The sequence below is a fragment of the Scyliorhinus torazame genome, chromosome 7, assembly GCF_047496885.1.
Source record: "Scyliorhinus torazame isolate Kashiwa2021f chromosome 7, sScyTor2.1, whole genome shotgun sequence".
Lineage (NCBI taxonomy): Eukaryota > Metazoa > Chordata > Chondrichthyes > Carcharhiniformes > Scyliorhinidae > Scyliorhinus > Scyliorhinus torazame.
Genome location: NC_092713.1, coordinates 114,105,612 through 114,393,969, shown reverse-complemented (window position 1 = coordinate 114,393,969; position 288,358 = coordinate 114,105,612). Strand labels below are relative to the sequence as shown.

At 52.1% G+C, this 288,358-nt stretch overlaps 1 protein-coding gene across 2 annotated transcripts; it reads right to left on the bottom strand.

Moving 5' to 3' along the window:
- Nucleotides 1-102,053: 102,053 nt before the first annotated feature.
- Nucleotides 102,054-258,944, bottom strand: LOC140426475 (KN motif and ankyrin repeat domain-containing protein 4-like). Of its 2 annotated transcripts, XM_072511289.1 has the most exons (11): nucleotides 258,753-258,944; nucleotides 168,435-168,551; nucleotides 158,591-158,682; nucleotides 154,097-156,301; nucleotides 141,914-142,025; nucleotides 141,602-141,811; nucleotides 134,052-134,139; nucleotides 130,622-130,841; nucleotides 121,465-121,607; nucleotides 118,062-118,262; nucleotides 102,054-103,643 (listed from the first exon to the last, which is right to left on the bottom strand). In XM_072511289.1, exons 3-11 carry the CDS (start codon nucleotides 158,622-158,624, stop codon nucleotides 103,542-103,544), a joined length of 3,315 nt encoding a protein of 1,104 aa, XP_072367390.1. In that variant the 5' UTR covers nucleotides 158,625-158,682; nucleotides 168,435-168,551; nucleotides 258,753-258,944; the 3' UTR covers nucleotides 102,054-103,541. The 2 variants fall into 2 exon arrangements, with proteins under 2 accessions (XP_072367390.1, XP_072367389.1); XM_072511288.1 differs by lacking the exon at nucleotides 168,435-168,551.
- Nucleotides 258,945-288,358: the final 29,414 nt, after the last annotated feature.

The window sequence follows — 288,358 nt, the reverse complement described above, 5'->3', positions numbered from 1 at the left end:
ATCACGTCCAGATGTTCTGGTCGTGCCCGGCACTGGATGGGTTTTGGAGGGGTTTTGCGAGGACTATATCCAAGGTGGTGAAAGCCCGGGTCAAGCCGGGCTGGGGGCTCGCACTATTTGGGGTATCGGACGAGCCGGGAGTGCAGGAGGCGAAAGAGGCCGGTATTCTGGCCTTTGCGTCCCTGGTAGCCCGGCGGAGGATTTTGCTCTTATGGAAAGATGCGAAGCCCCCTAGTGTGGAAGCTTGGATCAATGACATGGCAGGGTTCATCAAGCTGGAGAGGATAAAGTTTGCCTTGCGAGGGTCTGTGCAGGGGTTCTTCAGGCGGTGGCAACCGTTCCTAGACTATCTCGCGGAGCGTTAGGAGGAGGTCAGCAGCAGCAGCCCAGGGGCGGGGGGAGGGGGGGAGAGGGAGGGGGGCGTTTGGGTGGGTAGTGGGGGCTTCCCTATTGGTGCTTTTAAATGTCATATGGGGGGTTATTGTCTATGGGGGAAATCCAATGTATAATTTTTGTATAATTTATGATTGTTGTGTTCTTGTTTCTTTCTTTTTGTTGGGGGGGGGGTTGAAAATCTGTTGAAAAATTTGAATAAATATATATATTTTTAAAAGCCGCTGCTGCGACTGTTGCGCGTGAATTCATGTGATCGGGAATGCCGCGATGGATGGTGTCATAACATACACCAGTGTATCATGGTGCAGACACACACTGATGGACACACAGTGGGACCAATCAACATACACAACACCGCAGCCAATCACCAGTGAGAGCACACGCACTATAAAGACAGGGGGCATCAGAGTTCTCGCTCATTCTAGTAGCAGCTAGCTAGGAGCACAGAGCTCACAACCTGCAACACAGACATTCACCATGTGCTGAGTGCATCAACTGGTTAGGACAAGGCAAAGGTCTTTAGTTAAAGCTAGTATCGTATTTACCCACAGTTCAAGTATGTTTAAATAGTTACCCTTTTAATAAAATAGTGTTGCACTACTTCAAGTGTTGGTGACCTGTATGTGATCCAGAACACCCAACACATCATGATACCAGGAGTGGTTGCATACTAGCACTTCTTAGACCTACCTGCAAGTGATCTGCCTTCCGCCAGCATTCCGTCATCCTGCAACATGGACAACATCTGCCCGCCGCCGCCGCTCCGCATCGCCTGCAACCTCGGGGCCAACTGGAGGATTTTCAAACAGCGCTTCCAGCTCTTCATTGAGGCCACAGACAGGGAGGGCGCCTCGGATACCAGAAAGATTGCTCTTCTCCTCGCCACGGCCGGGGACCATGCCATCCACATTTTCAACTCTCTCAGCTTTGCAGATGACGAAGACAAGACGAAGTTCAAGACGGTCCTCCTCAAGTTTGACATTCACTGCAGCGTAGAGGTGAATGAAAGTTTTGAACGCTACGTGTTCCAACAGCGTTTGCAGGGTAAGGATGAACCTTCCAATCCTTTCTAATGCACCTCCGCATCCTTGCGCAATCTTGCAGCTACGGGCCCACCTCCGACTCCATGATACGCGACTAGATTGTTTTCGGTGTTCAGTCGGACCCCCTACGCCAGCAGCTCCTCAAAGTAAAGCAACTCACCCTAGCGACCGCCATCGAGACCTGTGTCCTACATGAAAATGCCACCAGTCGGTACTCCCATATACAAGCGGCTGAAACGGCGCGGCAAGGTCCCCACGAGGCGGAACGGGACCAAGTGATTGAGCACCTCCAGGGCCTCAGCCTGGATGAGGGCGGCCATTTTGCGTGCTTTTCGCGGACTCCCGCGCTTGTGCGCACCAAATGAGAGGACGGTGACGTGGAGGAACGTAATGCGCAGGCGCGCACCACGCATGACTGCACCGCGCATGCGGGTGGCGCAGCGAACGTGCTGACGTCACGACGTGCAGCAACTGTGGTTCCGCCCATTTAAAGCGGCAATACCCCGCAAAATCTCGACAATGCCTACGATGTGGAAGACTTGGCCACTATGCTGCCTGCTGTCGAGCAGCTCAGCCTGCCAACTCATATCGCTTCAGCCAGCCTCGCAGGAATGTTCGGGCAATTCAACCCACGGTCACCGAGTCCGATGCGGACCACCCACACAGCAGTGACACCGAGGACCCGAAGGCGCCTTTTCGAGTTGGTGTCGTAACGCAAAACAGGCTGTCCACGAAGCAAAGACACCAGCCGCTGTCGGTATACAGCATCGATCCAGACGATGAGTGGTGTGCCACCCTGGCGGTCAACCGGTCCCAAATACGATTCCGCCTGGACACTGGTGCCTTCGCCAATCTCATGGCATGGTCTGCTTTCCAAAGCCTTCGTGTCAAACCAGCCATCCTTCCATCGGCCTGCCAGCTATTGGACTACAATGGCAACATCATTCCTGCTACCGGCTCGTGCCAACTTGAAGTGATGCACAAGTCACGAAAAGCCATCCTTCCTTTCGAGATCGTGGCCTCCTCGAAGGACTCCCTGCTTGGCGCACAAGCGTGCAAGCTGCTGAACCTCGTTCAAAGAGTCCACTCTCTCTCTCCTGATGACACGTCTGTCTTCCAGGACGCTGACTTCTGGGCGCAACTCAACGCCATCATCGACCAGCCCCGCGACATCTTCAAAGGCATGGGCATGCTCCCATATACTTACAAGATCCTACTCAAACTGAACGCCACGCCTGTGGTGCATGCACCTCACAGAGTCCCAGCACCCCTCAAGGACCGCCTCAAGCAGCAGCTGCAGGACCTCCAGGACCAAGGAGTGATCTCCAGAGTTACGGAACCAACCGACTGGGTCAGTTCCATGGTGTGCGTAAAAAAGGCTTCCGGCGAGCTCAGAATTTGTATTGATCCCAAGGATCTGAATCGCAATATCATGAGGGAGCATTATCCAATCCCCAAGCTCGAAGAGATCACATGCGAGATGGCTTGCGCCAAGCTCTTCACCAAACTTGACACCTCGAAAGGAATCTGGCAAATCCAGCTCGACAAATCCAGCAGGTAACTGTGTACCTTTAACACCCCCTTTGGCAGATATTATTACAACAGGATGCCGTTTGGGATCATATCGGCTTCAGAAGTGTTCCACAGGATCATGGAACAAATGATGGAAGGCATTGAAGGTGTTCGCGTCTATGTCGACGACATAATCATTTGGTCCACCACCCCTCAGGAGCATGTCAGTCGCCTCCAGCGCGTGTTCAAACGCATACAGGAGGAGGGCCTCCGCCTCAACAGAGCCAAATGCTCCGTTGGTCAGACGGAACTCAAGTTCCCCGGGGACCACATCTCCCAGTTGGGTGTGCGGCCGGATGCGAATAAGGTGGCTGCTATCACAGCCATGAAAACGCCAGAGGACAAGAAGGCCGTCCTCTGGTTTCTGGGCATGGTCAACTAGGGAAGTTCATCCATAACCTCGCCTCTCATACCACGGCTCTCAGGAACCTGGTCAGGAAGACAACAGACTTCCAATGGCTTCCTGCCCACGAGCGCGAATGGGGAGAACTCAAAACCAAACTCACCATGGCCCCGGTATTGGCGTTTTTTGATCCAGCGAAAGAGACAAAAATTTTGACCGATGCCAGTCAATCTGGCATTGGGGCTGTGCTCCTGCAACACGATGAGGCCTCATCATGGTCCCCCGTTGCATATGCGTCACGCGCCATGACCCCCACGGAACAGCGCTACACGCAGATAGAAAAGGAGTGCCTGGGCCTGTTGACCGGTGTCGTCAAGTTTCATGATTATGTGTACGGCCTTCCCCAATTCACCATCTAGACCGACCATCGCCCACTGGTCAACATAATACAAAAGGACTTGAACGACATGACGCCTCGCCTCCAGCGCAATGTGCTTAAGCTCCGGCGATACGACTTCCAGCTGGTATACACTCCGGGCAAAGACCTAATCATTGCCGACGCTCTCTCCAGGGCAGTCAACACTCCATGTGACCCAGCGGGATTCGTCTGCCACGTTGACGCCCATGTGGCCTTCGTGGCCTCCAATCTACCTGCCACGGATGAACGCCTCATCCAAATTCGCCGCAAGACGGCGGCTGACCCCCTGCCACAGCGTGTCATTCGCCACCTAACAGACGGGTGGCTCAAGGGCCAATGCCCGCAGTTCTACAACATCAGAGACGATCTGGTGGTAGTCGATGGTGTTCTCCTGAAACTGGACCGTATTGTCATCCCGCACAGCATGCGCCAGCTCATCTTGGAACAGCTACACGAGGGCCATCTTGGTGTGGAGAAGTGCCGCCGACGGACCTGAGAGGCAGTGTACTGGCCCGACATCAATGGTGACATCGCCAACACAGTGCTCAACTGCCCCACCTGTCAGCGCTTCCAGCCGGCCCAACCACGTGAGACCCTACAGACTGTGGGCAGCACGGTAGCCTTCTGGATAGCACAATTGCTTCACACTCCAGGGACCCAGGTTCGATTCCGGCTTGGGTCACTGTCTGTGCGGAGTCTGCACATCCTCCCCGTGTGTGCGTGGGTTTCCTCCGGGTGCTCCGGTTTCCTCCCACAGTCCAAAGATGTGCAGGTTAGGTGGATTGGCCATGATAAATTGCCCTTAGTGTCCAAAATTGCCCTTAGTGTTGGGTGGGGGTACTGGGTTATGGGGATAGGGTGGAGGTGTTGACCTTGGGTAGGGTGCTCTTTCCAAGAGCTGGTGCAGACTCGATGGGCCGAATGGCCTCCTTCTGCACTGTAAATTCTATGATACTCAATGATACAGCCCCATGAGATGGTCACGTCCCCTTGGTCCAAGGTCGGCATCGACCTGTTCCACGCGCTGGGCAGGGACTATGTTCTGATTGTAGACTATTTTTCTAACTACCCGGAGGTGGTACGTTTACATGACATCACATCGTCTGCAGTCATCCGTGCCTGTAAGGACGCCTTTGCTCGACACGGCAACCCACTCACTGTGATGTCGGACAATGGCCCCTGCTTCGCAAGCCAGGAATGGTCCAACTTTGCCAGGAGGTACAACTTTGTGCATGTGACATCCAGTCCCCTGTACCCCCAATCCAACGGCAAAGCGGAGAAGGGCATCCACGTAGTAAAACGGCTCCTCTGCAAGGCTGCCGATGCTGGGTCCGATTTCTACCTCGCCCTGCTGGCCTATCGCTCGGCCCCACTGTCCACTGGCCTGTCGCCAGCCCAGCTGCTCATGGGTCGCACCCTGAGGACGACGGTGCCGTCCATTCACGTCCCAGACCTCGACCACGTTCTGGTCCTTCAACGAATGCAGCTGTCTCGTGCACAGCACAAGGCGGCTCATGACACCCGTGCAGCTGATCTCCCTGCTCTGGCTCCAGATGACAACATCCGCATCCATCTTCCGGATGGTGGCTGGTCTGCAACCGCTGTTGTCCTTTGGCAGGTGGCTCCCCGCTCATTCCTGGTTTGTCTGCAGGACGGCTCCATTCTGCGCCGCAATCGACGTGCCCTTCATCTCGTTCCACGCTCACTACGTCATCCTCCACCATTGCCACGCCCTCCGGTTGCCAATGACCTGGACTATGCAGAGATTCCGGTCACTCTGCATCCTCCTCACTCTGACGCAGTCCAGCCCGCTCCTCAACTGGCGGCTCCTGACCCATACTTGAGGCGGTCAACCAGAATTCGTTGCCCACCTCAGAGACTATATTTGTGAACTTTGTGGACTTATGGATTTTATGATCTGTTCTGTTCTTCCGTTTAATTGTTCAAGTGATTTGTATATAGTGTTCATCTCGTTATTCTTGTGACGCACTGTTTTTCTGCACCAGGCACCTTCCCATGTAAATAGCTTAGTTTTTATGTACATAGTCCTGTAAATATTTCGCACACACGTAGTCAAGAACATTCATCATACACTATTCATTGTTACGCAGGTACATTTTTTTCTAAAAGGGGGTATGCCATAATATACACCGTATATCATGGTGCAGACACACACTGATGGACACACAGTGGGACCAATCAACATCCACAACACCGCAGCCAATCACCAGTGAGAGCACACACACTATAAAGACAGGGGGCATCAGAGTTCCCGCTCTTTCGAGTAGCAGCTAGCTAGGAGGACAGAGCTCATAGCCTGCAACACAGACATTCACCATGTGCTGAGTGCATCGACTGGTTAGGACAAGGCAAAGGTCTTTAGTTAAAGCTAGTATCGTATTAACCCACAGTCCAAATATGTTGAAACAGTTACTGGTTCAATAAAATAGTGTTGCACTATTTCAAGTGTTGGTGACCTGTATGGGGTCCAGGACACCCAACACATCAAGGGGGATGACTCACCGTATCAGATGGCAAGAATATGTAAATAGAAAAAATATGAAAAAGCCCTTTTGCACTGTATCACAAACAAAGACGAACACCAATGTACATAACTTTGAAAATGGCAATGAAAAGATTTAAAAACAAACACACAAGAAAATGGCACACTGAATATATATTTTGTGATCTTCACAGGAGAAAACATAAAAAAATATAGTGGAAATTGTGGAGAACTTAAGGGTCTAATGAGAGTTAATAATCTTTATTATTGTCCACAAGTAGGCTTACATTACCACTGCCATGAAGTTACTGTGAAAATCCCCTAGTCTCCACACTCCGGCACTTGTTCGAATGTCCAATTCACCTAACAGGCACATCTTTCGGGACTTGTGGAAGAAAACCAGAGCATCCGGAGGAAACCCACGCAGATACAGGGAGAACATGCAGACTCCACACAGACCGTGACCCAAGCTGGGAATAGAACCTGGGACCCTGGCGCTGTGAAGCAACAGTGCTAACCACTGTGCTAGTGTGCCGCCCTTTGAGGGAGTAATTGGGGATAGTAAATAAAAAATGTAAGAACTCATGAGATGAAAAGCTGACAAATACTCTTGATCTGATGGTTTAAACCCAAGTCTATTCAACTTCTCCGGATAGCTGACACCCACCAGACCAGGCAACATCCTGGTAAAGTCCTCTGCTCCTTCTCCAAAGCCTCCACATCCTTCTTGTAGTGTGGCGGCCAGAATTGTGCGTAATATTCCAAGTGCAGCCTTACCAAGGTTTTATACAACTGTAGCATGACTTGCCAGTTTTTATACTCGATGCCCCGTCCAATGAAGGCAAGCATTCCATATACTTTCTTGACTACATTGTCCACTTGTGTTGCCACTTTCAAAGATCTGTAGACCTGTACGCCCAGATCTCTCTGACTTTCTATATTTCTAAGGGTTTTGCCATTTACAGTATATTTCCCCTCTATGTTAGACCTACCAAAGTGCATTACCTCACATTTGTCCAGATTAAACTCCATTTGCGATTTCCCTGTCCATGTCTCCAACCTATCTATGTCTTGCTGTATCCTCTGACAATCCTCAACACTATCTGTCTGCTACTCCACCAACCTTGGTGTCATCCGCAAACTTACTAATCAGACCAACTACATTTTCCTCCAAATCGTTTATGTACACCACAAACCACAGAGGCCCCAGCACAGATCCCTGTGGAACACCACTAGTCACAATCTTCCATTCAGAAAAACACCCTTCTACTGCTATCCTCTGCCTTCTGTGACCGAGCCTGTTCTGTATCCATCTTACCAACTCACCTCTGATCCCGTGTGACTTCACCTTTTGTACCAGTCTGCCATGAGGCACCTTGTCAAAGACTTTACTGAAGTCCAAGTAAACAACATACACCACCCTCCCCTCACCAATCATCTTTGTCACCTCCTCAAAAAACTCGATCAAGTTAGTGAGGCACAACCTCCCTTCACAAAACCATGCTGTCTATTGCTAATGAGTCTATTTGTTTTAAATCCTGTCCCTGAGAATTCTCTCCAATAATTTACCTATTACCGACAAGAGGCTCCCCGGCCTATAGTTTCCTAGATTATCCCTGCTACCTTTTTTAAACAGCGGTACTCATTAGCTAAACTCAACCACCTGTCCAGGCTCATTCCCCAATACCAGATCCAGTACTGCCCCTTCCCTAGTTGGACTATCTACATATTGCATCAAGAAGCCTTCCTGGATACACCTTATAAACTCTGCCTCATTCGAGCCCGAAGCACTAAGTGAGTCCCAATCAATATAGAGGAAGTTAAAATCCTCTACCACAGCAACCCTGTTACTTCTGCACCTATCCAAAATCTCTCTACCTACCTGCTCCTCAATCTCTCCCTGGCAGTTGGGGGGGCCTGTAATAAACTGCCAACATTGTGATTCCCCCTTCCTGTTCCTGAGCTCTTCCAGATTGCCTCATTATATGAGCCCTCCAAGGTGTCCTCCCGCAGTATGGCTATATTATTTTCCTTAACCAGTAATGCACCCTTTTACATCCCCTATATCCTCCAACGTTCTGCTGCCATTCCTGCCCTTCCTTTTCCATGTTTCTGTGATAGCCACAACATCGTAATTCCAAGTACTAATAAGTGCTCTAAGTTCATCAGCCTTACCTGCTATATTTCTGGCGTTGAAACAAATACACTTCAGACCACTGCGTTTGAGCAGACAGGGTGATGTTGTTCTCTTATTTTTGTTCTCTATTTCCCCATTCAGTTATTACACCTTCCAAGCTCACATTCTGGTTCCCACGCCCCTGCCATACTAGTTTAAATCCTCCCAAGTGAATTTAGCAAACCTCCCAGCCAGGATATCAGTGCCCCTCCAGTTTAGCTGTAACCCCGTCCTTCTTGTACAGGTGCCACCTGCCCCGGAAGAGATCCCAATGGTCCAAAAATCTGAAACCCTCCCTCCTACACCACCAGTTTAGCCACATGTTTAGCTGCACTATCCTCCTATTTCTAGCCTCACTGGCATGTGGCACAGGGAGTAATTCTGGAGATTACAACCCTAGAGGTCCTGCTTTATAGCTTACTAACTCCCTGAACTCTTTCTGCAGGACCTCATCACTCTTCCTGCCTATGTCGTTAGTACCTTTGTGAACTACGACCTCTGGCTGTTCACCCTCCCCCTTCAGGATGTCCTGTGTTCGTTCAGAGACATCTTGGACCCTGGCACCAGGGAGGCAACATCTGTGAGAGGCAATAACTGTGAAGTTATGCTTAAAGTTGTAGTTGGGAAAGGATGGTTTGGGGGTTGGTAATGATCAGTTGGGATTTGATGCATTTTTGGGGGGCTGAGCGGGGAGTTTGGAAGATTTAAATGAGGGGGGATTTGGTGTTGGTTTGGTTTTCTGTGTGGGAGATGGGGCTCTGGCAGGGGCCACCTCGCTCACAAATGTAAGTTGACTAGTTAATAGGAGCGAGGTGCGGGGAGGGGCCAAGGTCATTGGAAACTGTATGGACAGGTTTCGGTGGGCCTGGTAGGTGTGATTGGTGGGAGAATTGGGTGGTGTTTGGGAAGGTGTTTTTGAGAGTAAGTGGTTGGGGGTTTCTGGGAAGGGGGCGGGAACTGACGGTGACGAGGGGCAGAGCTGTGTTCTGGGGTATTGGTTATCACTGATGGGAAGGGTGAGAGGGGGCGCAGTGAGAGACCCTCGGTCAGGCCGGTGACATGGAATGTGCGATGGTTGGTGAACCATTGAAGCAAGAATTTTCTTGCTTTTGAAGAGCTTGAAAGCGGACGTGATGCTGTTACAAGAGACCCATCTGAGGGTGAAGGACCAGGTGAGGCTTCAGAAGGGTTGGGTGTGTCGGGCGTTCCACTTGGGCTTTGACAGCAGGGCCCGGGGGTGGCGAGGAGGTTTTGATAGCAGGGCCCGTGGGATGGCGAGGGTGGGTAAGAGGGTGAGGGTTTCAGGTGGAGATTGTGTTTGCTGATCAAGGGGCACGTATGTAATAGTAACGGGTGCATTGGAAGGGAGGAATGTGCTATTAGCCGGGCTGAGGGAGGCAGAGTATTTGCGATCGTTATTTTGGACCATGCTCCATACTGGGTGGACGTGGTCATGGAGAAGAGTTCAGCTCAGAGGCTGGCGTGGATGTTCGATGTGGGACTATCGGCAGAGCCAAATTTTTGTATCAAAATGGGGAAGGTGTTTGAGGATTATGTAGGGTTCAATAGGACTGGGGAGGTCTCGCTGTCAGTGGTATGGGAAGCATTGAAAGTGGTAGTGAAGGACGAGGTCATGTCATTAAAGTCACAGGCGGACAGGGAGGCAAGGGAGGAACGGCAGCATTTGATGGAGGAGATTTTGGAGGTAGATGGAAGGTACGCAGAGCACCCGACGCCGGATCTTCTGGTGAGGAGGAAGGAGCTACAGGCGAGGTTTGATCTTCTGTCCATGGGAATGGCGGTCTGGCAGCTGAGACCGGCGAGGGGAGTTGTGTATGAATATGGGGAGAAGGCCAGCCAATTGTTGCCCGCCAGCTCCATCGGCAGGCAGCAGCGAGAGATCAGAGATGGGATGGGAGAGCTGGTAGTGGCACCGGAGCAGATCAACAAAGTTTTTGAGAAGTTCTACAGGGATTTGTATGAGTCAGAGCCTCTGGGGATGAGTCAGATATGAGGGAGTTTCTGAGGCGATTGAAGTGTCCTGAAGTAGGGGAGGAGGAGATGGCAGGTTTGGAGGAGCCAGTGAGGGTGTAGAAAGTGTAGGGTGCAATAGGAAGAATGCAGATGGGGAAGGCACCGGGTCCGGATGGTTTTCCAGTGGAATTTTATAATATGTTTAAGGATAAGTTGTTGGTGGAAATGTTTGAGGACGAGATGGTCAGGGGAGCATTGCCTGAAATGATGGGCCAGGCATCCATTTCATTGCTGCTTAAAATAGGAAAAGGATCCGGTGGAGTGTGGGTCATGCAGGCCCATATCTCTGTTGAATGTGGATGGCAAGTTATTGGCGAAGGTGCTGATGCTCAGATTGGAGGAGTGCCTGCCGAAGGTGGTTGGGAGGATCAGACAGGGTTCGTAAAGGGTAGGTAGTTGTCGTTGAGGCTACAAGCTGAACTTGTGTAAAAGTGTGTGTTTTATGGTGTTTTCTCCAGGGGTGGGAGTTGGAGGGGGGGGGGTTCCCATTTCGGGTGGCAACAACCCACGTCAGGTATTTGGGAGTGCAGGTGGGATGGGACTGGACCCGGCTTCGTAAATTGAACATTACGAATGTGGTAGGTAGGGCTAAGGCGGACCTACTGAGGTGGGTTAGTCTTGGCGATAGACCCCTGTCACTGGCTGGTCAGGTGCAGGCAGTGAGGATGAATATTTTGCCGGGTTTCTATTTTTAGGAAGAGGTGCTTCAGCGAGGGCAGCATGCAGGGGGTTTGGACCTTCCGAACTTGTACCAATATTGGGCAGGAATGTCGAGATGGTGCGGGGCGGAGAATGGATATGGAGGCTTCCAATCGCATTCTGTCTTATCTATTCTCCTTGTTTTTGAGCAGTATGTCTCCTGAATGTGATGAAGGTATGGTTGGAGGTATAGCCCTACAGGCCCTCGCATGTATTGAGGAATGTCTCCTGATAATTAGTGTTGCCCCAAATATTTTGTATTTTTTTTCTCTTGGGGTTTAAAGAATTGTTAATTGGACCCTGCAATGATACAGTTAGGTCTCTTATCTGAGAAGACGACATTGGGCACAATTCAATGGAAAAATGTCAAAGTCTGGTTTTGGGCGCATTTGGGGGGGCGTTTCTCGACAGCCGCATTGGCAACATTGCAGCCCATATTCAACGGCACTTAGTGCCAAAAATGAGCCCCCACAAGATTCTCGACAATACTGGCTCCCTTGCCCTCTGATTCACCAGACTCCTACCTCAGCAGCTGCTAACATGGAGGAACTACTTTTAAACATTCACTCCCAGTCAACACACAATATGGCAGCGCGCAGACCTGCTCCTTACTTTAGGGATGCTGATCTGGCCAGGCTTCCTGACACTGTGGATGAGAGGCGGGCCACCCTGTTCTCCCAGAGGGGGTCAGAGGACCAGCAGGAGGGTCAGCAATGCTGCCTAGGAGGCAGTGACAGTGGATGTCAGTTCGGGCAGTATGACCAGGAGGACCATCATTCAATGTAGGAAGAAGCCAAACTACCTCCAACGAGCTGCAAGGGTAAGCTACAACCTTTCTCCTGGCATCAGTTCAGCCATGATTGAATTGCGGAGCAGCTCGATGGGCTGAGTGGTCTAATTCTGCTCCTATGTCTTATTGTCTTATGGTCTTATGACCTGCCACCTCTCAAATTCCCAGCCCCAACCCCCAAATTACTGGCTGACACCCCACATCCTCCCCACATCCGATCTCCATGTTTGTCCCTCAGAGCCCACTGGCATCCACCAGCACAAGCCCTTCATGTCCAGTTGCGGTGCTACAGGCTCCCCTGGCGCACCAAGCATGCGGCTTACAATGTCCTCGCTTTGTCCCAGCAAGAGGAGATAGGCCATAATAAACAAGAAAGGGCCAAGGCGGGGGGCAGAGTCCCAGAGATTCGAGTCCTCACCCCTTATGAGGAACAGGCCCTGGACATCGCATGGTTGCCTGAGGAGAGAGCAGTAACCGACAGCTAGGTTTGCCTGCACTGCAGAGGTGAGGATCCACTGCCTCTTCACCCAGGTGACCTGTCTCAAGTGAGTTGTTCACATCAGACAAAATGATCCTTCCCTCTCACTGACCACGTGTCTATTGTCTCGCAGGATCACCATCTGACGAACCTGGGCCATCCGGAGTCATTTATATCCCCATCATCCAAGAGACCACCTCTGATGAGAGATCCAAGGAGACCACCACCGTGGCGTCACAACTATCCCCTGCACCTTCCATCAGCACAGAGACACACACCTCGGTGGACGGCATTACTGGACAAGCTTCTGGGGCACAATCTGGTGAGCACCACACAGTTGCCGATGCACATCAGGTGGAGGCAGGAACATCCAAGGGAGTCAGTAATCGGAACCCTGCTGGGTCCCAGGACTCAGCTGGGTCCCAGTCAGATGTTGAGCTTCTGGACACGGTTCTCCCAGAGCTGATGCAGATGATAGGCCACAGCCGTGACATTCAGGAGGTGATGTCAGCGACACTCCAGTGACTGCAAGGCTGATTGGAGGAGTTCCAAAGGCGGCAGGTGCAGGATTTAGTGCTGACGATGTGTGGCATTGAGCCCAGCACTGCTGGGGTGGCAACCACAGTGGAAAACGTGGAGCACAATGTCCACGTCTTGAAGGGTGGTGTCCAAGGCATGGCTCACCCTGTGATGACCATAGCTGAGGGCCGTGACATCATGTCCCAGTCGCTGAGGACCATCGTTGAGAACGTCAACACCATGGTTGCAGACAATGGGGAGCCTCCAGGACTGGCAGCACCAGATGACTCAGAGGCCACAGGGTGTGCATCCTGGGAACACACCTAGATGTAGTACTAGACAACAAAAGATCAAGAAGGGTGAGGAGTACTGAGTGGGCACGGCGGGGGGGGGGTGGGGGGGGGGGGGGTCATTATCTGTAGCTAGGAGGAATGGAAATCTGTAATAGTAAAATGTTCACTATTAAAACATGTCACATTTGTGAATCCTCTTTTACGTTAATCTTCACAGCGGGCCTGCCTGCACGCCCACCCCCTGTTTCCCCCCATCCCCCTCTCCCCCTAGGTACAAGATCTCAAGTCTCCGATGCAGGCCCCTGTCATAATATGCACTCATGCACATAATGAGATACAGACAGGCAGTGACAGACACCCAGTACAGCCAATCAACACACAGGACAGAACACAACCAATCACCAGGCAGAATACTAGAAGGTGGTTTCCCACTATAAAACACACGAGGCATCAACACTGCCTATTTCCACTGGTGACAACTGTAGTGACAGTCAGGGTGTATACATCAGTTAGCACCTTCAACACGTGGCTCAGAGCTAGTCTGGTCTAGTTAGTTATAGTAAGCACGCTTAGATTAGTAGAGTGTCAAACCCACAGCGAACTGTGTGCACTGCTCAGCACGTTCAATAAAGCATATTGAACCAACACCAAAGGTTGGAGTCTACTTTCAAGTACAACTGCATCCAGTTGCAGTCCGTGTTACCCCAGGGTGATTAACACGACAACCCCGATCAGAGGATGAGTGTGAGCGTGCTGTCAGCAGAAAGCCAGCAATCAGGCTTTGACAGAAACTGAGGAGCACCAGAGCTTTTTTTAGGTTTCCTCACTGATAGAAAACACAAAATCCTCCCTGTACTCACACGCCATTAAAAGGTGCGTCAATATTACATTCAACTATCAATAGTTCAAAATAAGAGAAAAATATATTGTCATGGGAAATGGACGGTAATTAAGCAATCGAAAAGAAGAAAGATCTGCATTTATACAACGCTTTTCACTATCTCAGGATGTCCCAAAGAATTTTACAATCAATGTAGTATTTTTGTTGTAATATCAGAAATATCAGAAAGGCTATTGTTAATTGCACAGAGAAGTTGACTGACATTTGGAGATTTGGAAACTGGTTTTGAGTCTAACCCAGATTATAGGATGGAATGCTGCACTTAGTGTAAAGGATACAATATGAATTAAGTTTTAATCCCGTTCCTAGTGAGAATGGGCCCAAAGGACAAAATTTCCTTTAGTTCATTGGAAATCTCATTCAGAGGATGGCTCTCTGAATTCTGTTGTGTGGGAATGAAAAGATGTAAACTCGTGTATTAGCATGGTCTTTTCTGAGGTTTGAATTAAGATTATGTGGTTGAGGCAAAACAGATGAAGGTTTATTCTTTTTTAAAAATATATATTTTATTCAAATTTTTTGGCCAAACAAAACAATACAAAGGTTTTCCTTTTTACAGCAGTAAAACAGTATAAATAACAGTGGCCATTTTTAACAAATAAATAAATAATATATAAACTAATTGGCAACTGCCATATCAAAAATAATAACTCTCCAAAAATAAAATCCAACAATCCAATATGCATAGCCTAATACAAATATCTATACAAAAACACCCCTGAGGACCCGCCCGGGCCCCCCCCTCCCCCCTGGGTTGCTGCTGTTGCCTTCCCATTTCCTTTATCGTTCTGCGAGGTAGTCAATGAACGGTTGCCACTGCCTGGTGAACCCTTGAGCCGAACCCCTTAGTGCGAACTTTATCCGTTCTAGTTTTATAAACCCTGCCATGTCATTTATCCAGGTCTCCACGCCCGGGGGTTTGGCTTCCTTCCACATAAGCAATATCCTTCGCCGGGCTACTAGGGACGCAAAGGCCAAGACATCAGCCTCTTTCGCCTCCTGCACTCCCGGCTCTTCTGCAACCCCAAATATAGCCAACCCCCAGCCTGGCTCGACCCGGACCCCCACCACCTTAGAAAGCACCTTTGCCACCCCCACCCAGAACCCCTGTAGTGTCGGACATGACCAAAACATGTGGGTGTGGTTTGCTGGGCTTCTCGAGCATCTCCCACACCTATCCTCTACCCCGAAAAATTTACTGAGCCGTGCTCCGGTCATATGCGCCCTGTGTAAAACCTTGAATTGTATCAAGCTTAGCCTGGCGCACGAGGACGACGAGTTTACCCTACGTAGGGCATCAGCCCACAGCCCCTCCTCAATCTCTTCCCCCAGCTCTTCTTCCCATTTCCCCTTCAGTTCATCCACCATGGTCTCCCCCTCGTCCCTCATTTCCCTGTATATATCCGACACCCTACCATCCCCCACCCATGTCCCTGAGATCACTCTATCCTGAACCTCCTGCGTCGGGAGCTGCGGGAATTTCCTCACCTGTTGCCTCGCAAAAGCCCTCAGTTGCATGTACCGAAATGCATTCCCTTGGGGCAACCCATATTTTTCCGTCAGCGCTCCCAGACTCGCAAACGTCCCGTCTACGAACAGATCTCTCAGTTGCACAACCCCAGCTCTTTGCCATGCTCCAAATCCCCCATCCATTCTCCCCGGGGCAAACCTATGGTTATTTCTTATCGGGGACCGCACCGAGGCTCCCGTCCTTCCCCTATGTCGTCTCCACTGCCTCCAAATTTTTAGTGTTGCCATCACCACTGGACTTGTGGTGTATTTCTTCGGGGAGAACGGCAACGGCGCCGTCACCATTGCTTGTAGGCTGGTTCCCTTGCAGGACGCCATCTCCAATCTCTTCCACGCCGCTCCCTCCCCTTCTCCCATCCACTTACACACCATTGAGATATTGGCGGCCCAGTAGTATTCATTTAGGCTCGGTAGTGCCAGCCCCCCCGATCCCTGCTACGCTGCAAGAACCCCCTCCTCACTCTCGGGGTCTTCCCGGCCCACACAAAACTCGTGACACTTTTCTCAATTCTCTTGAAAAAAGCCTTTGTGACTATCACTGGAAAGCACTGAAACACAAAGAGGAATCTCGGGAGGACTACCATTTTGACCGCCTGCACCCTACCCAGCAGTGACAGGGGAACCATGTCCCATCTCTTAAAATCCTCCTCCATCTGTTCCACCAATCTTGTTAAATTAAGCTGGTGTAAGGTTCCCCAACTCCTGGCTATCTGAATCCCTAAGTACCGGAAATCTCTTGTTACCTTCCTCAGCGGTAAGTCATCTATTCCCCTGCTCTGCTCCCCCGGATGCACCACAAACAACTCACTCTTACCCATATTCAATTTGTACCCCAAAAATTCCCCAAACTCCCTGAGTGTCTGCATTATCTCAGGCATCCCCTCCACTGGGTCCGCAACATACAGCAATAAATCGTTTGCATACAAGGATACCCGGTGTTCTTCTCCTCCCCTGAGCACTCCCGTCCACTTCCTGGAGCCCCTCAGTGCTATGGCCAGGGGCTCAATCGCCAATGCAAACAGTAACGGAGACAGGGGACACCCCTGCCTCGTCCCTCTATGAAGACGGAAGTAATCAGACCTCTGTCTGTTCGTGACCACGCTCGCCACCGGGGCCCTATACAGCAGCTGTACCCATCCGATATACCCTTCTCCAAAACCAAATCTCCTCAGCACCTCCCACAGATAATCCCACTCCACTCTGTCGAATGCTTTCTCGGCGTCCATCACCACCACTATCTCCGCCTCCCCCTCTGGTGGGGGCATCATCATTACCCCTAGCAACCTCCGTATGTTCGAGTTCAGCTGTCTCCCCTTAACGAACCCAGTTTGATCCTCGTGGACCACTCCCGGGACACAGTCCTCTATCCTCGTCGCCATCACTTTGGCCAGGAACTTAACATCTACACTTAAAAGGGAAATAGGCCTGTAGGACCCACACTGCAGCGGGTCTTTTTCCTTCTTCAAAAGGAGCGATATCGTTGCCTCCGACATAGTCGGGGGCAGCTGCCCCCTTTCCCTAGCCTCATTAAAGGTTCTCGTCAAAAGCGGGGCCAGTAAGTCCATATACTTCCTATAAAATTCCACCGGGAATCCGTCTGGTCCCGGGGCCTTCCCCGCCTGCATGCTCCAAATCTCTTTTACCACCTCCTCCATCTCAATCTGTGCTCCCAGTCCCGCCCTCTCCTGCTCCTCCACCTTAGGGAATTCCAGCTGATCCAAGAAACACATCATTCCCTCCTTCCCTTCCGGGGGCTGAGCCTTATATAACCTCTCATAAAATGCCTTGAACACCCCGTTCACTCTCTCCGCTCCCCGTTCCATCTCTCCCTCCTCATCTCTCACCCCACCTATCTCCCTCGCTGCTCCCCTCTTCCTCAATTGGTGGGCCAGTAGCCGACTCGCCTTCTCTCCATACTCATACTGTACACCCTGTGCCCTCCTCCACTGTGCCTCTGCCTTACCCGTGGTCAGCAGGTCAAATTCTACATGTAGCCTTTGTCTTTCCCTGTACAGTCCCTCCTCCGGTGCCTACGCATATTGCCTGTCCACCCTCAAAAGTTCTTTCAGCAATCGCTCCCTTTCTTTACCCTCTTGCTTCCCTTTATGTGCCCTTATGGATATCAGTTCCCCTCTAACCACCGCCTTCAACGCCTCCCAGACCACTCCCACCTGGACCTCTCCATTGTCATTAAGCTCCAAGTACCTTTCGATGCACCCCCACACCCTTAAACATACCCCCTCATCCGCCAATAAGCCCATATCCATTCTCCAGAGTGGGTGCTGTTCTTTTTCCTCTCCTGCCTCCAGGTCTACCCAATGTGGAGCGTGGTCCGAAATAGCTCTGGCCGTATATTCCGTCCCTGTCACCTTCGGAATCAGTGCCCTTCCCAAGACAAAAAAGTCTATCCGTGAGTATACTTTGTGGACATGGGAGAAAAATGAGAACTCCTTACTCCTAGGCCTACTAAATCTCCAGGGGTCTACCCCTCCCATCTGCTCCATGAAGTCCTTGAGCACCCTGGCCGCTGCCGGCCTCCTCCCGGTCCTGGACCTCGATCTGTCCAGCCCTGGATCAAGCACCGTATTGAAGTCTCCCCCCATTACCAACTTTCCCACCTCCAGGTCCGGGATACGTCCCAACATACGCCTCATAAAATTTGCATCATCCCAGTTCGGGGCATATACGTTCACCAGAACCACCGCCTCCCCTTGCAATCTGCCACTCACCATCACATATCTACCCCCACTATCCGCCACTATGGTCTTTGCCTCAAATAGTACCCGTTTCCCCACTAAGATAGCCACCCCCCTGTTCTTCGCATCCAAACCCGAGTGAAACACCTGCCCCACCCATCCTTTACGTAGTCTGACCTGGTCTATCAGTTTCAGATGCGTCTCCTGCAACATAACCACATCTGCCTTTAATTTCTTTAGGTGTGCGAGTACCCGCGCCCTTTTAATCGGCCCGTTCAGCCCTCTCACGTTCCACGTGATCAGCCGGGTTGGGGGGCTCTTTACCCCCCCCCCCCCCTTGTCGACTAGCCATCCCCTTTTTTGATCCGGTTCCCACGTACCCGTATATCCCCCCGACGGCGCCCTCCCGCCTCGACCACCCCACCCCATAACAGCTCCCCCTTCTGCTTAGCAGCAGCAACCCAGTTAACCCCCCTCCACCCCCTCCGCTAGATCCCTTTCTAGCGTAGTTGCACCCCCCATGTTGCTCCCAGAAGTCAGCGAACTCTGGCTGACCTCGGCTTCCCCCCTTGTCCTCGGCCCCCACTGTGCGAGGCCCCCTCCTTCCTGCGTCCCTGTTCCCGCCATAATTACCATAGCGCGGGAACAAAGCCCGCGTTTCCCACTCGGCCCCGCCCCTAATGACCGGCGCCCACAGTTCCTCATACTCCCCCCCCCCCCCTCCCACGTCCCCACATGGGGAAGAGAGAAAAGTTACAGGATCGCAAGATTAACAAAACGAAAAATCATCCCCCCCCCTTTTTTTCCCCCCTTCACCCCACATAATCACCCCACCACCTTGTCCCAAAAGTTCTTTCTCTCACCAGACTATTCCAGCTTCTCGTCCACAATGAATGTCCACGCCTCTTCTGCCGTCTCAAAGTAGTGGTGCTTCCCTTGGTGTGTGACCCACAATCCCACCGGTTGTAACGTTCCAAACTGGATCTTCTTTTTGTGAAGCACCGCCTTAGCCCGATTAAAACTTGCCCCCCTTCTCGCCACCTCCGCACTCCAATCCTGGTGTACGCGGATCACTGCGTTCTCCCACCTACAGCTCCGAGTTTTCTTCGCCCATCTGAGGACCGTCTCTCTGTCATTATAGCGGAGAAACCTCACCACTATAGCTCGAGGTATTTCTCCAGCCCTCGGTCTTCGCGCCAAAACTCGATAAGCTCCCTCCACCTCCAAAGGGCCCGTCGGGGCTTCCGATCCCATTAGCGAGCGAAGCATCGTGCTCACATATGTCCCGACGTCCGCCCCTTCTGTGCCTTCGGGAAGACCCAGAACCCTTAAATTCTTCCTCCTCGAATTATTCTCCAGTACTTCCAGCCTTTCCACACACCTTTTGTGCTGTGCCTCGTGCATCTCTGTCTTCACCACCAGGCCCTGTATTTCGTCTTCATTTTCAGCAGCCTTTGCCTTCACGACCCGAAGCTCCTGCTCTTGGGTCTACTGCTCCTCCTTTAGCCCTTCAATCGCCTGTAATATCGGGGCCAACACCTCCTTCTTCAGCTCCTTTTTCAGTTCTTCCACACAGCGCCGCAGGAATTCTTGTTGGTCCGGGCCCCATAACAAACGGCCACCTTCCGACGCCATCTTGCTTTGAGCTTGCCTTCCTTGCCGCTGCTCCAGAGGATCCTCCGTAATGCGGCCGCTATCCTCTCCTTTATCCATGCGTGTCCGGGGGGATTCCCTTCTGGTTTACCGCACAGTGGTTTTGGCCGTTTAAATTGTCGTTGGGGCTCCTATTAAGAGCCCTAAAGTCCGTTCCACCGGGAGCTGCCGAAACGTGCGACTTAGCTGGTCATCGCTGCACCAGGAAGTCCATGAAGGTTTATTCTAACGGTGAAGCTGCGTTAGTATGTGATACCCCCTCATCTTGATAAGGACAATTGTTTGCATTCTGCGACCTCCAAAGGAGGATCTGATTCTCTAGAAGCCAGCTCCCTACATTTGAAACACTGTCAAAATTATCAATAAGAACAGGGTTCCATCAACATCATACGGATGTGTGCTGGCCACTGAACCAATAAGTCATTTTGCAGCTTGTGCAGTGATTCATTCGAAGACTTAGAAAGTGATAACACTTCATCGAGTTTTCATAGAATTTACAGTGCAGAAGAAGGCCATTCGGCCCATCGAGTCTGCACCGGCTCTTGGAAAGAGCACCCTACCCAAGATCCACACCTCCACCCTATCCCCACAACCCAGCAACCCCACCCAACACTAAGGGCAATTTTGGACACTATGGGCAATTTAGCATGGCCACTCCACCTAACCTGCACATCTTTGGAAACCGGAGCACCCGGAGGAAACGCACGCACACACGGGGAGGATGTGCAGACTCCGCACAGACAGTGACCCAAGCAGGAATCGAACCTGGGACCCTGGAGCTGTGAAGCAATTGTGCTATCCACAAGGCTACCGCGCTGCTGGCAAATGCTTTTTTGAGGTGCCTCAAAGCTCACAAGTAGAGAACAATCGAATTTCACAAATAATCCCGTTCTTCATTAACAGAGTCTGCAGGCAAGTGGATATAATTTAAGTAATGAGTTTAACAAGAGTGACTCAGTAAATTGACCATTGACAGAGGACAACCTATTCCTTCTGACCTCTGATATTGGTTAATGGAAATATTAACTGTTATGTTCTTTGTTGTAGCTGCAAAGAGAAAGATTCAGAGGTGGCACACATCGAATTTGTATAACATACTGCAAGGGGTTAGGGGCGGCTCGGTGGTGCAGTGGTTAGCACTGCTGCCTCACGCCGCTGAGGACCCAGGTTCGATCCCGGCCCCGGGTCACTGTCCGTGTGGAGTTTGAACATTCTCCCCGTGTCTGCTTGAGTCTCACCCCCATAACCCAAGGACGTGCAGGTTAGGTGGATTGGTCATGCTGAATTGCTCCTTAATTGGGACAAAACTAATTGGGTACTCTAAATTTAGTTTAAAAAATATATAATAATAAATAAACACTGCAAGGGGTTTAGTTACAAGGTGCTGCTCAGGCAGGGTACAATGGTGAACTCCACGAAAGCCTGCAAAACGTTCCGATGATGTAATTGCCTAACACGTGACATTACACCAGCCAATGGTGTTACTCTGATACATAACACCCCTCCCTCTTTACTCCTTAGTGTCCCTGACATTTTTACCTAAACAAACACTTTAACACAGATCCAGTACATTATGCCATAACTAATATTCTCATGTTACAGATACAGATGTACATTGGTAAGAAATTCTCTCATTTTGGTAGAACATGACATTTAGGAACTTGTCTCTTCGGGATACCAGGAGTGTCTTCCTGGACATTGGTCTGTGTTACATCTGGAGAAACCAATTCAGGAGCTGTCTCTGGGTGCCGGCCTCACAAGACTTCTCAATGGCGTGAGTGGGAGGTGGGCCACCCTGTTCCCCCAAGTGGTTCAGAGGACCAGCAGCAGGATCAGCAATGCCACCTGGGAGGCAGTGGCAGCGGCTGTCAGTGCGGGCAGCATGATCAGGAGGACCGCTGTCCACTGTCGGAAGGAGACCAACAAACTCCACCGAGCTACAAGAGGAGGTTATCAACTCTCTCCTGGCACCAGTTCTGCCCACCACCCTTCAAATCCCCCCCCCCCCCCCCCCCACCCCCATCTCTGAAAAATCACTGGCTGACACCTCGCACCTCCCCACATCCGATCTTGTTCCTCAGAAACTCTCTGGCACCCACCAGCACAATCCCTTCATATCCAGGTACAGCGCCCACACATGCCACTTGCTATAAACTCCCCTGACCCATTACCCACGCAGCTCACAATTTCCTCTCTTTGTTCCTGTAGGGGAAGATAGCCCATAATAAGCGGAAAAGGGCCAAGGCGGTGTGTATGGTGCCAGAGATCCGAGTCTTCACCTCCTATGTCCAAGTTTGCAGACGACACTAAGATAAGTGGTAAAGCAAAAAGTGCAGAGGATACTGGAAGTCTGCAGAGGGATTTGGATAGGCTAAGTGAATGGGCTAGGGTCTGGCAGATGGAATACAATGTTGACAAATGTGAGGTGATCCCTTTTTGGTAGGAACAACAGCAAAAGGGATTATTATTTAAATGATAAAGTATTAAAACATGCTGCTGTGCAGAGAGATCTGGGTGTGCTAGTGCATGAGTCGCAAAAAGTTGGTTTACAGGTGCAACAGGTGATTAAGAAGGCAAATGGAATGTTGTCCTTCATTGCTAGAGGGATGGGGTTTAAGACTAGGGAGGTTCTGCTGCAATTGTATAAGGTGTTAGTGAGGCCACACCTGGAATATTGTGTTCAGTTTTGGTCTCCTTACTTGAGAAAGGACGTACTGGCACTGGAGGGTGTGCAGAGGAGATTCACTAGGTTAATCCCAGAGCTGAAGGGGTTGGATTACGAGGAGAGATTGAGTAGACTGGGACTGTACTCGTTGGAATTTAGAAGGATGAGGGGGGATCTTATAGAAACATATAAGATTATGAAGGGAATAGATAGGATAGATGCGGGCAGGTTGTTTCCACTGGCGGGTGAAAGCAGAACTAAGGGGCATAGCCTCAAAATAAGGGGAAGTAGATTTAGGACTGAGTTTAGGAGGAACTTCTTCACCCAAAGGGTTGTGAATCTATGGAATTCCTTGCCCAGTGAAGCAGTAGAGGCTCCTTCATTAAATGTTTTTAAGATAAAGATAGATAGTTTTTTGAAGAATAAAGGCATTAATGGTTATGGTGTTCGGGCCGGAAAGTGGAGCTGAGTCCACAACAGATCAGCCATGATCTCATTGAATGGTGGAGCAGGCTCGAGGGGCCAGATGGCCTACTCCTGCTCCTAGTTCTTATGTTCTTATGAGGAATGGGCCCTGGAGATAGCGGGGTTGACCGAGGAGAGAGCAGCCACCGACAGCGAGGTTGGACAGAGCCACAGAGGTGAGGATCCACTGCCCCTTCACCCAGATGACCTGTCTCAAGTGAGTTGTTCACATCAGACAAAATGATCCTTCCCTCTCACTGACCACATGTCCATTGCCTCACAAGGTCTCTATCCGATAAGGCTGGGCCATCCGGAGTCGTTTCCCTCCCCTACCACCCAAGAGACCACCTGTGAGGAAAGCTCCGAGGAGACCACCAGCGAGAACGTCCCCCACCAGCGCAGAGACACACACCTCGCTGGTGACATTAGTGGACAGGCTTTTGGGGCACAATATGGTGAGAACCACACATGAACATCAGATTGAGGCAGGAAGATCCAAGGGAGACAGAGGTTAGGGGTCTGCTGGATCCCAGGACTCAGATGGCTGGGTCCCAGTCAGATGCTCAGCCTCTGGACAAGGTTCTCCCACAGCTGATGCAGATGACAGGACACATTCAGGAGGGGTCAGCGACTTTCCAGCGACTGCATAACCGATTGGAGGAGTCCCAAAGGCATCGGGTGCAGGAGATGGTGCCGACAATGTGTGGCACTGAGGCCAACACTGCCAGTGTGATGACCACAGTGGAAAGCCTGGAGTCCGACATCCACATCTTGAGTACTGGTGCCCAGGGCCTGACTCAGTTTGTGATGACCATGGCGGAGGACCTCAACATCATATCCCAGATGCTGAGGGACTCCAGAGCATGGCCCAGTTACTGAGGAGCATTGCTGAGGGCGTTGACACCATAGAATTCCTACAGTACAGAATAAGGCCATTTGACCCATCGAGTCTGCACCGACCCTCTGAAAGAGAACGTTACTTAGGCCCAGTCTTCCGCCTCATCCCCGTAAATCCCACAACCCCACCTAACCTTTTGGGCACTAAGGGTCAATGTAGCATGGCGAATCCAACTGACCTGCATATCTTTGGACTGTGGGAGGAAACCAGAGCACCCGAAGGAAACCCACCCAGACACGGGCAGAACGTGTAAACTCCACACAGACAGTGACCCAGCGGGGAATCGAACCCCGGTCCCTGCCCTGTGAGGTAGCGGTGCTGACCATAGTGACACTGTGCCATCCTAACTGCAAGCTTCAAACCTTTGAAGGCCCAGTCCAGGGAAAATAGACATAGAACCCCTACAGTGCAGAAGGAGGTCATTTAGTCCATTGCTTTTGTACCCACTCTGCGAAAGAGCACCCTGCCTAGGCCCACTCCCCTGCCCTATCCCTGCAATTTCCGCACCTAACCTTTGAACACAAATAGGCAATCTAGCATGACCAATCCATGTAACCTGCACACCCCTGGACTGTGGGAGGAAGCCACCAAAACACAGGCAGAATGTGCAAACAGACACCCAAGGTCTGAACCTGGGTCCCTGGCGCTGTGAGGCAGCAGTGCTATTTACTGTGCCATAGTGCTGTCCATGGTGTAGACAATGGGGAGCTGCCAGAGCTGGCAGAGCCAGATGATTCAGCGGCCTCTGGAGATCACTCCAGCTGCCCCTCCACCCCATGGAGCTCCCAGGGCCCAACGGACACCGCCAGGAAGGAGGAAGCTGGCCGCTCCTGGCCGGCCTCCTTCAGCATGTCGCCGAGCTGCTGTTCCATGTTGTGGAGGACACAGCAGACTTCCACAAAGCGGGAGACCCTCTGTGCGGAGTACTGCAGGGCACCACCAGAGCAGTCCAGGCATTAGAACTGCATTTTCAGCAGTCTGATGCACCACTCAATGACAGCCTGGGTGGCAACATGGGCCTCATTACAACGGATTTCCACAGCAGTATCAGGCCTCCACCCCGGCGTCATCAGCCATGACCTCAGTGGGTATTCCTCGTCCCCCACGAGCCAACCTGTCATCCTGGGGTGGTCCTCGAATACACTGGGGATATCCGAGTACCCTAGGAGGGAACTGTCATGCATGGTCCCAAGGTAGTGGGCACACTGGTGAATGATACGGAGGTGGTGGTCGCACAAAATCTGAATAATCAGGGAATGGAACCCCTTCCTGTTAATAGAATACACCCCTTGATGCTCCGGTGCGTGCAGCGAGACATGCAGGCCCTTCCTGCCCCCTGGACCTGGGGCATCCCGGCGATGGCAGCAAATCCTGCAGCTTGGGCATCTTGGTGGGCCTGGTTCAGCTTGAAGTCTAATGCCCAGACATAAGGAGCATCCGTCATCTCCTGGATGCACCAGTGGATTGTAGATTGTGGAATGCTGCACAGGTCCCTGTTTGAGCCCTGGAAAGAACTGATGGCATAAAGGTTGAGGGCAGTGGTGACCTTCACAACCACCGGGAGTGGGTGCCCTCCTCCTCCACGGGGTGCCATGTCCCTGAGGTTGCTCACTGTCTCTCTCCTGAGATGGAGTCTTCTGGGGCACATAGGGCAGGATTCTCTGACCCCCCGCCGGGTCGGAGAATCGCCGCGGGTCAGCGTGAATCCCGCCTCCGCCGGCTGCCGAATTCGCCGGCCCCCAAAAAATCACGCTGACGCGAAAGGCGCCGCCCGCCTCGGAGAATGGCGAGGACCGGCGCGACGCTATGGGCCCTGGGGCCACACGATTTCTCCCGGCCGGCTGGGCCGAAATCCCGCCGACGTGACCACGGGTCATGTCGGCGTAAATTAAACAACCTATTTAACGGCATCAACCAGTTGTGAAGGTTGACGCCGGCCAGCGCGGAGGTAGGTCTCGCCGTGGGGTGGCCGCTGGAGAAGTGACGGCGCGGCCGCAGTTGGTGGGGAGGGGGGTGTATGGAGTGGGGGGGGTGTATTGGGGGTGTGTGGAGTGGGGGGGTGTATCGGGGGTGTATGGAGTGGGGGGGGTGTATTGGGGGTGTGTGGAGTGGGGGGGCTGTGGAGTGGGGTGTGTGGAGTGGGGGTGTGTGGAGTGGGGGGGTGGAGTGGGGTGTGTGGAGTGGGGGGTGTGGAGTGGGGGGTGTGTGGAGTGGGGGGTGTGGAGTGGGGTGTGTGGAGTGGGGGGTGTGGAGTGGGGGTGTGTGGAGTGGGGGGGTGGAGTGGGGGGTGTGTGGAGTGGGGGTGTGTGGAGTGGGGGTGTGTGGAGTGGGGGGGTGGAGTGGGGGTGTGTGGAGTGGGGGTGTGTGGAGTGGGGGTGTGTGGAGTGGGGGTGTGGAGTGGGGGGGGTGTGGAGTGGGGGTGTGTGGAGTGGGGGGGTGGAGTGGGGGGTGTGTGGAGTGGGGAGGGGTGTGGAGTGGGGGGTGGAGCAGGGGTGTGGAGTGGGGGTGTGTGGAGTGGGGGTGTGTGGAGTGGGGGGTGTGTGGAGTGGGGAGGGGTGTGGAGTGGGGGGGGTGGAGCGGGGGAGTGGAGTGGGGGTGTGGAGTGGGGAGGGGTGTGGAGTGGGGAAGGGGTGCGGAGTGGGGTGTGTGGAGTGGGGGGGTGGAGTGGGGTGTGGAGTGGGGGTGTGGAGTGGGGGTGTGTGGAGTGGGGGTGTGTGGAGTGGGGGTGTGTGGAGTGGGGGGGTGGAGTGGGGGGGGAGTGGAGTGGGGTGTGTGGAGTGGGGGGTGTGGAGTGGGGGGTGTGTGGAGTGGGGGGTGTGGAGTGGGGTGTGTGGAGTGGGGGGTGTGGAGTGGGGGTGTGTGGAGTGGGGGGGTGGAGTGGGGGGTGTGTGGAGTGGGGGTGTGTGGAGTGGGGGTGTGTGGAGTGGGGGGGTGGAGTGGGGGTGTGTGGAGTGGGGGTGTGTGGAGTGGGGGTGTGTGGAGTGGGGGGGTGGAGTGGGGGGGGTGTGGAGTGGGGGTGTGTGGAGTGGGGGGGTGGAGTGGGGGGTGTGTGGAGTGGGGAGGGGTGTGGAGTGGGGGGTGGAGCAGGGGTGTGGAGTGGGGGTGTGTGGAGTGGGGGTGTGTGGAGTGGGGGTGTGTGGAGTGGGGAGGGGTGTGGAGTGGGGGGGTGGAGCGGGGGAGTGGAGTGGGGGTGTGGAGTGGGGAGGGGTGTGGAGTGGGGTAGGGGTGCGGAGTGGGGTGTGTGGAGTGGGGGGGTGGAGTGGGGTGTGGAGTGGGGGTGTGGAGTGAAGGGGTGTGGAGTGGGGGGGTGGAGTGGGGGTGTGTGGAGTGGGGGTGTGTGGAGTGGGGGGGTGGAGTGGGGGGTGTGTGGAGTGGGGAGGGGTGTGGAGTGGGGGGGTGGAGCAGGGGTGTGGAGTGGGGGTGTGTGGAGTGGGGGTGTGTGGAGTGGGGGGTGTGTGGAGTGGGGAGGGGTGTGGAGTGGGGGGGTGGAGCGGGGGAGTGGAGTGGGGGTGTGGAGTGGGGAGGGGTGTGGAGTGGGGAAGGGGTGTGGAGTGGGGTGTGTGGAGTGGGGGGGTGGAGTGGGGTGCGGAGTGGGGGTGTGGAGTGGGGAGGGGTGTGGAGTGGGATGGGTGTGGAGTGGGGGTGTGGAGTGAAGGGGTGTGGAGTGGGGGTGTGGAGTGGAGGGGTGGAGTGGGGTGGGTGTGGAGTGGGGTGTGTGGAGTGGGGGGGTGGAGTGGGGTGGGTGTGGAGTGGGGGTGTGTGGAGTGGGGGTGTGTGGAGTGGGGAGGGGTGTGGAGTGGGGTGTGTGGAGTGGGGGGTGTGTGGAGTGGGGAGGGGTGTGGAGTGGGGGGGTGGAGCGGGGGTGTGGAGTGGGGGTGTGGAGTGGGGAGGGGTGTGGAGTGGGGAGGGGTGTGGAGTGCGGTGTGTGGAGTGGGGGGGTGGAGTGGGGTGTGGAGTGGGGGTGTGGAGTGGGGGTGTGGAGTGGGGAGGGGTGTGGAGTGGGGAGGGGTGTGGAGTGGGGGGTGGAGCGGGGGCGTGGAGTGGGGAGGGGTGTGGAGTGGGGTGTGTGGAGTGGGGGGTGGAGTGGGGTGGGTGTGGAGTGTGGGTGTGGAGTGAAGGGGTGTGGAGTGGGGTGGGTGTGGAGTGGGGGTGTGTGGAGTGGGGGGTGTGGAGTGGGGTGGGTGTGGAGTGGGGGTGTGGAGTGGAGGGGTGGAGTGGGGTGGGTGTGGAGTGGGGTGTGTGGAGTGGGGGGGTGGAGTGGGGTGGGTGTGGAGTGGGGGTGTGTGGAGTGGGGGGTGTGGAGTGGGGGGGGTGTGGGGTGGGGGATGGAGTGGGGAGGGGTGTGGAGTGGGGGGTGTGGAGTGGGGGTGTGGAGTGGGGGTGTGGAGTGGGGAGGGGTGTGGAGTGGGGGGTGTGGAGTGGGGTGTGTGGAGTGGGGGGGTGGAGTGGGGTGTGTGTGGAGTGGGGGGGTGGAGTGGGGGTGTGTGGAGTGGGGGGGTGGAGTGGGGGGGTGTGGAGTGGGGGATGGAGTGGGGGGGGGTGGAGTGGGGTGGGTGTGGAGTGGGGTGTGTGGAGTGGGGGTGTGGAGTGGGGAGGGGAGTGGGGTGTGTGGAGTGGGGGTGTGGAGTGGGGGTGTGGAGTGGGGGTGTGGAGTGGGGAGGGGTGTGGAGTGGGGGGTGGAGTGGGGGAGGTGGAGTGGGGTGGGTGTGGAGTGGGGTGGGTGGAGTGGGTGTGTGGAGTGGGTGTGTATGGAGTGGGTGTGTGTGTGTATTGGGGGTGTATGGAGTGGGGGTGTGTGTGGAGTGGGGGGGTGGAGTGGGGGGGGTGGAGTGGGGGGTGTGGAGTCGGAGGGGTGTGGAGTGGGGGGGGGGTGTGGAGTGGGGGGTGGAGTGGGGAGTGTGGAGTCGGAGGGGTGTGGAGTGGGGGGGATGGAGTGGGGGTGTGTGGAGTGGGATGTGGAGTGGGGTGGGTGTGGAGTGGGTGGGTGTGGAGTGGGGGGTGGAGTGCCGGGGGTGGAGTGGGGTGGGTGTGGAGTGGGGGTGTGTGGAGTGGGGTGGGTGTGGAGTGGGGTGGGTGTGGAGTGGGGGGGGGGAGTGGGGGGGTGGAGTGGGGTAGGTGTGGAGTGGGGGGGTGTGGAGTGGGGGGTGGAGTGGGGGGTGGAGTGGGAGGGTGGATTGGGGTAGGTGTGGAGTGGGGGTGTGAGGAGTGGAGTGGGTGTGGAGTGGGGGTGTGTGGAGTTGGGGGGGGTGGAGTGGGGGGGGTGGAGTGGGGGGTGGAGTGGGGTAGGTGTGGAGTGGCGGGGGTGGAGTGGGGTGGGTGTGGAGTGGGGGTGTGTGGAGTGGGGGGTGGGGGGGTTGGAGTGGTGTGGGTGTGGAGTGGGGGTGTGGAGTGGGGAGTGTGGAGTGGGGGGGTGTGGAGTGGGGGGTGGAGTGGGGTAGGTGTGGAGTGGGGTGGGTGTGGAGTGGGGGTGTGTGGAGTGGGGGGTAGGGGGGTTGGAGTGGGGTGGGTGTGGAGTGGGGGGGTGGAGTGGGGAGTGTGGAGTGGGGGTGTGTGGAGTGGGGGTGGTGGAGTGGGGGGCGTGGAGTGGGGGTTTGTGGAGTGGGGGGAATGGAGTGGGGGGGTGATGAGTGGGGTGGGTGGAGTGGGGTGGGTGTGGAGTGGGTGGGTGTGGAGTGGGGGGTGGAGTGGTGGAGGAGTGGGGTGGGTGTGGAGTGGGGGGGTGGAGTGGGGTCGGTGTGGAGTGGGGGGGGTGGAGTGGGGTCGGTGTGGAGTGAGGTGGATGTGGAGTGGGGTGGGTGTGGAGTGGGGGGGGTGGAGTGGGGTAGGTGTGGAGTGGGGGTGTGTGGAGTGGGGGGTGGCATCGGGGGGTGGAGTGGGGTGGGTGTGGAGTGGGGGGTGTGTGGAGTGGGGGGGTGGAGTGGGGGGTGGAGTGTGGTAGGTGTGGAGTGGGGGTGTGTGGAGTGGGGTGGGTGTGGAGTGGGGGTGTGTGGAGTGGGGGGGTGGAGTGGGGTAGGTGTGGAGTGGGGGTGTGTGGAGTGGGGGGTGGAGTGGGGGGGTGGAGTGGGATGGGGGTGGAGTGGGGGGGGTGGAGTGGGGGGAGTGGAGTGGGGTGGGTGTGGAGTGGGGGGGTGGAGTGGGGTGGGGTGGAGTGGGGGTGTGGAGTGGGGGGTGTGGAGTGGGGTGGGTGTGGAGTGGGGGGGGTGGAGTGGGGGGGTGGAGTGGGGGGGTGGATTGGGGTGGGTGTGGAGTGGGGTGGGTGTGGAGTGGGGGGGTGGAGTGGGGGGGGTGGAGTGGGGGGGTGATGGGGGGGTGGAGTGGGTGGGGTGGAGTGGGGGGGGTGGGGGGGTGGAGTGGGGGGGTGGGGGGGTGGAGTGGAGTGGGCTGGGGTGGGGGGGTGGAGTGGGGTGGGGTGCGTGGAGTGGGGGGGTGGAGTGGGGGTGTGGAGTGGGGGGGTGGAGTGGGGGGGGGTGGGGGGGTGGAGTGGGGGTGTGTGGAGTGGGGGTGTGGAGTGGGGTGTGGAGTGGGGAGTGGTGTGGAGTGGGGTAGGTGGAGTAGGGGGTGTGGAGTGGGGTGTGTGGAGTGGGGGGTGGAGTGGGGTGTGTGTGGAGTGGGGGGGTGGAGTGGGGATGTGTGGAGTGGGGGGGTGGAGTGGGGGTGTGTGGAGTGGGGGATGGCGTGGGGGGGTGGAGTGGGATGGGTGTGGAGTGGGGTGTGTGGAGTGGGGGTGTGGAGTGGGGAGGGGAGTGGGGGGTGTGGAGTGGGGGTGTGGAGTGGGGGTGTGGAGTGGGGGTGTGGAGTGGGGGTGTGGAGTGGGGAGGGGTGTCGAGTGGGGGGTGGAGTGGGGGGGGTGGAGTGGGGTGGGTGTGGAGTGGGGTGGGTGGAGTGGGGGGTTGGAGTGGGTGTGTGTGGAGTGGGTGTGTGTGTGTATTGGGGGTGTGGAGTGGGGGTGTGTGTGGAGTGGGGGGGTGGAGTGGGGGGGTGGAGCGGGGGGTTTGGAGTCGGAGGGGTGTGGAGTGGGGGGGTGGAGTGGGGGGTGGAGTGGGGTGGGTGTGGAGTGGCTGGGTGTGGAGTGGGGGGTGGAGTGCGGGGGGTGGAGTGGGGTGGGTGTGGAGTGGGGGTGTGTGGAGTGGGGTGGGTGTGGAGTGGGGAGGGAGTGGGGGGGTGGAGTGGGGTAGGTGTGGAGTGGGGGGTTTGTGGAGTGGGGGGTGGAGTGGGGGGTGGAGTGGGAGGGTGGATTGGGGTAGGTGTGGAGTGGGGGGGGTGTGGAGTTGGGGGGGGGTGGAGTGGGGGGGTGGAGTGGGGGGTGGAGTTGTTGATCTCCAAATTTCTTTCTCTGTCAGTCTGGCCTCAATAAAAGTTGAGACGGATTCGCACGTAAACAGAAGTTATTTATTTAGCTTGCAAGCTTGAATCATCTTACAGAAATGTAACAGGACATCCAGCCTCTTACACTCCAGAAAACGACTGAACTAACAGACAAAGGGATCTCTGCAAAATCAGTTCAAATGGTATCAAGTTTCACATACTCGACGGACATAGGTCAGCCTAGGTCCCTCCTGACCTGTTCGATCTATTCTGATTGGCTCACTTCCAATCCCTTTCTCTGGCCCCTATCAATGAAGCATCACCCTCATAGACACACCTCTTCCTGCTTTTTCCATGCGGTCTCAAATTCCTTTGTCCCTAACTGCAAAAATCAAAGTGGCTTATTTCTACATTACATTAACTAGTAACTCGAAAGTAACTATTTTATATCACATTCGTCATTCCCTCCTTTTATCATTCCATGATAACCGAACTATCCAATCTATAGCTACGGTCCCTCATCTAAAAAGATCCGTCGCTGCATTTCCAATTCCTGTCTTAGCCCCCCTTCATCTGCTTCACCCTCATGGATTTTAACAGTTAAATTTTTTTTCTCGGTGATTGGGGCGGTGATCTGATCTAGTGCACCCCGCATTCTACCCATCACACATTTAAGGATGGCCAGGCCCACAAAGATGCAGCCGATAGCTACCACTAGATACATGGCCATATTTATCAACCAGTCCTTCCATCCTCCAGATCCCCAGTTACCCCAAGAGTCAGGATCCTGCATCCCGTCCAAGTGATCCCGTATGCGATCCATAAATTTAGTAATGTTAGCGGTCAAGTCCTGAACACTCATGATCCACTTGCCCTGTACTATGGCGCATACCCCACCCTCACGGGCCAGAAGATAGTCAAGAGCATACCGGTTCTGCATTGCAAACAACCGTAGCTGAGACAACTCCTTGGTTATTGCCCCGAGGGCTCCCAAGGTTTCATTTCCCAAGATGGTAAGGCCGCAAATAAAATAATTCCGATCACTAACAGCCAAGGAACCCCCCACACCTCCCAGTGTCAATACGCTCAGAATGCCCCACCCGGCTGAGTGGCCCCGGTTGGGTGCAAGAACCTGAGGTTTTTTCCAGTTCTCGCAAAATTCAGCAGAGACTGCCCGGCGTGCTAACTGATTATGCAGGTTCCACGCCGAAGGGCAGGGGACTGTGGTAGGGACTAGAGTCCCTATAGCAATTCGGCGGGGAAATGGGGTGACAAAACGTTGGTCGCCGTACCATTAAATAAAAAGTAGTATCCTTGTTCCGTGTGGAGACTAGCATCACAATCAGCATATCGGTTGCGTAAGGACCACCCAGTAGCCCAGTTTATCCAATTTTGAAATGCCCATTCGGGCCGCCCAGCAATGCAGAAAGCCCTATTCCCAACAGTGATATGAGAGACATTCGCCCAGCCACAAAGGAGCTGGAGGCCAGCGTTCAATGGAACGCAAGTGGTGCTATAACAAACGCATTGGCCAGACGCCTGGGTGATATGGCACCTCCTGTCCGTACAGGTGGGAAACAGACATGTTATATTTGTGTCCACCTCTACCAGCAAACAGCCATATCCTTCACTGCTGAAGCAATTCTCGTACGACCGGGAATCCCTATTGGGAGTGAAGTGGCTAGGTATGTACGCCCTCCACCGTCGCAGCCTATCGTACTGTGAATGGGAATTATCCCGAGGGAGGGGAAGGCAAATAGCCGGTGGTGCTGAATCCGGATCGTAAGGAAGAGTGACTTGCTCGGGCAATGGCTCGGAACGCTGACAATGAACCACCGTTTGGGGAGTGCCCCAAAGCGGTGAAACAGAAAATAACCTAGACACCGCTGCGGGGTTTGGGTAGCAGACAACCCGTCCCTGGCCATACAGACGGTGGTAAATCTGGTAGAAGAGATTCATACTACCCGGGTTTTCCTCAGTTTGGCCTTTAATTAACTTAAGTGCATCTCCCGGTAACCTACGTTCTAGCTGTACTTCCCTTCTCACACGCCCCGTCCTCTCTCTAGTCCCTTTCTCTTTCTCATGGTCTCTTCCTACACTCTTCTGACAGCCTGATGTTACCTTTATTGTACCACTTTTAACACATCCAAAATCAAATTTACATGTATTCCAAAAACAAGGCAATGTCCATATAATGTTCCCTTCCCATCGCCGGGACCAGTGCAGCTGCTTCATGACTCCCGCATTCTCCTTAACTTTGATGACCTTCCATGAGTCGATACCATGTCCTCGTATATGGGGGCAGCGAAGAACATCACCTTTGCATAGGTGATGTATCCTTGTAGATTGGTTGGGGCTACACAGATACATAATATTCCCCTTTTCCATGTCCATCGCCAATAACACGCCAAGCGAAGTGAGGCCAAATATCAGACAGACGATGCGTAGCCACTCCATCATGCTCCACACCTGTAAAATAGCACTGGAGAAGGGAGGCAGGTTAGTATCCGACCTTTTACAGTAGTGGAGATGGACTCAATTTACAGTGATGTAGGTGGACCCAAGCACTTCGCCCCTCCACTTTAACTGCTGTGGGGGTGGTAAGGAGAACTTGGAAGGGCCCGTCCCATCGCGGCTCCGACCCCTTCCTAGTCCAATTTTTGACCATTACATAACTACCGGGCTGGACTGAAAGTGAGCTAGGTACTGGGGCAATGGCTGGTGAGCCGCACGGACTGGGCCATGGAGTTCCTTGAGCACTTGCGTAAAGGCTAGAACATAGGTGGTCATTTCTTCAGTCATCTGATGAAACTGAACCCGTCTGGGAACCTGCAGGCTCCAAGGAATTCTAAGAGGCCTGCCATAAAGAATCTCGGCGGGAGAGAGCCGGGCTGGTCCCGCAGGTGTAACCCGCAGCTGGAAGAGGGCAACGGGGAACAACTTAAGCCATGTCAGTCCCGTGTCTGCTCTTAATTTAGCCAATTTAGTTTTGAGGGTCTGATTGTGTCTCTCAACCACCCCGGCTGCCTGCGGTCTGTAAGCACAGTGTAACTGCTGGCGTATGCCCAACTGGGAGCAAAACTCCTTGTTAATTTGTCCAATAAAATGAGGCCCATTATCAGAACTTAACTGAGCTGGTATACCGTACCGGGGAATGATTTCCCTCATCAAGACTTTAACCACAGTAGCAGCTTTACTATAGATAGTCGGATACGCCTCAACCCATCTGCTGAAGACATCCACAATGACCAAAACATATTTATAACATTGACACCTTTCCAACTCAATGTAATCCATTTGGAGCGTCTCAAAGGGACCACTGGGCAACGGGGTTTGCCCCTTCCCACAAGGGATACCTTTTCCGGTGTTATATTGCTGACAAATCAAACACCGATTACTGATACTTTGGGCCAACCCCTGCATTTTAGGGTGCCACCAAGTGTCCAGCAACAAATCACTAGTCCCCCGAGCCCCACAATGAGTTGCAAAGTGTACACATTCGATGACCCATAAAGCCAGCACATCAGACATACAAGTCTGATGTGCAGGCGTGGTCCATAAAGAGGAAACAGAATCATATGTACAACCTAACCGTTTCCACATTTGTTTATCACTCTCAGGAGCGTCCTCCTGTAACCTTATGACGTCTTGGATGGTTGGCATTGGCTTGTCAGAAGCAGACACATTCATAGTAGATCGTTTAGTCTGACTTAACATTTTAGGCACCATCACTTGCTGAATTTGTGCGGCTGTGCGCGCTGCACAATCTGCTCGTTCATTACCAACGTCAACTGGGGTTGTACCATTCGTGTGGGCAGCGCATTTAATAACGGAAATCTGCGCTGGCAGAAGGAGGGCCTGCAGTAGGTCATTAACTAAACCCCGGTGGGATATTTGACCACACATAATCATGTCAGGTTGTTCTGATGAAATGTCACTCAAATCGCCCCTTATTGTGGTAGTTTCCTGAATCAAGGCTAAACAGTCGTGGCCAGGTGCGTCTTCATGGACAGGGGGACCACTAAGAAAACAGGCTGGATTGATAGTGGTACAGTATTTAAATGTCAGACGTGGATTGTTCAAAAGGTATATCTCATACCTATTCTGACGAGCTGCGGTAAGATGCTGACCATTCGCCCCATATCCCTGGCATGGTACTGGTCATGGACCTGACGTGTAATATGAGGGCTTACCGAAGCTGACTGTGGCCATAAATGTGGTGATATTGTAACAAAATCGGCTGTACCTTCTTTTCCCGTGACTGTGGCTGTAACCTTGACTGGCCATTCGGTCTCAAGTAATGGCCGGTATTTGTCCTCCAACTCCCTGTTTCGTCCAGTTCTGTCATAGGCCAGGGTAACGTGATGCAGTGACTGTTCAATGTCTAACGTCCACCACTGTGGGGTGATAGAAATATAGCACTGTTGTCTCATCCTCCTCTTCGCTGATCCACCCACCCAAAGTCACTATATTGGAGCTCCTGCTGGTAAACTACCATTTCTGCCGCTTGTTGGGATCGCAGATCATCCTTTTTCATTACATACTCAGTCTTAACCTTTGTAACTGAGCCTCCTTCTTGGCCTACACCCTCCTTCCAGTAAAATCTGACTGCCCTTGCCATCTGGGAAGGGTCGTTCTCTGTCCAATTCATGTTATTACATTTCACAGCAGTAACCACAGAAGGTGGTAGGCAATGCATTAACATAGCACAGTATTGAGGGGAATTCTGACCAGTTTGATACAGCAAATCGCCTGACTGCCCCCGGTAGATTTCATTAAAACGCCCCAGACATTCCTATGGCTCGTCAATCTTCCTAGGTTTTAGGTCTAAGATAACAGAAAGATTTATGGGCCTTTGAAATGTGCTATTCAACGCATTCAAGATCTGTGTCCTTCTTTTCTCTATTTGCTCTCTTTTTTTTAAAACTTAAAAATGTTTGAAAATTCAAATTGAATTACTGCAACTTGCAAGCTTAGCTCTGATCTCAACTCAGAACTAAATTTACAATTTGCTTAACACAAACTTGTATAACATTTACAACTTAATTATTTCTTTATCTTAACAATTTTTCTTTTAACAAGTTTTTTTCTGTTACATACACATAAGTATTAGCAAAATCAACTATCATAAGTATTAGCAAAATCAATTATCATCTCCAGATTGACACTTTTTAAAATGGTGTCCATGATCTTCTTTAAGTTTCTATTAATCTCCAGATAAAATGAGATAAACCTTATTTCAAGTAAGTGAAACTTAAGATTCTGGCAATTTCAATCAATTGCTTTCGAAAATAATAACTTTTATCAAAGAGGTGGAGAAACCCACTGGTTTCCTTTAATTAATTCAAAACGTAACTTTGCTGGTGTTCACTGACTCAAAGGAAATGTATCCGATTACACTGCAGACTGGTGCTGTTATCTCAAGGCCTGAGTGAGAAGCACTGTCTGTTTTCAACTCCGCCTGCTGCTGTTAACCCTTTGAGAGACTTCTGCTTCAACCTCACAATCTCAACTAGACCTCGGAACTTTACAGTCCAAGGAGACAATTTTAGCTTAATCAACTATATATTTAAAACACTCACACATAGAGTTGAACCATCTTCAGATTTAAAAACAGTTATACTGGACTGAACCCCCATCTATTGAAGTCCCATCAGCCCCTGAACCCATATAATAGACTGAACCTTTATTATTTAAAGTCCCATCAGCCTCTGAACCCTGATAATAGACTGAACCTTTATTATTTAAGTCACATCAGCCTCTGAACCCCGATAATAGACTGAACCTTTATTATTTAAGTCACATCAGCCTCTGAACCCTAATAATAGACTGAACCTTTATTATTTAAAGTCCCATCAGCCCAAAACCCTAACCCAAGCCGAAACAACAATATGAAATCCCATCAATTAAAGTGCTAATCCCCAGACTGACCTGTGATTTCGTCGAGGCGGTCTTTCTGTGCCAACCGCGAGTGACCAGACTAATCAGACGATAAGAAGAGGGGAACAATCAATGCTGGTCGTTTTCCATTTCTACATTGAGGGCCCTTTGTTCCCGTCCTCCTGTTCATAATCAGTCTAATTCTGATTTCGCAGTTGGATCAGGATCGCCCAGAGAAATCCCGGGTTTCGGCACCAAATGTTGATCTCCAAATTTCTTTCTCTGTCAGTCTGGCCTCAATAAAAGTTGAGACGGATTCGCACGTAAACAGAAGTTATTTATTTAGCTTGCAAGCTTGAATCATCTTACAGAAATGTAACAGGACATCCAGCCTCTTACACTCCAGAAAACGACTGAACTAACAGACAAAGGGATCTCTGCAAAATCAGTTCAAATGGTATCAAGTTTCACATACTCGACGGACATAGGTCAGCCTAGGTCCCTCCTGACCTGTTCGATCTATTCTGATTGGCTCACTTCCAATCCCTTTCTCTGGCCCCTATCAATGAAGCATCACCCTCAGAGACACACCTCTTCCTGCTTTTTCCATGCGGTCTCAAATTCCTTTGTCCCTAACTGCAAAAATCAAAGTGGCTTATTTCTACATTACATTAACTAGTAACTCGAAAGTAACTATTTTATATCACATTCGTCAGAGTGGGGGGGTGTGGAGTGGGGGGGGTGTGGAGTGGGGGTGGAGTGGAGCGGGGGGTGGGGTGGTTGGAGTGGGGTGGGTGTGGAGTGGGGGGTGTGGAGTGTGGGTGTGTGGAGTGGGGGGGTGGAGTGGGGGGGTGGAGTGGGGGGGGTGGAGTGAGGGGGTGGAGTGGGGGTTTGTGGAGTGGGGGGGATGGAGTGGGGGGGGTGATGAATGGGGGGGTGGAGTGGGGTGGGTGTGGAGTGGGTGGGTGTGGAGTGGGGGGTGGAGTGGTGGAGGAGTGGTGTGGGTGTGGAGTGGGGGGGTGGAGTGGGGTCGGTGTGGAGTGGGGGGGTGGAGTGGGGTTGGTGTGGAGTGGGGTGGATGTGGAGTGGGGTTGGTGTGGAGTGGGGGGGGTGGAGTGGGGTAGTTGTGGAGTGGGGGTGTGTGGAGTGGGGGGGTGGAGTGGGGTGGGTGTGGAGTGGGGGGTGTGTGGAGTGGGGGGGGGTGGAGTGGGGGGTGGCGTGGGGTAGGTGTGGAGTGGGGGTGTGTGGAGTGGGGTGGGTGTGGAGTGGGGGTGTGTGGAGTGGGGGGGGCGGGGTGGGGGGGTGGGGGTGTGGAGTGGGGGGGGTGGGGTGGAGTGGAGTGGGGGGGGTGGAGTGGGGGGGTGGAGTGGGGGGGGTGGAGTGGGGGGGATGGAGCGGGGGGAGTGTGGGGGTGGAGTGGGGGGGTGGCGGGGTTGAGTGGGGGGGCGTTGGGGTGGGGTGGAGTGGGGGTGTGTGGGGGGGGTGGAGTGGGGGTGGAGTGGGTGGGGTGGGGGGGGTGGATTGGGGGGGTGGAGTGGGGGTGGAGTGGGGGGTTGGGGGGGTGGAGTGGGGGGGGTGGTGTGGGGGGGGTGGGGGGGGTGGAGTGGGGGGTGTGTGGAGGGGGGTGGGGGGTGTGGAGGGGGGGTGGGGGGGGTGGAGGGGGGTGGGAGTGTGTGTGGAGTGGGAGGGTGTATGGGGTGGGGGTGGTGGAGTGGGGTGGGGGGTGGAATGGGGTGGGGGGGTGGTGTGGGGTGGAGAGGGATGTGTGTGGAGGGGGTGGTTGGAGAGCGAGGTGGAGAGGAGAGGGCGAGTGCCGGGGAGGGGGGTGGGTGGGTGCCGGGGAGGGGGGGCGAGTGCCGGGGAGGAGAGTGGGCGGGTGCCGGGGAGGGGGGTGCGCGGGTGCCAGGGAGGGGGGTGGGCGAGTGCCGGGGAGGAGAGTGGGCGGGTGCCGGGGAGGGGGGTGGGCGGGTGCCGGGGAGGAGAGTGGGCGGGTGCCGAGGAGGGGGGTGGGCGGGTGCCGGGGAGGAGAGTGGGCGGGTGCCGGGGAGGGGGGTGGGCGGGTGCCGGGGAGTGGGGTGGGCGGGTGCCGGGGAGGAGAGTGGGCGGGTGCCAGGGAGATGGCTGGGCGGGTGGCGGGGAGGGGGCTGGGCGGGTGCCGGGGAGGGGGGTGGGCGGGTGCCGGGGAGGAGAGGGCGGAGGCTGCCGCAGAGGAGCGTGCTGCAGGGAGGCAGGTGGCAGGTTCCCAGGCCTGAGGGCCGCCCGCACTACAGGGAGGAGGGCGAATTCCAGGGAAGGGGGCGTGCCGGGGAGGGGGGGGATTGGGATGTTGTCCACCTGGCCAGGTGCCAGCTTCCAACAGTCGCGACCATGCAGACTATGGCACCTGGCTGGGGGGCGGGGTGCTACGGGCAATGATGACATGTCGTCTATCCCCCCCATCCCCACCCCCCACCCCCTGCAGGCCGTTATGTTTGGTGAGCACCTCGCGATGTTGGCCGCCGTCGCAGGAGCCACACTTCTACATGTCGCCCTGGGGGAGCAGGAGGAGGAGCGTGCCAGGGAGGCGGCGGCAGGTGCCCAGGCTGGAGGGCCGCCCGCACGACAGGACGAGGAGGAGGAGGAGGAGGAGGAGGTGGTGGTGCCACGGCGACGGAGACGCCCAATGAGGCCCCATGTGTACCGGCCCCGCTCGTCGTACCAGGACCTCATGGACCGGGCATACAGGAGGAAACCATGATGAGCCAGGAAACCGTCGCTCATATCTGCCACCTGATGGCACACCTGGTACCGCGTGGCACTGGGGGAGGACACCCTCTCCCCGTGGCCGTCAAGGTTACGGTGGCCCTGAACATTTATGCCACGGGGTCATTCCAGTTGTGATGGTTGACGCCGGCCAGCGCGGAGGTAGGTCTCGTCGTGGGGTGGCCGCTGGAGAAGTGACGGCGCGGCCGCAGTTGGTGGGGAGGGGGGTGTATGGAGTGGGGGGGGTGTATTGGGGGTGTGTGGAGTGGGGGGAGGGGTGGAGTGGGGGGTGTGGAGTGGGGGTGTGGAGTGGGGGTGTGGAGTGGGGGGTGTGGAGTGGGGGGTGTGGAGTGGGGGTGTGGAGTGGGGGTGTGGAGTGGGGTGTGTGTGGAGTGGGGGCATGGAGTGGGGGTGTGTGGAGTGGGGGTGTGGAGTGGGGGGGGTGTGGAGTGGGGGATGGAGTGGGGCGTGTGTGGAGTGGGGAGGGGTGTGGAGTGGGGTGTGTGGAGTGGGGGGTGTGGAGTGGGGGGTGTGGAGTGGGGGGGTGGAGTGGGGTGTGTGTGGAGTGGGGGATGGAGTGGGGCGTGTGTGGAGTGGGGAGGGGTGTGGAGTGGGGTGTGTGGAGTGGGGGGTGTGGAGTGGGGGCATGGAGTGGGGGTGTGTGGAGTGGGGGGGTGGAGTGGGGGGTGTGTGGAGTGGGGGATGGAGTGGGGCGTGTGTGGAGTGGGGAGGGGTGGAGTGGGGGTGTGGAGTGAAGGGGTGTGGAGTGGGGGTGTGGAGTGGGGGGGTGGAGTGGGGTGGGTGTGGAGTGGGGAGGGGTGGAGTGGGGGTGTGGAGTGAAGGGGTGTGGAGTGGGGGTGTGTGGAGTGGGGGGGGTGGAGTGGGGGGGTGTGTGGAGTGGGGGATGGAGTGGGGGGGTGGAGTGGGGTGGGTGTGGAGTGGGGGGGTGGAGTGGGGAGGGGTGTGGAGTGGGGGGTGTGGAGTGGGGGTGTGGAGTGGGGGTGTGGGGTGGGGAGGGGTGTGGAGTGGGATGTGTGGAGTGGGGGCATGGAGTGGGGGTGTGTGGAGTGGGGGGGTGGAGTGGGGGGTGTGTGGAGTGGGGGCATGGAGTGGGGGTGTGTGGAGTGGGGGGGTGGAGTGGGGGGTGTGTGGAGTGGGGGATGGAGTGGGGGGGTGGAGTGGGGTCGGTGTGGAGTGGGGTGTGTGGAGTGGGGGTGTGGAGTGGGGAGGGGAGTGGGGGGTGTGGAGTGGGGGTGTGGAGTGTGGTGTGTGTGGGGTGGGGGATGGAGTGGGGGGCTGGAGTGGGGTCGGTGTGGAGTGGGGTGTGTGGAGTGGGGGTGTGGAGTGGGGAGGGGAGTGGAGGGTGTGGAGTGGGGGTGTGGAGTGGGGGTGTGGAGTGGGGGTGTGTGGAGTGGGGTGGGTGTGGGGTGGGGTGGGTGTGGAGTGGGGGGGTGGGGGGGGTGGAGTGGGGTATGAGTGGAGTGGGGGGGGTGGAGTGGGGGGTGGAGTGGGGGGTGGAGTGGGGGGTGGAGTGGGAGGGTGGATTGGGGTAGGTGTGGAGTGGGGGTGTGTGGAGTGGGGTGGGTGTGGAGTGGGGGGGTGGAGTGGGGGGGGGTGGAGTGGGGGGTGATGGGGGGGTGGAGTGGGGGGGGTGGAGTGGGGGGGTGGGGGGGTGGAGTGGGGGGGTGGGCGGGGTGGAGTGGAGTGGGCTGGGGTGGGGGGGTGGAGTGGGGTGGGGTGCGTGGAGTGGGGGGGTGGAGTGGGGGTGTGGAGTGGGGGGGTGGAGTGGGGGTGGGGGGTGGGGGGGTGGAGTGGGGGTGTGTGGAGTGGGGGTGTGGAGTGGGGTGTGGAGTGGGGAGTGGTGTGGAGTGGGGTAGGTGGAGTAGGGGGTGTGGAGTGGGGTGTGTGGAGTGGGGGGTGGAGTGGGGTGTGTGTGGAGTGGGGGGGTGGAGTGGGGGTGTGTGGAGTGGGGGGGTGGAGTGGGGGTGTGTGGAGTGGGGGATGGCGTGGGGGGGTGGAGTGGGATGGGTGTGGAGTGGGGTGTGTGGAGTGGGTGTGTGGAGTGGGGAGGGGAGTGGGGGGTGTGGAGTGGGGGTGTGGAGTGGGGGTGTGGAGTGGGGGTGTGGAGTGGGGGTATGGAGTGGGGAGGGGTGTCGAGTGGGGGGTGGAGTGGGTGGGGTGGAGTGGGGTGGGTGTGGAGTGGGGTGGGTGGAGTGGGGGGTTGGAGTGGGTGTGTGTGGAGTGGGTGTGTGTGTGTATTGGGGGTGTGGAGTGGGGGTGTGTGTGGAGTGGGGGGGTGGAGTGGGGGGGTGGAGCGGGGGGTTTGGAGTCGGAGGGGTGTGGAGTGGGGGGGTGGAGTGGGGGGTGGAGTGGGGTGGGTGTGGAGTGGGTGGGTGTGGAGTGGGGGGTGGAGTGCGGGGGGTGGAGTGGGGTGGGTGTGGAGTGGGGGTGTGTGGAGTGGGGTGGGTGTGGAGTGGGGAGGGAGTGGGGGGGTGGAGTGGGGTAGGTGTGGAGTGGGGGGTTTGTGGAGTGGGGGGTGGAGTGGGGGGTGGAGTGGGAGGGTGGATTGGGGTAGGTGTGGAGTGGGGGGGGTGTGGAGTTGGGGGGGGGTGGAGTGGGGGGGTGGAGTGGGGGGTGGAGTGGGGGGGTGTGGAGTGGGGGGGTGTGTGGAGTGGGGGTGGAGTGGAGCGGGGGGTGGGGTGGTTGGAGTGGGGTGGGTGTGGAGTGGGGGGTGTGGAGTGTGGGTGTGTGGAGTGGGGGGGTGGAGTGGGGGGGTGGAGTGGGGGGGTGGAGTGAGGGGGTGGAGTGGGGGTTTGTGGAGTGGGGGGGATGGAGTGGGGGGGGTGATGAATGGGGGGGTGGAGTGGGGTGGGTGTGGAGTGGGTGGGTGTGGAGTGGGGGGTGGAGTGGTGGAGGAGTGGTGTGGGTGTGGAGTGGGGGGGTGGAGTGGGGTCGGTGTGGAGTGGGGGGGTCGAGTGGGGTTGGTGTGGAGTGGGGTGGATGTGGAGTGGGGTTGGTGTGGAGTGGGCGGGGTGGAGTGGGGTAGTTGTGGAGTGGGGGTGTGTGGAGTGGGGGGGTGGAGTGGGGTGGGTGTGGAGTGGGGGGGGGGTGGAGTGGGGGTGTGTGGAGTGGGGGGTGGCGTGGGGTAGGTGTGGAGTGGGGGTGTGTGGAGTGGGGTGGGTGTGGAGTGGGGGTGTGTGGAGTGGGGGGGGCGGGGTGGGGGGGTGGGGGTGTGGAGTGGGGGGGGTGGGGTGGAGTGGAGTGGGGGGGTGGAGTGGGGGGGTGGAGTGGGGGGGGTGGAGTGGGGGGGATGGAGCGGGTGGAGTGTGGGGGTGGAGTGGGGGGGGTGGAGTGGGGGGGATGGAGTGGGGGGGATGGAGCGGGTGGAGTGTGGGGGTGGAGTGGGGGGGTGGCGGGGTTGAGTGGGGGGGCGTTGGGTTGGGGTGGAGTGGGGGTGTGTGGGGGGGGTGGAGTGGGGGTGGAGTGGGTGGGGTGGGGGGGGTGGATTGGGGGGGGGTGGGGGGGGTGGGGGGGTGGAGTGGGGGGGTGTGTGGAGGGGGGTGGGGGGTGTGGAGGGGGGGTGGGGGGGGTGGAGGGGGGTGGGAGTGTGTGTGGAGTGGGAGGGTGTATGGGGTGGGGGTGGTGGAGTGGGGTGGGGGGTGGAATGGGGTGGGGGGGGTGGTGTGGGGTGGAGAGGGATGTGTGTGGAGGGGGTGGTTGGAGAGCGAGGTGGAGAGGAGAGGGCGAGTGCCGGGGAGGGGGGTGGGTGGGTGCCGGGGAGGGGGGGGCGAGTGCCGGGGAGGAGAGTGGGCGGGTGCCGGGGAGGGGGGGTGGGCGGGTGCCAGGGAGGGGGGTGGGCGAGTGCCGGGGAGGAGAGTGGGCGGGTGCCGGGGAGGGGGGTGGGCGGGTGCCGGGGAGGAGAGTGGGCGGGTGCCGAGGAGGGGGGTGGGCGGGTGCCGGGGAGGAGAGTGGGCGGGTGCCGGGGAGGGGGGGTGGGCGGGTGCCGGGGAGTGGGGTGGGCGGGTGCCGGGGAGGAGAGTGGGCGGGTGCCGGGGAGGGGGCTGGGCGGGTGGCGGGGAGGGGTGGGGTGGAGTGGAGTGGGGGGGTGGAGTTGGGGGGGTGGAGTGGGGGAAGTGGAGTGGGGGCGTGGAGTGGGGGTGGTGGGGGTGTGGGGGTGTGGTGGGGGCGGAGGGGGGTTGGGGGGTGTGTGGAGGGTGGGTGGGGGGGGTGGAGGGGGGTGGGAGTGTGTGTGGAGTGGGAGGGTGTGTGGAGTGGGAGGGTGTGTGGGGTGGCGGGGTGGAGTGGGGTGGGTGGGGTGTGTTGGGTGGGGTGGGTGGAGTGGGGGGGGGTGGAGAGGGATGCGTGTGGAGGGGATGGGTGGAGGGAGAGGTGGAGAGTGTGGAGTGGGAGGGTGTGTGGAGTGGGAGGGTGTGTGGAGTGGGGGTGTGTGGAGTGGGGGACGTGTAGTGGGGGGGGTGGAGTGGGGGGGATGGAGTGGGGGGGGTGGAGTGGGGGTTTGAGGAGTGGGGGGATGGGGTGGGGGGGTGATGAGTGGGGGGTGTGGCATGGGGTGGGTGTGGAGTGGGTGGGTGTGGAGTGGGGGGTGGAGTGGTGGAGGAGTGGGGCGGGTGTGGAGTGGGGGGGTGGAGTGGGGTCGGTGTGGAGTGGGGGGGTGGAGTGGGGTCGGTGTAGAGTGGGGTGGATGTGGAGTGGGGTGGGTGTGGAGTGGGGGGGTGGAGTGGGGGGTGTGGAGTCGGAGGGGTGTGGAGTGGGGGGGATGGAGTGGGGTGGGTGTGGAGTGGGTGGGTGTGGAGTGGGGGGGTGGAGTGCGGGGGGTGGAGTGGGGTGGGTGTGGAGTGGGGGGGTGTCGAGTGGGGTGGGTGTGGAGTGGGGTGGGTGTGGAGTGGGGGGAGTGGGGGGTGGAGTGGGGTAGGTGTGGAGTGGGGGGTGTGTGGAGTGGGGGTGGAGTGGGGGGTGGAGTGGGAGGGTGTATTGGGGTAGGTGTGGAGTGGGGGTGTGTGAAGTGGGGTGGGTGTTGAGTGGGGGGGTGGAGTTGGGGGGGTGGAGTGGGGGGTGGAGTGGGGTAGGTGTGGAGTGGGGGTGTGGAGTGGGGGGTGGAGTGGGGGTGTGTGGAGTGGGGTAGGTGTGGAGTGTGGGGGTGGAGTGGGGGTGGAGTGGAGTGGGGGGTGGGGGGTTGGAGTGGGGTGGGTGTGGAGTGGTGGTGTGGAGTGGGGGGTGTGGAGTGGGGGTGTGTGGAGTGGGGGGCGTGTAGAGGGGGGGTGCCGTGGGGGGGTGGAGTGGGGGGGGTGGAGGGGGGTTTGAGGAGTGGGGGGATGGGGTGGGGGGTGATGAGTGGGGGGTGTGGCATGGGGTGGGTGTGGAGTGGGTGGGTGTGGAGTGGGGGGGTGGAGTGGTGGAGGAGTGGGGCGGGTGTGGAGTGGGGGGGTGGAGTGGGGTCGGTGTGGAGTGGGGGGGTGGAGTGGGGTCGGTGTAGAGTGGGGTGGATGTGGAGTGGGGTGGGTGTGGAGTGGGGGGGGTGGAATGAGGTAGGTGTGGAGTGGGAGTGTGTGGAGTGGGGGTGTGGAGTGGGGGGGGGTGTGGAGTGGGGGGGGTGGCGTGGGGTGGGTGTGGAGTGGGGGGTGTGGAGTGGGGGGTGGAGTGGGGTAGGTGTGGAGTGGGGGTGTGTGGAGTGGGGTGGGTATGGAGTGGGGGGTGTGTGGAGTGGGGTGGGTGTGGAGTGGGGTGGGTGTGGAGTGGGGGGGTGTGGAGTAGGGGGGTGGAGTAAGGTAGGTGTGGAGTGGGGGTGTGTGGAGTGGGGGGTGGAGTGGGGGGGTGGAGTGGGGTGGGGGTGGAGTGGGGTGGGGGTGGAGTGGGTGGGGTGGAGTGGGAGGAGTGGAGTGGGGTGGGTGTGGAGTGGGGAGGTGGATTGGGGGGGGTGGAGTGGGGGGGCGGAGTGGGTGGGGGTGGGGGGGTGGAGTGGGGGGGGGGGGTGGGGGGTGGAGTGGAGTGGGGTGGGGTGGGGGGGTGGACTGGGGTGGGGGAAGGGGTGGAGTGGGGGTGGAGTGGGGGGGTTTGGAGAGGGGGGGTGGGGGCTGGGGGGGTGGAGTGGGGGGGTGGGGTGGAGTGGAGTGGGGGGGTGGAGTTGGGGGGGTGGAGTGGGGGAAGTGGAGTGGGGGCGTGGAGTGGGGGTGGTGGGGGTGTGGGGGTGTGGTGGGGGTGGAGGGGGGGTTGGGGGGTGTGTGGAGGGGGGGTGGGGGGGGGTGGAGGGGGGTGGGAGTGTGTGTGGAGTGGGAGGGTGTGTGGAGTGGGAGGGTGTGTGGGGTGGCGGGGTGGAGTGGGGTGGGTGGGGTGTGTTGGGTGGGGTGGGTGGAGTGGGGGGGGGTGGAGAGGGATGCGTGTGGAGGGGATGGGTGGAGGGAGAGGTGGAGAGGAGAGGGCGAGTGCCGGGGAGGGGGGTGGGCGGGTGCCGGGGAGGGGGGCGAGTGCCGGGGAGGGGGGTGGGCGAGTGCCGGGGAGGAGATTGGGCGGGTGCCGGGGAGGGGGGTGGGCGGGTGCCGGGGAGGGGGGTGGGCGGGTGCCGGGGAGGGGGGTGGGCGGGTGCCGGGGAGGGGGGTGGGCGGGTGCCGGGGAGGAGAGTGGGCGGGTGCTGGGGAGGGGGTGGGCGGGTGCCGGGGAGGGGGGCGAGTGCCGGGGAGGGGGGTGGGCGAGTGCCGGGGAGGAGAGTGGGCGGGTGCCGGGGAGGGGGGTGGGCGGGTGCCGGGGAGGAGAGTGGGCGGGTGCCGGGGAGGGGGGTGGGCGGGTGCCGGGGAGGGGGGCGAGTGCCGGGGAGGGGGGTGAGCGGGTGCCGGGGAGGGGGGTGGGTGGGTGCCGGGGAGGGGGGCGAGTGCCGGGGAGGGTGGTGGGCGGGTGCCGGGGAGGGGGGTGGGCGGGTGCCGGGGCGGGGGGGTGGGCGTGTGCCGGGGAGGGGGCTGGGCGGGTGCCTGGGAGGGGGGTGGGTGGGTGCCGGGGAGGGGGGTGGGCGGGTGCCGTGGAGGAGAGTGGGCGGGTGCCGGGGAGGGGGGTGGGCGGGGTGGCGGGGAGGGGGCTGGGCGGGTGCCGGGGAGGGGGGTGGGCGGGTGCCGGGGAGGAGAGGGCGGAAGCTGCCGCAGAGGAGCGTGCTGCAGGGAGGCAGGTGGCAGGTTCCCAGGCCTGAGGGCCGCCCGCACTACAGGGAGGAGGGCGAATTCCAGGGAAGGGGGCGTGCCGGGGAGGGGGGGGATTGGGGATGTTGTCCACCTGGCCAGGTGCCAGCTTCCAACAGTCGCGACCATGCAGACTATGGCACCTGGCTGGGGGGCGGGGTGCTACGGGCAATGATGACATGTCGTCTATCCCCCCCATCCCCACCCCCCCCACCCCCTGCAGGCCGTTATGTTTGGTAATCACCTAGCGATGTTGGCCGCCGTCGCAGGAGCCACATTTCTACTTGTCGCCCTGGGGGAGCAGGAGGAGGAGCGTGCCAGGGAGGCGGCGGCAGGTGCCCAGGCTGGAGGGCCGCCCGCACGACAGGACGAGGAGGAGGAGGAGGAGGAGGAGGTGGTGGTGCCACGGCGACGGAGACGCCCAATGAGGCCCCATGTGTACCGGCCCCGCTCGTCGTACCAGGACCTCATGGACCGGGCATACAGGAGGAAACCATGATGAGCCAGGAAACCGTCGCCCATATCTGCCACCTGATGGCACACCTGGTACCGCGTGGCACTGGGGGAGGACACCCTCTCCCCGTGGCCGTCAAGGTTACGGTGGCCCTGAACATTTATGCCACGGGGTCATTCCAGGCGCTGAGTGGGGACCTGTCTGGCATCTCGCAGGCATCGGTGCACCGGTGCATCCGTACAGTGACAGACGCCTTATATACCATTGCGGACCGCTACATCCAGTTCCCTGTGAACCGGGCCAGCCAGGATGCCCATTGTCCAGGGCGCGATCGATGGGATGCACGTCGCCGTGCGGCCACCTGCGGATAACAGGGCCGTGTTCACCAATAGGAAGGGAACCTATTCCATGACCGTTCAGGTGGTCTACGACCACCGCATGAGGATCCTGCAAGTCTGCGCCCCGTACTGGGCAATGTACATCACTCATTCGTATTGGCACAATCTTTCATCCCCACCATGTTCGAGGGTTGCCCCCTCCGCCTGAGAGGCTGGTTGCTGGGTGACAAGGGTTACTCGTTGCGGTCGTGGCTGATGACGCCTATACGGAGGCCACAGACGGATGCGGAGAATCGCTACAACGATGCCCATGCAGCGCCCAGGTGTGCGATGGAGAGGTGCTTTGGGCTGCTGAAGATGTGCTTCAGGTGCCTGGACCGCTCTGGAGGGGCCCTCCAGTACCCGTCAGATAGGGTCGGCCGCATCATTGTGGTGTGCTGCGTCCTGCACAACATAGCCCAGCAGAGGGGCGATGTGCTGCAGGCGGAGGAGGGGGAAGGGGAGGACATAGAACATAGAACGATACAGCGCAGTACAGGCCCTTCGGCCCACGATGTTGCACCAAAACAAAAGCCATCTAACCTACACTATGCCATTATCATCCATATGTTTATCCAATAAACTTTTAAATGCCCTCAATGTTGGCGAGTTCACTCCTGTAGCAGGTAGGGCATTCCACGGCCTCACTACTCTTTGCCTAAAGAACCTACCTCTGACCTCTGTCCTATATCTAATACCCCTCAGTTTAAAGCTATGTCCCCTCGTGCCAGCCATTTCCATCCGCGGGAGAAGGCTCTCACTGTCCACCCTATCTAACCCCCTGATCATTTTGTATGCCTCTATTAAGTCTCCTCTTAACCTTCTTCTCTCCAACGAAAACAACCTCAAGTCCATCAGCCTTTCCTCATAAGATTTTCCCTCCATACCAAGCAACATCCTGGTAAATCTCCTCTGCACCCGCTCCAAAGCCTCCACGTCCTTCCTATAATGCGGTGACCAGAACTGTATGCAATACTCCAAATGCGGCCGTACCAGAGTTCTGTACAGCTGCAACATGACCTCCTGCCTCCGGAACTCAATCCCTCTACCAATAAAGGCCAACACTCCATAGGCCTTCTTCACAACCCTATCAACCTGGGTGGCAACTTTCAGGGATCTATGTACAAGGACACCTAGATCCCTCTGCTCATCCACACTTCCAAGAACTTTACCATTAGCCAAATATTCCGCATTCCTGATATTCCTTCCAAAGTGAATCACCTCACACTTCTCTACATTAAACTCCATTTGCCACCTCTCAGCCCAGCTCTGCAGCTGATCTATATCCCTCTGTAACCTGCTACATCCTTCCACACTATCGACAACACCACCGACTTTAGTATCGTCTGCAAATTTACTCACCCACCCTTCTGCGCCTTCCTCTAGGTCATTGATAAAAATGAGAAACAGCAACGGCCCCAGAACAGATCCTTGTGGTACTCCACTTGTGACTGAACTCCATTCTGAACATTTCCCATCAACCACCACCCTCTGTCTTCTTTCAGCTAGCCAATTTCTGATCCACATCTTTAAATCACCCTCAATCCCCAGCCTCCGTATTTTCTGCAATAGCCTACCGTGGGGAACCTTATCAAACACTTTGCTGAAATCCATATACACCACATCAACTGCTCTACCCTCGTCTACCTGTTCAGTCACCTTCTCAAAGAACTCGATAAGGTTTGTGAGGCATGACCTACCCTTCACAAAGCCATGCTGACTATCCCTGATCATATTATTCCTATCTACATGATTATAAATCTTGTCTCTTATAATCCCCTCCAAGACTTTACCCACTACAGACGTGAGGCTCACCGGTCTATAGTTGCCGGGGTTGTCTCTGCTCCCCTTTTTGAACAAAGGGACCACATTTGCTATCCTCCAGTCCTCTGGCACTATTCCTGTAGCCAATGATGACATAAAAATCAAAGCCAGCAATCACTTCCCTGGCCTCCCAGAGAATCCTAGGATAAATCCCATCAGGACCCGGGGACTTATCTATTTTCAGCCTGTCCAGAATTGCCAACACCTCTTCCCTACGTACCTCAATGCCATCTAGTCTATTAGCCTGGGTCTCAGCATTCTCCTCCGCAACATTATCTTTTTCCTGAGTGAATACTGACGAAAAATATTCATTTAGTATCTCGCCTATCTCTTCAGACTCCACACACAACTTCCCATCCCTGTCCTTGACTGGTCCTACTCTTTCCCTAGTCATTCGCTTATTCCTGACATACCTATAGAAAGCTTTTGGGTTTTCCTTGATCCTACCTGCCAAATACTTCTCATGTCCCCTCCTTGCTCGTCTTAGCTCTCTCTTTAGATCCTTCCTCGCTACCTTGTAACTATCCATCGCCCCAACTGAAACTTCACACCTCATCTTCACATAGGCCTCCTTCTTCCTCTTAACAAGAGATTCCACTTCTTTGGTAAACCACGGTTCCCTCACTCGACGCCTTCCTCCTTGCCTGACCGGTACATACTTATCAAGAACACGCAGTAGCTGATCCTTGAACAAGCTCCACTTATCCAGTGTGCCCAACACTTGCAGCCTACTTCTCCACCTTATCCCCCCCAAGTCACGTCTAATGGCATCATAATTGCCCTTCCCCCAGCTATAACTCTTGCCCTGCGGTGTATACTTATCCCTTTCCATCATTAACGTAAACGTCACCGAATTGTGGTCACTGTCCCCAAAGTTCTCTCCTACCTCCAAATCCAACACCTGGCCTGGTTCATTATCCAAAACCAAATCCAACGTGGCCTCGCCTCTTGTTGGCCTGTCAACATATTGTGTCAGGAAACCCTCCTGCACACACTGTACAAAAAACGACCCATCTAATGTACTCAAACTATATCTTTTCCAGTCAATATTTGGAAAGTTAAAGTCTCCCATAATAACTACCCTGTTACTTTCGCTCTTATCCAGGATCATCCTCGCCATCCTTTCCTCTACATCCCTAGAACTATTTGGAGGCCTATAGAAGACTCCCAACAGGGAGACCTCTCCTTTCATGTTTCTAACCTCAGCCCATACTACCTCGGAAGATGAGTCCCCATCTAGCATCCTCTCCGCCACCGTAATACTGCTCTTGACTAGCAGCGCCACACCTCCCCCTCTTTTGCCTCCTTCTCTGAGCTTGCTAAAACACCTAAACCCCGGAACCTGCAACAACCATTCCTGTCTCTGCTCTATCCATGTCTCCGAAATGGCCACAACATCGAAGTCCCAGGTACCAACCCATGCTGCCAGTTCCCCTACCTTATTTCGTATACTCCTGGCATTGAAGTAGACACACTTCAAACCACCTACCTGAACACTGGCCCCCTCCTACGACGTCAAATCTGTGCTCCTGACCTCTATACTCTCATTCTCCCTTACCCTAAAACTACAGTCCAGGAGCAGCAAGACGAGGCGCAGTCCTCCCCAGATGAGGAGGATGGGGGCAATGGTCAGGACAGACGGGCTGGACATGGACGGGAGGCTGCCCACCATTACCGGCTGGGCCAGCGGGCACGGGTCAGGCTGATAGCCGCCCGGTTCACTGACTAGGGGGGCGTGGGAATCGCCGAGTATGGGCACAGACAGCACACCACGGCACCAGCCAACCACCCTCACCCCACCCACCCACCCACCACCAACCACCCTCACCCCACCCGCCCACGGACAACCCCCCTCACCCCACCCACCCAACACCAACCACCCTCACCCCACTTGCATGCACATCCGCCTGCGGCACAACGGGCCGGGCTCACACGGTCGCCGGTGGACGCGTGTCTATTGCAGGCCATGGAGGGCGATGACAACCCGCCCTGCGATGAGCTCTGGGCTCCACACCGTTGGGCAATGCCTGACCCATGGCCACAGTACCACCCTCCACCTGGACCACCCCTGCATGCGGCTGTGACACTGCAGCGCATGGTCCTGCCGTCTGCCCAGGGGGATGGCGAGGGCGATCGGGGGGAGGGGGGGCATACTCACCTGAGGCCGACGTTCTATTACCCCTCACACACACACTGGCGCTCACCTCACACCACACCCCTGCACACATTGGACAGAGCACAAAGGCAGCTTCTGTAGGTGTGAAAGTGATTTTAATAACAAACAGTTATTAAACTAGCCCCTGCAACTAATCTGTGCCCTGCACCCGTGCCAACTTACTCAGTGTCTAATTGTTTGGCCTTATGGGCCCTTTGACTACGTCTACGTGGTTCCCCAGACGGTACAGCAGAACTGGAGGTGGACTCCTGTGATTCCTACCCTGTGACTCGGGATCCCTTTGGCGGCCGTTTCCTGGGGCGTCCTGGCCTAGATGGGCCAGGCTGCGGCTCGGGCGACTGGGATGGCGAGCTGCCAGCCTGTCCTACCTGTTGCCCACCAGATGCACCTGGGACGGAAGGGGGGGAGTCCGAGGTGTCGCGGTGTACCGGGACCTCCCCTACAGGGGGACCCGGAACGGACCACAGCACCTCCTCCTCCCTCGGGGTGCCCGATGGCCCCCAGACCTCTCCATGGGTCGGGGATGCGAACGGACCGACCATCCAACGCCCCCCCGACACCTGGCGCTGCCAGTCCTGGAGGCCCGTGCTGGTATCAACAAGGGTCTGCAAGTTTGCAGCCATGGAGCCCAGGGGGTTGGCAATCCCTGTCTGTGTCTGGGCGACGCCGGCCAGCACCTGGGCAATGGCGTCGATGCCCTCAGCGATGGCCTGCTGAGACTGGGCCACTGCCTGCAGAGACTGGGCCATGGCGTTGAGCGCCTCTGCTATCTGCTGCTGGCTCTGGCTCATGGCCTCCTGTGTGAGGGCAGCCATGTCCTGGGCCACAGATTGCACAAAGCCCCAGGCCTAGCATATTGCTCCCCATGTCTGACACCGTCGCCCCCATTGCCTCCACCGTGGACGCCACCCTTGAGGTTTCGGCCTGGATGGCACGTACGACCGGCATCACTCCCTGCTCCTGCACGCGGGTGGACTCCTCCACCTGAGTCTGCAGCTGCCGCAAGACGGCCGTCATCCCCTTCGATCGTCCCTGGCTCCGTGACTGTATCGGTTCTATGGGTGGGTGTGGTAACTCCAGGAACCCGGGACCCGTCTGGGTGGCAGATGGTTGCTCGCGCCAGGATGCTCTCCGACCGCCTGACCCCTCGGCTGCTCCGGCCTTCACCTGCTGTACCGGGGCGGCTGTGTTGTGCGCACCAGTGAGTGACATGGCTGCCCTCGCACAGGCAGCCATGAGCCAGAGCCAGCAGCAGATCGCAGAGGCGCTCGACGCCTCATCACTAAAGTGCCCAACCGAGGTGAGTGGCTCTGCGATGGTGGAGGATGTAGGAGACAACAGTGGCGTAGTGTCGTGCTCCTCATCCGACCCAAAGTCCATGGTCCCCTGGAGTGGTGGTTCTTGTCCATCCGTCCCCTGTGTGTCAGTGTCGTGTGCGTCAGTGCCGTGTGCGTCAGTGTCCTGAACGTCAATGTCCTGTGCGTCAGTGTCCTGAACGTCAGTGTCCTGTGCGTCAGTGTCCTGAACGTCAGTGTCCTGAACGTCAGTGTCCTGTGCGTCAGTGTCGTGTGCGTCAGTGTCGTGTGCGTCAGTGTCCTGTGCGTCAGTGTCCTGTGCGTCAGTGTCGTGTGCGTCAGTGTCGTGTGCATCAGTGTCCTGTGCGTCAGTGTCCTGTGCGTCAGTGTCCTGTGCGTCAGTGTCCTGAACGTCAGTGTCGTGTGCATCAGTGTCCTGAACGTCAGTGTCCTGTGCGTCAGTGTCCTGTGCGTCAGTGTCCTGAACGTCAGTGTCCTGTGCGTCAGTGTCCTGAACGTCAGTGTCCTGTGCGTCAGTGTCCTGAACGTCAGTGTCCTGTGCGTCAGTGTCCTGAACGTCAGTGTCCTGTGCGTCAGTGTCGTGTGCGTCAGTGTCCTGTGTGTCGGTGTCGTGTGCATCAGTGTCCTGAACGTCAGTGTCCTGTGCGTCAGTGTCGTGTGCGTCAGTGTCCTGTGCGTCAGTGTCCTGTGCGTCAGTGTCCTGTGTGTCGGTGTCGTGTGCATCAGTGTCCTGAACGTCAGTGTCCTGTGCGTCAGTGTCCTGTGCGTCAGTGTCCTGTGTGTCGGTGTCGTGTGCATCAGTGTCCTGAACGTCAGTGTCCTGTGCGTCAGTGTCCTGTGCGTCAGTGTCCTGTGTGTCGGTGTCGTGTGCATCAGTGTCCTGTGCGTCAGTGTCCTGAACGTCAGTGTCCTGTGCGTCAGTGTCCTGAACGTCAGTGTCCTGAACGTCAGTGTCCTGTGCGTCAGTGTCCTGAACGTCAGTGTCCTGTGCGTCAGTGTCCTGAACGTCAGTGTCCTGTGTGTCAGTGTCGTGTGCGTCAGTGTCCTGTGTGTCGGTGTCCTGAACGTCAGTGTCCTGAACGTCAGTGTCCTGTGCGTCAGTGTCGTGTGTGTCGGTGTCCTGAACGTCAGTGTCCTGAACGTCAGTGTCGTGTGCGTCAGTGTCCTGTGTGTCGGTGTCCTGAACGTCAGTGTCCTGAACGTCAGTGTCCTGTGCGTCAGTGTCCTGTGTGTCGGTGTCCTGAACGTCAGTGTCCTGAACGTCAGTGTCCTGTGCGTCAGTGTCCTGAGCGTCAGTGTCGTGTGCGTCAGTGTCGTGTGCGTCAGTGTCCTGTGCGTCAGTGTCGCGTGCGTCAGTGTCATGTGCGTCAGTGTCGTGTGCGTCAGTGTCCTGTGCGTCAGTGTCCTGTGCGTCAGTGTCGTGTGCGTCAGTGTCCTGTGCGTCAGTGTCCTGTGCGTCAGTGTCCTGTGCGTCAGTGTCCTGTGCGTCAGTGTCCTGAGCGTCAGTGTCGTGTGCGTCAGTGTCTTGTGCGTCAGTGTCCTGTGCGTCAGTGTCCTGTGCGTCAGTGTCGTGTGCGTCAGTGTCGTGTGCGTCAGTGTCCTGTGCGTCAGTGTCCTGTGCGTCAGTGTCCTGTGCGTCAGTGTCCTGAACGTCAGTGTCGTGTGCATCAGTGTCCTGAACGTCAGTGTCCTGTGCGTCAGTGTCCTGTGCGTCAGTGTCCTGAACGTCAGTGTCCTGTGCGTCAGTGTCCTGAACGTCAGTGTCCTGTGCGTCAGTGTCCTGAACGTCAGTGTCCTGTGCGTCAGTGTCCTGAACGTCAGTGTCCTGTGCGTCAGTGTCGTGTGCGTCAGTGTCCTGTGTGTCGGTGTCGTGTGCATCAGTGTCCTGAACGTCAGTGTCCTGTGCGTCAGTGTCGTGTGCGTCAGTGTCCTGTGCGTCAGTGTCCTGTGCGTCAGTGTCCTGTGTGTCGGTGTCGTGTGCATCAGTGTCCTGAACGTCAGTGTCCTGTGCGTCAGTGTCCTGTGCGTCAGTGTCCTGTGTGTCGGTGTCGTGTGCATCAGTGTCCTGAACGTCAGTGTCCTGTGCGTCAGTGTCCTGTGCGTCAGTGTCCTGTGTGTCGGTGTCGTGTGCATCAGTGTCCTGTGCGTCAGTGTCCTGAACGTCAGTGTCCTGTGCGTCAGTGTCCTGAACGTCAGTGTCCTGAACGTCAGTGTCCTGTGCGTCAGTGTCCTGAACGTCAGTGTCCTGTGCGTCAGTGTCCTGAACGTCAGTGTCCTGTGTGTCAGTGTCGTGTGCGTCAGTGTCCTGTGCGTCAGTGTCCTGAACGTCAGTGTCGTGTGCGTCAGTGTCCTGTGTGTCGGTGTCCTGAACGTCAGTGTCCTGAACGTCAGTGTCCTGTGCATCAGTGTCGTGTGTGTCGGTGTCCTGAACGTCAGTGTCCTGAACGTCAGTGTCGTGTGCGTCAGTGTCCTGTGTGTCGGTGTCCTGAACGTCAGTGTCCTGAACGTCAGTGTCCTGTGCGTCAGTGTCCTGTGTGTCGGTGTCCTGAACGTCAGTGTCCTGAACGTCAGTGTCCTGTGCGTCAGTGTCCTGAGCGTCAGTGTCGTGTGCGTCAGTGTCGTGTGCGTCAGTGTCCTGTGCGTCAGTGTCGCGTGCGTCAGTGTCATGTGCGTCAGTGTCGTGTGCGTCAGTGTCCTGTGCGTCAGTGTCCTGTGCGTCAGTGTCGTGTGCGTCAGTGTCCTGTGCGTCAGTGTCCTGTGCGTCAGTGTCCTGTGCGTCAGTGTCCTGTGCGTCAGTGTCCTGAGCGTCAGTGTCGTGTGCGTCAGTGTCGTGTGCGTCAGTGTCCTGTGCGTCAGTGTCGCGTGCGTCAGTGTCATGTGCGTCAGTGTCGTGTGCGTCAGTGTCATGTGCATCAGTGTCCTGTGCGTCAGTGTCGTGTGCGTCAGTGTCGTGTGCGTCAGTGGCGTGTGCGTCAGTGTCCTGAGCGTCAGTGTCGTGTGCGTCAGTGTCGTGTGCGTCAGTGTCTTGTGCGTCAGTGTCCTGTGTGTCAGTGTCCTGTGCGTCAGTGTCGTGTGCGTCAGTGTCCTGTGCGTCAATACCCTGTGCGTCAGTGTCCTGTGCATCAGTGTCCTGAGCGTCAGTGTCGTGTGCGTCAGTGTCGTGTGCGTCAGTGTCTTGTGCGTCAGTGTCCTGTGTGTCAGTGTCCTGTGCGTCAGTGTCGTGTGCGTCAGTGTCCTGTGCGTCAGTGTCGTGTGCGTCAGTGTCCTGTGCGTCAGTGTCCTGTGCGTCAGTGTCCTGAGCGTCAGTGTCGTGTGCGTCAGTGTCGTGTGCTTCAGTGTCCTGTGCGTCAGTGTCGTGTGCGTCAGTGTCGTGTGCGTCAGTGTCGTGTGCGTCAGTGTCGTGTGCGTCAGTGTCATGTGCGTCAGTGTCGTGTGCGTCAGTGTCATGTGCATCAGTGTCCTGTGCGTCAGTGTCGTGTGCGTCAGTGTCGTGTGCGTCAGTGGCGTGTGCGTCAGTGTCCTGAGCGTCAGTGTCGTGTGCGTCAGTGTCGTGTGCGTCAGTGTCCTGTGCTTCAGTGTCCTGTGCGTCAGTGTCCTGAGCGTCAGTGTCGTGTGCGTCAGTGTCGTGTGCGTCAGTGTCCTGTGCGTCAGTGTCCTGAGCATCAGTGTCCTGTGCATGAGTGTCGTGTGCGTCAGTGTCGTGTGCGTCAGTGTCCTGTGCATCAGTGTCCTGTGCACCAGTGTCCTGTGCGTCAGTGTCCTGTGCGTCAGTGTCCTGTGCATCAGTGTCCTGTGCGTCAGTGTCCTGTGCGTCAGTGTCGTGTGCGTCAGTGTCGTGTGCGTCAGTGTCCTGAGCGTCAGTGTCGTGTGCGTCAGTGTCGTGTGCGTCAGTGTCCTCTGCGTCAGTGTCCTGTGCGTCAGTGTCCTGAGCTTCAGTGTCGTGTGCGTCAGTGTCGTGTGCGTCACTGTCCTGTGCGTCAGTGTCCTGTGCGTCAGTGTCGTGTGCGTCAGTGTCGTGTGCGTCAGTGTCCTGTGCGTCAGTGTCGTGTGCGTCAGTGTCATGTGCATCAGTGTCCTGTGCGTCAGTGTCGTGTGCGTCAGTGTCGTGTGCATCAGTGTCCTGAACGTCAGTGTCCTGAACGTCAGTGTCCTGTGCGTCAGTGTCCTGAACGTCAGTGTCCTGTGCGTCAGTGTCCTGTGTGTCAGTGTCCTGTGCGTCAGTGTCCTGTGCGTCAGTGTTGTGTGCATCAGTGTCCTGAACGTCAGTGTCCTGTGCATCAGTGTCCTGAACGTCAGAGTCCTGTGCTTCAGTGTCGTGTGCGTCAGTGTCCTGTGCGTCAGTGTCGTGTGCGTCAGTGTCCTGTGCGTCAGTGTCCTGTGCGTCAGTGTCCTGTGCGTCAGTGTCCTGAGCATCAGTGTCGTGTGCGTCAGTGTCGTGTGCGTCAGTGTCCTGTGCGTCAGTGTCGCGTGCGTCAGTGTCATGTGCGTCAGTGTCGTGTGCGTCAGTGTCATGTGCATCAGTGTCCTGTGCGTCAGTGTCGTGTGCGTCAGTGTCGTGTGCGTCAGTGGCGTGTGCGTCAGTGTCCTGAGCGTCAGTGTCGTGTGCGTCAGTGTCGTGTGCGTCAGTGTCTTGTGCGTCAGTGTCCTGTGTGTCAGTGTCCTGTGCGGCAGTGTCCTGTGCGTCAGTGTCTTGTGCGTCAATACCCTGTGCGTCAGTGTCCTGTGCATCAGTGTCTTGTGCGTCAGTGTCCTGTGTGTCAGTGTCCTGTGCGTCAGTGTCATGTGCGTCAGTGTCCTGTGCGTCAATACCCTGTGCGTCAGTGTCCTGTGCATCAGTGTCCTGAGCGTCAGTGTCGTGTGCGTCAGTGTCGTGTGCGTCGGTGTCTTGTGCGTCAGTGTCCTGTGTGTCAGTGTCCTGTGCGTCAGTGTCGTGTGCGTCAGTGTCCTGTGCGTCAGTGTCGTGTGCGTCAGTGTCCTGTGCGTCAGTGTCCTGTGCGTCAGTGTCCTGAGCGTCAGTGTCGTGTGCGTCAGTGTCGTGTGCGTCAGTGTCCTGTGCGTCAGTGTCGTGTGCGTCAGTGTCATGTGCGTCAGTGTCGTGTGCGTCAGTGTCATGTGCATCAGTGTCCTGTGCGTCAGTGTCGTGTGCGTCAGTGTCCTGAGCGTCAGTGTCGTGTGCGTCAGTGTCGTGTGCGTCAGTGTCGTGTGCATCAGTGTCCTGTGCGTCAGTGTCCTGAGCGTCAGTGTCGTGTGCGTCAGTGTCGTGTGCGTCAGTGTCCTGTGCGTCAGTGTCCTGAGCATCAGTGTCCTGTGCATGAGTGTCGTGTGCGTCAGTGTCCTGTGCGTCAGTGTCGTGTGCGTCAGTGTCGTGTGCGTCAGTGTCCTGTGCGTCAGTGTCCTGTGCGTCAGTGTCTTGTGCGTCAGTGTCCTGTGCGTCAGTGTCGTGTGCGTCAGTGTCCTGTGCGTCAGTGTCCTGTGCGTCAGTGTCGTGTGCGTCAGTGTCTTGTGCGTCAGTGTCCTGTGCGTCAGTGTCCTGTGCGTCAGTGTCGTGTGCGTCAGTGTCCTGTGCGTCAGTGTCGTGTGCGTCAGTGTCCTGTGCGTCAGTGTCGTGTGCGTCAGTGTCCTGTGCGTCAGTGTCCTGTGCGTCAGTGTCCTGTGCGTCAGTGTCGTGTGCGTCAGTGTCCTGTGCGTCAGTGTCCTGTGCGTCAGTGTCCTGTGCGTCAGTCCTGTGCGTCAGTGTCGTGTGCGTCAGCGTCCTGTGCGTCAGTGTCGTGTGCGTCAGTGTCCTGTGCGTCAGTGTCGTGTGCGTCAGTGTCCTGTGCGTCAGTGTCGTGTGCGTCAGTGTCGTGTGCGTCAGTGTCCTGTGCGTCAGTGTCCTGTGCGTCAGTGTCCTGTGTGTCAGTGCCCTGTGCATCAGTGTCCTGTGCGTCAGTGTCCTGTGCGTCAGTGTCCTGTGCATCAGTGTCCTGTCCGTCAGTGTCCCGTGCAACAGCGTCCTGTGCGTCAGTGTCCTGTGCGTCAGTGTCCTGCGTAGGTGTGTCCTGGGTAGGTGTGTCCTGGGTAGGTGTGTCCTGGGTAGGGGTGTCCTGAGTAGGCGTGTCCTGGGTAGGGGTGTCCTGGGTAGTGTGTCCTGGGTAGGTGTGTCCTGGATAGGTGTGTCCTGGGTACGGGTGACCTGGGTAGGTGTGTCCTGGTTAGGGGTGTCCTGGGTCGGCTGCGACGGGGGCCTGTTCCTGTGGCTGCCCCCCTCGTCGCTGGGTCTGGCTCGCCGGAGTCGCTGCACTCGCACGAGATGGGGGCGTCGTCTCCCTGGTACTCCGGGTCTGTCCCTAGCCCGTGGCCACCCTTGATCGTCCTGGAGACGTGGTATGCCTGATGGGCCGGGTCTCTCCCTGTCTAGTGGCCGCCCTGGATCATCCTGGGGGCGGTCGGCATCCGCGGGGATGGGTGCGTCGACGTTTGGTCCTGCAATACACAATATAGCATGCATGGCTAGACAGGCAGATGGGGTTCAGGGGGAAATGGGGATATGGGGGATATGGGGGAAGGGAAGGGGGATATGGGGGATGGGGAAAGGGGGATATGGGGCAAGGGGGATATTGGGGAAATGGGGGGTGGGGATATGGGGGAAAGGTGGATATGGGAGAAAGGTGGCTATGTGGGTTATGGGGAATATGGGGGAAGGGGGATATGGGGGATTTGGGGCAAGGGGGATATGGGGGAAGGGGTATATGGGGAAGGGGATATGGGGGATTTGGGGCAAGGGGGATGTGGGAGAAGGGGTATATGGGGAAGGGGATATGGGGGACATGGGGGATGGGGTATATGGGGGATCGGGTTATGGGGGGATGGGGATATGGGGCAAGGGGATATAAGGGAAGGAGATATGGGGCAAGGGGATTTGGGGGAAGGGGGATATGGGGAAGGGGGGTATGAGGATGGGGATATGGGGGAAAGGGGGATATGGGGCAAGGGGGATATGGGGAAGGGGATATGGAGGAAAGGGGATATGGGGGAAAGGTGGATATGGGGCAAGGGGGATATGGGGATGTGGAGGATATGGAGGATGGGGATATGGGAGATGGGGGATGTGGGGCAAGGGGGATATGGGGGATATGGGGCAAGGGGGATATGGGGATATGGGGGAAGGGGTATACGGGGGAAGGGGATATGGGGAAAGGGGGATATGGGGATGGGATATGGGGGATATGGGTGTAAGGGGGATATGGGGCAAGGGGGATATGGGGCAAGGGAGATATGGGGGAAGGGGAATATGGGGATGGGGATATGGGGATATGGGGATGGGGATATGGGGGAATGGGGGATATGAGGCAAGGGGATAATGGGAAGGGGATATGGGGATGGGGATATGGGGGATGGGGGATGTGGGGGATGAGGGATATGGGGCAAGGGGGATATGGGGAGGGGATATGGGGAAAGGAGGGTATGAGGATGGGGATATGGGGGAAAGGGGGATATGGGACAAGGGGGATATGGGAAAGGGGATATGGGGAAGGGGGATATGGGGATGGGGATATGGGGGAAAGGTAGATATGGGGGAAAGGTGGATATGGGGGATGGGGACTATGGGGATGGGGATATGGGGATGGGGAAATGGGGGAAAGGGGCTATGGGGGATATGAGGGAAAGGGGGATATGGGGCAAGGGGGATATAGGGGATGGGGATATGGGGGATGGGGATATGGGAGATGGGGAATATGGGGCAAGGGGGATATGGGTATATGGGGGAAGGGGTATACGAGGGAAGGGGATATGGGGGATGGGGGATATGGGGGATATGAGGAAAGGGGGATATGGTAAATCAGACCATAAGACGGTGCTCCTTCTCCTGGCACACAAGCAGAAACTCAAGCGGGAGAATCCAGCTAAGAAGGTTGTGCAGTGCTGGTCCGAGGAGACAGAAGAGCTCTTATGTGACTGCTTAGAGACAGTGGACTGGCCCTTATTTAAGAACTCAGCGACCAACTTAAATGAGTATGCCACCACCGTCACAGACTTCATAAGCAAATGTGTGGACGACTGCGTGCCAAAGGAAGCAGTACGTACGTTACCCAACCGGAAACCATGGCTCAATCGCGAGATTGACTCCCTACTGAAGGACAGATCTGAGGCGTTCAAGACAGACGATCCTGACCTATACAAGAAATCCAGGTACGACCTCCGCAAAGCCATCCGAGATGCCAAGAGAGAATATCAAACCAAGCTAGAGTCACAGACAGACTCTCGGCGGTTGTGGCGAGGACTAAACAACATAACGGGCTACAAAGCGAAGTCAAACAGTATCCCTGGCAGCAGCGCACCCCTCCCCGATGAACTCAATGCATTCTATGCTCGGTAACCAACAATCCGCTGTCGAGTGCCCCAGCAGCCCATAATTCACCCATACCCACCATCACAGCTTCCGAAGTCAGATTGGCCTTCCTGAAAGTGAACCCTCGGAAGGCGATGGGGTTGGACGGGATCCCTGTTTTATCACTCAGAGCCTGCGCGGACCAGCTGGCAGAGGTATTCGTGGACATCTTTAACCTGTCCCTACTCCACTCCGAGGTCCCCACCTGCTTCAAGAAGACCACCATCATACCGGTACCAAAGAAGAACCAGGCAACGTGCCTCAATGACTACCGTCCAGTGGCCCTGACATTAGTCGTAATGAAGTGCTTCGAGAGGTTGATCATGAAGCGCATCACCTCCATACTCCCAGAACGCCTTGATCCACTGCAATTTGCATACTGCTGCAACCGGTCCACATCAGACACCATTTCCCTGGCTCTACACTCATCCCTAGAGCATCTCGAAAACAAGGACTCCTACATCAGACTCCCATTTATTGACTACAGCTCCGCCTTCAACACCATAATCCCAGCCAAGCTCATATCAAAGCTCCAAAACCTAGGACTTGGCTCCCCACTCTGCAACTGGATCCTCAATTTTCTGACCAACAGACCACAATCAGTAAGAATGAACAACAACACCTCCTCCACAATAGTCCTCAACACCAAGGCCCCGCAAGGCTGTGTACTTAGCCCCCTACTCTACTCCCTGTACACAAACGACTGCGTGGCAAAACTTGGTCCCAACTCCATATACAGGTTTGCTGACGATACAACCATAGTGGGCCGGATCTCGAATAACGACGAGTCCGAATACAGGCGGGAGATAGAGAACCTAGTGGAGTGGTGTAGCGACAACAATCTCTCCCTCAATGCCAGCAAAACTAAAGAGCTGGTCATTGACTTCAGGAAGCAAAGTACTGTACACACCCCTGTCAGCATCAACGGGGCCGAGGTGGAGATGGTTAGCAGTTTCAAATTCCTAGGGGTGCACATCTCCAAAAATCTGTCCTGGTCCACCCACGTCGGCGCTACCACCAAGAAAGCACAACAGCGCCTATAGTTCCTCAGGAAACTAAGGAAATTCGGCATGTCCACATTAACCCTTACCAACTTTTACAGATGCACCATAGAAAGCATCCTATCTGGCTGCATCACAGCCTGGTATGGCAACTGCTCGGCCCAGGACCGCAAGAAACTTCAGAGAGTCGTGAACACCGCCCAGTCCATCACACGAACCTGCCTCCCATCCATTGACTCCATCTACACCTCCCGCTGCCTGGGGAAAGCGGGCAGCATAATCAAAGATCCCTCCCACCCGGCTTACTCACTCTTCCAACTTTTTCCATCGGGCAGGAGATACAGAAGTCTGAGAACACGCACGAACAGACTCAAAAACAGCTTCTTCCCCACTGTCACCAGACTCCTAAATGACCCTCTTATGGACTGACCTCATTAACACTACACCCCTGTACGCTTCATCCGATGCCAGTGCTTATGTAGTTACATTGTATATGTTGTGTTGCCCTATTATGTGCTTTCTTTTATTCCCTTTTCTTCCCATGTATTTAATGATCTGTTGAGCTGCTCGCAGAAAAATACTTTTCACTGTATCTCGGTACACATGACAATAAACAAATCCAATCCAATGTGGTGGATATGGGGCAAGGGGAATATGGGGGGTATGGGGGTAGGGGGATATGGGGTGAGGGGGATATGGATGAAGGAGGATACGGGGATGGGGGATATGGGGGAAAGGGGTATATGGGGGAAGGGGGTTATGGGGGTATAGGGGGTGGGGATATTGGGGATATAGGTAAGGGGGCTATGGGGCAAGCAGGATATGTACAAGGGGGATATGGGGATATGGGGCAAGGGGATATGGGGCATGGGGATATGGGGCAAGGGGGATATGGGGGAAAGGTGGATATGGGGAAAGGTGGATATGGGGGATATGGGGGATGGGGGATATGGGGCATGGGGAATATGGGGCAAGGGGGATATGGGGGAAGGGGTATATGGGGAAGGGGGATATGGGGATATGGGTATATGGGGGATGGGGAAATGCGGCAAGGGGGATATGAGGGAAGGGGATATGGGGCAAGGGGTTATGGGGATATGGGGGAAGGGGGATATGGGGGAAGGGGTATATGGGGAAGGGGGATATGGGGATATGGGGCAAGGGGGATATGGGGGATGGGGATATGGGGAATGCAGAATATGGGTCATGGGGATATGGGGGAAAAGGTTGATATGGGGAAAGGTGGATATGGGGATGGGGATATGGGGGATGGGGATATGGGGGAAAGGGGGATATGAGGCAAGGGGATATGGGGGATGGGGGATATGGGGATGGGGATCTGGAAAGGGGGGATATTGGGGATGGGGGATATGGGGCAAGGGGGATATGGTGGATATGGGGTAAGGGGGATATGGGGAAGGGGATATGGGGCAAGGGGTATATGGGGCAAGGGGGATATGGGGGAAGGGGATATGGGGAGGGGGATATGGGGGATGGGGATATGGGGGAAAGGTGGATATGGGGGAAAGGTGGATATGGGGGATGGGGATATGGGGATGGGGATATGGGGATAGGGATATGGGGAAGGGGATATGCGGGATATGGGGGAAAGGGGGATATGGGGCAAGGGGGATATGGGGGATGGGGATATGGGGCAAGGGGGATATGGGGCAAGGGGGATATGGGGAAGGGGGATATGGGGGATGGGGATATGGGGGATGGGGATATGGGGGATATGCGGCAAGGGGGATATGAGGGAAGGGGGATATGGGGCAAGGGGTATGGGGATATGGGGGAAGGGGGTATGGAGATATGGGGGAAAGGGTATATGGGGAAGGGGGATATTGGGATATGGGGAAAGGGGGATATGGGGCAAGGGGGATATGGGGGAAGGGGGATATGGGATGGCAGATATGAGGGATGGGGCTATGGGGAGTGGGGCTATGGGGGAAGGGGATATGGGGAAGGGGATATGGGGATGGGGATATGGGGAAAGGTGGATATGGGGCAAGGGGATATGGGGGGAAAAGTAAATGGGGGATGGGGATATAGGGAATGCAGAATATGGGGCATGTGGATATGGGGGAAAGGTGGATATGGGGATGGGGATATGGGGATGCGGGATATGGGGGATGAGGATATGGGGGAAAGGGGATATGAGGCAAGGGGTTATGGGGATGGGGAATATGGGGGATGGGGATCTGGGGAGGGGGATATGGGGGATGGGGATATGGGCAAGGGGGATATGGTGGATATGGGGTAAGGGGGATATGGGGGAAGGGGTATATGGGGCAAGGGGTATATGGGGCAAGGAGGATATGGGGGAAGGGGATATGGGGAGGGGGATATGGGGGATGGGGATATGGGGGCAAGGTGGATATGGGGGAAAGGTGGATATGGGGGAAGGGGATATGGGGAAGGGGATATTTGGGAAATGGGGGAAAGGGGGATATGGGGCAAGGGGATATGGGGGATGGGGATATGGGGATGGGGATATGGGGCAAGGGGGATATGGGGGAAGGTGTATATGGGGGAAGGGGGATACGGGTGATGGGGATATGGGGAAAGGGGGATATGGGGCAAGGGTGATATGGGGTAAGGGGGATATGGGGGAAGGGGGATATGGGAATATGGGGCAAGGGGGATATGGGGCAAGGGGATATGTGGGGTATGGGGGATGGGGATGTGGGGGCAAGGAGGATATGGGGAAAGGTGGATATGGGGGATATGGGGGAAGGGGGATATGGGGCAAGGGGGATATGGGGGATGGGGATATGGGGAATGCGGGATATGAGTGATGGGGATATGGGGGAAAGTGGATATGGGGAAAGGTGGATATGGGGATGTGGGATATGAGGATGCGGGATATGGGGGATATGGGGGAAGGGGGATATGGGGAAAGGGGATATGGGGATGGGGAATATGGGGGATGGGGGATATGGGGGATGGGGATATGGGGAGGGGTGATATTGGGGATGGTGGATATGGGGCAAGGGGGATATGGTGGATATGGGGCAAGGGGGATATGGGGAAGGGGGATATGGGGCAAGGGGTATATGGAGAAGGGGGATACGGGGATGGGGATATAGGGGAAAGGGGGATATGGGGCAAGGGGGATATGGGGGAAGGGGCTATGGGGAGGGGGGATATGGGGGATATGGGGATGGGGATATGGGGGAAAGGTGGATATGGGGGAAAGGTGGATATGGGGGATGGGGATATAGGGATGGGGATATGGGGATGGGGATATGGGGAAGGGGATATGGAGAATATGGGGGAAAGGGGGATATGGGGCAAGGGGGATATGGGGATGGGGATATGGGGCAAGAGGGATATGGGCAAGGGGGATATGGGGATATGGGGAAGGCGTATATGGGGGAAGGGGGATATGGGGATATGGGGGATATGGGGAAATGGGGGATGGGGATATGGGGGGTGGGGATATGGGGCAAGGGGGATCTAGTGGATATGGGGCAAGGGGGATATGGGGAAGAGGGATATGGGGCAAGGGGTATATGGGGAAGGGGGATACAGGGGATGGGGGATATGGGGTAAAGGGGGATATGGGGCAAGGGTGTTATGGGGATGGGGACATGGGGATGGGGAATATGGGGGATGGGGATATGTAGGAAGGGGGATATTGGGGATAGGGGATATGGGGGATATGGGTCAAGGGGATATGCGGGGTATGGGGGATGGGGGATATGGGGCAAGGGGGATATGGGGGAAAGGGTATATGGGGGATGGGGGATAAGGGGGATATGGGGCAAGGGGGATATGGGGGAAAGGGGATATGGGGGATATGGAGGATATGGGGGATGGGGGTATGGCGGATATGGGGCAAGGGTGATATGGTGGCTATGGGGCAAGGGGGATATGGGGGAAGAGATATATGGGGATGGGGATATGGGGATGGGGATATGGGGGATACGGGGCAAGGGGGATATGAGAGAAGGGTGATATGGGGCAAGGGGATATGGGGGATATGGGTAGAGGGGGATATGGGGGAAGGGGGATATGGGGAAAGGGGGATATGGGGAAGGGGATATGGGGGATATGGGGGAAAGGGGATATGGGGCATGGGGGATATGTGGGAAAGGGGGATATGGGGGATGGGGATATGGTGGATATGGGGCTAGGGGGATATGGGGAAAGGGGGATATGGGGAAGGGGGATAAGGGGGAAGGGGGATATGGGGGAAAGGGGGATATGGGGCAAGGCAGATGCGGGTGATGGGGATATGGGGAATGGGGATATGGGGATGGGGATATGGGGGAAAGGTGGATATGGGGGAACGGTGGATATGGGGATGGGAGATATGGGGGATATGGGCATGGGGATATGGGGGAAGGGGATATGGGGGATATGGTGGAAAGGGGGATATGGGGATGGGGGATTTGGGGTTATGGGGATGGGGATATGGGGCAAGGGGGATATGGGGGATATGGGGCAAGGGGGATATGGGGAAAGGGTATATGGGGATGGGGGATATGGGGGATATGGGGCAAGGGGGATATGGGGGAAAGGGGATATGGGGGATATGGAGGATATGGGGGATGGGGGTATGGGGGATATGGGGCAAGGGTGATATGGTGGCTATGGGGCAAGGGGATATGGGGAATGGGCGATATGGGGCAGGGGGATATGGGGGAAGGGGGATACAGGGATGGGGGTGAGGGGGAAAGGGGAATATGGGGCAAGGGGATATGGGGGAAGGGGATATGGGGATGGAGGATATGGGGATGGGGATATGGGGGATGGGGCATATGGGGGAAGGGGATATGGGGGTGGGGATATGGAGGAAGGGGATGTGGGGGATATGGGGTAAGGAGGATATGAGGGATGGGGTATATGGGGGAAGGGGATATGGGGATATGGGGGGTGGGGGTTATGGGAGAAGGGGGATATGGGGTAAGGGGGATATGGGGGATATGGGGCAAGGGGATATGGGGGAAAGGGGATATGGGGGATATGGGGCAAGGGGGATATGGGGATATGGGGAATGGGGGATATGGGGCAAGGGGATATGGGGGAAGGGGGATACAGGGATGGGGGTGAGGGGGAAAGGGGAATATGGGGCAAGGGGATATGGGGGAAGGGGATATGGGGATGGAGGATATGGGGATGGGGATATGGGGGATGGGGCATATGGGGGAAGGGGATATGGGGGTGGGGATATGGAGGAAGGGGATGTGGGGGATATGGGGTAAGGGGGATATGAGGGATGGGATATATGGGGGAAGGGGATATGGGGATATGGGGGGTGGGGGTTATGGGAGAAGGGGGATATGGGGTAAGGGGGATATGGGGGATATGGGGCAAGGGGGATATGGTGGATCTGGATATGGGGAAGGGGTTATGGGGGATAAGGGGGATCTGGGGCAAAGGGGATATGGGGCAAGGGGGATATGGGGAATGGGGGATATGGGGCAAGGGGATGTGGGGGATATGGGGGGTGGGGGATATGGGGCAAGGGGAATATGGTGGATATGAGGCAAGGGGGATATAGGGGATGGGGGATATGGGGCAAGGGGGATATGGGTGAAGGGGGATGGGGTGTGGGGGAAACGGGGATATGGGGCAAGGGGATATGGGGGAAGTTGGATATGGGGATGTGGGATATGGGGATGGGGATATGGGGATGGGGATATGGGGCAGGGGGATAAGGGGGTGGGGATATGGGGGAAGGGGATGTGGGGGACATGGGGTATGGGGATATGGGGGGTGTGGGATATGGGATGGGGGGATATGTGGTAAGGGGGTTATGGTGGATATGGGGCAACGGGGATATGGTGGATGGGAGATATGGGGCAAGGGGGCTATGGGGATATGAGGGATGGGGGATATGGGGAAGGGGATAAGGGGGGCAGGCTGTGGGGGTTCTCACTTGGTGATGAGCCCCCAACCTCTGCATCCGCAACCTCCTGGTCCTCGGGTCTGCCTGCAAGTTCCAGGGCCCTCTCTTAATGAACGGTAAGTGGTCGCAGTTCAGGTGGACCCCCTCCAGCCCTCTCACGCTCCTGGTTGTTGTGTGCGCGCTTCTCTTGTGTGGTGTGGGTGGGTGGCAGGGATAAAGGGCAACAGTGTTAGGCAGAGATATACATGCGGACCAGCGGTTGTGTGTGTGTTGGCAGAGGTTCACAACCCATTCTGCCAATGCAGCCTGCAGAGTGGGTGCAGCCATGTCGGTTGCTCCTAGGGCTGTGCCGCACATCGGAGGTGGGGGGGGGGATACTCACCCTGGCTGCCCTGACTAGGTCATTGACCTTCTTGTGGCACTGGGCACCTGTCCTTGCTGTTCCAGCCATGGCGCTGACGGCTTCTGCCATCTCCCTCCACAGGGGCCGGCTGAGGCGTGGTGTGACCCTGCGGCCGTGTCCAGGGTACAGGGCCTCCCTCCTCTGCTCCACTGCGTCCAGGAGCACCTCAATTACCCGCTCCTGGAACCTCGGCGCTGCGCGGTGGCGGCCATTGTGTCGGGTCTCCGAGGGGGGGTGGCGTCTTTTGTTCTGCGACGCCGCGTGGCATCACTCACGCTGCGCGGAGTCAATGATGCCGTGCATCCGTGACGGGTGATGCCATTGCGAATGCGTCACGCCGCTGCTAGCCCATTCCGGGCCAGAGAATTTGCGCCGTTTCAGGGGGCCCGACGCTGGAGTGATTCACGCTGTTTTTGGCGCCGGGTTCTGGCCATCCTGACGATTATCGGAGAATCCAGCCTATGGTGTCTATCACCTCATTGAATGACCAACAATGCCTGTACACCTTGGGCCTTCGCAGGCCTCCCCTTTCTGGGTCACTCCTCAGTTTGTTAGATGTCTGGGTATTCAGGGTGTGGGGCGGCCCCCTGCACATGCAATGCCGCCTCCAGCCTGCATTGTCACTGCTGCCTTCGCCGGTGTGTGCCCACCTTGGCTGCTGCAGGCAAGGTGAGGGGCAGCCACTGTGGGATCAACTCCAACAACCATTTTGGTATCTGTAAGAAATTGGACGAGATAGAATCATTGAATTTACACTGCAGAAGGAGGCCATTCAGCCCATCGAATCTGCACCAACCCTTGGAAAGAGCACCTTAATTAAGCCCATGCCTCCACCCCATCTCCGCAACCCAGAAACCTCACCCACCCATTTGGACTAAGGGGCAATTTAGCATAGCCAATCCACCTAACCTGCACATCTTTGGACTGTGGGAGGAAACCGGAGCACCCGGAGGAAACCCACGCACACAGGGGAGGAAGTGTAAACTCCACACAGACAGTGGACCGAGGCTAGAATCGAACCCGGGTCCCTGTGAGTCAGCAGTGCTAACCACTGTGTCACCGTGCCACCCAAATCATGTAAAGAGATGAGTGGAGTCAGCCAAGTTTGCGCTACCCAGAATAGGAAATGTTCTCTTTCCTGTGCTGAGGATGCTGACACATCCTGGGGTAAATTTCCACAGATGCAGACTTGCAGACGATGCATCACAACCAACGACTGGAAAAGTCACGAGAGATTAAAGCTACGAATGAAGCAGAACAATATTAGAAATGGAAATATTTCTCAAATGTTATCTCTTGCCAGAGAACATTCAACTGAGAAAATTTAAAGAATGTTTTCAATGATAAAAAAAGGAAATATTTCTTCATCTTTAATTAAAAACCATTTGTTACATTTGTTTGTATCCTATCTTGTTATTCAACGTCATTGCCTCACCATTTACCAGAAATCAAAGAAAAACTCAGAATGCTGGCAACCTGAAATAAAATGGAAAATTCTGGAAGGGCTGATTTTGCTGTTCCTCGTCGGGCCATGGGGCCTGGTCTTGGCAGTAGGGTCTCCACCCACCTCTGCCTCACCCACTGTGATTTCTGTATTTGGAGCCAAAGTCTCACGTGCCATCCTTTGCCCATTCATCCTGAGTGACTTGGTGCATTATCTTTTTGAAAAGTACTTAATCATTATCAGGGCAGGTAAGTGCTGAGCCCCAACATCACCACTCCTCCGGAAGCAACACTACACCCTGCTCTTCAGTGTTAGATTGTTGGCAGCTGGCTCTATGATGCTGACGCTCCTAGAATCCAGGCACACTGTTCAGGCATCAAAGCTTGCTTGACATGCAGTGCACTAATCATCCTCTAAGACATGGCACATGTGCCCTTGAGGAGGCATTAGCGAGTTCAGGAGAGTGCAGTGCTCTCACAACTAACAAGGCTAATTCCTTATTTTAATTAGCCTTCAGCTGTGAAGCGAGAGGCTGCTCACAGTCAAAGGGAGTGAACTTGGCTTTCATCATTGAAGCCACTGCAGGGCTTTGTCCCAGAAGTGTTTGGTAGGACAGACAGTCTGCAGGTATGGTTGCCCCTGTTATGGGTTTCCACAATATTTAAAGATGGTTTGAAGGCCTCACAGTTACAAAACCCCCCACCCCCCTCCCGACCCAGAGACCACCCCAATTTAGAATGCTTCACTGCCCTGACGAAGCCCATTCACCACCCTCCACCTCGAGCATTCAGGCATCAGTTCCAGATCCCTTGAGCTGCATGCCAGAATATGGAAACACTACTCCCCTCCTCACTTCCCCCCAGCAGCCATTGCGCCAGCTTCACGATTTTGAACAGAAATACTAAACAATGCCTGAGTGACTTCTCACTGGAGAGACGGATACGTTCCTGGAGGCCGGTGGATTCGACTTCAATCTCGCTAATAAGATTGAAATAAATGCAAATGAGGGTCAATGATATTCCCACCACCTCTGGGCAAAAGCTAGAACTGATCATTGGGAGCGGGACTGGAGAAGTGAAAACTAGTTCGTGACGGCGAAACTCTAGATTTTGGCCTTTCCCTCAGCGCTAACCCTCTGCCAGTGCGGCGTACTGACCATTGGAAGTGCAGTTCCCCCTCAGCACTGACCATCTGAAGTGCAGCTCCCCCTCAGCACTGACCCTCTGACAGTGCAGCTCTCCCTCAGCACTGACCATCTGAAGTGCAGCTCCCCCTCAGCACTGACCCTCTGACAGTGCAGCTCTCCCTCAGCACTGACCCTCTGACAGTGCAGCTCCCCCTCAGCACTGAGCTTCTGACAGTGCAGCTCCCCCTCAGCATTGACCCTCTGACAGTGCAGCTCTCCCTCAGCACTGACCCTCTGACAGTGCAGCTCCCCCTCAGCACTGAGCTTCTGACAGTGCAGCTCTCCCTCAGCACTGACCCTCTGACAGTGCAGTTCCCCCTCAGCACTGAGCTTCTGACAGTGCAGCTCCCCCTCAGCATTGAATTTCTGACAGTGCAGCTCTCCCTCGGCACTGACCCTCTGACAGTGCAGCTCTCCCTCGGCACTGACCCTCTGACAGTGCAGCTCGCCCTCAGCACTCAACCTCTGACAGTGCAGCTCCCCCTCAGCACTGACCCTCTGACAGTGCAGCTCTCCCTCAGCACTGATCCTCTGACAGTGCAGTTCCCCCTCAGCATTGACCCTCTAACAGTGCAGCTCCCCCTCAGCACTGACCCTCTGACAGTGCAGTTCCCCTTCAGCACTGACCCTCTGACAGTGCAGTTCTCCCTCAGCATTGAACCTCTGACAGTGCAGTTCTCCCTCAGCATTGAACCTCTGACAGTGCAGTTCTCCCTCAGCATTGAACCTCTGACAGTGCAGCCCTCCCTCAGCACTGACCCTCTGACAGTGCAGCTCCCCCTCAGCATTGAACCTCTGACAGTGCAGCTCTCCCTCAGCACTGACCCTCTGACAGTGCAGCTCCCCCTCAGCACTGACCCTCTGACAGTGCAGTTCTCCCTCAGCATTGAACCTCTGACAGTGCAGCCCTCCCTCAGCACTGACCCTCTGACAGTGCAGCTCCCCCTCAGCATTGAACCTCTGACAGTGCAGCTCTCCCTCAGCACTGACCCTCTGACAGTGCAGCTCCCCCTCAGCATTGAACCTCTGACAGTGCAGCTCTCCCTCAGCACTGACCCTCTGACAGTGCAGCTCTCCCTCAGCACTGAACATCTGACAGTGCAGTTCCCCCTCAGCACTGACCTTCTGGCAGTGCAGCTCTCCCTCAGCACTGACCCTCTGACAGTGCAGCTCCCCCTCAGCACTGAGCTTCTGACAGTGCAGCTCTCCCTCAGCACTGACCCTCTGACAGTGCAGCTCCCCCTCAGCATTAACTCTCTGACAGCGCAGCTCTCCCTCAGCACTGAGCTTCTGAAAGTGAAGCTCTCCCTCAGCATTGACCCTCTGACAGCGCAGCTCTCCCTCAGCACTGACCCTCTGACAGTGCAGCTCCCCCTCAGCATTGAACCTCTGACAGTGCAGCTCCCCCTCAGCACAGGCCATCTGACAGTGCAGCTCTCCCTCAGCATTGAATTTCTGACAGTGCAGCTCTCCCTCGGCACTGACCCTCTGACAGTGCAGCTCTCCCTCGGCACTGACCCTCTGACAGTGCAGCTCGCCCTCAGCACTCAACCTCTGACAGTGCAGCTCCCCCTCAGCACTGACCCTCTGACAGTGCAGCTCTCCCTCAGCACTGATCCTCTGACAGTGCAGTTCCCCCTCAGCATTGACCCTCTAACAGTGCAGCTCCCCCTCAGCACTGACCCTCTGACAGTGCAGCTCTCCCTCAGCACTGACCCTCTGACAGTGCAGCTCCCCCTCAGCACTGACCCTCTGACAGTGCAGTTCTCCCTCAGCATTGAACCTCTGACAGTGCAGCCCTCCCTCAGCACTGACCCTCTGACAGTGCAGCTCCCCCTCAGCATTGAACCTCTGACAGTGCAGCTCTCCCTCAGCACTGACCCTCTGACAGTGCAGCTCCCCCTCAGCATTGAACCTCTGACAGTGCAGCTCTCCCTCAGCACTGACCCTCTGACAGTGCAGCTCTCCCTCAGCACTGAACATCTGACAGTGCAGTTCCCCCTCAGCACTGACCTTCTGGCAGTGCAGCTCTCCCTCAGCACTGACCCTCTGACAGTGCAGCTCCCCCTCAGCACTGAGCTTCTGACAGTGCAGCTCTCCCTCAGCACTGACCCTCTGACAGTGCAGCTCCCCCTCAGCATTAACTCTCTGACAGCGCAGCTCTCCCTCAGCACTGAGCTTCTGAAAGTGAAGCTCTCCCTCAGCATTGACCCTCTGACAGCGCAGCTCTCCCTCAGCACTGACCCTCTGACAGTGCAGCTCCCCCTCAGCATTGAACCTCTGACAGTGCAGCTCCCCCTCAGCACAGGCCATCTGACAGTGCAGCTCTCCCTCGGCACAGACCCTCTGACAGTGCAGCTCTCCCTCAGCATTGTGCTTCTGACAGTGCAGCTCTCCCTCAGCATTGAACCTCTGACAGTGCAGCTCTCCCTCAGCACTGACCCTCTGACAGCGCAGCTCCCCCTCAGCATTGAACCTCTGACGGTGCAGCTCTCCCTCAGTACTGACCCTCTGACAGTGCAGCTCCCCCTCAGCACTCACCCTCTGACAGTGCAGCTCTCCCTCAGCATTGAACCTCTGACAGTGCAGCTCTCCCTCAGCACTGAGCTTCTGACAGTGCAGCTCCCCCTCAGCACTGACCCTCTGACAGTGCAGCTCCCCCTCAGCACTGACCCTCTGACAGTGCAGCTCTCCCTCAGCACTGACCCTCTGACAGTGCAGCTCTCCCACAGCACTGAGCTTCTGACAGTGCAGCTCACCCTCAGCACTGATCCTCTGGCAGTGCAGCTCCCCCTCAGCACTGACCCTCTGACAGTGCAGCTCTCCCTCAGCACTGACCCTCTGACAGTGCAGCTCCCCCTCAGAACTGAGCTTCTGACAGTGCAGCTCCCCCTCAGCACTGACCCTCTGGCAGTGCAGCTCTCCCTCAGCACTGACCCTCTGACAGTGCAGCTCCCCCTCAGCATTGAACCTCTGACAGTGCAGCTGTCCCTCAGCACTGACCCTCTGACAGCGCAGCTCCCCCTCAGCATTGAACCTCTGACAGTGCAGCTCTCACTCAGCACTGACCCTCTGACAGTGCAGCTCCCCCTCAGCATTGAACTTCTGACAGTGCAGCTCTCCCTCAGCACTGACCATCTGACAGTGCAGCTCCCCCTCAGCACTGACCCTCTGACAGTGCAGCTCCCCCTCAGCACTCACCCTCTGATAGTGCAGCTCTCCCTCAGCACTGACCCTCTGACAGTGCAGCTCCCCCTCAGCATTAACTCTCTGACAGGGCAGCTCCCCCTCAGCACTGACCCTCTGAGAGGGCAGCTCCCCCTCAGCACTGACCATCTGAAAGTGCAGCTCCCCCTCAGCACTGACCCTCTGACAGTGCAGCTCTCCCTCAGCACTGCCCCTCTGACAGTGCAGCTCTCCCTCAGCACTGACCCTCTGACAGTGCATCTCCCCCTCAGCACAGACCCTCTGACAGTGCAGCTCTCCCTCAGCACTGACCCTCTGACAGTGCAGTTCCCCCTCAGCACTGACCCTCTGACAGTGCAGCTCTCCCTCAGCACTGACCCTCTGACAGTGCAGCTCCCCCTCAGCACTGGCCCTCTGACAGTGCAACTCTCCCTCAGCACTGACCCTCTGACAGTGCAGTTCTCACTCAGCACTGAGCTTCTGACAGTGCAGCTCCCCCTCAGCACTGACCCTCTGGCAGTGCAGCTCTCCCTCAGCACTGACCCTCTGGCAGTGCAGCTCTCCCTCAGCACTGACCCTCTGACAGTGCATCTCCCCCTCAGCATTGAACCTCTGACAGTGCAGCTGTCCCTCAGCACTGACCCTCTGACAGCGCAGCTCCCCCTCAGCATTGAACCTCTGACAGTGCAGCTCTCACTCAGCACTGACCCTCTGACAGTGCAGCTCCCCCTCAGCACTGACCCTCTGACAGTGCAGCTCCCCCTCAGCACTCACCCTCTGATAGTGCAGCTCTCCCTCAGCACTGACCCTCTGACAGTGCAGCTCCCCCTCAGCATTAACTCTCTGACAGGGCAGCTCCCCCTCAGCACTGACCCTCTGAGAGGGCAGCTCCCCCTCAGCACTGACCATCTGAAAGTGCAGCTCCCCCTCAGCACTGACCCTCTGACAGTGCAGCTCTCACTCAGCACTGCCCCTCTGACAGTGCAGCTCTCCCTCAGCACTGACCCTCTAACAGTGCATCTCCCCCTCAGCACAGACCCTCTGACAGTGCAGCTCTCCCTCAGCACTGACCCTCTGACAGTGCAGTTCCCCCTCAGCACTGACCCTCTGACAGTGCAGCTCTCCCTCAGCACTGACCCTCTGACAGTGCAGCTCCCCCTCAGCACTGGCCCTCTGACAGTGCAGCTCTCCCTCAGCACTGACCCTCTGACAGTGCAGTTCTCACTCAGCACTGAGCTTCTGACAGTGCAGCTCCCCCTCAGCACTGACCCTCTGGCAGTGCAGCTCTCCCTCAGCACTGACCCTCTGATAGTGCAGCTCTCCCTCAGCACTGACCCTCTGACAGTGCAGCTCCCCCTCAGCACTGAGCTTCTGAGAGTGCAGCAATTCCTCAACACTGACTCTCTGACAGTGCAGCACTCCCTCAGTACTGACCCTCTGACTGTGCAGCACTCCCTCAGTACTGACCCTCTGACAGTGCAGCAGTCCCTCAGTACTGACCCTCTGACAGTGCAGCTCCCCCTCAGCACTGACTCTCTGACAGTGCAGCTCCCCCTCAGCATTGACCCTCTGACAGTGCAGCACTCCCTCAGTACTGACCCTCTGACAGTGCAGCTCTCCCTCAGCACTGACCCTCTGACAGTGCAGTTCCCCCTCAGCACTGACCCTCTGACAGTGCAGCTCTCCCTCAGCACTGACCCTCTGACAGTGCAGTTCCCCCTCAGCACTGACCTTCTGGCAGTGCAGTTCTTCCTCAGCACTGACCCTCTGACAGTGCAGCTCCCCCTCAGCATTAACTCTCTGACAGCGCAGCTCTCCCTCAGCACTGAGCTTCTGAAAGTGAAGCTCTCCCTCAGCACTGACCCTCTGACAGTGCAGCTCTCCCTCAGCACTGACCCTCTGACAGTGCAGCTCCCCCTCAGCATTAACTCTCCGACAGGGAAGCTCTCCCTCAGCACTGAGCTTCTGAAAGTGAAGCTCTCCCTCAGCACTGACCCTCTGACAGTGCAGCTCTCCCTCAGCACTGACCCTCTGACAGTGCAGCTCCCCCTCAGCATTAACTCTCCGACAGGGAAGCTCTCCCTCAGCACTGAGCTTCTGAAAGTGAAGCTCTCCCTCAGCACTGACCCTCTGACAGTGCAGCTCCTCCTCAGCACTGACCCACTGATAATGCAGCTCACCCTCAGCACTGACCCTCTGAAGTGCAGTTCCCCCTCAGCATTGAATCTCTGACAGTGCAGCTCCCCATCGGCACTGACCCTCTGACAGTGCAGCTCCCGCTCAGCACTGAGCTACTGACAGTTCAGCTCCCCCTCAGCACTGACCCTCTGACAGTGCAGCTCCCCCTCAGCACTGACCCTCTGACAGTGCAGTTCTCCCTCAGCACTGACCCTCTGACAGTGCAGCTCTCCCTCAGCGCTGACCCTCTGACAGTGCAGCTCTTGTTGATTCCCAAATTTCTTTCTCTGTCAGTCTGGCCTCAATAAAAGTTGAGATGGATTTGCACGTAAAAAGAAGTTATTTATTTAGCTTGCAAGCTTAATTCATCTTACAGAAACATAAGAGACATCCAGCCTCTTACACGCCAGAAAGCGACTGAACAAAGAGACAAAAGGATCTCTGCAAAATCAATTCAAATGGTATCAAGTTTCACATACTCGACGCCCATAGGTCAGCCTATGTCCCTCCTGACCTGTTTGATCTATTCTGATTGGCTCACTTCCAATCTCTTTCTCTGGCCCCTATCAATGCAGCATCACTCTCATAGACACACCTCTTCCTGCTTTTTCCATGCGGTCTCAAATCCCTTTGTCCCTAACTGCCAGAATCAAAGTGGCTTATTTCTACATTACATTAACTAGTATCTCTAAAGTCCAAAGTGGCTTATTTCTACATTACATTAACTAGTATCTCTAAAGTAACTATTTTATATCACATTCGTCATTCCCTCCTTTTATCATTCCATGATAACCGAACTATCCAATCCATAGCTACGGTTCCTCATCTAAAAAGATCCGTCGCTGCATTTCCAATTCCTGTCTTAGCCCCCCTTCATTTGCCTCACCCTCATGGATTCTAACAGTTAAATTTTTTTTTTTCGGTGATTGGGGCGGTGATCTGATCCAGTGCACCCCGCATTCTACCCATCACACATTTAAGGATGGCCAGGCCCACAAAGATGCAGCCGATGGCTACCACTAGATACATGGCCATATTTATCAACCAGTCCTTCCATCCTCCAAATCCCCAGTTACCCCAAGAGCCAGGATCCTGCATCCCGTCCAAGTGATCCAGTATGCGATTCATAAATTTAGTGATGTTAGCGGTCAAGTCCTGAACTCCCATGATACACTTGCCCTGTACTATGGCGCATACCCCACCCTCACGGGCCAGAAGATAGTCAAGAGCACACCGGTTCTGCATTGCAAACAACCGTAGCTGAGACAACTCCTTAGTTATTGCCCCGAGGGCTCCCAAGGTTTCAATTCCCAAGATGGTAAGGCCGCAAATAAAATAATTCCGATCACTAACAGCCAAGGAACCCCCCACACCTCCCAGTGTCAATACGCTCAGAATGCCCCACCCGGCTGAGTGGCCCCGGTTGGGTGCAAGAACCTGAGGTTTTCTCCAGTTCTCGCAAAATTCAGCAGAGACTGCCCGGCGTGCTAACTGATTATGCAGGTTCCACGCCGAAGGGCAGGGGACTGTGGTAGGGACTAGAGTCCCTATAGCAATTCGGCGGGGAAATGGGCTGACAAAACGTTGGTCGCTGTACCATTAAATAAAAAGTAGTATCCTTGTTCCGTGTGGAGACTAGCATCACAATCAGCATATCGGTTGCGTAAGGACCTCCCAGTAGCCCAGTTTATCCAACTTTGAAATGCCCATTCGGGCCGCCCAGCAATGCGGAAAGCCCTAGTCCCAACAGTGATATGAGAGACAGTCGCCCAGCCACAGAGGAGCTGGAGGCCGGCGTTCAATGGAACGCAAGTGGTGTTGTAACAAACGCATTGGCCAGACGCCTGGGTGATATGGCACCTCCTGTCCGTACAGGTGGGAACCAGACATGTTATATTTGTGTCCACCTCTACCAGCAAACAGCCATATCCTTCACTGCTGAAGCAATTCTCGTACGACCGGGAATCCCTATTGGGAGTGAAGTGGCTAGGTATGTACGCCCTCCACCGTCGCAACTTATCGTACTGTGAATGGGAATTATCCCGAGGAAGGGGAAGGCAAATAGCCGGTGGTGCTGAACCCGGATCGTAAGGAAGAGTGACCTGATCGGGCAGTGATTCGGAATGCTGACAATGAACCACCGTTTGGGGAGTGCCCCAAAGCGGTGAAACAGAAAATAACCTAGACACCGCTGCGGGGTTTGGGTAGCAGACAACCCGTTCCTGGCCATACAGACGGTGGTAAATCTGGTAGAAGAGATTCATACTACCCGGGTTTTCCTCAGTTTGGCCTTTAATTAACTTAAGTGTATCTCCCGGTACCCTACGTTCTAGCTGTACTTCCCTTCTCATACGCCCCGTCCTCTCTCTAGTCCCTTTCTCTTTCTCATAGCCTCTTCCTACACTCTTCTGACAGCCTGATTTTACCTTTATTGTACCACTCTTAACACATCCAAAATCAAATTTACATGTATTCCAAAAACAAGGCAATGTCCATATAATGTTCCCTTCCCATCGCCGGGACCGGTGCAACTGCTTCATGACTCCTGCATTCTCCTTAACTTTGATGACCTTCCATGAGTCGATACCATGTCCTCGTATATGGGGGCAGCGAAGAACATCACCTTTGCATAGGTGATGTATCCTTGTAGATTGGTTGGGGCTACACAGATACATAATATTCCCCTTTTCCATGTCCATCGCCAATAACACGCCAAGCGAAGTGAGGCCAAATATCAGACAGACGATGCGTAGCCACTCCATCATGCTCCACACCTGTAAAATAGCACTGGAGAAGGGAGGCAGGTTAGTATCCGACCTTTTACAGTAGTGGAGATGGACTCAATTTGCAGTGATGTAGGTGGACCCAAGCACTTCGCCCCTCCACTTTAACTGCTGTGGGGGTGGTAAGGAGAACTTGGAAGGGCCCGTCCCATCGCGGCTCCGACCCCTTCCTAGTCCAATTTTTGACCATGACATAACTACCGGGCTGGACTGAAAGTGAGCTAGGTACTGGGGGCAATGGCTGGTGAGCCGCGCGGACTTGGCCATGGAGTTCCTTGAGCACTTGCGTAAGGGCTAGAACATAGGTGGTCATTTCTTCAGTCATCTGATGAAACTGAACCCGTCTGGGAACCTGCAGGCTCCAAGGAGTTCTAAGAGGCCTGCCATAAAGAATCTCGGCGGGAGAGAGCCGGGCTGGTCCCGCAGGTGTAACCCGCAGCTGGAAGAGGGCAACGGGGAGCAACTTAAGCCATGTCAGTCCCGTGTCTGCTCTTAATTTAGCCAATTTAGTTTTGAGGGTCTGATTGTGTCTCTCAACCAACCCGGCCGCCTGCGGTCTGTAAGCACAGTGTAACTGCTGGCGTATGCCCAACTGGGAGCAAAACTCCTTGTTAATTTGTCCAATAAAATGAGGCCCATTATCAGAACTTAACTGAGCTGGTATACCGTACCGGGGAATGATTTCCCTCATCAAGACTTTAACCACAGTAGCAGCTTTATTATCGATAGTCGGATACGCCTCGACCCATCTGCTGAACACATCCACAATGACCAAAACATATTTGTAACATTGACACCTTTCCAACTCAATGTAATCCATTTGGAGCGTCTCAAAGGGACCACTGGGCAACGGGGTTTGCCCCTTCCCACAAGGGATACCTTTTCCGGTGTTATATTGCTGACAAATCAAACACCGATTACTGATACTTTGGGCCAACCCCTGCATTTTAGGGTGCCACCAAGTGTCCAGCAACAAATCACTAGTCCCTCGAGCCCCACAATGAGTTGCAAAGTGTACACATTCAATGACCCATAAAGCCAGCACATCAGACATACAAGTCTGATGTGCAGGCGTGGTCCATAAAGAGGAAACAGAATCATATGTACAACCTAACCGTTTCCACATTTGTTTATCACTCTCAGGAGCGTCCTCCTGTAACCTTATGACGTCTTGGATGGTTGGCATTGACTTGTCAGAAGCAGACATATTTATAGTAGATCGTTTAGTCTGACTTAACATTTTAGGCACCATCACTTGCTGAATTTGTGCGGCTGTGCGCGCTGCACGATCTGCTCGTTCATTACCAACGTCAACTGGGGTTGTACCATTCGTGTGGGCAGCGCATTTAATAACGGAAATCTGCGCTGGCAGAAGGAGGGCCTGCAGTAGGTCATTAACTAAACCCCGGTTGGATATTTCTGTGCCTGCCGAGGTAAGGAATCCCCTATTCTTCCAGAGTTGTCCGAAGTCATGAACTACCCCGAAAGCATATCGGGAGTCAGTGTAGATATTTACCCGGCGATCTCCCCCAAGTATACATGCACGGGTGAGGGCAAAAAGTTCGGCTTGTTGTGCTGAGTAAGGGGTCTGGAAAGCTGCCGCTTCTAGAATCAGACCATCCTGATCTATGATTGCATAACCGGACAGTCTCCGGCCAGTGGGGCTTACTAATGCACTGCCATCAACATACATAATCATGTCAGGTTGTTCTAACGGAATATCACTCAGATCGTCCCTTATTGTGGTAGTTTCCTGAATCAAGGCTAAACAGTCGTGACCAGGCGCATCCTCATGGACAGGGGGACCGCTAAGAAAACAGGCTGGATTGATAGTGGTACAATATTTAAATGCCAGACGTGGATTGTTCAAAAGGTATATCTCATACCTATTCTGGCGAGCTGCGGTAAGATGCTGAGTCTGCAGTTGCCCCAATAGTGCGATTACTGAGTGGGAGCTATACACCGTAATATCCTGTTGGAGAGTGATGTTGGCAGCAGCCTGCAAACTATTGTATATCGCTGCCAAGATCTGGGTGCAAACAGGGTGGCCCAACGCCACTGGGTCGAGTTTGGAAGAGTAATATGCTACGGGCCGGTGCTTGTCCCCATGTTGCTGGGTGAGTACCGCTGTTGAACATCCTTCCAGAACAGTACAGTATATCTGGAATGGTCGGTCGTATAGGGGCCTACCAGGGGCCGGTGCTTGTAGCAAGGCCTGCTTCAGGCAACGGAAGGCCTCGAGTGCCTCGGTGGTGAGAATAAAGTTTCCCTCTTTACTCGTGTAAGGCGTCAGCAGCTTTGTATAGACAGCGATGTTTGGTACCCACTGCCGACAATAATTCACCATACCCAGCCAATGACGAACCTCCTTGGCTATTGTAGGGGCGGGGAATTGGCATATTGGTTCAATCCTACTGGGTTCGAGACTTCTTTCTGTGGCTGTAAGTAAAACTCCTAAGAACTTAACTTTTCTCTGAGCCACCAAGACCTTTGCTTGTGAAACAACATAACCCAACGAGGATAGGTGGTTCAATAATTGGATCACATCATCCCTATTACTGGGCTCGTCAGGACTTGCCACCAATATGTCATCTACATACTGCACTAGAGTGGAACCATGCTCCAATGTCAAGGCCTGGAGTTGGGTCTGCAGACATCTGGAGAAGAGTGTAGGTGAATTGACGAACCCCTGTGGCAGTCGGGTCCAGGTATACTGCTGTCCATTGTAAGTGAAGGCAAACAAATATTGACTTTCAGTCGCAAGTGGGAGGGCAAAGAAGGCATGCTGAAGGTCAATTATGGCGAAGACCCGGGCTTGAGCTGGAATTTGAGCCAGTATGTGGGCAGGGTTAGGGACGAGAGCATGTAACGGCTGTGCGATGGCATTAATTGAACGTAAATCCTGTACTAATCGGTACTGGTCTGGTTTGGCTGGTTTAGGCACAGCAAGTATTGGGGTATTACATTCTGATTGGCAAGGGACCAAAATACCCTGTTTCAACAGTTCTTGAATTAATTTATCTATTGATGGAGCAGCTTGAGATTTCAGGGGGTATTGTCGAATGGAAGGTAGCTTTACATGATCCTTAATCATTACCTTGATAGGTGTAACATTTGTCTTTCCCACTTGTGATGGGTATTCCGCCCAGACCTGTGGATTGACATATTCCAACACATCATGTCCCCTGTGATGCTGCAGTCGAGTGTTAATCGTTCCAGGGACCTCAAAATATTTTATGGTAGTGCCGTCCGGCATGACTTGAAGTGCGTAGTCTGTTGGATCTGAATGATCCACTGCCCTCCTGACCATTCGCCCCATATCCCTGGCATGGTACTGGTCATGGACCTGACGTGTAATATGAGGGCTTACCGAAGCTGACTGTGGCCATAAATGTGGTGATATTGTAACAAAATCGGCTGTACCTTCTTTTCCTGTGACTGTGGCTGTAACCTTGACTGGCCATTCGGTCTCAAGTAATGGCCGGTATTTGTCCTCCAACTCCCTGTTTCGTCCAGTTCTGTCATAGGCCAGGGTAACGTGATGCAGTGACTGTTCAACGTCTAACGTCCACCACTGGGGGGTGATAGAAATATAGCACTGTTGTCTCATCCTCCATGATGTAACCGTTACCCCCTCATCTCCGCATTCTAGCTGTAGCTGGAAGATACACAGTAAATCTCGGGCCAACAAGTTACAGTCCAATCCAGTAGTCACTACAAACTGATGCTCTGCAAACGTATTCTCGTAAGTGACTGTCACAGGTTCAGAAATAGGATACTCACACACCTGTCCTTGGAACCCTGACAATTGCTGCGTGTGGTCGGATATTGGTAATTTAAGTGTTGATTGCACAGAAGACATAGCTGCCCCTGTGTCGATTACAAATGAGTGATATTGATCTCCTATCTGCAGAGAGATAATAGGTTCCCTGTCGGATTGGAGAGTCCTTATGGCTAAATTAGCTAGTCAATCCTGTGTTGGGAAAGGGTTTTCCTGGGAGAAGTCAGTGTATCTCATCTGTCCTCCCCTTGGTGGGTACCCTCTCCTTTGGGTCGAATAATCTCCTTCTACTGTCTGTCTTTTAAAGGGGCATTCCTGTTGCCAGTGATCTGCACGGCCGCAATTAAAACATGCATTGCTCCCCCTATTTCTGCCCCGTCCTCGTCTTCCAGTAGACCAATGGCCCCTCAGAGGGGGCTGCGGTTGTAGAGCTGTTGATTCGTTCGGTGGGCCATAAAAATGGGGTGAGGGTCCCTTTGGGTGGGTTTGGTATCCTCCTCTTCGCTGATCCACCCACCCAAAGTCACTATATTGGGGCTCCTGCTGGTAAACTACCATTTCTGCCGCTTGTTGGGGTCGCAGATCATCCTTTTTCATTACATACTCAGTCTTAACCTTTGTAACTGAGCCTCCTTCTTGGCCTACACCCTCCTTCCAGTAAAATCTGACTGCCCTTGCCATCTGGGAAGGGTCGTTCTCTGTCCAATTCATGTTATTACATTTCACAGCAGTAACCACAGAAGGTGGTAGGCAATGCATTAACATAGCACAGTATTGAGGGGAATTCTGACCAGTTTGATACAGCAAATCGCCTGACTGCCCCCGGTAGATTTCACTCTGACAGTGCAGCTCTCCAAACTGACCATCTGACAGTGCAGCTCCCCCTCAGCACTGACCCTCTCAAGTGCAGTTCCCCATCAGCACTGACCCTCTGACAGTGCAGCTCCCCCTCAGCACTGACCCTCTGAAGTGCAGCTCCCCCTCAGCACTGACCCTCTGACAGTGCAGCTCTCCCAACTGACCCTCTGACAGTGCAGCTCCCCCTCAGCACTGACCCTCTGACAGTGCAGCTCCCCCTCAGCATTGAATCTCTGACAGTGCAGCTCCCCCTCAGCACTGACCATCTGACAGTGCAGCTCTCACTCAGCATTGAACCTCTGACAGTGCAGCTCCCCCTCAGCATTGAATCTCTGACAGTGCAGCTTCCCCTCGGCACTGACCATCTGACAGTGCAGCTCCCCCTCAGCACTGACCCTCTGACAGTGCAGCTCCCCCACAGCACTGACCCTCTGAGAGGGCAGCTCCCCCTCAGCACTGACCATCTGACAGTGCAGCTCCCCCTCAGCACTGACCCTCTGACAGTGCAGCTCTCCCTCAGCACTGACCCTCTGACAGTGCAGCTCTCCCTCAGCACTTCCTCTCTGACAGTGCAGCTCTCCCTCAGCACTGACCCTCTGACAGTGCATCTCCCCCTCAGCACAGACCCTCTGACAGTGCAGCTCTCCCTCAGCACTGACCCTCTGACAGTGCAGTTCCCCCTCAGCACTGACCCTCAGACAGTGCAGCTCCCCCTCAGCACTGAGCCTCTGACAGTGCAGCTCTCCCTCAGCACAGACCCTCTGACAGTGCAGCTCTCCCTCAGCACTGACCCTCTGACAGTGCAGCTCTCCCTCAGCACTGACCCTCTGACAGTGCAGCTCCCTCTCAGCCCTGACCCTCTGACAGTGCAGCTCCCCCTCAGCACAGACCCTCTGACAGCGCAGCTCTCCCTCAGCACTGACCCTCTGACAGTGCAGCTCCCCCTCAGCACTGGCCCTCTGAAAGTGCAGCTCTCCCTCAGCACTGACCCTCTGACAGTGCAGCTCCCCCTCAGCACTGAGCTTCTGACAGTGCAGCTCCCCCTCAGAACTGACCCTCTGAAAGTGCAGCTCTCCCTCAGACTGACCCTCTGACAGTGCGGCTCCCCCTCAGCACTGACCCTCTGAAAGTGCAGCTCCCCCTCAGCACTGCCCCTCTGACAGTGCAGCTCTCCCTCAGCACTGAATCTCTGACAGTGCAGCTCTCCCAACTGACCCTCTGACAGTGCAGCTCCCACTCAGCACTGACCCTCTGACAGTGCAGTTCCCCCTCAGCACTGACCCTCTGAAAGTGCAGCTCCCCCTCAGCACTGACCCTCTGACAGTGCAGCTCCCCCTCAGCCCTGACCCTCTGACAGTGCAGCTCTCCCTCAGCACTGACCCTCTGACAGTGCCGCTCTCCTTCACCACTGACCCTCTGACAGTGCAGCTCCCCCTCAGCACTGACCCTCTGACAGTGCAGTTCCCCTTCAGCACTGACCCTCTGACAGTGCAGCTCCCCCTCAGCACTGACCCTCTGACAGTGCAGTTCCCCTTCAGCACTGACCCTCTGACAGTGCAGCTCTCCCTCAGCACTGACCCTCTGACAGTGCAGCTCCCCCTCAGCACTGACCCTCTGACAGTGCAGCTCCTCCTCAGCACTAACCCTCTGACAGTGCAGCTCTCCCTCAGCACTGACCCTCTGACAGTGCAGCTCTCCCTCAGCACTGACCCTCTGACACTGCAGCTCTCCCTCAGCACTGAGCTTCTGACAGTGCAGCACTCCCTCAGCACTGACCCTCTGACAGTGCAGCTCCCCCTCAGCACTGACCCTCTGAAAGTGCAGCTCCCCCTCAGCACTGCCCCTCTGACAGTGCAGCTCTCCCTCAGCACTGAATCTCTGACAGTGCAGCTCTCCCAACTGACCCTCTGACAGTGCAGCTCCCCCTCAGCACTGACCCTCTGACAGTGCAGCTCTCCCTCAGCACTGACCCTCTGACAGTGCAGCTCCCCCTCAGCACTGACCCTCTGACAGTGCAGCTCTCCCTCAGCACTGCCCCTCTGACAGTGCAGCTCTCCCTCAGCACTGACCCTCTGACAGTGCAGCTCCCCCTCAGCACAGACCCTCTGACAGTGCAGCTCTCCCTCAGCACTGACCCTCTGACAGTGCAGTTCCCCCTCAGCACTGACCCTCTGACAGTGCAGCTCTCCCTCAGCACTGAATCTCTGACAGTGCAGCTCTCCCTCAGCACTGCCCCTCTGACAGTGCAGCTCTCCCTCAGCACTGACCCTCTGACAGTGCAGCTCCCCCTCAGCACAGACCCTCTGACAGTGCAGCTCTCCCTCAGCACTGACCCTCTGACAGTGCAGCTCTCCCTCAGCACTGACCCACTGACAGTGCAGCGCTCCCTCAGCACTGACCCTCTGACAGGGCAGCTCTCCCTCAGGACTGACACTCTGACAGTGCAGCTCTCCCTCAGCACTGACCCTCTGACAGTGCAGCTCTCATTCAGCACTGACCATCTGACAGTGCAGCTCTCCCTCAGCACTGACCCTCCGACAGTGCGGCACTCCCTCAGGACTGACACTCTGACAGTGCAGCTCTCCCTCAGCACTGACCCTCTGACAGTGCAGCTCTCCCTCAGGACTGACACTCTGACAGTGCTGTTCTCCCTCAGCACTGACCCGTCATGAGCTCGTCACTCATGAAGGAGGACCCCCTATCGCTATGGATGTAGGCGGGGAAACCGAACAGTGTAAAGATGGTGCATAGGGCTTTAATGACCGTGGCCGCGGTCATGTCGGGGCAGGGGATGGCGAAGGGGAAACGGGAGTATTCATCAATGACGTTAAGAAAGTACGTGTTGCAATTGGTGGAGGGGAGGGGGCCTTTGAAATCCAAACTGAGACGTTCAAAGGGACGGGAAGCCTTTATCAGGTGCGCTTTTACTGGGCCACTGAATTATTCACATTTTACCCGATTAGCAGCGTTAACTATTTACAACAATGCTGCTTTACTGCGCCACTGAATTATATACATCTTAAGTCGATTCGATGAGTAGAGATGATTCTGTGACTGAGCTGCTGGGGAACAAGTCTGAACAAGTCTGCTCAATAAATTGTAGCACCATCGATCACACACGAGGCGAGACGTAGAGAACTTCAATCGAGGATTTATTGAGCAGACTTGTTCAGACTTGTTCCCCAGCAGCTCAGTCACAGAATGCAGCTGCGGGGAGTAACCGGGTTCTTATACCCCGCCGATCTGGGTGGAGCCCAGTAGGCGGCAGATCCAATCGGGACCCAGCATCTGTCCTCCAATAGCTCCTCGGCATTTATGGTGTACCGTATTACCCCTAATACATACCACCACACTCTGACAGTGCAGCGCCCCCTCAACACTGAGCTTCTGACAGTGCAGCTCCCCCTCAGCACTGACCCTCTGACAGTGCAGCTCCCCCTCAGCACTGAGCTTCTGACAGTGCAGCGCCCCGTCAGCACTGAGCTTCTGACAGTGCAGCTCCCCCTCAGCACTGACCCTCTGACAGTGCAGCTCCCCCTCAGCACTGACCCTCTGACAGTGCAGCTCCCCCTCAGCACTGAGCTTCTGACAGTGCAGCTCTCCCTCAGCATTGAATGTTTGACAGTGCAGCTCTCCCTCAGCACTGACCCTCTGACAGTGCAGCTCCCACTCAGCACTGACCCTCTGACAGTGCAGCTCTCCCTCAGCACAGCCCCTCTGACTGTGCAGCTCCCCCTCAGCACCGAGCCTCTGACAGTGCAGCTCCCCCTCAGCTCTGACCCTCTGACAGTGCAGCTCTCCCTCAGCACTGACCCTCTGACAGTGCAACTCCCCCTCAGCACTGACCCTCTGACAGTGCAGTTCCCCCTCAGCACTGAACCTCTGACAGTGCAGATCTCCTTCAGCACTGACCCTCTGACAGTGCAGCTCCCCCTCAGCACTGACCCTCTGACAGTGCAGCTCTCCCTCAGCACTGACCCTCTGACAGTGCAGCTCTCCCAACTGACCCTCTGACAGTGCAGCTCCCCCTCAGCACTGACCCTCTGACAGTGCAGCTCCCCCTCAGCACTGACCCTCTGACAGTGCAGCTCTCCCTCAGCACTGCCCCTCTGACAGTGCAGCTCTCCCTCAGCACTGACCCTCTGACAGTGCAGCTCTCCCTCAGCATTGAATCTCTGACAGTGCAGCTCTCCCTCAGCACTGCCCCTCTGACAGTGCAGCTCCCCCTCAGCACTGACCCTCTGACAGTGCAGCTCCCCCTCAGCACTGACCCTCTGACAGTGCAGCTCCCCCTCAGCACTGACCCTCTGACAGCGCAGCTCCCCCTCAGCACTGACCCTCTGACAGTGCAGCTCTCCCTCAGCACTGACCCTCCAACAGTGCAGCTCTCCCTCAGCACTGACCCTCTGACAGTGCAGCTCTCCCAACTGACCCTCTGACAGTGCAGCTCTCCCTCAGCATTGAATCTCTGACAGTGCAGCTCTCCCTCAGCACTGACCCTCTGACAGTGCAGATCTCCTTCAGCACTGACCCTCTGACAGTGCAGCTCTCCCTCAGCACTGCCCCTCTGACAGTGCAGCTCCCCCTCAGCACTGACCCTCTGACAGTGCAGCTCTCCCTCAGCACTGGCCCTCTGACAGTGCAGCACTCTCTCAGTACTGACCCTCTGACAGTGCAGCTCTCCCTCAGCACTGACCCTCTGACAGTGCAGCTCACCCTCAGCACTGAGCTTCTGACAGTGCAGCACTCCCTCAGCACTGACCCTCTGACAGTGCAGCTCTCCCTCAGCACTGAGCTTCTGACAGTGCAGTACTCCCTCAGCACTGACCCTCTGACAGTGCAGCTCCCCCTCAGCTCTGACCCTCTGAAAGTGCAGCTCCCCCTCAGCACTGACCCTCTGACAGTGCAGCACTCCCTCAGCACTGAACCTCTGACAGTGCAGCTCCCCCTCAGCACTGAGCTTCTGACAGTGCAACACTCTCTCAGCACTGACCCTCTGACAGTGCAGCACTCTTTCAGCACTGACCCTCTGACAGTGCAGCTCCCCCTCAGCACTGACCCTCTGACAGTGCAGCTCCCCCTCAGCACTGAACCTTTGTGTAGCACCATCGATCACACACGAGGCGAGACGTAGAGAACCTCAATCGAGGCTTCATTGAGAGGACTTGTTCAGACTTGTTCCCCAGCAGCTCAGTCACAGAATGCAGCTGCAGGGAGTAACCGGGTTCTTATACCCCGTCTATCTGGGTGGAGCCCAGTAGGCGGCAGATCCAATCAGGACCCAGCATCTGTCCTCCAATAGCTCCTTGGCATTCATGGTGTACCGTATTACCCCTCATACATACCACCACATTCTCCCCTTGTTAAAAAGGAACCCGGCGGGGTGGTGGGTGGTGGGTGTTAGGGGTTTACAGGGTCGGTACCTTAACCATTGAACTATATACAACCATGCCGCTTTTACTGGGGCACTGAATTATTCACATTTTACCCGATTAGCAGCGTTAACTATTTACAACAATGCCGCTTTACTGGGCCACTGAATTATATACAGCTTAAGTCGACTCGATGAGTCGAGATGGTGCTCTGGTCGCCCTTTCCGATCGTCGCAGCCCGGGTGGTGGTGGTGGTGCTGGCTCGGGTCCGGTTGACTCTGGGAGTATCGCGCTGTCCCCTTCTGTTTCCTTACTCCTGGACGGGCCTGGGAGGAGAACCGATCCCCCCGGGAAGGGGGTGGCTGTGGGGTGCACCGGCGGGAGTGAGGGGGAGGTGATTGGTGTTGGGGGGGTGTGGGAAGCTCCGGCGGGTGCCAGGTCCCGCAGAGAGACCGTGTCCTGTCGGCCGTCTGGGAACGCCACGTAGGCGTGCTGCGGGTTTGCGTGGAGTAGATGTACCTTTTCCACCAACGGGTCTGATTTGTGCGCCCGCACATGTTTCCGGAGCAGAATGGGTCCCGGGGCTGCCAGCCAGGTCGGAAGTGACGTTCCAGAAGTGGACTTCGTAGGGAAGACAAGGAGGCGCTCGTGCGGCGTTTGGTTTGTGGTGGTGCACAGCAGGGACGGGATAGAATGAAGGGCATCCGGGAGTACTTCCTGCCAGCGGGAAGTTGGGAGACTCCTAGACCGTAGGGCCAGTAGGACAGTCTTCCAGACCGTTCCATTCTCCCTCTCTACCTGCCCGTTCCCCCGGGGGTTGTATCTGGTCGTCCTGCTCGAGACTATGCCCTTACTGAGCAGGAATTGACGCAGCTCGTCACTCATGAAGGAGGACCCCCTATCGCTATGGATGTAGGCGGGAAACCGAACAGTGTAAAGATGGTGCATAGGGCTTTAATGACCGTGGCCGCGGTCATGTCGGGGCAGGGGATGGCGAAGGGGAAACGGGAGTATTCATCAATGACGTTAAGAAAGTACGTGTTGCAATTGGTGGAGGGGAGGGGGCCTTTGAAATCCAAACTGAGACGTCAAAGGGACGGGAAGCCTTTATCAGGTGCGCTTTTACTGGGCCACTGAATTATTCACATTTTACCCGATTAGCAGCGTTAACTATTTACAACAATGCTGCTTTACTGGGCCACTGAATTATATACATCTTAAGTCGATTCGATGAGTAGAGATGATTCTGTGACTGAGCTGCTGGGGAACAAGTCTGAACAAGTCTGCTCAATAAATTGTAGCACCATCGATCACACACGAGGCGAGACGTAGAGAACTTCAATCGAGGCTTCATTGAGAGGACTTGTTCAGACTTGTTCCCCAGCAGCTCAGTCACAGAATGCAGCTGCGGGGAGTAAACCGGGTTCTTATACCCCGCCTATCTGGGTGGAGCCCAGTAGGCGGCAGATCCAATCGGGACCCAGCATCTGTCCTCCAATAGCTCCTCGGCATTTATGGTGTACCGTATTACCCCTAATACATACCACCACACTCTGACAGTGCAGCGCCCCCTCAGCACTGAGCTTCTGACAGTGCAGCTCCCCCTCAGCACTGACCCTCTGACAGTGCAGCTCCCCCTCAGCATTGAATTTTTGACAGTGCAGTTCCCCCTCAGCATTGACCCTCTGACAGTGCAGCTCTCCCTCAGCACTGACCCTCTGACAGTGCAGCTCCCCCTCAGCACTGAGCTTCTGACAGTGCAGCTCTCCCTCAGCACTGACCCTCTGACAGTGCAGCTCCCCCTCAGCACTGAGCTTCTGACAATGCAGCTCCCCCTCAGCACTGACCCTCTGACAGTGCAGTTCCCCCTCAGCACTGACCCTCTGACAGTGCAGCTCTCCCTCAGCACTGACCCTCTGACAGTGCAGCACTCCCTCAGCACTGAACCTCTGACAGTGCAGCTCCCCCTCAGCACTGAGCTTCTGACAGTGCAACACTCTCGCAGCACTGACCCTCTGACAGTGCAGCACTCTTTCAGCACTGACCCTCTGACAGTGCAGCTCCCCCTCAGTACTGATCCTCTGACAGTGCAGCTCCCCCTCAGTACAGATCCTCTGACAGTGCAGCTCTCCCTCCACACTGATCCTCTGTCAGTGCATCAGTCCCTCAGTACTGACCCTCTGACAGTGCAGCTCTCCCTCAGCACTGACCCTCTGACAGTGCAGCTCCCCCTCAGCACTGAACCTCTGTGTAGCACCATCGATCACACACGAGGCGAGACGTAGAGAACTTCAATCGAGGCTTCATTGAGAGGACTTGTTCAGACTTGTTCCCCAGCAGCTCAGTCACAGAATGCAGCTGCGGGGAGTAAACCGGGTTCTTATACCTCGCCTCTCTCGGTTTAGCCCAGTAGGCGGCAGATCCAATCAGGACCCAGCATCTGTCCTCCAATAGCTCCTCGGCATTCATGGTGTACCGTATTACCCCTAATACATACCACCACATTCTCCCCTTGTTAAAAAAGAACCCGGCGGGGTGGTGGGTGGTATGGTGGTCGGGGTTTACAGGGTCGGTACCTTAACCATTGAACTATATACAACCATGCCGCTTTTACTGGGCCACTGAATTATTCACATTTTACCCGATTAGCAGCGTTAACTATTTACAACAATGCCGCTTTACTGGGCCACTGAATTATATACATCTTAAGTCGACTCGATGAGTCGAGATGGTGCTCTCGTCGCCTTTTCCGATCGTCTCAGCCCGGGTGGTGGTGGTGGTGCTGGCTCGATCCGGTCGACTCTGGAAGCATCGCGCTGTCCCCTTCTGTTTCCTTACTCCTGGACGGGCCTGGGAGGAGAACCGATCCCCCCGGGAAGGGGGTGGCTGTGGGGTGCACCGGCGGGAGTGAGGGGGAGGTGATTGGTGTTGGGGGGGTGTGGGAAGCTCCGGCGGGTGCCAGGTCCCGCAGAGAGACCGTGTCCTGTCGGCCGTCTGGGAACGCCACATAGGCGTACTGCGCGTTTGCGTGGAGTAGATGTACCTTCTCCACCAGTGGGTCTGATTTGTGCGCCCGCACATGTTTCCGGAGCAGAATGGGTCCCGGGGCTGCCAGCCAGGTCGGAAGTGACGTTCCAGAAGTGGACTTCGTAGGGAAGACAAGGAGGCGCTCGTGCGGCATTTGGTTCGTGGTGGTGCACAGCAGGGACGGGATAGAATGAAGGGCATCCGGGAGTACTTCCTGCCAGCGGGAAGTTGGGAGACTCCTAGACCGTAGGGCCAGTTGGACGGTCTTCCAGACCGTTCCTTTCTCCCTCTCTACCTGCCCGTTCCCCCGGGGGTTGTATCTGGTCGTCCTGCTCGAGACTATGCCCTTACTGAGCAGGAATTGACGCAGCTCGTCACTCATGAAGGAGGACCCCCTATCGCTATGGATGTAGGCGGGAAAACCGAACAGTGTAAAGATGGTGCATAGGGCTTTAATGACCGTGGCCGCGGCCATGTCGGGGCAGGGGATGGCGAAGGGGAAACGGGAGTATTCATCAATGACGTTAAGAAAGTACCTGTTGCAATTGGTGGAGGGGAGGGGGCCTTTAAAATCCAAACTGAGACGTTCAAAGGGACGGGAAGCCTTTATCAGGTGCGCTTTTACTGGGCCACTGAATTATTCACATTTTACCCGATTAGCAGCGTTAACTATTTACAACAATGCTGCTTTGCTGGGCCACTGAATTATATACATCTTAAGTCGATTCGATGAGTAGAGATGATTCTGTGACTGAGCTGCTGGGGAACAAGTCTGAACAAGTCTGCTCAATAAATTGTAGCACCATCGATCACACACGAGGCGAGACGTAGAGAACTTCAATCGAGGATTTATTGAGCAGACCTGTTCAGACTTGTTCCCCAGCAGCTCAGTCACAGAATGCAGCTGCGGGGAGTAACCGGGTTCTTATACCCCGCCTATCTGGGTGGAGCCCAGTAGGCGGCAGATCCAATCGGGACCCAGCATCTGTCCTCCAATAGCTCCTCGGCATTTATGGTGTACCGTATTACCCCTAATACATACCACCACACTCTGACAGTGCAGCGCCCCCTCAACACTGAGCTTCTGACAGTGCAGCTCCCCCTCAGCACTGACCCTCTGACAGTGCAGCTCCCCCTCAGCACTGAGCTTCTGACAGTGCAGCTCTCCCTCAGCACTGACCCTCTGACAGTGCAGCTCCCCCTCAGCAGTGAGCTTCTGACAGTGCAGCTCTCCCTCAGCACTGACCCTCTGACAGTGCAGCTCCCCCTCAGCACTGAGCTTCTGACAGTGCAGCTCCCCCTCAGCACTGACCCTCTGACAGTGCAGCTCCCCCACAGCACTGAGCTTCTGACAGTGCAGCTCCCCCTCAGCACTGACCCTCTGACAGTGCAGCTCCCTCTCAGCACTGAGCTTCTGACAGTGCAGCTCCCCCTCAGCACTGACCCTCTGACAGTGCAGCTCCCCCTCAGCACTGAGCTTCTGACAGTGCAGCTCCCCCTCAGCATTGAATATTTGACAGTGCAGTTCCCCCTCAGCACTGACCCTCTGACAGTGCAGTTCCCCCTCAGCACTGACCCTCTGACAGTGCAGCACTCCCTCAGCACTGAACCTCTGACAGTGCAGCTCCCCCTCAGCACTGAGCTTCTGACAGTGCAGCACTCTCTCAGCACTGACCCTCTGACAGTGCAGCACTCTTTCAGCACTGACCCTCTGACAGTGCAGCTCCCCCTCAGCACTGACCCTCTGACAGCGCAGCTCCCCCTCAGCACTGACCCTCTGACAGTGCAGCTCTCCCTCAGCACTGACCCTCCAACAGTGCAGCTCTCCCTCAGCACTGACCCTCTGACAGTGCAGCTCTCCCAACTGACCCTCTGACAGTGCAGCTCTCCCTCAGCATTGAATCTCTGACAGTGCAGCTCTCCCTCAGCACTGACCCACTGACAGTGCAGATCTCCTTCAGCACTGACCCTCTGACAGTGCAGCTCTCCCTCAGCACTGACCCTCTGACAGTGCAGCTCTCCCAACTGACCCTCTGACAGTGCAGCTCCCCCTCAGCACTGACCCTCTGACAGTGCAGCTCCCCCTCAGCACTGACCCTCTGACAGTGCAGCTCTCCCTCAGCACTGCCCCTCTGACAGTGCAGCTCTCCCTCAGCACTGACCCTCTGACAGTGCAGCTCTCCCTCAGCATTGAATCTCTGACAGTGCAGCTCTCCCTCAGCACTGCCCCTCTGACAGTGCAGCTCCCCCTCAGCACTGACCCTCTGACAGTGCAGCTCTCCCTCAGCACTGGCCCTCTGACAGTGCAGCACTCTCTCAGTACTGACCCTCTGACAGTGCAGCTCTCCCTCAGCACTGACCCTCTGACAGTGCAGCTCACCCTCAGCACTGAGCTTCTGACAGTGCAGCACTCCCTCAGCACTGACCCTCTGACAGTGCAGCTCTCCCTCAGCACTGAGCTTCTGACAGTGCAGTACTCCCTCAGCACTGACCCTCTGACAGTGCAGCTCCCCCTCAGCTCTGACCCTCTGAAAGTGCAGCTCCCCCTCAGCACTGACCCTCTGACAGTGCAGCACTCCCTCAGCACTGAACCTCTGACAGTGCAGCTCCCCCTCAGCACTGAGCTTCTGACAGTGCAACACTCTCTCAGCACTGACCCTCTGACAGTGCAGCACTCTTTCAGCACTGACCCTCTGACAGTGCAGCTCCCCCTCAGTACTGATCCTCTGACAGTGCAGCTCCCCCTCAGTACAGATCCTCTGACAGTGCAGCTCTCCCTCAACACTGATTCTCTGACAGTGCAGCACTCCCTCCACACTGATCCTCTGTCAGTGCAGCACTCCCTCAGTACTGACCCTCTGACAGTGCAGCTCTCCCTCAGCACTGACCCTCTGACAGTGCAGCTCCCCCTCAGCACTGAACCTTTGTGTAGCACCATCGATCACACACGAGGCGAGACGTAGAGAACCTCAATCGAGGCTTCATTGAGAGGACTTGTTCAGGCTTGTTCCCCAGCAGCTCAGTCACAGAATGCAGCTGCAGGGAGTAACCGGGTTCTTATACCCCGTCTATCTGGGTGGAGCCCAGTAGGCGGCAGATCCAATCAGGACCCAGCATCTGTCCTCCAATAGCTCCTTGGCATTCATGGTGTACCGTATTACCCCTCATACATACCACCACATTCTCCCCTTGTTAAAAAGGAACCCGGCGGGGTGGTGGGTGGTGGGTGTTAGGGGTTTACAGGGTCGGTACCTTAACCATTGAACTATATACAACCATGCCGCTTTTACTGGGGCACTGAATTATTCACATTTTACCCGATTAGCAGCGTTAACTATTTACAACAATGCCGCTTTACTGGGCCACTGAATTATATACAGCTTTAAGTCGACTCGATGAGTCGAGATGGTGCTCTGGTCGCCCTTTCCGATCGTCGCAGCCCGGGTGGTGGTGGTGGTGCTGGCTCGGGTCCGGTTGACTCTGGGAGTATCGCGCTGTCCCCTTCTGTTTCCTTACTCCTGGACGGGCCTGGGAGGAGAACCGATCCCCCCGGGAAGGGGGTGGCTGTGGGGTGCACCGGCGGGAGTGAGGGGGAGGTGATTGGTGTTGGGGGGGTGTGGGAAGCTCCGGCGGGTGCCAGGTCCCGCAGAGAGACCGTGTCCTGTCGGCCGTCTGGGAACGCCACGTAGGCGTACTGCGGGTTTGCGTGGAGTAGATGTACCTTTTCCACCAACGGGTCTGATTTGTGCGCCCGCACATGTTTCCGGAGCAGAATGGGTCCCGGGGCTGCCAGCCAGGTCGGAAGTGACGTTCCAGAAGTGGACTTCGTAGGGAAGACAAGGAGGCGCTCGTGCGGCGTTTGGTTTGTGGTGGTGCACAGCAGGGACGGGATAGAATGAAGGGCATCCGGGAGTACTTCCTGCCAGCGGGAAGTTGGGAGACTCCTAGACCGTAGGGCCAGTAGGACAGTCTTCCAGACCGTTCCATTCTCCCTCTCTACCTGCCCGTTCCCCCGGGGGTTGTATCTGGTCGTCCTGCTCGAGACTATGCCCTTACTGAGCAGGAATTGACGCAGCTCGTCACTCATGAAGGAGGACCCCCTATCGCTATGGATGTAGGCGGGAAACCGAACAGTGTAAAGATGGTGCATAGGGCTTTAATGACCGCGGCCGCGGTCATGTCGGGGCAGGGGATGGCGAAGGGGAAACGGGAGTATTCATCAATGACGTTAAGAAAGTACGTGTTGCAATTGGTGGAGGGGAGGGGGCCTTTGAAATCCAAACTGAGACGTCAAAGGGACGGGAAGCCTTTATCAGGTGCGCTTTTACTGGGCCACTGAATTATTCACATTTTACCCGATTAGCAGCGTTAACTATTTACAACAATGCTGCTTTACTGGGCCACTGAATTATATACATCTTAAGTCGATTCGATGAGTAGAGATGATTCTGTGACTGAGCTGCTGGGGAACAAGTCTGAACAAGTCTGCTCAATAAATTGTAGCACCATCGATCACACACGAGGCGAGACGTAGAGAACTTCAATCGAGGCTTCATTGAGAGGACTTGTTCAGACTTGTTCCCCAGCAGCTCAGTCACAGAATGCAGCTGCGGGGAGTAAACCGGGTTCTTATACCCCGCCTATCTGGGTGGAGCCCAGTAGGCGGCAGATCCAATCGGGACCCAGCATCTGTCCTCCAATAGCTCCTCGGCATTTATGGTGTACCGTATTACCCCTAATACATACCACCACACTCTGACAGTGCAGCGCCCCCTCAGCACTGAGCTTCTGACAGTGCAGCTCCCCCTCAGCACTGACCCTCTGACAGTGCAGCTCCCCCTCAGCATTGAATTTTTGACAGTGCAGTTCCCCCTCAGCATTGACCCTCTGACAGTGCAGCTCTCCCTCAGCACTGACCCTCTGACAGTGCAGCTCCCCCTCAGCACTGAGCTTCTGACAGTGCAGCTCTTCCTCAGCACTGACCCTCTGACAGTGCAGCTCCCCCTCAGCACTGAGCTTCTGACAATGCAGCTCCCCCGCAGCACTGACACTCTGACAGTGCAGTTCCCCCTCAGCACTGACCCTCTGACAGTGCAGCTCTCCCTCAGCACTGACCCTCTGACAGTGCAGCACTCCCTCAGCACTGAACCTCTGACAGTGCAGCTCCCCCTCAGCACTGAGCTTCTGACAGTGCAACACTCTCGCAGCACTGACCCTCTGACAGTGCAGCACTCTTTCAGCACTGACCCTCTGACAGTGCAGCTCCCCCTCAGTACTGATCCTCTGACAGTGCAGCTCCCCCTCAGTACAGATCCTCTGACAGTGCAGCTCTCCCTCCACACTGATCCTCTGTCAGTGCATCAGTCCCTCAGTACTGACCCTCTGACAGTGCAGCTCTCCCTCAGCACTGACCCTCTGACAGTGCAGCTCCCCCTCAGCACTGAACCTCTGTGTAGCACCATCGATCACACACGAGGCGAGACGTAGAGAACTTCAATCGAGGCTTCATTGAGAGGACTTGTTCAGACTTGTTCCCCAGCAGCTCAGTCACAGAATGCAGCTGCGGGGAGTAAACCGGGTTCTTATACCTCGCCTCTCTCGGTTTAGCCCAGTAGGCGGCAGATCCAATCAGGACCCAGCATCTGTCCTCCAATAGCTCCTCGGCATTCATGGTGTACCGTATTACCCCTAATACATACCACCACATTCTCCCCTTGTTAAAAAAGAACCCGGCGGGGTGGTGGGTGGTATGGTGGTCGGGGTTTACAGGGTCGGTACCTTAACCATTGAACTATATACAACCATGCCGCTTTTACTGGGCCACTGAATTATTCACATTTTACCCGATTAGCAGCGTTAACTATTTACAACAATGCCGCTTTACTGGGCCACTGAATTATATACATCTTAAGTCGACTCGATGAGTCGAGATGGTGCTCTCGTCGCCTTTTCCGATCGTCTCAGCCCGGGTGGTGGTGGTGGTGCTGGCTCGATCCGGTCGACTCTGGAAGCATCGCGCTGTCCCCTTCTGTTTCCTTACTCCTGGACGGGCCTGGGAGGAGAACCGATCCCCCCGGGAAGGGGGTGGCTGTGGGGTGCACCGGCGGGAGTGAGGGGGAGGTGATTGGTGTTGGGGGGGTGTGGGAAGCTCCGGCGGGTGCCAGGTCCCGCAGAGAGACCGTGTCCTGTCGGCCGTCTGGGAACGCCACATAGGCGTACTGCGCGTTTGCGTGGAGTAGATGTACCTTCTCCACCAGTGGGTCTGATTTGTGCGCCCGCACATGTTTCCGGAGCAGAATGGGTCCCGGGGCTGCCAGCCAGGTCGGAAGTGACGTTCCAGAAGTGGACTTCGTAGGGAAGACAAGGAGGCGCTCGTGCGGCATTTGGTTCGTGGTGGTGCACAGCAGGGACGGGATAGAATGAAGGGCATCCGGGAGTACTTCCTGCCAGCGGGAAGTTGGGAGACTCCTAGACCGTAGGGCCAGTTGGACGGTCTTCCAGACCGTTCCTTTCTCCCTCTCTACCTGCCCGTTCCCCCGGGGGTTGTATCTGGTCGTCCTGCTCGAGACTATGCCCTTACTGAGCAGGAATTGACGCAGCTCGTCACTCATGAAGGAGGACCCCCTATCGCTATGGATGTAGGCGGGAAAACCGAACAGTGTAAAGATGGTGCATAGGGCTTTAATGACCGTGGCCGCGGCCATGTCGGGGCAGGGGATGGCGAAGGGGAAACGGGAGTATTCATCAATGACGTTAAGAAAGTACCTGTTGCAATTGGTGGAGGGGAGGGGGCCTTTAAAATCCAAACTGAGACGTTCAAAGGGACGGGAAGCCTTTATCAGGTGCGCTTTTACTGGGCCACTGAATTATTCACATTTTACCCGATTAGCAGCGTTAACTATTTACAACAATGCTGCTTTGCTGGGCCACTGAATTATATACATCTTAAGTCGATTCGATGAGTAGAGATGATTCTGTGACTGAGCTGCTGGGGAACAAGTCTGAACAAGTCTGCTCAATAAATTGTAGCACCATCGATCACACACGAGGCGAGACGTAGAGAACTTCAATCGAGGATTTATTGAGCAGACCTGTTCAGACTTGTTCCCCAGCAGCTCAGTCACAGAATGCAGCTGCGGGGAGTAACCGGGTTCTTATACCCCGCCTATCTGGGTGGAGCCCAGTAGGCGGCAGATCCAATCGGGACCCAGCATCTGTCCTCCAATAGCTCCTCGGCATTTATGGTGTACCGTATTACCCCTAATACATACCACCACACTCTGACAGTGCAGCGCCCCCTCAACACTGAGCTTCTGACAGTGCAGCTCCCCCTCAGCACTGACCCTCTGACAGTGCAGCTCCCCCTCAGCACTGAGCTTCTGACAGTGCAGCTCTCCCTCAGCACTGACCCTCTGACAGTGCAGCTCCCCCTCAGCAGTGAGCTTCTGACAGTGCAGCTCTCCCTCAGCACTGACCCTCTGACAGTGCAGCTCCCCCTCAGCACTGAGCTTCTGACAGTGCAGCTCCCCCTCAGCACTGACCCTCTGACAGTGCAGCTCCCCCACAGCACTGAGCTTCTGACAGTGCAGCTCTCACTCAGCACTGACCCTCTGACAGTGCAGCTCCCCCTCAGCACTGACCCTCTGACAGTGCAGCTCCCTCTCAGCACTGAGCTTCTGACAGTGCAGCTCCCCCTCAGCACTGACCCTCTGACAGTGCAGCTCTCCCTCAGCACTGACCCTCTGACAGTGCAGCTCCCCCTCAGCACTGAGCTTCTGACAGTGCAGCTCCCCCTCAGCATTGAATATTTGACAGTGCAGTTCCCCCTCAGCACTGACCCTCTGACAGTGCAGTTCCCCCTCAGCACTGACCCTCTGACAGTGCAGCACTCCCTCAGCACTGAACCTCTGACAGTGCAGCTCCCCCTCAGCACTGAGCTTCTGACAGTGCAGCACTCTCTCAGCACTGACCCTCTGACAGTGCAGCACTCTTTCAGCACTGACCCTCTGACAGTGCAGCTCCCCCTCAGTACTGATTCTCTGACAGTGCAGCTCCCCCTCAGTACAGATCCTCTGACAGTGCAGCTCTCCCTCAACACTGATTCTCTGACAGTGCAGCACTCCCTCAACACTGATCCTCTGTCAGTGCAGCACTCCCTCAACACTGACCCTCTGACAGTGCAGCTCTCCCTCAGCACTGACCCTCTGACAGTGCAGCTCCTCCTCAGCACTGAACCTCTGTGTAGCACCATCAATCACACACGAGGCGAGACGTAGAGAACTTCAATCGAGGCTTCATTGAGAGGGCTTGTTCAGACTTGTTCCCCAGCAGCTCAGTCACAGAATGCAGCTGCGGGGAGTAATCGGGTTCTTATACCCCGCCTATCTGGGTGGAGCCCAGTTGGCGGCAGATCCAATCAGGACCCAGCATCTGTCCTCCAATAGCTCCTCGGCATTCATGGTGTACCGTATTACCCCTAATACATACCACCACATTCTCCCCTTGTTAAAAAGGAACCCGGCGGGGTGGTGGGTGGTATGGTGGTCGGGGTTTACAGGGTCGGTACCTTAACCATTGAACTATATACAACCATGCCGCTTTTACTGGGCCACTGAATTATTCACATTTTACCCGATTAGCAGCGTTAACTATTTACAACAATGCCGCTTTACTGGGCCACTGAATTATATACATCTTAAGTCGACTCGATGAGTCGAGATGGTGCTTTCGTCGCCTTTTCCGATCGTCTCAGCCCGGGTGGTGGTGGTGGTGCTGGCTCAGGTCCGGTCGACTCTGGGAGCATCGCGCTGTCCCCTTCTGTTTCCTTACTCCTGGACGGGCCTGGGAGGAGAACCGATCTCTGTGTCTCTGACCCCCTGGTGCAACTCTCCTTCAATGCTGTGTTGAAATGTCTGCCTCGATTGTGTGTTCCAGTCCCTCTGCGTTGGGGGCTGAACCCACAACCTCTGACAGAAAAGGAAGAGTACTGCCCACTGACCTCTGTTTGATACATAGCACCTGGTTGCCAATACAGATATTGGGCTGGATTCTCCGCTGGCGGGATGCTCCGTTTTGCTGGCAGCCCGGGGCTTTCCCGACGGCGTGGGGCTGCCCCACAATTGGAAACCTCATTGACCAGCCGGCGTAACGGAGCATCCTGCCGGCAAGGTGAAACAGAAATGTGGCGCGGCGGAGAATCCAGCCCAGTATATACATAAGATGCAATATTTGCACTCCCATGTTTGAGGAGGGTGGACTGAAACCCAATCAGTTGAGGCATGATTTCCAAATAATAAAACAGTTTATTTTACATCAATTACTGAATACAAGTTTTTGCTGAGAACTGATTTACTACCATTCCTTGTACTATTGAAATAAGTTAAAAGCAACTCTGCACATTTTTGTAAGCCGAAACCCATTTACAAGATAACTGATCGCAAAATGGTCAAATCTCTCTCTGGTACAGAGATCTTGGCCGGAATTCTTCAGCCGTTGGGATCTTCCTATCCTGCTGGCAGCGCACCCCCACCCGCAGGTGTCTTGGTAGCATGGGGAGGGGGCAATCAATAGGAAATCCCATTGACAAGTAACCGGAAGAGAGAATCCCACCGGCAGCAAATGGCGTGCTGCTGAGAAGCACGGGGCTGGGGAACCGGAGGATCCAGTCCTTTATCTAGGTCTATATGTCGGCAAAAAGCCTTTTCTCATTTCATTCATTCGCACTGGATCTTTCAACCATATTGACTGAAAACAAATCCATGTTAATAACCAAAAATATTTCTTCAATAGCATGGCCATTTGGTGTTGGACCCCTGGCATAACCCCACGGTTTAGAACCTACACTAAAGCATGATGGTTGTTCTATCCAGTGACCCATCCAGGAATTGTCTATCAGCAGGGTGAGGATGTATATCGAATATCCTCAACTATTTCAATGTTTTCTAATCAATATTCTAAATTGCAGTAACAATAATCAAAATTTCACGTTAGCAGGTGTTCAATATTAGGTCAACAAATATACTGAATTTTAATATCCAAGAAATATTATAAATGAGCAGACTTCTGCTTCCGTGATGTGAGTAAAACAACAAATGTTACAGCAATTTAGTTGTTCTTGAAACCATCTCATTTCAGCTCAGTGTCAATGCATTTTCACCAAGATTCTTGTAAAAGCTGTGAATTTAAAGAAGTTGCAAGCATATAAATATAAATGTAACTGTGCATCAAACGTAGTCTAGCCCTTTGTTCTAGAAGTGCCGGACTTGAAAACTTTGGTCATAATTGAAATGAGATTGGCATAATTTAATTCAAGATTATGTGAAGTGAGTCATTTATTTTTAAGCACCTTAACTACGAGAGCACTGCGAGATCATCGTATATCATTGGGTAACATACATGCAACGCAGAATTTAACGTCAATCTTGTTTGAAACAAAGCCGGATTTTTGCAGAATTATTACATAGCAAGCTTTGAAGCAGTATATTTGGAACAGTCAGGTACAGTTATTAAGATGAGAAATTATGATCGGGGCTGGGGGGGGGGGATGTATCAAGCTGGATTATCACACATAAAAATAACTTTTAAATGGGTGGTTAAGGATGTAGTAAAATACTTAGCATAATTCATTTGGTTTAAAGGACTGTGCGCCTTTTCAAATGAGCAATCTGGAGGTGTGAGACTGTGGTGTTTGCAGCTCCTAGTCCAGAGATAAATGGCTTTACTGTTTGTTTCCGATTGTGGAGGAGTAAGAGAGACAGCCGAGAATGTAAATCAAAGGGTGGGCGAGGTGCCACAATCCACGTGGGTGTTCAACAGTTCAACAATGGCCTTCTGCCCAGCTTGCAATGCAATGGTCAACGCGGTGCTATCATCCTGCAGGGGAAGCAAGAGAAAGAAACAGATTGTGGGACACCGGACAGGTGACAAGTATTCATCAACAACGTTTTGTCAAAAGGCACATTCCTTTCCAATGTTATGTTCAAACCATTCTGAGGAATGTTACAACACTGAGAAATGGGATGCAGACTGCACTCACCACTGTGTGTGTGTGAAGTATATTGCTTTGAGTCACACAGCTTTGGATAATTACCATGTGGCAGTAAGGTTTATTCCCAAAGGAAAGATAAATTAAACTGAAAGAGCAGTAGTTCTATCAGATTGCTGCATTTTAATTTTAAAAATTTCATTTGATTCATGCAAATTGACCATCCTTCCCACTAGCATTCCTTTGTCTTCCTGAACAGTTGAAATAAAAAAGACTTAATTTCAGTCTGCTTACAAGGTATGTGTCACAGCTAGAGTGCCAAAGGTCACAGTGAAGGAGGTCGATGGTTACTGCTTTCCCCTGAACCCTGGGGCAACATTATAAGTACAGGGCTATTGTATGCCACTGACAAGCACCACAGAAGTAACAGAGGTGCTTGAAATAATCCCTTTAATTATTTCAAACATAGTCAGTAGCAATCACAACAATATTCCTTCGAAATTATATTTCAGTAGCAATTAAGACGTTACCTCGAAATGCAACAAATTATTTGCATTAAATTGATATTCATGAACAATAGACAATAAAAAACTTCAACATCACTTCCAATCACCAACCAATCAATTTAATCTATTCAAAATTAACTAGCAAGTATACTCAGGCAGATTGTTCCAAGGAATGAAAATATATGCTTTAATGATTTTTTTTGTGCTCACAAAGCCAAAGAAGGAATTTTTTTGCTTTGGGTCCTTGGTACTGTTATCGAGTATTGCCAAGTCAGTATTGTTGAAGCAGCTCTTTCTACTTTATCTCAATCCTTAATGCAAACCTCTCCAACCATTATTCAGTTTGAAATACTGGTGAGAATGATCGTTGATCTGGGCAATACCATAGGGGGATTCAGCCTTACAGGGGTTAAGAGGAAGGTTAGGAAAGCAATAATAATGGGGGATTCTATAGTTAGGGAAATGGACAGAGGTTTCTGGGGCTGCGGATGTGATCCAGGATGGCATGTTGCCTCCTTGTTATCAGTTATAATGGGGTCTGGATAGGAAAGTGGAGCTGAGTTAGAAGATCAGCCCGGATTGTATTGTGTAGCAGAGCTGGCTCCAGGAGCAAAATAGTTCACCATTAACTCAAGATAGCGATGGAGAAAGGTGACTCTCTGCAACGTCTCCCACACAGATCCTCTTCCTACATCTTTTATACTGTCGAGTTGCTGCCGTTGGACTGGGGTGGGCACAATAAGAATCTTACAACACCAGGTTAAAGTCCAACAGGTTTGTTTCGAATAACTAGCTTTCAGAGCGCTGCTCCTTCATCACGAGCTGCACTCCAAAAGCTGGTGATTTGAAACAAACCTGTTGGACTTTAACCTGGTGTTGTAAGACTTCGTACTGTACATCTTTTATAACCGCTCTAACCTTTTAAATCTCAATTCTAAGACTTATATAATCACTAATCATGTTCTTTTAACTTTACTTTCAGATCTGGAGATTCTCCAACTTCCAAGGACCAACCCACATGACCTGGCCCACCTGACCCGGCAGGACTCAAAGGGCAACCCGACCCCGACCTGGAAGCGAAAGAGACCCGACAAAGAGGCCCGACCCCGACCTCTCCTGGAACTTGCCCCTGCGTCCAGAGCGCCTGACCTGGCATCCAAAATGCCCGACCCGGTACCCAACCATGTGACTAATTCTGACCCCACCCAGCGCCTCGATACATCTGACGAAGAAAATCAACATGGAGGCCCAATCCCAAGAGCGTCCAGCCCGACCACCGGTGCTGGATCCGACTATGTGACTGATGCACGATAAATGACCACTAAAGCGAGGTTGTAGTCAAACTGAAGGTTTTAATAAGCTAGATGTTTCCCCCAGCAGCTCAGGTACAGAAAGAAGGCTGCTGGGGTGGCACGGGCTCTTATACCCCGCCTTGCAGGGCAGAGCTACCATACAGCTTGACCAATAGGAAACATAAAATATCTACCAATGGTGTTCCAGCATTACCAGGTACTGTAATACCTCTTCACAGACTACCACAGTGACCCAGCCCGACCCGGCTGATTAAGAAGGGGAAAGTACAGTACGAAAGGAAGCTTGCAGGGAACATAAAGACTGACACTATAAGTTTCTACAGTTATGTGAAGAGAAAGAGATTGGTAAAGAGAAATGTAGGCCCACTGCAGACAGAAGCGGGAATGCATAATGAGGGACAAAGAAATGGCTGAGCAATTACATACATACTTTGGTTCTGTCTTCACAAATGAGGACACAAATCAGATCCCAGAAATGTTGGAGAAAGGTTTAGTGAGAGGGAAGAACTTAGGGAGATCAACATTAGTAGAGAAATGGTGCTGGGAAAACTGATGGGGTTGAAGGCGGATAAATCCCCAGGGCCTGAGAATCTGCATCCCAGAGTGCTTAAGGAGGTGATGGAAATAGTGGATACATTGGTGGTCATCTTCCGGGATTCTATAGACTCTGGAACTGTCCCTGCAGATTGGAGGGCAGCTCACATCACTCTGATATTCAAAAAGGGCGGTAGAGAGAAAGCAGGGGAATAGACAGGCATTTCTGTGGCCGCAAACGAGATTCCAGGATGGTATGTTGCCTCTCTGGTGCTAGGGTCAGGGATGGCTCAGAGCGGGTACAGGACATTATGGAGGGGGAGGGTAAACAGCCAGTGGTTGTGGTACACATCGGTACAAACGACATAGGTAAAAAAAGGGATGAGGTTCTAAAAGCAGAATACAGGGAGCTAGGAAGGAAGTTAAGAAATTGGACCTCGAAGGTTGTGATATCAGGATTACTACAGTGTGCCACGTGCTAGTCAGAGTAGAAATGACAGGATATATAGGATTAATAAGTGGCTGAAGGGATGGTGTCAGGGGGAGGGTTTCAGATTCCTGGGGCATTGGGACCGGTTCTGGGGGAGGTGGGACCCGTACAAACTGGACGGGTTACACCTGGGCAGGACTGGAATTGATGTCCTAGGGGGGGTATTTGCTAGAGCAGTTGGGGAGTGTTTAAACTAATGTGGCAAGGGGATGGGAACCAATGCAGGAAGTCGGAAGGTAGTAAAACAGGGAAAGAAACAAAAGGCAGTAAGGGGGAATGTGTAAGGCAGAGAAGCCATAGTCAAAAATCAAAAAGGGCGACAGTACAAGGTATAGTGACTGAGGGAAGCTCAGTGAATAGGCCCAGTAATACTAAAGGGAATAAAACGGGAAGTAAAAACATAAATGGAAAGCGATGCGGCAGGTTGTTACATGAAGATATGGGTTCAACGACAAGGACAATTAGGAGAAAAGTCAATCGGAAAAATAACGTAGGAGAGGTTACTGATCAAGGTGTTAAGATTCAAAACAGAGGTATAAAAGCCAACATAAGTGTACTTTACCTAAATGCTCGTAGTATTCGAAATAAGGTAAATTAGTTGATGGCGCAAATCATCGTGAATGACTATGATTTAGTGGCCATTACTGAAACATGGTTAAAGGATGGTCACGACTGGGAGTTAAATATCCAAGGGTATCAAACTATTTGGAAGGACAGAGTGGATGGTAAGGGAGGTGGTGTAGCTCTGTTATTTAAGGGTGACCTCCGGGCGATAGTAAGGGATGACATTGATGCCATGGAGGATAAGGTTGAATCCATTTGGGTGGAAATCAGGAATAGTAATGAAAAAGTCACTGATAGGAGTAGTCTATAGGCCACCAAATAGTAATATTATGGTGGGGCAGGCAATAAACAAAGAAATAACTGATACAGGTAGAAATAGTACAGCAGTTATCATGGGGGATTGTAATTGACATGTCGATTGGTTTAACCAGGTCGGTCAAGGCAGCCTTGAGGAGGAGTTTATAGAATGTATCCGCGATAGTTTCCTAGAACAGTATGTAATGGAACCTACGAGGGAACAAGTGGTCCTAGATCTGGTCCTGTGTAATGAGACAGGATTGATTAATGATCTCATAGTTAGGGATCGTCTCGGAAGGAGCGATCACAATATGGTGGAATTTAAAATACAGATGGAGGGTGAGAAGGTAAAATCAAACACTAGTGTTTTGTGCTTAAACAAAAGAGATTACAATGGGATGAGAGAAGAGCTAGCTAAGGTAGACTGGGAGCAAAGACTTTATTGAGGAACAGTGGAGAACCTTTCAAGCGATTTTTCACAGTGCTCAGCAAAGATTTATACCAACAAAAAGGAAGGACGGTAGAAAGAGGGAAAATCGACCGTGGATATCTAAGGAAATAAGGGAGAGTATCAAATTGAAGGAAAAAGCATACAAAGTGGCAAAGATTAGTGGGAGACTAGAGGACTGGGAAATCTTTAGGGGGCAACAGAAAGCTACTAAAAAAGCTATAAAGAAGAGTAAGATAGATTATGAGAGTAAACTTGCTCAGAATATAAAAACAGATAGTAAAAGTTTCTACAAATATAGAAAACAAAAAAGAGTGGCTAAGGTAAATATTGGTCCTTTAGAGGATGAGAAGGGAGATTTAATAATGGGAGATGAGGAAATGTCTGAGGAACTGAACAGTTTTTTTGCGTCGGTCTTCACAGTGGAAGACACAAATAACATGCCAGTGACTGATGGAAATGAGGCTATGACAGGTGAGGACCTTGAGATGATTGTTATCACTAAGGAGGTAGTGATGGGAAAGCTAATGGGGCTAAAGGTAGACAAGTCTCCTGGCCTTGATGGAATGCATCCCAGAGTGCTAAAAGAGATGGCTAGGGAAATTGCAAATGCACTAGTGATAATTCACCAAAATTCACTCGACTCTGGGGTGGTCCCGGCAGATTGGACAGTAGCAAATGTGACACCACTGTTTAAAAAAGGAGGTAGGCAGAAAGCGGGTAATTATAGGCCAGTTAGCCTAACTTCAGTAGTAGGGAAGATGCTAGAATCTATCATCAAGGAAGAAATAGCGAGGCATCTGGATGGAAATTGTCCCATTGGGCAGACGCAGCATGGGTTCATAAAGGGCAGGTCGTGCCTAACTAATTTAGTGGAATTTTTTGAGGACATTACCAGTGCGGTAGATAACGGGGAGCCAATGGATGTGGTATAACTGGATTTCCAGAAAGCCTTTGACAAAGTGCCACACAAAAGGTTGCTGCATAAGACAAAGATGCATGGCATTAAGGGTAAAGTAGTAGCATTGATAGAGGATTGGTTAATTAATGGAAAACAAAGAGTGGGGATTAATGGGTGTTTCTCTGGTTGGCAATCAGTAGCTAGTGGTGTCCCTCAGGGATCAGTGTTGGGCCCACAATTGTTCACAATTTACATAGATGATTTGGAGTTGGGGACCAAGTGCAATGTGTCCAAGTTTGCAGATGACACTAAGTTGAGTGGTAAAGCAAAAAGTGCAGAGGATACCGGAGGTCTGCAGAGGGGTTTGGATAGGTTAAGTGAATGGGCTAGGGTCTGGCAGATGGAATACAATGTTGACAAATGTGAGGTTATCCATTTTGGGCGGAATAACAGCAAAAGGGATTATTATTGAAATTATAAAATATTTAAAACATGCTGCTGTGCAGAGAGACCTGGGTGTGCTAGTGCATGAGTGGCAAAACATTGGCTTACAGGTGCAACAGGTGATTAGGAAGGCAAATGGAATTTTGTCCTTCATTGCTAGAGGGATGGAATTTAAGACTAGGGAGGTTATGCTGCAATTGTATAAAGTGTTAGTGAGGCCACACCTGGAGTATTGTGTTCGGTTTTGGTCTCCTTACCTGAGAAAGGACGTACTGGCACTGGAGTGTGCAGAGGAGATTCAGTAGGTTAATCCCATAGCTGAAGGGGCTGGATTACGAGGAGAGTTTGAGTAGACTGGGATTGTACTCGTTGGAATTTAGAAGGATGTGGGGGGATCTCATAGAAACATATAAAATTATGAAGGGAATAGACAGGACAGATGCGGGCAGGTTGTTTCCACTGGCGGGTGAAAGCAGAACTAGGGAGCATAGCCTCAAAATAAGGGGTAGTAGATTTAGGACTGTGTTTAGGAGGAACTTCTTCACCCAAAGGGTTGTGAATCTATGGAATTCCTTGCCCAGTGAAGCAGTTAAAGCTCCTTCATTAAATGTTTTTAAGATAAAGATAGATAGTTTTTTGAAGAATAAGGGGATTAAGGGTTATGGTGTTCGGGCCGGAAAATGGAGCTGAGTCCACAAAAGATCAGCCATGATCTCATTGAATGGCGGAGCAGGCTCGAGGGGCCAGATGGCCTACTCCTGCTCCTAGTTCTTATGTTCTTATAGACCAATAAGCCTAACATCGGTAGTGGGGAAAATGCTTGAATCCATTATCAAGGACTTTATAGCGGAACATTTAGAAAGCAGTGGCCGGATCAGTCAGAGTCAGCATGGATTTATGAAGGGAAAATCATGCTTGACAAATCTGTTGGAATTCTTTGAAGAGGTAACCAGTACAGTCGTCAAGGGGGAGTCAGTCAATGTGGTATATTTGGACTTTCAGAAGGCATTTGACAAAGTCCCGCATAAGAGATTATTGTGCAAAATTAAAGCGCATGGGATTGGGGGAAATGTATTGAGGTGGATAGAAAACTGGTTAGCAGAGAGGAAACAAAGAGTAGGGATTAATGGGTCCTTTTCAAATTGGCAGGCAGTAACCAGTGGGGTACCACAGGGATCAGTGCTGGGACCCCAGCTATTCACAATATATATTAATGATTTGGATGAGGGAACAAAATGTAACATCTCAAAGTTTGCAGATGATACCAAATTAGGTGGGAGGGTGAATTGTGACGAGGATGCAGAGATCCTACAGCACGATCTGGACAGATTGGGCGAGTGGGCAAACCAATGGCAGATGAAGTATAATTTGGATAAGTGTGAGGTTATTCACATTGGAAGCAAAAACAGGAAGGCAGATTACTACCTGAATGGTTGTAAATTGGGAGAGGGGAGTGTGCAGCGGGACCTGGGTGCCCTTGTGCACCATTCGCTGAAGGTAATTATGCAGGCGGTAAAGAAGGCTAATGGTATGTTGGCCTTCATTGCAAGAGGTTTCGCGTATAGAAGCAGGGATGTGTTGCTACAATTATACAGGGCCTTGGTGAGGCCACACTTGGAGTATTGTGTGCAGTTTTGGTCTCCTTCTTTGAGGAAGGATGTTGCTCTCGAGGGAGTGCAGTGAAGGTTTACCAGACTGATTCCAGGGATTGCGGGACTGTCATATGAGGAGAGATTGACTAGGTTAAGATTGTTCTCACTGGAGTTCAGACGAATGAGGGGGGATCTCATAGAGACTTATAAAATTCTAACAGGACTAGACAGGGTAGATGCAGGGAAGATGTTACCGATGGTGGGTGTGTCCAGAACCAGGGGTCACAGCCTGAGGATTCAGGGTAAACCATTTCGGACAGAGATAAGGAGACACTTCTTCACACAAAGAGTGATGAGCCAGTGGAATTCATTACCACAGGAAGTAGTTGGTGCAAAAACTTTGAATATATTCAAGAGGCGGCTGGATATAGCACTTGGGGAGAATGGGATCAAAGGCTCTGGGGAGAAAGCAGGATTAGGCTATTGAGTTGGACGATCAGCCATGATCGTGATGAATGGCGGAGCAGGCTCAAAGGGCCAAAAGGCCTCCTCCTGCTCCTATCTTCTCTGTATCCATGTATCCATGTACCTTCGCAAAGCCATTAGGGCAGCCAAGAGAAAATACCAGACTAAGCTAGAGTTCCAGACTAACAACACAAACTCTTGTCGGTTTTGGCATGGCTTAAACAACAGAACGGGCTACAGAGCAAAGCTGAGTAGAATCTCCAGGAACAGAGCACCCCTCCCTGATGAACTCAATGCATTCTTCACTCATTCTGAGCAGGAAGCCAATGAACCAATGTCACCTGCCCCAATACCTTCGGACAAACCCATACCTTCTCGAAAGTGAACCCACGGAAAGCAACGGGTCCTGATGGAATCCCTGGTCTTGTATTCAGATCCTGTGCAGATGAGCTGGTGGATGTATTCGTAGACATCTTTAACCTCTCCAACTCCACTCCGAGATTCCCACCTGCTTCAAGAAGACCACTATCATATCGGTGCCAAAGAAGAACCAGGCACTGTGCCTCAATGACTACCATCCGGTGGTCATCTATTATTATGAAGTGCTTCAAGAGGTTAGTCATGAGACACATCAAATCCAACCTTCCAGATTGCCTTGATCCACTGCAATTCACATACCACCACAACCAGTCCACAGCAGATGCTATCTCCCTGGCCCTACACTCATCTCTGACGCATCTCAACCACAAGGACCCCGAAGTCAGACTCCTGTTCATTGACTACAGCTCCGCCTTCAACACCATAATCCCAGCCAAGCTCATATCCAAACTCCCAAACCTAGGACTTGGCTCCTCCCTCTGCAATTGGATCCCCGATTTCCTGACCCATAGACCGCAATCAGTAAGGATAAACAACGACACCTCTCCACAATAGTACTCAATACCGAGGCCTCGCAAGGCTGCATACTTAGCCCCCTACTATACTCCTTATACACACATGACTGTGTGGCAAAATTCAGCTCCAACTCTATCTACAAGTTTGCAGATGACACTGCTGTAGTGGGTCGGATCTCGAAGAATGATGAGTCAGAGTGCAGGAGGGAGATAGAGAACTTAGTGGTGTGGTATAAAGAGAACAATCTCTCCCTCAATGCCAGCAAAACTAAAGAGCTGGTAATTGACTTCAGGAAGCAAAGTACTGTACACACCCCTGTCAGCATCAACGGAGCCGAGGTGGAGATGGTTGACAGTTTCAAATTCCTAGGAGTGCACATCACCAGAAATCTGTCCTGGTTCACTCACGTCGACGCTACCACCAAGAAAGTACAACAGCGCCTATACTTCCTCAGAAACTAAGGTAATTCGGCATGTCCACACTGACTCTTCCCAACTTTTACAGATGCACCATAGAAAGCATCCTATCTGGCTGCATCACAGCCTGGTATGGCAACTGCTCGGCCCAGGACCGCAAGAAACTTCAGAGAGAGGTGAACACAGCCCAGTCCATCACACAAACCTGCCTCCTATCCATTGACTCTGTCTACACTTCCCGTTGCTTGGGGAAAGCGGGCAGCATAATCAAAGACCCCTCCCACCCGGCTTACTCACTCTTCCAACTTCATCCATTGGGCAGGAGATACAAAAGTCTGAGAACACGCACAAACAGATTCAAAAACAGCTTCTTCCCCGCTGTATACTTCACCAGCTGTCTATGTTTAAGTATTTTCATTATATATCCTCATATATTTATTGTGCGTTCTATGTTTTCATATATGGAGCAATCTGCCTGGACTGTACGCAGAGCAATACTTTCACTGTACCCCGGTACACGTGACAATAAATATAAATCTACCCCTGCTCCTGTTTCTTATGTCCTTATGTTCATACATTACTGAGCACCGCAGAGCACTCTGAGGAGGGAGGTGATAGGCCAGTTGACATGGTCCATTTTGATACAATGATGTAGATAGAAAGATCGGGTCTTCCAGGAAGATTTTAGCTGGCTAGAAAGGAAGATCGCAAGCAAGACCTCAAAGATAATAACCTTCAGATTATTCCTAGTGCTGTGTGAATGTGAGCATTGGACTAGAGGGATAGAGCAGATTGATACATAGCTGGATAGATGGTGCTTAAGGGAAGGCTTCAGATTCCTGGGACATTGGGCCAGTTCTGGGTGTTGTGAGACCTATACGGGCCAAATGGGTTGAACCTTAATAGGACTGGGATGAATGTCCTCGTGGGGCAGTTTGCAAGAGCTGTTGGGAATGACTTGAACTAACTTGGCAGGAGCTGGAAGCCGGGATGTAGAGGAAAGTTAAGTTGCACAAAGCACCAGATAGCACTGGAATAAGAAATGGAAGATGTATAAATGGGAAAAAATTGAAAAAAGTAAATAAGAAACATTTGGTAAAGTCAGAGTAAGAAGGAATACAATAAGGTCTAAATTTAGGTCTATGTGAATGCATGGAGTATGGTAAATAAGGTTGGTGAGTGACAGAATCAGGTAACCACAGGGGAATAATATGTTTTGATAGCAGAGACCTGGGGCGAAATTCTCCGGTATCGGCGCGATGTCCGCCGACCGGCGCCCAAAACGGCGCAAATCAGTCGGGCATTACGCCACCCCAAAGGTGCGGAATTCTACGCATCTTGGGGGCCGAGCCCCAACCTTAAGGGGCTAGGCCCGCGCCGGACTAATTTCCGCCCCGCCAGCTGGCGGAAAAGGCCTTTGGTGCCCCGCCAGCTGGCGCGGAAATGACATCTCTGGGCAGCGCATCCGCGGGAGCGTCAGCGGCCACTCACGGCATCCTCGCGCATGCGCTGTGGAGGGAGTCTCTTCCGCCTCCGCCATGGTGGAACCGTGGTGAAGGCGGAAGGAAAAGAGTGCCCCCACGGCACAGGCCCGCCCGCGGATCGGTGGGCCCTGATCGCGGGCCAGGCCACCGTGGGGGCACCCCCCGGGGCCAGATCGCCCCTCACCCCCCCCCCAGGACCCCGGAGCCCGCCCGCGCTGCCTTGTCCCGCCGGTAAGGTAGGTGGTTTAATCTACACCGGTGGGACAGGCATTCTAGCAGCGGGACTTCGGCCCATCCGGGCCGGAGAATCGCGGGGGGGGGCGCCAACCGGCGTGGCGCGATTCCCGCCCCCGCCGAATATCTGGTGCCGGAGAATTCGGCAACCAGCGGGGGCGGGATTCACGCCAGCCCCCCGCGATTCTCCGACCCGGCGGGGGGTCGGAGAATCTCGCCCCTGATTTGAAAAAGGGCAGGACTGGGTACTAAATTATCCTGGATACACAGGGTGCAATCCAACGGCCACACTGCGCCCAGAAAGCAGTTCACCGCGGCGCAGCGTGGCTGATAAAAGCCGGGAGACCCCTGGATATACGCGGCGCGCAACACCATTGCGACCTTGCGAGATGTTGTGATGTAAATCCTGCCTATTGTGGGCGGGATCACATTTTGGCAAATATGCATATTAGAGTGAGACAGTGAATTTCACTCTAATGTGCAGATTCCCGAGGTACCTGACACTTTGGGATTCATCTCCTTCGCCTCGGAGAACTCGGGCGAGGACCGATCAGCACTATGGGGACTTGGCACTGCCAAGGTGCCCAGGTGGGACTGCCAGCTGGCATGGTGCCAAGTGGGCACTTAGTGCGTGATCGGACCGGGGAGCCCTGCGTGGGTGTTTGGATGGCCCAGGGACCCTCACATTGTGCCTTCAAGCTGGGGGGCATTGGGGATCACTTTGGGAGCCTCGGAGATCGGGATAACCTATTAAAAATGGCATCCCAATCTCTCGCTACATTGGAGAGTTCCAGCGAGCAGAGCTCCCCAGTGTACAAAGCACGGCTATGTGCGGCCTCAGCCACATGTTCCCTGCTAAGGCCCCTGATACAAAGCAAGTCGTCTTGAATAGCCATGTGTTTCTCGGCACTGTGAACGGCGGGAAACACGCGGCTAAATGCGCTCGCTATGAGACTTCGTTCCCATTTAGTTGAATCAGCAAAGATAGGGAAGGAAAGAATGGAGGTAGGGGTGGCAGTGTTGATTAAGGAGAATATTACAAGGCAGGAGAAAGAAGACAGCCTGGAGGGGTCAAGGACATAATCTATTTGGATAGAGCCAGGAAACAATAGACATATCATTATACTACTGAGTGCATTGTATAGGCCAGAAGATATAGAGGAACAAATTTGGAACAAAATGACCAAGAGGAGCAAAAACTGCAGAGTAGATCCAATGGGGGACTTTAATATAAACTAAGATAATAATAGCGTAAAGGGCAGAGAGGGAGAAACGTTTCTGCAGTGTGTTCAGGAGAATTGCCTTGGTCAGTATGTTTCTGGTTTGCCAAGAAAGAAGGCATTTTCAAAAATTCATTTGTTGCGTTTGTTGCCCATCCCTAATTGTCCTTGAGAAGGTGGTGGTGAGCTGCCTTCTTGAACCGTTACAGTCCCTATGGTGTAGGTGTAGGTACATCCACTGTGCTGTTAGGGAGGGAGTTCCAGGATTTTGAGCCAGTGACAATGAAGTAATGGCGATACATTTCCATGTCAGGGTGGTGGGTGACTCGGAGGGGAATTTCGAGGTATCTGCTGCCCATGTCCCTCTAGATGATAGTGGTTGTGAGTTTGGAAGGTGATGCCGAAGGAAACTTGGTGAGTTACTGCAGTGCATCTTGTAGATGCTACACACAGCTGCCACTGTGCGTCGGTGGCGGAGGGTTTGAATGTTTGTGGAAGGGGGAGCAATCAAGTGGGCTGCTTTGCCCTGGATAGTGTCGAGCTTTTTGAGTGTTGTTGGAACTGCACTCATCCAGGCAAACGGAGAGTATTCCATTACACTCCTGATTTGTGCTTTCTAGATGGTGGACAGGCTTTGGAGGGTCTGGTTTTAGAGAATAAGGTGGCTCAAATGGATAATTTATTGAAAAAATTGTCATAGAATCAGAAGGTTTAGGTTAGCTATGGAAAATGTCAAGAATTCACATCTGCAGCTACAGAAACATCAACTGATCCTCCAACAGTAGGATCCCTGATTACTATTGCTTCCCCAATCTTTCTCCTGCCAACCTGTACGGCTGGGCCAGTCATGGTGCCATGGACTTTTAAAAAGGGTGCATGTTCAGAGGGTTGTGGTGGTATATGTGCACCAATCGTTGAGGGTGACAGGGCAGTTTGAGAAAGTGGTTAACAAGCACCCTGAGCTTTATAAATAAGAGCAGAGTACAAAAGCAAAGAGCTTACGGTAAAGATTTCTAAAAGACAGCTTCAGCCTCAGCTGGGGTATTGGCCTGAATTTTCCTGCACTTCCCGCCGGTGGGATCTTCCCTCTGGCGGCAAACCCCTGCTTCTGGGAAAGCCGGCAATAGAGGGATGCATAAAACAGGAAACCCCGTTGACAGTGGTGGGACCAGAAGATCCCACCGCCAGCCATTGGTGAAATACGCAGAGGGAGGTGCGGAAAATCCCGCATTGTGTCCAATTCCGGACACTGCACTTGAGAAGGGATGTGAAGTCATTAGAATGGGTGCTCTAGAAAAGATTTACATGAATGGATCCAGGGATAAGGGACCAGTTACACAGATATATTGGAGAATCTGGGTCTGGTCTCCAGAGAGAAGAGAAGATTGAGAGGAGATTTGATAGAGGTGTTCAAAATTATGAGAGGCCTGGACAGAGTAGATAGGGAGATACAGAGTAGATGGGTCTACCAGAGGCCAACAGGTTAAGGAGATTGGCAAAGGAAGCAATGAAGACACAAGTAAAAACTGTTTTACGCAGCGAGTGGTTAGGATCTGGAATACACTACGTGAGAGGGTGGTGGAGGCACGTTCAACCGAGACATTCAGGGAGGAATTGGATGATTACTTGAAGAAATAAGCAGGGCTATAGGGACAAGGTGGTAAAGTGGGATTAAGTGAGTTGCTCTTGGAGAGTCAGCATGGAGAATAAGAGACACAATTCTATGATTCTAAAAATAATACATGTAGTGATTGGCTGATGATATGGTTGTGGATGGGGAAGGTATAGCTGAGAGGTGGGAGACAAGCATCCCACAAGCGTGAGGTCCTGTGAATAAATATGTTAGATGGTTAAGCTGAAAGCTCCGAGTGTCTTGATTTCAGCATAGTGTTCTCCTCTGGAAGTAGGAGGTAGGAGGACAATTATGTTGAATGGTGTATTGTGCACATTGGAGGGGCAAGAACATAGAATAACCAATTGTTTCAACAAAGTAGCAAATAAGGTGGCTAACAAAGAAAATGTTTGGAGGCTAGAGGTGAACAAAGACGAATCAAATTCCAAACCTTTTTCTGTATCTTGCATAAGGTTGTCGCTAGAACTCATTCTTCAGGAGCATTATTGTAAGGTGAAGAATTACTGGTGTATGGAAAAGGAAATCCAGTTTCTTGGTGCTGCCCATTTGAGTTTGAACAGAGCAGATATTAAGACTAACATGGTTAATATACAAAATTCCGGTGGAACCAAATGTAAATAGAAGTAGCGGTTGCATTTTTATTATACCCTGAAGGACATGGAGATGTAGATTTAGTGAATTAGCCATTGAGTTAATAGGGGTGAAAATTGACACATGGAGGATGTGTAACCCAAGGTAAGTTGATGAATGAAGAGAGGAGACAATCAGCAAGAGAGTCGACAGAGGACCAGTGATAAACGAAAATCTGAATAAGAAGAAGGAAGAGAATGGAAGAAAGAATATGCCTAAAACTGTGTGACACAGTACTCACTTTATCAGTTAATGCTGCATTACAGCCAGTCTGAGCTAACAGAAGCTTAACGATCTCCATGTGCCCATGCTCACTTGCACACATGAGTGCAGTGGATCCATCGTCATCTTGAATATTCATATTAGCCCCATATGACAGGAGAGCTTTTACCATATTGATCCTTCCATGACTGACAGCCAACATTAATGCGGTCTGACCGGCCTGCAAAAATTAATGAAACAGTTACCTTTGGTGATTACAAATTTTAAATTAATATTTTGGTCATACATTTAAATGATTTGTTTTTTATTCATTCATGGTATGGGGGCATCGCTGGCTAAGCCAGTATTTTATTGTCCATCCCTAATTGTCCTTGAGAAGGTGGTGGTGAGTCACCTTCTGGAACCGCTGAGGTCCATGAGGTGCAGGAGGCTCCTGTCATCAACCGGGCCTGGGCTGAGGTAGCAGAGGCGGTCAGTGTTGTGAACCTCACCAGGTGGACTGACATTCAGTGTCGCACGAAGATGAACAACCTTCTAGGATCAGCTCAGGTGAGACACCACCTCTGTTCCTCTGGCATCACTGCTGTCCCTCACTCCTCACATCACACCCCCACTCCCATAAAGGACAATCAAAACCCACCTGCCCACAACTCCCTCACATCCCACCCTGCACCAAACCCCAACACCTGTATTGTCCTCTTTGGTCAGGTGCCTTGCACACACCTGCCACCAGGTCTTTTGACAGGTCTTTTTCAAATTGGCTGTCAATGACTAGTGGCGTGCCACAGGAATCGGTGCTAGGACCCCAGCTATTCACAATATATATTAATGCTTTAGATGTGGGAATAAAATGTTATATCTCCAAATTTGCAGATGACACCAAGTTGTGTGGGAGGGTTAAATGTGACGAGGATGAAGTGTTCCTTCCGTGTAATTTGGACAAGTTGAGTGAGTGGGAAAATGAATGGCAGATGCAGTATAATTTGGAGAAATGCGAGGTTATCCACTTTGGTAGCAAAATCGAGAAGGCAGACTATTATCTGAATGGCCATAAATTAGGAGAAGGGAATGTTCAAAGAGACCAGGGTGTCCTCATACACCAGTCACTGAAGGTAAGCATGAAGGTACAGCAGGCAGTAAAGAAGGTAAATGGTATTCTGGCCTTCATTGCCTTCACAAGGCCTTGGTGAGGCCACACCTGGAATATTGTGTGTAGTTTTGCTCTCTTTATCTGAGGAAGGATGTTCTTGCTCTAGAGGGAGTGCAGCGAAGGTTTACCCGACTGATTCCTGGGATGGCGGGACTGATGTATGAGGAGAGATTGAATCGGATAGGATTGTATTCGCTGGAGTTCAGAAGAATGAGGGGGATCTCACAGAAACCACATGTTCCCCTTCAAACTCACCCCTATCGCTCAGCCATTGTCCCATATCTGTTGTCTTCCACACTGTTCCCCTGTTCCCAACAGTAAGTGACACCGGGGAGCCGCGATCCTCACCACCTGTGCCGGTGGCTGCTGCAACCCATGTCAGCGATAGGCTCTGCTGCCCTTGTCCTGTTTCCCCTGTGGGCTGTACTGTGGGTTTCCTTACTAGGGGGGGGCGGGGGGGTGTTATCCCACCAGAATTGGCCGGCACAGTATCATAGTGGTTAGCACTGTTGCTTCACAGCACCAGGGCCCAGGTTCGATTCCCAGCATGGGTCACTGTGCGGAGTCTGCACATTCACCCCGTGTCTGTGTGGGTTTCCTCCAAGTGCTCCGTTTTCCTTCCACAAGTCCTGAAAGACAGATGAATTGGCCATTCTGAATTCTCCCTCAGTGTACCCGAACAGGCGCCAGAGTGTGGCGACTAGGGGCTTTTCACAGTAACTACATTGCAGTGTTAATGTAAGCCTACTTGTGACACTAATAAAGATTAAAGATTATTATAAAATTATTATTATAGGTTGGCACCTGGTTGTGTGGTGGAGAGGGTCACCGTGTGTTACCAATTGCCTCCATGCTTAGAGGCTTGTGAGTGGGCAGGACTGGCAGATGAGGGTGAAGCGGGGAAGCGTGTGTCTGCTGGGAGCTGAACTGCAGTGTGATGTGGGTCCTGGAGGTGACACAGGCTGTGACAATCTGTCCACGGACAGGATGGATGGGAGTGGGGGCATGGTGGGCAGGCACGGCTTAGAGACAGCTGGTGGTCCTTGTAGTGATCTCTGTATGTGTTAATACATGTTTAGTTAATATAAAGTCAGTACAGGCAGATGATCACTAGATGGCAACACTAACAGGACCTATAAAAGGAGTTTCCCGCTCTTTCTTAGTTAGTGTGTGTGGAGAACAGCTAGAGTGAAGACGTGATCAGATCAGAGTGCAGTGTATTATTATAATTGTTAATTTAATACTTATTTGTTTAACTAGTTTAGCCTTGAAGTTAAAGATCTCACTAGTTTATTATATGTTACTCAATAAACATTTTGTCATCATCTGGAAGACTTTGACTATTTCTCATCAGAATTCAACATAACTTGGCAAGACAAAAAGAGTAATATTTATATTACAAGATAGTAATATAACAGTCCTGAGGGTTGGGCTAGCTGATGGTGTGACTGGCGAGGTCTTTGCCCTGAGTGGGTGCCGTAGGCCACAGCCCCTGTGTCCTTTGTTTGGGGTGGGCTGTGCTATTCTCCTGCTTCTCCTGAGTAAGAAGTCTTACAACACCAGGCTAAAGTCCACCAGGTTTGTTTCGAATCACTAGCTTTCGGAGCACTGCTCCTTCCTCCTGCAGTGGGGCTGCACTTCTGGTGAGGTCACTGAGGAGTGGCTTCTGATGAATGCACTGATTGAGCTTGGCCAAGCCCATCCCAACTGGGGTCTCAGGGTCTCCAGAAGGGCGGCCTGGGTGGGCTCACAACGGATCAGGGGCTCTGTGAACATTTACAGGACACATGACCTCTGCCTGAGAGAGGCTGAGCATTGTGGAAGCACGGAGCATACTGGATCAAACGCGCTAAGTACACTTAAATGCATGCAAATGCCTATTTTGCATGCCGCCACTGGTGCGGGACACAAACCTTGTTGTTTCCACCAGCAAGGGACCGGAGCATGGGGCCCGAATAGGCACCGGGTGTGGATCTCGATTTTAGCCGTACACCCGATTCTCCGCCGATTGCGTTTGCCGTTGTGGGGCGGAGAATTTCACCCATGATGTGGTTGGAGTACTTCAGTTTTCAGCTCAATTGGTCTTTTATTGCATCCCAACATCTGATTTGCTTTACTCACTGCAGTCAACCACTGTGATAGTTTTGAAACATCATGCAAACTATAATCAGCATTCTGAAGTATTTCTTTTGACCTTGAAACAAAGCAGCAGAATATAGCTTGAAGTGGTGATGTGAATGATGTGTATATATCAGTGCATCATAATCAATACCTGAGTGGCTTGAATGTTGATATTTCCTAAATGAAGAAGTTGCATGATCACTTCCAAGTCTTCATCTGTTTCAGCAGAGGCCAATGAAGCTAACATGGTAGCAGTGTATCCGGCCTTGTTCTGATGGTCCACATTGCACATACCTGATCAGCAATAATAAGCTTTGTGATAAAAATAACACATTCGACAAGCAAGCAAAGCAAATTCCTCGTAAAATTCTTCTATCACCATCTTTATAGAATATGAAGGAGTGGAGTTTGACTCTGTGGTCTTGCTTCTCCAGTGGCTGGGTGGGAAAAGGAAATGTACTGGACGGTGTAGTGTAACATAAAGAGCGGATGCCATCCCTTTCCTGCCTTTACTGATCGAACTGCAGCAGTCGTAATTAAATTTAATGTCTGGGGTCTCGGGAATGGATGAAACAAATTAGTCAGCCTATTGCTAATCAATCCAGTGAATCTTGCCAGTTAAGTGTTCACTGTGGAGTGTCAGATTAAGACAGAATCAAGATGACTCCCTTGAGAAACAGCCTGCTAATTTAATAGCCCAAAAATGGTTTAGCTGCCCTGTTGACACCAGTGCTCCATTTGCTGCTGCCTTCAAAGAGACCTTCTGCAAACTGTGGTCCAGTGACAGGCATAGGGCTCCGACGGTAACTTTGATAGCAAAGGGAGCAGTGATTGGGCCCTACGCACTTGTCCATTCTACCATGTGGCCCTGGCCCAAAGCCTGCTGGGAAATGTAGTCAAGTAAAGGCACACTAAGCCTGCTGGGAAATGTGGCCCAGTAATAGAGACACTGAAGAAACAAAAGCGACATTAAGAGCTGAGAGATTCTGAAACAGGAAACATTTTTTAAAAAAAATATTTTTAATTTAAAGTACCCAGTTAATTTTTTTCTAATTATGGGGTAATTTAGCATAACCAATCCACCTACCCGGCACATCTTTGCATTGTGGGGGCGAAACCCACGCAAACACGGGGAGAATGTGCAAACACCACACGGAGAGTGACCCACAGCCGGGATTGAACCTCGGTGCCGTGAGGCAGCACTGCTAACCACTGTGCCACCGTGCTGCCCGAAACAGGAAACATATCAGCAAATGGGTGGCCCCCGATTGTGAGATCGATAGCTATCAACAAAAGCTGCCAGAGGCGAGAGTTGGAAACAAGGGCCCCACGTCGGTGGGAAAACCGGCACCAACCACTCCGGCGTCAACAGCACCCGAAAGTGCAGAATTCTCCGCATTTCCGGGGGCTCGGTGGATGCCGGAGGGGTTGGCGCCCCTCTGTGGTAGTCACCACTAGTAGTATATTACATATATTACGGCACTGCCCGTATTGTAGAGGTACATGGGTAAATCCCTGCCTGCTGGCTCCGCCCAGTATGCGACGTATAAATGTGTGTGCTCGCCGGTGCTGCAGCCATTCTTTTTCTACTACAGGAGGCACAACACCTTTGCTCAATAAAGCCTCGATTATTCCACTACTCTCGCCTTTGTGGTAATTGATAGTGCATCAATTTATTGAGCAAAGATTTTTTTTAAACGATGGATCTCTGCATCAAGCCTGATTGCCTGCAGTTGAACCCTCAAGCACCCAACGCTGCGTCCGCCTTTGACCACTGGCTAGCCTGCTTCAAAAGCTACCTCCGAACATCCGCTGAGGAATCCTCTCATCCGTATGCGGCCACTTACTCCGAAGCGATGGAGCTCCAGAAGGGACACTACGTTCGACCAGTCAATCAAGTCTACGCCAGGCACCTCCTGGCCATGAGACAGCAACTGCCCGGGTAGTCTCTGGACGATTTCTGGTGCTATTTTTGCAGGCAAAACAAACACCCCAGGCAGCGCTGCCTGGCGTGGAGCGCGACCTGCAACGGCTGTGGGAAGAAGGAACACTTTGTTTCTGTTTGCCAGGCCTGGTCGGTCGCCGCTGTTCCTACACTCCCCACATGCAACCTACGGGCACCGCCATTTTCCCCTTCGCAAGCCATGTGCGCCCCGTGGGCACCGCCATCTTCGGCGCCATTTTGGACGGCGTTTCAGGATCCCTGCTCGTCTGGCTGTTCATCGCCTGCCGCTACCTCCACCACCGCTGACCAGCCTGGGACCTACCAGCATCTGCCGCAACTCGCCTCTATCACCCTGGATCAGTCCCGGCCTCGCAACCTCGCGACCGCGACAACAGTGAAGATCGATGGGCACGAGATGACATGTCTCTTTGATACTCCGGGAGCACAGAGAGCTTCATCCACCCCATGACGGTAAGGCACTGCTCCCTCGCGGTACACCCCGCCACCCAGAAAATCTTCCTGGCCTCTGGATCCCATTCCGTGGAAATCCGGGGGTGCTGCATCGCAACCCTCACCGTCCAAGGTGTAGAGTTCAGCAACTTCCGGCTCTACGTCCTCCCCCACCTCTGCGCTGCCCTGTTGCTCGGCCTGGATTTTCAGTGCCATCTCCAAAGCCTAACCTTAAAATTTGGCGGACCCCTAGCCCCCTCACCGTAAGCGGCCTCATGACCCTTAAGGTCAATCCACCTTCCTTGTTTGCGAACCTCACCCCGGATTGCAAACCCGTCGCCACTAGGAGCAGACGGTACAGTGCCCAGGACAGGACCTTCATCAGGTCGGAGGTCCAACGGCTTCTGCGGGAAAGGGTATTTGAGGCCAGCAACAGCCCCTGGAGAGCTCAAGTGGTAGTGGTAAAGACTGGGGAGAAGCACAGGATGGTCATTGACTACAGTCAGACCATCAATCGGTACACGCAGCTCGACGCGTACCCCCTCCCAAGCATATCTGACATGGTCAATCAGATTGCGCAGTATCGAGTCTTTTCCACAGTGGACCTGAAGTCCGCCTACCACCAGCTCCCCATCCACCCGGAGGACCACCAATACACTGCATTCAAAGCAGATGGTCACCTCTATCACTTCCTTAGGGTTCCCTTCGGCGTCACTAATGGGGTCTCGGTCTTCCAGCGAGAGATGGACCGAATGGTTGACTGGTATGGACTGCGGGCCACCTTCCTGTACCTAGATAACGTCACCATCTGCGGCCACGATCAGTAGGACCACGACGCGAACCTCCAAAAATTCCTCCAGACCGCCAAACTCCTTAATCTCACATAAGGAGAAATGCGTGTTCTGCACCAACCGCTTAGCCAACCTTGGCTATGTCGTGGAAAATGGAGTCCTAGGGCCCGACCCCGACCGCATGCGCCCCCTCATGGAACTCCCACCCCCCGCTGCCCCAAGGCCCTGAAACGATGCCTGCCGTTTTTCCCCAACTATGCCCAGTGGGTCCCTAATTATGCGGGCAAGGCCCGCCCACTCATTCAGTCCACAGTTTTTCCCCTGACAGCTGAGGCCCACCAGGCCTTCAACTGCATCAAGGCAGACATCGCCAAGGCCACGATGCACGCGGTTGACGAGTCCCTCCCCTTCCAGGTGGAGAGCGATGCATCGAACATAGCTTGGCCGCCACCCTCAACCAGGTGGGCAGGCCAGTGGCCTTCTTTTCCTGCACCCTCCATGCCTCCGAAATTCGGCACTCCTCTGTTGAAAAGGAGGCCCAAGCCATAGTGGAAGCTTTGCGACATTGGAGGCATTACCTGGCTGGCAGGAGATTCACTCTCCTCACTGACCAACGGTCGGACGCCTTTATGTTTAATAATACACAGTGGGGCAAGATCAAAAATGACAAGATCTTGAGGTGGAGAATCGAACACTCCACCTATAATTATGAGATCTTGTATCGCCCGGGTGGCTCAACGAGCCCCCTGATGCCCTATCCCGCGGTTCATGTGCCAGCGCACAAGTGGACCGACTCCAGGCTCTCCACTCTGACGTCTGACACCCGGGGATCACCCGGTTCTTCCACTTCATTAAGGCCCACAACCTGCCCTACTCCATTGAGGAGGTCAGGACCGTAACCAGTGACTGCCAGATCTGCGCAGAGTGCAAGCTGCACTTCTACCGGCCAGATCGAACGCACCTGGTGAAGGCCTCCCGCCCCTTTGAGCGCCTCAGCATGGACTTCAAAGGGCCCTTCCCCTCCACTGACCGCAACACGTACTTTCTGAACGTGATTGATGCGTACTCCCGGTTCCCTTTCGCCATCCCCTGCCCCGATATGACTTCTGCCACAGTAATTAAAGCCCACCACAGCATCTTCACTCTGTTCGGTTTCCCCACCTATATCCACAGCGATCGGGGATCCTCTTTCATGAGCGATGAGCTGCGTCGGTTCCTGCTCAGCAAGGGCATTGCCTTGAGCAGGACGACCAGCTACAACCCCTGGGGAAACAGGCAGGTTGTGAGGGAGAACGGGACGGTCTGGAAGGCTGTCATGCTGGTCCTGTGGTCTAAAGATCTCCCGGTCTCCCGCTGGCAGAAGGTCCTCCACAACACACTCCCGGAGTCGCAGGTGACCAAGTCGGCGCCCACATCACCATAAGGACTGAGGCGATCGCAGAGGAGGGTCAAGGCCCCTGACAGACTTAACTTGTAATGTTTTCCACCATCCCCGCCGGCCTCTTTTTATTAACAGGGGGTGAATGTGGTCGTATATTACATGTATTACAGCACTGCCCGTGTAGTAGAGTTACATGGGTAGATCCCTGCCTGCTGGCTCCGCCCAGTAGGCAGCGTATAAATGTGTGTGCTCTCCGAACTGCAGCCATTCTGGTTCCAGCTACAGGAGGCACAACATCTTGTTCAATAAAGCCTCGATTATTCCACTACTCTCATCTTTGTGGTAATTGATAGCGCATCACCCTCCAGCCGGCGCCAAAGAGCCGGCGCGAGTTCGCGCATGTGCGGAATGGCCGGCGTGATCTCATGCATGTTCCGCACCAACCGCTCCATGGAGGAGCAGGATCCTCTCGATGAAGGGGTCAGTTTTATGGCTCCTCGCATGCTTCCGGAGAAGGACGGGCCCCGGGACTGTCAGCCAGGACGGAAGCGAGACCCCGGAGGTGGATTCCCTGGGGAAGGCAAACATACGTTCATGAGGAGTCTCGTTGGTGGTTGTACATAGGAGCGACCGGATGGAGTGGAGCGCGTCGGGGAGGACCCCCTGCCAGCGGGAGACTGGGAGACTTCTAGACCGTAGGGCCAGAAGGACGGCCTTCCAGAACGTTGCATTCTCCCTCTCCACCTGTCTGCTTCCCCGGGGATTAAAGCTGGTCGTCCTGCTGGAGGCCATGCCTTTGCTGAACAGGAACTGACGCAACTCGTCGCTCATAAAGGAGGAGCCCCGGTCACTGTGGATGTAGGCGGGGAACCCGAACAGGGTGAAAAGGCTGTGCAGGGCCTTGATGACGGAGGCAGAGGTCATGTCAGAGCAGGGGATGGCAAAGGGGAACCTTGAGTACTCGTCAACGATGTTGAGGAAGTACATGTTACGGTCAGTGGAGGGGAGGGGTCCTTTGAAGTCCATGATGAGGCGCTCAAAGGGGCGAGAGGCCTTTACCAGATGTGCTCTGTCTGGCCGATAGAAGTGTGGTTTGCACCCCGCGCAGACCTGGCAGTCCCTGGTCACGGACCTGACCTCCTCGATGGAGTAAGGCAGGTTGCGAGCCTTGATGAATTGGAAAAAACGGGTGACCCCCAGGTGACAGAGGTCATTGTGGAGGGCCCGAAGTCGGTCTACCTGTGCACTGGCACATGTACCGCGGGAGAGGGCATCTGGGGGCTCGTTGAGCTTCCCGGGTCATTACAATATATCATAGCTGTAGGTGGAGGGCTCGATTCTCCACCTCAGAATCTTGTCGTTCTTGACCTTGCCCCGCTGTGTGTTATTGAACATGAAAGCAACCGACCATTGGTCAGTGAGGAGAGTGAATCGCCTGCCGGCCAGGTAATGCCTCCAATGTCTCACAGCTTCTATGATGGCTTGGGCTTCCTTTTCGATGGAGGAGTGTCGAATTTCGGAGGCATGGAGGGTACGGGAGAAGAAAGCCACGGGCCTGCCTGCCTGGTTGAGTGTAGCGGACGGAGCAAAGTCCGACGCATCGCTCTCCACTTGGAACGGAATGGACTCATCCACAGCGTGCATCGTGGCTTTGGCAATGTCTGCTTTAATGCGGTTGAAGGCCAGTCGGGCCTCAGCCGTCAGGGGAAAAGTGGTAGATTTGATCAGTGGGCGGGCCTTGTCCGCATAGTTGGGGACCCACTGGGCATAGTACGAGAAGAACCCCAGGCATCTCTTCAGGGCCTTGGGGCAGTGGGGGCGGGGGAGTTCCAGGAGGGGGCGCATGTGGTCGGGGTCGGGCCCTAGGACTCCGTGTTCCACGACGTAGCCGAGGATGGCCAGGCGGGTTGTGCGGAAAACGCATTTCTCTCGATTATAAGTGAGGTTCAGGCGTTTCGCGGTGTGGAGGAAGCGCCAGAGGTTCTCGTCATGGTCCTGCTGGTCATGGCCGCAGATGGTGACGTTGTCTAGGTACGGGAACGTGACCTGCAGCCCGTACTGGTCAACAAATTCGGTCCATTTCTCTTTGGAAGACCGAGACCCCATTGGTAACGCCGAAGGGGACCCTGAGGAAGTGGTAGAGACGGCCATCTGCCTCGAAGGCAGTGTATTGGCGGTCCTCCGGGCGGATAGGGAGCTGGTGGTACGCGGACTTCAAGTCAACCGTGGAGAAGACTCGATACTGCGCAATCTGATTGACCATGTCAGATATGCGGGGGAGGGGGTACGCATCGAGCTGCGTGTACCGGTTAATGGTCTGGCTGTAATCGATGACCATCCGGTGCTTCTCCCCTGTCTTGACGACCACCACTTGGGCTCTCCAGGGGCTGTTACTAGCCTCAATGATCCCCTCTCGCAGGATTTGCTGGCCCTCCGACCTGATAAAGGCCCTGTCCCGGCAGTGTGGCGTCTGCTTCTGGTAGCGACGGGCTTACAGTCCAGGGTGAGGTTTGCGAAGAGGAAGGGTGGGGCGACTTTAAGGGTCGTGAGGCTACAGACGGTGAGGGGGGGGCAGGGGTCCGCCGAACTTTAAGGTAAGGCTCTGGAGATGGCACTGGAAGTCGAGCCCCAGTAATAGGGTGGGGGAGGACGTAGAGCTTAAAGCTGGTGTACTCTACGCCTTGTACAGTAAGGGTCGCGACACAGTACACCCGGATTTCTACTGCGTGGAAAGCCAGGGAGATTTTCTGGGTCGCGGGTAGGATGGGGAGGGAGCAGCGCCTTACCGTATCTGGGTGTATGAAGCTGTCTGTGCTCCCGGAGTCGAAAAGGCAGGCCGTCTCGTGCCCGTTGTTCTGGACAGTCATCGTAGACTTCGCGAGGTGATGCGGACGGGACTGGTCGAGTGTGACGGAGGCAAGCGTCGAAAGGCAGTTGGTAGGCCGGTCGGAAGTAGCAGCGGCCAGCGTACCGTTGGGTGAGTTGGGCTCCCAGGAGGCTGCGGAGTGGTCCCAAGATGGCGGGTCCATGGGTCGCGGGTGGCGGATGGCAACAGCGATGGCGTCCAAGATGGCAGCCCCTGTGGCTCGCACGTGGTGGCCAAAATTAAAGATAGCGGCAAAGATGGCGGCACCCACGGGTCGCACATGGCGGGTGGCGCGGCAGCTGGGGGCGACCCCGACAGGCAGCAGGCAGCGCTGCTGGGCCTAGAAGATTTTGGGGGGGACCGGGCTTGGCAGGCGTTTGCGAAGTGGCCCTTCTTCCCACAGCCGTTACAAGTTGTGTTCCGTGCCGGGCAGCATTGTTTGGGGTGAGTACCCTGGCCATAGAAGTAGCACCTCGGGCCCCCGGCGTTGGCGGGCCGCTGCGTGGTGCAGGCTTGCATCGTACCCGGGTCGGTTGATGGCTGCGCCCACGAGGGTGCCGTGCGGTCGGAGGTGTAGGCCCCCATGTTCTGGGAGGCCACCTCCAGCGAGTTGGAGAGTTGTACTGTCTCTGGAAGGCCGTGTCCCCCCCTCCTAGTAACCGCTGGCGGATATAGTTAGAGTTCATGCCCACGACATAAGCATCGCTGATCAGCAGCTCCGCGTGCTGGGTAGCCGATATCACCCGACAGTCACAGTTCCGGCAGAGGATGTGCAAGGCACGCAGGAATTCTGCGAGTGATTCCCCAGGGCGTTGGCGTCTCGTGGCGAGGAGGTGCCTAGCATATACCTGGTTAACGGATTTCACGTATTGTCCTTTTAGCAGCGTTATTGCCTCCGCGTACAAGGAGGCGTCCCTGATGAGGAGAAAGACTCTTGGGCTCACCCGTGGGTGGAGGACCTGCTTCTTCTGGAGATCATTGAAGTCTTCGTTGAAGAATACGAGGTACGCCTCGAAGCAGCTTAGCCAGTGTTCAAAGGTCTCTGTTGCGTCGGCTGCCTGTGGGTCCAGCTCCAAGCGACCAGGCTTGAGTGATGAGTTCATCTTGAGGAGTTTAGAGTATTAAATTGATACACCATCAATAACACATGACGAGTGATGACCGTAACTGAGGCTTTAATAGACTAAACAGCAAGCCGTCTCCCTCTCTACCCAAACTGAGTTGGAGGCGGAGACTTGCCAACTTTATATAGAAGCCCGAGGGGAGGAGCCACAGGCGGAGCCAGCCTGGACAAGCCCAGGCATGCACAATACAATACAATACATATAATGCAATAATGTGGTTTACCAGACAAACATTTATTCCTAAACTAGAACAACTGTTCTTTGGTCTTGGTTCTTTTACTGAGATATCAGTTCCACGAGCTATGGCAGCTCTTTGGCACTGTGTTCAAGAACTTAAACACAGTGGTTTCAGGCTGATCTACTGTGGCGACATCGCATCCCAGTCATATCTTACCACTAACTTATATCCAAATATACATACTTTGCACCAATAGTTACTGAATAAGAATCAAGAGTGGGAGCACTGATGGATTTCCCCATCACCAAACCAATGGCACCGAGATCAGAGCAACACAGAGACAGGGGTAAGCCAATCAGGCCATCAAGAATGTTCTGTCATTTAATTAGACCATGATCTGTATCTTAACTTCAATTATCTGCTGTGGTTCTGCAACACTCTACACCACTACCTAACAAAAATCTACCTGAATTGCTTGGCTTTTATTCACCCATAAAACATACAAAATTGATATTACCCTGCAAATAAAATGTGTCTACATTATAGCACCTCAAAAAGTAAGTCTTTTGATACCTGTATCCAGTAAAAGTCTCACAATGTGGAAGTTGGAGTGGGAGACACTATAATGGAGAGCGGTGTTCTGATTTTCATCGGTTAAGTTTACAATGAAGTGAAGAAGTTCGGATGACATTTCTCGGAGGTCTCGGAGAAAGTCCTGAATTGCCTCAGGAGCTGCAGATTTCTGACTGGAAATCCTGAACCATTCCCACTGAACAGTGTTTAAATTCTGCCTCTGCAGAAACAAAACAGTGAGTGAAACGCCAACGTTACAACAGAAACATTTACTTTCTTTATTATAACCCGTTGGAGATTTTCCCTTAAACCTTAACCATTTTCTGTCCCCAAATTTCTTCCCTTCTCATAAAGGCACTGAAGAACATGTCTCTCCAGAATTTTACTGGGCCTTTTTACCTAACTGATGTTGCCCTCGCTTCTGAGTTAGAAAGTTGTAGGTCCAAGTCGCACTGCAGAGCTGTGAGGCCCCATCTTTCGACTTGATGTTAGACCAAGGCCCTGCCTGCATGTCCAGAGAGGATTCTCCGCCCCGCCAGGCCACATTTCTGCCCCGACCGGCCGGCTGGGTTCTACGTTTCGCCAGCCGCTCAATGGGGTTTCCCATTGTGGGGCACCCCCACGCCGTCAGGAAACCCCCGGGCACTGCATGACGGAGAATCCCGCCGGCAGAGAATCCCGGCCAGCATGATATTTTTTGAAGAAGGGCAAGGGAATTCTTCCCCTGGCAAACATTTATTCCTAAACCAGAACAACTGAACAAAATGTTTATCACACTGCTATGTGTGGGATTGCATTTTGTGCAAATTAGCCACCAAGTGTGCTTACATTACGGATGGATAAACTTTAAATATGTGAAATTGGCTTGATGGTGCTGGTTAATGTAAATTCTCCCCATCAGTAGTTCTCTGGATGTGGGAAATGCTGGCAAAGTCACATTTATTGCTAATCTCCAGTTTCCCTGTTGAGTGGTGGTGCAATCGACACTACAGAGGACACTGAAGTCTGGATGCTCCTGGTGCGATGAAGATGTTTTGAGGGATGAATGTGGTGATATGCCTATGGGCTATATCATAGTTGGATGGTGCACGACCTAAAACCAGGCGGTACAGACACACCATGCGGTCTCCGGACCAAGGTCATATGACCTGTGACTCTGATATAAAGGGAGACATATCTCGCCATCTTCAGAAGAAGACTGCGAGGGTAATAAGATGCACATGTAATTGGTCAGTGCTAGGTATAAGCTCCAGAGGAGTAGCAAGACTCCATGATAACACGCTCTTTATCAGATTGCCATCTTACCACACGAGACACAATAAAAGGATCCTGGTTTGGACAGATCAAGATATTTGTTGGTGAGTTACTTCATAAAGTACAAGAGACCAAACACAACAATGGAGGGGGGGGGGGTTTGGAAAATAGGGAGAAATTATATTGAGAAGGCTCCTGGTGCTTTCCCACCTCAATGGGAACTTTCCAGGTGACGGTAGCTATTAGACTTCACATAAGGGATGTTTGTCAAAGGTTATGCCAGTTTTCTGTTGTTGGGGACCCTCAGCTCCTTGGAGGTGGCTTCCTGGTGGCCAACCAACTTGAACACTGCATCCAGCAATAAAGGAGCTGCTAGAATGAAAGGCTACAGCTGTGACCAAAATCAATCCTGTGGAGGGCTTCCCTTCTACATCAATGGCACCAATCCTGTGGACTTCTTCACTCTCAGATTTGCAGAAGGGGTCAGAAAATGCCTCCATGTTGAGGTTCCCTCACAATTGTCTTCCCACTCAGCAGCACCCACATCTACCAGATGGGCTGCTAGTCATCCTTTGCTGCGGCCCTCTGATTGGGCTTCTCCCCTTGGGAAGCCCACCCACGCCCTTAATAGGCTTTGGGAAAGTGGGCAGCATAATCAAGACTTTAATAACCCTCCCATCCGGGTTATTCTCTCTTCCAATGTCTTCCATTGGGCAGGAGATACAAAAGTCTGAGAACACGCACTAACAGGTTCAAAAACAGCTTCTTCCCCGCTGTTACCAGACTCCTGAATGACCCTCTTATGGACTCTCCATGCATCTTCTCTACTGTTGTAGCACTACATTCCATATGATTCACCTGATGTCTATGTCTATGTATTTACAGTGCATATTTATTGTATGTCTTATGTTTTTTTATGTATGGAAGGATCTGCCTGGACTGTACGCAGAACAATACTTTTCACTGTACCTCGGTACACGTGACAATAAATCTAAACCTAATCTAAAATTTTGTTCAGCCCAACCCTGCTCTCACTCAAACCCACTGAGTAGCAATGAGGAACTGTGAATGTTTCTTTCTCCCCTCCACTTCCTAGCTTAGGGATATTAAGTAAATGTGTAACTTTTCTGTCCGAGATCAACTACAATTGCATTGAGAGGTCTCAGCATCACTTGATCATTATTTTGGATCTGGTGAGGCAACACTGAGATAAACTGCCAGATCTGCTAAAACCAGCTGCATCTAACAAGGTGGACAGGTTAGATTAATCAAACACATGAGGTACACACATCAGGAACAGATGACACTCTAGATCAGTGTTGGGGAACTTGCATCTCAGGGGCCATGTGCGACCTATCCGGGTTTTGCATACAGCCCACGAGACATTTTGTTGACAGTGGCCCATGTGCAGGGTTGGCACATTCCACTGATTTTTGCCACCAAGTTTTTTTCCTACCGGTATGACTGAAGTGATAAAGCAAGGTCAAGAGAAATGAGGTGCGTGCCGATTGCCCGCAACATTGACTGTGAGAGCCGTGCGTTCCCTCCGCATCCAAAGTGTAAATATTTATTTTGTTTTTACCATTTGAAGTTGATCACAGTTCTATTAATATATAATTGATTTAAGAATTTTCTATAACTCATTCTGAAATATTCGGTGTGAATTAAATGTATTGGGCTGGATTCTCCACTGTCGGGATGCTCCATTTTGCCGGCAGCCCCGGGGGTTTTCCAAGGGCGTAGGGCTGCCCCATAATGGGAAACCCCATTGACCAGCCGGTGAAATGGAGCATCCTGCTGGTGTGCTGAAACAGAAATATGGCACGGCGGGATGGTAAATCCAGCCCATTTAATCTTATTCACGGGGTCATAGTTAATGAACAAGCCCAATTTCAATCTTGCAGCCCACTGAGATGAACTCACTGCCCATCATTGCTCAAGATCCTTCAAGGGCCAGAATAAAGGCAGCAAAATTCAATGGCTAGGGATTGAAACCTTTACCCTCTTAGTCTGTGTGGTTCAGTACTCCATTGGCCAATGCCCCCAACAGGATAGTCTTGCTGAAAAACCTTCTGATAATGAAGTTCAATAGTCAACAAAAAGCATTATGCTTCAAACTCTGAATGTACAATATTGATTCTAGCTTTGAAAGTTAAAACAGGGAAAAGTACCATACCAAGTCTTTGTCATTTGTGGCCCCCAATTCATTGAGATGATCCTTTAGGTTATGACAAGCAGAGATGAGGCTCAACTTCGATTCGTGCCTGAAAAAAAAAACAAGCTAAATTATACCAATTACATATGAATAGGTCCAGGATCTGGCAATGTCGATTTTGTGTACCGGTCAAAAACTGGATGGGCCAAGTGATTAAGGGCAGAATTTTTATCTTCGCGAAAATACTCGATTTTGTCCACCGGCCTCAGGAGAAAAGATGGGGTTTTGGCTGTGGGGGGTGGGTGTGGGCTGGAGTCGAGCCAGCTGATCCATGAATAAGTTTGGAGGTAGATATAGGGGCTGTCTAGTGCAGAAGCAGGCTGTGTCAAAGGCCTGCCTCTGTGATATGGGACTTCATGTCAGTTAAAGTAAAAAGGACCTCCATTATATATCTGTAATTAGTACAGTCCAACAATAAACCAGACTCTTTAAAATATCAATATAAGAAACAGCAAGCACTTGAAACCTCTTTATCTTGTGTAAATAAACATTGTGAAATCGACAGCATTGATCAAAGATCAGGGGCGTCATTCTCCGCCGGCGGGAGTCTCCGTTTTGCCGGCGCCCGGGGGTTTCCCGACGGCGTGGGGCTGCCCCACAATGGGAAACCCCATTGACCGGCCGGTGTTACGGAGACTCCCGCCGGCCGGTCGGGGCAGAAATGTGGCGGGGCGGGTAGGAGAATTTCGCCCCAGAACTATCAATTGTCAAGAAGCAGAGGTAGTTTTAAATTATATATGTTTGTATTGCTGGATATTAGAAATAAGGTATAGATTTAAATGAGTTTAATTTAGTGTTTCGATGTAAGAAAGCATAAAATCCTTGTTAGATTAATGTTAAACAAAGGTGTTTGCATCAAGGGAGAGTCTTGGTTTCAGTTCAAATTGTAGCTGCATTGTGCTGAACAAATTTACAATATGCAAAGTAAACACGAGCTTGACGCAAAAATTAGATGTTTCTTAGCACCCAGGGGCCAATTTAGGAGAAACAGAGCATGTGATTCAGTTTTAGAGAGAGAAAAATTCTATCAGCTCTTCCAGAAGCCAAAGCAGCACAAGGGAGCTGCAAAAAGCAGACTTTCCAAAATATACACCAGAACCTAAAGAGCAACTAGTTATGGACACTAAAGAACTAAAAGAGATGTTCTAGGTAGTTTGAAGTCAACGGAACAAGCAGAAACTAGAATTGGAACAAGGTACAGTTCATAGAAGTTAAAGGCAGAGCTGAGAAGTGAAGCAATTGGTTAAGTTTTCTCGTGAGAAGCCAAAGATATCTGAAGTGATCCTAAGATTTGTTATATTTTATTGCAGTCTATGAAGTGATAGTTGAATCAATTGAAGTAATTGTGAATCAATTGGAGGTTGGAACTCAGAGTTTGTGTAAAAGCTTGAACGCATTCAAAACAAAGGAATACTGAAATGAGAGTTGTAAAACCTGGAAGTGGATCCTTGGTGAAACAGCTGAGGGAAAGCATTGTTTGAAAGAATATTTAAATGTGTGTCTTTGTGAGTAAAGTTTGTAAACACTGGTGTGACAATCATCTGGAGGGAATTTGAGGAGAAATCTACAGAATCAATTGGACGGAATATGCCACTGGATTTCAGAGTTGGAGTGTTATCTGACCGCAGCTGGTCTGTTGGATTACAGGGACTGTGTGTTTATTGAGAACGTTAAAATATACTGGGCGGGATTCTCTAATAATGCAGCTATGTCCCCACGCCGGTGTGAAAAGTGGCGCCAACCACTCCGGCGTCAACGGTCCCCGAAAGTGAGGAATTCTCTCCTTCCTAGGAGCCTAGGTTTGTGTTGGAGTGATCCCCGCAGCTCCAGGCTGCACGAATGGCCCGCGCGAGTTCGCGCATGCGCGGAAAAGCCAGCATAATTCCTTTTAGAAAATATTTAATTGAAGCATTTGTAATTTTCACAATTTAACATATTGACATTTCTAAAACAACCACGCGGGTCGACGCACAAAATACTGTTAAAATAACAACAAACAATAAACCACGTTCCCCACTTCTCCCACCCTATCCCAATTACCCGTGTACTAAATTCCCTGTCCTTATTTAATATTACCATGCCTCCTATTTTCCTCCTCCCCCTTTTTCCCTTTCCCCCCTTACTGCTGACATTCAGTTTTTGTTAAAGAAATCGATGATTGGCTGCCAACTCTGGGCGAATCCCTGTATTGATTCTTTTAGAGCGAACTTGATATTCTCCAGACTGAGAAACTATTCCATATCGCTGACCCACACTCCTGACTTCGGGGGCTCCGAGTCCCTCCATCTCAGCAAGATCCGTCTAAGGGCCACCAGGGAGGAGAAGGCCAGGATATCGGCCACCTTCCCCCCCTTTGTCCCCGGATCTTCCGACATCCCAAATATTGCTAATTCTGGACTCGGAGTTACCCTACCTCCCAGGACTTACGACATAACATCTGCATATCCCTGCCAGAATTCCCTCAGTTTCGGACATGCCCAAAACATGTGAACATGGTTGGCCGGGCTACCCCCACACCGTCCACATCTGTCCTCCACCTCCTCAAAGAACCTACTCATCCGAGCTACCATCATGTGGGTCCTGTGGACTACCTTGAACAGAATCAAGCTAAGTCCAGCACAGGACGAGGATGCATTTACCCTTTTCCAGGCTTTTTCCCACAGTTCAGTTTCCAACTCCCCTCCTAGCTCCTCTTCCCACTTCCTCTTCACCTCTCTGATAGGGGCCCCTTCCCACTCTAACATTTCCCTGTATATGTCCGAAACCTTCCCACCTCCAACCCCTGTTTTTGACAGCACTTTATCCCTCAGGGGGAGGCGAGGAAAGCTTGGGAGCTGTCTCCATACAAAGTCCCGCACTTGAAGATACCGAAACCTGTTCCCACCCGGTAAATCAAACTCCTCCTCTAATGTCTCCAAGGTCGGGAAGCCCTCCTGGATGAATAGATCCCCAAACCTCTCAATCCCTGCCCGTTGCCATACCTTAAAGCCCCCATCCAGCCCCCCCTCCGGGACAAACCGGTGATTGTCACAGATCGGTGACCACACTGACACCCCCTCCAGTCTCATATGCTGCCTTCATTGCCCCCACACCCTCAGGGCTGCCATCACAACAGGACTTGTGGAGTACCGAGCAGGCAAGAATGGCAGGGGCACCGTCAGTAAAGCCCCCAGACTTGTACCTTTGCAAGATGCTGCCTCCATCCACTCCCAGACCAACCCCTCCCCCACTACCCACTTCCTGACCATCGATATGTTGGCAGCCCAGTAATAGTTAATAAAGCTTGGGAGAGCCAATCCGCTTCCCCGCGGGCCCATTCCAGGAGTGTCCGCTTTACTCTCGGGGTTTTACCCGCCCATGTAAACCTCGATATCGCCACATTCATACTTCTGAAAAAAACCTTTGGGACAAAAATCGGGAGACACTGAAAAAAGAAAAGCAGTCTCGGAAGGACAGTCATCGTCACCGTCTGAACCCTCCCCACCAGCGTCAATGCGAGCGGGTAGAATGGGGTGAACTGATGGCAGTGCTGGAGCGGTTTGGGATTGGACCAAGGTTTGTGAACTGGGTATTATATAAGGAGCCGAAGGCGAGTGTCCGCACAAACAATATCAGTTCGAGATACTTTTCTCTCCACCGTGGGACGAGACAGGGATGTCCTATGTCCCCCCTGCTGTTTGCACTTGCAATTGAGCTGTTGGCCATCGCATTGAGAAGTTCGGGAGCATGGAAAGGAATAGTGCGGGGTGGGGGTGGGGTGGGAATAGAGCATAGGGTGTCCTTATATGCCGACGACTTGCTGCTGTATGTGTCAGAACCGAGTGCATCGATAGGAGGAATATTGGAGCTGCTGCGAGTATTTGGGTCTTTCTCGGGGTACAAGCTGAACCTGGACAAGAGTGAGTACTTTGTGGTGTCTCGGCCGGGGGTGGGGGCAGCATGGGTGAAGGTGTCCAAGGCATGACACAGTCAGTGACGGCCATGGCTGAGGGTCTCGGTAGACTGTCCGACTCGCTGGAGGATGTGACCCAGTACCAGGCTGACCTTGATGAGGTGCTACGGGATATGTCCCACTCTCAGATGGGAATGGCTGAGCCTCTACGGAGCTTGTCCCAGTCGCCGGTGGGCATGGCCGAGGCGCTGAGTGTGACCCAATCACTGGGAAGCTGCCAGTTCTGGCGGAGCCAGATGATGCAGGGGCAGCTGGGGCTCGAGCCAGCTGCCCCTCCGTCCCGAGATGAACCCTGGGGCCTACTTTGATAGGTAGAAAAATAAAAAAACAGAATGTTTTTTATGTTGCAAGACTGGGAAATGTTTGCATTCAGAGGGACTTGGGTGTCCTTGTATATGAATCACAGAAAGTTAACATGCAGATACAACAATCAATTGAAATAAAATGGCATGTTAATGTTTTTTATGAAGGAATAAGTCTTACTACAGTTGTGCAATGCATTGGCAATGTCACACCTGGAGTACTATGCTCAGTTTTGGCCTCTTCACCTCAAGAAGAATGTATTTACTCTCGATGGAGTGCAAAAAGGTCCATTAAACTTGTTCCTGAGCTGAGGGGATTAGTTTATGAGGAGAGATTGAGAGACTATTTCCTGGAATTTAGAAGAATGAGAGATGATATAATTGAAACATATAAAATGATTAAGAGTGTTGACATGGTAGATGTGGAGAAAATGTTTCCCCTGGGTGGGGAATATAAAAAATGGGGTTCAATCTCAGAATAAGGAATCAACCATTTAGAACTGAGATGAGGAAAAATTTCTTCACTCAAAATGAAATGAAAATCGCTTATTGTCACAAGTAGGCTTCAAATGAAGTTACTGTGAAAAGCCCCTAGTCGCCACATTCCGGCACCTGTTTCAGCACCCACAAATGTTGTGAATCTTTGGAATCCTCCATCCCAGGGAGCTGTAGATGCGCAATGATTAAGAACATTCAAGGCAGAATTTGAAAGATTTTCAGGACTAAGGGATGTGGAGATAGGGTGAGAAAATGGGACTGAGGTAGAAGATCAGTCAAAATCTTACTTCATATTGGAGTAGGTTTGAAGGACCAAATAGCTTTCTCTTATGATCTTATATTAACTGTTACATGGCTAACTTTCCCAGCTCTCATTAAAGGTCACCAACGTGGAATGTTAACTGTTTTTCTCTCTCTACAGATACTGGTAGACCTGTTGAGTATTTCTAGCATTTTGATGTTTATGCTTCAGCTTTCTAAAGTTGCGGTATTTTGCCTTTGCAAAGACATCTCTGTCGGGAGATCCATACAGCCACTTGTCTTCAGACTTACACTGCACACTTCAAACATAATTATAAGATGCTTTAACGTACAGGGTATCATATATTGACAAACAAAGCCCCTTTGTACGATTGCATCACCTTTTTGACAGCCAAAATTACTTGTTCATTCAGCAAAGGGGACCTATTTGATAGACTGATTAAAATGTATAATGGGGGGGATTTTCTGTGCCCCCCAAAGCGTGTTTCTTCGCAGTTGAGGCAGCCCGCCATTGGTTTCTCAGTTTACTCCTGATGCTCCATGTATTTGAGTTCTCTGGCCAGTAGTTTATCACTGGTTTGGTCTCACAGCCATTCACTGATAATCCTTCTCATATAGTTAATACATATTGAGCATCACAGGCAGTACGGTTGCACAGTGGTTAGCACTGTTGCTTCACAGTGCCAGGGATCTGGGTTTGATTCACGGCTTGGGTCACTGTCTGTGCAGAGTCTGCACTTTCTCTCCGTGTCTGCGTGAGTTTCCTCCGGGTGCTCAGGTTTCCTCCCACAAGTCATGAAAGACGTGCTGTTAGGTGAATTGGACATTCTGAATTCTCCCTCTGTGTGACCCGAACAGGCGGCAGAATGTGGCGACGAGGGGATTTTCACAATAACTTCATTGCAGTGTTAATGTATGTCTATTTCTGACACTAATAAAGATTATTATTATCCCTTATCCGAAAAGCTTGGGGCCGAGTGTGTACTGGAATTTTTTGAATGTGCATCTGCAGCGCATTGGGAACTCTGCATGCGTGACGCGCATTGGGAACTGCGCATGCGCGGTGCATTGAGAACTGCACATGCGTGGCATGTTGCGAACTGCACATGTGCGATATGTTGTGAACTGCATGTGCAGTATGCGTTGGGGACTGCGCATTGGGAACTGCGCATGTGTGGCGTATTGGGAACTGCACATGTGTGGCATGTTGGGACCTGAGCATGTGTGATGCATTGGGAACTGCGCATATGCAGCGCATTGGGACCTGCGCATGTCTGGCATGTTGTGAACTGCATATGTGTGGCGTGTTGGGACCTGCGCATGTGCAGTGCGTTGGGACCTGCGCGTCGCCCAGGGACTTGTGACATCACACTGGTGCTCGAAAAGAAGTGCGGATTTCAGAATTGCTTGGTTTTCAGAATTTCGGATAAGGGATGCTCAATCTGTAATTGATGTAATGCATGTTTTTAAATTATGTATTGGCTGGCAGCTAATGTTGAATTTACAACTAGGAGCAGGTAGCTGTCTCAAGCAGCTGTCACCTTCAGAAACAGATGCAATTCCGGTCACCATCTCCGATCTACATAAATTACCTGGATTCAGAAATGCAATGCTACTTCATCAAATTTGCAAGCGTTTCTAAACTGGGAAAGGGGAAATGAGGGATCTGGTGAAGCAGTCAAGGAGCTGCATAAGGACCATACCAAAATTTGCTCATCATTCCAATAAGTGGTCTGAACTTCTTATGTTCAGGGGTGAACCTGTATTGGCTAATATCTGATTACACAATAGTGTAGCTCAGGTGTGTAAGCAAAAGCAACCTCTCATTATCTCAACCAAATATTTGTCTTTTAAAAGTGCCCACAAGTGTTTCTCCAATGTTAATAAGGCAGACACATTAATGAAATAAGGTCTGATGTGAATTGTCGGCCTTTATTTTACTGAGAGCAAGTGAACATACAGAATAATGCCAGTTGTTAAAAGAAAACCTTACTTCCTTCGGTCAATGTTTACTTTTCAAAAAATGTGAGTAATGAACCTCATGCCTTTTTCTTTTTGTGGGTTGCTTAACTTGTTTTTAGGATTTCAATAAACACCCCTTTTCTAAACAACTTCTTAAAACTGACCAATTGCACCCCAGATGGCAGATCTGTCCAGCAAGCAGGAGATTTTCCTTCATCCAGGAATTGGTCAGTACACCATTGAAGCTAACTACCTCCTCTCGCCACCTGTCCATCAAGGAACCATCTCGTTATTCTCAAAATATTCTTGTGCTGCAGACTGGTTAATGGCGCCTCCTCAGCCTGTGATTTGCTGATCATTAGAATCAATGATTGGAAGATCACTGGCTGAGGGGTGCAAAATATCTTGATAGTCACTCCTAACTTGGAGAGCATCAAAGCTGGGACATCTCCCTGGTGTTCTCCCTGGACATCCACTCCTGCATTTTATTGATTTTAGCAATGTGCTCATGCCAATGATTGTAACAGGTGATGTACCTTTTACTGCAGTGCTCCATAACACTGACTGTAGCATTATGTCCTGTTGGTCGGATCTCCTCATGTCCTGTTGTCTCCGTGTCCTTGGATGTTTCTGCTTTGCTGTCAGTAAGTTGGGTTTTAGTTCCCGCATCGACACATTCCTTTTCCAAGCCATTGTCTGGACTTTCTTCTGATGAGGTGGAATCATCACTTGATGTGCTCTCATAGCTAAAATACATGTTGAAAGAACTGAAACTGAGGGCAAATATAAAAGAACAATTGTGCACATCGCAGGTCGTGTGTGACTATAAAACTTTATTTGATGCTCACCCGCCATTTACACCAATGAAGTGAAGATTTTTTTTGGCTGGGAGGCCACTTGATTTGAAATTTCCATCCTTCTTTTTCATAATAGATTTAAGGGTTGTGGACTGAAACACAACTATAGGTTAAAAGAGAGAGAAATTCACCTGGTAAAAGCTCTAGTTATATTTTACAATCATATTAATCATCTGATCTCAAGGGGGAGAGTTGGATCTCTGACGTTGCTACAAATGTCCTGTTGGAGGTTAGATTTCAAAGTCAAAGTTTCAGAAGATGACGGCAATGGCGCCACATGACGTACGTTTTCAATGTCTGCAAAGTCAATAATTACAAACCACTTCAGTGAGCAAACAAGTGGCTTAAAAGGTTTTCAATTGAGCAACACGCATTCTGAATTGCTGAATTATAGACAGAATTGTAGTCAGCAGCTTGGACAGATCTGTGCTCTTCTCCAACTCCTAAACCCAACTAAACTTGCAACGTGTTAAAGGATCTGATTTTGACACAGAACATTACACAAATGTAATTATGCTGAAAGAATGAGACCAGCTTTAAGAGAGAGACTGTGTTGAATTAACTGATCTCCCCTGAGATGGCAGGCAAGGATTTAAATCCTGGCCTTAATATTACTTGCAAGAAACAAAGGAAATCACCCATTGCTACCAAGAGACTCTTAGATGTTGTATTTGCTACAGCATCCTCCCACTGATATTTTACATTGTCCAATTGCCTACATATAATCTGATTATTATCCTCAATTCGATAGTTAGTTTTCCCGCTTCTCAAAACCAGATACCTCTGATGGGATGGAATATTTTCTCATGTAAGGGGTGCAAAGTCTATTTTAACCCTGTCTGCCTAACAGTAACCAAAGCAATTAATAGAAAAAAATGGGCGAGTTCTTCAGGCTGTTCACGTTAGTGGGATCTTCCCGTCCTCTTGACAGCATACCCCCACTGCGGGTTTCCGGGTGGTGTGGGGTGGATTCAATGGGAAATCCCATTGAGAGCGGCAGGACCAGATGATTCTATCGGCAGCCAACAGCGGGCTGCCTCCCGCTGCCAAGAAACAGGCCATGGGGAGACCAGAGAATCTCGCCCAATGGCTGGTGGCGGGGGGCAGCAGACAACGAGAAACCGCGATGACAGTGGTGGGACCAGAAGATGCTGCCACTGGTCAATGGCGGCTGCCTCTGCTGTGAAGCACGCCGCGAAGCACGCCACGAAGCACGTCGCGAAGCACGCCGTGAATCACGCTGCGAAGCACGTCGCGAAGCACGCCGTGAATCACGCTGCGAAGCACGTCGCAAAGCACGCCGTGAAGCACGTCGCGAAGCACGTCGCGAAGCACGCCGTGAAGCACGCCGTGAAGCACGTCGCAAAGCACGCCGCGAAGCACGTCGCGAAGCACGTCGCAAAGCACGTCGCGAAGCACGTCGCGAAGCACGCCGTGAAGCACGCCACGAAGCACGTCGTGAAGCACGCCGCGAAGCACGTCGCGAAGCACGTCGCGAAGCACGCCACGAAGCACGTCGCGAAGCACGCCGTGAAGCACGTCGCGAAGCACGTCGCGAAGCACGTCGCGAAGCACGTCGCGAAGCACGCCGCGAAGCACGCCGCGAAGCACGCCGCGAAGCACGTCGCGAAGCACGCCGCGAAGCACGCCGCGAAGCACGTCGCGAAGCACGTCGCGAAGCACGTCGCGAAGCACGCCGCGAAGCACGCCGCGAAGCACGCCGCGAAGCACGCCACGAAGCACGTCGCGAAGCACGCCGCGAAGCACGCCGTGAAGCACGCAGCGAAGCACGTCGCGAAGCACGCCACGAAGCACGTCGCGAAGCACGCCACGAAGCACGCCGCGAAGCACGCCGCGAAGCACATCGCGAAGCACGTCTCGAAGCACGTCGTGAAGCACGCCACGAAGCACGCCACGAAGCACGTCGCGAAGCACGCCACGAAGCACGCCACGAAGCACGTCTCGAAGCACGCCACGAAGCACGCCGTGAAGCACGCAGCGAAGCACGCCACGAAGCACGCCAGGAAGCACGCCGCGAAGCACGTCGCGAAGCACGCCACGAAGCACGCCACGAAGCACGCAGCGAAGCACGCCACGAAGCACGCCGTGAAGCACGCAGCGAAGCACGCCACGAAGCACGCCACGAAGCACGCTGCAAAGCACGCCAGGAAGCACGCCGTGAAGCACGCAGCGAAGCACGCCACGAAGCACGCCACGAAGCACGCTGCGAAGCGCGCCAGGAAGCACGCCGCGAAGCACGTCGCGAAGCACTTCGCGAAGCACGTCACGAAGCACGCCACGAAGCACGCCGTGAAGCACGCCACGAAGCACGCCAGGAAGCACGCCGCGAAGCACGTCGCGAAGCACTTCGCGAAGCACGTCGCGAAGCACTTCGCGAAGCACGTCACGAAGCACGCCACGAAGCACGCCGTGAAGCACGTCGCGAAGCACTTCGCGAAGCACGCCACGAAGCGCGCCAGGAAGCACGCCGCGAAGCACGTCGCGAAGCACGCCACGAAGCACGCCGTGAAGCACGCAGCGAAGCACGCCACGAAGCACGCCGTGAAGCACGCAGCGAAGCACGCCACGAAGCACGCCACGAAGCACGCTGCGAAGCACGCCAGGAAGCACGCCGTGAAGCACGCAGCGAAGCACGCCACGAAGCACGCCACGAAGCACGCTGCGAAGCGCGCCAGGAAGCACGCCGCGAAGCACGTCGCGAAGCACTTCGCGAAGCACGTCACGAAGCACGCCACGAAGCACGCCGTGAAGCACGCCACGAAGCACACCAGGAAGCACGCCACGAAGCACTTCGCGAAGCACGCCACGAAGCGCGCCAGGAAGCACGCCGCGAAGCACGTCACGAAGCACGCCACGAAGCACGCCGTGAAGCACGCCACGAAGCACGCCAGGAAGCACGCCACGAAGCACTTCGCGAAGCACGCCACGAAGCGCGCCAGGAAGCACGCCGCGAAGCACGTCACGAAGCACGCCACGAAGCACGCCGTGAAGCACGCCACGAAGCGCGCCAGGAAACACGTCGCGAAGCACTTCGCGAAGCACGTCACGAAGCACGCCATGAAGCACGCCGTGAAGCACGTCGCGAAGCACTTCGCGAAGCACGCCACGAAGCGCGCCAGGAAGCACGCCGCGAAGCACGTCGCGAAGCACTTCGCGAAGCACGTCGCGAAGCACGCCGTGAAGCACGCCACGAAGCACGCCACGAAGCACGTCGTGAAGCACGCCGTGAAGCACGTCGCGAAGCACGTCGCGAAGCACGTCGCGAAGCACGCAGCGAAGCACGCCACGAAGCACGTCGCGAAGCACATCGCGAAGCACGTCGCGAAGCACGTCGCGAAGCACGCCGTGAAGCACGTCGCGAAGCACGTCGTGAAGCACGCCACGAAGCACGCCACGAAGCACGCCGTGAAGCACATCGCGAAGCACGCCACGAAGCACGTCGCGAAGCACGCCACGAAGCACGCCGTGAAGCACATCGCGAAGCACGTCGCGAAGCACGTCGCGAAGCACGCAGCGAAGCACATCGCGAAGCACGTCGCGAAGCACGCCACGAAGCACGCTGCGAAGCACGTCGCGAAGCACTCCACGAAGCACGCCGTGAAGCACATCGCGAAGCACGTCTCGAAGCACGCCACGAAGCACGCCACGAAGCACGTCGCGAAGCACGTCGCGAAGCACGCCACGAAGCACGCCATGAAGCACGTCGCGAAGCACCCTGTGAAGCACGTCGCGAAGCACGCCGCGAAGCACGCCACGAAGCACGCCGTGAAGCACGCCGTGAAGCACGCCACGACGCACGTCGTGAAGCACGCCGCGAAGCACGCCACGAAGCACGCCGTGAAGCACGCCGCGAAGCACGTCGCAAAGCACGCCGTGAAGCACGCCACGAAGCACGTCGCGAAGCACGCCGCGAAGCACGCCGCGAAGCACGCCGTGAAGCACGTCGCGAAGCACGTCGTGAAGCACGCCACGAAGCACGCCACGAAGCACGCTGCGAAGCACGTTGCGAAGCACGCCACGAAGCACGCCACGAAGCACGCCGTGAAGCACGTCGCGAAGCACGTCGCGAAGCACGCCACGAAGCTCGCCACGAAGCACGTCGCGAAGCACGTCGCGAAGCACGCCATGAAGCACGCCATGAAGCACGTCGCAAAGCACGCTGTGAAGCATGTCGCGAAGCACGCCACGAAGCACGCCACGAAGCACACCGTGAAGCACGCCGCGAAGCACGTCGCAAAGCACGCCGTGAAGCACGCCACGACGCACGTCGCGAAGCACGCCGCGAAGCACGCCGCGAAGCACGCCGCGAAGCACGTCGCAAAGCACGTCGCGAAGCATGCCACGAAGCACGTCGCGAAGCACACCGTGAAGCACGCCGCGAAGCACGTCGCGAAGCACGCCGCGAAGCACGCCGCGAAGCACGCCACGAAGCACGTAGCGAAGCAGGCCGCGAAGCACGCCGCGAAGCACGCCATGAAGCACGCACATTAAATTGGAGAAGGTGAAATTCGCCTCAAGGGTATCGGTACAAGGGTTCTTCAGGCGGTGGCAACCGTTCCTAGACTTCCTGGCAGAACGTTAGAAGATGGTCAGTGGCGGCAGCAACCGGGGGGTGGAGGGGGGGGGTTTGGTTCGTTTTTCGTTTTTCTTGAGTGGCCGTGTATTTTTGCCTTTGTGTTGATGAAGGCTGTTAATTTATTATTTATGTATATGGGGGGGGGTTCTTTCTGTATTTTGTTGTTGATATTTGTGAAAATTTGAATAAAAACTATTTTTTTTAAAAGAGAAGGATTTCGGTTGGAGGAAGAAGAACAAAGAAAAATGGACTATATTATTACACCTGTTTGCATGTGTTGTTTTTTTTAAAAAATGAAAAGGTATATTTACTGTGTACATTTCTTAGTGGATGGTGCAAAAGTGAAAAATGAAACCATCTTGAAGTTGATGGGTTTTTTTTTCTTGGGGGGAGGTGTCATGTGAGAGTACTTTTAAGACATGGATGTTTAAGCAATGTACCTTGAAGAAAACAGTGATGTCAGAGAGTGGGTGGGGCTCAGCTCAATTCAGCCATTTTGCAGTCTGTGTTTTGCAGGTTTTTAGTTTCAGTTTTGAAAAGAACCTGGCTGGTTTTGTTGAGAGCAGCTAAAAAAAGAACCTGGCTGATTTTGCTGAGAGCAGTTTAATATATCTCTGCCATTCTACAGAAAATATATATATATCCTTTAACCTGATGTGATACTGTTTAAAGGTGTTAAGTCTCTTGGAAGTTTGATGGAACATTTTAAGGAAGTATTTACTGTTGCAATATTTTTTGAGTTATCTTTGAAGTAAGGGGTGTTAAGAGATTCAATGTTTATTTAAGATGTTAAGCTGAGTTCATCGAATAAACAGTGTTTTGTGTTTAAAAACCCACGTGTCCATAATTGTAATCCCACACCGAGGGAAAAAGCCATGTGCTCGGAAAAGCAACAAATCCAGTAAAGGGAGAGGTTGGTTGAACTCCATGATACATTTTGGGGTTCAGAAATGCCTTGCCCATAACACACCATACACCATTTAATAGGTTAAGGTGGACAAGACTGAGCTCTTAGCATGGGCATGGGTAGTCTGTTACATGATTCTCCCAAAAGGGAACAAAGTCTCCGAGCGAGCGTGTTTAGTTGCGTGTTTCCCGATTGTTGCAGTGCCAGGAAACACATGGCTATTCAGCACGCCTCGTGTTGAATAAGGGGCCTGAATGGTGAATGCGTGGCCGAGGCCGCACATAGCCCCATTTTTTACAATGGGAGCTCCACTCGCCAAAACTCCCCAGTGTAGTGTAGTGAGAGACCGTGGCCCCCCCAAAATGATCCCCGTCCTCCTCCCACAGCCCGAACGCACTATGGGAGGGCACCGGCTCCCCCTACTCCCCCGCACCCCTCCCCAACACCCACGCAGGGGCCCCTCTGGCCCAGTCACACATGTGCAAAGAATGTCAGCCAGGAACCTTGGCAGTGCCAGGCTGGTACACAGGTGACACTGTCAGGATGCCCAGGTAACACCAGCAGTGTCAAGGCACCACCCTACCCAAAGAGTATGCAGCTGGGGGCCTCCAAACCCCTGGGAGACCCTCACGAGTGCCGTTCCGCCTGATACCTGTTTGTGGAGACCAGTACCAAATGGCGCACGCCCGAGGTTCCTAAGGCAAAGGGGTTGAATCACAATGCCTCAGGTACCTCGGGAATCTGCACATTAGAGTGAGGCTTCTTACTGCCTTGCTCTGATATGCAGATTTGCCAAAACGTGATCCTGCCAGGATATACATCGCAACATCTTGCGAGATCGTGTTGGATCTCGCAAGGTGTGGCGAGCCAGGTAGATCCCGGGAGAGGGGTCTCCCAGCTTTCATCGGCCACACTGTGCCGCGGAGCTGCTTTTCTGGCGCAGCATGGCCATTGGATCACGCTCTATATGTCCCCATTTGGCATGTGCAATGTAAATAAAACTATCACAATCTTACACCCCATGTAGTGATACTGGGAAATCTGCCTCAATAAGCAAGGACATCTTCTGGCAGGACTTAGCTAATGGAGCCTGCCCTGTGCCCAGTACATTGTCAGTGAATGATTCTACAGCTGTTCCTCTTCTAAACTGATCTATTTCTCCTAAGCTCTAAATGTATGTCCAACATCTGTTTCACTGCCCTCGAACCCTCAGGGCCTGATTTTAACTCTGCCACGGTGAAAGGGTTTTGGGTCAGTTATAATTGGGCCCTTGATGTTACCACACACTCTCCTTAATAGTCCCAGGATCTCAGTCTTCCCCAGGAAACCATGGAACTCCAGAGATTTCCCTTTCACCTGTTTGTCACAAAAATCCAACCTTGACCGTAACCACTTTGACTTGAATGATCTCAACTTCTTTCCTATCACTTACAGCTTTTCAGTGTTTCACATTGTAGGACCAGGTTTTTGTGGCTCTTTCTAAAATGCAATTATATAATTTGAGCACTCTGTTGCTAAGTGAGTAAACCAAATAACTCTACCTGAGGTGTTGAAAGAAAGGGAGTGCATTTTTTAAATTCATTCATGTGATGTGGATGTCGCTGGCTGGTCCAACACTTGTTACCCATCTCTAATTGCCCTTGTGCTGGGTGGCTGGCAAGGCCATTTCGGAGGGCATTTCAGAGTTAGCCACATTACTGTGGATCTGGAGTCAATGTTGGCCACACCAGGTAAGGATGGCAGATTTCCTTCCTAAAGGACATTAGTGGACTAGATGGGTTTTTACGGCAATGGTTTCACGGCCATGACTAGACTTTTAATTCCAGATTTGTTTTATTGAATTGGCTTCAAGCACTCGCTCCCAGAGCATTACCCTGGGTTTCTGGATGACTACGAATATTGAAAAGCAGCATTGAAGGTCAGTAAAGAAATTTAAAATAACTAACAAAGCATTGATATTTATTTCTCGGGCTGTAGAATTCAAAAGTAGTGAGGCTCGAGACTAACTTTTTTGGGGGACTTTGGTAAGGCTACACTTAGAGTACTGTGCATTGTTCTGGGGCCTGACATTGTCCAGGATCTTTATCTTTTCACACAGTCATTAAGTTCACAGTGCATTTTGCAAGTCATGATGGAGTGTGTGAGATGCATGGGTGCAAAGGTGGGCCATTTGAAGGCCTACAGTGTATTTTCAACACAACAGCTCAGCTCCCAACACTATTTAAAGACCCTGCAAACCTCCCTCAGCCTGCCACCCACCCCGTGCCCTCTCAGATCACCCATGCCACCTCCATACCCTCATATCCCTCAACAAACTCCTATGCCATTCCATACTCCCAGAATTTGCACATGTCACCTCCCTGTCCCCATGTGTCCTCCATAACCATTCACCCAGGATCCCAAATGCACAGTCTTCAGGAGCCATGCAATAACAATGGAAATTATTTGAAAATCATTGGAATAAAAATTAAACAACTAACAATCTACTGAAACCTTAAATTAAACCATTGATCCTTGAAAAAGTCTACTCGATTGCAAAAATATATAACCATTTAAGTGCCTATTAGGTTTTTAAACAACCAAGAAACCACATTAAAGGCATTTTAAATTATTACAACCTCTTGAAAGTTTCTATTGCTTTTGGATCAATAGATCACATGATGAGCTGAAAATATTATCTACATTTGGAACCCAGCCAAGCATTTGTAGTAGTTACAACTGTCATAACAAAAGCTCCTGGCTACATTGCCTGAAACAGATAGAACAGAATGGCGTGCTATTTCCATTTCAAAGCAAAGTGCATGCCAATCAATGAAGGGGAGCAGGTGCATTTTTTTTAACTTTAAAAAGCAGGGTATTTTTTAACAGCCAGAGCTGGCAGTTGTTTTAAATCACAGCAGGCAACATGATAACAGTGGCTGATAGGATACCTGTTTACTATTTTTAATGCATTATGGCACTTTTGACAGTAGGAAAAGCATTGCAATGCATGACAATAATTACACAACAGTGGTCAATGTAAAGATTAACTTACCCTTGCAGGTCAGGTTTTTATGATGAATCATGGCATTAAAAACATCGACATTACATTAAAACATCTAATAGTGACATTCAAAGGTGTCAAAACCTCTTTGCCTGAAAATCTCAGAATATTCTTATCTCCTCAGCTGGCTTCCCCCACTAATCACAAACTCTCCAAGGAGGTGTTTTTTTAAGGGCTTACATACTTGCATATGAGAATATTGTGCGTGAGGAAATAAATTTCCCTGTGGTCCTTAAATGTGCATTCTGACCTTGGGAGAGGTATGTGTTCGATTTGTACCCAAGGCCTTCTCAACCTTACAAAAGGCCACATGAAAATGGTGTGGGTTTGGGAAAGCACAGGGAAATACTTTCTCCAGCAAAAAAAACAAAGTTCAACACTTTGAGACCTGATACACTTCCATTGGGAGTTGAAAATCCAGCCCTTGGTCTCCGTGTGATAAAAAGGACATAGAAGCCCTGGCGAAAGTATATTTACAAAAATAATACTAGAGCTAAGAGCTTGCAGCTGTCAGGAAAGTTAGAGCAGCTCAGAGGGGGCCTGTTGTGACCTTTACAAATGTGAATGGATGACAGAGTGGATGTGGAAAGAATTATGAGGAAAAGTGAATCCAAAACTTGGGGCAATAAATATAAGATAATAAATTAGGGGAAATATCTTTACTCAGTGGGTGGTTGGAATGTGAGGCAAATAGCTGAGATGCTTTCAAAATTAAACCAAACTAATACATGAGAAGAGTGAAAGTTGAAAGATATGCTGAAAGACGCAGATGAGGCAGTTGAAATTTGAGGAGAGGAGAGTATAACACCAGGACAAATTATTTGGGCCGAATGGCCTGTTTCTGAGCTATACATTCTGTGCAGCTCTATCGTTACTTTTATTGGCACTGCTTATTATTTCACTGCAGCCAATCAGGTGCAGCTGTCACTCGTCTGTGCTCCTGAGGGGACATGGCGTCCGGGACCGTGATTTTAGGGCAGCTTTTGGCTTCTAAATACTGTCTTTCCCAATCACGAGATGGAGATCAGAAACGTCAGTTAGAGATTGAACAAGTGTCTCATCATTGCATGCTTCGAGAGACTAGAAATAGCCAACATCCTTCCCTTAATATAGACTGCCAAAAAATAGCTTAGCTAATCATTCATCCCATTTTATATTTGTGAGACATTAATCTCTATATATTACCTGTTTACTTGCCTACATGGCAACACTATGCATACATTTATGCCTATAGGGATCAAATGTAATTCATGAGCTTTGGAATGTCCTGAAGCCACAAGGTTTTATCTAAATGAGAACTCTTTATTTCCTTCCAATTTGCAGCTTTTTATTTTTGCCATTTTTATTGTTGAACATGATGACATCAGTAGTTTGGTTCTGTCAGTAACTAGAAAGTGTCACTGAACTGATCAGTCACTGACAATGTTCTCTGGGATATAATGCAGATTCTTAGCAAACGCGCTTTACAATAATTGCTCAAAAACAACCAAGGAATGAGAATGGGCCGTTTCCATCCATAAATCATGTTGTCGACCCTGCCTCAGCCATCATGAGAAAACATTCTACCAAATTCCCACATCTCCCAAAGTAGAAATTAAGAATGTTGATTGAACACCACTATTCAACATTTCCTTCTCTACTAATACTGTGCTCAATATGGAGGTACAGCACATATCACATATCTGATCAGATATCTATCCAGTTCCTTTTTAAAAGGAAATGATCATTTCGGTCTCACCTACGTTTGTAGGGAATTTTCTCACAGACTCATGTATGTGGTGTCATGTTTTGTATTATTCTTTGTCAGGCTCAGTGTCTAATCAACTTGCTCTTTCTTTGACTCAAAAGAATCTCGTTGATTGGTTCCTTATTATTAACTGCACAGTTAGTAAACAAATACATTTGGATTTGCAAATCCACGGGTAAATTAATGAAAAAGCCTTTGCTGTGACTAAACGAGGAGGTTGAATGGAGGGGAGTCAATTTACTTCTCCTCACCTGATCGTAACTATGGCACCAAGTACAGAGATGGAAGAACTAGAGGACATCAGCATAAAATATGAAAGCAAAAGAGTTAGATTAGATGCCTGGTTGCATTGTCTCTTTAGAAAGAATCACCCAAAACTTAATTAAGTGTGGGTGGCACGGTGGCCCAGTGGTTAGCACTGCTGCCTAAGGCGCTGAGGACCCGGGTTTGATCCTGGCCCCGGGTCACTATCCATGTGGAGTTTGCACATTCTCCCCATGTCTGCACGGGTTTCACCCCCACAACCCAAAGTTGTGCAGGGTAGGTGGATTGGCCACGCTATAAATTGCCCTTTAATTGGAAAAAAATGATTGGGTACTCTAAATTAAAAAGAACTTAAGAAAAAAACCCTTAATTAAGTGTAAATGAATAGTTATCCTTTGAAAAGGAACTAGGCTGGTTCTAGAGTTACAACAACATCTGAGGGGTGAGGGGTAGTTGCAATCATTGATGAATCGTTACAGCATTCTGGAGTTTGCTGCATTGTCATGGAGGTCCCAGAGGAATTACCCGAAGTTTTCCCATATTTTCTTGTCTCCTAGAACATTTCAAGAGTGGGAAGTGAAGTATCGAGGGTCGGTGTAGTTTACAAAGTGTTGGGATGGTGGGCTTGATTCACCAGTTGGTCTATTATTATCCCTACCTGTATGTTGTCTTGGATAATGAGTCCGTATTGTGTCTTTTGAAAGGTGTGAAACTACAAGATTGACAAATCTTTACTATGGCTGTACAAACACAAGAAAATCCACCTAATAATCAATTATTTTAAGTTTATGCATCTCCCAACCAATTAACTTGTGAGCCTTTTAATTCTTGAATAATCCTCACTACTGTTCCCAGTTGATTGTGATTTCAGATGAATGATGCTTTTTCTCATTTGAACGGACTGATGGGAGGTTATTCACTCATACACTTGGATGTACATTCAATCCCAATTGAAACATTTGTGCAGCACCTTCCACTGCTTTTTTTTTTGCCAACTTTCTTTCCTGGTGCTAATTTAGCAAATGTGTATCAGATGTTAGTAACAGGGCAATTACTCTCAATTCCCTGGGCTAGGAGAGGAATGAAAGTCAGACAGTAGTGACCCATGCTAAAACAATTAATGTCTGTGGGTGGCATGCAAGGGGGAAGATCAGACTCAGCCATAATGCTTCTCCTGCTCAATTAGCCTGGCATCTGGGCGAATACATCAAGAATGGTCAGTTGAGATATGGGGCCTGAATATTATACATCCTCATAGGCCTAGACCACCTTAAAGAAATGTGATGAACGGTTACTGTACTACTGTACCCTTGTCATCATATAAGGTGATGTCCCCTTTAAGACCGGGCTTGGAATTCTGGGGGACTCCGCCTCTAGCTCCGCCCACCTGGGAGCCGTATATAAGGGGCCCCCTTGTGGGCGGCACCCAGTAAGCACCCGTCTCGGCACCAGGCTAGTTCTTAGCTTATTAAAGCCATCTTTACCGTTTACTCTCTAAGCGTCGTTATTGAGGGTACAACAAGAAAGAAACAATAAACAGGAATAAAACATAAGAGTTCCCTTAAACTGCTGATCCAGAGGAATATCCAACTGCCATTTTATATTTGTGAACTTACCTGGTTCACGTTCCTTTCTAAGAGGGCTCTCCTCTCCTCGGTTAAGTGTAGAATCTGATGAGGGTAACGGCTGAAGGGAATTCATCAGTTGACTACTGAGGGACCCAATACTAGAGCAAACTTTCTTAAAGTTCTGTGCCAACTCAGGATAATTCTGCTCCAAGAAAGATTGCTGTTTGCACAAAAGGTCCTCAATTTTTTTAATGCACTGCTCTATTTCAGGGTTTGCTGAAATTAGCTGGGTTTCAGGTTGCAACGAGGTATCCAAAGTCACATCCTGTGAATCTGAATTTTGCCGATCTACTTCCTTTTCACATTCACCATATTGGTTGTCTGCAGCAATTGGATATTCTTTTCCATTTCCTACCACCGTAATTCTGTCAACAGTAGACCCAGTTTGATTTCTCTGTAGATTCTCAAAGATACTCTCGACATTGTCACCTTTTATTCCGGTGTGTTTTACTTCCTCGTTCACTCTGCCAGACACACCAGTTACACGAGGGATGCAATGCAATGATGGTGCACGCTCCGTCTCAACAGCTTTGTTGCACATCTGGACTGTCAAATCTGTTGCTTTGTCGATTGTTTCAACTGCTGCCATAATTCCTGCATCCTTGACAGTGATACGATCTGTATTAACCCCCAAACTTTGTGTCTCTTTTAATGTTGTGACCATTGCATTGACAGTGCAACCCCTACAACACACTGACTGAGTGAATGGATGGACATCAATTCCATACATGGACTTTTCCTTTAGGTCTCTCAATTCTGGTTTAGTGGTCTTTTCATCGCTTGGTTGATTACTTATAACACAACTCTCAGATCCGTCTTGTTCATGTTTCCTTTCCAAATGCATAGACTGGTCACCTTGTAGTATCTCTGGGTGATGGTTAACCTTGCTAACATGAAGCATGGCACCTTGCTGTTCAAGCTTGTTTCCTTCAATTCCAGCCTCAAGCTGCTGCTCTAATGTGGAGACTGTGGTACTTAGTTCTTTACTGGCAGGTCCCTCTGTGCTAGGGGGTGCCACAGGGACTAAATTCAATTCCTCTTTAGTAACGTGAACATCCACATTCCTCATTCTGTGTTCAATATCTCCTACAAGTAATTCTTTGCGGGGAATAGGATCAAAGGTCATGTTTTCACTTACCAAAGAATTTGAGGCAAATTCATTTTGACAATTGAGGTCCATCATTTCTTCATGTTTAAACTTGTCATTTGACAGAAACATTTCAGAGGATGGACTTTTTCTTAAACATGACATTTGCCCTTTGAAGCCAATTATTGCTATTGATGAATTACTTTGACTTCCTTTATTAACACACTGTGTTTTATCCATGTTATCGTTGTCTTTCCTCTGTAGCGCAAAGCTTGCATTCTGCACAGTGCTCTGTTGATTTTTTATTTGAATAATGAGCTTTTCATTTTCTTCCTGCAACACAAATATTTGCTTTTTCAGTTTGGAAATGGTTTTTACTTGCTCTTCCATCTCTTTGGTTTTCTCTTGGGCGATCCTAATTTGTTGCTGTATCTCAGAGCGCTGGGTCGGTGTCAGATTTGAATGCGGTGTTGTTTCAGAGGTGCTAGAGTTCTCCTTGACAACTGGATCACCCGATGTCCTGAAGACACCACTTTCCAAGTACTTCAATTTCTGCTGGAACGAGGAAGGTGATTGACATTGTTCCTCTAAGTTTAATTCCTGGAAATCAATTGGCATGCTGGCTGCCCTAAGAAAAGGAGGTTTCATCCAACTTGGCACAAATTTCCCATTCTCCTTCAACCTTTCCTTGGTGCCAGGTAACGCCTTTACAGATGTATAATCGTTCATGTTGCATTCTGATAATCCAGGGTCCGTGTTACCAGGAGAACCTATGAATAGTTCTTTAATATGGGTCACTTTACACCCATTGGTAGTTGCCCAGGAAGAAGACGCGATCCCCTTATCCCCGTGGTTTCTGCTGAAACGAGATTCAGCTGAGGGGAACCGGGTATCTGGGACGCTGAAATTTCTGGGCAATGTGCTACATTTTAGTTGTTTGGCTTTCTTGTGTATTTTAATCTTCCTGATGGTATTTCCTTTCTCTATGTCATCCACATACTTCAGGAAGTCCAGGTCCAGGTGGAAACCATAAGGGGTTTCCACAGAATATGGTGATTCCTCCTTTCTGTCTGCACTGAGACACATGCTAGATAACTTGATGATGGCTTCAAAACAAAAAGAAAAACTATTAAATGGCAACGTTTGCAGTATTTGCCTTTCACAAGACATGCATATAAATCCAGCTCATTCATTATAGAATGCCAGATAAAAGTTGTTACAAGATGCCAGTAGCAATTTACATACAACTCATACAATCCTTTATAAGTTTCCAAATGATTGCTGTTTTCAGCAGTCCAATAAAATAAATCACACAAATTAATTGATACTTGTTAAAATAACAAGATTCAAGAATACATTTCTTGCCATAATTGAGGCTAATATTGGACACAGGTTTTATTCAAATTATCTGCTTTTTTACTCTCAAGTTGAATGGGCAAAAGTCATGTAAAGTATGAGAGGAAAATCATAACAACCTCAGACCTGGCCACACTCGAGGATGGGTCACAGGAAGCAATCAGGAACAGAAATCATGTGGGGTTGCATTTCTTTCCCTAACAAATGGCAATGAGGTGTAGAGAGTAAAAGTACAAATAAAGTCCCAGATGACAATAGGCTACTTTAGCCCTTGAAGGGGAGCACCGACTGGTGGTGATTTAACCTGAGGGTCACCACACCTCAGGGAAGGGGCAAGGCTGAGAAGGCAGAACTTTCATGAACAACCTCAGCCAGTACAGGAATTGAACCCGTGCTGCTGGCCTCACTATGCTCCACATACCAGCTGTCCGGCCAACTGAGCTAAACCAGTCCCCAGTGTAGAGAGCAAGTACATCCAAGAACATAAAGCATGGAATGAACAAAAAAATTCAACCAGCACATCGAGACATTACTATTAACCTGCCTCATCATATAACTCTATTCCACATGTGCAAGTGATCTCAGACTATGTCCTCTATGGCTTTCTTATTGGTTCCTAACCCGGTGCCACAGTGGTTAGCATTGCTGTCTCACAGCACCAGAGACCTGGATTCAATTCTGGGTTTGGTCACTGTCTGTGTGGAGTTTGCACATTCTCCCTCTGTCTGTGTGGGTTTACTCCGGATGCTCTGGTTTCCTCCCACAATCCAAAGATGTGCAGATTAGGTGGATTGGCCACACTAAATTGCCCTTTAGTGTCCAAAGATGCGTAGGTTAGGTTATTGGGATAGGGCGGGCGAATGGGCTTTTTTAGTGTTTTTCAGAGGGTCGGTGCGGACTCAATGGGCCGAACGGTCTCCTTATGCACTGTAGGGATTCTAAGATTCTAAGCCCATAACATTGGTGGACAGTTACTTTATATTGCTCCAGGGATTTGTCCTTCTTCCATTGAAGTTATGGTAGGAGATCATGAAAATCCCAGCAGAAACTCTTCCTCCAGTTATTTAGCCGTTTCATTTTTGAAGGAGTTAACCAGTTTTGTTGCGCACCTGTGCTACATACTCACTGCAGTGTGGGAAAAGGTTCTCTCAGATTCATTCCCTACTCAGAGATTGGCTAATGTACCGTTGTGCTGTGTGTCTGCACTGACAGCATGAGATAACAAACCATCTGACACCCATGTTATCTGTACTCTCAGCAATTTAAAGACCTGGATCAGCATTCTACCCATGCCCAGTCCCCCCTATCCTCCTAACCTAACCTGCACATCTCTAGACACTAAGGGGCAATTTATCGTGGCCAATCCACCTAACCTGTACATCTTTGAACTGTGGGAGGAAACCGGAGCACCTGGAGGAAACCCAGACAAACATGGGGAGAATGAGCAAACCCCACACGGATAGTGGCACAAGGCCAGAATTGAACCTGGGTCCCTGGTGCTGTGAAGCAACAGTGCTAACCACTGTGCCACCATCACGAGCTGTCCAGTGGTTTAGCATCTAAAGGCATCAAGATCCCAAATATGCACTGCTCTTTCCTGTTTTGAGTCAGCTGTGTGCATCGCCCCTGGGTTAGGATGGGGGAGGAGGATAGTGGGTGAGGGCTGTAGGGGAGAGAAAAATCAGAAAGGACTTCTGCTCCTAACTGTTAACTGATGACTTGTTGGAGACTGCACATATTGATACCAGGGGAGGGTAGAATCCAATCTTGCTCCAATGCCAAACAGCTCACTGACAACACTTAGTCTGGGTTCACATGGCCACTTGGACAGGTAAAAGCACTAATATTCATACAACCTTACCTGCCAGTGATGAGAACAATAAACAGAACGTAGTTGGCATCAAAATAAAGATCCAAAACATGTTCAATCCCCATCCCCCAAGTTTGTATGACTCAACTAGTACATTTACCCACTCAGGCACTGGGGGGACACCCTTAAAGCTGATATCAATAAAACATTGCAAAATAAATATTCCTACCTGGCTGATGTGGGGATTGAAGAACACGTGACATTCTTTCCCCTTTGGTAGCAAAATAAACCACGATGAAGAAATGAATCAAATTGACTGAGCTGTGAACAAAAATTGGAAAAGAAAATTTAAATCTTTTCGGTATTTATGTGCTCAAAGTAGACAAATATTGCTCAATATTTTGTGTTTCACCAATAACAGATTCACGTTACTGATTCACTGCAAATGGTGTTTTCATGTTTGTGCTTTGCCTATAGAGCACTGTCCTTGGCTCAGGAACTGAATGAGGTACAAAGTCCATTGATAGCTATACTGGCAATCAGAAACTCGAGATTCACTGACAAAATACGGCAAATTTTAAAAAAACAATACTGAAAAGAATGTTATTTGACATCAGGCAGTTTTACTAATCATGCTTCTTCAATTCTGTGTTCCCATTTTAAGATTTCCAACAGCAATGGGCCACTTTATATCCACAGGATGGCCAACGTCAGGAGATAAGCAGATACAAAAACACTTTCTGCAAAGCATGAAGTGAGATTCCTTCCTTGTGCTCTGCTCGAAGGCAGGATCTTGGCTCATTGTCTGCTGCTGCTTCATCCTGAACTATCTTTGTGACAGATTTTGGTGGTGGTGGTTTGCCATCGCCTTCTACCCTCACAGGCAGGACAAGGAAACAGGTCTGAAGCCCACCTCAGCTGGAACAGGAATCAAACGTATACTGTGACCACTAACCCGAGCCACACATTAGCTGTCCAGCCAACTGAGCTAATTGATCCTCCAAAGAAATTCCATTTCACATTCTGTAGGTGCCATACTATCCAATCCTCAGGCAACACAGTGATGATACAAATAGTGTACCGATAGAATTGACAAGGGTTGCACTCAAATTTGTTTGAGCAAAACACAGCCTCTTTTTACATGAGTTAATGCTGATTCAGTCTAAATTATAGTTCTTTAGTTAGCATCTGCACTTCGATCTCTCCATTCTTCATGTGTGGACTTGGACACTGAGGGGATGATTTTATCCATCTCCAATTGTTATCCTTTGATTGTGTTAGCATCACAGACTAACATCCATATTCCATCAACATTTATGAATATGGTTAGTGCTTGCTGAAAAAAAATTTAGAAATGGAAAAATCTAAAGATTGATCTTGAAGATTTCAAGTGATGGGTCTCTGACTAATTCTTTTGGCAGCTTGTTCCACCCTGGGATTGTCCTTGAAAGAAACATTGTTGATGCACTGTTTGGAAACATGTTTGTGGGGATAGCATTGTCAGTTCATTTTCAGTTGGTAGAGAGCAGATTGGAGACAACAAGCAGCATATACAGAAATAACTAAGAGAGAGGACTTAGCCCCTGGCCGTGGATGCTTATAGGAACCATTGTGAGTGAATGTAGGGTGTAGAAAATGGAAGTTTATTTTTTTCTTGTGTGGATGGTGTGGTGGTATGTATTAGGGGTAATACGGTACACCACGTGTCGACTGGCTATTGGTGGAGGGATGCCAGCTCCTGATAGGATCTGCCACCTACTGGACTCCACCCAGAAATGCCGGTATAAGAACCCAGTTTTTCCCTCCATTTCCCTCAGCAGTTGCATTCTGTAACCACGCTGCTGGGGATAAAGTTCTGCTTAATAAAGCCTTCAATTGACATTACCTCAACCTGCCTCGCATCATATTAACGGTGCTACAGATGGCTATCTCTTGTTTTATTATTGCTAAAGGGTAGTTGGTGCTTGTATTTATAAATTTCCACCAGTTCATTTCATGTCTTATAGAGCATGGCCAGTCGATTTTGCTCCCTCCTTGCCATAGTGATTCCCATTCCAAATCTTTAATCAAGGATATGACGCTGGTAGATTTCCATTTTGATTTGTGAAGAATTGTGCAGCACATCACTTCAATCTTATGTATGTCTCTAGCCATATAAGGAATCCACGCACAACTTGCATATTCCAGGATTGGATGAGCATGTTTTTGGGGCAGGCTGTAATACTATTATTTTTGTTGCATTGTCAAAGATTCCTCCTCAGAAGTCCAGGAACCTTGCCTGTTTTGTATGATGTCTGCTGAATGTGGCATCCCCATTGAAGATTGGTTTGAAGATGAATCCCAGGTACTGTTGTGTATCTACCTGTTGGAGAACTTGATTACAGAACTAAAGATGTTTTTGTTGCCGATGCATATGACGTAGTACTTTTTGGTGTTGAAGGCCATCTCCCATTGATCCTGCCGTTTTTGCATTCCCAGATGATCATCTTCCAATTAAATGATATTACGGAGCAGCTCTAATTCCTACTCCATTCCCGATGATCTGCAATTTTGATGCTCTTGGGGAGGCTGCAGGTGAAGTCTGGCAGGGGACGCATTAATAATTGCAAATTGGAGACCCACAAAGGATTTGAAATCATTCCTAAGTTGAGCAACCACCATTATCACCCAGTCACATGAATGGGGTCAACAAGCAGGTGAGGTTTGCTGAGAGACGTTATAAAATCAGTCGTTAGTGGTGCTGAAATGTGACCTTCCTAAATAGTTGCAAGATGCATCATAATAAGAAAACAGATGTTCAAATATTTATCAGTGAACAGAAGTTGATGCGGGAGATCACTCAGATCAAGCATTTTCAAAGTCGGGATCACGACCCGCGGGTGGGTCGTGGGCGGGTGTCGGGAGGGTCGCAGAGCCATCCGTGGTTCTGCGCATGCGCACCAATGAATGCGCACACATGCGCAGAGCGCCCGCATTTTTCTATACGGTCGCGGCCGCCATTTTGAAGGCCGCTGGCCGCCAATATTGTTAAAGGCCATCTGCTGTGGCTGTTGCGCGTGAATTTGTGCATTCGGAGACGCAGGAGAAGATTTTTTTAAACTTAATGTAATGTTCCAGCCTGAAGGGAGCCAGAGTGCAGGTCACGCCCCCCGATAGTCGACGTCACGTGCTTTGGGCTCAATTGCGATTCCTCCATTTTGTCAGCAGCAAACAAGGTAAGAGAAAATGGTGGGTTGCGAAGGTTGGCCGACGTGAGTCGCGAAGGTCGCCCGGTGTGGGTCATGAAGGTCAGCCGCCCCGAAAAAAAAGTTTGAAAAACATTGACTCAGATCATACTGAGAAAGAATAAGAGAGCAAGAACAAGAGAGAAAGCAAGGAAGAAGAGAAAAGGGAAGGAGAAATTACTCATTCGTCTTTAATCTTCTACTCCCACATTCACTCAAAGTGCTTCCTAAGCATCCATGGCCATGGACTAAGCCCCTGCTCTTATTTATATCTGTGTGGCCTACTTGCTGGCTTGGACTCTCTCTTTCAACCCAAACTGAACTGACAATTTCTGGGTGATACAGTGTGCACATTTAATATTTATGACTAGGAATTGGATTTGTAAATTTAGACAAAGTTTTTGGCAGGCTGTTTCCTGTCGGCTTTTTGGGTGAGATACACACCAGTATTCAACCATACTTAATCCCAAAAATTTAGAGTTGGCTCTGGGCGGGATTAGAGGGGTACAAGCGCCGGGAACTACCCCGCTACCTAACAGCGCTCTGTTGCTATTTCGGGCCTAGCGGTGAGCTCCCCTCCAATGCCGCATTCATTGTCATTTCCTGCACAAAGGAGCTCCGATGAGCGAGCCCCAGACCCCCCCAACGCCCCAGCTTACCCGTTGGGAGCTCCTTGAGCACCCCTACACCCCACCACATCCCAGCAGGGCACCCATGGACCTGATCCCTGGAGCGGCAAAATACCAGCCTGGCACCTTGACACTGCCAGTCTGGCACCATGGCAGTGCCCCTGCCATCCTGGCAGTGGCCCTGGGCACCATGGTTGCCGAGAAGCACCCCGCTAAATGCGCCGTTCAGCGGACTTTAATTTGAGTCCACTGAATCACTCCCAATATTTCCGATGTGGCTAAGTGGAATGACAAAACATACCAGTAGCTGTGGCTGGAAGGCGAAAACCACTGTGAGAAATGATTGCCTTAAAGCTGCATGCACCATATGAACGATAGGAATGACATCTCTGGAAAGTTGCAATTCAAATAGTATTTGGATTTTTAGATCTCCACCACCAAATATCAGTCATCCTGCAGCCATTTAACACTTTGTGGAATGTTAATTGATTGGAGGGAGGGAGCTACCATCCCTCACTTGGGCACAAGTACCACATAGACACCTGAGGCTGCATTCTCCAAAAAATGGGACTATGTTCCCACGCCAGCGTCAAAACGCTGGCGTTTCACTCTGGATTTTCCTTGAGAAAGTCCTGAGTGATTCTCTCATCTGCAGGGGGCTTGTAGATCCCTGGAGTGCTTCTCGCAGTCCTGGCTGTGGATACGGGGCCCCACAATTCCATTCGGGAGTCCATGCATGCACACGGCTGCGACATGGCGGACTCAGCTGGTGTACCTGGACCAGGAAAGAAGGTCCCAACAATCGGCCCTTCGCCGCTCCGTATTACCCACCCGATCGCCCTCCCATGCCGCTTAAAAGGCCTCCCCCCAGTACTTGATCCCCTACCCGCGCCGCGTAGATTGCTCACGTGCATTCCCAAGCGATTTTCCGGGGACCGGCTGCTGGGATACAAAGGTAGTCCCCAGATTCTAGACCTCGTTCTAGCCAAATTCATTGTAAGTGTGGTAGCGAGCGGGAAATGTCGGGTGTTTCCCGACGGCCGACCCGGCGAAGCCGGCAGCGGTATTGATTGATTGATTTGATTTATTGTCACATGTACCGAAGTACAGTGAAAAGTATTTTTCTGCGGCCGAGGGAATGTACACAGTGCGTACATAGTAGACAAAAAGAATAATCAACAGAGTACATTGACAAATGGTACATCGACAGACAGTGATTGGTTACAGTGCGGGACATGGGGCTAAACACAGCAAATACATGAGCAAGATCAGCATAGGCGTCGTGAATAGTGTTTTTATAGGGAACAGATCAGTCTGATGGGGAATCGTTGAGGAGTCTTGTAGCTGTGGGGAAGAAGCTGTTCCTATGTCTGCATGTACAGGTCTTCAGACATCTGTACCTTCTGCCTGATGGAAGGTCTGGAAGAAGGCAATGCCTGGGTGGGAGGGGTCTCTAATAATGCTGTCTGCCTTCCTGAGGCAGCAGGAGGTATATACAGAATCAATGTGGGGGTGGCAAGCTTGTGTGATGCGTTGGGCTGAGTTCACCACACTCTGCAGTTTCTTGCGATCTAGGACTGAGCAGTTGCCATACCAGGCTGTGATGCAGCCGGATAGGATGCTCTCTATGGCACATCTGTAGAAGTTTGTGAGAGTCGATGCAAACATGCCAAATTTCTTTAGCTCCCATATCTAACATTAATTAGGCCAGTTAATGAGCCCCATGGGCTTCACGCCGCAAATGACTGTCTCGCCGGCGGATTCGCCGGGACTGCGCTCGACAGCTCCCCGCTAATGAGGGGGAGCAGCTCTTCAACCGATCCCGCAGAGTAAACCCCAGACAGCACGCAGACATGCCACCGCACAGACCAGCTCAACAATTCAGGGATGCCGACATGGCCAGACTGATGGACGCGGTGGAATCCAGACAGGATACCCTGTTCCCGAGGAGATCGGAGGGTCAGCCACAGGCAGGCAGTGCTGCTTGGGAGGCAGTAGTTTGGGCCGTCAGCTCGGGAGGTGTGACAAGGAGGACTGCTACCAGTGTCACAAGAAGCTCAACGACCTCCACTGGGTCGCAGGATGAGTTGGCATCAACTCCCTGGCACCGGTCCCACCTGCTACCCACCGGGGGCCCCCCAATGACCCCGCATCTGTCCACCCGAGCACAATACTGTTGCGTACATCAGCACACCCTGCCATCTATCAGCATACCCCACCCGTGAGCAGCGTCAGTGTGCATGCTTGTCCCCCGCCATGCCTCCCCACCCCCCCCCCCCAACCCCCGCCTCATGATGTGTGGAGCGTGTGGATCATAATAATAATAATTCCAATCTTTATTGCCACACTGCAATGAAGTTACTGGTCACGAAGCCCTCTCTCTGTCCCCACAGGAGACGTTGGTCAACAACAGACGGGGAAGGACCCGGATGGGTGGCGGTGGGAAGCCGCTGTGGTCCAATCCAGCTGCCCCTACGGGAACCGAGTGGGAGGAGAGAGCACTGGGAGCAAACCCCGAACCCCCTACAGGGAGATGATGGCGGTGACCCGCTCTCCCGGGTCCCCCCCTCCCGGTTTAGGGGGGAACAGGGTGGGCAGATGGTGGGTGGGAAAGGGAGAGGGGGGAGATGATGGATGAAGCCATGTCCTATGTGAAACAGGCGAGGATGAGGGCCTCCCTGGTCCTCCAGGCATGCCGGACCCGCGCCGCCTGTCCTCCACCCTCCGGCTGGCCCCACGAGTCCTCGACGGGCTCGTCCTCCAGCCCTTCCTGGTCTTCCAGCATCCAGCATCCTCACCCTCCTCCTCAGAGGTGGCCGTGTGCTCCTGCTTCTCTACCTCCAGCACATCGCCCACTGCTGTGCCAGGGTTTGGAGGGCACAGCAGACCACCACAAGCAGGGTGACCCTCCGGGGTGTGTACTGCACGGCACCACCAGAGCGGTCGAGGCATCAGGACCGTAGTTTCAGCAGCCCGCTGCACCGCTCCATGACAGCACTGGTGGCCACATGGGCCTTCTTATATCGGGTCTTCGCTTCGGTCACCAGCCTCCGTATTGGCCATGAGCCAGGTCCTAAGCAGGCACCTCTTATCCCCCAAGAGCCAACCAGTGACCCTGGGGAGGTCCCTTGAAGATGCCGGGGGTCTCCCACTGCCCCAGGATGTAGCTGTGTACACAACCCCGGGGAAACGTGCTCACGATGGTGCTCGCCCCTCTTCTGCAACCCACCTTCCCCGTTACCCCTTCCCCCCCCTCCCCCCCCCCCCCCCCCCCCCCCCCCCCCCCACTCCAGTACCTTCTCAGTGATCCTCTATGTGCTTTGTCTTCTGAGCAGTCCCACCACCTGGATGTTCCTGCCTCCCCTGATGTGCATCAGCAACTGTGGTGCTCACCAGAATGTGCACTAGAAGCCAGTCCACTGCTTTCGCCCATCGAGGCACATTTCTCTGGGCTGGTGGAGGGTGGGGATGACAGCCGTGACGCGACTAATATGGTGGCACCCTCAAAGCTCTCCTCCAAGGTGCACTCTTGGGAGGCAAGGCGCATGTGGCCGCCCCATCGGTTGGAGATCCTGTGGGAGAATGGACATGTGGTTAATGGGTCCTGATCCATGGCAATGCCACCCTGGCACCAGGGCACCCTTGTACTGCCACCCAGCCATCCTGGCAGTGCTCCCTGCTGGCTTGGCAGTGCCACCTGGGCACCTTGACAGTGCCACAGTGGCAGTGACAAGGTGCCAGCCAGGCAGTGCCAAAGTGCCAGCTGGGCAGTGCCAATATAACCACGTTCCAGGGGACCAGGGGGTCACCCTGCCCTATCCCTGACCACCCAGGGGCCTCCAATGGCCCGGGAGACCCCCCTAGATCCCGCAAGGTGTCGTGGCTGTCGCGAGGCAATGAGGCTTCTCCCGGCATCTATCGGCCATGTTGTGCACCCGGCCAGGTGGCTCGTAGATCGCGCCCATGTTTCGTGTTTAAAGACACCAGAGCTACTCAGTGATCTCTTATTGTACGTCTTTATTGAACTGGTCTCAAGATAGAAACTTACAGAGGCTGCCTCATTGCAGAGGTTACCTGACTGCAGAAAGCCAGACAGGACATGTAGAACTGATTGCAGTTTAAAACCCAAACAGTTACCAATGGTTTGATTATAACAACCCTCCTTAGAATCTCCCTTCATAAATGGACATTCACGTGTGAACAAATAAATGTGCCAGCCATGTGCTGTCTGTGGATAATCACATTGATGACATAGACTAGACAGAGACATGGCCTCTCCTTGATGAACCTTCCCCACCTGACTATATATCTTCCTTCACTTGTCCTACTCAAGCTACCTGGTGGTGGTGTAACCCTTTCTCGAAGGTACTGAGGATGGGGGTGGGGGGACCGCTGCCAGCTCATATGGACTCTTACTTCAAGTAGAGGCATTGCCATCAGAATAGCAGATTAAATAGATACAAAATTAGGAGAAAAATGTTGGGCAGGATTCTCCGTAGCCCGACGCTGAAATCGGGAACGGCGATCGGGCGGAGAATAGTTCCCGACGCAGGAATCGGAATAGGCGCTGGTTGACGCCAGGTCGTGATGTGCCGCCCCCTCCAAAGCGGCATCATCGGGAGGCACGCCGCGTGCAGTCACAGCCCCGTTGGTGTGTGCTTAGCTGGCCCACCTGCGATGCTCTGCCTCCGATGGGCCGAGTTCCCGACGGCGCGGGCCACGTGTGGTCCCAGGGGTCGGAAACCTGGCGTGCCGGCCACGGGGAGACAGCGAGGGCGTGCGGACAGTGTCCAGCGCTGCCACACTCGGCCGAGAGCTGTGCCGCTGGCCAGGGGGCTTCCACCAGGGCTGGGGGGAGTGGTGGGTGATGGCCAGAAAGTGGGCTGCGGATCGGGGTGGGCGGGCACGTGGTCCAGCACGGCGGCGCCATGTTTTTCAGCAGCAAGGACTCCCTCTTAACACAACGCTACAGAGGCAAGAGGTCATTATTTATTAAATATATCAACTGAAAACACCATGAAACAGTTCTGAATCATGTAGGCCGGGATTCTCCTTTGCGAGTGCGCCTCGATACCATTGCTAGCAAGGACGGAGAATGATGCCGCGCTGTTGGCTGGTGGCGGGATTCTCTACTCCCTCCGCTTGTCAATGAATTTTGCCGTTGAAGGCACCCCACGCTGATGGGAAACCCATGGGCAGCGATGCGCTGTCGTCAGGACCAGAGTATCCCGCCGCCAGTGAATGGGCGGAGAATCCCATATGTAGTGTTCCACCTTCCCTGGCAAATGCTCATCATTATCCACTGGTTTTAGCCTGACACGATTGTCGATGAAACTACTACTAACACGACCCCCTCAAATGAAAAATCACTGGCCGGAATTTTCTGGCCCCCCCGTGGTGGATTTTCTGGCAGGGGAGGTGGGTCATCATTGACTGTCAGCAGGACCTTCTGGTCCGCCAAAGTCAATGGCCATTTGCATTGCTTGCTGGGTAAGCCGCTGGTCAATGGCGACTTGTCCCCTCTGCTAGGGAACTCACCGGGGTGTTGGAGGGGGTGGGGGGGAGGGGGGGGGGAGTGGGGGGGGGATGGGGGGAGGGAATCCCAGCCACTGTTAAATGTCACCTTCCCACCCTAAACCAACCCTTCCAAACAATTACCTACTACTAGACTCACTTTCAACCCACCTGCCTTCTTAGAATGCACGGTTGCCCTCAACTGTGTATTTGAGGCTGTCTCTCACATTTTAGGATTTGACAATTTCACTATTGAGGGATCTTAGGATGATTTAGCATGTTACCTTGAATTAAATTCAACTCACAAAGGTTTACAAGATCGGATCTGAAGTGTTGCATTGAAGCCAATACAATGAATTGTGCTTCCAGTAAGGGGCAGAAGATTTAGAGTGTTTTACGGACGCTAGACCAGATCCAAACAGTGGCCAAGATAGTGGGCCAGAACCGCAATGTTTTTTTTATTTTTAAGACTGCGTGGAAAGACCGATTCGCTCCAGGAGCGATTTAATGAGAATTAGAACTTTTTTATTTTTACAAACTAAAGCTTATTATAACAAAAGAAAAACAATATTTAAACTTCGAACCTACAGCTTACAGATATCTCTTAACCTTAACACTCAATTTCTCATTAAACAGCACATAAAATAAACATACAGCTCTCAACTTCACTTAATCCGCCCCGCCCACAGCCAAAATGTATACTTACATTACTGAACATATTCCTGTTGTTAGTGAGGCTCCTTCAGAACCTGTCTGAAAGCCTGTCTCTGTGGCAGCTTCTCACGGCCTCTCCCAATTGTTCACCAAATCCTTCTGCCCGCACCTGTTCAAACAGGATTAATTTATGTCTCTGAGCTCCGCCCTCAAAGATGGTTCTGTGAAGCATGTCCAGACTTGAACTCATCACTGTCTGGACTTTTGATTACCCACTCCCATTTACACTAAAAAATAGGGCCATGCTATGAATATGCAACTAACCTCCAATTTATGGACAAAAGAAACCTTCAGACTCTGTAATGGACTAATAGCTGGTCAAACAGGAGTGTCCTGGAGGACAATGGATCTTGAGTGAATCACCCCGGCTGAACAGGGGTATCCTGTTTATTTCTATGAACGAGGTTAAGTCTGAATGGGACAATGTAACTCAGGCCAGGTGCGGGTGTACCTCTGACTCAGTGCTGGCAGTTTTACCCTCAGGCTGTTAACTCCTAAATTGCCCACTGCATTTTTGACCCAATTTCCAACATCTCCCAGTCATCACAAGGGGATATGAGGAAAAGCCTTTGCACCTAGAGAGTGGTGGGAATCTGGAACTCACTGCCTGAAAGGGCGGTGGAGACAGAGACCTTCATAGGATCATAGAATCCCTACAGTGCAGAAGGGGGCAATTCGGCTCATCGAGTCTGCGCCAGCCCTTGGAATGAGCACCCTACTTAAGCCCACAGCTCCATCGTATCTCAGTAGCCCCTCCTAACCTTTTAGACACACAGAAGGCAAGCATGAAGATAATGCACATTGGTCATTCTGGTTACTTTTGTGTGCAGTATGGCATGAATTGAATTATAATTTTGCTTTGTTTTATATTGTGGTTGTTTTTATTTTTGCATTGTGCCTAAGTAAATGCTGTGAGTTTGGTGACAGAGGGAAGGTGAGGTGTGGCAGTGTTGGTGAATGGAGAATTGGCTTATGGTTACTAGTGCATTGTAGGCAGCCCAGATAGAATGGAATGAGCCAATGTTGACAGCCCCATAGAAAAAGGCTGTCAAGGTTCACTCATCCCTTTGTTTTCCTCCTGCTCCTCCTCAGGCGCCTGCTCCTTGGCTATTCAATGTATGGTGTGTTGTCCTCCTACCATTGTGAAATTGTGTAGCATGCAACATTCATTCTGGAGAACTGGGCCGCATAGTGACACAATGGTCAGCACAGCTACCTCACAGCACCAGGGACCCGGATTCAATTCTTACCTTGGATGACTGTGTTGAGTTTGCATATTCTCCCCGTGTCTGCGTGGGTTTCCTCCGGGTGCTCCGGTTTCCTCCCACAGTCCATAGATGTGCAGGTTATGTGGATTGGCCATGCTAAATTGCCCTTAGTTTCCAAAGATGTGCAGGCTAGGTGGAGTTACGGGGATAGGGTGGGGAGTGGGCCTAGGTAGGGTGCTCTTTCAGAAGGCCGGTGCAGATTTGATGGGCCAAATAGCCTCCTTCTGCACTGTCGGGTTTCTATGATTCTGTGAACTGCTCCAGAGCAGTCCGGGCAGTGGAATTGTTGTTTCAGCATTACAATGGTTGACTCTGTTACATTTTGTACGATAGCATGGCTTTCATGAAAATGAAAAAATGAAAAATGAAAATCGCTTATTGTCACAAGTAGGCTTCAAATGAAGTTACTGTGAAAAGCCCCTAGTCGCCACATTCCGGCGCCTGTTCGGGGAGACTGGTACTCATGCTGCACCCTTGTGTATGGGTCACGCAGCAGACACATGAGCTAAGTTGTTAGAGGGTAATATTCGTCGCCCAGTAGACTCTGTACTGTCTTTGTCTGCACTGTAAATTCTATGATTCTATGACACCCTTTAGTTTGTTGTGGTGTTCCAAATGCAGCTAGCACAGTGGAAAGTTAAAAGAATTCTATATTCTTCGTTTGCTGCTCAGTTTCTTCTTTTTAATTCTGTGTCTTGAATGATAATTTGTCCTGTAGCTTTCTGAATCAGTTCTAATACTGCTTTGACATATTACCCACCTTAACTGAATCCATTTCAATTCTCTCTCCTTATCCAGGAGGAATTCACCATTGGAGGAATTCCAAACAACACAAAAATCTGGTTAGGATTTGGGATGACTTCCTTTGTTGAAGTAGACGTAACTAAGTCCATAACTGGGAATTTGCTGTAGTCATCAGTAACAAGCAGGTATTCACCAATGTGCCTTCTGGTTACAGCTAGAGGCAGTTCAGACAGCTTGAGATGATCATGAAGATTTGACATTGTGGTTGCTTGACATGCCAAACCCATTTGGATTTTTTGTTCCACGATGTGATCCTGGGAACCATACCTTTTCCCTAAGGAGCTCTTTGGTTTTGACAAATCCCTGGTGGCCATTGTGTGCTATAACAATAAACAGTTTGCTATGTAGATTGTTGACCAAGCTTATTCGTGGTCTAAGGGTGATGCAGATATAGTAGCCCAGGAGGGACATTGTGGGGTACAGGATGGGATAATCATAAAGAGGGAGGAAGTACTTGAAGGAATGAAATCCTTGAAAGTTAATAAGTCGCCAGGGCCAGATGGATTTTTTCCAAGGCTACTGAAGAAGGTCAGGGAGGAGATAGCAGATGCTCTGAGGATGATTTTCCAATCCTCACAAGACACAGGGGAGGTACCGGAGGACTGGAGAAGTGCAAACATGGTTCCATTGTTTAAAGAGGGATCAAAGGATATGCTGAACAATTATATGCCCATTAGTTTTACGCGGTGGTGGGCAAACTAGTAGAATCAATCATGAGAGATCGGATTAACTGTCACATAGAATGGCAGGGACTAGTCAGGGATAGTCAGCATCGATTTGTTAAAGGAAGGTCTTGCCTCACAAATTTGATCGAATTCTTTGAGGAAGTGACAAGAAGGGTTGATGAAGGTAATGCAGTGGATATGGTGTTCATGGATTTTAGCAAGGCGTTTGACAAAGTCCCAATTGGCAGATTGGTCTGAAAGTGAAAGCCCATGGGATACAAGGCAATGTGGCAAATTGGATAAAAAGTTGCCTTAGTAACAGAAAACAAAGGGTAATGGTCGATGGCTACCCTTGCAATTGGGAAGTTTCAAGTGGTAGTCCACAGGGCTCGGTGTTGGGACCCTTACTGTTTGTGTTATATATTAACGATTTGGACATGAACGTGGGGAGCATGATGGGGAAATTTGCAGATGACATAAAGATTGGGCGAGGATAGCTATAATTTATAAAATGATATAGGCGGATTGGTGGAGTGGGTGATAAATTGGCAGGTGGATTAAAAATTTTTAATTTTTCAAGTACCTAATTCTTTTTTTCCAATTAAGGGGCAATTTTGGATGGCCAATCCACCTATCCTGCACATCTTTTGGGTTGTGGGGATGAGACCTAATCAGACAAGGGGAGAATGTGCAAACCCCACATGGACAGTGATCCGGGGGCGGGGTCGACCTAGCGTCCTCAGAGCCGTGAGGCAGCAGTGCTAACCACTGCACCACCGTGCCATCCTTGGCAGATTGGAATTTAACACAGAGAAATGTGAGGTCATGATTTTAGTGAGGTTGAACAGTTTTAGGGAGTACACAATAAATGGGATTACCCTAAGAGGGGTAGATGAAGTGAGAGATCTTGGCGTACAGGAACACAGGTCTCTAAAGGCAGCAGTTCAGGTAGGCAAGGCTGTTAAGAAAGCGTATAGAATGCTCTCCTTCATTGGCAGAGGTATAGAATATAAAAGTAAGGATATAATGTTAGAATTGTATAAAACACTGGTGAGGTCACAACTGGAATATTGTGTACAGTTCTGGTCGCCACATTACAGGAAGAGCGTTATTACTCTGGAGAAAGTGCAGAGGAGGTTTACAAGAATGGTGCCAGGATAGGTGTTGTTCTCAGGAGCCGGCTGAAGGGGTTTCCAACATGACCATCACGTTTCGCAAGCACTTTATCTCCTGGTTTTAGTGGGCCGGCTAACCACATTCATATGTTGTGGTCTTGTCCAAGTTAGTGAGCTTCTACCTCTTTCTACTTAGATCCATTCCGATCTACATCCCCAATGCCTTTATCAAAGCACGAGACAAACTAATCATGGCGTTCGTATTGTGGGGGAGAATGCTAGGATGCCAAAGAAAGTCCCACAAGAAACAAAATCCAGGGGGGGTCTAGCCGTCCCAAACCTACAATTCTACCACTGGGTGGCGACGGCCGAGCGACTAAGGAGATGGATCAAGGAGCCAGAAACCGAGTGAGTGCGCGCGGAGGAGGCCTCCTGCATGGTTGACCTCCCTCCGGGCCCTCGCAACGGCGGCACTCCCATCCCCACCCAAAAAACACTCCAGCAGCCTGGTGGTGTTAGACACCCTCCAGTCCTGGAACCAGCTACGGCAGCAATTTGGCCTGACCAAAATGTCGGACAAAGCTCCCATCTGCAACAACCATCGGTTCACACCAGCGCTGACTGACGCCACCTTCAAAAAGTGGGGACACGGCGGAGGGACACTGACAGTCAGTGACCTATACACAGATGGCAGGATCGCAACACTGGACGAACTAATAGAGAAATTCCAGCTAGCCAAGGGGAACGAGCTAAGGTACCTGCAACTCAAAAACTTCCTACGAAAGGAGACAAGGACGTACCAAAACCACCACGATAGACATTACTGGAAGGGTTACTGGACGCATGGATACTAGACAAAGGAAACTAGCGACATGTATGACCGACTGGTAGAAAGGGCCGACTCCGTACTGGACGCAACAAGAAAGAAATGGGAGGAGGACCTGGGGATTAAAATAGGGTGGGGACTCTGGAGTGAAGCACTGCATAGGGTCAACTCCACCCCCACGTGCGCAAGGCTCAGCCTGACGCAACTAAAAGTGGTACATAGAGCCCACTTGACAAGAACTCGTATGAGTAGGTTCTTCCCGGAGGTGGAGGATGGATGTGTACGGTGCCAAGGAGGCCCGGCCAACCATGCCCACATGTTCTGGTCTTGCCCCAGACTTGCAGGGTGCTGGACAATCTTCTTTGAGGCAATGTCCAAAGTGGTGGGGATGAGGGTGGAGCCATGCCCGAAAGTGGCGGTCTTCGGGGTTTCAGACCAGCCAGATCTATTCCTGGGGAGGAGGGCGGACGCCCTTGCCTTTGCCTCCCTGGAGAAAATTCGCCATCAGAGGGTCAGACGACGGCTAACACATAACGTGGGAGCCATTCACCCAACTGCTCCGGGACCTGTTTGTGGCCAACGAACAAGCAGAAGAATAGCCAGGTAGCCAAGAAACGGGGGAAAGTAGGCAAGGCATGAGAGGGAAGGATAGACCGGGGGAGGGGGAGGTGACAGCTAAACCTAAGAGGAAAGAAAGGCGAACCACAGGAGTGGGGGAGGTGGCAGAAGGGGGGGAGGGGGGGGAAGAGTGAAGAGACAGGGAACAATAGAGGAGAACCAGGGAGGTGGGGGGAGGCAGGGAAATGATAGACGGGAGGAGAGCACGGGAAACAATAACAAATTTGGCATCTACAGGAACAGAGAGCAAGAAGAATACAGGCGAAAGATGGGACAAGCGGCTGAAGAGGAGGTGAGCGCGAGACGACAACGGCAGCGAAACCCGTCCGGGAGAAGCAAGTGACAACATCAACACCAGACCCATTCGAGTATTGCCCTCTGTAATTGTTTCTCCGGCACCCAAATGTATATCTACCCCCACCCCCCCCCCCCCAGTCTCCCCACCCCTCCCCCCTCCACAAACAGATGCCTACTTATGTGTTGTAAATAATATTGCCAATTGTACAGAGTTGCTGCTGTTGAGCTGGTGCATAATATCTTACCAGTTACCTTATTTTCTTTTTTATTTATTTTTTATTATTACTTTTTTTTTGGTATGTTTGTGTGTGCCCTTTTCTTCTATATATATATATATCTTTGACAGCTTTGATAAAGAGTTATCGGACTCGAAACGTTAGCTCTTTTCTCTCCCTACTGATGCTGCCAGACCTGCTGAGATTTTCCAGCATTTTCTCTTTTGCTTCAGATTCCAGCATCTGCAGTAATTTGCTTTTATATATATATCTTATTCTGTGTACATAACGGTGAATATACTTTGTTCAAAAACCCAATAAAAATCATTTGTATAAAAAAAAAAGTTAGTGAGCTTCTGGGTCTCTTTCTTCAACGCCATGTCCGAGATTCTTAATGTCGATCTGGAGCCATTTCTGCTGGTAGCCACCCACCAGTGCTGCAGTGGGGGGGGAAGGCGGATGCCCTCACCTATGCCTCATCAATAGCCCGGAGATGGGTTCTGCTTGGGTGGAGGTCTCCTGCTCCTCCTATGCTTCAGTTTGGTTGGGTGACTTCATATCGTTCTTACATTTGGAGGAGGTCAAGTACACCATTAGGGGTAGAAGGATTCTACCTTAGATGGCCCCATTCATTTCCTTTTTTAAAGAGCCAGTCACCATCAGTTGTTAAGGGGTTTAGTATACTGTTGGGGTTTAAGTTCATTTGTGCTTTTGATTGTCATGTTCCTTGTCATTGTAACTTGAATTAATTGTTTTATATTATTTTGTTTATAATGAAAAATTGTCAATAAACATAGATTTAAAAAAATACCCTGGGGTTTACCGTTGACCAGAAACTGAACTAGACTAGCCATATAAATACTGTGGCTACAAGAGCAGATCAGATGCTAGTCAGATGTGGTGAGTAACTCAGCTCCTGACTTCCCAAAACATGCCCACCATCTATAAGGCAAGTGTCTGGAATGTGGTGGAATACTGTCCACTTGCTTGGATGAGTGCTGCTCCAACAACACTCAAGAAGCTCGACACCATCCAGGACAAAGCAGCCCGCTTGATTGCTCCCCCTTCCACAAACATTCTCTTCCTCCAACAACACTCAGGAGCAACAGTGTGTACCATCTACAAAATGCACTGCAGGAACTCACCAAGACTCCTTAGACAGCACCTTCCAAACCCAAAATCACTACCATCTAGAAGGACAAGATCAGCAGCCACCTGGGAATACCACCACTTTCAATCTCCCCTCCAAACCACACACCATCCTGACTTGGAAATATATCACTGTTTCTTCACTGTCGCTGGGTCAAAATCCTGAAATCTCTCCCTAATGTACCACAAGGACTGCAGCTTGACATCTCATCACCACCTTCTCAAAGGATTAGAGGTGGGTAACAAATGCTGACCTAGCCAGCGAAGCCCACATACCATGAATAAAGAAAAATAAAGCTTCTGGAGTTAGCAAGATTATTGTCACGTTCAGGGTCCAGAGCTACTGAAGTTGAAATTATCGGAAGTAACTACCACACTACCAAATACAAACACACTGGGTGGGAATCTCTGTCCAGTGATGTCAGAATCGCGGATCGTGATCGGGTGAAGAATAGCGTGTCAGCTGAAAATTGAGGCCGGCGTTGGATGCCCAATGAAATGCCATGCTCCGGTGTCTCAACAGTTGTGTGTATGCGTTCCATGCCGCCATGCAAATTGTACAGTAAAGGCCGTTGGCATATCATTAACGGGTCCGACCCAGCATTATCTGGGCCTCCCACGATGCTCTGCCTCCGCTAGGTGCAAGTATTGATGGCATGGTTCACTTGTGGTTTTTTTATATAGGGAAACAGGCGCCGTGGCTACTGAGGGAGAGAGAGGGGGTAAGATATGTTCCCAAAGGTGCTGCCATGGGCTGCCTGTCCTGCTGCTGGCTGCGGGGCGTTAACCAGGGCCAGGGGATGGGCTGTGGGGCGGGATGCCCTGGCACAGGCCACCATTGCTGCAGCCTGCAAGGCGGCCAACCTGCAGCGCACACCACTGACTGCCCACCATGGCCCTTGGTTACATGGAGCATCACCGGCCGCTACCCACCCCCCCCAACAACTTGGCACCACCATGCCGGCGGGGCATCACGCTGCCCACCCAAGGAGGATGCCCCGCCTTGCCTCAAGCAAGAGTGTATCAAGGGTTTCTCACAGCGTAGAAGTTGAGATAGACTCACTTTTATTAAATTTAATATATTCTCCAATGGTGTTGGGACATGCATTCACAAAACCTCTTGCCTCTAATAATGCCCTATTCAACCTCCATGGTGGGCACTGGGAGAGACCTGACACTAGTGTCAAATCAACAAAATGTGGGGCATGGTCTGAAATCACAATCGCTGAATAACCCGGCCCCACCACCAAAGGGAGGAGAGACCATCGATATGCAAGTATACCCAGTGGACATGGGAGAAAAAGGAAAAATCTTTATCATCCAAGTGCCAAAAATGCCATGGACCTGCCCCCCACCCCCCATCTGCTCCATGAAACCCAACAAGGCCTTTGCCACCCCTGATGGAGTCGAGATTTGGGAATGGCTCGATCGAACCTGGGGTCCAGAACACAGTTTAAGTCACCACCAAAATAAGCAGGTGTGAATTCCAATCAGGGATGGAGGCTAGCAGCTTGTTAATAAAATCCGTATCATCCCAGTTTGGAGCATAGACATTAACCAATTAACCAGTCAGCCAGGACCTTAGCGGCAGAAAATTGAACCCTTTTATTGATTAAAACTGCTGCACCCCGGGCACCAAAGATCAAATGAAAAATGTGTCCCACCCACCCCTTTCCGCAACATTGCCTGGTCTCTGACCCGCAAATGAGTCTCTTGCAGCAACACCATTTTATACAGGATGACTTTGGCCTTGTTGAATTCCGCCCTTATCTTTGCTAGCTCTGCTCCCACATCCTGATCAAACATGATGGCATGGCTTTCCCATTTGTACTCGTGATGTTCCCATGCCCATCTCAGACTTGCTCTTTTTCTTGGAAACTGTGAAACTTCACGATTACTACTCGCGATGGTTCACCGGTACAAGGCTTCTGTCAAAGAAGGGCACAGTTCAGCTCGGGAAGGGACGTGAGTCTCCCCCACTCCACCATCTTCCCAAACATCTTCGCAAAGTACTCGGTGGGAGTTGTGCCTTCCATCCCCTCTGGCAACCCCACAAATTGGATTTTTTGCCTCCTGGACTGATTCTCCGAATCATTCACCTTGGCCTTCAGTATTTTATTTGCTCCCAGAGTGCCAATCTGGTCGCTTTGCCTCGAAGGGGCCACCTCAATGCCTTGTATCATGTCACCATGTTCCTTTACAATTTCGTAGATCCTCTCCAACGGCAAACGAATGGGAGGCAAGGCATCTTCCATCGATTTGCGGAGGTCCCCTGACACAACCCGCCAGTGTTTGTCAAATTATGCTGTCAAGGTGCTGGTAAGCATCTCAGCTGTTAGTGGAGTGGCCGGAGTCACAGAGGCTGCCTCCACCATTTTAATAATAATAATAATAATTGCTTATTGTCACAAGTAGTGAAGTTACTGTGAAAAGCCCCTAGTCGCCACATTCCGGCGCCTGTTCGGGGAGGCTGGTACGGGAATTGAACCCGCGCTGCTGCCTTGTTCTGCATTACAAGCCAGCTGTTCAGCCCACTGTGCTAATTTTCTCCACTGGCGAGCCCCAAGAAGCCTCCGATTCAATCGCTGAACTTCTATTTCCAGGCTATTTCCCCTGAATTTTCTCAGTATTTCATAGAATCATAGTATCATTGAATTTACAGTGCAGAAGGAGGCCATTCAGCCCATTAAGCCTACACCGACCCTTGAAAAGAGCACCCTACCCAAGCCCACACCTCCACCCTATCCCCATAACCTAGCAACCCCACCCAAACTTTTTTTTGGACACAAAGGGACAATTTATCATGGCCAATCGACCCAACCTGCACATCTTTGGACTGTGGGAGGAAACCGGAGCACCCGGAGGAAACCCACACAGACATGGGGAGAACGTGCAGACTCCGCACAGGCAGTGACTCAAGCCAGGAATCGAACCTGGAGCTGTAAAGCAACTGTGCTAACCACTGCTACCATGATTTCACCTATGTAGGCACCTTATTTCATTAAAAAAGTGAACTTTTAAATGAATATTTCCCCTGAAACTAAGCGAAAAGGATTAAAAGGACAGCACCCTAGCAGGAGCCATTTTGTGCATGTCTTCCCCTACAGTGATAGTAATGTCATGGGTCGATAGTTTGATTCTCTCTCTTTGGAGATCGTCATTGCCTGGCACTTGTGTGGTGCAGGTGTTAGTTGTACTTATCAGCCCTAGTTCGGATAATGTCAGGTCTTGTTGTATTTGCATGTGGACTGCTTCATATCTGAGGAGACTCGAATGATGCTGAACATTGTGTAATCACCAGCATATATACCCATTTCTGACGTCATGTTGGAGGGAAGGTTACTGATGAAGCAGCTGAAGATGGTTGGCCCTAGGATACTACTCTGAGGATCGCTGATAATAACTCTGAAAGCTTTCTCTTTCTTGAGTGTTTTTCAACACAGTTGATGAGAGAGCCAACCTTTGATTATTTGTGTTTTGATTTTACTGTTCAACATCACCAAAGTGATTTGGTTTCTAGTTGCTTCAAGCACGTGCAATATTGGTCAACTGCCTCATTTGCTTCATGCGTCTAAAGGTGATTGATTTATAAATTGTATTTTTGTTGAGCATGAAATAAGACATTAGTTTCTCTTGGGCGTATGATGATATGCATAAGCAATCATGTATATCGTGATATACAAGACCTCCAAACAGCAGGTGACAGTAGAGAACAACCACGTGACACTGTTACCTCAGGGAGTTGGTAGAGGGTCTTCGTAGTGGACAGTCACAATTTGTAGTAGCTCTTAGATTATTTATAATAGTTAGTAGTTTTTGATAATATTCTTATGGTTATCTAACCCACGTAATTGTTCAACAATAAAACTTTAACTCGTCTAGAATTAGATGTTCTTTAGTGCATTTATTCTGATCGGCCATGCACCAGAACGTGACAGGGTGTAAGTAACTCATAAATATTTTCCATTTTTCACCGCCACAGTGGAGAGGAAATGCATTTTTCCTTCTGTCATCTGTGATTGCAAAACATTGCAGCCACTTCTGCAAATGTGGGAATACAGATGATGATTTCAAATGCACATCAAAAGCTTATAGATTGGGCATAGATTTGACCATATTACTCAACTATGCATTGATGAAACTCGTGTGTAAAAGTTTTTGTGCTTGTTAGAACCAAGTTAGTGTGTGCCTAACACAGCCTGGGCGGGATTTCTGATCCTGAGGCTAAGTGTTGACACCGTCGTAAACGCCGTCGCGTTTCCCGACGGCGTCAACATGGCCTCAGGATCAGCAATTCTGGCCCCTACAGGAGGCCAACACGGCACTGGAGCGACCCACGCCGCTCCAGCTGCCGATCCCAGCGTCACCTGGGTGCCGCGGGGCCCGTGCATGCGCAGTGGCACCGGCGCCAAGGCGCGCATGCTCAGTGGCTCCCTTCTCCGCGCCGGCCCCGATGTAACATGGCGTAGGGCTACAGGTGCCGGCGTGGCAGAAAGGACGCCCCCAGCCCGAGAGGCCGGCCCGCCGATCGGTGGGCTCTGATCGCAGGCCAGGCCACAGTGGAGGCCCCCCCGGGGTTGTATCCCCCCATCCCCCCACAGGCCACCCCTGGACCCTTCGACGCCGAGGTCCCATGGGTCAGACCAGGTTGGAACGGCGCCGACGGGACTCGGGTTTTTTGGTACGTCTGCTCGGCCCATCCCAGGCGAAGAATTGCTGGGGGGGCGCCGTAGAGCCAATGACAGCGATTCTCCGCTCTGTATGTCTCTAGGTTTGCAACTTAAAATGCTGTATTCTCTGAAAAAAGTAGGCAAAGGACCTCAATGTAAGTGTGAAGCTCTTGGGACCAAAACTAACTCAACAAAATTAGGGACTGGAATCAGGGACTTCCTTCCTCAGGTCAGCACTGCACTATGTCATTGGAAAAGCTTAAATACACCAATCTTAAGGGACAAAACACACGTAGACATACAGGACACACAGACACACACACAGACACACACACAGAACACACACAAACAGGTTGCAAACGGATATAGATGGTTTCAATGAATGGACAAAAATTTGGCAGATGGAGTAAATGTGGGAAAATGTGAAGTTGTTCACTTTAGCAGGAAGAATAAAACAGCAGAGTATTACTTATGTGGTGATCCACTGTAATAGGAGATGTAAGGTAGGACCTGCACTACAGGTTCATCGGTAACTCCTTCCGGCTGGCTCCGCCCAGGGAGAACTGTATAAATATGCATGACCTCCAGTGCCCTGCCATTTTGCCAGCTGCAGCAGGAGGCCACGCATCTGACTGTAATAAAGCCACAGTTGTACCCAACTTTAGCCTTTGTGCAATTGATCGTGCATCAATTTATTACAGTCAGATTTTCCACAGAATGGATATCAGAATTAAGCCTGATCGCCTGCAGCTGGTTCCTCACTCGCCCGACGCCTGGAAAGACTTTACTCACTGGCTAGCATGTTTTGAGGCCTACATCAACACGGCGGACCCAGCGCCAATGGAGGCTCAGAAGATAAATGTCCTGTACTCCAGACTGAGCTCCAGCTTGTTCCCGTTGATCCAAGACGCCACGACTTACACAAAAGCAATGGAACTCCTCAAAGAACACTATGCGCAGAAGGCGAACACGCTCTTCGCCAGGCATGTACTTGCCACCCGCTCGCAACTACCTGGTGAATCCATCAAAGACTTCTGGCGGGCCCTAATTCCACTCGTCCGGGACTGTGACTGTCAGGCCGTCACGGCCGCCGAACACGTGAATCTCCTCATGCGCGATGTCTTCGTGACGGGGATTGCGTCGGACCGCATTCGAGAACGATTACTGGAAGGGGCCATGCTCGAACTGGTGGAGACGAAAACCTTGGTGCTCTCCATGACAATCGTATCCCGTAACGTACAATCGTACCCCTCCCACCACGCTGCCCACCCTTCTACCCCTTTCTACCCCTCCTGGACCCTGCCGACCACCTCCTCAGCCGAGGACTTGCCTTCGCAATGCGCCTGCACCGCACGCCGATCCGTGCACTCCGGGGGTCCCCGCTGCTACTTCTGCAGTCAGCAGAAGCACCCCCGCCAACACTGCCTGGCCCGCACTGCAGTTTGTAAAGCCTGCAGTAAAAAGGGCCACTTTGCGGCTGTGTGCCAGGCCCGCGCAGTCGTTGTGATCGCGCCCGCTATCGCCCCCTCTCCCACGCCAGATGCACAATAGGCGCCGCCATCTTCTCCTCCCGGGTCCATGTGCGACCAATGGGCGCCGCCATCTTGTCCCGACCCCGCAATGTGTGCACCATGGGCGCCGCCATCTTGTCCCGACCCCGCAATGTGCGCACCATGGGTGCCGCCATCTTGCCCCGACCCCGCAATGTGCGCACCATGGGCGCCGCCATCTTGTTCCCCACAGGGTCCCCGAACATCCCGACATCGGAACCGCACATGCTCGCTTCGATGACGCTGGACCAATCTCGCCCGCACAATCTGGCCACCGCGTCGACAACGGTTAAAATCAACGGCCACGCGACCTCGTACCTGCTGGACTCTGGGAACACCGAAAGATTCGTTCACCCAGATACGGTAAGGCGCTGCTCCCTCGCAGTCCACCCTGCCAATCAAAGGATCTCCCTAGCCTCCGGATCCCACTCCGTCCTGATCCGAGGCTTTTGCACAGTCACCCTCACGGTCCAAGGCGTAGAATTTAGTAACTTCCGCCTCTATGTCCTTCCTAATCTCTGTGCTGCACTCCTGTTGGGCCTGGACTTCCAGTGCAACCTCCAGAGCCTCACCCTCAAATTCGGCGGGCCCTTACACCCCCCTTACCGTTTGCGGCCTCGCGATCCTCAAGGTCGATCCCCCCTCACGTTTTGCCAATCTAACTGCGGATTGCAGGCCCGTTGCCACTAGGAGCAGACGGTACAGCACCCAGGACAAGACCTTCATCAGGTCCGAAGTCCAGCGGCTGCTTAAGGAGGGTATTATTGAGGCCAGCAACAGCCCCTGGAGAGCCCAAGTGGTAGTGGTTAAAACTGGGGAGAATCACAGGATAGTCGTGAACTACAGCCAGACCATCAATCGGTACACGCAGCTCGACGCGTACCCCCTCCCGCGCATATCTGATATGCTCCATCAGATTGCGCAGTACCGGGTCTTCTCAACAATTGACCTGAAATCCGCCGACCACCAGCTCCCCATCCGGAGGTCGGACCGGCCAAACACTGCCTTCGAGGTGGACAGTTGCCTCTATCACTTCCTTAGGGTCCCTTTCGGTGTCACAAATGGGGTCTCGGTCTTCCAAAGAGAGATTGGCCGAATGGTCGACCAGTACGGTTTGCGGGCCACCTTTCCGTACTTAGATAATGGCACCATCTGCGGCCATGACCAGTAGGACCACGATGCCAACCTCGATAAATTCCTCCGCACCGCCACTCTCCTCAACCTGACCTACAACAAAGAGAAGTGTGTGTTCAGCACGACCCGGTTAGCCATTCTCGGCTATATAGTCCAAAACGGACTTCTCGGGCCCGACCCCGACCGCATGCGCCCCCTCATGGAACTTCCCCTCCCCCACTGCCACAAGGCCCTCAAACGATGCCTGGGGTTCTTTTCCTACTACGCTCAGTGGGTCCCAAACTATGCGGACAGGGCCCACCCACTCATCCAGTCCACCCAATTCCCCCTCGCGGCCGAGGCAGAACACGCCTTCGCCCGCATCAGAGTAGACCTCACCAAGGCTGGGATGCGCGCAGTGGACGAGTCACTGCCTTTCCAAGTAGAAAGTGATGCTTCAGACATCGCCCTTGCCGCCACTCTAAACCAGGCAGGCAGACCCGTGGCATTCTTTTCCCGCACCCTTCATGCCTCTGAAATTCGACACTCATCCGTCGAAAAGGAGGCCCAAGCTATCGTTGAAGCTGTGCGGCATTGGAGGCATTACCTGGCCGGTAAGAGATTCACTCTCCTTACGGGCCAACGGTCGGTAGCCTTCATGTTCAATAACACACAGCGGGGCAAGATCAAAAGTGATAAAATCTTGCGGTGGAGAATCGAGCTCTCCACCTATAATTATGAGATCTTGTATCGCCCCGGTAAACTCAGCGAGCCCCCAGATGCCCTCTCCCGAGGTACATGTGCCAGCGCACAAGTGGACCAACTCCGGGCCCTACACGACAGCCTTTGTCACCCAGGGGCCACTCGATTGTACCACCTGGTCAAAGCTCGCAATCTGCTCTACTCCATTGAGGAAGTAAGGACAGTCACCAGGGACTGCCAGGTCTGTGCGGAGTGCAAGCCGCACTTCTACCGGCCGGACCGTGCACGCCTGGTGAAGGCTTCCCACCCCTTTGAACGCTTCAGTGTGGATTTCAAACGGCCCCTCCCCTCCACCGACCGTAACACGTACATTCTCAGTGTGGTCAATGAGTACTCCAGATTCCCCTTCTCCATCCCATACCCCGATATGACGTCTGCCACCGTCATCACGGCCCTCAGCACCATCTTCGCCCTGTTCGGTTTCCCTGCCTACATCCACAGTGACAGGGGATCCTCATTCATGAGCGATGAGCTGCGTCAGTTCCTGCTCAGCAGGGGTATAGCCTCCAGCAGGACGACCAGCTACAACCTCCGGGGAAACGGGCAAGTAGAACGGGAGAATGGGACGGTTTGGAGGACCGTCCAGCTGGCCCTACGGTCCAGGAACCTCCCAGCCTCTCGCTGGCAGGAGGTCCTCCCTGACACTCTACACTCCATCCAGTCACTATTATGCACCGCCACTAATAACACACCCCATGAACGTGTTTTTACCTTCCTCAGGAAGTCCACATCCGGGGTGTCGCTCACGAATTGGCTCGCTGCTCCAGGACCGGTCCTTCTCCGTAGGCACGTCCGATTCCACAAGGCGGACCCCTTGGTGGACAGGGTTCATCTGCTCCACGCCAACCCCCAATATGCCTACGTTGAGTTCCCCAACGGCCGCCAACATACCGTCTCACTCAGGGACCTGGCACCGTCAGGTTCCACCCCAACACACACCCCTCACCAATGCCCCCCCCACCTCCCACTGCGCCGCTAATATTGACCCTACCAGACCCCCCCCCCCCTACCCTTTTCCACACAAGAGGACGAAGAAGACTTCTGCACGCTCCCGGAGTTCCCCGATGACTGGCCAGCATCAGCACCGCCATCGCTGCCACCTCCACCACCACCAACACCGACTTCGCCGCCGCCATTACGCCGCTCCCAACGAAGCACCAATGCGCTGGATCGGCTGAACCGTTGACGGACTCCGGACTGTCAACATGGACTTTTCTTTCCCTACCGCTGTACATAATTGCATTAATTGTATATAGTTTCACGTCACCCCCGCCGGACTCATTTTTAACAAGGGGTGAATGTGGTGATCCACTGCAATAGGAGATGTAAGGTAGGACCTGCACTACAGGTTCGCCGGTAGCTCCTGCCGGCTGGCTCCGCTCAGGTAGAACTGTATAAATATGCATGACCTCCAGTGCCCTGCCATTTCGCCAGCTGCAGCAGGAGGCCACGCATCTGACTGTAATAAAGCCACAGTTGTACCCAACTTTAGTCTTTGTGCAATTGATCGTGCATCAACTTATACAGAGTACAACTGCAGAATTTGAGATGCAGAGGGAGCTAGGTGTTCTAGCGTATGAGTCACAAAGTTAGTATGCAGGTACAGCAAGTAATTGAGAAGGCTAATCGATTGCTATCCTTTATTATGAGATGAATTGAACAGAAAAGTAAGGATATTATTGATGAGACAGGATCCTGAATACAGGGGCTGTTTAGCACAGGGCTAAATCGCTGGCTTTGAAGGCAGACCAAGGCAGGCCAGCAGCACGGTTCAATTCCCGTAACCACCTCCCTGAACAGGCGCCGGCTTTTCGCAGTAACTTCATTTGAAGCCTACTTGTGACAATAAGCGATTTTCATTTTCATTTTTTTCACAGTACGTAGACTTAGTTTCTTTATTTCAGGAAAGAGGCGGTGCATAGTAGGTTTACTAGGCTGATACTTGGAGTGAGCGGGTTATCTTATGAGGAAAGGTTGTGAGGAGGATGTGATTGAAGTATGTGAGAGCCTGAACAGTCTTGACAAGGTGGACATGGAAAGGATGTTTCCTCTGTGGGTGAGTTCAGAACTAGGCAGCACTGCTTTAAAATTAGGAGTCGCACTTTTAGGACAGAGATGAGAAGAATTATTTTGTCTCAGAGGGTTGTGCAACTTTGGAACTCTTGCCCAGAAGGCAGTGGAGGCGGAGTCATCGACTATTTTTAAGGCAGAGGTAGATAGATTATTGTTAGGTTTGGAGTCAAAGGTTATCAGGAGTAGATGGGAGTGCGGAATTTGAAATACAGACAGATCAGCCATGACCTTGTTGAATGGGAGGGCAGGCTCAAGGGGCCGAATGGCCTACATCTGCTCCTAATTCATTTGTTGACACACAGCACACACACACACTAAAACAATTGTATACATTGCTGTTTGAAGATGAATTACTGAAGCTATTTTAAAAACTTGGACATATAACATGTTTCTGACCAATTCAAGACACTCTGTCACAGAGATTGCTTGTTTACACATGCAGTATTCTTTTTATAGCCTGGGGCATGGGAAATGTTGTGGTTCACTCGAATGTATTTGTCAAAGGACTTGTCCATAAACTTTACAGGAACCATTTAATACACATGATTATTCTGTCCAACATGTTTGTAAGAGAAAGGCGTTGCAATAAATGTAACTGTTTATCCAATTTGTTACAATTTCTGCCCAGTTCTGCCTCCTTCTTCCTTGAAGGTACTAACTCTGCAATGGGATTGATCCACAAGTGCTGGAGGCCCACTAGTACCTGGCCCAGGTGAGTGTACAGCATTTGTAAGTTTTAACAATGAGTTTTGGTAGTCTATTTGACCACATTAAAAAAGACTTGGATTTATATAAAATGACCTCAAGGTGCCTCACCATGCTCTGCTGACAGTGAAATATACAGCGCAGTGATTGCTGCAATGCAATTGAGTCTCTGTCCTGACTCTTCTTGTTCTTGGAATAATGATGGAGGACTACATTTATTACTCATCCAGAATTGACCTGAAATGGTTTTGAAGGCCCATCTTTTAATGTGAATGATTCAAAACTATCAGGTACGATTTAACAGCAAAATTTCAATGTGCCATTTTGGGCGTGCTTGGTGGCATGTTTTTTGACGGCCGCAATGGCGAGATCGTAGCCCATATTTAACGGCACATCGTGTCAAAAATGTGCTCCCACGAGATTTGTGCCATTACTGGTCCCCTCACTGTCTGATTTGCCCAACTCGTGCCTCAGCTTCTCGCTGCAAACAAGAGGGAGCTGCTTTTAAACACTCCCTCACCACAACGCTGTGAACGAGAGGCAGGGCACCCTGTTGCCCAGAGGGGTCAGAGGACCAGCAGCAGGGTCAGCAATGCCTCCTGGCTGGCAGTGGCAGCAGCTGTCAGTGTGAGCAACATGACAAGGAGGACCGGCGCCCAATGTCGGAAGACTACCAACGACTCCCACCGAGCTGCAAGGGTAAGTTGCCACCTCTCTCTTGGCATCAGTTCTGCCTGTCACCCCGCAAATTCCCAAACTTCTCTTCTCTCCAAATCACTGGCTGACACCTAGCACCCTCCCCATATCCGTTCCTCAGCATCTCTGGCACCCACCAGCACAACTCCTTCATGTCTATGTGCAGTGCCCAAACAGGCCACCTGCAATGGATCCCCCTGAACCATCAAGCGTGTGGTTATTAACATCCTCTCTTTGTCCCCGCAAGAGAAGGTAGCCCATAATAAGTGCAAAAGGGCCAAGACGGAGGCAGGATGCCAAAGATTTGGGGCAGGATTCCCCCTAACTGGCGGGGTGGGCCGTACTGGTGCCAAGGAGAGGTGTGAACCACTCCGGCGTCGGACCGCCCGGAAGGTGCGGAACCCTCCGTACCTTCAGGGGCTAGGCCGGCGGCGGCAGGGTTGGCGCCATGCCAGCTGGCGCCGAAGGGCTTGGCGCCACGCCAACCAGCGACAAAGGGCCTCCGCCGGCCGGTGCGAGTTGGCGCATGCGGGGGAGCGTCATCCCAGCACATGCACAGGGGGTTCTTCTCCGCGCCAGCCATGGCAGACCGTTACAGTGGCCGGCGCGGAGGGAATGAGTGCCCCCCACGGCACAGGCCCGCCTGCAGATCGGTTGCCCCCCCGGGCCCAAATCCTCCGAGGACTCCACAGGCCGCACGCAGAACCAGGTCCCGCCGGTACGGACCTGGTTTGATTTACGCTGGCAGGACCGGCTGAAAACGAGGGGTGGCTCGGCCCATCGTAGGGTGGAGAATCGCCGGGGGGGCCGCTGCCAACTGACCCTGACCGGCGCAACACGATTCCCGCTCCCGCCGAAAAACCGGCATGGGAGAATCCGGCAGCCAGCGGGAGGTCGGAGAATCATGCCCGTGTGTCCTCACCCCCCTATGAAGCACGGGCCCTGGAATTGTGGGGTTGACCAAGGAGAGAGCAGTCACTGACAATGAGGTTGGCCTGTGCCACAGAGGTGAGGATCCACTGCCCCTTCACCCAGATGATCTGTCTCAAGTGACTTGTTCATATCAGACAAAATGATCCTTCCCTCCCACTGACTACATATCCATTGTCTCGTAGAATCGCCATCTGATGACGCTGGGCCATCCGGAGTCGTTCACCCCCTGCCACCCAAGAGCCCACCACGGAGAACTCTGAGGATGCCACTATCAAGCTGTCACAGCTATCACTCCCCACCATCCAACAGCAAAGAGGATGGGTGTCATTACTCAACAGACTTCTGGGGCACAATCTGGTGAGTACCACACAGTTGCTGATATATATCAGGTGGAAGGAAGAACATCCAAGGGAGACAGCATTGGAGGTCTGCTGGGTCACAGGACTGACCTGTGACCCAGCTAGATGCCCACGCCTCTAGACAAGGTTCTCCCAGTGCGGATGCAGATGGTAGGCCAGAGCCTTGGCATTCAAGGGTGTTTCAGCGACATTCCAGCAACTGGAATGCCAATTCGAGGAGTCCCAAAAGCTTCAGCTGCAGGAGATTGTACCGGTAATGCGTGGGCGCCAGGCTAACAGTGCTAGGGTAGTGACCGCAGTGGCAAACCTGGAGCACGATGTCTGAGTCTTGAGTGGTGCTGTCCAAGGCGTGATTCAGTCTGTGACAACCGTGGCTGAGGGCCTTGAAATCACGTTCCCAGTCAATGAGACTGGTCCACGCATGCGCGAGATCACGCCAGCTGTTTCGCGCATGCGCGAACTCGCGCTTGCCCTTCGGCGCCGGCTGGAGCTGCAGGGACGACTCCGACGGCAACCTAGCCCCCTAGAAAGGTGAGAATTCCTCACTTTCGGGGGCCGTTGACGCCGGAGTTGTTGGTGCCGGTTTTCCCGCCGGCGTGGGGACATAGCCCCAGTTTTAGAGAATCGCGCCCATAGAGTTTCCAGTTTGTGTTACTGGTTAGTGACTGGAGAATGGGGGGTGCTGGTTGATTTTTATGACTGCTGGACACTCCTCATGGGTCCCCCTTCTCTGAGCTGCTTTTGTTCCACGTTTCCTAATTCACTCTTTACAATTCCTTTCATGGGATCTGGACATTGTTGGCTAGCCCAGCATTTGTTGCCCATTCCACAGTCCAATGATGTGCTGGTTAGGTGGATTTGGCTAAGCTAAATTGCCCTGAGTGTCCAAAAAGGCTGGGTGGGGTTACTGGGTAACGGGGATAGGGTGGAGGTGTGGGGTTTAAGTAGGGTGCTCTTTCCAAGGGCCGGTGCAAAGCCAATGCCGAATGGCCTCCTTCTACACTATAAATTCCATGATTCTATGACCCCTAATGTTATGCCCACTCCAATATGGGATTCCCCAATTTTGTTGATCAGGATCAGACCCCTCGATTTGTCACCATCCAGCTGGGCTGCCCCTAGATTGTTACAAACCGGGGTGGGGGGGGGGGGGGGGGGGGGCGGTGGGGGGAAGAGGGAATACTGGTTCTTTCTTTATTCAACCCACCCTCTGCTGGTAGCAACAAGGTTTAATCTAACATGTTATCTTCCCCGCGAGACCTTCCCCAGAGCCAATAGTCAGAAGGAGTCAATTTAACCAGGCTTTGTTGAGTTAAAGACAGAGCAAGTTTATCAACTACCAAAAATGTAAGGAGAAAAATGGTAAAATACATACATATACATTGATACAGATTAGAAATGAGAATTGAGTCCAATAGTAACGAAGTAAAAATAGAAAGGTTTACGGAACTGTCCTTGACTTGCAAAGAACAGATGATGAAGAGTGGGTTGGTTACAATTTGGTTCTAGTCGTTAACTTTTGCAGGTGAACAATTGCTTCTTTGACTCTAGTGATATGGGGCTCAGTAGAGAAATTGACAGTTCTCTTTTTCAGTTGTGATCCTTTTGCGGCTTGGGTCTGGTGTCCACGGTCAGAGGTGAGATACATAGCTGCTTATCCTGACATAGCACACACACACAGACCCAGGGGATGGTTCTCTCAGTTAGTTTTTAACCCTTTCTTTGTGTATTCCAAGTGGGAAATGGAATCCACTCATCTGTATAGACACTACACGAAGGGTCTTTTGAGATGAGAAGGCCATTATATCCCTTTGTAGTTACCAGAGATGGTAATGAGTCACAGGGTGCTTTTAGAAATACCTTGTCTGGAAACAGGGAGGTGTTGCATTATCCTTTCGAGAAATATTCTGTCAGTGGCTGACTGTACATTTTCCACCATTTTTAGGGTTTGTGTCCATTTAAAAAAATAAAACTCTGGTCTTATTTAAAGTTCAACATTACGGGCATATTTCTGTGATTTTTTTATTGATCATCATAACATTAATTGTCCTTGAGAAGGTGGTGGTAAGTTGCTGCTTGAACGGTGTCATAATATACACCAGTGTATCATGGTACAGACACACACACTGATGGACACACAGTGGGACCAATCAGCATACACAACACCGCAGCCAATCACCACTGAGAGCACACGCACTATAAAGACAGGGGACAGGAGAGCTCCCGCTCATTCTAGTAGCAGCCAGCTCGGGGCACAGAGCTCACAGCCTGCAACACAGACATTCACCATGTGCTGAGTGCATCACCTGGTTAGGACTAGGCAAGGGTCAACAGTTAAAGCTGGTATTGCATTTACCCACAGTTAACCTTATGATAAAATAGAGTTGCACCATTTCCAGTGTTGGTGACCTGTTTGTGATCCAGAACACCCAACACATCAAACTGCTGCTGTACATCTGGTGCAGGGATATCAGCAGTATCACTGGAAAAAGAGTTCCAGGATTTTTATCCCACGACAGTGAAGGAATAGCTATATAGTTCCAAGTCAGGATTGTGTGTGGCCTGGAGGGGAACTTGTAGGTGATGGTATTCCATTGCATCTGCTGCTCTTGTACTTCTAGGAGGCAGAGATCATGGACTTGGAAGGTACTGTCAAAAGAGCTTTGGTGTCAAGCTTCTTGAGTGTTGTTGGAGCCGCACTCATCCAGGCAATTGGGGAGTATTCCATTACACTTTATAAATAAAAAGAGAAGAAACTGTCTGACCTAGGAGCTCATGAAAGAGTTGGCCTTACTTCTAGTGATGGCCATGGAGTGAGTGGACGCACACAGAGCAGCTCCGGCTCGAAGGCATTGGTTTGGGCACTTTATACCAGTTAGTGGAGTAGCTCCAACAGGAAAGTGGTGCAGAAGGTGGGGAGAGAGAGGTTCTTCCCAGGATTGTTATCATAGAATTTACAGTGTAGAAGGAGGCCATTCGGCCCATCGAGTCTGCACCGGCCTTTGGAAAGAGCACCCTACTTAAGCCCACGCCTCCACCCTATCCCCGTAGCCCAGTAACCCCACCTAACCTTTTTGGACACTAAGGGCAATTTATCATGGCCAAACCATCTACCTGCACATCTTTGGACTGTGGGAGGAAACTGGAGCACCCGGAGAAAACCCACACAGACACGGGAGGAACGGGCAGACTCCGCACAGACAGTGACCCAAGCCGGGAATCGAACCTGGGACCTTGGAGCTGTGAAGCCAGAGTGCTACCCGCTGTCCTACCGTGCTGCTCACAAATGTCTACTGGTATGTCTACTGGCTACCAGACCCGGCAAAAAACAGTCAAAGACCTGGTAAAGAGTGGACCTGTGGCGCAGCAACAATTGCGAGAATGGCGGAGGAGGAAGAGTCGTCGCCAGTGGGAAAGGCCCAGATGGAGCAGTTGATGGCCTTCATCAAAGAGGAATTTCATCAGCAAAGGAAGGCGATGCACGGTGACTGGTCGAAGGCCATTCAGGGAGTAGGAGCACCTCTGCGAGGGTCGATGGACCCTATAGAGAAGGGCCTTGAGGCACAAGGGGCAATGATACGAGAGGTGAAGAGGGTGGTGTCCGACCAGAGCCATTGGATTGTGTCCTTGGAGGCGGAGGTGAGGGTCCTGGGGACCAATGCAAGTTGCTGAGGGTGAAGGAGCAGGGGGACCGGTCCAAGAGGCAGAACCTGCAGATTGTGGGGCTGCCGGAGGGTGTGGAAGAAACGCGCGCCATGAAAAACGTGTCGAGGATGCTGGCCGGGTTAGTGGAGGAGAGGATGCTGGATAAGGCCCCAGAGGTGGATAGGGCCCACAGGTCTTTAAGGCAGAGGCTGAGAGCGGGGAACCACCGCAGGCGGTGATTGTGTGGATGCACAAATTTGTTGAGAAGGAGAAGATTTTGTGATGGGCCAGGGAGAAGTGAGACTGAATGGGAGGGTAATTGTGTCCAAATATATCAAGAGATTGGTGCAGAGCTGGCGAAGAGGTGTGCTGGATTTAACAGGGCCAAGGCGGTGTTGAACTGAAGGAAGATTTGGATTGGGGTGCTGTAATTGGCGAAACTGTGGGTCACTTTTGAAGGCCGGGAGTACTATTTTGAAATGTCAGAAGAGGCAAATGATTTTATAAGGGACCATAAACTGGGAGAAAACTGAGAGTTGGTGTGAGATGGAGGAGCTGCGTCTGTAAAGGTTGGAGGTTATAGCGATTGTGTGTTGCCGGAGGGTGTGTTTTTTTTCTCTTTGGGGAGTTCTAAGTTTGTAAGAGGGTAACCACGCCACCCCAGCCCCCCACCCCGCCCTCCTGCTCTCTGTGGTGCTTTTCGTTTTGGAGGGGGCGATTTGCGATTTTGGTTGTTCTTTCTTTATGGGTAAGGGGTGTGTATGGTGCCCCCCCTCGCTGGGTGGGGGGTTGCCAGCTGAGGGGCATTCAGGTGGGTAGGGAGGCCATTTGCACTGGTGAAGAAGGAACTGGTGGGGGGGTGCGTGGAGGTGTGCAGGGGAGGCCTTTGAGCAGGAGCTGCCACGCTGGCAGGTAATGCTGGTGAACAGAGGTGACATGGGGAAGGAGGCCATGAGAAGTAGCCAGGTGGGTGCGAGGTGGGGGGGGGAGTGGTGGAGAGGGAGGGGGGTATTGTGACATGGTAGAGTTGGAGACTGAGTGCAGTCATGGACAGAGAGAGGGCGGGCCATTTGGATGGGCCCGATTTAGGGTGGTATTAGAGGATCAGAGATGGAGGGGGAGGATGGCGGATGGATCGTAGAGGGGAGTGGAGGCGTAAGCCTCTGGTAAGAATTGTAACGTAGATCGTCCGTGGGTTAAATGGACTAGGGGTTAAGGGGTCTAGGGATTTTGCGCGACTGAAGAGTTTGAAGGTTTATAGGAGACGCAGCTCCGGGTGAAGTGCCAGGTTAGATTGAGGAAGGGATGGGTGGGACAAGTATTTCACTCGGGGTTTGACCCAAAGTTGCTGGGGGTGGCCATTTTGTTGAACAAAAGAACGGGATTTATGGGGGCCAAGAAAGTGCGGGACCCGTGGTTAGATGTGTGATAGCGAGTGCGGTGCTGGAGGGGATGCCGGTGGTGTTAGTCAACATACATGCGCCGAATTGGGATGATGTGGGGTTTGTAAAGTGTTTACTCGGAGCGATCCCGGACTTGGATACACACCGGTTGATTCTGGGTAGAGATTTTAATTGTGTGATGGAACCGAGGGTGGACAGGTCCCAAGTCAATGGGAAGGTTGAGGGTGGTGAAGGAGTTGGGAGAGTTCATGGAGCGTATGGGAATGGTTGATCCGCGGAGGTTTAAGAATTCCGATGGGTTACACATGTATAAGGTGTACTCGAGAATTGTTTTCTTTGTGGTGAGCCAGGCGGTGGTGTTGGGGGTGGTGAGGCGGGGATTGTGATATCCGATCATGTGCTGCATTGGTAGTGGAGATGAGGCTTAGCGCCGGGTAGGTGCAGAAGCCAGGATGGAGGCTAGAGTCGGGTCTGTTGGCAGATAAGGGATTTTGTGAAAAGGTGCGGTCGGGGATTGGGGATTACCTGGAGATTAACCAGATCAGGGAGTTGGCGGCCGCCATGTTCTGGGAGGCATTGCAGGCGGTGGTCTGAGGGGAGATTATCTCATTTAAGGCGCAAAGGGACAGGAGGAGGAGAGAGGAGCATGGATGGTAGTTGCATGAGATAGTCGAGATGGACAGGAGTTACGTGTGGTCCCCACTAAAGAGTTGTTGGCAGAGAGGAAGAGGTTGCAGGGGCAGTTCGATAGGTTGATGATGCGAAGGGCAGTAGGATAGCTACAGAGGGCGAAGGGGGTGCAATATGAATATGGAGAGAAGGCGAGCTGTATGCTGGTCCACCTGCTGAGGAGGCAGGCTGCATCCAGGGAAATTTGAAGGGTGTGGGCAAAGAATCGGGAGATAGTGTCAGAGCAGGGGAGGATAAATGAGGTGTTCAGGGGGTACTATGAGAAGCTGTACAGGGTTGAACTGGGTGGAGAGGAAGGGGATATGAGATGGTTCCTGGATTGGTTGGAGTTTCCAAGGTTGGAGGAAGAGAGGAGGCAGGCATTGGAGGAGTTGCTGGGGCTGAGGGAAGTGACAGACAGAATTGGGGGATGAATCGTGGAAGGGTCCGGTGGAGTTCAATAAGGCGTTTGCCACAAAGTTGGCACCACATTTGTTAGGATGTTTAATGAGGCATTGGAGAAGGGGGTGCCACCAGAGACTCTGACACAGGCGCGATCACGCTAACCCAGAAGAAGGGGAAGGATCTGTTGGATGTGTGGGTCGTATAGGCCCATTTTGTTTCTGAACACAGACGTGAAAGTGCTGGCTAAGTTGGTGGCGGACAGGATGGTGGGATGCATGCGAGGGGTGATCGCTGAGGACCAAACGGGTTTGTAAAGGGCAGGCAGCTCTCCAATAACATCAGGAGGCTGCTAAATATGATTGACTCAGTCAGTGGGGCGGGTTAAATAAGAGTGTTAAATGAGTTAAAAGGCCATGGTATAAAGGGTAAGATCCTGGCATGGATAGAGGATTGGCTGACTGGCAGAAGGCAGAGAATAGGGATAAAGGGATCTTTTTCAGGATGGCAGCCGATGACCAGTGGTGTGCCTCAGGGGCCTGTGTTGGGACTACAACTTTTCACAATATACATTAATGATCTGGAAGAATATACTGAAGGCACTGTTGCTAAGTTTGCAGATGATACAAAGATCTGTAGTGGGACAGGTAGTATTGCGGAAGCAAGGGGGCTGCAGAAGGACTTGGACAAGCTAGGAGAGTGGGCAATGAAGTGGCAGATGGAATACAATGTGGAAAAGTGTGAGATTACGCACTTTGGAAGGAGGAATTTACGCATAGACTATTTTCTAAATGGGGAAATACTTAGGAAATTAGAAGCATAAAGGGACTTGTTCACGATTCTCTTAAGGTTAACGTGCAGGTTCAGTTAAGAAGGCAAATGCAATGTTAGCATTCGTGTCGAGAGGGCTAGAATACAAGAGCAGGGATCTACTTCTGAGGCTGTATAAGGCACTGGTCAGACCCCATTTGGAGTATTGTGAGCAGTTTTGGGCCCCGTATCTAAGGAAGGATGTGCTGGCCTTGGAAAGGGTCCAGAGGAGGTTCACAAGAATGATCCCTGGAATGAAGAACTTTGTCGTATGAGGAACGGTTGAGGACTCTGGGTCTGTACTCGTTGGCGTTTAGAAGGATGAGGGGGAATCTTATTGAAACTTACAGGATACTGCGAGGCCTGGATAGAGTGGACGCAGAGAGGATGTTTCCACTTGTAGGAAAAACTAGAACCAGAGGACACGATCTCAGACTAAAGGGACGATCCTTTAAAACACAGATGAGGAAGAATTTCTTCAGCCAGAGGGTGGTGAATCTTTGGAACTCTTTGCCGCAGAAGGCTGTAGAGGCCAAATCACTGAGTGTCTTTAAGACAGAGATAGATAGGTTCTTGATTAATAAGGGGATCGGGGTTATGGGGAGAAGGCAGGAGAATGGGGATGAGAAAATATCAGCCATGATTGAATGACGGAGCAGACCCGATGGGCCGAGTGGCCTAATTCTGTTCCTATGTCTTATGGTCTTATGGGTGCCGGAGGTTACTGTCTCTAAGGATGCAGAGAAAACTTTTGGATTGGATTTGTTTATTGTCACGTGTACCGAGGTACAGTGAAAAGTATTTTTCTGCGAGCAGCTCAACAGATCATTAAGTACATGAGAAGAAAAGGGAATAATTTTGATCGGATGGAGTGGAGGTATTTATTTGAGATTTTATGTAGGTTTGGGTTTGGCCCAAAGTTTGTGGCGTGGGTGCGTCTGTTATATGCAGTCCCAGTGGCAAATGTACGTACAAATGGGATGAGCTCACGGACTTTTGGGATGCACAGGGGAGCGAAACAGGGTTTCTGCTGTTGCCATTGTTCTTCGCACTGGCGATTGAGCCCTTGGCGATGGCTCTTAAGGGGTCTGTGGAGTGGCAAGGGGATTATGATGTGGAGCAGGGAGCACCGGGTATTGTTGTGCGCGGATGACCTGCTGTTGTTTGTGTTGGACCCGTTGGAAAGTAAGGGTAGGATCATGGGAATATTGGAGAGGTTTGAGGCCTTCTGTGGGCATAAGTTAAATGTCAGGAGTGGGGCAAGATGGAGGAGAAGTCCTGTAGGGGTTCCAGTCTGAGGGCTATGGTGACGGCCCCGCTGCCACTAGGTCCGGGGAAGCATACGGGGAGCCCGGTGGTACAGTCGACGGCCAGGGCGTGGAATCAGCTGAGGAGACACTAAGTGGGAGGGGATGTCAGTGTTGACATCACTGGGTGAGAACCTTGGTTTAAGCCGGGGGAGATGGATGGGATAAATGGGAAGTGGAGGGAGGCGAGGCTGCAGAGGGTGAGGGCCTTGTACTTGAAACGGAAGTTTGCAGGTCAGGATGAGTTGTGGGAGAGGTTTGAGTTGCTGAGGGGGAGTGAATTTAGATGTATACAGGTGAGGGACTTTGCATGAAAGGAGTGGAGGATGTTTCCCAGGTTGTCGGAGTACACCTTATTGGAACAACTGCTGCTCCTGGATGAATTGGGAGAGGATAGGATTAGGGATATCTGGGGTGGTTCGGAGAGCTGGGGGGAAGCAAGTGTGATCAAGAACAAATGGGAGGAGGAGTTGGGGGGGTAAATAGGCTGGGGACTATGGTGTGAGGCGATGCGTAGAGTGAATTCACCTCCTCTTGCCCAAGGATGAGTTTGATTCAGTTCAAGGTGGTGTACAGGGTGCATATGTCCCAGGTGAGGATGAGTGGGTTCTTCCAAGGAGTGGCTGGTGAGTGTGAGAAGTGGGGACGAGGGCCGGCGAATTATACGCACGTGTTCTGGGGCTGCTTTCTAAAACTGTGGGGGTGGAGGTCAGGCTGGACCCGATGGTGGCGATCATTGGGGTATCGGAAGTGCCGGAGCTACTGGAGGGGAAGGGGGCCGATATTGTGGCCTTCGCCTCTCTAATTGCCCGGCAAAGGATCTTGCCCAATTGGAGGACGGATACGCCGCCGAGGGTGACGGTCTGGCTGGGGGACTTGTACGACCATCTCTGGTTGGAAAAGATTAAATTTGAGTTGAGGGGGTCAGCGGAGGGCTTCGAGACATTGTGGGGGCCATTCATGACAATATTTGAGGAACTGTTTGTCGCGGGGGATGGGGGTAAAAGGGGGAAACGTGTACTAACTGTGGACTGTGAGGTTGTGGAATGTGTTGTGTGTGTTACTGATTTTTACACATGTTTGGAATAACATACATTTTTGAAAAATGAAAGAGTTGGGGCGGGACTCTCCGCTTGCCGAAATCGTGAAACGCGATTGGGCGGAGAATATCTTCTGATGCCAAAATCAGGATAGGCGGAGGTTCGACATGGAAATTTGTAGGAAATGGCGTGGAGTGACTGCGGGCTGCCTTCCCAGACACCGGCTGTGCTGGCTGCGGCAGGGGGAGGCGGGCCAAGCAGCCGGAGTGCCTCCTCCCCCACAGGACTGGACTGTGCCCGGACTGCCATTACGGCGGCCATCTTGCTGAACACCCACTGACCACCCATCCCGGCCCCTGGTTCTACACGGTGAAATCCCACCCCTGCTTCCCACCCTCCGCCACAGCGGCGCCCCCCACCCCCGCCCCGGCGTCGAACACCCCGCCCAACCGACAGCCACCCATCGGGGAACCACCCAGGGCCATACCTAAGGCATCCCCCAGTGAGGGCAGCGGTAGTCAATGGTGTTCCTGGCAGCAGGGACGGGTGCCAGGACCAGGGGCACCGACAGGGCCGGACACTGACAGGGCAGGGGTGCGGGAGTGGGGGGGTTGACATGCGTGAGCAGGGCCCCCAGTGCTCACTGGGGCCACTGTGTAGTCCATGGTATCTGGATGGGCACGGGAGTATGCGCCATGCTAACATGTTGGCCTTCCACCCCCTGCAGACAATGGTATTCGAACACCAACTTGCAATGCTGGCCGCCGTGGCGATGACCGTCGCCCTGCGAGATTCCCTACCGCCGCGTTAGCGGGGGCCGCTCGGAGAGGAGGGGGAAGCTGCTGCAGAGGAACGGGCAGCAGAGGAGCAGGTGGTGCTCGCACAGGCTGGAGGGCTGGCCACCCAACAGGCCGAGGAAGAGGAAGTGCCATGGAGACGCTGCATGAGGCCCCGCGTGTACTGGAACCGCATGTCATTCGAAGACCTGCCGGACTGGGCATGCCATTGGAGACTGCAGATGAGCAGAGAGACAGTGCGACACATCTGCCAGTTGATGGCACAACTGGCACCGCAGGGGCATGGGGGAAAACACGCGTTCCTGGTGATCGTCAAGGTGACGGTTGTCCTCAACATTTATGCGACAGGGTCCTTCCAGGTGCCGAGTGGGGACCTGTCCGGGATCTCACAGACCTCGGCGTACAGGTACATCCGTGCCATCACGGATGCCCTATATGCACACGCGGACCAGTCCATCCACATGGACCACGCCCACCAGGATGCCCGGGCAGCGGGGTTTGCTGCCATTGCCGGGATGCCCCGGGTCCAGGGGGTGATTGACAGAATGCATGTCGCCATACGGACACCGGCGGATAACAGGCCACTCTACACTAACCGAAAGGGGTTTCTCTCCATGAAAATCCAGCTGGTCTGTGATCACCAACTGCGCATCCTGCATGTCTGCGCCTGATACCCGGACAGTGTACATGACTCATTCATCCTGGCACACTGGGTGATCATCAACATGTTTGAAGGGCACCCCCCCCCCCCCCCCCCAGTTGCGGTGCTAGTTGCTGGGCGACTGGGGTTACCTGCTGCGGTCGTGTCTGGTGACGCCTATCCGGAGGCCACAGACCGACGCGGAGACCCGCTACATTGACGCCCATACAGCGAATAGGAGTGTGTTCGAGCAGCGCTTCGTCATCCTCAAGATGCACTTCAGGGGTGGGGTTCCCCGACCCCCTGCCGAGTCGGAGAATCACCGGGGGGCGGTGTGAATCCCGCCCCTGCCGGTCACCGAATTCTCCGGCACTGAAAATTCAGCGGGGGCGGGAATCGCGCCGGTCGGTGGGCCCCTCTCTGCGATTCTCCGGCCCGCAATGGGCCGAAGCCCCGCTGCTGTCATGCCAGTCCCACCGGCGTGAATCAAACCGCCTCCCTTACCGGCGGGACTAACGGCGCGGGCGGGCTCCGGGGTCCTGGGGGGATGCTGCGCGATCTGGCCCCGGGGGGGTGCCCCCACGGTGGCCTGGCCCGCGATCGGGGCCCACCGATCTGCCGGCGGGCCTGTGCCGTGGGGGCACTCTTTTCCCTCCGCCTCGGCCATAGCCTCCGCGATGGCCAATGTGGAAGTGACCCCCCCTGCGCATGCGCGGGGATGACATCAGCAGCCGCTGACGCTCCTGCGGATGCGCGGGCTTCCGCCGACTGGCGGAGTCCCTTCGGCCCCGGCTGGCGTGGCACCAAAGGCCTTACCCGTCGGCCGTCGGCGCGCCAACCACTCTGGCGCGGGCCTAGCCCCTCAAGGTGAGGGCTTGGCCCCTTAAGGTGCGGAGAAGTCCGCACCTTTGGGCGGCCCGACGCCGGAGTGTTTCACGCCACTCCCTCCCGTGGGAACCCCCGCCCCGCCGGGTAGGGGAGAATCCCGGCCCAGGTGCCTGGACCGTTCTAGAGGGCCCCTCCAACATGAGGCTGAGAGGGTCGCCCGCATCCTGGTGGCCTGCTGCATCCTGCACAAAATAGCACAGGAGAGGGGCTATGTGCTGGAGGAGGAGGATTCGGAAGGGCAGGCCTCTTCCGATAATGAGGATGGGCTGGAGGGAGATGATGGACCGGACATGGGGCCCAGGCAGGCAGGGTAAGCCACCCGACGCCATCGCCAGGGCCAGCGCGCACAGGACGCTCTGATCGCCACATGGTTCACCGACGAGGAGCAGGGGGGGGTTGCTGGCCAGGGGCGCGGACACCACCATCCCAGACCCACACGCCCTCACCTCCCACACCACCAAACCGCCCGCATGCACACTCTCTCCGTTATACATACTTGCGGCGCTACGAGCTGGGGGCACTGGGTTCATAGTAAAAGCGGGTCTGGTCCATGAGATGGAGGACGATGCCAACCCGCTCTGCGATGAGCCCTGGTGCTCCGCATCGTGTGACAATGTCTGACTCGTGCCCACAGTAGCACCTTCCACCTGGGTGATTACTGCATGCGAGCTGGCCAGCCCATCACACGGTCCTGTTGGATCCCTGGTGTGGGGGTGCTGGGGACGGTTGGGGCAGGGGGGTGGGGGGGGGGGAGGACGGTCTACTCACGGGGCCTGCACTGGTCCCCCACCTCCAACTCCCCTTGGCCAGCACTGACCAGCCCACCAGCACACACAGCAGACAGAGCACCGAGGCAGGTGGCTACAGGAGTTTGTTGTGCGGAAATATATACACGGTCTGGGCCCTAGCCCCATAACTCAACTGGGCCCTACAGCAGTGCTAATCTAACTGGTGTCTAACTTTCTGGCCTTACAGGCCCCAACACTACACCTAGGTGGTTCCCCAGATGGTACAGCAGGAGTGGAGGCGGCCTGCTGTGACTCCTGCCCTGCGACAAGGGTCCCCGTTGGCGCATATCTCCTGGGGCGACCCGGCCCGGATGGGCCCGGCTGCTATGCGGGTGTCCCCGGTGGCGAGGTGCCCCCTGTTTTGCCCACTGCCCACCAGATTCACCAGGGACAGGAAGGATGGGTGCTGCGGTGTTCCGGAACCTCCCCTGCGGGAGTCCCCGGCACGTGCTCCAGCACCTCCTCCTCCCTTGGGGTGCCCGATGGCCCCGGGCTACACCATTGGACGGGTGTGTGAGCGGAGCCATCCACTGAGGCCCCCCCGCCACCTTACGCTGCCAGTCCTGGAGGCCCGCTCTGGTCCCCACCGGGGTCTGCACGTTCGTGGCCATGGAGTGAACCATCTCCGCCTGGCATTGCACCATATCACGCTGTGACAGTGCCACATCCCTGATGGTCTGTGCCACATCAGCTAGTGACTGGGCCACCTCCCTCTGTGTCTATGTAATGCTGGTCAGCGCCTGGGTAATGCTGCCGTCGTTCTCAGCCATGGCCTGCTGAGGAGCAGGCCATGTGACTGGGCCATGCTGAGGGGCGCCGCTGCAATGTCGAGGTGGTTCTGGCACATGGCTGCCTGTGAGAGGGTAACCCTGTCCTGGGCCTCGGCTACCGCCTGCACAGAATGTCCCAGGCCTTGGACACTCTGACCCATATCCGACACCATCGCCCCCGTTGCCTTCACCGCTGACGCCACCCGTGCGGTGTCGGCCTGGGTGGCACGCATGACGGCACCCCACCCTACTCCTGCACGCGGATGGACTCCTCCACCTGTGTCTGCAGGTGCTGGATGCTCGCTGTCATCCCATCTTGCGGTCCCTGGGTCTCTGACTGCATCTGCACTGTGGCTGGGACTGGATGTTCCAGAAGCCCGGAACCCGTCTGCACGGCAGCTGGTTCCTGGGGTCGGCCTGCCCTCTGACCATCCGGCCCCTCGGCTGCTCCAACCTCCATCTGCTGTACCGGATGAGATGTGTGGTGCGCACCAGATAGTGTCCAGGGGCCTCTTCCCTAATGTGCCCAACCGAGGTGATAGTCTCTGGGATGGTGGAGGGTGTTGGAGATAGCGGTGACGGAAAGTCCGTGTCCTCCTCCGACCCGAGTTCCGGGGTGTCCTGAGTCTCGGGCGGAGGGCTGGTGTTCGCGCTGCTCTCCCCGTCATTGCTCGGCTGCCTGGGGGGCACCGACTCTGTCACTGGCTGTGGGCGGGGGGCTCCGGATGGACCGGCCCCATCTCCAGCATGTCCTGTAAGACACGAGACGACATGTATGACTAGACAGTGGGCCGGGGGGCGTGGGGTTGGGGGTGGGGGGGGGGGGAGGGAGGTGAGGAGGGTAATGGTGAGGGGGTGAGGGAGGTCTGGGCTGACGGCTGTGAGAGGTGAGGGGGTGTGGGGTGAGGTGTGGGGGGGGGGGTGTCCATACATGTGCCATGGGGATCCGCAGCTGAGCAGGGTCTCACTTGCTCTCCCGCCGCTGACATCCACATCGGTGCCTTCCTTTCCCCCAGGCCACCGACCCCGTCCAGTGCCCTCTGCTCAGGCATGGTGAGGGGCCGCAGGTCTGGTGGTCCCCCTCCGGTTTTCTCCCGCTCCTGGCGGTTGTGCGCGGCCATCCCCTGGGGGGGCAAACACAAACGACACTGTTAGACGTTCTGACGCACGCAGCCAAGGGTTGGACAGATAATGGCATCAGTGGCCAGGGCGCCCGGTCATTGCAGCTGGCATGGTGCTGGCATGTGGGGCAGGGTGGGGATTCGGCAGGCCCCCGGGGGGAGGGGCCGGGTTGTGGGTGTGTGGGGCGGGGTGAGGTTAGTGCCAGGGGCACACGCTGCCTACTCACCCTGGCCGCCCTGAGGAGGCCGTGGAGTTTCTTCCAGCACTGCTGGCCAGTCTGGGCGACGTTGCCCACGGCACTGACGGCCTCTGCTACCTCACCCATGCACGGCGAACACTGCCGGCCTTCCTCCAGGGCCGGGGTACAGGGTCATCCTTCTCTGCTCCACGGCGTCCAGGAGGGTGTCTAGCTCAGCGTCCTGGCACCGTGGCGCTGCTCTCCTTCCAGCCATCTTGTGACTGGAACGGTGTGTGGGGGGGCGATGGATCGTTTAAGTGCGGCTGCGGCGAGTGAGCCAAATGTGCGGCAATCACTGGCGCCATTTTTCATGGAACCGATTGTGGCAAACACAACGAGCAACACATTGCAAGTATTACGGTACTGCCACTGTACTACGGGTACCACAGTAATCCCAGCCTGCTGGCTCCTCCCAGCAGGCGGCGTATAAAAGTGTGTGCTCTCCTGCGCTGCTCCCATTCTGGTTCCAGCTGCAGGAGGCACAACATCTTGTGCAATAAAGCCTCGATTGTTTCACCATTCTTGTCTCGTGGTAATTGATGATATTATTGCACAAGATTTTACAAAGATGGACTTCCTAATCGAGACTGATCGCCTGCAGCTGAGCCCTCACGCAGCCAACACCACGTCCGCCTTCGAACACTGGCTAGCCTGCTTTGAAGGCTACCTCAGAGCAGCCACTGAAGAACTCTCGGACCCACAGAAGCTCCAAGTCCTCTACTCACGGGTGAGCCATCAAATGTTTCCCCTCATCCGGGATGCGCCCACCTACACAAGCGATGACGCTACTGAAAGGACATTACATTAAGTCGGTGAATCAAGTGTACGCCAGGCACCTCCTCGCCATGAGACAGCAACTCCCGGGGAAACTCTGGACGATTCTCGGTGGGAACTGTGACTGCCAGGCAGTTTCGGTAGTCCAACACACCGAACTACTAATCAGAGATGCTTATGTCACGGGCGTTAAGTCTACGTACGTTCGCCAGCGGCTATTGGAAAGGGGTACGCTCGATCTTGCAGAGACTGTGCAGCTTGCCAATTCCCTGGAAGTGGCCTCCCGTAATCTGGAGGCCTACACCTCCGAGCGCGCGGCACCCTCGTGGGCATCGTGGGCCCCACCAGCTGCCGACTCGAGTACACCGCAAGCCTGCACCGCGCAGCAACCAGCCAACTCCGGAGGGCCCAAATGTTATTTTTGTGGCCAGAGCAACCATCCCAGGCAGCGCTGCCCGGTGCGGAGCGCGACCTGCAACGGGTGCGGGAAGAAGGGCCACTTCATTTCCATTTGCCAGGCCCGGTCGGTCAACGCTGTTTCCAGGCCCGGCATTGCTACACCCCCCACATGTGATCCAGGCACGCGCCGCCATCTTCTCCACCACAAGCCACGTGCAGCCCGTGGGCACTGCCATCTTTGACGCCACCCACCATGCGCGCCCCGTGGGCACCGCCATCTTCGGCGCCACTTTGGACCGTGCCTCAGGACCCCTGCTCGTCTGGCCGTTCGCTGCCCGCTGATACCTCCGCCACCGCTGATCAGCCCAGGACCTCCCAACATCTTCCGCAGCTCGCCTCCATCACCCTGGATCTGTCTCGGCCCTGCAACCTCGTGACCGCTACGACGACGGTGAAGATCAACGGGCACGAGGCGACCTGCCTCTTTGATTCCGGGAGCACAGACAGTTTCATCCACACTGCTACGGTAAGGCGCAGCTCCCTCCCGATACTCCCCGTCACCCAGAAAATCTCCCTGGTCTCTGGATCCCATTCCGTTGAAATCTGGGGGCACTGTGTCGCGACCCTCACCGTTCAGGGCGTAGAGTTCAGCAACTTCAGGCTCTACGTCCTCCCCCACCTCTGCGCTGCCCTGTTACTAGGCCTTGATTTCCAATGCCACCTCCAAAGCTTTACTTTGAAATTCGGCGGACCCCTGCCCCCCCTCACCGTCTGCGGCCTCATGACCCTTAAGGTCGATCCACCTTCACTGTTTGCAAACCTCACCCCGGACTGCAAACCCGTCGCCACTAGGAGCAGGCGGTACAGTGCGCAGGACAGGACCTTTATCAAGTTGGAGGTTCAACGGCTTCTGCGGGAGGGGATCATTGACGCCAGTAACAGCCCCTGGACAGCTCAAGTGGTGATAGTGAAGACTGGGGAGAAGCACAGGATGGTCATTGACTACAGTCAGACCATCAACCGGTACACGCAGCTCAACGCGTATCCCCTCCCACGCATATCTGACAGGGTCAATCAAATTGTGCAGTATCGAGTCTTCTCCACAGTAGACTTGAAGTCCGCCTACCACCAGCTCCCCATCCACCCGGAGGACAGCCAGTACACTGCCTTTGAAGCAGATGGCCGCCTCTATTATTTCCTTAGAGTTCCCCTTTGGCATCACCAAAGTGGCTTCGGTCTTCAGCGAGAGATGGACCGAATGGGTGATCAGTACGGGCTGCGGGCCACCTTCCCGTACCTAGATAACGTCACCATCTGCAGCCACGACCAGCAGGACCATGACGCAAACCTCCAAAAATTCCTCCATACCGCCAAAATCCTTAACCTCACCTACAATAAGGAGAAACGCGCGTTCTGCACCAACCGCTTAGCCATCCTTGGCTACGTAGTGGAAAATGGAGTCCTAGGGCCCGACCCCGACCGCATGCGCCCCCTCCTGGAACTCCCTCTCCCCCACTGCCCCAAGGCCCTGAAACGATGCCTGGGGTTTTTCTCGCATTACGCCCAGTGGGTCCCTAATTATGCAGACAAGGCCCGCCCACTCATCAAGTCCACAGTTTTTCCCCTGACGGCTGAGGCCCGCCAGGCCTTCAACCACATCAAGGCGGACATCGCCAAGGCCATGATGCATGCAGTCGATGAGATCCTCCCCTTTCAGGTGGAGAGCGATGCATCAGACGTAGCTCTGGCCGCCACCCTCAACCAGCCGGGCAGACCCGTGGCTTTCTTTACCCGCACCCACCATGCCTCCAAAATTCGGCACTGAAGGGTTGGGTGCCCTGAGATACAGACGTACCAACACGGTTGTGATTGGTACAACGCAGTTTTATTCCTTTAAACTATTTAAATAACAAACTTGGTACTCAGCACGTGGTGACTGTGTGAGTGTCTGGCTTTGAGGTCCTTGCCCTGTGCCGTCTCCTGATGGACTGCCCAGGAAGTGTCGAGTTTCTTGTTTTGTACTATGCTCTTGTCTGTGATTGGCTGTCGTGTTATGTGTGCTAATTGGTCCGTTGCTCTGTCTATCATTATGTATAGTACGAAGTCTTACAACACCAGGTTAAAGTCCAACAGGTTTGTTTCGATGTCACTAGCTTTCGGAGCGCTGCTCCTTCCTCAGGTGAATGAAGAGGTCTGTTCCAGAGACACATATATAGACAAATTCAAAGATGCCAAACAATGTTTGGAATGCGAGCATTAGCAGGTGATTAAATCTTTACAGATCCAGAGATGGGGTAACCCCAGGTTAAAGAGGTGTGAATTGTCTCAAGCCAGGACAGTTGGTAGGATTTTGCAGGCCAGATGGTGGGGGATGAATGTAATGTGACATGAATCCCAGGTCCCGGTTGAGGCCGCACTCATGTGTGCGGAACTTGGCTATAAGTTTCTGCTCGGCGATTCTGCGTTGTCGCGGATCCTGAAGGCCGCCTTGGAGAACGCTTACCCGGAGATCAGAGGCTGAATGCCCTTGACTGCAGAAGTGTTCCCCGACTGGAAGGGAACATTCCTGCCTGGTGATTATTGCGCGATGTCCGTTCATTCGTTGTCGCAGCGTCTGCATGGTCTCGCCAATGTACCACGCTTCGGGACATCCTTTCCTGCAGCGTATGAGGTAGACAACGTTGGCCGAGTCGCACGAGTATGTACCGCGTACCTGGTGGGTGGTGTTCTCACGTGTAATAGTGGTATCCATGTCGATGATCTGGCACGTCTTGCAGAGATTGCCATGACAGGGTTGTGTGGTGTCGTGGTCACTGTTCTGAAGACTGGGTAGTTTGCTGCAAACAATGGTTCGTTTGAGGTTGCGCGGTTGTTTGAAGGCAAGTAGTGGGGGTGTGGGGATGACCTTGGCAAGATGTTCATCGTCATCAATGACGTGTTGAAGGCTGTGAAGAAGATGACGTAGTTTCTCCGCTCCGGGGAAGTACTGGACGACGAGGGGTATTCTGTCGGTTGTGTCCCATGTTTGTCTTCTGAGGAGGTCGGTCCCCACGCACGGAACAGCCATGGGGACCAAATTTGCACCCCAATACGCCAACATCTTCATGCACAAGTTTGAACAGGACCTACTCACCGCACAGGACCTTCAACCGACGTTATACACCAGATACATCGATGACATTTTTTTCCTTTGGACCCACGGCGAAGAATCACTGAAACGACTACACGATGACATTAATAAGTTCCATCCAACCATCAGACTCACCATGGACTACTCTCCAAAATCAGTTGCATTCTTGGACACACTCGTCTCCATCAAGGACGGTCACCTCGGCACTTCGCTTTACCGCAAACCCACGGATAACCTCACGATGCTCCACTTCTCCAGCTTCCACCCTAAACACATTAAAGAAGCCATCCCCTATGGACAAGCTCTCCGTATACACAGGATCTGTTCAGACGAGGAGGAGCGTAACAGACATCTACAGACGTTGAAAGATGCCCTCGTACGAACGGGATATGGCACTCGACTCATCGATCGACAGTTCCAACGCGCCACAGCGAAAAACCGGACCGACCTCCTCAGAAGACAAACATGGGACACAACCGACAGAATACCCCTCGTCGTCCAGTACTTCCCCGGAGCGGAGAAACTACGTCATCTTCTTCACAGCCTTCAACACGTCATTGATGACGATGAACATCTTGCCAAGGTCATCCCCACACCCCCACTACTTGCCTTCAAACAACCGCGCAACCTCAAACGAACCATTGTTTGCAGCAAACTACCCAGTCTTCAGAACAGTGACCACGACACCACACAACCCTGTCATGGCAATCTCTGCAAGACGTGCCAGATCATCGACATGGATACCACTATTACACGTGAGAACACCACCCACCAGGTACGCGGTACATACTCGTGCGACTCGGCCAACGTTGTCTACCTCATACGCTGCAGGAAAGGATGTCCCGAAGCGTGGTACATTGGCGAGACCATGCAGACGCTGCGACAACGAATGAACGGACATCGCGCAATAATCACCAGGCAGGAATGTTCCCTTCCAGTCGGGGAACACTTCAGCAGTCAAGGGCATTCAGCCTCTGATCTCCGGGTAAGTGTTCTCCAAGGCGGCCTTCAGGACCCGCGACAACGCAGAATCGCTGAGCAGAAACTTATAGCCAAGTTCCGCACACATGAGTGCGGCCTCAACCGGGACCTGGGATTCATGTCACATTACATTCATCCCCCACCATCTGGCCTGCAAAATCCTACCAACTGTCCTGGCTTGAGACAATTCACATCTCTTTAACCTGGGGTTACCCCATCTCTGGATCTGTAAAGATTTAATCACCTGCTAATGCTCGCATTCCAAACATTGTTTGGCATCTTTGAATTTGTCTATATATGTGTCTCTGGAACAGACCTCTTCATTCACCTGAGGAAGGAGCAGCGCTCCGAAAGCTAGTGACATCGAAACAAACCTGTTGGACTTTAACCTGATGTTGTAAGACTTCGTACTGTGCTCACCCCAGTCCAACGCCGGCATCTCCACATCATATCATTATGTATGTGTGTATGTGCTGTGATGTTCACTTGAATATCATGACAGGCACTCCTCTGTCGAAAAGGAGGCCCAAGCCATTGAGGAAGCTGTGCAACATTGGCGGCATTACCTGGCCGGCAGGAGAGTCACTCTCCTCACTGACCAATGGTCGGTTGCCTTCATGTTTAACAATACGCAGCGGGGCAAGATCAAGAATGGCAAAATCTTGAGGAGGAGGATCGAGCTCTCCACCTATCGCCATGAGATCTTGTATCGCCCGGGGAAGCTCAATGAACCCCCTGATGCCCTATCCCACGGTACATGTGCCAGCGCACAAGTGGACCGACTCCGGGCTCTCCGCTATGACCTCCGCCACCCGGGGGTTACCCGGTTCTTCCATTTTGTCAAGGCCCGCAACCTGCCCTACTCCATTGAGGAGGTCATGACCGTAACCAGAGACTGGCAAGTCTGCGCAGAGTGCAAGCCGCACTTCTATCGGCCAGATAGAGCGCACCTGGTGAAGGCCTCCCGCCCCTTTGAGCGCCTCAGCATGGACTTCAAAGGGCCCCTCCCCTCCACCGACCGCAACGTGTACTTCCTCAACGTAATCGATGAGTACTCCCGATTCCCTTTCACCATCTCATGCTCCGACATGACTTCTGCCACGGTCATCGCCCTGCACAGCATCTTCACTCTGTTCGGTCACCCCACTTACATCCACAGTGATCGGGGATCCTCCTTTATGAGTGATGAGCTGCGTCAGCTCCTGCTCAGCAAGGGCATCGCCTTGAGCAGGACGACCAGCTACAACCCCTGGGGAAACGGGCAGGTGGAGAGGGAGAACGGGACGGTCTGGAAGGCTGTCCTGCTGGTCCTAGAAATCACCCGGTCTCCCGCTGGCAGGAGGTCCTTCCCGACGTGCTCCACTCCATCCGGTCGCTCCTGTGCACCGCTACTAATGAGACCCCTGACGAACGTGTGTTTGCCTTCCCTAGGAGGTCCACCTCCGGGGTCTCGCTCCCAACATGGCAGACAGTTCCTGGACCCATCCTCTTCCGGAAGACTGTGCGGAGCCATAAATCGGATCCCTTGGTTGAGAAAGTCCACCTCCTCCATGCAAACCCGCAGTACGCCTACGTGGCACACCCCAACGGGCGCCAAGACACCATCCTCCGGGACCTGGCACCCGCTGGGTCCCCACCCACGACCCCGACCTGACACCGCTCTTACCCCCCCCGGTTGCCTCATTCACCCCTGCGTCACTCACCCTCCCTCCAGCGAACCTCACCGCAGCCCCCACCCCAGCAGGATCCATCCCCTCATTGGATCCACTAAGGGGTGACGAAGGAGAGGACAACACGCTCCCGGAGTCGCAGGTGATCACGTTGGCGCCCACATTGCCACCAGGACTGAGGCGATTGCAGTGGAGGGTCAGAGCCCCCGACAGACTCAATCTGTAATGCTTATCTTCACCCCCGCCGGACTTCTTTTTTAGACAGGGAGTGAATGTGGTAAACACCACTAGTAACACATTGCATGTATACGGTACTGCCACTGTACTACGGGTACCACAGTAATCCCAGCCTGCTGGCTCCTCCCAGCAGGCGGCGTATAAAAGTGTATGCTCTCCTGCGCTGCTCCCATTCTGGTTCCAGCTGCAGGAGGCACAACATCTTGTGCAATAAAGCCTCGATCGTTTCACCATTCTCGTCTCGTGGTAATTGACGGCACTTCACCGGTTGCGTTCCACGTGGCGATGGTGCTAGCCCATTCAGAGTTGCTGACTCGGTGCCGTTGTTGCGCCGTTTTCCTGTCATAAACACCACTGTTCCCATGCCGGCGTCAGCACTTAGTCTCAAAATCGGAGAATCCAGCCCTTGGTCTTCTCCACTGCTTCCCGACCCCAACACCTTCATTGTCAGCCTCAGATTTACTGTTCCTGGTGTAGAAATCCTGAGACTAATTGTAGAGCCAACCATTACTCTTGTTGAGAGCAGAAAAGATCAAACCGAGCACCTTCCTTGTCTATGCTTCTTGGTAGCACGACAGACAATAAATGCACAGCGTGGTGCAGTGCTCAGGCACACAGATCGGATTGTTTAATTGTTCGTCAGTTCTAATTTGACTGAACTCTGCTGAGGTGCTAAATGAATATTTTTCGTCAGTATTCACACAGGAAAAGGACAATGTTGTCAAGGAGAATACTGAGATACAGGCTACTAGACTAGAAGGGCTTGAGGTTCATAAGGAGGACGTATTAGCAATTCTGGAAAGTGTGAAAATAGATAAGTCCCCTGGGCCGGATGGGATTTATCCTAGGATTCTCTGGGATGCTAGGGAGGAGATTGCTGAGCCTTTGGCTTTGATCTTTAAGTCATCTTTGTCTACAGGAATAGTGCCAGAAGACTGGAGGATAGCAAATGTTGTCCCCTTGTTCAAGAAAGGGAGTAGAGACAACCCCGGTAACTATAGACCAGTGAGCCTTACTTCTGTTGTGGGCAAAGTCTTGGAAAGATTTACAAGAGATAGGATGTATAATCATCTGGAAAGGAATAATTTGATTAGAGATAGTCAACACGGTTTTGTGAAGAGTAGGGCGTGCCTCACAAACCTTATTGAGTTCTTTGAGAAGGTGACCAAACAGGTAAATGAGGGTAAAGCAGTTGATGTGGTGTATATGGATTTCAGTAAAGCATTTGATAAGGTTCCCCACGGTAGGCTATTGCAGAAAATATGGAGGCATGGGATTCAGGGTGATTTAGCAGTTTGGATCAGAAATTGGCTAGCTGGAAGAAGGCAAAGGGTGGTTGTTGATGGGAAATGTTCAGACTGGAGTCCAGTTACTAGTGGTGTACCACAAGGATCTGTTTTGGGGCCACTGCTGTTTGTCATTTTTATAAATGACCTGGAGGAGGGCGTAGAAGGATGGGTGAGTAAATTTGCAGATGACACTAAAGTCGGTGGAGTTGTGGACAGTGCGGAAGGATGTTACAGGTTACAGAGGGACATAGATGAGCTGCAGAGCTGGGCTCAGAGGTGGCAAATGGAGTTTAATGCAGAAAAGTGTGAGGTGATTCATTTTGGAAGGAATAACAGGAAGACAGAGTACTGGGCTAATGGTAAGATTCTTGGTAGTGTGGATGAGCAGAGAGATCTCGGTGTCCATGTACATAGATCCCTGAAAGTTGCCAGGTTGAGAGGGCTGTTAAGAAGGCGTACGGTGTGTTAGCTTTTATTGGTAGAGGGATTGGGTTTCGGAGCCATGAGGTCATGTTGCAGCTGTATAAAACTCTGGTGCGGCCGCATTTGGAGTATTGCGTGCAATTCTGGTCGCCGCATTATAGGAAGGATGTGGAAGCATTGGAAAGGGTGCAGAGGAGATTTACCAGAATGTTGCCTGGTATGGAGGGAAGATCTTATGAGGGAAGGCTGAGGGACTTGAGGCTGTTTTTGTTAGAGAGAAGAAGGTTAAGAGGTGACTTAATTGAGGCATACAAGATGATCAGAGGATTAGATAGGGTGGACAATGAGAGCCTTTTTCCTCGGATGGTGATGTATAGCACGAGGGGGACATAGATTTAAATTGAGGGGAGATAGAAAAAGGACAGGTGTATGAGGTAGGTTCTTTACTCAGAGAGTAGTAAGGGCGTGGAATGCCCTGCCTGCAACTGTAGTGGACTCGCCAACACTAAGGGCATTCAAATGGTCATTGGATAGACATATGGACGATAAAGGAATAGTGTAGATGGGCTTTAGAGTGTTTTCACAGGTCGGCGCAACGTCGAGGGCCGAAGGGCCTGTACTGCGCTGTAATGTTCTATGAGACGTGGCGGAGCATTGTAATTGGTCTTGATGCCAATGCCTCTGTTTCAGGAAGAATTGGGGAATGAGGGAATTCTGGAAATCAGCCGGGGTTACTGTTGTATGTTCTAAGTGCCGCAAAGAGAAAAGGCATGAAGGTGCGACACACTTGAATTCTTACAAACATGATGAGAGCTTTTATTCGGATTTCTTGCTCACACAATCCAAGTTGGAGAACTGCTGACGTCGCTACAGATCACATGTCATTCCACCATGTGGTAGTCACCACTGATGTATATATTGTATATATAGGATGTTGATATAGGTGCTTTACGGTAAGGCTCCTGTACTAGTGGTACGGGGGTAGATCCCCACCTGCTGGTTCCGCCCAGTAGGCGGAGTATAAATATGTGTGCTCCCAGTACAGCAGCCATTTCATCAGCTGCTGTAGGAGGCCACACATCTCTGTGTAATAAAGCCTCAATTATATCCTCCTCTCGTCTTTGTGTAATTGATAGTGCATCAATTTACCACACTTAGTTTTCCAGAAGATGGACCTCCACATCAAGCCGGATCGCCTGCAGCAGCATCCGCAAGCAGACAACGCCAAAAAGGACTTTGAACATTGGCTAGCCTGTTTTGAAGCGTACATGAAATGAAATGAAAATGAAAATCGCTTATTGTCACAAGTAGGCTTCAATGAAGTTACTGTGAAAAGCCCCTAGTCGCCACATTCCGCGCCTGTTCGGGGAGGCTGTTACGGGAATTGAACCGTGCTGCTGGCCTGCCTTGGTCTGCTTTCAAAGCCAACGATTTAGCCCAGTGCTCAACATCGGGTCTGCGCCAGACGAAATTCCAGAAGCACAGACGCTCCAGATCCTTTACACGCGGCTGAGCTCCAACGTCTTTCCACTTATCCAGGACGCGCCGACCTGCGCAGAGGGCATGGCGCTACTGAAGGAAAACTACGCTCAGCGGACTAACACACTCTACGCCAGGCACCTCCTCTCCACGTGGCGTCAACTTCCCGGTGAGTCGGTGGAAGATTTCTGGCGTGCCCTGATTCCCCTAGTTAGAGACTGTGACTGTCAGGCCGTTTCGGCCACGGAACACTCGAATTTGTTAATGAGAGACGCATTTGTTACAGGCATCGGGTCTGACTACATCCGCCAGCGCCTCTTAGAGGGGGCCACGCTCGACCTCGCGGTGACCAAAAAACTAGCGCTTTCATTTACGGTCGCATCACGCAACATTCAGGCCGATGCCCCCGACCGCGCGGCCCACCCCCCCTGTGCATCATGGACTCAGCAGACGGCCGCCCCATCGTGGACCCCATCAGCGACCGCCCTCAGCCAATCCAGCCAACCAACCCCCGGGGGCCCAAATGCTACTTCTGTGGGCAGTCAAAACACCCCCGACAGCGCTGCCCGGCGCGGAGCGCCCTCTGCAAGGCCTGTGGCAAGAAGGGTCATTTTGCTGTAGTGTGCCAGGCCCGCTCAATCGCCGCTATTGTCCCGGCACCCCCCACGTGCAGCCAGTGGGTGCCTCCATCTTCCCCTCCTAGGACCACGTGCGGCCCGTGGGCACCGCCATCTTGTTCCTCCCAGGACCAACGGGCGCCACCATCTTGCTTCCCCCACGACATGTGCGGCCCGTGGGCACCGCCATCTTACCCGACTCAGGACCCATGCCCGTCGGGCACCTCACCGGCCGCTCATCGCCTACAACCGCCAACGACCAGCCACGTCTCGCCTCGGTCACGATTGTCCAGTCTCGACCACACAACCTCGCGACTGCTTCAACTAAAGTGAAGGTCAACGGGCACGAGATCTCCTGCCTGCTGGGCTCCGGGAGCACGGAGAGCTTCATTCACCTCGATACGGTAAAACACTGCTCCCTCGCAGTACATGCCGCTAACCAGAGAATCTCCCTGGCCTCCGGGTCCCACTCCGTGGCGATCCGGGGGTACTGCATCGCCACTCTCACTGTCCATGGCATGGAGTTCAGCGGCTTCCGCCTCTACGTCCTCCCCAACCTCTGCGCTGCCTTGCTCCTCGGCCTGGACTTCCAGTGCAACCTCCAGAGCCTAACCCTGAAAATTGGGGGGCCCCTACCACCCCTTACAGTGTGCGGCCTCGCGACCCTTAAGGTCGACCCACCTTCTCTTTTTGCAAACCTAACCCCGGATTGCAAAACCATCGCCACCAGGAGCAGACGGTACAGCGCCCAGGACAGGACCTTCATCAGGTCTGAAGTCCAGCGGCTGCTTCGGGAAGGCATCATCGAGGCCAGCAACAGCCCCTGGAGAGCCCAAGTGGTAGTGGTGAAAACTGGGGAGAAAACAGGATGGTCGTTGACTACAGTCAGGCCATCAATCGGTACACGCAGCTCGATGCGTACCCCCTCCCACGCATATCTGATATGGTCAATCAGATTGCACAGTATCGGGTCGTCTCGACAGTAGACCTGAAATCCGCCTACCACCAGCTCCCCATCCGCAAGGCGGATCCGCCCTTACACTGCGTTCGAAGCAGACGGCCGCCTTTACCACTTTCTGAGGGTTCCCTTCGGTGTCACCAACGGGGTCTCGGTCTTCCAACGGGAGATGGACCGAATGGTTGACCGGTACGGGCTGTGGGCCACTTTCCCGTACCTTGACAATGTCACCATTTGCGGCCATGATCAGCAGGACCATGACGCCAACCTTGCCAAATTACTCCACACCGCCACTCTCCTCAATCTCACGTATAACAAGGAGAAGTGCGTGTTCAGCACAAACCGCTTAGCCATCCTCGGCTATGTGGTCCAGAACGGAGTTCTGGGGCCCGACCCCGATCGCATGCGCCCCCTCATGAAACTCCCCCTCCCCCACTGCCCCAAGGCCCTCAAATGTTGCCTGGGGTTCTTTTCGTATTACGCCCAGTGGGTCCCAAACTATGCGGACAAGGCCCACCCACTCATTCAATCCACTGTTTTTCTTCTGATGGCTGAGGCTCACCAGGCCTTTAACCGTATCAAAGCCGACATCGCCAAGGCCGCGATGCACGCGGTCGACTAGATGCTCCCCTTCAAAGCCGAGAGCAATGCATCAGACGTCGCTCTGGCCGCCACCCTCAACCAGGCAGTCAGGCCCGTGGTATTCTTTTCCCGCACCCGCCATGCCTCCGAAATTCGGCACTCCCACGTCGAAAAAGAGGCCCAAGCCATCGTTGAAGCTGTGCGGCATTGGAGGCATTACCTGGCCGGCAGGAGATTCACTCTCCTCACTGACCAACGATCGGTTGCCTTCATGTTCAATAACACACAGTGGGGTAAGATCAAAAATGATAAAATCTTGAGGTGGAGGATCGAGCTCTCCACCTACAATTACGAGATTTTGTATCGCCCCGGTAAGCTCAACGAGCCCCCCGATGCCCTATCTCGAGGTACATGTGCCAGCGCACAGGTGGACCGACTCCGGACTCTGCACGACAACCTTTGTCACCCGGGAGTCACACGTTTGTACCACTTCATCAAGGCCCGCAACCTGCCCTATCCGTTGAGGAAGTCAGGGCTGTCACCAGAGACTGCCAAGTCTGCGCGGAGTGCAAACCGCACTTCTACTGGCCAGACCGTGCACGCCTGGTGAACGCTTCAGCGTGGACTTCAAAGGGCCCCTCCCCTCCACCGACCGCAACACGTACTTCCTCAGTGTGGTAGACGAGTATTCCCAATTCCCCTTTGCTGTCCCATGCCCCGACATGACATCTGCCACCGTCATCAAAGCCCTCAACACAATCTTTGCTCTGTTCGGCTTCCCCGCCTACGTCCACAGCAACCGGGGACCCTCATTTAGGAGCGATGAGCTGCGCCAGTACCTGGTCAACAAGGCCATTGCCTCGAGCAGGACGACCAGCTACAACCCCCGGGGAAACGGGAAGGCGGAGAGGGAGAATGGGACGGTCTGGAGGGCCGTCCAGCTGGCCCTATAGTCCAGAAATCTCCCAGCCTCCCGCTGGCAGGATGTCCTCCCCGACGCACTTCACTCCATTCGGTCGCTCCTGTGCATCACGACGAATGAAAACCCCCCATGAACATCTCTTTGCCTTCCCCAGGAAGTCCACCTCCGGGGTTTCCCTCCTGACATGGCTGGCAGCTCCAGGATCCGTTCTCCGTAGTCATGTTCGACTCCACAAGGCGGACCCGTTGGTTGAGAGGGCACAGCTACTTCACGCCAACCCACAGTACGCCTACGTAGCGTACCCCGACGGCCGCCAAGACACAGTCTTCCTCAGGGACCTGACACCAGCTGGTTCCACACACAACCCCCCCTGCCCCGGCGCCACCCTCCCCTCCCCTGGCGCACCCCACCGCTGCCCCCGCTCCGGGACAATCCATCCTCCCCTTGCTCACACCCGGGAATGAAGAGGACTTCGACACGTTCCCGGAGTCACCGAAGACCACGCCGCTGCCGGAGTCGCCACCAGCATTGCGGTGCTCCCAACGACAGATCAAGGCACCGGGCCGCCTGAATTTGTAATATTATCTGTACTTTTAAAACACAACTTTCTGTATATAGTTCTCCACCACCCCCGCCGGACTCATTCTTTTAACAGGGGGTGAATGTAGTCACCACTGATGTATATTTTATATATAGGATAGTGATATAGGTGCTTTATGGTAAAGCCCCTGTACTACAGGTACAGGGGTAGATCCCTGTCTGCTGTTTCCGCCCAGTAGGCACTCACACGCCACCTCTTTCCACTGATGAACATCTACAGAGTGAGTCAGGGTGTATGTACAGTATCACACCTCCAGCATGTGGCTAAGAGCTAGTCTGGTTCAGTCAGACAGAGTAACCACACTTAGGTTAGCAGAGAGTCGAATTCATAGAGAACTGTGCTAACTGTGCTACTGGTTCAATAAGTCAGATTGAACTAACTTCAAGGTCTGGAGTATCTTTTGGTTAAAGCTGCATCCATTGCAGCCTGTGTTATCCCAGAGTACATAACACAACATGGTTCCAGGAGACTGTTTAATCTAGGTGGTGTCGTGTTGATCACCCTGGGATAACACGGACTGCAACTGGATGCAGTTGTACTTGAATGTAGACTCCAAACTTTGATGTTCGTTCAATACGCTTTATTGAACTTGTTACGCAGTGCACACAGTTCGCTGGGATTTTACACTCTACTAATCTAAGCGTGCTTACTATAACTAACTAGACCAGACTAGCTCTGAGCCACGTGTTGAAGGTGCTAACTGATATATACACCCTGACTGTCGCTACAGTTGTCACCAGTGGAAAGAGGCAGAGTGCTGATGCCTCGTGTGTTTTATAGTGGGAAACCACCTTCTAGTGTTCTGCCTGGTGATTGGTTGTGTTCTGTTCTGTGTGTTGATTGGCTGTACTGGGTGTCTGTCATTGCCTGTCTGTACCTCATTATGTGCATGAGTGCATATCACAGGTGGTTTACCTCAGTCCGTTCCGTGACGACCAGCGAATGTATCCCGGCACCATGGAGAAGATTCAGGCTCGTCACCAGCTCAGGACCTCCGGCAATCTCAGTGAAAGCTGCATCCAGTTTCAGCCTGTGTTATCCCAGAGTACATAACACAACACACAACATCCTTGCAAGCCTCCAAAGAAACTCCCTCTCACTCTCCCCGCTGCCACCCCAGCGCCTGCCCCCCTCTTTTCTAACATTTAACCCAGACCCCCAGCCCAAACAGAAGATAACGCCCCCCCACCCCCGCTGATGACTTAATATTCCTTAAAGAAGTCGATGAACAGCTTCCACCTCGAGGTGGACCCCTCCTCTGCATCTCTGATGGTGAACTGGATTTTCTCTAAGTGCAGGAACTCTGCCAAATTGCTCACCCAGGCCCCTGCACTCGGCAGCACAGAGTCCCACCAGCAATACAAAGTCTGTCTCCGGGCTATCAGGGAGGCAAAGGCCAGTAGTTACCTCTCCTGGTCCCTATTCAATGACCCTGACTGAAAAGTGAAAGTGGATTGCATCCCGCTTGGCCGTGATAGCAACTCCAGCACAATTGGCCAGGTATTGTGCATGTTCACACGTGGAGAATGGTCTGTTAAATGAAGTGTCACAGAGGTTTTTGTGTTTGAACCCCAGCTACCTTTTCAAGGCAGAAAGATTAAAAGCTATTCTCAAACTCACATATGCAGCAAGAGTTCCTCATTCAAAAAACAGTATAGAGACACCACATTCACGGAGGCAGGGAGCTATATCCCTTCATTGCCTCCTGTTATGGTCTTGGCCGGCACACATTGCAGGCATCTCAACTATCTGGGCTCACAATCAAACCTTGTTTTGTTGATTGCTTATCCCAATTCTGCAGACTGTACTCACAGTCCGTTTGTGCTGAAGTGGATAGTGGGAGGTGAAGTATTGAGGCTGATTATTTCTTATAATCAGCTTGGAAAAAAAGCATTTTTAGATGCATCTTCAAATATCCCAAAGAGGATAGCACCCAGGTGTGTGCGGATGAAAGCAATTAGCAACATTTCCATAATGTAACAAGATCATTGTATGAAATTCGAAAAAGCACAAACTTCATCCATTCATTAAATCAATACATAGCACTACAATAAGGCAACTGAATATACAGAGTCCTAATGTAGTCCGTTATCAGAGGGAACCATGTCGTGAATTATTATTACCTGATAAATGTTCAATCATATAATACATGGGAGAATAGGTTTAATTATAAATTAGTATTCTTGAGCTCTCTTGAATACTGAGTTGCTAAACGCACCACATGCTGTGTAGTAAAACTACAAGCAAAGATAGTTAATTGCAGACGATGCAAGCGTTATAAATGCAATAACATTTGTAGACTTTACATGGTCAGAGTGTCACATGGTCAGACATAATAGGCCGAATTTTCCAAAGGATGGCAATCACTGTCGATTGGGAAATTCGGCCTCTTATGTCTAACCACTGACCACTCTGACCACGTGATGTCTGCAAATCACTGTCGATTGCCACTCTGCTCCCATTTACTTAGATTGCACTGGAGCACCATATTCCTGGCCCAGACTTACAATCCAGGCCTTCTGAGAAATGTGGAGCATGTCTGCTCCTGGAGTCCTTGCCTTGAAGTGTAGGAGTGTTGGGGCGAAGCCAAACTACATCCCATACGAGAGAAGGTGAGTGTGTAAGGTAAGTGGGTGAGGAGTAGAGTGGGTTTTTGGGGGGTGGTGGTGGGTTGTTGGGGGGGGGGGTTGTTTATGGGGATGGGGGTGGTGTTGGGAGGGGTGGCAGCTCAGGTAGTCAGGTTGTGGGAGGTTAGTCAAAGCTTTGCGGGAGGGAGGTTGGGAGACTGGAAGACCCGGTCAATGTGATTACACCTCCAACCAGAGTTACCAACCTGATTTAACACTGTGAGTAGTTTTGTGCAGTGACCTTGGTTGACACTGTCTGAGCTTATTTCACTTTGGACCTTTAGGGGCAGCAGAGAAAGGGGGACTTACTATGCAGAAGAAATTATCACTCATCTTTCAGCAGGGATTAAAATTAGACCAATTTCCATAAAACTACTGTTGTCATCAAAAGGGTATCCTATGATGTCCCCATTATGAAAATGAAATGAAAAATGAAAATCACTTATTGTCACAAGTAGGCTTCAAATGAAGTTACTGTGAAAAGCCCCTAGTCGCCACATTCCGGCGCCTGTTCAGGGGGGCTGTTACGGGAATTGAACCGTGCTGCTGGCCTGCCTTGGTCTGCTTTCAAAGCCAGTGATTTAGCCCTGTGCTAAATAGCCTCTAACAGCCATAAGCAGGGAACCCTATACTATCCCCATCAAAAGAGTATCCTATACTATCCCCTTCGACAGGCAATCCTATACTGTTCCCATTAGCAGGGAATCCTATACTATCCCCATCAAAAGAGTATCCTATACTATCCCCTTCGACGGGCAATCCTATACTGTTCCCATTAGCAGGGAATCCTATACTATCCCAATCAACAGGGAACCTATACTGTTCCCATTAGCAGGGAATTCTATACTATCCCCATCAACAGGCAATCCTATACTGTTCCCATTAGCTGGGAATTCTATATTATCCCCATCAACAGGGAATCCTATACTGTTCCCATTAGCAGGGAATCCTATACTACCCCATCAACGGGGAATCCTATATTGTTCCCATTAGCTGGGAATCCTATACTATCCCATCAATAGGGAATCCTATATTGTTCCCATTAGCTGGGAATCCTATACTACCCCATCAACAGGGAATCCTATATTGTTCTCATTAGCAGGGAATCCTATACTATCCCCATCAACAGGGAATCCTATACTGTTCCCATTAGCTGGGAATCCTATAGTATCCCCATCAACAGGGAATCCTATACTGTTCCCATTAACTGGGAATCCTATACTAGCCTATCAATAGGGAATCCTATATTGTTCCCATTAGCAGGGTACCCTATACTGTTCCCATTGTTGTGTTATGCTTCTTCATGTAGCATAAGTTGCTTCCTTGATGTATACTCTGACAAAGGAAGGTTCGGACTTGGAGATAGGTTTAACACATTTATTGAACAGTTAACAATTCTCCTACTTGAGCTCGACTCTCCTGCTGATCTTACTATAGTAACTCAATCTAACTAACCAGTCTGTCCTAATCCATGCGGTGGGTATGATGCTCTGATTTGCCTGTCTCTCTGAGTGTCACCTATGGAAAAAGAAAGAGCATGTGTGCCCTGTCCTTTTATATGGGTAGCCCCCTTGTGGTTGTGTCACCTCTGGGTGTGTCGTGACTGCCCATTGGTCGTGTCCTATCTTACTGACCTATTGGTTGAATGTCTGTGTGTCATGATGTCTCTGGTGCTCTCTCTAGTGTTTACTCAGTCCTAGTGTATCTACATTAACCCCTTGTGTATTTACAGTTATGCATATCACCACATCCCCCTTTTTTCATATTACATATTTTCTGTACTACGTAAAAGAAAATTGAACAAAATAGGTAAATAAGAGATGACGACAGTGATGATTATATAATACCAAATAATATGTATGAGTCCAAAGTTCATGAATTAATATGGTTGAGTGGCTTTCTGGTTTTGTTATTGAAGTGTCGATGTTGATGCTGGCATTTCCTTGTGAACGCTGTCAGTATCCCTGTGCTTAAGGAACCAAGAAGTCATCAGGAGGTGCGCAAATGGTCAAATGACTTCGTTGTCTGATTTGGACTCTTTTTTTTCTATGCTTGTAACGATGCAGTATGTCATCTGTGTTGTCCAACCTGGACTGTTTCTTGTGATTGCGATATCGATGCAGTATGTCATCTGCTTTGAAAGCTGGTTTGCTTGTTCGTAGTGGAGCAAACTTGAATCGGTGAGATTTGCTGTCATGCCATGGTTTGGCTGTACTCCTGCCAGTGTGAGGAGCTGTGCCATTACATTGTCCTGCATTTGCAGAGTTGTACCATGTCGTACCAGTTGTTGTTCCATTATTGTTGTTGTTGTCGTGCTTGTTGTTGACGTTGGTGCCTTTGGTACACTTCTTGTTGTCATTGTTGTTGCTTTCGTAGGTTTTGTTGTTGTGTTTGTTGCGCTCAATGACCACACCGAGTGGAGAATTCGAGTCCTTCACAAAGTTACTTGTGTCAGTGTCCTTTGTGGCATCTGCTGTTTCATTGAGCGTGCCGTTTCTGATTCGTCGGTGCTCCCCGTCTGGAGTCATGTCCGGTTCACTAGAACCATCTTTGGCTTGTCAATGCTCCCCGTCTGGAGTCATTTCAGGTTCACTTGAATCATCTGAGGTGTCTTCATGCTCCCCGTCCGGAGTCAAAACGTTCAAGAATGCATTTTCTTGTGGAGAGCCTCGAGTGGATCAGGTTTGAATTAACATGGTGTCACTGGAGTCAATAGTAACCTCACTTTGATCGTCGAGTGCCTCTGTACACACTTGCGGAGAATAATCAGTCTTGCTGTCGTGTTGCACATCTTGTATGGGAATTCTGAAGCCTTCGTCACTTGTCTCACATACAGTGGGAAGACCTTCTGTGTCTTCTTGTCGGTTAATTGAGCTGGGTAGACTGTCAGAGTTTTCTTCTGGTGGCTCAAATAATCTGGGTGGACTGTCATAGTGGCTTTGTTGTTCACTTGAGCGTGGGAGACTGTCATAGTCTGCTGGCTGTTCATTTGAGCGTGGGAGACTGTCATAGTCTTCTTGCTGTTCACTTGAGCGTGGGAGACTGTCATAGTCTTCTTGTTGTTCACTTGAGCGTGGGAGACTGTCATAATCTTCTTGTTGTTCACTTGAGCGTGGGAGACTGTCATAGTCTTCTTGTTGTTCACTTGAGCGTGGGAGACTGTCATAGTCTGCTGGCTGTTCACTTGAGCGTGGGAGACTGTCATAGTCTTCTTGCTGTTCACTTGAGCGTGGGAGACTGTCATAGTCTTCTTGTTGTTCATTTGAGCGTGGGAGACTGTCATAGTCTGCTGGCTGTTCACTTGAGCGTGGGAGACTGTCATAGTCTTCTTGTTGTTCACTTGAGCGTGGGAGACTGTCATAGTCTGCTGGCTGTTCACTTGAGCGTGGAAGACTGTCATAGTCTTCTTGTTGTTCACTTGAGCGTGGGAGACTGTCATAGTCTGCTGGCTGTTCATTTGAGCGTGGGAGACTGTCATAGTCTTCTTGTTGTTCATTTGAGCGTGGGAGACTGTCATAGTCTTCTTGCTGTTCATTTGAGCGTGGGAGACTGTCATAGTCTTCTTGTTGTTCACTTGAGCGTGGTAGACTGTCATAGTCTTCTTGCTGTTCACTTGAGCGTGGGAGACTGTCATAGTCTTCTTGCTGTTCATTTGAGCGTGGGAGACTGTCATAGTCTTCTTGTTGTTCACTTGAGCGTGGTAGACTGTCATAGTCTTCTTGCTGTTCACTTGAGCGTGGGAGACTGTCATAGTCTTCTTGTTGTTCACTTGAGCGTGGGTGACTGTCATAGTCTGCTGGCTGTTCACTTGAGCGTGGGAGACTGTCATAGTCTTCTTGCTGTTCACTTGAGCGCGGGAGACTGTCATAGTCTTCTTGCTGTTCATTTGAGCGTGGGAGACTGTCATAATCTTCTTGCTGTTCACTTGAGCGTGGGAGACTGTCATAGTCTTCTTGCTGTTCACTTGAGCGTGGGAGACTGTCATAATCTTCTTGCTGTTCACTTGAGCGTGGGAGACTGTCATAGTCTTCTTGTTGTTCACTTGAGCGTGGTAGACTGTCATAGTCTTCTTGTTGTTCACTTGAGCGTGGGAGACTGTCATAGTCTTCTTGTTGTTCACTTGAGCGTGGGAGACTGTCATAGTCTTCTTGCTGTTCACTTGAGCGTGGGAGACTGTCATAGTCTTCTTGTTGTTCACTTGAGCGTGGGAGACTGTCATAGTCTTCTTGTTGTTCACTTGAGCGTGGGAGACTGTCATAATCTTCTTGCTGTTCACTTGAGCGTGGGAGACTGTCATAGTCTTCTTGTTGTTCACTTGAGCGTGGGAGACTGTCATAGTCTTCTTGCTGTTCACTTGAGCGTGGGAGACTGTCATAATCTTCTTGTTGTTCACTTGAGCGTGGGAGACTGTCATAGTCTTCTTGCTGTTCACTTGAGCGTGGGAGACTGTCATAGTCTTCTTGTTGTTCATTTGAGCGTGGTAGACTGTCATAGTCTTCTTGTTGTTCACTTGAGCGTGGGAGACTGTCATAGTCTGCTGGCTGTTCATTTGAGCGTGGGAGACTGTCATAGTCTTCTTGTTGTTCACTTGAGCGTGGGAGACTGTCATAGTCTTCTTGTTGTTCACTTGAGCGTGGGAGACTGTCATAGTCTGCTGGCTGTTCACTTGAGCGTGGGAGACTGTCATAGTCTTCTTGCTGTTCACTTGAGCGTGGTAGACTGTCATAGTCTTCTTGTTGTTCACTTGAGCGTGGGAGACTGTCATAGTCTTCTTGTTGTTCACTTGAGCGTGGGAGACTGTCATAGTCTTCTTGTTGTTTACTTGAGCGTGGGAGACTGTCATAGTCTTCTTGTTGTTTACTTGAGCGTGGGAGACTGTCATAGTCTTCTTGTTGTTCACTTGAGCGTGGGAGACTGTCATAGTCTTCTTGTTGTTTACTTGAGCGTGGGAGACTGTCATAGTCTTCTTGTTGTTTACTTGAGCGTGGGAGACTGTCATAGTCTTCTTGTTGTTTACTTGAGCGTGGGAGACTGTCATAGTCTTCTTGCTGTTCACTTGAGCGTGGGAGACTGTCATAGTCTTCTTGTTGTTTACTTGAGCGTGGGAGACTGTCATAGTCTTCTTGTTGTTTACTTGAGCGTGGGAGACTGTCATAGTCTTCTTGTTGTTCACTTGAGCGTGGGAGACTGTCATAGTCTTCTTGTTGTTTACTTGAGCGTGGGAGACTGTCATAGTCTTCTTGTTGTTTACTTGAGCGTGGGAGACTGTCATAATCTTCTTGTTGTTTACTTGAGCGTGGGAGACTGTCATAATCTTCTTGCTGTTCATTTGAGCGTGGGAGACTGTCATAGTCTTCTTGCTGTTCACTTGAGCGTGGGAGACTGTCATAGTCTGCTGGCTGTTCATTTGAGCGTGGGAGACTGTCATAGTCTTCTTGCTGTTCACTTGAGCGTGGGAGACTGTCATAGTCTTCTTGCTGTTCACTTGAGCGTGGGAGACTGTCATAGTCTGCTGGCTGTTCACTTGAGCGTGGTAGACTGTCATAGTCTGCTGGCTGTTCATTTGAGCGTGGGAGACTGTCATAGTCTTCTTGCTGTTCATTTGAGCGTGGGAGACTGTCATAGTCTGCTGGCTGTTCATTTGAGCGTGGGAGACTGTCATAGTCTTCTTGCTGTTCATTTGAGCGTGGGAGACTGTCATAGTCTTCTTGTTGTTCACTTGAGCGTGGGAGACTGTCATAATCTTCTTGTTGTTCACTTGAGCGTGGGAGACTGTCATAGTCTTCTTGCTGTTCACTTGAGCGTGGGAGACTGTCATAGTCTTCTTGCTGTTCACTTGAGCGTGGGAGACTGTCATAGTCTGCTGGCTGTTCACTTGAGCGTGGTAGACTGTCATAGTCTGCTGGCTGTTCATTTGAGCGTGGGAGACTGTCATAGTCTTCTTGCTGTTCATTTGAGCGTGGGAGACTGTCATAGTCTTCTTGTTGTTCACTTGAGCGTGGGAGACTGTCATAATCTTCTTGTTGTTCACTTGAGCGTGGGAGACTGTCATAGTCTTCTTGCTGTTCACTTGAGCGTGGGAGACTGTCATAGTCTTCTTTCTGTTCACTTGAGCGTGGGAGACTGTCATAGTCTGCTGGCTGTTCACTTGAGCGTGGTAGACTGTCATAGTCTGCTGGCTGTTCATTTGAGCGTGGGAGACTGTCATAGTCTTCTTGCTGTTCATTTGAGCGTGGGAGACTGTCATAGTCTGCTGGCTGTTCATTTGAGCGTGGGAGACTGTCATAGTCTTCTTGCTGTTCATTTGAGCGTGGGAGACTGTCATAGTCTTCTTGTTGTTCACTTGAGCGTGGGAGACTGTCATAGTCTTCTTGTTTTTCACTTGAGCGTGGGAGACTGTCATAGTCTTCTTGTTGTTCACTTGAGCGTGGGAGACTGTCATAGTCTTCTTGCTGTTCACTTGAGCGTGGGAGACTGTCATAGTCTTCTTGCTGTTCATTTGAGCGTGGGAGACTATCATAGTCTTCTTGCTGTTCACTTGAGCGTGGGAGACTGTCATAGTCTTCTTGTTGTTCACTTGAGCGTGGTAGACTGTCATAGTCTTCTTGCTGTTCACTTGAGCGTGGGAGACTGTCATAGTCTTCTTGTTGTTCACTTGAGCGTGGGAGACTGTCATAGTCTTCTTGTTGTTCACTTGAGCGTGGTAGACTGTCATAGTCTTCTTGCTGTTCACTTGAGCGTGGGAGACTGTCATAGTCTTCTTGTTGTTCACTTGAGCGTGGGAGACTGTCATAGTCTTCTTGTTGTTCACTTGAGCATGGTAGACTGTCATAGTCTTCTTGTTGTTCACTTGAGCGTGGGAGACTGTCATAGTCTTCTTGTTGTTCACTTGAGCGTGGTAGACTGTCATAGTCTTCTTGTTGTTCACTTGAGCGTGGGAGACTGTCATAGTCTTCTTGTTCTTCACTTGAGCGTGGGCGACTGTCATAATCTTCTTGCTGTTCATTTGAGCGTGGGAGACTGTCATAGTCTGCTGGCTGTTCACTTGAGCGTGGGAGACTGTCATAGTCTTCTTGTTCTTCATTTGAGCGTGGGAGACTGTCATAATCTTCTTGTTGTTCACTTGAGCGTGGGAGACTGTCATAGTCTTCTTGTTGTTCACTTGAGCGTGGGAGACTGTCATAGTCTTCTTGTTGTTCACTTGAGCGTGGTAGACTGTCATAGTCTTCTTGTTGTTCACTTGAGCGTGGTAGACTGTCATAATCTTCTTGCTGTGCACTTGAGCATGGCAGACTTGCATTGTCTGCTGCTGGTTGCTCAGATAAGGTTGCTAGACCTTCATGGTCTTGTTCATGCAAGGACTGCGCTCTGGAGTCTTGCGTTGCTTCCATCGTGGAGTCTGTCAATGATTCACCGTGCAGGCTGGCATCGCTCGCTCTGTGGAGTCTGGCATCGTTCCCTGTGTGGAGTCGTGCAGTGGTCTCACTGTGGAGTCGATCTGTGCGCTCTCAATGGAGTCGTGCAGTGGTCTCGCTGTGGAGTCTGTATTCGCTTTCTGTGTGGAGTTGGGGACTCTTTGTGGTACATGGACCACTCTCTGTGTGGAGTCGGGGACTCTTCGTGGTGCGTTGTCCACTCTCTGTGTGGAGTCGGTGACTCTTCGTGGTGCGTGGAGCACTGTTCGTGGTGGGTGGACCACTGGTTTGGCGTCAGGCTGATCGCTGTGGGCTTGTACTGCTCTCTGTCTCTTGGCGTCAGGCCGCAGCATAACCCTGCACTCACGAGTCGGGATGTCATATATGCTGGGCTGAAGATCCTCAAATCCGAAGAACTCGCCCAGATCTGTGTTGGATTCTCCACTGTACAACACATCGCGTTGCGGTTCGGATTTGGTACTGGAGTCACCATCTCCAAAGATGAAATCTTCGTCTCAGTTGTAGTCTTCAAGGGCCATATCATCGCTTTTTACGTCGGAGCTGTCATTGTGCTCGCGATGTCCAAAGAAGTAATCAACGTCTGAGTCGTAGTCGTCAAGGACTAAATCATCTCTTAGGGTGGTGCTAACTGCTTTTGCAGGGTTCTGCGGAGGTTACTTTCAGCGACTGGTCGAAGTTCAGGCATTGTGCTGTTGTTCCAGGTGAAAGAATTGTGTTTTCCGGCTTTAAATTAAAAAAAAACTGTTTTGCGACATTTCCCCTTTAGGTGGGCGTGGTCCGGGGCCTCTGACGCCATGACGCTGGTGATGTAGAGCGTAGGAATGGATCGTGCATGCGCAGATCACTGTTCCTTTACTTTGCGCTGTTTTCGCAACTGCGCATGCATGGCTTCTCGCGCATCCGCAAAACACTGTTTGCCGGTACGCCTCTTTTGGGTAACTGTGCATAAGCGGCTCCTTTCCCAAGTTGGCTGCCAATCAAAACTGCTGTTTTCTGCATTTGCAGGCCTACCTTCGCCTCGTGGTGAGTATTGGCGCCTCTTTTACCGTTCTCTCTTGTGTTTTCCTCGCAGTATTTTTGAAACATGTCCAGGACTGCCTGGAAGTCTCTCTTGTCTTGCCCTTTGGAGTACTTGAAGGTCTTGAAGATTTCTGCTGCACTTGCACCCGCAATGGTGAGAAGAAGCTTTATTTTCTCTGCATCCGCCACGCCATCTAGGTCGGATGCTACCAGGTAGATCTCAAATCTCTGCCAGTTTACACTGAGATTGCCGTGGTACCTGAGCTGCTGCGGAACCGGAATCTTGAACATCTTGCCTGGGTGCTGTTGCTGGTAGTCACGGATTTGTTGAGTTGAACTATAGAGATTCAACAAGCACTAACTGGTACCATGTTGTGTTATGCTTCTTCATGTAGCATAAGCTGCTTCCTTGATGTATACTCTGACAAAGGAAGGTTTGGACTTGGAGATAGGTTTAACACATTTATTGAACAGTTAACAATTCTCCTACTTGAGTTCGACTCGCCTGCTGACCTTACTATAGTAACTGAATCTAACTAACCAGTCTGCTCTAATCCATGCGGTGGGTGTGATGCTGTGATTTGCCCCTGTCTCTCTGAGTGTCGCCGATGAAAAGAGAAAGAGCATGTGTGCCCTGATCTTTTATATGGGTTGCCCCCTTGTGGTAGTGTCACCTCTGGGTGTGTCCTGACTGCCCATTGGTCGTGTCCTATCTTACTGACCTATTGGTTGACTGTCTGTGTGTCATGATGTCTCTGGTGCTCCCACTAGTGTTTACTCAGTCCGAGTGTATGTGATGCATATCACCACACTCATTAGCTGGGATTCCTGTACTATAACTCCCCAACACCTATTGTAAATAATGATACTATGTCATTCCTGCTTCAGATGATACTAAAATCCAGAGGAAGAATTCAGGGGGTGCGATTCTCCGAGGCCGCGCCGGTTGGGAGAATCGCTGGCCGCGCCATTATATCGTGCGACGCCGGCCCGACGCCGTCCCGCCATTCTCCCAACCGGCGAGAACGGCCCTGTCGAGTTCTGCGCTGCGCCAGCCGGAGAATCGCCCGAGACACTCACAACGGCGATTCTCCGGTACCCCCGCTATTCTCCGGCCCGGATGGGCCGAGCGGCCGCTCCGACACAACAGGTTCCTGCCCGGCGCCATCCACACCTGGTCGCTGCCGGCGGGAACTGTGCGGGCACACTGGGGGGGGGGGGGGGGCGCAGCGGCGGCCTATGTAGGGGGGGGGTTCCTTCACCGGGGGGGGGGCCTCCAATGGGGTCTGGCCCGCGATCGGGGCCCACCGATCGGCGGGCCGAACTCTCTAAAGGAGGACCTCCTTTCCTCCGCTGCCGCGCATGATCCATCCGCCAGCTTCTTGCGGGGCGGCCTCGAGGAGGACGGCAACTGTGCATGCGCGGGTGACTTCATTTACGCGACGCCAGCTGCGTCATTTACTCGGTGCCACTTTTTGCGCGGCGCCAAGGCCCAGCGCGCGCAAAATACGCAACCCCGCTCCTAGGCCCCGGGGGGCGGGAGAATAGGGGGCTGGGAGCGGGCTCCGACGCCGGAGTGAAACAGTCCGGTTTTCACTCCGGTGTTTTGACTTTGTCTCCCTTTGGGAGAATCGCACCCAGGATTTTTACAAAGATAAACCTCCCAACTATGTAATCCACTGACTTCATATGAAGCCATTTCAGTAAAAAGGATTGTACTGGCTGATCTGCATTGACTTGGCTGCTCATAAGGTGGAGTGGAGGTGGGAGATATTACACGGGTACTACAAACGGACCATATTAAAAACCGATCAAGCTCCCCATTCCCAACATTATTCAGTAACTAGCCCCCCCTGCCAACCCTCAAATTACATATGTGGCCATTAGCTGGAGACAACAGAAACTTCCTGTGATGTCTGTTACCACTTCTCCCTCTCATTACCCTGCTGACATTCATTGTCAACACATTGTCATATACGACTGCTTGGTTAAGGCTGAGAAGATGGCCTACAAGCACAGAATAATAATCATCAGGAAAGGAAAAGAGCAGCGAGAATGCGCTTACTCAAAGCAAAATACTGCGGATGCTAGAAATCAGAAATAAAACCAAATAAATGCTGCCAGACCTGAAGCGTGCATATGAGTCTGCAAGTCTATACTTCAGTGGACAACTATTTATTTTTAACCTGCATGAATAATCTGTTTGCACTTTCACCCATTAATTTCTAAATACATTCAATATTTATGGCTCAGTGGTTTATCAAACTGGCCTTTCATCTCTGCTTGGCCGGGATTTGAACCCAGATTGCAGACTCGATTAAAGCTTCCTTGTCTCTTGACATATGAAGAGTAAAATCTGACTCAATCCTGTTCCCTTTAAAGAGGAGTTTGCAACTCCCAAATGCCCCCACAGTGTGAAACAACAGTAGGAACGTTCTCCTCATTGATCCTGCCGGGGTGGGGAGGCCACTTTAGCATTGGGCAAACAATTAAGTAAATTGCACAACATGTTGTGACTGTTTAACCAGCCACAGTATCAGCATCCTAGCTCGAGGCATCATAACCAATTAAGGAAGGGAGACAGATTGACACATCCACCCTGTCAAAGGAGGGATTTAATTAAAGAGATCCTGTTATGGGTTGCTTGGAATTTTGAGGCTGCATGAGTAGTTTTCTAAGGGCAATGAAGAGTCTACCCCAAGTAGGTCGTAACAAAAACTTACTTTATTTTACAATTATTTGGCACAGTGGTTAGCACTGCTGCCTCATGCTGCCGAGGACCCGGGTTCGATCCCAGCTTTGGGTCACTGTCCGTATGGAGTTTGCACATTCTCCTCGTGTCTGCGTGGGTCTCACCCGCACAACCCAAAGATGTGCAGGGTAGATGGATTGGCCACGCTAAATTGCCTCAATTGGAAAGATTTTAAAAATATATATTTTACAATTACTAATATATACACATCCATTTGTTCCCTACTAAGTCAGTGCCTTACTGGCTGACTCTAATTATACAAAGCCAAATATTGTTAAAGGTGCCCTGCCCGTTTATCGGGGAAGCTCGTTTTTGTGAGGGCCACGAAGAATCCAGCACGAGTTTTAAGGATACAAAGTAATAACATTTATTTACAATAATATATATATATATATATAACAGCATCAGCAACTTCCCTTGCTGCACACTCCTTCCTGCTGGTTCCAAACTGGCCAGCGTTATTTATACTTGGAGTTTACTAATGGTTTCTCCGCCCCCCTCATTGGGGAAGCTCATACTCCCACAGGATTGTGGGATTGTCATTAGTCCCCAGCCAATGGTAAGCAGGCAGGTTATAACACTCGCATTCTGCAGGATTCACAGAGTAGTTCATCATCCCTACCCCATAAGACCAGTGTAGGTTATAACAAGTAGCAAGACTTTAGAAGGCTCATACCAGGAAGTTCTGCTGTGGGGTCTGAGGGGTTGCAGTGAGCTGATATTTCTCAAAGACAGGAGAAAGAGGAAGACCTCTCCAGCACAGCAGGCATGGCAGGCAGAGACCGAGCAAGTCAATGTGCTCCCTTCAACCTGGAATAAAATCCTAACAGTGCAGAAGGAGGCCATTCAGCCCATCATCTTTGCACCGGCCCTCCAAAAGAGCATCCGGCCCAGATCCATTCCCAACCAACCCCGCCCTATCCCCGTAAACCCACCTAACCAGCACATCCCTGAACACTAAGCGGCAATTTAGCATGGCCAATCCGCCTAACCTGCACATCTTTGGACTTGTGGGAGGAAACCTGAGCACCCGGAGGAAACCCATGCAGACAGGGGGAGAACGTACAAACTCCACAAAGACAGTCACCCAAGGCTGGAATTGAACCTGGGTCCCTAGTGCTGTGAGGCAACAGTGTACTGTTAGACAGTGCAAAAGATCTAGGAGCTCAGCAGGGCCTGACGTGTGAGTGGCATAAACGCTTCTAGTTGCCAATCCACACACTTTGACTTTCCCAGCATACTCCTACACAGATCTCCTCAGGTCAACACATCTTACAGCTCCACTCAATCCTCTCTCTGCAGGCACCTCATGTGCTCAATCACAGAGCCAACACCCACACTCACCCTCTAGAAATGGTTGGTTGAATATCATGGCCACTTGCTGTGTGTGTTTTTGGTGGGGGGGGGGGGGGGGCAAGTAAAGTATGATGGGTGGCTAGCCCATCAGCTACCCCCCAATCGATCATTCCCCATAATACAGTGGGTGGATAAGGTGTCTGCCAGCCAGCCTGTCCTTAGGTCTATTGAAGTCTTTCACTCCCTAATTAAGGGGCAATTCTGGGCCTAACTCCGCTGTCATAATACAGCTGGTAATGGAAGCTCTGGTGAAATGGAGGGGGAAGGCACCTTCTTTAGGGGGTGGGGGGAGGGGGGGGGAGGGGGAGGGGGGGAGGGGGGGGTGCCCTGTGTGCATTGAGGACAACTCCCAAGATGGTACCCCCTCTTTGGCCCCCATTCACTCCACTCCTTTTTAAAGTGCCTGATCTCTCCTCGCCTAAACATTGCAGATTTATCCAAATTCCATTACTGGGTTGAGGTGCTGCTGGGATTGCAAGAGCTACACAGGAGGGAAGGGGTGACGCACTATATCAGCCATTGGCAATGTGCACCCACCCACCTGCTCTGTTGGGAAAGGAGGTTTGTTCCAGGAGGCTGCAGATGTCAGCAGTGAGCCTCCTGAGGTGTTGCTTCAAGGGAGGCGGTGGCATAGAGATGTTGTCACTGGACTAGTCATCCAGAAGTCTAGGGAAATGCTCCGGGAACCCGGATTTGAATCCCGCCATGATGATAGAATTCAAATTCAATTTTAAAAAATCAGGAATTAAAAGTCTTAACGATGGCCATGAAACCATTGTCATAAATCCCACCTGGTTCACTCTTGTCCTTTAGGGAGGGAAATCTGCCATCCTTACCCAGTCTGGCCTTCATATGACTCCAGATGAGGTTGATTCTTAAATACCCTCTGAAATGGCTTAGCAAGCCACTCCGTTGAAGGGTAATCAGGGAAGGGCCTTGCTAGTGATGCCCACATCTGATGAAAGAAAAAAGAAAAAAACATGCACGTAGACCCTGTATTGGGGTTCTCGCCCCCTACCATTGAGATTTTAGTGTCCATTCCAATTGTCCTGTGTAGGGACATAAGAACATAAGAACTAGGAGCAGGTGTAGGCCATCTGGCCTTTTGAGCCTGCATCCGCCAGTCAATGAGATCATGGCTGATCTTTTGTGGACTCAGCTCCACTTTCCCGCCTGAATATCATAACCCTTTATTCCTTTATTCTTCAAAAAACTATTTATCTTTATTTTGAAAACAGTCAATGAAGGAGCCTCAACTGCTTCACTGGGCAGGGAATTCCATAGGGACATGTGGCTGAGGAGAAGCAAGCTGAGCCTGTTGGTGGTGTAGCCTCTGTTCCTAAACCTCATCAGAGGTGGAGAGTGGAGCTGCATATGATGTTGTGGTGAAGGTTGGCAGCAGGGACGTGCAGCTGGAGTAAGTGAAGCGTTAGATAAGTGAAGTTTGTGATTACTTGTCAAGTAGTGAGAGAACTCGGAGAGAACAAGTATTGAACAACAGTTTCTCACCTGGTAATGACTTCAGCTCTTCTGGGTAACTGGCTAAAGCCATCACAAGTTAGCAGTTTCACTGAAAAAATTCTTTCTGCTCTGCACTTGTCTCAGGGATCTTGGCAAGTGACAGTTTTTGGCAAGACCTGATAAGTCAAGTGACAGTTTTTAGCTGAACTAACCTTACCTTTAAATTGTAATAGGTAGGGAAAGTGAAAATTGATTGAGGTAAGAAGTTTGACAGTCCGGATAAAGAATACCAATTCACACACCAGCAAAAACTGGTCAATATTTTCATCAGAAAATTCCTAACACGGTTCCTACAAAAGCTAAAAACTCAAAAAAAAAACCCTGGGACATGGGTCCTGTAATATAAACTTTGGGGATGGATGATATTCCTTCATTGAACTTGAGAAAGTATACAAACAAGAATGAGAACTTGAATTTAGATGGCCTATTTAATGGAGATGAAAAATGACCCAAGTGCTTGGCAGCAGTGTGGTGGGACGGGAAGGTATGGTGCTGAAGTTGCCGTGAGATAGACTTGGGTGACATAAGGCACAACTGCCAACGTTAGGGTGAAGGATGGGGGAAAATAGACAATAGGGCAAGACCAGGAAAAAGAGTGTTTCTTACTGAGAAGAGTGAATGGAATGTGCAGTTGTAGAGACCTCCTAATTTCCTTCTCCCTCACTGTATGCCCAAAGGTGCTCTTTTCAACTGGGAACTGCTCTGTAACAGAATAGGGCTGGTATATATTGCTGTTTCCCTTTAATGAGGTGCCTGCCAGGCCCACTCACTGGTGTTTGCAGAGTGCTGGCTGCACGATTGCTTGGTGATCAATTGACACTACCAACATCCTGAGGGTTACCATTGACCAGCAACTGAACTGGACCAGCCATATAAATACTGTGGCTACAAGAACAGATCAGCGGCTGGGAATTCTGTGGGGAGTAACTCACCTTCTGACTCCCCAAAAGATGTCCACCATCTACAAGGCACAAGTCACAGCAGAATACTCTCCATTTCCCTGAATGAGTGCAGCTCCAGCAACACTCAGGAAGCTCGACATTGTCTAAGACAAAGCAACCAGCTTGATTGGCATCTCTTCCACCACCTTAAATATTCACTCCCTCCGCCACCAATTCACAGTGGCAGCAACACGCTCTATATACAGAATTGACTGCAGCAACTCACCAAGGTTCCTTTGATAATACCTTACAAACACATGACACCTATCACCTAGAAGGATAAGGGCAACAGACATATAGAACATCACCATCTGCAGATCCCCCTCCAACCCACACACCATTCTGACTGGGAACTACATCACCGTTCCTTCACAGTTGCAGGAATCCTGGAACTCTCTTCACAGTGATGTGGAGATGCCGGCGTTGGACTGGGGTGAGCACAGTACGAAGTCTTACAACACCAGGTTAAAGTCCAACAGGTTTGTTTCGATGTCACTAGCTTTTGGAGCGCTGCTCCTTCCTCAGGTGAATGAAGAGGTCTGTTCCAGAAACACATATATAGACAATCTCTTCACAGTGGCACTGTCGATGTACCTACACCCCATGGACTGCAGCTGTTCAAGAAGGCAGCTCACCACCACATTCTAGCGAGCAATTAGGGATGGGCAACAAATGCTTGACTGTCAGCGATGCCCATATCCTAAGGTCAATCCCAATCTCAATTTTTAATCAAAAGGAGTTAAATCAGGGCAGCATGGTGGCGCAGTGGGTTAGCCCTGTTGCCTCATGGCACCGAGGTCCCAGGTTCGATCCCAGCTCTGGGTCACTGTCCGTGTGGAGTTTGCACATTCTCCCCGTGTTTGCGTGGGTTTCGCCCCCACAACCCAAAGATGTGCAGGCGAGGTGGATTGGCCACGCTAAATTGCCCCTTAATTGGAAAAAATGAATTGGATACTCTAAATTTAAAAGAAAAAGGAGTCAACTCAAAGAGCAAGAGGCAAGTCTTTGAACTATGCATTAAAGGTTGATGGGGTTGCATTGTAGATCATTTGGGCCAGTCTCCAGGATGCCTCTCAAGTGGATAGCACTGACCTTGGGTTGAAACCTTGGAGGAAAATGGTTGAAAAATGTGGATGGTCGTAATGTAAGTAAACTGGTAACATTGCTCACTCAACACAAGGGGCCAAAATTGTTAAGCACAGTACACTGAAAGCACGGTAACTGTTTTGAAGCCGAAGGGGAAGACAGGCAGTGGACCATGGATATGATATGGCCTCGATATCAGGAGTTCTTAATGTGTGGTATCAATTCTACAAATGTGCTTTAAACACGGACTGTTAACCAGGATTGTTTTGCTTAAACCCATCTGCCAACTGTGTGTTTCTATACCTTCAGTGTTCCTTTTGTAATCTGCTCCTACAATAATGAGGCCATAAATGAGCCCAGTCACTTTGTTTAATGAGCCGTATGCAGCACTGAAATTACAGCTAATGTGAAGTTAACTTGGAATCCAATTAGATCTCTATCTGAATACTTGACTTTGCCTCAAATACTTCATAGGAAAATGTGTTTCCTCTAATTAACTTTTTAGAGCTTAATGTGTCCACACTTACTTCTTGCATGAGAGCAAGGACAAGTTCACATGCTCTCTGGACACAGCAACTTTTGTCTGACAGTATTCATTAGAATCTCAGGACATCACAGCAAAAACTAACAGTAAGACAATACCTGGCACACACCGAGTGTTGGCATGTGTGAGATATATTAGGAGATGATGCGCTAAAAGGAGATGCAGTGAGGATGAGTGTGTAGAACAGTGTATTAGGAGAAACAAGAAGGAAAAGTTCAAAGGGGAAATTATCATTTTCAAATTAAGAAAACAACCTCAGATGGTGGTTGAAGACTAGGGTTGAGTGCAGGATCGCTGTTGAAAACAAAACTTTATCTTACATCCTGTCCTGAAGTGCAAAAACAGATGCTAAAAGATTAATTCCTCATATTTAACCTAGATGAAGATATCTCGATCCCCAATCTAAATTACATTAGAAGAAAAAAGATAGTCAAGGATAATTCAGGCTCTTTAAAAAAGAACGTGGGGGTAACATTACAACTGAAAATAAGGAAATAGCAGACATGTTGAATAATTGCTTTGTCTCAGTCTTCATGGTAGAGGAAGTAAAAATATACCTGACATTCCGGGGAAATTAATAATGAATCATAGACAGGGATTCACTCATGTTTACACAGATAAGAAAACAGCATTAGGAAAATAACTAAATCCCTGAGAGCTTGATTGCTTATAGCCGAGGGTTTTAAATGAGGAAATTGCTGATGTTTTAGCCATAATCTTCCAAAGCTCTCCTGATTCAAAAATTGTCCCTTTTAGATTAGACAATTGCAAATGTAATTCTATTATTTAAGAAATGTACGAGAAAGAGAGAGAAATCAGGAAATTACCATCCAAAATCTGCTGTAGGGAAGTTATTATAGTCTATAATGAATGACAGAGTAACTGAGCACTTTGAGAAAATGATCAAATTAGAGAGATCAAACATGGCTGAATAAAATGTCGGTAGTTTTCTGAGGAAGTAACTAAAGTAATAGAGGGGAATATCTCTGTGGATGTAGTTTAGATCGACTTGCAGAAAGCTTTCTAAAAGGTTCCACAGAAGAGACTGTTAGCTAACATTAAAGCTCTTGGAATTTAAGGCAAATTATTGACCTGCTTAGGAGATTGGTTAGGTGGTAAGAATGAGAATAGGTCTGATCGTTATGCACTCGCAGTGGAAAGGAGTGACTAGTGGTGTTCCATAAGGATCTGTGATGGGTCCTCAACTATGCAGGGTCCTCAACTATGCAATATGTTTATTAGCAGCTCGGGTAACAACAAAGGAGAGTTACTTGGCCTGTTTTTTCCACAAAGGTATAAAGTCCCACCGTGTGGTGCAAAGTGGGTGCCAATCCCACAGTGGGACCCTGGGGCAGCACAACCAGTAAGGGGTGGCCAATGCTGAGGTTGCAGGGTGAAGATACATTTTTTTAATGAGGTTTGGACCAGGCAGGTAGGCCATGGCGACTGGTCACACCTTTTTAAGTGGTGGCATGGTAGCCATGGGGCAGTCATCGTCACCGGAGGACCCCCTCCGTGGGCCATGAAACACAAATAAAGGAGGGCCCCACGGGAAATCCCCTGGGATACTGCTTAACAGCTGGCCTTTGCACACAGTTGGTAAAATGCTGGTGGTGGGAGGTGGCCTGTAATTGGCATATTATGCTGAGGTTCCTGGCAATATATCACGGTGATGGGGAGATGTCAGACTCCCCTCTGGACACCTTCCTCTGACACTTCACCTGCTCTCCTGCGTCCCAGCCCACCTCCATAGGGCGAGGAAAATCCAACCCAGATGTCTAAGTTTGTAGATGACACAGAGATTGATGATATGGTAAGTATTGTGGAAAGAATTAAACATAACATTGTGAAGAGACATTCCTAGATTAGGTTGATAAAACTGGCAGATGGATTTCAATACAGGGAAATGTCAGATCATCATTTTTGGACTGAGAATAGATCTTAGTATTACTTGAACTGTGAAAATCTAGGAAGTATAAAAGGTTACAAAGCTAGTGGAGGTCCAAAGAGATTTAGAGATCTATGTCCTCAAATCATTAAAATGTTGCAATCAAGCAGAAAGAAACCCCAAAAGGGTAATGGAATAACTATTGAATTGGAGGACTCGAATGGGTTAGAAAGGATATACAGGTCTCGGAAGGAGTGCCGTCCAGATTCACCAGAATGTTACCAGGGCTCCAATAGTTAGACTATGGAGAGAAGCTATGAAAACTAATCTTGTAATCCCTTGGATTACAGAAGGATAAAGGGTGATCTGATTGAGATTTTAGGATTTTGAATGGAATTGAAAGGGAAGCCTTTTCCTCTGATGGGAGAGTTTCTAGGACAAAGGGACTTAACCATATATTCAGGGCCGGGCTACTAAGGAAAGAAGTTAGGAAACACTTCTTCCTGCAAAAGGTGGTAGAAATGTGTAACTATTACCCACAAAAAGAAATCAGTACTATCTCAATTAATAACTTTAAATCTGAGATTGATAGATCTTTGCTAGCCAAGGGTGCAACAGCATTTGGAGTCAAGGCAGTGGATGGAGTTAACGTGCAGATGAACCAGGGTCCTATTGAATATCGGAATTTCGCTCGAGCGGCTGAATGGCCTACTTCTGTTCCTATGTAATTTCTCCTGATATCACAGCTGATTGGTTGTCCTGCAATTTTACAATAAGCCACCATTCTGAACGGATTCAGTGCTGGGTTGTTTGTTCAAATACACTTCTAAAACTATCCGTCATTTCTTCGTTGATTATTTATTACACTGAGTGAAAACCTCGCAAAACAAAAACAAACATTTTCAAACGTTCTCTACTTTTTTTTATTGAAGGTGCTGCCTTACTAGTCCATCAGGTCCCACAGGTACCAGCACTTGGAGGACACCAAGATTAATCCTGGTCATCTATAAGGAGTCACTGGGCACAAACCCTCCCCACCTGGCACTGCCAGCTTGGCACTGTAGGGGTGCTGGGGCACTGCCAGGGTACAAAGGGGCACTCCCAAGGGGCAGGGCTTGAGGGGGCCATGTCCATGAAAGAGGGGAGTGAAGGTGTTATAACCTGCCTACTTACCATTGGCTGGGGACTAATGACTATCCCACAATCCTGTGGGAGTATGAGCTTCCCCAATGAGGGGGGCGGAGAAACCACTAGTAAACTCCTAGTATAAATAAAGCTGGCCAGTTCAGGAACCAGCAGGAAGGAGTATGTAGCAAGGGAAGTTGCTGCTACTGTTATGTATATATGTTATTGTAAATAAATGTTATTACTTTGTATCCTTAAAACTCGTGCTGGATTCTTCGTGGCCCTTACAAAACTGGCGACGAAGGTTAAAGTGAATAGCTGTCTACACTGCTGAAGCCACCTCCCTGGATTTTTGTTGGATACAGGTTGGAAGTTGTTTTCTATTATACCATGCCTCTGTACGGACGTTTGGATGTTTTTGATGCTGCGCTGGAAAGCTGGAACCAGTACACACAACGGATGCGTTACTATTTCCGGGCAAACAATATCACCGAAAACGAGCGCCAGGTGGTCATATTGCTCACCGCCTGCGGCCCGCATACGTTTGTGGTGATTAGGAGCCTTACGTACCCAGCTGCGCCGGACACCAAAACGTTTGATGAACTTGTGAATATAGTGGGGCAACATTTTAACCCAACCCCATCCACGATAGTCCAGCGTTACTGGTTTAATACCGCTGAGAGGACCCCTGGAGAATCCCTTGCCGATTTTCTATCCAGGCTACGCAGGATTGCGTAGTACTGTGACTATGGTGAGACCTTGTCAGAAATGTTACGCGACCGTTTGGTTTGCGGTATTAACAATGCGGCCACCCAGAGAAGGTTGTTAGCGGAGCCAACATTGACTTTTCAACAGGCCATTCAAATAGTATTGTCCCGAGAGAGCGCAGAACGAGGAGTACAGGAGCTACAGGGAATGGAAGTGCATGCCTTGGGGCGCAACCCCTTCCGTCCGAAAATGTCCCCCCGCACTCCTGCGGTACCTTGGGCGAGGCAACGTCCGGACCGACGCCAGTAGCCGTCGGACATTCCTCCCCGAAGGAAGCCTTCTCCAGAGCCAATGGATGAGGAGCCATGTCCGTGTCAGACTTGTAGGCGCCGACCCCGTCGCGGACGGCGGTCCTGGGGGCGCCGTCGTTCCGACCGAAACTGGGACCAGCCCAGGGGCCGTAACTGGGACCAGCCCAGGGGCCGTACCTTGCATGTGGATGAACCTGCGGCGACTACTCCTGAGGACGTGGAGACGGAGGATGACTGCCTGCAGCTGCATTGTGTGGCAGCTCCCCGCGTGGCCCCCATTAAGGTGACAGTACGGGTCAATGGCCACCCGCTTGAGATGGAGCTGGATACTGGCGCAGCGGTTTCCGTGATCGCCCAGAGGACATTCGACCGCATCAAGCAGGGTATACAGACCCTTACATTAACCGACTCACAGGCCAGGTTGGCCACCTACACGGGGGAACCACTGGACATTGCAGGAACTACAATGACCCCTGTTGTTTATGGACACCAGGAGGGGCGTTTCCCACTTATCGTGGTGCGCGGCCATGGGCCCAGCCTGTTGGGTCGGGACTGGTTGCGCCATTTGCGGTTGCAATGGCAGCACATCCTCCAAACAGTTTCTGAAGGGTTGACTGAGGTGCTAGGACGATACCCAGATGTATTCCAGCCTGGTTTGGGGAAAATAAAAGGGGCCGTAGCCCGTATCCAAATCGAACCAGGAGCCACGCCGCGCTATTTCCGGGCGCGCCCAGTGCCTTACGCCTTGCTCGAGAAGGTAGAAGGGGAGCTCACTCGTTTGGAGAGTTTGGGTATTATCAAGCCCGTCCATTTTTCTGACTGGGCAGCACCAATTGTACCTGTAATGAAGCCAGATGCCACAGTTCGCTTGTGTGGCGACTATAAACTTACAGTGAATACGGTTTCCCGACTCGACCGATATCCAATGCCTCGCATAGAGGACCTCTACGCGAAACTTGCAGGTGGACTCTCGTTCACAAAATTAGATATGAGTCACGCCTACCTGCAGTTGGAGCTAGACCATGCCTCCCGACCATATGTAATGATTAATACACACCGGGGCCTATATGAATATACACGGTTGCCCTTTGGAGTATCCTCTGCCTGCGCAATTTTTCAACGTGTTATGGAGGGCATTTTGAGAGGTTTACCACGTGTGGCTGTCTACCTAGATTACGTTTTGATTACAGGGACGTCGGAGCAGGAACATTTGGAAAATCTGGAAGCTGTCCTTAGACGCCTTTCGGAGGCTGGAGTCCGTTTATGTCGCACAAAGTGCGTATTTCAGGCAAAGGAAGTAGTCTACCTAGATTATCGGGTGGACCGCGAAGGTCTGCACCCCGTCGCAGAGAAGGTGCGTGCAATTCAACATGCCCCCTCCCCGGCTGACACTTCGCATCTTCATTCTTTTCTCGGTCTCGTAAACTATTACGGGAAGTTCCTCCCCAATCTGGCAACTACGCTGGCCCCTTTGCACCTTCTGCTAAAGAAAAATCACACCTGGGTTTGGGGTCAGCCGCAAGAAACCACTTTCCGGCGGGTAAAGCAACAATTGTCATCGTCTGGGTTACTAACCCACTATGATCCTGGAAAGCGTTTGCTCGTCACATGTGATGCATCCCCGTATGGTATTGGGGCTGTCCTGTCCCACAAGATGGAGAACGTTGCCGAGCGACCGGTAACTTTTGCCTCCCGCACATTGACTGCAGCGGAGAAAAAGTACGCGCAGATCGAGAAGGAGGGCCTGGCAGTGGTTTTTGCGGTGAAACGCTTCCACCAGTACGTGTATGGCCGCCATTTCACTATCGTGACTGATCATAAGCCTCTGCTGGGACTTTTCAGAGAGGATAAGCCAATGCCGCCCATTGCTTCTGCACGGATCCAGCGCTGGGCTTTGTTGCTTGCTGCATAACGAGTATTCTCTGGAGCACAAACCAGGTACGCAGATAGCAAATGCCGACGCACTGAGCCGATTGCCTTTATCAACCGGCCCCATGTCGACCCCCACGACCGGTGAGGTGGTTGCAACCCTAAATTTTATGGACACCTTGCCTGTCACAGCATCACAGATCCGTGAGTGGACCCAGCCGGAGCCAGTCCTGTAAAAAGTTCGGCACATAGTCCTATATGGCGGGCAGCATAGACAGCTCCCAGGCGAGTTGCGGGCATTTTCCTCCAAGCTGTCAGAATTCAGCGTGGAAGACGGCATCCTCTTGTGGGGGACGCGTGTGATTGTCCCGGAAAAAGGCCAGGAGCTGATACTAACAGACTTGCACAATGGGCATCCAGGCGTGACCAAAATGAAAATGTTGGCCCGGAGTTATGTCTGGTGGCCAGGCCTCGACACCGACATTGAGAAGGTGGCCCAAAACTGCTCCATTTGCCAGGAGCATCAGAAGCTTCCGCCGGCCGCGACCCGACATCACTGGGAATGGCCAGGGCGGCCTTGGGCACGCTTGCATGGAGATTTTGCAGGCCCTTTTCAAGGATCCATGTTCCTTCTACTAATTGACGCCCAGTCTAAATGGCTAGAGGTGCATAAGATGCAGGGGACAACGTCCTGCGCAACAATTGAAAAGATGCGTTTATCGTTTAGTACGCATGGCCTCCCCGAGGTGCTGATCACGGATAACGGCACTCCATTCACGAGTGAGGAGTTTGCGAGGTTCACGAAGATGAACGGCATCCGCCATATCCGCACTGCCCCTTACCACCCGGCTTCAAATGGGTTGGCAGAGCGCGCAGTGCAGACATTCAAAAGAGGCCTAAAGAAGCAGTCTTCCGGATCAATGGACACGAGACTGGATCGCTTTTTGTTTATGTACAGGACCACCCCCCATGCAGTGACTGGGGTAGCTCCCGCAGAACTCCTAATGGGCCGGAGTTTTCGCACCCGCCTTAGTATGGTTTTCCCGGACATTGGCGCAAAAGTGCGCCGCACACAAGAACGGCAGGGACAGGGATTTTCTCGGCATCGGCCGATTCGGCAGTTTGCGCCCGGTGACCAAGTGTTCATTCGGAATTTTGCTGGTGGTGCCCAATGGGTTCCTGGTGTAATCTTTCGCCAAATGGGCCCTATATCTTACCAAGTGCAAGCCCAGGGTCGTCTCCAGCGAAAACATGTAGACCACGTTCGGTCCAGAAGACTATCCCCTCAAAAGATTCCCCGCCCCCGGAACTCATTTCTACAGCCGCAGAGACCAGAGACAAGGGAAGGTAGTCCTCACAATCTTCCACTGGTGCCTCACTCGAAGCCTGCGCAGGTCGTTACGGAACCGAATGGAGATAGATACACTGACATGACGGAGGCAGCAGACTCTGACTCCGAGATGGAGACACAGGATGCATCAGAGGGGGAATCCTCGGGTCCACGGGCCGTGGATGTACAACCGTTGCGCCGTTCATCACGGAAGCGCCGGTCTCCGTCTCGTTACACGCCGCCTGATCCAGCGCCGTGTGCAAATGGTGTCCGGCCTGCGGCCAAACGAGTCCGACGCCCTCCTTCGCCAGGGTCTTCGGTGGATTCCTTGGACTTTGGGGGGGAGGGATGTTATAACCTGCCTACTTACCATTGGCTGGGGACTAATGACTATCCCACAATCCTGTGGGAGTATGAGATTCCCCAATGAGGGGGGCGGAGAAACCACTAGTAAACTCCATGTATAAATAAAGCTGGCCAGTTCAGGAACCAGCAGGAAGGAGTATGTAGCAAGGGAAGTTGCTGCTACTGTTATGTATATATGTCATTGTAAATAAGTGTTATTACTTTGTATCCTTAAAATTCGTGCTGGATTCTTCGTGGCCCTTACAAAAGAAGGACAGGAAAGAATGGGGTGCATAAAGCGGGGCCTGAAGGGGTGAAGGAAGGACAGGGGAGTATGAAGGAGGTATGAAAGGTGGGGGTGCGTGAAACAGGAGGTGGGGGACTGAACTGAAAGGAGGGTGACCTTAAATGTGGAGGAATCCCATAGCGGGGTATGCTCACTTGTGGGGGTAGGGGTGCGATGCCCTGATGCAGATGAGGATGGGTGGGGCTGGGTCACCCTCATATCTGGATGGTGTTGCGCAGGGGTCACATGGACCTTTAGTGATTGAGGGGAGGTGAGGGGGGAAGTTGTCCCTCCCGGGTTGAGGGTTGTGGGTGTTACCATGTCTGTGGGGAGTCAAGATGTCTGTGGGTGGGGTGTAGAAGACCTTCAACTTAACTTTTAAAATGGTGCCCCGATCTCGGAGGAGCTGGTCTTGCCAGCGTCTTTCGTTTCCCACTCCAAAAAAATTCTAAGCGTGAGATTTTCCAGTCAGAATCTCTCTAAGCTCCCTAGATCATACACGTCTTACCTCCCAATTCCCACCCAAAATGACACAGGGCTGAATTCTCCACCCCGCACCGTGGGTAGCAGAGTTACCGATGAAGCAGAGAATCAAGCATCAAGAAGAAAGCGGGATCGATGTTGGGCACGGATTCGATTCTACTGCTCCGGCCCCCCCCCGCTGACATTAGGATCGAGGTTTGTGCCTTACGCTACTGGGAGAACTCAAATGAGTCATTAAGACCCATGATTCTCTGGTCCTCTGGGCCAGGAATCATGTGGGTGAGAATTACCTTTGGTCCGAACAAACATGGCCCTGATGCGATGGACCTTGCGGTGGGCCAAGGGGTATCTCTTTCGGGGAGTTGCCCCAAAGCCCATCGGAGGGCCACCCTCCCCTTACAATGCAAGGCCTGACCACCTGACTCCCACCAGAACATCCCACCAAAGCTACTGTGAGCAGGAGTCATACGTTGTCAAACGATGTCAGGCACCAGAGCTCATCCCAGAGCGGGTTGTCATCATTCTCCATCCCATGGATCAGACCTTTCTGTGCCTACCTCAGCCCCATGTCCTGCCCATCCTCCCCCTCCCCATCAACCTCCTCATCAGACGAGGCCTGGTGTTCATTCTTCTCCTCCAGCACATTGCCCCTCTGCTGTGCGAAGTTGTGGAGCACACAGCAGGCCACCACGACGTGGGAGACCCTCCCAGCACCATACTGGAGGGCCCCTCCAGAGTGGTCCCGGCACCTGCACCACATTTTTAGGATGCTGAAGCACCACTCGATCGTGGTCCTGGTCATGGCATGGGCATTATTTTAGCTGTTCTCCCTGTCATTCCGTGGCCTCCAGATAGGCATCATCAGCCATGACTGCAGCAGATAACCCCTGTCGCCCAGGAGCCAACCCCTCACCTGGGGTTGTGCCTCTAAGGTGTCAGGAACTGTGGAGTGTGCCAGGATATCAGGTGCAGACGTGCGTGATGTGCATTTCATGGTCACACATCAGCTGCACATTCATTGAGTGGTCCCCTTTTGGTTTGTGAAGACCGCTCCGTCATGGGTCGGTGCTCGTAAGGGGACATGCGTCCCATCGATCACCCCTGAACCTGGGACATCCCGACGATGGCGGCGAACCCCGCTGCCCGGGTATCCTGGTCGGCTCGGTCCACATTGAAGCTGATTTATTGGGTGGGATTCTCCATCCCGCCGCACCACATTTCTGTTTCACCCCGCCGGCGGGATGCTCTGTTCCGCCGGGCAGTCAATTGGGTTTCCCATTGTGGGGCAGCCCCATGCCGTCAGGAAACCCCCAGGCTGCCGGCAAAATGGTGCATCCCACTTGCGGAGAATCCCGCCCGTTATGTTGACTGGGCATATAGGGCGTCCATTACGGTGTGGGTGCACCTGTGCACCGAGATCTGCGGGAACCCTGAGAGGTATCCATTCAGACCCTGGAAAGACCCCGTGACAAGAAAGTTCAGGGCAACCTGCACCTTGATGGTCACTGGGAGTGGGTATACCCCCATGGTTCCAGGTATGCAGTACGGTCCCCCTTGCTCAGTCGATGTCTTCAACGGCATGCCCAGTCCGGCGGGTCCTCAAATGACAGGTGCGGCCAGTACACACGAGGCCTGATGCGGCACCATCTTCCCACCTCCTCTAAGGCCTGTTGGGTGGCTGGCTCTCCATCCTCATTGACTGGCTCCTGTTCCTCTGCTACAGGAACCTTCTCAAGCAACTCCTGCTCATACAGCCTCCCAGGCCAGAGGCGGCTACGATGATGGCAACCATTCCTGGTTGGATTCCAAAATCCATTGTCTGCAGAGGGTGAAATTCAGACATGTTAACATGGTGCGTATCCCTGTGCTCAACCAATGGGCTACATGGTGGCTGTGGCCTGCACTGCTGCCCCTGCCCCCACTTGTCCCCCTCAGCGGGAGAGCCCGTATTCCACAGGGATTTCTCACAGGGAGATCAATTGTGACATCCCCATGGGTCTCCTGAGGGTTATTACATCCCTCCCCACCGAAGGTCCCTGTGATGTAGTTGGGGGCAGAGGAGGCCTCTTTTGCCGCCTTGTCTGTCGCTGCGCTTCCAACAGCTGTGGGGCTAGGCCGGTGGGGTGCACTGGTCCGTGCCAATTGTCGGCAGGGGGGGTCTGCAATACCGTTCGTGATCTCTCCCTGACCAAACTGTCATCCATGATTCCGTCTCCATGTCTGAACCAGAATCTTCCATCTCGTGTAGATATGTGTTCTGGAGTATTTCTCCCTGGCTCCTGAATGATGGACACAAGGGACGAGGGACTGAATCATTTGATGGAGCTGGCTCATGTGCAGGATCCCTGCCTTTGCGCTGGTTCACATGTTTACGTACTGTACGTCCCCTTGTTTTGACCATGTAAGAGACTGGTTCTGTCTTCTCCATTTTGGTGCCTCGATATCCACTGGGCGCCGTCCCCAAAATTCCAGACACATTTAGTGGCCCTGGTTTGAACCCTCTGCCCTGCTACCAGTAGTCACGTTACCTCTTTTGAAGATCATTTTTTTTCACCTTCCCACCAAGATTGGGAAACGTTAAGCTTAGATGGGTTCATAGTCTTCGGCTCATCCGTAATTCTGCTGATGCTACCCCGGTCATCATATGTGGTGTTATAATAGTTGAATAAAAAGACCGCCAGTTTTGTCTCAACTGACCCTGTGGCTTGTTTTGTGCCCCTCTTGCAAGTTTGTACCAACTGCTCAGCCAAGCTGTTTGAAGAGGGGTGGTATGGGGCGGTGTGAATGTGTTTAACTCCATTTGCCTGCATAAACTTCAAGAATTCCTCGTGAGTGAAGAGGGTGCCATTATTGATGAAGAGCACGTCTCGAATACCCTGGACGCTGAATAGCTTCTCTAAGGTAGCCTGCGAAGTGGTGGATGGCATCTGCTAGACATCCATCCATTTTGAATGGGCATCAATGATTAGTAGGAACATTGATCCTAAGAAGGGCCCGGTGAAGCCAGCGTGTATCCGCACCCAATGCTGCCCTGGCCATTCCCAATGTGGAGTGAGGCTGATGGGGGAAGTTTTTGATGCTCTTGGCATGCTGCACACTGCTACCAACCTCTCGATATAACCATCGAGCCCTGGCCACCACACGTAAATCTGGCGAGCATTTTCATTTTGGACACCCCCAGATACTTACCTTCCCTTGGAACTAATACACGGGTGCCCTAGAGGAGAATGCCATCTTCAACACTAGGGCAGCACGGTAGCACAGTGGTTAGCACTGTTGCTTCACAGCTCCAGGGTCCCAGTTTCGATTCCTGGCTTGGGTCACTGTGTGCGGAGTCTGTACATTCTCCCCGTGTCTGTGTGGGTTGCCTCCGCATGTTCCAGTTTCCTACCACAGTCCAAAGATGTGCAGGTTAGGTGCACTGGCCATACTAAATTGCCCTTAGTGTCCAAAAACAAGGTTAGGTCGGGTTACTGGGTTATGGGGATAGGGTGGAGGTGTGGGCTTAAGTAGGGTGCTCTTTCCATGGACCAGTGCAGACTCGATGGGCTGAATGGCTCCTTCTGCACTGTAAATTCTATGACTAAGCTCCTGTTGCTTGTTTATGAATGCCCGCAGTTCTTCAGGCAGTTTCCCCTGTAGTGCCCCATGTAGGACAACATGGTGCAACTTTGCCAACATTGGATCCTTTTGTGTCCACACATGAATTCACCATGAAGATCACGGCCAGTCCCTCCTTTTCAACCTGAGCGTACCTACAATCTGCTTTAGCTAAAGTTCTCAAAGCATAAGCTATCGGCCGCTCTGTCCCATCATCCCACCAATGGGACATCATTGCCTGATGCCATATGGGGAGGCATTGCACGTAATTATGAGCGATCTAGATGGGTCGCAAATGTGTTAATAGCTTAGAAGACAACAGTTGTTGTTTTGCTTTGGCAAATGCCTCCTCTTGTGGCAGCTTCCATGCCAATTTCTGGTGTTTCTTTAAGAGCTCATGTAATGGTGCCAGTATGATCACTTTCACAGTAACTTCATTGAAGCCTACTTGTGACAATTATTATTAGATATGGAATAAATTTTACAGAATAATTAACGAGCCCTAGGAATGATCTTAGCTCTGTCAAAATCTCTGGCGTTGAGGCCTGCTCTGCTCTTCCACCGGATGTAGGCCATCCTTGCCAACCCAGTACGTCAGATCTCGCTCAATTAGAAAACACACTTGCCCCTTTTCAGGTGGACACCTATCTCCGAAAAGGCAGAGGACTTCCTCTAAGTTATCTCGGTGTTCCCTCTTGTTGGCTCCTGTAATCAATACATCGTCCAGGTAGACTGCCACCCTTGGGAGCCCTTAAAGGATGCTCTCCATAACCCGCTGTAAGATCGCACAAGTGGATGATACTCTAAATGGGAGCCTGGTGTATTCATACAGTTCCCTGTGGGTATTGATGGTCACATACTACCTGGACACTGCATCCAACTCCAATTGGAGGTATGCGTGACTCATGTCCAACTTGGAGAAAGAATGACCCCTAACCAACTTTGCATAGAGGTCTTCCATGTGCACCATTGGGTACCCATCCAACTGGGATGCCTTGTTCACCATCATTGTATAATCGCCGCACGGTCTTGTCTGGCTTCAACACCGGGACCATTGATGCTGCCCACTCCGCGAACTGAACTGGGCAAATAATCCCCAAGTTTTCCAGCCAGCTGAACTCATTGTCCACTTTCAACAGTAGGAACTGGACAGGCGCTGAAAAACTTGGGTTGGCCTCTGGGTATACAACCTTCCTGTACCCATTTTAACAATCTGCTGCCAGTCTAGGCTGAATCTCTGTAACCAGTTGCAGCCCAAAAGACTGGGTCCGGGTCCCTGAACCACAATCAGAGGCAGGCAAACTGATTGTTGCCCATAGGTAACCGGAATCGGTGTTGTTCCATTGGTTAGTGGATCTTTGGTATATATTGCCAACCGTGCCTTAGTCTCCCTTAGGTCCAGGTGTCTGATCCCCATACAAACATTCCGGTACGTTTGCTGACCAATGACAGAGACAGCAGTCCCTGTATCTATTTCCATCCCAAATGGGTGGCCGTTTACTTGAATGGTGATCTTGATGGGGGCTACATTTGGTGCTGTAATGCAATTTAGTTGCATATAATCATCCTCATCGGGATATGCAGTGTAAAGCCCTGGCTTTGTGTCACCCGACCAGGGCGATGGGCTGTTTAGCTCAGGGCTAAATCGCTGGCTTTTAAAGCAGACCAAGGCAGGCCAGCAGCACGGTTTGATTCCCGTACCAGCCTCCCCGAACAGGCGCCGGAATGTGGCGACTAGGAGCTTTTCACAGTAACCTCACTTGAAGCCTACTTGTGACAATAAGCGATTTTCATTTAATTTCATTTCATATCTGCCGTTCCCGGCCCCCACGGTTCCTGTGAACATCCAAGTGCAGTCTTCCTCCTGGAGCTCAGGAGAGATGCCTCGTTGGTTGCAGTGGCTCATGGCCAATGGGTCTGACCACAGCATTGCTCGGGGGTGACTGGGCCCCATAGTCCCTGTCATGGGTGGCATTACTCACTGGAATGGGGAGGTGGCCAATGCTATGTACATCCATTACATGGAGCCCGGAGTTCCTGGACTCCCTTTTCCACATTTTCATGCAAGAGGGATAATTCTATGACCAAAGAAGGTTCTGACAACAAGTTACAATGAGTTGCTATGTTGTTGATGTAACACCATGAAGTGTCTCGCAACATCTCTGGAGGGATAGCCTATAGTCATAATGCTTGGCCAGCTTGCAAAGGCGCATCAGGAATTCCATGACCGACTCCCCCGGGGTTCGTCCAGCTGTGTTGAACCAGTACCTTTGCACGATCACTGATGGTTTGGGGTCATAATGGTCTGCAACAAGAGTCACAGCTCATCAAAGACCTTTGAATCTGGGTAAGGCTTTTAATCACACTGAAATTTTGGACTCCGCAGGCGGTCAGGTGTATTACTTTTTGTTGGTCGTCTCCTATAATAGCATTAGTCTGAAAGAAGTACCACATCTGTTCGGTATACTGGGCCCAATCTTGCACACCTGCATTGAAATCCTCAAGTATTCCCAAAGAAAGGCATCTTAAAATTCACTCTGACCTTGCTTTCATGCTGAGGAATTCAAGTGTGGTCTGGGCATCCAGAATCACAGCTATGGTTTTTCCTCGTCGCCAGTATAAAACCCAGCTTGGGTCACTGTCTCTGTGTAGGCTGAACATTCTCCCGTGTCTGCGTGGGTTTTCTCCGGGTGCTCCGGTTTCCTCCCACAAGTCCTGAAAGGCGTGCTTGTTAGATGAATTGGACATTCTGAATTCTCCCTCAGTGTCCCCGAACAGGTGCCTGAGTGTGGCGACTGGGGGATTTTCACAGTAACTTCAGTGTAGTGTTAATGTAAGCCTACTCGTGACAATAAAGATTATTATTATTATCTTCAGGAGTCCCGAGAAGGTGATATAAATGTAGGTTTAATTGGCCGCAACGCGACATACAGCACTTGGGTTCCAGCTGGGACTACTGATCATGCTGGTTCAATCCCAGTCAACATTTAAACACCAGATCCACGAGTCCCAGCTGCTAGGCCTCCGCCCTCAGCGGGGGAGCCCGCAGTTCACAAGCCCCATGGGGAGATCAATCAGGTCATCCCTGTGGGTCTCGTGAGGTTATTACAGTCATTGTTTGGGAGAATTTCGCTAACCTTATTGAGATAATGATCATTTGAAGGCAAACTCTCCAACTCCTGCTCGATGCTATGCTTTTTGCAGTGTTGTGCTGGAATTTAAGTTCATTGAATTCCCTCAAACCAGCAAAGTATGAGGATGAAATTTAAATCCTTTTATACCCTTTCCTCCACTGCAGAATGTCTCAATCCTGAACAGTTTTTGTCACTTTGCCAAAAAGGCACGGTGCGTCCACTTTGTTACCATACAACAGCATACTATCAAACTGTCACTGCAGCAGTCAGACAGAACAGAAGATAAAAGAAGGAGATGCAAACTGGAATGTTATAATTTGGATCCTGCTGATTTTTATTCCAGAAGGCAGTTTTTTTCCGCTACTCTGGGGCTCGCCTAACCAGCAGGGAATTCAAACCATCTGTCTCCAAAGACTTTACAGTTGAATTGCCAAAGCTTTAGTGCATTTACTGTAAACAGTAATGGATCCCTATTCAAGACTGCTTGTAATTCAAAACAAAGTTCTCATTAAATTGCTGCTCATAAAGTGGGCAATTTTTAAAAAATGCAAGTAGTAAGCAGTGTAAGTTAGATCTCGTGGTTTAATTATGGAATATTTTCCACAAAGCTCCCCGTTTTGAATAAGGGTCACGCCCAAAGCCCTAAAGGATTGTTCTCTTCCAGATGCTGACCAATATTTCCAGGAATATTTGCTTTTATAGATGAGTGAGATTGCGCTGGGATTGATTTTTTAAGCCTCAGTGTTCAGGATGAGTTCCCTTGCTCCGTCCCATCCTGCACCACCTTCACCGAGGCCGAATTGTGGTGGTAAGAGGGTCGCTGTCCACATCACAGCATCAGAGGCCATTCAGTCCATTATGTCTGCACCAGTGCTCTGAACATAGAACATAGAACATAGAACAATACAGCGCAGTACAGGCCCTTCGGCCCACGATGTTGCACCGAAACAAAAGCCATCTAACCTACACTATGCCATTATCATCCATATGTTTATCCAATAAACTTTTAAATGCCCTCAATGTTGGCGAGTTCACTACTGTAGCAGGTAGGGCATTCCACGGCCTCACTACTCTTTGCGTAAAGAACCTACCTCTGACCTCTGTCCTATATCTATTACCCCTCAGTTTAAAGTTATGTCCCCTCGTGCCAGCCATATCCATCCGCGGGAGAAGGCTCTCACTGTCCACCCTATCCAACCCCCTGATCATTTTGTATGCCTCTATTAAGTCTCCTCTTAACCTTCTTCTCTCCAACGAAAACAACCTCAAGTCCATCAGCCTTTCCTCATAAGATTTTCCCTCCATACCAGGCAACATCCTGGTAAATCTCCTCTGCACCCGCTCCAAAGCCTCCACGTCCTTCCTATAATGCGGTGACCAGAACTGTACGCAATACTCCAAATGCGGCCGTACCAGAGTTCTGTACAGCTGCAACATGACCTCCTGACGGAACTCAATCCCTCTACCAATAAAGGCCAACACTCCATAGGCCTTCTTCACAACCCTATCAACCTGGGTGGCAACTTTCAGGGATCTATGTACATGGACACCTAGATCCCTCTGCTCATCCACACTTTCAAGAACTTTACCATTAGCCAAATATTCCGCATTCCTGTTATTCCTTCCAAAGTGAATCACCTCACACTTCTCTACATTAAACTCCATTTGCCACCTCTCAGCCCAGCTCTGCAGCTTATCTATATCCCTCTGTAACCTGCTACATCCTTCCACACTATCGACAACACCACCGACTTTAGTATCGTCTGCAAATTTACTCACCCACCCTTCTGCGCCTTCCTCTAGGTCATTGATAAAAATGACAAACAGCAACGGCCCCAGAACAGATCCTTGTGGTACTCCACTTGTGACTGTACTCCATTCTGAACATTTCCCATCAACCACCACCCTCTGTCTTCTTTCAGCTAGCCAATTTCTGATCCACATCTCTAAATCACCCTCAATCCCCAACCTCCGTATTTTTTGCAATAGCCTACCGTGGGGAACCTTATCAAACGCTTTGCTGAAATCCATATACACCACATCAACTGCTCTACCCTCGTCTACCTGTTCAGTCACCTTCTCAAAGAACTCAATAAGGTTTGTGAGGCATGACCTACCCTTCACAAAGCCATGCTGACTATCCCTGATCATATTATTCCTATCTAGATGATTATAAATCTTGTCTCTTATAATCCCCTCCAAGACTTTACCCACTACAGACGTGAGGCTCACCGGTCTATAGTTGCCGGGGTTGTCTCTGCTCCCCTTTTTGAACAAAGGGACCACATTTGCTGTCCTCCAGTCCTCTGGCACTATTCCTGTAGCCAATGATGACATAAAAATCAAAGCCAAAGGTCCAGCAATCTCTTCCCTGGCCTCCCATAGAATCCTAGGATAAATCCCATCAGGTCCCGGGGACTTATCTATTTTCAGCCTGTCCAGAATTGCCAACACCTCTTCCCTACGTACCTCAATGCCATCTATTCTATTAGCCTGGGGCTCAGCATTCTCCTCCACAACATTATCTTTTTCCTGAGTGAATACTGACGAAAAATATTCATTTAGTATCTCGCCTATCTCTTCAGACTCCACACACAATTTCCCATCCCTGTCCTTGACTGGTCCTACTCTTTCCCTAGTCATTCGCTTATTCCTGACATACCTATAGAAAGCTTTTGGGTTTTCCTTGATCCTTCCTGCCAAATACTTCTCATGTCCCCTCCTTGCTCGTCTTAGCTCTCTCTTTAGATCCTTCCTCGCTACCTTGTAACTATCCATCGCCCCAACCGAAACTTCACACTTCATCTTCACATAGGCCTCCTTCTTCCTCTTAACAAGAGATTCCACTTCCTTGGTAAACCACGGTTCCCTCGCTCGACGCCTTCCTCCCTGTCTGACCGGTACATACTTATCAAGAACACACAGTAGCTGATCCTTGAACAAGCCCCACTTATCCAGTGTGCCCAACACTTGCAGCCTACTTCTCCACCTTATCACCCCCAAGTCACTTCTAATGGCATCATAATTGCCCTTCCCCCAGCTATAACTCTTGCCCTGCGGTGTATACTTATCCCTTTCCATCATTAACGTAAACGTCACCGAATTGTGGTCACTGTCCCCAAAGTGCTCTCCTACCTCCAAATCCAACATCTGGCCTGGTTCATTACCCAAAACCAAATCCAACGTGGCCTCGCCTCTTGTTGGCCTGTCAACATATTGTTTCAGGAAACCCTCCTGCACACACTGTACAAAAAACGACCCATCTATTGTACTCGAACTATATCTTTTCCAGTCAATATTTGGAAAGTTAAAGTCTCCCATAATAACTACCCTGTTACTTTCGCTCATATCCAGAATCATCTTCGCCATCCTTTCCTCTACATCCCTAGAACTATTAGGAGGCCTATAAAAAACTCCCAACAGGGTGACCTCTCCTTTCCTGTTTCTAACTTCAGCCCATACTACCTCGGAAGAAGAGTCCCCATCTAGCATCCTCTCCGCCACCGTAATACTGCTCTTGACTAGCAGCGCCACACCTCCCCCTCTTTTGCCTCCTTCTCTGAGCTTACTAAAACACCTAAACCCTGGAACCTGCAACATCCATTCCTGTCCCTGCTCTATCCATGTCTCCGAAATGGCCACAACATCGAAGTCCCAGGTACCAACCCACGCTGCCAGTTCCCCTACCTTGTTTTGTATACTCCTGGCATTGAAGTAGACACACTTCAAACCACCTACCTGAACACTGGCCCCCTCCTGCGACGTCAAATCTGTGCTCCTGACCTCTATACTCTCATTCTCCCTTACCCTAAAACTACAATCCAGGTTCCCATGCCCCTGCTGCATTAGTTTAAACCCCCCCAAAGAGCACTGACAAATCTCCCCCCCAGGATATTTGTGCCCCTCAGGTTCAGATGTAGACCATCCTGTCTGTAGAGGTCCCACCTTCCCCAGAAAGAGCCCCAGTTATCCAAAAATCTGAATCCCTCCCGCCTGCACCATCCCTGTAGCCACGTGTTTAAATGCTCTCTCTCCCTATTCCTCATCTCACTATCACGTGGCACGGGCAACAACCCAGAGATAACATGTGCAATTCCCTTATACCATTCTCCCGTCTCCTCCTCGTAGCCCTTCACATTCTTCCTTTTCAGATACCAGTCTAATTCCCTTTGAATAATATGATTGAAGCTGTCTCCACATTCTCCAGCAGTGCATCCGAGACCACAACCACTTGCAAGATCCTTTGGTCCCGCTGGCAGCGCACCCCCGCCCACAGGTTTCCCGGCGGCACGGGGTGGCTTCAATGGGAATTTCCATTGACAGCAGCGGGAGGAGAGAATCCCGCTGCCAGTGAATGACATGCTGCCTCCCGCTGCTGAGAAATACTTGTCTGGGAGGCCAGAGAATCCTATCCCCTGTATCAGGCCTCTCGTGGAATTCTCCTGACATTGCGGGATTTGTCTCGGACACAATGCGGCTGGAGAAACGGCCACATAGATTTTGAGCACAAGGAAATTTCCACTGCATCTTTCTGTCAAATATCTTCTCTGGTATCAGTGGCAATAAACAGCAGAAGTTGTAAAATGAACCATTATCCCTCTATTAGTGCATTATGGTACAGTATAATGGAAAATGACTATTGTCTATGTCTTATGCTTCTTATATTCAATTTCAGAAATAAATGCTGTAATTTTTAGCTTGTATAACATTGTTAGGATACTGGACCAAACCCCAACATTTGTTAGGAAACCAGAGCAGATCCCAACATTTGTGAGGAAACCGGAGTAGATCCCAACAATTGTTAGGAACCGGAGCAGATGCCAACATTTGTGAGGAAACCGGAGCAGATCCCAACATTTGTTAGGAACCGGAGCAGATGCCAACATTTGTTCGGAAACCGGAGCAGATCCCAACATTTGTTAGGAACTGGAGCAGATGCCAACATTTGTTCGGAAACCGGAGCAGATCCCAACATTTGTTCGGAAACCAGAGCAGATCCCAACATTTGTTAGGAACTTGAGCAGATGCCAACATTTGTTCGGAAACTGGAGCAGATCCCAACATTTGTTAGGAAACCGGAGCAGATCCCAACATTTGTTAGGAAACCGGAGCAGATCCCAACATTTGTTAGGAAACCGGAGCAGATCCCAACATTGGTTAGGAAACCGGAGCAGATCCCAACATTTGTTACGAAACTGGAGCAGATGTCAACATTTGTTAGGAAACCGGAGCAGATCCCAACATTTGTTAGGAAACCGGAGCAGATCCCAACATTGGTTAGGAAACCGGAGCAGATCCCAACATTTGTTACGAAACTGGAGCAGATGCAACTTTTGTTAGGAACCGGAGGCGATCCCAACATTTGTTAGGAAACCGGAGCAGATGCCAACATTTGTTAGGAACCGGAGCCGATGTCAACATTTGTTATGATGCCAGACGAGACCCCTAAACAATTTTTTCAATTTGTAAAACTGAGGAAAGGATACTTCATGACTCTGAGTAATAGCTATCTTTTACATTAAAACAAACTTCAATTTAAACACAGAATTAATATCAATATCAAAGAAATAGCTTTAAAATTTATCAGTTAAACAGCTCTTCAACAAAATAAAAATAACTTGAACATATTATATACCCCCTGCCACTTTTATAATTAAGCAACCCAAAACAGTTTCAAAATGCCACTTATAAATAAAGTTAACAACGCAGGTTACTTTCTTAGCTGTGTCGAGATTTTTGCAGAAAGTTCTCTTCAAGAGTAGATCCAGTACACTTCTGCTCAACCTAACGGTATTTGAAAAAACTGCTGTTCAGCTTAAAATCCTATAACAGACTGCCAAACTACAGACAGACCTGGCTCCTCCCATTAATTACATAATCTGTACCCCACTAAGTCCCCTGACCTACTAAAGTAGGAGTAAAGACCATTCCCTCATATTATCTACACTCCAGGGAACCTCCAACAATCAAAACACAATTCCATTAACCCTTTATCTGTTCCAATAAGTGATTGGAATCAATCATTACACTTCTTTTTACGCGTCTTTAATTATAGCTTTAGTAGACACACTGCCTGTATGTATTTTAAACCAGGGTTTTTAATAACATTACTGCCACAAGTATGAAATATAATATATGTAAATTACTACATTAATCACAACACCACTCTTGTGACTATATTTCTGCCATCACACAAAGGACTGTCGAAATCTGGAACTTTTTCCCTCAAAAAGCTCTTGAGGTTTGGTCAATTGAAAATCTCAAAATTGAGATTGTTGGATTAATGTTAGGTAAAGATATTAAGGGATTTGGATTAAAGGTGGGTAAATGGAGTTCAGCTGTGGTTCGGCGATTAACTAATTGTACTGCAAAACAGGCATGAGAGGCTGAATGGTCTACTCCTCTTCCTATATAGCTTTGCACCTATATCAGAAATCGAGTTAATGTTTCAGGTTAAGGATGTACTGACGAAAGGTCATTGACCTGAAACATCAACCCTTTCTCTCCACAGATGCGAAGTATTCCCAGCATTCTCTGTTTAAATTCCCTGCACTGTAATACTCTTTAAGAATGAAGGACACCCTTTCTTCATTCACAGAAGAATAACGCTACTTTTACGTTATTTTGCTATTAAAATACAACATCCAAGGCCTCCCCGTAAGTTGCTGTCAGTTTACGGAAAATAAATCTATCATAAACACAAGGAATCTGCTAACAGATGCTGGATTCCGAGAATTGGAACGAAAAGAACCTAACGTTTGTTGTAGTCTAGCTCCTAGCCCTCTCCCAGACAAACACACACAGGAACATTCAGCTTGTATTGATATTGATGCAAATACCATATGTGATGCAGTGTGGGTTTAGAAACTCCGGGATTTGTATTTAAGATTTAAATAGGATTTTTCAATCTAATTGTTGGAATTCATTTGCTTATAGCTCAACACCTCAAACAATTTCTTGTTTATACTCAGTGCAGATTGACTTTAATGGGCCTGTTTGCATTCAGTTCTTCCCTACTAAGTGGTGTACATTTGGAGTTGATCCAAAGTAGCCACGTTGTATACAGGGCTATAGTTCCCTGTTACACAAAGAGACCTTCTTCATAGAGGTTAGAGTTTTCTATACTCTCTAATACAATGAACTTTTCAAATATATCTTCTTGTAAAAGTATAGGAATTTGCCTTCAAGACAAATTAATTAGTAACGTATTCTCTGTTGGAGCCACTGGAGCTCTGCCTCGTCCAAACAAAGTTAAGAGTTTGTATAAACCATTGCAGATATATGTTTGAGAATTGTAGTAAAGGCTACATTTATCCCACATTGCTTCGTAAAATTTGCTAAATAATGGTTGAATGTAGTCACTACAACATTTTGTGCATGTACAAAATACATACAAAAATCACTTGTTTCTCAATTGCCTCAATTAAATGGTTCATTTATGCTACATAAATGGAGATTTTAACAATAACTGTAATCAAATGTATCACAAAATAAATAAGATTGATCATCCGAACACAAACAACATCCACAAACCATTCATTTGCCTTACCTTCAAAGTTGCATAAAATATTTTCTGCACTAGAGAAGTCAGTTCTGTGAAAGCTCCAGAAGTGAAATGTTCTTAATTCAAACAGTATAGTTTAAATTATTTTACTGATACCATCAGAATGTAGGCTATCACTCCATAAGGGGAGATAGTTCAATATATGCCAAAGTCAACAGAGTAAGTCTGGTTTAGTTTGCAAGTATTTGCTCTGTGAAAAATGGTCTTATGAACACACCCACAAAGAGCACTGACACTGCATGCCTGTTTTAATGTTCATCAGGGATCATTTGTTCCTTAACTATTGAAATGCCAGTCACTGTTTGTTCAACCACATTAACTATGCACTCTCCATTGCACTACTTTACTAAAATGCCATCTTATATCTAACTAAATGCAATGGACTGTCAACTTAATTTGCCAACTATAAAAACAAAAGACACTCCTTGTAGATTTGTCTACATGTTATGAAAACTGTGTGTGGTCTTGAACTTTAAAGTGGAGATGCCGGCATTGGACTGGGGTGAGCACAGTAAGAAGTCTTACAACACCAGGTTAAGGCCTTCAACACGTCATCGATGAAGATGAACATCTTGTCAAGGTCATCCCCACACCCCCACTACTTGCCTTCAAACAACTGCGCAACCTCAAACAAACCATTGTTTGCAGCAAACTACCCAGCCTTCAGAACAGCGACCACGACACCACACAACCCTGCCATAGCGATCTCTGCAAGACGTGCCAGATCATCGACATGGATACCACCATTACACATGAGAACACCACTCACCAGGTATGCAGTACATACTCTTCTGACTCGGCCAACATTGTCTACCTCATACGCTGCAGGAAAGGATGTCCCGAAGCGTGGTACATTGGCGAGACCATGCAGACGCTGCGACAACGAATGAACGGACATCGCGTGCAATCACCAGGCAGGAATGTTCCCTTCCAGTCGGGGAACACTTCAGCAGTCAAGGGCATTCAGCCTCTGATCTCCGGGTAAGCGTTCTCCAAGGCGGCCTTCAGGACGCGCGACAGCGCAGAATCGCCGAGCAGAAACTTATAGCCAAGTTCCGCACACATGAGTGCGGCCTCAACTGGTCCCTAGAATTCATGTCGCATTACATTCATCCCCTACCATCTGGCCTGGGCTTGCAAAATCCTATCAACTGTCCTGGCTTGAGACAATTCACATCTCTTTAACCTGAGGTTACCCCTATCTCTGGATCTGTAAAGACTTAATTACCTGCAAATGCTCGCATTCTAAGCATTGTCTGGCATCTTTGAATTTGTCTATATATATGTTTCTGGAATATACCTCTCCATTCACCTGAGGAAGGAGCAGTGCTCCGAAAGCTAGTGTTTGAAACAAACCTGTTGGACTTTAACCTGGTGTTGTGAGACTTCTTATTGAACTTTTAAGGAAGAGGTGCTGTTTCACTGGCAAATTCAAATATTCTTGAATATTACTCAAAAACTCCCCACCATAAAATAGCTGTATCTTTAGTCAAATTGCAAAATGTTTGACTCAGTTGATTATATTCTCTTTGACAGTATCCAATAGATAGGGGGCCAGATTCTCCGCCGGCGGGATGCTCCGTTTTGCCGGCAGCCCGGGGGTTTCCTGACGGTGTGGGGCAGACCCACAATGGGAAACCCCATTGACCAGCCGGCGAAACGGAGCATGTGAAACGGAAATGTTGTGCGGCTGGGCGGAGAATCCAGCCCAGGATATATATTTGATAAAATTGGATGTACCTGTTAACCTTTGATACTGAAGGTGAGTTGGCCAAAATTCATTATCAAAAGCACATTGTCAAATTACCTGATACTAAAGGAAAAGTGATTACCACAAAACGCCACATAAATATTGGCCTGGCCAGTGGTGTTCATGTCCTCTGAATGAATTTTTTAAAAAGTGACATCCGGAGACATACAAGTTCAAGCCCAATGAGTGACTGGTGTTCCAGCATTGATTCTGAACATTTATAGTTTTTTTATTTATTTTTTCATGGAATGGGGTTGTTGTTGGCCAGCATTTATTGCCCATCCCTAATTGCCTTTGAACTGTTGCAGTCCATGTGGTGTAGGTAAACCCACAGTGCTGTTAGGAAAGGAGTTCCAAGATTTTGACCAGCGATAGCGAAGGAATGGTGCTATGGTTCCAAGTCAGAATGGTAAGTGATGTGCAGGGGGACCTGAAGGTGACTGTGTTCCTATGCACTTGCTGCCCTTATCTGTCTAGGTAGTAGCTATTACAGGTTTGGACAGTACTGTCGAAGGAGCCTTGGTTAGTCACTGCAGTGACTCTTGTCAATGATACACACTACTGTCATTGGTGGAGGGTGTAACTTTTTAAGTGTTGATTTGTTTCCATTCTGCAGTTCTCTTGTTGCCCTCCTTCTGGGGTCTTTCTGTTGCCCTCCCCTTTGAGGTCTTCCATTGCCTATTCTTTTCCTTGAGATTTTCATTGCCTCCTCAGAGGTCTTCTGATGCTTATGGGCCTTTTTTGAGAGTTGCCTCCAATCTGGGGTCTTCTCTAATTTTCCTCTCCATAGCTGTTTGTTCATTCTTGTGGTTGCCCCTTTAAGTATATTACCTCTTTAAGAATATTACCGCTTTAGGACTGTCGTTTTTTTTCACTCGCTGACAGCTTTCTCTATGTGTTTTCCCCATGCTTTTGGAGTTTTGGCGCAAACCAGGCTGCTCCTTATTTTGAACTTTTAAAACTTCTCCTTTTACTATAGGAAAGCCCTTTCAGCGACCTCTGGAGTTTTCTTTTCTTCTGACTGTTCGGCGAATCTGTTTTTGTTTCTTTTTGTTTGATGTGCCGGTTTTTGTCTCTTTCACTCGGAGACCCAGTGCACTCTGGAGGTCTGATGGGGGCCATTGTTTTTAAATTGATTAACCTTTTTTAAAATTCAAGAACCTCTCTGCCCGATTGAAGGTCAACAGTGCAGTGATCGCTGCCACACAACCCCCGTAGGCTCTGCTCCGATCCTTCACATCGGGAACTTGTCAGGTTCAGCTCCTTGATTTCCTGTACTCCGGGACACCTCGCTGCAGTTCTTGGGGCATTTCCTTTATTTAAAGCACTGCTTTCTGTGTGATGTTTTTAAAATAAAACTTTGCAGCAACTCTGTTTTTTTTAAACTTGTGTTCTTTTTTTAAAACTTAAAGCCACAGCTCTTGCTTCCCGCTGTTATTTTCTCTTGTTTTTTTCTAGATGTTTCTTTCTAACATTTGACTCTGCCAGCCAATTCAGGTTTGTTATGCATCTGTCCCTCAGCCTCTCCAATGCGCTAGGCCTCCCACCCCACCTCCTGGTCTACAATGTAAGTGGAAGTATGTTTCTGTATTCGCTCACCCTTCTTGTGGATTCTGACCCAGGGATCTTGCCGTGTTCTCTCCATTGACCGTGAATCTTGTAGTTGGGGTCTATCTTTTCTGGTTCTACATTTGTCCAGGGTCTGGCAATATCTCAAATGGGTCTATTCACCCAAAAATAAGTTTTCAAATGTGTATTTCTTTTAGACTTCCATTAAAACAGGATACTCACAGGTGTCGGGCTAGAAGAAGTGTCAGGGGAGGAAAGGACACACACCCTTTTATGACAGTAGCTGCCTTATTCGTCTAAGTTTTTATAATTTTCAAGTGTTTTAACGAATCTGAGGATTAATGAATGAGTGAGTGAGTGATTGATTAAATGGTGATGTGAGTAGGCGGGTGAGTGGATGAAGTGGATAGTCAGGTCAGTGGGTTGTTGAGTGATCAAGGCTGTGACTGCAGAGAGGTTGTGGGGATTGGTTGCGATGCTCAGTTGAATTATGCAGGTCAATCTATGAGTTAGACTAGGTATTAAACGGTGTAACATTTCCAGTGTGCAGCTAAGTCCTGTGCATCTGGCCCAAGTTCCTGACCCGAGTTCAGGGTCAGAGACATCCGTGCAGTATCCTGGGTATCAGGGAATCAGCCCATCGGGAAGTTTAAACTTCCAGGGCAATTTCTGTGCATCAGGACTTCTGCAGGGTTCTAACGTGCATCTTCCAACTTACATCCCATCTCGGAAAATCCGGAGACTCAAAGATTTAGACCATGGTTTACATGATCCATTTGTGCCATGGCCGATGATGTGAGCTTACCCAGCACACAGCAGGAATCAGGCTGAGTACTGTCATTTTCGTTACTACGTATCTCAGATTTTCACTGAACAATGTCCCCAACAGGGTCTTTAAGGGAGCGCACAAATACTTTCAAATTAGTTCATAAGAACCAAGAAAGCTGGTTCAAAGAATGCACCGGTGTGTGCATACACCCCAGAATGATAGAAGCTTACAGTATAGTGTGGTCATTGGAGTGATACCTTGAAGGGGAATTAAACCAGTGACAGGAGAGAAAATAATTTGTGAACAATTCATTGACAGGCAGGATCCAGCTTTGAACCACTCTGATTTCTAGTTGCCTGCTGGAAACTCCATAACAATGACCTCTGTATTTAAAAAAAAAAAATTTTGAGTACCCAATTATACTTCCCCAATTAAGGGACAATTTAGCGTAGCCAATCAACCTAACCTGCACATCTTTGAGTTGTGGGGGTGAAACCCACGTAGACACGCGGAAAATGTGCAAACTCCACACGGACAGTGACCGGGGGCCAGGATCGACCCAGGTCCTCAGCGCCTTAGGCAGCAGTGCTAACCACTGTGCCATTGTGCCACTCTCAATGACCTCTATATTAACCACGCCCCACCACATAGGTGGGAGGAGAGGGTCAGGTAGGACTAAAAAGCGAAATACATGGAATGGAAACCATGAATTCTGCCATGTATGTGCCTGCTGCCATTTTTAGAGTGGATATTGCGGTGTCTGAGTGTCCTGATGTGGAGCGGTGGGATGCATATTTACGTATTTAAAATGGGCTCCCGCAGTTCAGTTGGGAATTTGATTTGACGTTTACTGCTCTGTGGAAGTTTCTCAGGATTTGGGAAACTTGGCAGTGAGCAGCCTGCAACCCCAGGCAGCTGCTTTCACACCCCACGTTAGCCAGAAGGAGGAGAAGTGCTTCCCTTCGACACTGAAGGAAGCTTTCGACCTCCACCCAATCCTTCCGATCGCAGACCTGCCCCACTTTCTGAGATGAGAGCACGGGGGTTGGGGGCGGGGGAAATTATGAGGGGAGAGTGCCAGGACAGAAATAGAAGGTGCCAATTTTGTAAGCTGGCAAGAGTAACTGGGAGTTTCCTGGACAACTGGATAATAGACAGCAGCTAAATCCTATAACAGGATGAACCATTTATGGTTCACGCAAAGCTTTGGATTGGTTATTAGAATGTATGAGCTATGCTGCAAGCTGTTAAATTGGCACAAAATGAGATAACATTTCGTTAGGCATGAGTATTGGCTAGAAGCCAACTCCACACAGATTGCAAAGCAGAAGAAACCCATAAGTATTGACAAATGCTAGAAGATGGTAAGAATGGTGTTACACTCATCTTTGTTGAAGCAGCATAATATGCCCTTTGGAATTAGGAACCATTCATGCAAACTGTTATGTGCAAGGTATCAGACTCATTATGTCAAAATGGCTTTCTTGCAGCTATGCATCAACAAATGAGAACAGTAATGAAATAAAAGATAGATTTTATAAAAGGAAAGGGCAGATTTGGTTAACCCTCTCTCAGATGTTCTCATTTGGGATACTGGGAATGCTCCTCTCTGATATGAACAAGAGGGTCAGGCAGCTCAGGCCCGCTTCTTGCACTAGGTCCTGCCAGATAGCAGTCCGGCATTAGGATTGTACCCAGGCCATGCAACAAAGGCAAGATCAGAAACTCGATGCAGCTGTCCTCATACAGGCAGAGCTCTCAAGCATCCAGGGGGAATCTAAATTGTAACAAAAAAACATGGGGAATGTGGAATGTGATAACCTACACTCTTTCATTCATATTTTCTGCATACTGTGACAGTCATCAGTTACCAAGATGGACCCTGCGCATTTCCGGTCGATTGTATGAATCACAGGCGTCCTATTTTCAAGCATAATGTGACCTTGCAGCAGCTAAAATGCTGGCACTAAACAGCCCAATTTTATCCTCCATGATCTTGTGAGCCATATTTAAAATGAAAGCCTGCTGCTAAGAAGAAGCTGTTGTGTGGGTTATTTATCTTGAGGCTTGTGAGGATTGCCTCTCCCCTGTTACAGAACAGGGAATAGTTTAATAGCTTGCTCGCTCTGTTGGAATTATCACTGAGACTTTATCAACACCTAACAGAGATTAGGAAATTCCACAAGCAACATGGCAATAATCACACCAACATCATACCCGAATAGAAGTTGCATTACATTACTCTGGTGTACACTCTCTGCTCCATTTGGCTTCAAAGTAACAGGGAATAAATGGGCATGCACCATTAAAACTTATTTTATACCAAGGCTTTAAAAGATAATGACATAATTTTGAGCTACTTAAAACTACAGACATCAGTGTCATTATTTTGTGGCAGGATACATTGAAATACAAACACCTTCCAAAGGGACATTTGGAACAACTGGGGTGGGATTCTCCGATTGCCGGCCGCCGCAGGCCGCCGCTGTGCACATGTGCGGCCACGGACCCGGCCATTCTGCGTCCGTATCTGCAGGTAAAGCCGGGGCCTTACGTGGCGCGGCTGCTAGCCCCCCACCGTGCGGAGCATCAGTGCAGGGGCGGCGTTGATTTTTTGTTCGTAAGACCAGATGCTTCCTCCGGACATAGGGCGTCATTCTCCGACCCCCCGCCGGGTCGGAGAATGGCCGTTGGCCGCCGTGAATCCCGCCCCCGCCCCCGCCGAAGTCTCCGAAGGGAGAAAAGTCGGCGGGGCGTTAATGGCGCCGCTGCCGCGGAGAATGTCACGGGTCTGCGCAAGGCAGCCGATTTTCGGCCTGCCGATATTCTCCCTTCCGGATGGGCCGAAGTCCCGTCGACGTGATGACCGTTCACGTCGACGTGAATCAAACCTCCTTTTCATCGGCGTGACCCGGTGCTCCAGGCTCACGCCGACCAGCGAGGAGGTGAGTGACGGCCTGGGGGGTTGGCTCTGGGCAGGAAATGGCGTGGCCGCAGACTGATTGCGTGAGGAGAGGTGTGTCTCGGCTTGTGTGTGTGTGTGTGCGGCGGGGGGGGGGGTGGTGGTTAGAGTAGGCTGGGCTCCGGGGGAGTGCCGGGAGGGGGTCCGTGCTGGGGTGGAGGTTGGGGGGGGGTCCGTGCTGGGGTGGAGGTTGGGGGTTGGGGGGGGTCCGTGCTGGGGTGGAGGTTGGGGAGGGGGTCCGTGCCGGGGTGGAGGTTGGGGGTTGGGGGGGGTGTCCGTGCTGGGGTGGAGGTTGGGGGTTGGGGAGGGGGTCCGTGCCGGGGTGGAGGTTGGGGGTTGGGGGGGGGGTCCGTGCTGGGGTGGAGGTTGGGGGGGGTCCGTGCCGGGGTGGAGGTTGGGGGTTGGGGGGGGGTCCGTGCTGGGGTGGAGGTTGGGGGTTGGGGAAGGGGTCCGTGCCGGGGTGGAGGTTGGGGGTTGGGGGGGGTCCGTGCTGGGGTGGAGGTTGGGGAGGGGGTCCGTGCCGGGGTGGAGGTTGGGGGGGGGTCCGTGCTGGGGTGGAGGTTGGGGAGGGGGTCCGTGCTGGGGTGGAGGTTGGGGGGGGTCCGTGCCGGGGTGGGTGATGGGAGGGCAAATGAGTTGGTCCACCTGGCCAGGTGCCAGCCTCCAACAGTTGGACCCATGCGGTCCATGCCACCTGGCTGGGGGGAGGAGGGGATATGGGCAATGATGACATGTCGTCGTTCCCCTCCCCCCCACCAGGCCGTCATGTTTTCAGACCATCCAGCGATGTTGGCCGCCGTGGTGGCAGCCGCTCATGTCTATGTTGCCCTGGATGAGGAGGAGGAGGAGGAGGAGGAGGAGCGTGCCAGAGAGGCGGCGCAGGCTGCCGCAGAGGGGCAGGCGGCAGCCGCCCAGGCTGGAGGGACACCTGACCGACAGGACGAGGAGGGGGAGGAGGACGTCGCGGCCCCCACGGCAACGGAGGCACCCGAGGGCGCCCCGTGTGTACCGGCCCCGGCAGTCATACCAGGACCTCACGGACCGGGAATGCAGGAGGAGACTCCGGATGAGCCGGGAAACCGTGGCACACATCTGCCACCTGCTGGCACACCTGTCACCGCGTGGCACTGGCGGGGGACACCCTCTCCCCGTGTCCGTCAAAGTTACGGTGGCCCTGAACTTTTATGCAATGGGGTCATTCCAGGCACCGAGTGGGGACCTGTCCGGCATATCGCAGACATCGGTGCATCGGTGCATCCGGGCAGTGACAGATGCCCTTTATGCCATGGCGCACCGCTACATCCGCTTCCCCGTGGACCGGGCCAGCCAAGATGCCCGGGCCGTGGGCTTCTCTGCCGTTGCCGGGTTCCCCATGGTCCAGGGCGCGATCGATGGGATGCACGTCGCCGTGCGGCCACCTGCAGAGAACAGGGCCGTGTTCACCAATAGGAAGGGGACCTATTCAATGAACGTACAGGTGGTCTGCGACCACCGCATGGTGATCCTGCACGTCTGCGCCCGTCACCCAGGCAGTGTACACGACTCATTCATGTTGTCGCGGTCATCCATCCCCGGCATGTACGAGGGACGCCATCCCCGGCTGAGGGGCTGGTTGCTGGGCGACAGGGGCTACCCATTGCGATCGTGGCTGATGACGCCTATACGGAGGCCACGCAATGAGGCGGAGAACCGCTACAATGATGCCCATGTAGCGACAAGGGGAGTGATCGAGAGGTGCTTTGGCGTGCTGAAGATGCGTTTCAGGTGCCTGGACCTCTCTGGGGGCGCCCTCCAGTATCGGTCAGATAGGGTCGGCCGCATCATTGTGGTGTGCTGCGTCCTGCACAACATCGCCCAGCAGAGGGGCGATGTGCCGCAGGCAGAGGAGGGCGGAGTGGAGGAGCAGCAGGAAGAGGCCCAGTCCTCCCCAGATGAGGGGGATGGGGGCAATGGTCAGGGCAGACGGGGTAGACACAGGCGGGTGGCTGTCCACCGTTACCGGCTGGCCCAGCGGGCACGGGACAGACTGATAGCCGCCCGCTTCACTGACTAGATGGGCGTGGGAATCGGGTAGTATGGCCACAGACCGCACACCATGACAACAGCCGACCACCCACACCCCCCACCCATCCACCCACCCAGCACCCTCCTCCCCAACCCCACACACCCCACCCGCATGCACACCACCACCCCCCCCCAATTGCCGATCCACCGGCGGCACAACGGGCCGGGCTCACCCAGTTGCGGGTGGACGCGTGTCTATCGCAGGCCATGGAGGATGATGACAACCCGCCTCCGATGAGCTCCTGGCTCTACATCGTTGGACTATGTCTGACCCATGGCCACAGTACCACCATCCACCCGGACCATCCCTGCATGCGGCTGTGACACTGCAGCGCACGGTCCCGTCCTCTGCCCGGGGGATGTTGATGGCGGCCCAGGGGGAAGGGGGCAGACTCACCTGGGGCTGAGGTAAGACCACCCGTCACACACACACTTGCGCTCAACGTACATGACACGCCCGCACACTTTGGACAGAGCACAAAGGCAGCTTCATTGTGTAACATTGACTTTAATAACCAAAGGAGTTCATGCACGTGCCCTAGCCCCTAAAACTCATCTGTGCCCTGCACCCGTGCCAACTTACTCAGTGTCTAATTGTTTGGCCTTACGGGCCCTTTGACTACGTCTACGTGGTTCCCCAGACGGTACAGCAGAACTGGAGGTGGACTCCTGTGATTCCTGCCCTCTGACACTGGATCCCTTTGGCGGCCGTTTCCTGGGGCGTCCTGGCCTAGATGGGCCAGGCTGCGGCCCGGGCGACTGGGATGGCGAGCTGCCAGCCTGTCTTGCCCGTTGCCCACCCGATGCACCTGGGACGGAAGGGGGGGAGTCCGAGATGTCGCGGTGTACCGGGACCTCCCCTACAGAGGGAGCCGGGACGGACCACACCACCTCCTCCTCCCTCGGGGTGCCCGATGGCCCCCCGGCCTCTACATGGGTGGGGGATGCGAACGGACTGGCCATCCGACGCGCCCCCGACATCTGGCGCTGCCAGTCCTGGAGGCCCGTGCTGGTATCGACAGGGGTCTGCAGGTTTGCAGCCATGGAGCCCAGGGGGTTGTCAAACCCTGTCTGTGACAGTGCGACGCCGGCTCGCACATGGCCACTGGCGCCGATGCCCTCAGCGATGGCCTGCTGAGACTGGGCCATGGCCTGCAGAGACTGGGCTATGGCCTGCTGAGACTGGGCTATGGCCTGCTGAGACTGGGCCATGGCCTACTGAGACTGGGCCATGGCCTGCTGAGACTGGGCTATGGCGTTGAGCGCCTCTGCCATCTGGCGCTGGCACTGGCTCATGGCCTCCTGTGAGAGGGCAGCCATTTCCTGGGCCACAGACGCCGCCTGCACGGAAGGCCCCAGGCCTCGCAAACCGTTCCCCATGTCTGACACCGTCGCACCCATTGCCTCCACCGCGGACGCCACCCGTGCGGTGTCAGCCTGGGTGGCACGCATGACCGGGACCACTCCCAGCTCCTGGACGCGGGTGGACTCCTCCACCTGCGACCGCAGCCGCCGCAAGCCACCCGTCACCCTATTCGCTCGTCTCCGTGTCGGTGGTTGCATCGGATCTATGTGTGGGTGTGGTAACTGCAGGAACCCGGGATCCATCTGGGCGGCAGATGTTCGCTTGGCCTGGGCTGCCCTCCGACCGCCCGGTCCCTCTGCTGCTCCTACCTCCACCTGCTGTACCGGGACGGCTGTGTTGTGCGCACCAGTGAGTGTACCAGACGCCTCATCACTAAAGTGCCCAACCGTGGTGAGTGTTTCTGCGATGGTGGAGGGTGTTGGTGACAGCAGTGGCGTTGTGTCGTGCTCTTCGTCCCACTCTGAGTCCATGGGACTTTGGGGTGGGGGTTCGTCTCCACCCATCCACTCTGAGTCACTGTCCGGTATTTCGTCTTCCCGGGTAGGGGTGTCCTGGGTAGGGGTGTCCTGGGTAGTGCTGTCCCGGGTAGGGGTGTCCCGGGTAGGGGTGTCCTGGGTAGTGGTGTCCCGGGTAGGGGTGTCCTGGGTAGTGCTGTCCTGGGTAGGGGTGTCCCGGGTAGGGGTGTCCTGGGTAGTGCTGTCCCGGGTAGGGGTGTCCTGGGTAGTGCTGTCCCGGGTAGGGGTGTCCCGGGTAGTGCTGTCCCGGGTAGTGCTGTCCCGGGTAGTGCTGTCCCGGGTAGTGGTGTCCCGGGTAGGGGTGTCCTGAGTAGTGGTGTCCCGGGTAGGGGTGTCCTGGGTAGTGGTGTCCCGGGTAGGGGTGTCCTGGATAGTGGTGTCCTGGGTAGTGGTGTCCTGGCTCGGATGTGACGGGGGCCTGTGGCTGCCCCCCTCATCGCTGGGTGGTCGCTCCCGCACGTGACGGGGGTGTCGTCTCCCTGTTGCTCCAGGTCTCTCCGTCTCCCGTGGTGTGCGAGGGGCATCCTGCGGGCGTCGCATGCTGGAGGGTCCGGGTATCTCCGTCTCCCGTGGTCTCCGAGGGGCATCCTGCGGGCGTCGCATGCTGGAGGGTGCGGGTCTCTCCGTCTCCTGTGGTCTCCGAGGGGCATCCTGCGGGCGGTGTGCATCTGCGGGGATGGGTGCCTGGACGTTTGGTCCTGCGATACACAATGAAGCATGCATGGTTAGACATCAGGCAGTGATCAGGTGATACGGGGGAGGGGGATATAGGGGAGGGGGGATATGGGGACGGGCTGTTGGTGGCTCACTTGCTCGTGGGGCCCCGACCTCTGCATCAGCAACCTCCCGGTCCTCAGGTCCGCCAGCCAGTTCCAGGGCCCTTTCCTTGTGTACGGTCAGTGGCCTCTCATCTGCGGGCCCTCCTCCAGTCCTCACATGCTCCCTATTGTTGTGTGCGCGCTTCTCCTGTGGGGGGGGAGGGGGGGGTGGTGGCAGGGGTAAAAGGCAACAGTGTTAGGCAGGTATATGAATGCACGCCATCGGTTGCGCGTGCATTGCAGAGGTTAAGGTTAGGGCTGGATTCACTTGGGGATATGGGGGATATGGGGGAGGGGGGGATATGGGGGAGGGGGGATATGGGGGATATGGGGGAGGGGGGATATGGGGAGGGGGTATATGGGGGAGGGGTGTATGGGGGAGGGGGGATATGGGGGAGGGGGGATATGGGGGAGGGGGGATATGGGGGATATGCGGGAGGTGGGATATGGGGAAGGGGGGATATGGGGGACGGGGGAAATGGGGGATATGGGGGAGGGGGAATATGGGGGAGGGGGGATATGGGGGAGGGGGGTATGGGGGAGGGGGGATATGGGGGAGGGGGGATATGGGGGAGGGGGATATGGGGGAGGGGGGATATGGGGAGGGGGATATGGGGGATATGGGGGAGGGGGGATATGGGGGAGGGGGGATATGGGGGAGGGGGGATATGGGGGAATATGGGGGAGGGGGGATATGGGGGAGGGGGAGATATGGGGGATATGGGGGAGGGGGGATATGGGGGATATGGGGAGGGGGGATATGGGGAGGGGGGATATGGGGGAGGGGGGATATGGGGATATGGGGGAGGGGGGATATGGGGATATGGGGGAGGGGGTATGGGGGAGCGGGGATATGGGGGAGGGGGGATATGGGGAGGGGGGATATGGGGGATATGGGGAAGGGGGATATGGGGGAGGGGGGATATGGGGGAGGGGGGATATGGGGGAGGGGGAGATATGGGGGATATGGGGGAGGGGGGATATGGGGGATATGGGGAGGGGGGTATGGGAGAGGGGGATATGGGGGATATGGGGGAGGGGGGATATGGGGGAGGGGGATATGGGGGAGGGGGGATATGGGGAGGGGGGATATGGGGGAGGGGGGATATGGGGGATATGGGGGCGGGGGATATGGGGGAGGGGGTTATGGGGGAGGGGGGATATGGGGGAGGGGGGATATGGGGGAGGGGGGATATGGGGGAGGGGGGATATGGGGGAGGTGGGATATGGGGGAGGGGGGATATGGGGGATATGGGGGAGGGGGGATATGGGGAGGGGGGTATGGGGAGGGGGGATATGGGGGAGGGGGGATATGGGGGAGGGGGGATATGGGGGATATGGGGGAGGGGGGCATGGGGGAGGGGGGATATGGGGGAGGGGGGATATGGGGAGGGGGGATATGGGGGATATGGGGAAGGGGGATATGGGGGAGGGGGGATATGGGGGAGGGGGGATATGGGGGAGGGGGAGATATGGGGGATATGGGGGAGGGGGGGATATGGGGGATATGGGGGAGGGGGGTATGGGAGAGGGGGATATGGGGGATATGGGGGAGGGGGATATGGGGAGGGGGATATGGGGGAGGGGGGATATGGGGAGGGGGGATATGGGGGAGGGGGGATATGGGGGATATTGGGGAGGGGGATATGGGGGAGGGGGATATGGGGGAGGGGGGGATATGGGGGAGGGGGGATATGGGGGAGGGGGGATATGGGGGAGGGGGGATATGGGGGAGGGGGGATATGGGGGAGGGGGGATATGGGGGATATGGGGGAGGGGGGATATGGGGAGGGGGGTATGGGGAGGGGGGATATGGGGGAGGGGGGGATATGGGGGAGGGGGGGATATGGGGGATATGGGGGAGGGGGGCATGGGGGAGGGGGGATATGGGGGAGGGGGGATATGGGGGAGGGGGATATGGGGGATATGGGGGAGGGGGGATATGGGGGAGGGGGGATATGGGGGATATGGGGGAGGGGGGATATGGGGGAGGGGGAGATATGGGGAATATGGGGGAGGGGGGATATGGGGGAGGGGGTATATGGGAGATATGGGGGAGGGGGGATATGGGGAGGGGGGGGGATATGGGGGATATGGGGGAGGCTCACCCTGCCTGCTCTGACGAGGTCGTTCACCTTCTTGTGGCACTGGGTGCCTGTCCGTGGTGTTAGGGCCACAGCGGTGACGGCCTCTGCCACTTCCCTCCACAGACGCCAGCTGTGGCGTGGGGCAACTCTGCGGCCGTGCCCGGGATACAGGGCGTCCCTCCTCTGCTCCACCGCGTCCAGGAGCGCCTCCACATTGCGTGACTCGAACCTCGGGGCTGAGCGACGGCTAGCCATCCAGTCGGGTGTTGCGGTTGGGTGTTCCGGTCGGGTGGGGGGGAGCTGCGCGGCCTTATGAGCCGTCACGCCGTGCAGCGCGTATGACGCTGCACGACGTGAACCATTGCGCAAGCGCCGATCACGTCACGTCGCTGCTAGCCCATTTCGGGCCGGAGACTATCGGCCCATTTTTATGACGTGACGCAAGTGGGATTTGCGCCGTTTTTTGCGCCGATCGGCGGACTTTCCGCCGATAACGGAGAATTTCGCCCAATAAGTTCAAATCATATGTATGAGTCCAAAGTTCATGAATTAATATGGTTGAGTGGCTTTCTTGTTTTGTTGGTGGAGTGGTGCTGTTGATGGTGGCATATCCTTGTGAACACCATCAGTGTCCCTGTGCTTAAGGAACCAAGAAGTGGTCAAATCACTTTGTTGTCTGATGTGGACTCTTTTTTTTCTTTCGATGCTTTTGGTAGCGATGTAGTATGTAATCTGTGTCGTCCAACCTGGACTGTTCTTGTGATTGCGATATTGATGCAGTATGTCATCTGCCTTGAAAGCTGGTTTGCTTGTTTGTAGTGGAGCAAACTTGAATCGGTGAGATTTGCTGTCATGCCATGGTTTGGCTGTACTCTTGCCAGTGTTAGGGGCTGTGCTGTTACATTGTCCTGCAGTTGCAGAGTTGTACCATGTCGTACCAGTCGTTGTTCCAGAGTTGTTGTTTTTGTCGTGCTTGTTGTTGACGTTGGTGCCTTTGGTACGCTTCTTGTTGTTGTCTTTGTTGTTGTTTTGGTAGGTTTTGTTGTTGTCTTTGTTGCGCTCAATGACCACATCGAGTGGAGAATTCGAGTCCTTCACAAAGTTACTTGTGTCAGTGTCCTTTCTGACATCTGCTGTTTCATTGAGCGTGCCGTCTCTGATTCCTCGGCGCTCCCCATCGGGAGTCATATCCGGTTCACTAGAATCATCCTTGGCTTGTCGATGCTCCCCGTCTGGAGTCATGTCCGGTTCACTGGAATCATCTTTGGCTTGTCGTGCTCCCCGTCTGGAGTCCTTTCTGGTTCACCTGAATCAGCTTTGGTTTCTTGACACTCCCCGTCCGGAGTCATTTCAGGTTCACTTGAATCATCTGAGGTGTCTTCACGTTCCCCGTCCGGAGTCAAAACTTTCAGGAAAGCATTTTCTTGTGTAGAGAGGCTCGAGCGGGTGAGGTTTGAATTAACGTGGTGTCACTGGAGTCACCAGTAGTCTCACTGTGATTGTCGAGTGCCTCTGTACACACTAGCTGAGGTCTGTCACGTTGTACATCTGGTATGGGAAGTGGGATGCCGTCGTCACTTGTCGCACATACAGTGGGTAGAGCCTCAGTGTCTTATTGTCGTTCACTTGAGCGTGGTAGACTGTCATAGTCTGCTGGCTGTTCACTTGAGGTTGCTAGACCTTCATGGTCTTGTTCGTGCAAGGACTGCGCTCTGGAGTCTTGCATTGCTTCTATCGTGGAGTCTGTCCACGAGCTCGCCATAGAGGCTTGTGTCACTCTCTCTATGGAGTCTTGCAGCGTTCCCTGTGTGGAATTGTGCATTGGTCCCGCTGTGGAGACTGTCATCACTTCTTGTGTGGAGGCTGGGACCCTTCGTGGTGCATGGACCACTCTCTCTGTGACAGCAGGTCGCTCTCTGTGGGCTTGGACCTCTCTCTGTCTCTTGGCGTCAGGCCGCTCTCTGTGGGCTTGGACTGCTCTCTGTCTCTTGGCGTCAGGCCGCAGCATAATCCTGCACTCACGAGTCGGGATGTCATATCTGCTGGGCTGAAGATCCTCAAACCCGAAGAACTCGTCCATATCTCGTCGGATTCTTCACTGTACAACACATCGCGTTGCGGTTCGGATTTGTTACTGGGGTCACCATCTCCAAAGATGAAATCTTCATCTGAGTCATAGTTTTCAAGTACCATATCATCACTTTTTGTGTCGGAGCTGTCATTGTGCTCGCGATGTCCAAAGAAGTAATCAACGTCTGAGTCGTAGTCATCAAGGACCAAATCAGTTCATTGGGCGGTGCTAATTGCTTGTTGCAGGCTTCTGCGGAGGTTACTTTCAGCGACTGGTCGAAGTTCAGGCATTGTGCTGTCGTTCCAGGTGAAAGAATTGCGTTTTCCGGCTTTAATTTAAAAAAAAACTATTTTGGAACATTTCCCCTTTAAGTGGGCGTGGTCAGGGGCCTCTGCCATCATGACGCTGGTGACTTATAGCATAGGAATGGATCGCGCATGTGCAGATTGCTTTTCCTGTACTTTGCGCTCTTTTTGCAACTGCGCATGCACAAACGGACCTTCCAGTTCTGTGCGCTCTTTGCGCAACTGCGCATGCGCGACTTCTCGCACATGCGCAAAACACTGTTTTGCCGGTTCACTTCTTTTGGGAAACTGCAGATGTGCGGCTCCTTTCCTAAGATGGCTGCCAATCAAAACTGCTGTTTTCTGCATTTGGCACCTCTTTTACCGATCTCTCTTGTGTGTTCCTCGCAGTATTCTTGAAACTTGTCCAGGACTGCCTGGAAGTCTCTCTTGTCTTGCCCTTTGGAGTACTTGAAGGTCTTGAAGATTTCTGCTGCCCTTGCACCGGCAATTGTGAGAAGAAGCTTTATTTTCTTTGCATCCGCCACGCCATCTAGGTCGGATGCTACCAGGTAGATCTCAAATCTCTGCCTGAACGCACGCCAGTTTGCATTGAGATTGCCGTGGTACCTGAGCTGCTGCGGAACCGGAATCTCGAACATCTTGCCTGGGTGCTGTTGCTGGTAGTCACGGATTTGTTGAGTTGAACTATAGAGATTCAACGAGCACTAACTGGTACCATGTTGTGTTATGCTTCTTCATGTAGCATAAGCTGCTTCCTTGATGTATACTCTGACAAAGGAAGGTTCAGACTTAGAGATAGGTTTAACACATTTATTGAACAGTTAACAATTCTCCTACTTGAGTTTGACTTTCCTGCTAACCTTACTATAGTAACTGAATCTAACTAATCAGTCTGCTCTAAGCCATGCGGTGGGTGTGATGCTTCCGATCTGCCCCTGTCTCGCTGAGTGTCGCCTATGGAAAGAGAAAGAGCATGTGTGCCCTGTCCTTTTATATGGGTAGCCCCTTTGTGGTTGTGTCACCTCTGGGTGTGTCTTGACTGTCCATTGTTCGTGTCCTATCTTACTGACCTATTGGTTGAATGTCTGTGTGTCATGATGTCTCTGGTGCTCCCTCTAGTGTTTATTTAGTTCTAGTGTATCTACATTAACCCCTTGTGTATTTACAGTGATGCATATCACCACAGCGTCCACGGTGTTTTTAGTGTTTCCTCACGCGCCGTCTTGTAGCTGAACTGGGGCACTTTAAGAGAACGATTGTGTGACATCATCGGCCGCAGTGTACCATTGCAGCCTGTAGTATTAACATCTTCTAAGTAAATCTCCCCGTTTACTTCAACCTCCAAAGCCTGCAGGCTCAATCTTGAGTCCACCACACAACATTACCCCTGGCAAGAGGAAAATTTAAGGCCACACACCCTTCACTGTAAGACAAATACATTCAAAAATGAGCTGAAATTCTATCATATGTGGGGGTTTGGGCTAACTTACTTCATTTTATACTGTGGTTAGAAGACAAGGAGAAATTATTGATTCAATGTTGCCACTGAGATGGATTTTGAGAACAGCTGCTAATAGTTTACTGCTAGCTGCGAGGCAATTCCTGAACAAAGGCACACACATTTAGCAAATTTGAGATATATTGGAACACATTTCTGTTGAAGGCAGCCTGACAGTGTGCCCTGGGTCCAATGTGTAAATCAGCACCAATTTCTGTAAAACAAGCAAAACTACAATTCGCTGCTTTTGAACAATTCTGATTTCTCCAAGGATCATAGGTTTTTGAAAATGCCCAACTTACCTCTAAATAAAATTGATAAAGTACTTTTAACCATAGAACGGATTAGAAAACTGACACATTTTTGTTGCTCTATAGCTTCGGTCTAATAGGGAAGTTTATGAAATCCTGATGTGATCTGGCTGACAGAATAGTCATAGAGTCAAGAGTCACACAGCACAGAAAAGGCCTTTTGGCCCATCACGTCTGTGCTGGTCCAAAACTACCAACTAACTATTCTAATCCCATTTCATGGCACTTGGCCCATAGCCTTGTATTCTCTGCGATCACAAGTGTACATCTAAATACTGCTTAATGTTATGAAGTCTCTGCCTCCACCACCCTTTCAGGCAGCAAGTTCCAAACTCCCACCATCCTCTGGATAAGAATTTTTTCTCACCCCCCTCTAAACCTCTTGCTCCTTAAACCTTAAATCTACACCCCCTGGTTAGTAATCCCTACACCAAGGAGAAAGGTTTCTTCCTGTCTACTGTATCTATGCCCCTCATAATTTTATGCATCTTAATCATGTCCCCCCTCAGTCTCCTCTGCTCCAAGAAAAACAATCCAAGTCTATCCAATCTCTCTTCATAACTAAAACTCTTCAGCCCAGACAACATCCTGGTAAATCTCCCCTGCACCATTTCCAGTGCGACCACATCCTTCCTATACTGTAGATTCCAGAACTGCACACAATACTGAATAGTGAACAATATATCTTCAATGATAGATATGAGATTTTACAAATTACTGTAAAACTTTTGCAAAGAGAGAATCATAATCTTTACAGTGCAGAAGTGGACCATTCGGGCCGTCGAGTCTGCACTGGGGCATTCAAAGACCATTCTACCTAGTCCTACTCCCTGCTTCTTAAATGGATCTTAATGACCCACAAGTCTTAATGACTTAATGGGCCGGGCACCATATTCTCCGGGTCATGTGGTCCTCTGGGCCATTAATCACATGGGCAAGAATTACTACTGGTCCTCTCGCGACAAACCTGGCCCTGACATGGTGGACCTCGCCATGGGCCAAAGCGGCTAACTCATTACGGGTGCTGCCCTCAAAGTCCATTGGAAGGCCATCCTCCCCCCACAATGCAAAACCTGCCCACCCCCCTTCCCCCACAACAGAAATCCTGCCCCCTGACATGTAGGGGAACCTTCCCCCCGCCACACAGGAACAGGTGTGTCCCCACCCCCGCAGAACACATACATGAGGGTGACCCTACCCCACCAGAGACCCCCATCAGACCCCCACACCAGAGACCTCTCCATAATAGGAACCCCCCCCCCCCACAGCATAGACCCCCTCCATAGCAGAGAACCCCCCTCATCAGTCACCCCTACTTGGAAGCTAAAGAGCAATTCAGGCCTAAATAGTGATAAATATCACTGCCTTTTCACTCACCTGCGCCTTACATCTGCTGCCTCAGACAGATGTCTAGATAGCAGAAGGTGTAACTGAATAGAAAGCCAAAATCACATCACAATGCTTTAAACCCCCTGAGATTCTTTGATCTGCATATTTCTATTCACTTCAAAGAGGAATATCTTTTAGTAGTCTGTAATTGACAGATTCCAAACAGCCAGATATCTGGATTGATTACTTTCATTTCCCTTCACGCTTGAATGGATCGCAAGTAGCCTGTTGTGAAACTAACCACAATGTTTATAAGCACTTATCTATGATTGACAGCTCATGACCACATCAAAAGCAGTTAAGTGCTTTCTGCTGAGAAAGAGAGTAAGTGAAAGCCCTTAACTCCTAGATGTTTATAAACACTGCAGTTAGTTTCACAGCAGGCTACTTGAGATGCATTCAATCAGGAAGGGAAATTAAATTAAACAATCCAGACATCTGACTGTCTGGAGGCTGTCAATTACTGGCTACTAAAAGATATTTCCCAGTTATGAGGTGGTTCTCTGTTATGGGGGTCTCTGTTGGGGGGGGGGGGATTCACATTGTGGGGGGGGGGGGGGAGGGAGCCCTCCGATGGAGTTTGGGGCACCTACCTTAAATGCCTATCCCCTTAGCCCACCACAAGGTCCACGATATCAGGCCCACACTGGCAAATATTTGCACCAATCCATACCCGCGTGAATCCCGTCCCAAAGAGCTAGAGAATCACAGATGTGCGGAGAATCCAGTGTCCAGCCCGTTAATAGGATTCAAATGGGTCAAGGCGAGGGGTATGAACCTTGATATGGCCACCGGGAGAGATGGCAGCATCGGAAACGGATCGCCGCCAATGCCGTTTCTTGCCGGGCAGCAAGGTAGCACACGTGGCTAGCACTGTGGCTTCACAGCACCAGGGTCCGAGGTTCGATTCCCCACTGAATCACTGTCTGTGCAGAGTCTGCACGTCCTCCCCGTGTCTGCGTGGGTTTCCTCTGGGTGCTCCGGTTTCATCCCACAGTCCAAAGACGTGCAGGTTAGGTGGATTGGCCATGCTTAGTGTCCAAAAAGGTTCGGAGGATAGGGTGGAAGTGAGGGCTTAAGTGGGTCGGTGGGCCGAATGGCCTCCTTCTGCACTGTATGTTCTATGTTCTATATTCCCTCGACACTGGATTCTCTGCTGCATTGGGAACTCCGCTGCCAGCGACAGGTGGCGGTGAATCCAGCCCATCATATTCTGCATAAATTTACAATAAATATGAATAATAAATCTTATTGTTATCACTGAAACAAAAGGCTGACAAACCAAATTTGCTTTAGATTTAAAAAAATAACATTTTAGTATCTAAAGAGTAATTTTGACAAAATTGTGGTTGAAAGACTTCTTACGCATGTAATTGAAAAGTAAGGGGCGGGATTCTCCATTAGCTGATGGCAAAATCGTGAAACACGATGGTGCGAAGAATAGGTCCTGACGCTAAAATCGCGGCGGGTGCCGATTTGACGCCAAATCGCTATTCTCCGCCACCTCGACAGTGGAGTCAATGCGGACCGGAATGCACGTACAGTAAACACCGTTTGCATATCATTAATGGACCTGACCCAGTATCCTCCAGAACCTCCGCGATGCTTCACCTCCAATGAGCCGAGTTCCTGATGACACTTGTGTTTTTTAAAATCCTGAAACCAGCGTCATGGCTGCTGAGGGAGAGAGAGGGCCACAGCTTTTATAGGTGTCCCCCCAGGCCACCCCCTAGATTCCCTCTGGCCCCAGATGGCCCATCAGCTGTATGTACATTCCAGCACAACCAGTGCCATCTTGTTGGCTGGGATGGTGTGTGTGTGGGGATTGTAATGTGTATATGCGACTGCAGCTTGTCAGCCTCCCGAGTATGAATCGCGGACCTGGTGAATCCTGTACCGTTTTTCATTGGGATCGATTATGTTCCACGTGGCACCGGGCTTGTCCCTCAATGGTTGCTGAATCGGCCCAGGTGTGGTACCAGTATTGTGTCGTGAAAGTCCATGAACCATACAGCTACAGGGCTGTTTGGGGCCAGACGGAACCCAGGAGAATGCCATGGGTGGGGTACCTATACGACCCGTGGCACCAGGTTCAAAGTGGGCTGTTAGTGGTGTGCGCAGCTGCATGGCTGCTTTGCTGGTTGTGGCAATGATGTTCCGTGCCCGTCTATCCCGATTCCACAGTCGACTTCCTGGTCACCCCCTGCGGCTCCCCTCAGCCCTGGCGGAAGCCCCCGGCCAGCGGCACAACAGTCAGCACACAATGGTGATGTTGGACACTTTCCATACCCCCTCTCTCTGCCTCAGCAGCCACGACATCGGTTTTGTCATGATATTCAAGTGAACATCACAGCGCATACACACATACATAATGATAGACAGAGCAACGGACCAATTAGCACACATAACACGACAGCCAATCACAGACATGAGCATACACAGTACAAAACAAGAAACACAACACTTCCTGGGCAGTCCATCAGGAGACGGCACAGGGCAAGGACCTCAAAGCCAGGCACTCACACAGTCACCACGTGCTGAGTACCAAGTTTGTTATGTAAATAGTTTAAAGAAATAAAACTGCGTTGTACCAATCGCAACCGTGTTGGTTCGTCTGTATCTCAGGGCACCCAACACTTCATGGTACCAGATGTACCCACAAATCTGCCATCCTGCGCCATGGACACCGTCAACACACCGCAGCGGTTGCAAGTCGCTGGGAACCTTGGCTTAAATTGGACGCTGTTCAAGCAGCGCTTCGAACTCTTTATGGAAGCCAACGAAAAACAGGGCGCCTCGGACAAAAGAAAGATCGCCATCCTCCTCACCACCGCAGGTCAGCACGCCATCCATGTATACAACTCCCTGGTGTTCACGGAAGGCGAGGACAAATCTAAATATGACACGGTCCTCCTCAAGCTCGCCCAACACTTCAACGTTGAGGTCAACGAGAGCTTTGAGAGGTAGGTCTTCCAGCAGCGCCTGCAAGGTAAGGACGAGCTCTTTCAGTCATTCCTGATGCATCTCCGCATCCTCGCGCAGTCCTGCGGTTACGACACCACCTCAGAGTCCATGATCCGGGACCAGATCGTTTTTGGGATTGCCTCTGGCAGCCTACACCAGCAGCTTCTAAAAATAAAAGGCCTGACCTTAGCATCTGCAGTTGAAGCCTGTGTCCTGCACGAGAACGCGACTAGCCACTATGCCCAATTTCAGGTGACCGACTCGGCGCGGAGGGGGTCCTACGCGACCGGATCGGCGAGCCAGGTGCCCCACGAGGCCGAACAGGTCCAGGCGATCGAGTTTCTCCCGGCCCTCGGCCCCATCGAGGGCGGCCGTTTCGCGTGCTTTTCGAGGCCTCCCGCGCGCGCCAAAATCTACGGCAACACTGAGGGACGTGATGCGCAGGCGCGCTCGGCGCAAAACCGAACTTCGCATGCGCAGTGGCGTAACGAACGCCATGACGTCATGACGTGCGGCAACTGTGGAGCTGCACATTTAAAAGGGCAATGTCCCGCAAAAACCCGACAATGCCTACGCTGTGGCAAGATGGGCCACTACGCTGCCTACTGTCGAGCGGCTCAACCTGTTGATCTTCCGCATCTCCGACAACCTCGCAGGAACGTGCGGACCATTCAGCCTCAACATCACGACATCCAAACCGATGACACAGATGACCAAGACACCTTCCGGGTTGCGGTCATTGATGGGAACCGGGTCAACACAATCAATCCGGGTGACGAATGGTGTGCCACCCTGACGGTCAACCGATCGCCGATCACTTTCCGCCTGGACACTGGCGCCTCTGCCAACCTCATAGCATGGTCAGCCTTCTACGCCATGAAGGTCAGACCACCAATCCGGCCGTCCCGGTGCAGGATGGTCGACTACAACGGGAACGTTATCCCGGCTATGGGATCCTGCCAGCTCCAGGTGACACACAACACATACACGGCCACACTCTCGTTCGAGATAGTCGGCTCATCGAAGGACTCCCTCCTGGGCGCACAGGCATGCAAGGCTCTCCACCTCGTGCAACGAGTTCACTCTCTCTCTCCAGACGGCACGTCTGACTTCCCGGATGCAGAGGTCAACGCACAGCTCCAATCGCTCCTTGCCCACAACCAGGAGGCATTCGAGGGCATGGGAACACTGCCATACACCTACCGAATTCGCCTCAAACCAGACACCATCCCGGTCATTCACGCACCTCGCAGGGTTCCTGCGCCACTTAAAGACCGCCTCAAGCAGCAACTGCAGGATCTCCAGGACCAAGGGGTCCTATCCAGGGTCACGGAGCCCACGCCGTGGGTCAGCTCCATGGTGTGTGTCAAGAAGCCCTCTGGCGAGCTCCACATCTGTATTGACCCCAAAGACCTCAATAATAATATCATGAGGGAACGTTATCCCATACCCAAACGGGAGGAGATCACCAGTGAAATGGCCCAGGCAAAGATATTCACGAAACTGGATGCTTCTAAGGGGTTTTGGCAGATCCAACTCAATCCGTCCAGCCGAAAGCTATGCACCTTCAACACCCCTTTCGGCAGGTTCTGCTACAACCGGATGCCATTTGGCATCATCTTGGCATCCGAGGTCTTTCATAGGATCATGGAGCAGATGATAGAAGGCATTGAAGGGGTGCGCGTATATGTGGACGACGTCATCATCTGACCCACCACACCACAGGAGCACATCTATCGTCTCCAAAGCGTTTTTGTCCGCATACGTGAAAACGGCCTGCGCCTCAACCGAGCCAAGTGTTCCTTTGGCCAAACCGAGTTGAAGTTCCTGGGGGACCATATGTCCCGGTCAGGGGTCCGTCCGGATGCAGACAAGGTGAGCGCCATCACAGCTATGCCGCAGCCTGCCGACAAGAAAGCAGTGCTACGCTTCCTTGGCATGGTCAACTTCCTGGGGAAGTTCATTCCCAACCTTGCCTCCCCCACGACGGCTCTGTGCCACCTCGTCAAAAGGTCCACAGAGTTCCAGTGGCAACACACACACCAGCTGGAATGGGAGGAGCTCAAACTCAAACTCACCACTGCACCGGTATTGGCGTTTTTTGACACGTCTCGTGCCACCAAAATCTCGACTGATGCCAGCCAATCCGGCATTGGAGCAGTACTCCTGCAGCGGGATTATCATAAAATTTACAGTGCAGAAGGAGGCCATTCGGCCCATCGAGTCTGCACCGGCTCCTGGAAAGAGCATCCTACCCAAGGTCAACACCTCCACCCTATCCCCATAACCCAGTAACCCCACCCAACACTAAGGGCAATTTTAGACACTAATGGCAATTTATCATGGCCAATCCACCTAACCTGCACACCTTTGGACTGTGGGAGGAAAACGGAGCACCCGGAGGAAACCCACGCACACACGGGGAGGATGTGCAGACTCCGCACAGACAGTGACCCAAGCCGGAATCGAACCTGGGACCCTGGAGCTGTGAAGCAATTGTGCTATCCACAATGCTACCGTGCTGGGATGACACGGCATCATGGGCCCCAGTTGCTTATGCATCGCGAGCTATGACCCCCACAGAGCAGCGCTACGCGCAGATCGAAAAGGAGTGCCTGGGCTTGCTAACCGGTTTAGACAAGTTCCATGATTATGTATATGGTCTTCCCCGGTTCACTGTCGAAACTGACCACCGCCCCCTGGTCAGCATAATAAACAAGGACCTGAACGAGATGACCCCTCGCCTCCAGCACATCCTATTTAAACTCAGGAGGTACGACTTCCAACTGGTCTACACTCCAGGGAAGGAACTCATTGTTTCGAATGCCCTATCCAGAGCAGTGAGCACGCCGCCAGATGCGGAGGGGTTCGTATGTCAGGTCGAGGCGCAGGTGGCTTTCACACCGGCAAATCTGCCAGCTGACGACTCCAGTCTGGCCCGTATTCGCCGAGAGACTGCGGCCGACCCCCTTCTACAGCGAGTGATGCGCCACATGACGGGAGGGTGGCTCAAAGGGCAGTGCCCGCAGTTCTACAATGTCCGAGACGACCTGGCCGTCATTGATGGTGTCCTGAAGCTGTACCGGATTGTGATTCCGCACAGCATGCGCAAGCTGGTTCTCGACCAACTACACGAAGGCCACTTGGGGGTCAAGAAGTGCAGACGGAGGGCCCGAGAGGCGGTATACTGGCCGGGCATCAGTGACGATATTGCCAATATGGTGCTCAACTGTACAACCTGCCAAAGGTTTCAGCCGGCGCAACCCCCTGAAACGCTTCTGCCCCATGAGCTGGTGACGTCCCCCTGGGCGAAGGTGGGTGTGGACCTGTTTCACGCGCTCGGCAGGTACTATGTCATCATAGTTGACTACTTCTCCAACTACCCAGAAGTCATACGCCTGCACGATTTGACGTCGTCTGCTGTCATCAGGGCCTGCAAAGACACCTTTGCTCACCACGGCATTCTGATGACTGTCATGTCGGACAATGGGCCCTGTTTCGCCAGCCAGGAATGGTCATTGTTTGCTGCCTTGTATGGCTTCACACACGTGACGTCCAGCCCTCTGCACCCCCAGTCAAATGGAAAGGCGGAGAAGGGCATTCACATTGCCAAGCGGCTCCTCTGCAAGGCTGCTGCTGCCGGGTCGGACTTCTGCCTCGCCCTGCTGGCCTATCGCTCGGTCCCACTAGCCACAGGTCTCTCACCAGCACAGCTGCTGATGGGTCGCGCCCTCAGGGCCACTGTGCCTTCCATCCTGGCACCAACAATAGACCATGCTCCGGTACTGCACAGGATGCAACTGCAACGCGGTCGCCAGAAGAGGTCATATGACACACGGGCAACTGATCTTCCCGCCCTGGCCCCTGGAGACGACGTCCACATCCACCTACCAGAAGGTGGCTGGTCAGCACCTGCCGAAGTTCTCCGACGCGTGGCTCGCCGCTCGTTCCTGGTACGCATGTCTGATGGATCCGTGCGTAGGCGCAATCGCCGGGCTCTTCGCCTACTTCCATGCTCGCAACGAGACCTTACACTGACGCTGTGTCCTCCTGTGGTTCCTGATAGCGACTTCGTGGAGCTGCCTGCTACCATGCCCCTTCCGTCATTGCCCATGGCCAGGCTCGCACCTCAGCCGGTGGTTCCCGACCCACCCTCGAGGCGGTCAACCCGAATTCGTCCCCCACCTACTAGACTGGACTTATGAGACTGTTTACACATTGAACTCATGCAACCACTGTTTTAACATGTCTATGTTCTTCTTGTTACAGGCATTCGTTTTATCGTTCCACATTTCCACGTTTTTGTTTGTTATGGTACAACCTCGTTAGTATGTCACACCCGACATCACCCCTTGTATATAGTTAAGCCCCATGTACATGCTGTAAATACTACACACACACACATTTAGCTGCACTCAGTACACATTTCTATTTATAACCACGTAGGCACATAATCTTGTAAAAAAAAGGGGGGATGTCATGATATTCAAGTGAACATCACAGTACATACACACATACATAATGATAGACAGAGCAACGGACCAATTAGCACACATAACACGACAGCCAATCACAGACAAGAGCATACACAGTACAAAACAAGAAACACGACACTTCCTGGGTAGTCCATCAGGAGACGGCACAGGGCAAGGACCTCAAAGCCAGACACTCACACAGTCACCACGTGCTGAGTACCAAGTTTGTTATATAAATAGTTTAATGAAATAAAACTGCGCTGTACCAATCGCAACCGTGTTGGCTCGTCTGTATCTCAGAGCACCCAACACTTCAGGTTTCACAATTTTTAAAAGCACAAATAAACCACGCCATCGGGAACTCGGCCCATCAGAGGCGGAGAATCGCGGACGCCCTGGAGAATACCGGGTTGGGCCCGCTAATAATATGCAAACGGTGCCTACTGTATGCCTGGAGTGAAACGCATTGATGCTGTTTTTGAGGTGATGGAGAATCACGATTTGGCGTCAAATTGGCGCCTGCCACGATGTTGACGTCGGAAGCTAGTCTCCACCCAATCCCATTTCCTGATTTCAGCTAATGGAGAATTCCGCCCAATATGCTGAATCTTCATTTCAATGCGTGGTGGATGCAGAGGGTGCATATTTGTAGGATTCACATGTTTATAATTTATAAACCACAAGAACACTTGAAGGAATAACGAACGCAACAATGGCAATAAAACAGAGAGATAATGATGCTAGAGGTGCAAAAATATATTGTCTATGAACAGTAAACATAAATAATTTTATGCAGAACTAAACATTTCCATCCAGCTAATATTCCCACAAGCAGTAGATGAAGGCTGTTTCAGATTTCTTCAAATGCGATGCTCTTAGCAAATTAACAACTCTTGTAAATGTACCTGTATACCCAAGGGCTGGTATTTTAAATATTTGCATTTACATAAAATTAAGCTTTCGTTGTCCTATGCTTTATGAAATGGAAGGCTTATTCTCAATGCTCCTACTCTGCCAATATCACAACAGTTACTCTTTATTTGCAAAGTGAACCACAACATTTCAACATTTCTTACAACAGATCAACTATTGTGAGAGGTTATTCCAAAAATGAGTTCGTAGGATGTTGAAAATAGTTGAAATGTGAGGCAAGCTGGCTGAGGGGAATCATAATTCTCTTTTCAAAGAAAACTGCAGATGTTGCCTTTGTTGACCTGTGGGTTACTTTGTATTTAATATTTTTAACTCATTGGGGACAGTAGTATTAAACTGAAGTTTGTGATGTTTTAACTTATTCCAAGAACAGAATGAACTATAAATTGGTCTTTGTTTCAGTCTATCTGGTACACGGGAAATGCAATAGCATGCATGCTGGGCATATAACACTGTGGGGATAATCTTTTCTACATTGCAATGGGATGGCGCAAAGGTATGGGCAAAAGGGAAATAAATCTCAAGCATCTCCAAATGAACTGTTTCTCACTGTCTGTCCTATTACATAAGAGCATAAGAGCTAGGAGGAGTAGGCAGTTCAGCCCCTCTAGCCTGTTCCGTCATTCAATACAATCATGGCTTATCTCATCTCAGCCTTGTATCCACCTTCTTGCCTGCTTCTTATAACCCTTCATCCTGATACTAATTAAAAACCAATCTGTCTCCTCCTTATATTTGTTCACATTTGTTGTCTGGTGGTGTTGCATGTGTTATGACCTCAGTTGAAACAGTAACCTTAAAAAGAAATTTGAACTCCATAAGATTTCATGTTTTGAATGAAAATGTTTACTCTGCAACAGTTAAACAAAGTGGGAGGCACAGTGGTTAGCACTGCTGCCTCACAGCGCCAGGGACCTTGGTTCAATTCTAGCCTTTGGGTGACTGTCTGTGTGGTTTGCGCATTCTCCCTATGTCTGTGTCGCTTTCCTCCGGGTGCTCCGGTTTCCTCCCACAGTCCAAAGGTGTACAGGTTAGGTGGATTGGCCATGCTAAATTGCCCCTTAGTGTCCCAAGATCTGCAGGTTAGGTAGGGTGCTCTTTCTGATGGTCTGTGCACACCCAATGGGCTGAATGGCCTCCTTCTGCACTGTAAGGATTCTATGACTTCTATTATTAACTTACTATTATTTTGTAACCACTTAGTCTTTAAACCTGAAAACCTCAACTGAATACTTTTGTCCTACTTTGTTTCCACCCAAAAGGATGTTGAGAGTTTCTTCACTGCCCAGGGGATCAAACAAAGGTGTGCCATAACTCACAGCAATTCACTTTGATTCTCATCAATGTTCCTGACATTCTCTGAGGTATGTGATTTCTTGGGATCTTTCCACTAGCATCCAGCTCAGCCAACACTCCAACTCTCCTTCTACATCAGGGGCGGGATTCTCCGACTCCCACCGGGTCGGAGAATCGCTGGGGGTCAGTGTGAATCCCGCCCCCGCCATCCTCCGAATTCTCTGACCCCCCAAAAATCGCCCCGGTGTAAATCGAGTCACCAGGGGTATGTTCCAGAAACATATATGTAGACAAAGTCAAAGATGCAAGACGATACTTTGAATGCGAGCATTTGCAGGCAATTAAGTCTTTACAGAGTCAGAGAGAGGGGTAACCCCAGGTTCAAGGAGTGTGAATTGTCTCAAGTCAGGACAATTGGTAGGATTTTGCAAGCCCAGGCCAGATGG

What these genes read in the sequence shown, in the direction of transcription:
- LOC140426475 (XM_072511289.1), bottom strand. Translation starts at nt 158,624, where the DNA reads ATGTCACGTGTTCTTCAATCCCCACATCAGCCAG. An exon ending in TAGAAAGGAACGTGAACCAG is followed by an intron (nt 142,026 to 154,096) that starts GTAAGTTCACAA and finishes TTTAACCTATAG; the next exon opens with TTGTGTTTCAGTCCACAACC. An exon ending in ATGGAGCACTGCAGTAAAAG is followed by an intron (nt 134,140 to 141,601) that starts GTACATCACCTG and finishes TTTTTTTTTCAG; the next exon opens with GCACGAATCGAAGTTGAGCC.